The sequence below is a fragment of the Calliopsis andreniformis genome, chromosome 1 (assembly GCF_051401765.1).
Source record: "Calliopsis andreniformis isolate RMS-2024a chromosome 1, iyCalAndr_principal, whole genome shotgun sequence".
Classification (NCBI taxonomy): Eukaryota; Metazoa; Arthropoda; class Insecta; order Hymenoptera; family Andrenidae; genus Calliopsis; species Calliopsis andreniformis.
Window position 1 is genome coordinate 7,495,548 of NC_135062.1, and position 266,149 is coordinate 7,761,696.

Here is a 266,149-nt window from a genome sequence, read left to right on the forward strand (position 1 = left end):
GCAGAAGTAACTACTCTTCCACTAACAAGAAAGTGAGAAAGACAATCATATAGTTCAAAGATGTCACAGAGAATTGGCATAATTTAAAAAGAAAATCAAATCATTGTTCTCCAACTTTAATAATGTGATCACTTGAAAGGTTAATATATTATACGTTCAAACGTGCTTCGGGCCGAGAAAGACCTTGCTAGAGTTACTATTTCATTCGAAAAACTGTTTCGATAAGCGCACTCCAATAACCCAATTCCTGGTAATACAATCTTGTAAGAGGGAATTCGCTCAAGCCAGCATCCACCGTGCCGACGCTGAGTAATTAAAATTTAATCCTCATTGAAAAATATGCTGCGTTTCAGCAACCACGTACGCGTGAACGATCACACAACAAGCTATGGCGCAGATATAAACACGTATCGAAATTTGCAAGAAAAGAAGCAAAGAAGCTGTTACTACGTCTTGTTTTCCTGCTGTCACGACAAACTTGAAACACTTGTGTTTACGTCGATACCCCATTTATATAGGAGTATCAAATTCTTGCATACCTTACGATGTATTTTGTTACACCGGTCCTCTGAGGTTTGAAAATTTGATGTTTCCTTTCCTTTCACGTTGACTTCTTTAGCTTACCTCTGCAATATTCTTTATAGCGGAAGTCCTAAGACATCTAAAGTAATTTTCAAGTGATATTATAGGGCTATTCTTTTTCAGATTAGTTCATAGTATCGTCAAACACTCGCCTAGTGTGTATTAGTGTTGATATTAAAATGAAAAAATTGAGTATTAGTGAAATAATTATTTACAGATAAAATAACAAATTAACTCTTTAAAAAATCTTCACCTCCTACTTCCAAAAAATTCAATACTACAACAGTGATTACTACAGTATTTAACCTACTCGCCATAAGCTGGGGTTTCGATATCATTACCAGAAATTACCCTTTCACTCGGTAAGGAGCTAAAATTAAAACGGAAATAAATTTTTAAACGTTCATGAAACCTTCTTTATTTATCTTCACAAGCATCGTATAGGTACTTAATCGTGGAATTTAACAGCAACTCGTTAGCATATTCTGTACAACGCATACTTCACATACCACGTAACCTGTAACATACACTAAAGGGTCCAAACCCATTAATAATAATAATAATACCAATAGTAATTAACCGCGAGGGGAAGACAGGAAACTCGAGGCACGTAGGCCGTGATCGAGAACAGTCGAGGTAAAAAGGAGAGACGAGAAAAAGGTGTAGAGACGGTCGGCGACGGTCTCGAAGGAAGGGGATGCAGTCGGTAAGGAGGCACAGCCAGCACTGGTCAGACAAGGGGCGTGGCGGGGAGTCGGACGGAGCGAGCGCGTGACAGGACACGTGACCGGGAGCACACGGTGCTCGCGTGACTGGCCCCGTGACGTCACGCGCACGTGTCACATAGCGTGGTAACTGCTCGTTCCTCTTCTCCTCCCTAAGCTCCGCGTCCCAGCGAACGTTCCTCACCTTCCGTGCCCCTCCACGCGTCCGCCGCTCTCCGCGTCCTGACCAGTAGCGTCTCAAGCCCCCGCTTCACCCATTTCGTCAGGCACTTTCACCAGGAAAGTCGCTTTTTCTCCCCCGCCGTGCCCCTTGCCCTCTGTCAACGCGACGGACGGATTTGCATCATCGCGACGGGTCGTCGTTACGTGACAAACGGCTGATCCTCCTCTTTGCGCAGGAAGAAAGGTAAAAACTTTTGTTTGAAATGGGGAGGGTGAAAGTTGGCGATTCGGAGAACCAACGGAGCGGACGTGTATCGGTTATTACGCGGGTCAGAGTAGAACGGTTCTAGGGAGATTTGTGATAATTTGCTAGTGTATGGTACATGCTGGTTTGGAGTACTATTTTTGTCTCGTGAGAAAACTCCTGGAAAGCATTGCCCCCAACGCTTTCCAGGAGTTTTCTCATGGGACACTCATAGTACCTTGGACTGATAAGATGATACTTGGTGTGGGTGGTTTGAGTACGTCGAAAGAGATGAAATATAATATCTCTATCTATGCTACTTGGCTGCGTAGCAAAGTTCTCGCGTCTATACAGGGTGTTCGACAACAAAATCCTGAAGCGCAATTTCATCTATCTTCATTTCATAATTATTCATTGTATAATTGTAAGCATGAATCTTTTAAAATCTTTTTATGAACAGGTGTCAAAGTTGCGTACTCTACATTTGTACCTTATTTTCACTGTAACATTTTCTTATTTCTTTTTCAGTAATTTCAATTAGTACGTTTTTCAGAAACTCCTATGTCATTCTATAAACAAATTATTGTCTTAGTTATCTTTCAGACTACATAACAGTGTGTTTTGAAGCAGGCTCCACTTCTCACTCCACTTCTGTCGTGAAATCTCGACTCTTGACTTTCTTGATACACAGCGCTGAAAGATATATTGTGCGCCTGTTCAAACCGCGAACATCTCGAACCCATTTATTTACATTCAAAGATACCCCACGTTAATGTAGTATATACAATGTTGTCTGTTCGCCGTTTAATTATTATCTCCAGCGATTTACGATTCAAACTACGCGTTTTGCATAACACGATAAATTATCGATACGTTGTTTTTACGAAACACTATAACCCACAAATAAAAGCGATGATTTCGCTATAAACATTGAGTAACACATTACAGTCTCCCAGCGAGACAATCGATCGAGAAAAGACACGCAAACATACATTCATAATCGCCTTTCAACGCTTACCACCTATAACAGAACCCTAGTAACACTCAGTACAGGCTACTTGCGGAAATCGTTGATCATTCACAATTAACCATATCCCAAACGCCTCTTAGGCCTTCTCCGCACCCATCCAACCACGGCCAATACCAAAACAGTGTATTCCCCGTTTCGTTTTCTCCAACACAGACACGTTCTATCGCCCACGCTTCTCCAATATCGCCCCATCGATCGGCGCTTAACATTATCACCGAGTTATGCACCGCTCGAGCAAATCGCCTTATCTCGTTTCGTAAAGTCGATGACTGCTTACCGTTGCTCGAAGATACCGCGACAGATTAAAAAAAGAAAAAGAAAAACAAAACCAACCTACGCGACGCTCTATCCCCGCTATCTGCCACGATACGGGGCTTTCGGTAAGAAGGTCGCCAGAGCTCGCCAATGATAATCGGATGAGAGTGTGACTCGATTGTTCCAGGACAATCGTGTCGCGCGAGACGAAAAGCCGATACACCGAGGCTGGGCCTTGGCAACATGGCTCCAGGATCGACGGTTCCGCGCCTGAGACGGCTCTGGATCGCTCCCACCAGCGGCCCGCATGCCACACCGCGGCCCATCGCGGGAATCGAACAGGGCCGCGCATTATACGCGCAGTGTAACCTGCCAAGGAAACGACACACGCTTCCACACGCCGCGGTGCCAGCGTCCCAACGATCCCCCATATTTTTGCAAAACGGGAGCACCGATCGAACGACCTCCAGTCGATAGACGCCTCCTGCTAGACACCCAGAGAGGAAGGGCAGCAGATGCAGAGGCGGAAAGACGGAGAGGGTGCGTGTAATCGATTAAGAATTCGTCTGCGCGCATAACGCGATCGTTGGTCCAAGGGGACTCCCCGAGCGCCGCCAGCCGCTGCCGCGTGAATTTCGCACGGCTGCGTACGCATCCATACGGGCGAGCACGAGAGGATGCGCGAGTGAACGCGCGCGAGGCTTCAATTCTACGGCCCTGTTCAGTTGGTATCGCGGAATTTCGCGGTCGAACGAATAGCCGGTTATCGGTCCTCGAGTTTCGAGTTTTCTCCCTTTTCGCCTTACCGCGGCCGAACTTTCGCAGCTTTGGGGCGAAGGATTCAAACGCTCGTTCGCTGAAGCTTCTGTAAAGGAATTTTGCTGTCGCGGGGGATCGATCGGGGATCGAGTCGAGGAGGCGAAAAAAGATCGTGGTGCAGGAAGGGATCGGAGAAGAAAAGAAGAGGGCGCCAGTACAGATATATCGGTGAGTGTGACTGGACGGAAAGACGTGGGCGATTCCCCGAGTACCGGCCTCTTAGTCCGTCGTGTCGTTACGAGTGAATCAGTGAATGTGCGGAGGCGAACCTAACCTAGTCGGGTGTGCGCTATCGATCAAGGAGCCATCAGTTTCAAGAGGACTCGACTCTTTTTTTTTTTCTTTGCTCGGCACACACTTCACATATGCATGCATGATCTCGCGGTCAGTGGAAGTACGTCTGTCTTCTGTGCGTTCGTTCAGTTTTCTTCGCTCTGGAAAGCGGCAGGTTGAGTTTGCCCACACGTGCATGTTCCAATCGTGAATTTACGACGGAAGTTCGCCGGTTCACGGTGTGACAAGGACGGAAGGGGAGAGAAGAAGGAAAGGGATACGCGAAGGTGGCAACGACCGGAAATCGGAAGTGAATCGTGTCGCGCGACGGAAATTATTCTATGCAGCAAGATGATGGAGACACAGAATTATTGGGAGGACAATTCTGCTCATTCCATGCAGGTCAAATATGAAAAGTGAGTGTTCATTTAATTTGTTTTTAATTTTTTATGGTTGAAATAACGTATTATGTGTGGGTATTTATATTTGATCAAACATTAGACGATATGTTTTATTTTTGTTATTTATGTCCTTAGAATAGAAATTCGAATTTTTCTAAATATGAGGAAATGGAACTTAGATAGAGATTTGTGTGACTTTCTAAATATAATATTATAACACATATTTTGAATATTCTCTATACTTTGACTATAATTACTAATTATAAATACGTTTACAGTTTGATTATTGAAATATTGAACAGGAAAAATACACAATCTTTTGTGCACGTATAAAATAGCGTTCTGATCGTAATTGTCCATAATTCTTAGCCTGTTGTAAGGAGTAGAGCCTTATAAGTGGTCAGTCAATCAGTATCTTGCTTTCGGAGAACGTCTGTAAACGTTTAGTGAACTTTATTAATAATTTCAGACCAACGATGTTTGCACGTGACTTTTACTGAATTTAACGTGAAAAAGTTAAACTTAGAATTTTTATTTTTCAGAATTCCAACGTAAATTGTACGCATCGAGCTTGAACTTAACATTTTTCTTCTATATTTCCAAATCTTTTTCATTAATTTCTATTGAGTAGAGTAATTTTCTTAGGCAAAATAGTTATAGTCATAATTAAACAATATTTTGATTTTGAAAAATTAGTTTACAATATTCCTTTTTAATAAACATTAAAAATGTATTCGCTAATTTACAGTAATTTTAATTACTCCAAAATTTTAATAAAACAATAGATAAATAATTACATCATTAATAAACGAAGATAAGTATAGTTGTACGAGCATTACAAATTACAATAACTAATAGCATATGAAAACGTATTAGCAGTATATTAATTTTTACTTACAACATGCTATATAATTATCATATCTCTCAAACTTTAAAAGTAATGTAATTTTCAGTCTCCTTTCACACAGTACACTGCTCCATATTCAAAAATAAAATATCTACTTCATAAAAAGTTCAAAATGATGTCTCACATAATTATAAAAGAATAAATAATTAGATCTCATACAATCCTCTGATTTTACGTATTTAAAATACTGTGTCATAAATTCAATAATTTGCGATACTCTTTACTCATTCCTTCAATATTTATCGCTCAAATCACTGTACATACTACAGTTTCGTTTCACATTTCGTATGAACACGATATCCAAAAATAAACGCGCAGAAAGAACACCCTCGATATCGTGGACGCGTAAGCTTAGCGAAAATTTTTAATCAGACATGTGACTCGAGGATTATGTAAGGCCATATGTGTGACGCGAAAACACGTCCCGCTGTTACGTTTGCGGAGAGAATAAGCACGGGCGATCCTGCTTAATTAAGCGGTCATTCATGCACCATTATTCCGATTCCAATTAATATCAGGTCGCATGATTAGTCTCCTGAATTTCCCCGACGTATTTATAACAGCGAAATTGTCCCATTTCGTGCCGACTTGCCAGGAAAATAAATGCGAAACTTTACTTTCGCTCGGTGCACGAAAATCACACAGGGCTCGTTATCGTGAATACACAAGTGCACGATCTCGACGTTCTGCCCCCCCCCCCCCCCCCCCCCCCCCCCTTCAAGTCGACTTTGTTATCAGCGTAGGCCCAGACGTGTACAGGGTGATCGTGTTGTTTTAGGCCACAGTTATTTCTTTGAATGAATTGTGGCACAAAAATGGTACCTAGCCTAGTAATTTTGAGTAGAGGTGTACATATGGTAGCTCACGCGAGTCAGTTTAGTGGCTCTAATGCAAAGCGACATATCATATTTTCACAGAATTTAAAGAGTCCGTCAGAAGCAGAAAGAAAGAAATCTGTAGGATTAGCTAGAGAAAGAGTTTGGAAGGGAAAGTATATAAATAGATAAATTTTAGGATTGAATTTAATATATAAAAATAATAGAATAACTGTGAACTAGTTTGTTGTAGCCTTTTTGAAGATCTATCCTTGACTAAGTTTTTGGAAGAAACCACTCTAATATTATGAAAATGTTTACGAATTTCTTGTTGAGATGATGTAATGCTGCCTTGATAGTAAACATTGGAGAGGAATAGATTACTGGCTCGGTTTGTAGCTGGAATTTGTGAAACGTTGAAATACCTGAATGGAGATGAATGTAAATATTTGTATTGTATCTATGTATATTTTTGTAGTATTACAGCTTTGTAGTTATATCTATGTATATTTTATTATTATTCAAGGAAATATTTTAACTGTAACGTTCTACTAGTATTCAGAAAATTCTAAAGCTGCATATCTATAAATATTATAAAATTGTAGTACTTCTAATACGTAATTATACATTGCCATTGATGAGTTTAGCTAAGGTCTAGAACCTTACAGTTTTACTAGCCATTGTTTTACTATTTCATATGTTTTGTTATTTTTCAAGTTTTACTTTGTTATTTTATTCTTAAACGTGTAAGATGTTAATTTAATTGAATTTTCGGAATTGAAAAAATGAAAATAGTTAGAATGAAAAGACAAAAAATAAATGATAGGCATTAAACGAGTATAATAAATAGAAAAATAATAAATATATAGATCAAGTTTTTGAGACAAATTATTGTTTCATACAACATATTTTTAAGATACGCTAATATTGTGTCATACACTGAACTTTTTTTGTTATTATAAATTATTTTTAACTTTCACGTGTTACAATTAATCAATATCAAGGTCGAATGAGAATCTGAAATTCAATTTTTGAGAGGTTCAACTCATATAAACTCAAGAAACAAAAGGAGGATGTACATACAATTCCCCAGAAATAAGAATAAGTAATAAGTCCCTTAATGACGAGTATAAAAAGATACTTTCAGAAATCTCGGTAAATTTCCCATTTATCACTTCCACTGACCTCGACCACTATTACATAATATGCAATTAAAAGCAAAGAAGAACAATTAAGGTCCATTTAATGATTCGAGACTGACCAGAATTCCAAAATCTCGTTTTAAGCAAAAGACAATGAAGTTGTTTTTTCTTTATCATTCTCTTGATACAATTAGCCCGCAGGAAAAGTGTTGGGATGATAAGGTGAACACCCTGTACAGATAATAGGGCTTACTTCGTATTTCGTATCGCCTCGAAAGTCCGTACATCGCCGAAAAATTCATGGCCGTGTGTCGAGATAAGATAAACGAACGGAGGTCCCGTTCTTATCAGACAACTCTGGTGTCAATTAAACGCGCATACAAATATCACGGCTGTACACGCTTGACCGCGTGCAAGCAGCTTACAATAATTCGCGAGCTGATCGAAACAGTGATCTCACGGAATTAGCAGTCAGCCTAGTAATAGCCTAATTACGAAATAATTATCGTGTAGTACGGTTGAAATTCATTACCGCTAATACATTAAGCCACTGTGCGCGTCATCGCCATGCGAAGAGCAGATTTGCGTAAGAAATCTACTTTATACTGCTGACCAAATGTTTGGAACACTTTTGTTGATTAAGGGAAGTGACGGGTAAATTTCTTAGTAGCCGCGTATATTTTAATTACTATAAAAAATTATGCTCAGTTTTTAGTTACATTGGAAGAGAAACGTTTCGATCATCGCTGAAAGGATTTATCTGCCTTTCGAACCAAGCAAAACCTCAGCCTGCAGAATGATTTTAATCTTGATTGGCAAATGGTTCTAAATATTTGGTCAACAGATTGATTTCTGTATTTAATTATTAATGACTCGTTTAAGGCCCCAGTAATTCGTTACTCTGTTTCTGAAATTTAGTTTTCAAATTATTTTAGTGAAGTTTTTGGTAATCTCATAAGGCTACCTTTCGTGTGGCAGTAGGACCTTGATTATCTAGAGCAGCAAGAGATATAAGCTTAAAGGACTCTTATGCTAACTAGTTTTATTATCTTTCACAGACTACTATTCAATCATCGTGAAGTCTCGATGTTTTACTATGCTTCCATTATTATTAATTACATCTGATATGAACGATGATAAAAGTTAAGATTCTACTGTCTTTCTTTTTGTTCATAACATGTTTAATCTACTTTGTACTCTTTGAATTTACAATTTTTGTTTGCAGAATTAGTAAGTTGTTTAGATATCAATGGATACCTCTGGGGTCGAAGAAATTAACATTTAAAACCTACATTAATTTATCCCTGGGTATTTAAATTATCCTTAAAATCCCTAGAAATACTTGTAACCCTCGTTGCTTTAACGCTGTCGCTATTTCTCGTAGAAACGTTATACTACATCGACTGATTTACTCCATAAAATTTCTTCTACCAGTAACTGTCCCTTAAATGTTGAATCTGATTAGATTATGGGACAAGTGAAGGGCGTTTATTTAAAATTTTGAATAAATACGTGGTAAAGTATCGCGTTCGTATTCGTTGCTTCTATTCTCGAGGGGTGTGACATTTACACGCATTCGAGTTGTTCGTTCAAAGATCCTCGACGCTTTAGAGTGGCAGTCTGTCAGCGTGGGTCGGTTATAAACACTAGCAAAAGATCGAGAATAGACTGGTAGACAGTTTGCGAACGGGGTGATTCCAGGAACTGGGACGATCTATGACGTGAGCTGCGGATAGAAAAAGTTGATAAAAGAAAATAGACTGTGACGCGAAAGTGTCTGGTTTTGAGCAACTTGAAAAGGCGATATTACACGACTTTCTTTTTTATTTGGGGACTATTAGTGGTGGCCATTTCAAAATTTATATAATTAGAAATTATTTTTCTATCAAAGTATTTTAAAGCTGTTGAGAAACATATGTGTACAGTGACTCACGAATTTGTGCTGGATATATGATTAAGTTCATATTTTGGATTTCTAAAGATATGGTGCTTCTTATTATCCAAATTCAGTAAATTAGACGAAAATTAGAAGCATAAGCTGGAAATAAAGCAAAGGCAAAATGTGTACTGGGTGTTTGAAGACAGATGAATTTTTAATGGGCTATTTTGGACTCTTAAGAAAGGCGAAAATTAAGAATGATGAAAATGTGTTTGAGTCTTCGTTTCAGAATTATTAATTGATGAGGAAATGTCTAAAATACACTTGTCTGACTTGAGACATATTCTATTGACTTTACTATGTCTGAGTTGGAACTTATTCTACTGACTTCGCCATTTCTGATTTGAGCCTTATACTACTGACTTAGCTGTGTCTATTTAAGGACTTATTCTACTGACTTCGCTGTGTCTAATTAAGGACTTATTCTACTGACTTCGCTGTGTCTAATTAAGGACTTATTCTACTGACTTCGCTACGTTTGACTTGGAATTCTTTCTACTGATTTCGTAGTGTCTGATCTGAAACTTATTCTACTGACTCCGCGGTGTCTGACTTATTCTACTGCCGATTTGCACTAGTCAAATTAGACAGAACGAAGTCAGTAGAATAAGTCCCAAGTCAGACACACTTCCCGCGTATTTCTGGCGTTTTTTTAAATAATTAATAACTCTGAAAAGAATTTTTAAACGCGATTCTGTTATCCTTTATTTTCGTCCTATTTTGAGATTTAGAATCACTCCTTAAAATTTCTGACTCTTGTCGAACACACTGTACACTACATTATTTTCTATAATTAACCATATCAATAATTTATGTGGATATGTACAATTTTTGTTCTTGTTATTTTAGGTTTTGTCGATTTTAAAATAAAAATTTATGTTTAATATTAAATACTAAATACTGAATAATAAAAAACATTAGAATGATATTGCTTGCAAAATGCATTATTCAGTGTTTCAGAAAAAAATGATGTTGCTCGTAGTCATGATTATAGTAATATGATTGTAGTATCAACAGTATTGAGAGTTGAAGTCCAAAGGGTTCATATTCTTATTTATAAATTATTCATAATTACGTCTTGTTCTTATATACATGCATATAATTCGACGAGTCACGTAACATTTCCCTCTATCAATTTTTTACATTAATCATTCAGATACGACGCAATTTTTAGTCAAGACGATGTAACTGGTTATGCAAACTGATGTAGCGCCTAAACGAAGTACAGTTTTAACATGCCATTTCTGCAACTATGTTTAGAGTTCGGTTAATTCGAAGTTCAAATGGCTTGACAAATGCAGTGTTTGCAAGGGGACAACGTAAAGGAAGGAAAACAGTTAGAAGTACTGAGCGATACTTCTACGTTTCCAATTCTCCATTACTTCGTAATATAAAGTCCAAAGATGGCATTTAAATATTCCTGAATTCATTCGTAGCACTTAAATACACACAATATACTTAAATATTAAATTATTCGAATAGTAATATCGATCTTAATATTTATAATAATCATCAAGTATTCACATATTCGAAGTTTATTAACGAGATACAATAATTCTCTAAATATTGCAATAACTATAGAATATGGTTTCGCATCTTGACTGGTCTGTCGCATCGGTCATTGACACTTTGTATCGATCTTCTCGGATGTATTTGAACTTCGTCTATACGATTCTTGAACGTGCTCAGGCACGTTCGAATGCACATGCACGATCATTTAACTTGGAAATCGAACGACGGTAGTCTTTCTTTTTATACACTTCCGGAGATGTCGTATCGATTGCTTCGTTCGAGATCGAATATTGAAGATACAGCCACTGGTGCGAATAAATTCCAAGGGAAATTTGTAGAATGAAATGTCGAACGCTTGCTCTTTTTGTTGCTCTCCTGTTTCAGGTGATGATGGTATTGGATTGATGTTGGATTTCTGTTGAATTGGTGCAAGCGAATTTTCACTCTTTCCAGTGGAGATATTCCATCATGGAATCATTTGTTTTTAGATTTATATTGTACATCTATATATCAGTACAGCTGTTCCATCATGGAATCATTTGTTTTTAGATTTATATTATACATCTATATATCAGTACGGATATTCCATCGTGGAGTCATTTGTTTTTAGATTTATATTATATAGCTATTACCACTGAAAATTTGAGAAATTCGAATGATCAGCAATATGAAAGAAAGTGGACAAAATTGATAAAATTGTAAATTCTTTAAATATTTCTATCTAAATTCAAACTCGTCCGAAATTAAACAGTTTTCTTTCGAATAAAAAGAAAAAGTATTTCTCAAAAACTTTCATGCAGAAGTAGTAAAAATATAAAAGCTTGAGGTAATTAGTTTCACTTCTCAGGGATATAATTCTTTATGGCTATCTAAATCATCAGTCTAGAGTGTATACAGGTGGGAATAAGTACTTAGCTCGAAAATTAAAGGATAATTTGAGATAAGAGTGTATACAATGTACTTTACTAATACATGATTATAAAATTTTACGATGATAACTTTTAACAGATTATGATCTACTACATAGAGGATTCTGTTTCAAGAATTAGAATCCAGAGATCGAGACAAATAAAAATATTTAAGATATTTCAACATTGACAACACTCAAGACTCAAAAAAATATTAGACATTGAACTTTCTAGAATTCAAAAATTTTGAAACTTGAAGGTTAAAAAATGTTAAATTACTTCAAATTACAAATAAATGGCGGTATACATCTGTATCTCTATAATTAAACAAAGATAAACTAATTTATTCCTTGTTATCGGTTACCTACATATTTTCTATCAGCTTCAGCAGTAGTCTCACATCTCTTCTATAAAGTGTTCAATTATTATCAATTTATGCGACAACTTATGTTATTTATAGGGTGATCCAATGGTAAAAGTTAGTGTCTTTTAACAAACAAAAACGAGGATTATCGCGCTATCTACAATCGATAATTTACGTGCACCAATACGAAAATACTCGACTTGATTGCCCAACAACTCGAAACCGCAATGAGTCCTGCTTTTATCGAGCGCAGATAAGGCCGTGAATTCGATTGGTCGCCGTGATGTTCGATAGAGTAAACGTCGCGACAGCACCTTTGATTTTGTGTCACGAAAGATCAAGGCACTTATGCGATTGACACAAATGAACTTGTCATAGTACAGTCATGAATGAATAATGTTGGGAATATTGTGCGTGGGCGTGCGTCACGTTACTTCTTATGATGATACTATACAAAATACAGCAGGAACATTTATCAAGGTTTTCGTGAATAAAATTACGTAAGGAATAATAAATATTTTGATATAAGTGCGCTAGTAAATTATAAAAATACTTAAAATTGAATTTCTTTGAATTATTAAGAAGCAGATTAAGAAGCATTTAAATGGAAGCATGTATTGAGGAACATTTAATCGATGTAATTGTGTCGGTGTTTATTAATTTCCAATTTTGTGGCGTATTATTATAGCAGTCGGGTTATCTCTATGTATTTTATTTTTAATCTCGCGCGAGTTGACGCGCATGTAAATGTGTTACATATCTTTAAGTTTGTTCTGTCAGCTGTTGACTGATAATACTGAAGAAAGATCGTCCTCGTGATTCGAGACGTACAGGTTTTAATCGGTGATTCCAATTATCGTGTCTCTTGTTGAAGATAACGAAACTTTCTCCCATTTTATTTATCTCTTGTCGATAGTATTTGCAGGGAAATTCCGATAGTATTGTGCCTTAAAGTGGGAATTACCCACGAAACTTCGAGTAAACGAGAAATCGTAACATTATTGCGGAACATAAATGGAGAATAAATAGATACATGGGTCTAAAAATAGAATACGATTTATCTTACGATCTATATTCGTATCAGGTAACGAAATACGTTCGTGCGGTTTCGCGTTAATCGACACCAGAAGTCATCCAATTTTTAGAATGCAAAAATGTGAATCTTATCAATTTTGACGAATAAACGCAATGAATTTCTGCACGTGCAACAGTCTTAACGTAAAAAACTGCAGAAATTTATTTAGACCTCTGTTATTAGTGGAATGCAATGCTGTATGCAAAAGACTTTTACAGTACTGTAGAAGATTAACGAAGTAATCAACGTTATCAGCCCATAAATTGGCATATGAGAATACTGCTGGTAATATAATCACGACAGCCATATTTGGCATTATGAGTGATAGACTTGAAATCCTTGAATTTCATGAGCTATTCATATTGTCTCAGGCTACAATAAACTATTGAGTATTCAGGATGCACGACAACAGGTGATAGAAATTTTAAGAGGTAATTTATATGTCGAAATAAAACAAAAATCAAGAATTATATTTGGGGCTTCGTTTTGAAGTTATTAATTATTGCAAAAAATTTAAAATTTGCGTGAAATGTGTCTGACTTAGGACTTATTCTACTGTCAGTGTGTATTAATCAGATTAGACACTGGAAATTAGTAAACTAAGTTTCGAGTCAAACACATTTCTTGCGAATTTTATGTATTTTTTCAAGAATTCACTTGAAACTAAAACCTGAAACGTAGTTTTATTTATTTTCATTTTGGTCTTATTTTTGCATGTAAAATCACCTCTTAAAATCTCTGACACCTGTCATGAAACACTCTGTGTGTTTCATTCATTATGAATATTTCAATTAAATAATTTCTCAATTTTTTCAAGTAGTCTATGCAAGTACTTATTCTTCTTATACAAGTCTACCTAATTGTATAATTTACTGAAGTTTTCAAGTGCGACGTTTGCTTTTTAATGAGTTTCTGTCACTTTTGTAGAACATGTTAAACTAAATATGAAATTATCAACATTTTTAAGTGTGCAAATTTTTTATGAAGATAAGATACACGAAACGACTTTAATCATAATTATCTCATAAAATATTGATTATATACTCCAAAAACGATGTCTATTTTTAGTGCATTCGGTTTGACGAATTCCACTAACTGATGAGGACTCATTAAAAAGTTTACGTTACACTTGAAGAGCTCCGCTCGTTAGTGTAGTTTTCGTTTACCACCCAACAATTTTAACTGCACCAGTCTGACATAATTTTAATTACACCAGTTTGGCATAATTTTAGTTGCAAATTTGCAGCCGCTCAACTGACTGCATTGCCCATTGTATCGATTTTAGTAGAAGAAATTTTGCTTCACAAAATTTGGTTTTCAAAAAGCGTCATCGATGCACAGCCATGTTCGCCACTCTGCCTTTGGTCACGTATGCAAGCGTTGCTCTCTCGCGCACGAGAATTCGCAAACACACATCGGTGTTATCGATTGGCTCGTTAAGCTGTCTGCAGGTGAGTTCTATATTTATCCGTAGTACGCACTCAACCGCACTCGTGCACACATTTTTACATAACTTTCGTAATAACATATTCTTTTTCGTCATTTGAAGAAGACTAGACGTGATTGCGTGAAATGGGCGTTAGAAATGAAAAGAAAAAATGGTATTCGATTCACTTGTATGCAGCTCTTAATCAAAGAAAGAGCTCTTAATCAAAATCTAACATCAAAGGATGTTAAGAGACAAATTTAATGGGTCTGTAAAGTCCTTAAGAAAAAGGTTTAAAGCTGGATGTTATGCATAAATATGGCCAGTTTTTAAAAACCTTTATTTATTTGTTAGGTGTTGCAATTAATAAGACAGAATTTTTTAAATTTTGAATGCATGTAGTAGTAATAGCTGTATTATAAATATTTTATAAATTAACTTATGTTTTCATAAGTTTTCATATTCTATTTTTAAAAAAGAATATGAAATTATTCTATTTTTTTATGATAGACCAATTAGGTATTATATGAATTTTCATTTCACTCTGCTCAGGAATTTTACGTTTCTGGCTTGTGATCAGTTTCAAATGAAATGTGTCAAATCATGTAATCAAATCACGTAATAATCACGTAATTTTGTACCTGAATGCCTATGGGTATTTGGTACCTTTCAGAGAAACTTAATTTATTTATGAAGCCTAAAAAATGATATCGTATAAATTAAGAAATTCGTTCAACGATCATAGAGATAAAAATTGAATCAAATTAATTGCTCCTGGAAAAAATAGACATATTAATAGTACATGTCAATAATTTGAAATATAAGCATTCAAGTTCCATTGAAGCAATCGATTATTCTTATAAGTATCAAAGTATTAAGATTAACATTGAAAGCAGTGAGATCGTCAAGGACTTCTACTTTTAATTTATTCCTGACATCTGCATTTTATCTTGAAGTAGCTGGAGAGGGTCTACCAACCAAAAACCGTATCTCTTATCAGTAGCGGTATCTTTTTTAGATATTAATTGCTTTCAACTCAGTATTTGGGAAGGCCTAACTAACAAATATCTCTTTTTCAATGAAAAGAATTTAGTTTAATTTCCATTTATAGCTAGCGAAAAAAGTCCTTAATTAATACCTCTTTTTCAAGCCTTTAGATAGACGTTAGTGCCTCAATGCAATTAGCAATATCAAACTCACATCAATCAGGCAGAATCAATTTTTCATAACACATTATAGAAATTCCAGTAGTCACATGGCTTAAACTGTTTCGTATATTCATTTTAAAAAATTCATATAATTTGCTAAAACGTGCACAGATAACGGAGAAAAGTTTCTCACTAGTTAATTAAATAATTTACATTAGCAGGTTGCTTTACCATTATTACTATTTATTAATAGTAATAGCTTAAATAAGCTATATGTATATAGAAGTTGATAATTCTAGATCTCTAGATTTGGTAGATATTATTCGAGGACCAACCTCGCACATAAGTACCTCCATCATAAATATATTTATTATTCAACTTTTTGTCTATTAAAATACAATGTTTGATACCTATATAATATCAAGCAAAAAAGGATTTGATCGTCAATTAATTGCGCCACAGATTACTGTTGATTGTCAGTTTTATGGAATGCAGCGATAAAAAGTTAAAGCACCTGCATTCTCGAGCGACAATGAGTTCATATAGAGGCCGATGCAGCTGGAGAAGGGAATTGCATCGATCAGCGATAAATTATTGTCACATGAGGTAGTGGCGTCAACCATACCGACAATGACCGCTGTTGCATGGAAAGCAATTAATTTCTCTCCCTCTATCCCTCTCTGTCTCTGTTCCTCCGCTGTTCAAAGAGCGATACACAAACGCAGACTCGTTCCCATGCTCCTCTGTTTCACCATCTTGACACAGATATTTTCCTTGTTTTGCGTTTCTGTTCGTCTTGAATCGAAGTGGAGGTCCTTCGACGCGTATATCGATCGTCTATCCATCGTTCACTATCTCCTCCTTTCGACATTGATTATCTCACGCTGAATCACCGAAGAATGCAATACAAACGAAGGATGGGTGACGTTAGCAAATTTAGATGTAGAAATTTGCAAGTGACAGTCAGATGAGTTGTATTTACTTTCTTCGATAATGTCTGTAATCTTACTGGTGTTTTTAGATTTTGTCTGACAAATGATTCAGTTTTTAAATATTTTGGTACGGTCGCGCACTTCGTGGTATATCGATTTCTTTTTCGTTAAATTTTCCTCTCGTTAATGTCTTTAAACGAGCGCTGAATAATGTAAACAAATGTTACGAATGTTGTAAACATTCTGTTCAAATGTAGGAAATTTTTGCAGCTATAAACACAAGATTAAGAATTGAATAATATTAAGACAATGAAGAGATGCAGTGTTATCTGCGCGTATTGGAACAATAATTAATAGTTATCGAATAAACAAACAGTAACCGTGTACATTTCCTTTCACCAAATCGCGGGTTAACGGTAGGTCGTTGCGTCATTAACGCGGACGTATTATTTTACGACGCGTGCACTTCAAAATTTTCCGTCCTCGGATTCTTCCTCTGGTCTTGGAAGATGTTTCTGCAGTCATTCGTCTATTCGTTCTGTGATGAATGTCAATAGATTCGTGATAAACAATTATAGTTTAGATTCGACTTCGTCGAGTCGAAGCTGTAAAGCAACGTCTGACCACATAGTCTTTTTCTACTGCGCGAATTTCAGAGTTCCATAACCAGTTCTATAGCCATGGCTCATACGTAAGAAATTGTAAAAAGTTTTATGGCGCTTCTTTTAGAATTTAGGAAAAAGGCAGAAATAAATTTGACTAATTTTGTGGCAAATTAGCGTTAAACTGCGATGGCTACTCACGTTACGTCCAATTCTTTGCAAACTGGAAAATATATCGTGCTATAGAAGTTTAAATGGCTCTGGAAGAGGTTATTCCACACAGACAGGTTTTAGGAACTCCGAGGCCAGTGTCTGACTGAAAGTTTCTGCTTCAAGTAGTATGTAACTAATCTTCAGAGTGATTAATAAAAAATTGAAAATGAATTTTTTGATAGAAGCTTAATAGGTGAGATTAAGTGTAAAATTTTGCTTCTTATTAAAACCACAGATTATTTTCTGGATGAACAGGTTTTTTAATTTCTTTGAGTTCCGATTCGATGTCTGACTATAATGTCCGTTTTTACTGTCTTGAATCGTCACTAGCAATTAGTGAACCAAACATGAATTATTTTTGTTTTTTATTTAGCTATAACAGAAATTAACAATTATTATTTTTTTAGTAAATTTTAGTACATGTAAGTTCGCTTTTATAGCACTTTACAATACTTCAGGTATTAGTTTTGGTAATTCATTGAATTTCTTCTTGTACATGTAATCACTGTATTCGTTGCTTCTTTTTTAATTACTCCGAATGTTTTTCAGTTGACAAATTTATACTTTCCGTACCTTCTTCACTATTGTTTTTATTTTACTATTTTTACATAGATACAACTACTTTTGCATAGATAAATCGAAATCGTAATTACAGTTGTCTGTTTGCTGCACGTAAGCTTAACTAAACCTACGCTGTGATGCATTAGAGCATTAGTGCTATAAAAAATTTACCTTTCCTTCGAAACTGACATAATAACAAATGCAAGTTCATTATTTAGTACTAACAATTCAGCTATTTGCTCATTTTCTCCTATTCGGTAACTATTACAAATAATCTAAAACATAGTACTTAGAAGTTGAAAAGGAATAAAGTCAGTATTATTAATGCAGTACATATAAAATATTTAATTTTCATACAATATTTATCAGTTCCTTAACCTTAATATCACAGAAGCAATTCTTTGACTAATTTGAAATTTTATTCAAACTTGATTTTATAGTATTCCCTTTCTCGATATCGTTTATAGTCCTAACTAGTACAGACACCAACTACTTTATTGCCACTCTTACTATATCTTTTCTTACCATATTTCTGTTCTATTTTTCCAAAAATATCTATAGCTCTAGGTGAAACAAAAAATAGGTAAAAACAAGTAAAAGGAAAAATAGAAACAAATATCTTTAACTACTCATAAACCCTATCAACAACGACAAAACAATTCATCATTATCTCTAATGCTAATGAAAGACTCATTAATAAAACAAACACATGTCTAAGCAAAAATCAAGCCCCACGTTGAACCATCAGGCCTCACTACTCCCTAGTCACCCACCGCCTCCAATGACATCCGTTTTCTTCAGAAGTGACGAAACTCGGTCGATTATTGACTCACGAGCCACCGATATCGATCGCGCAGCGAATTCCCTCCTGGATTAGCCAGCGACAGTTCGGTTCCCTCGACTCTTTATTGCCGTCTCGCTTTTGTGTACACCTTTCGACATGATCTTCCGCTCGAAACGGAGATAATGTTACTTTCGGTGAAACGGGCGGAAAATTTCGACGATAAAGCTGGTACGTGCCGCGATAACGCTCGGCTCTGGTAAAATTCCTCTGGTCACACCACGGAAATTCCTTTCCTCCGCGAACCGACGTAGCTCGTCCTTTATCCACGATCCACAGCTGATAATCCTGCCCCGCTTAATTCCGAGGCGACGCGATTCACGGACATACCGCGTCGTTCGAGAAAAAGTGAGAGTTACCTTGGGCTGTTCTATGCCACTCGAGTGTACACGGCTCTGTGTAGAGGGGCTTCTATGACCGACGAATGCGTGTGCACGTGTGAGTGGGCGTAGAAAATAGTACAGCGATTTTATTAGCGGCGAGGTGATTCATCGTGGAAAACTTCAAATTGTTGGAAGGTAGGAGAGCGTGGAAGGATGGACACTTTGTGTCGTCGCCTTTGTTCGCTCGATGCGCGCCGATGATGGTATTAATGAGCATTGCACAAGGTAGGAAGAGGAATCGAGTTGTCATTCGAGTTTGGTAGGACTTGCTGAGTTACCGATCGGCAATGACGACTTGTCGAGGCTTTTATTTGCACGGCGATTGATAGCTGTGCGCTGTGGCGGGTAGCGTAATTCAGGTAAATGTGTTGATAGCGAGCACATCGTGGCTGTTGTTTATAATTTATGGGAAAGTGGTGAGACATTAGAGATAAAATCAGTATTTTTCAAATCGCTTTTTCAGTATGTTATGACACGTAATTGGTTTTTCATTAGGTTATGAGTTGTTATCACGTGAGTAGTATTATTGATTATTCTTGCACGCAGTGGGAGAGTAAAATGTGCCTTTGATGAGAAGCGCGCATGATGTTGAGGTCACTATATTTTTATCGAATTTTGCTCGTAGTTAGTGCATACTGTTTTTACGAGAACAGTATTGGTTATACTTTAGTTTCTTATAGGGTTCTTTTACGTATCCTATATTTCCAAATACAAATTTCAGACCAACTTATTATTTTTCGTTAAAGATGTAGTAGTATTTTTTATTTAAATAAATTAATTTATCTTAATGTATACCTGAGCAAAGAATAAAATACCATGTCTGGTGGGTAAAATTCATTAACTTTTATTTTTGACTGTAAATTTGGCAAAGGTAAACTTTGATTACGAAATTATTTAGTAACTCAAATAATTTTTTTGTAATTAATATATGGAAAATTTCGACTGTTCACAAATGTAAGCTCCTTTCACGACACTTATTATTATCTCGATTAAAATTTCAGGTGATACATTATTTATTTTTCGAGTGACGTGTTTTAGCTCACTCAAAGTGTTCTTATCAACATAAATTATCAATAGCTTATCAACTTGGTAATTAATGCCCAAGTGCAGCGTGCAGACGAAGTTTAACACTTGTAATGTTCAAATCACGCCGAGATTGTCTCTAAGAGAAAATAATCGAACAGTTGCTTTCGTGGTAAATTTTTACAATTGTGCGTTGGTGATGCGTGTACTTTTCTAATATATACTTTTAGAATTATATTTTAAAAACAAGAAGAAGGTAGAAGTTATTAGAAATAACACACAACTTTTCCATACGAGAAAGTGACTTTTGGCCCACTTTTATTAAGAAACACTGCTTGTGGATTTACTGTAGTTTTTACTTTTTAAATGGTAAATCTAGAAGTGGTAGAGTTACAGACTATTTCATATCTATAAATTAATAATTATGGAGCTCCTAAAAAAAGATCCTTCTCAATTTTTACACTCATTAAAACGTCATTAAAAGCAAAATACATTCTAGTATTTCTAACTCTTGTTCCATAGATTACACTTTTTTCAACAGGATATTCATTATACGTACAAAGTGTTGGACAAAAAGTGTCTGTAATTTTAGATAGTAATTCTACATGAAAAATGAGAAAAAAAATGAGAAAAAGCTAAGAATGATGAAATTGTGTTTAAAACTTTGTTTGCGAATTGTGAACTTTAAAGACATGTCTAGTTGTCTGACGTATGGGCTTATTCTACTGCCGATGCGTGTGGCCAGGTCAGACGCAACGATATCAGTAGAATAAGTCCGAAGCCAGACATATTTCACGTGCATTCTAAGTGTATTTATAACAATCATTAGCTTGAAAACTAAGCTTCAAACACAACTTCGTAACTCTTCAGCGTCTCATTTTAACACAGAATATAGAAGATCATCTGTTAAAATTTTTGAAACCTTTGGTCAAACATCTTATCCAGCACTGTAGTATTAAATTTTTAATATCAGGTTCCACCGTGTTGCGAGTCTCACTTCTGACCATTAAAATGTGTTCCCACAAAAAGAATCGTAAAATTTGACGAGGGTTGTCAATCTTTTCTTTGAATTCTACTGATGGTTCATCCGACAGCTCCTAGAGTCGTGAAATGCCTTTGATCAAGTGTTTCCGAAGTCTCCAGTCCCAATTCTTCGTCGAACGATTCAGCGTAGTCGGTTTTCAGCGACGGTTGGAGTGAGTCAAGGTTTCGGCTCGCGGCAACGCGAAATCGGGGTCGCCGCGGACGGATTTAACCGAGCCAGTGAAACTATTTGTAGGATTATGAAATGCACACTATGTTGCTCGCGGGATAACGAGCCGGTGCTCCACGTCCGTGACGGCCGCGGATGAAGAAGTCGTTTCCTCGCGGTCTACCTGTTATTCATTAATTTCCGATCCGCTGGGTGGAATCTGCCGCGATCGTTCCTAATGTTCTCGTGGCCGAATAATTTAGAGCGACTGGAGCGTGCCAAAGCATCGTCCCACGATGTTTGTTTCCTGGTTCAAGAACTGGTTCGCGAAAAATATGAAAGGTGTGCAAATGGAACGTGACACGTGATCGGATTCCGTAGGCGAGACGATGTGGAAACGTCCTTGAGAAATTTTCGTCGCTTAACCTTTCAACGCGCTCGCCGCCATGATGGTGATCGGTGAGGGACATTGTGGACTGGGGTTTTTGGGAAGTTTACAATTAATGGACCTCAATGTTTGCTGAGCTTTGGATAAGACAGGTGTTATTAGGAGCAGGAGGAAAGAATAAGTGGGTCATTGTGTCGTGAAATATTCTTGTTTTTAGTGATAGAAATTGTTATCTGTATATAGAAGGGGGTAAAGAAAATGGAAACATTGTGTGCTGTACACGTTGAATGGTAGAGATAAGATAAACCGTCATGTGAAAATTTCTGTGCATTCAGCAAAGCAAATTCATTCACCATGAAAATAGTAATACTCGTAGAGTAGTAGTAACGTTCACATAGTGTGATGAAATATTACATCTTTTGTGAATGAAATCGTTTAAGTTACCATTAGTAGTTTACAACGTATGTACAATAATTATATTCTGTAGGAAATTCACTAGAAAAATCATCGATTAAGAAACGTAATGATTAAAAGATTAAAGTTTACTTTTATCTATTATATTCTTTGTACTACATTTGCTACGTGTAGTATGAAAAGTAAATAAGTTGTCTTTTGGAAATCAGATTTTATCATTTTTTTCTTTCGTTTCAGTTTGTATATACGCCTATTGTTTACTACTGTAAATAAATAATTGCTTCTAGACAAAAGGTTGTCTACTCCGTTTGTACTATTAAATAATAATCTTAATGATAATTCAGGTTTTTGGGTTTTACTATTTAGAAGTTTAATTTATGAAAGATGTATCATTAGAACTGGGCTGTGACAATGTTTAATATACAATTTAAAATTCGATATTTATGCAAAGTAATGTTAGTTTCTCTCCTGTAAAGACGAGTTAAAAATAAGTGTACTATAAGTAATAGATGGAGAATTGCTTCATTTTAAAACGTTTTTGCACGATTCTAACATGTGATGTTTCATTTTATCTATTGAAGATAAAAGTTCAGAACTTACACAATAGATAATATTCGAACCAATTAAAAAATTCGTGATAATTATAGATCAAGAAATTATTCCTGTTAGATTTAATAGTAGCCTACACTTAATAATTTTAAGCTTATATTAATGTTTTTTTTTTTTAGATTTTATGTACGTATGCTTTCCATTCCATAACAAGTAGAACATTCCTGCGCTGCAGAGACCAGCAATTTAGTCATACGTTAATGGGTCCATTCGTTCACATGCTACATGCAAAAGATATAGATAAAAAATATTGTAGTTTTGAAAGAATAGCTTTCTCGACTTATTTTATGTATATTCACTAAACATTTTCATTCATTTTATTACCCTTTGAATCCTTGCTAAATACTCTATAAGTCTAAAGAATTTTCCTGTTACGATGCAACAAGAGCCTTTCAACTTGATGACTGTATAAAAACATAACAACATTTACTTTTTTGGCTGCAATTATTTTCTCATCAAGTAAGTTTCCTTCCTTCTTATTTCAAGAATGTTTTCAACAAGTGATTTATCGTTCCATAAGATCTTGTGACTTAAGAGTTACACGCTCATATATTATATCTTCCTATAATTTCATTTGAAAGATCCTTCCATAAATCACTGAAGATTCTCATACTGTTAAGAACATTAACGATTAAAATTAAAAAATTAAAAATTACGTTCAGTAATTCATGTACGAACGATTCATTTCTACGATTATTCAACACTTTTAATTCTTACAAATTTTACATCTCAACAACACCACTGTTCATCTCTTAAATAAATCACTAATTATGTCACTTTGTTCGTCCACATCTAGCTGAATGTTAAAATACATTATTTATGATTATTAGTTTTCCATACTTCTTGTTTTACGAAAACCTGTTTGACATCTGGGAGGCTCATATTCCACATGTATTTAAAAAATGACATAACTCGAAACAGTATGTTTTTCAGGAAAAGTCGGAAAGTATTTCAGCTTAGAACAAATTATTTACTAAACGAATAATATGGAAAAAAAGAAGAAGAATTATCTAAAAGAATTGATCTCACTTATATTAATCCTTTAAAGAATAGTTAAGTAATTTTATCGATATTAGTCAAATAACTTATAGTGTATATTTGAAGAATTCTTTGAATAGACACTAATTTTAAAGTTCAGTTAAGGTAAGTGTCCCAATACTTAGACGCTTAAGATATACAGGGTGTCCCACATAAGGTGGCGAAACTGTATATCCCAGTAACAGTATCTTTCCTTGTCTTCCTAGTTGAAAATAACAAAGACACAACTACAATCATTTATCAAATTCGACGTCAACGCTCATTTGACCAAGCTTTAAGTAAAAATATTGACCTAAAAATCCGTGTCCAACGCTTGCATTGTATTCTAGTAGCTGAATATTCTAATTTATGATATATTTCTTGTTCTCTAGGTATTATTTTTTATCGAGTACATACAAATTTCAGCTCAAATTAAATCAAATTAGCGTTAATGTCCAGGTACTGAAACATGGTCGGCTACTGGAACATTTACCTTAACAAAAGTTTCACGACTGACAGAGAGCTCTGTTAATCAAATTGCTTCATAACACTTCAAACATCGCGTTTTTCAAATTGTGTCACTTTTGAAATATTCATACTATATTGCCAATCCTCTTTTCCACGTAAATCGTGTATTTCACAAGAACAGTGAACATAGTGGGACCATCGCCATCAACCATGGTGTGGCGGTGAAAGGGTTCAGAATCTCACCAAACTGCGCCTATCACTCAATCGTTTCATATTCCTTTCCCTCCCTCGATTGCACAGGAAAGGTTAATTACCAATTTCTATCGAACGATCGGCGTTCACCGTTTACCTGTCGCATAATCTCGTTTTCGCAAGCGAAGAAAAGATCGGGGTTACGCGGGGTTAACCAGTGTCCTTCCGTTAACAGGTTGGCCGCATTGCATCGTTAGCAGAATAATAAAAGTGACGGGGGACTAGGACGTGGCACGGTCGGTCACATGCACCGTATTGTTTAGCTCCGCGCACCTCGAGTTCCACCGTATTTGTACATACCGGGTCGTCGCGTAAAAATACTAACCTACATCGAGCCCAAGCTCGAAGCGCGTGTCGAGCAACGTGACTTCTGACTTGCCGATTCGTGCCAGCAGTTCTGCTGATTGCCCCTCCACCTCTTCGATCGCTCGCCTTACCTGTCCCTCGCTTCCTCGAGGCGTCTGTCGATGGCTGTCCGTTTCCCCTGGGCTCGAGGAAAAAACTCGAAAGCCCACGAAAATGCCTCACCTGTGACGTAATTTTCTACTTGATGGTTTCGCGATCGATGACACGGCGTTTCGTCGCTTCGGCTGGCGAATGTCGAGAATTTGTGGACGTGGTGCTGCATATGGGCAAATGGGGCCATATGCGAGGTTTTTGCTTGGGAGTAAAAGTTTGGTACCAGTTTGAAAATAGAACAAAATAAGGATCGATTTCTTGTGTATGCAAGGTGAAGTTTTTTTAAGTTTTTTAATTGAAATTGAGAATATTGAAATGGATTTACTGGGTATAATCTTACGACTGGAGATACTAGTAATAAATTTAAGAGACACTTTTTGAGTACATATATTTGTTGGTAATTTGTTCTTCAATGAGAAATAGAATGCGAGGATAATTTCAAGGAATAAGGAAAATTGTAATAAATCTATTAGGAGTAAAGATTCTATGAAAATTTGCAAGTAATATTAATGTTTTGACCGATTGTGGTGGCATTTAAACGATTAGTGATTATACATTGAGTATCTGCAGACATTCGGTAAAGACTTAAAATAGTGTATAAATTATGATACTTTTAAGGCACTGCTCAGACTATCAAAGAACTGTATTTTCTTATTCGCATGATATCATTACAATTGGATCATGAATTTAATCAATTCTGCAGAGTTTAAAATTTCTAGGACCATTTTTAGATCTCATCATCCAATTTTCTTACCTAAACTAGAGATTCCCTTTTAATAGCAACATAAGATATTCTTTCCTCAACCATATCACACTTTTTTCTTCCCAAGAATTTCGTGACTTCAAGCTTGCATCACTTCTTTCCTCGCAAAATACGGGCTTGAAATCTCCCAAAATGTTATCTACGTCACGGACAATGCGCCAAGTTTAGATCGCTTAACCCAGAGAATCCATAAATCCAACGAGCAATCATTACGCAACAACTGATTCATCAATGTGAAGCAATTGAACTTGAAGCTCTCGTTAAATGGTAGATAGCTTACGCTTGAATGGCGCGTTGAAGTTCTATTTTCATGCGAAGGTTCCCTTTCAGTTGCCCGAGCATTGTGATTGAAAACGAGGTGTATTATTCCACTCTGCATCCCTGACCTTTTATCACCCCAGCTGGCCGATATCTCGATAACTGTGCAATTTCGTAGGGACTTTCGGGCGCCGATTTTACGCAATCGAATGAAATCGAATGCCCTGCACGTGCGTGATTAATCGGAGGATCGTGATAGTGGGGCACTTAGCCTGTGGCGTTTCTTGGAACGCACGATGGTGTGATACTGTTTTGAAGAAAAGGGGAATTCGTTTCGCAATGTTTACAAGAGATTCTGATAACTATCGTCTCGTGTATAGTCTTCGTTCATGAGGTCGAAGCGTTTTAATGAGAACACGTGTAAGGTGATAGTTTCGTATTGGTTTTGCAATCAAATTGGAGAAGGGTTGAATTGTTTTCGAAACAGAACACTTGTATTTTTATCAGTAATTAAAACTTGGTTATGAAGAAGATAGTAAGTGTTAAAAATTGAATTTTCTTGCTTGTTTCATGGTAGCGTTAGAATTTGTTATCAGTATTGAATTTATAATTTCTTTAAGCATATTTTTATTTAATTCTGTTTTGTTTTTGTTTCGTTTATTCTGACGACTTTAATGTTTAACCCTTCTTATTTCAAGTATAGTTATAGAATTTTTCTATTCTAAAGAATAAATAAATAAATAAAAATGACATTCAGCGATAAATCTTATGTTAAAATAGTATTCTTCTTACTCTATAAAATCTAATTTTTGGTGTTTGGAGAATTTAATTTTTTTTAAATTTAATTTAATAAAATAAATCTAATAATTAAGAAAAATCTAATAATAAATTTAATAAAATTAAATCTATTGAATTCTCGTTTCAAAACGATTTCATTAGATATAGTCATTTAGAAATAGACATACTTTAATTAATTTGCTAATTGGTAATTCTAAAACTAGAGGTATCTAAAGTGGATTGTCGAGTCGTAAAAAATGGATAGACTGTGAAATCCCGTATACTGGCTAATCTCTTTCCTCGTATCGATTTATTTACTGCTCGAAGTCAGTCACGTGTTCCGCAACATGGTTAAACAGATGATCCTTTGCAAGAATCGCGATCGGACTTTCCTTATGGCGTATCTGCTGGCGTCGGCAGTCACGAAGCAAAAATCTCCTATTATTAGCAGCGTGAACGAAGACAATCCCGATGTAATCACCTAGTTACATGTCGAGTCTAATTGAATTCTTTCCTTTGAAATTTCCTAGTTAATTACACTGAATCAATTGTAACGATGACTCCTCATATTTTTCTACCGAGTCTGGAGCCTTATCGTATTTAGAGCAATAAAATGATGTCATTGACAGTGAGATTCGTCAGTTAACTTTCTATGAAATATTGCTTGAAAATGCAGAATGAAATATTTGAAAATGCATTTCTAATTTTTGAGAAAGAGTTTTGCTGGATTTGAGAGGAATCATTAAAGTTGTTTACTTTTAGTTATAAAAATTGTTATGAATTTGGAGTGGGTTTATGTGTAGAAACTACCTCTTTGTTAACATTGGTATAATATTATTGAGAGTTAACAAATTAAACATAATTGAAAATAATAGAATATGTCCCTGAGTATTTTCTTACAAACGCTCGAACTCGCTTATCCTAATTTTTGAGTGGCTAGCTCTGTAAAAGGTAGAATATGTATAGGGTGATTCATCTGTTGAATTACATATTTCTATCACTTCCATATCGATAACGTATTTTTGAACATAATTTATTAACGATTACTCATTTCGAGCATTAGTTAAAATAGGAATTGACTTTATAAATATAATGAATATTCAATTCCCTTGTTATGAAACATTGGGAATTTTTTTTCTTTTTTAAGTAGAATAACGTATCGTAAATAAACTTCGATGTTCAATTATTTATCACCGTACTGTATCTTACTGTTTATATTATGGTTCATTAGAATCGGTACCATCTCTTACTTTATAACCATTTTCTTACAAAACGGACATCATGTATAAAATAGAAGTTAAGTTTGTTAAGTGAAATGAGTCAGCCATTTGTCAGACATTCTCTAATCTTATTAAAATACTTATTATCCATTTTTCTAAAAATAAATCTCGAGTTATTCTCTTGTTTAAGTATTTATTTACAATACTTTCCCAATAACAAACTTGATCAAACGGATTTGTGACCAAAAGTATAACAGAACTCCAAAAAAAGCACTAAAAAATTCGATTCTAAATTTGCAACAAAATCTCGCAAATTAAAATTGACCATAATCCACTGCCAACTTTATTCACGGCAAATTCAACAGCGCACCGATAAAATTTCCACTGATGTCATTTTACATCCGTAAAAAAAGGAAGAAAAAACAAAGCGGCGTTCGAAATAATGAAATATTCATGAAAAGGGAAAGAGAAAAGGACGCATGTTACCTAGACGTCACGCGACACGCAAATCCCTGTAGAAACCGCGGTGAATCGTCGATGTTGCGTCAGTGGTCGGATCGTCACGTAGATTTTTCTTTTTCGGTCACCCGTTACGTACACGTGCGCGTGCATGCGACGCGACTCCGCCGCGCATTTATGCATCGTGACTTTCTATTTGCACGACTGAGCGCGTCTAGGTACCGAATCGCACGTAACACGCTGCAGACGATCGATCGTATTATGTGGACCACACGTGGCTGATAAGGAGGCACAAGAGGACCCCTGTCGTCACCTTCGAACTCGCGCAGCCTTCCTAATTGAGCTCGCGACATCGCGCTCAGTGCCGCGAGATTATCGATACGCACGATTGCATATCGTCACGATGCACGTACACGAAATGTTCGTTGCTATTCACGTGTCGTTCTGTTGACAGTGGCAGTCAGTCTAGCTCGTTATCGGCACACGTGTCGGCCAAGGCGACGATAGGAAGTTTCTTATTATCGAAACGCTGCGAGTAGACATTCTTTTTTAATATTTTCTTCGAGTAAAATTAAACTGCTGAAAATGTGCAATTTTTCCTTTCTTTTTTTTTCTTTTGTTCGATGGAAGAATATCTTTTGGATGAACATATTTGAGAATGTGGATTACAATGTACACGCAAACTACATGGATATAACTGCGTAGATATACATGGTGTAAAAATGAACAAAAGATAATGATACTTGAAATTATGAATTCTTAGTAGATAGTGATCTCATAGCACTAGTCTTAAATGTAAGGAAGTTTTTTTTAGTGGTAAACTTATTGCCTAGGTTGCAAATTCTGATAAATGGATTGGTAAAAGTGAAATTGGAAGAGTAGAATGTAGGCTTGAAAACAGTAAAATTATAGTTTTTAAAATTGTCTAGTTAATAGTTTATGCTGTGGTTTGAAGGAGTGTCTTGTGATAAAATATGAAAATTAATATTGGATTTAAAAATAAAAAATCAGAAAATATACAAATATTTTGATAAATATTCACATTGAAATTTAGAAAATTGATTAAAATTAATTAAATTGAAAATTGATTAAAACACGGTTTATCTCATCAAAGAAACTATTTCGGTAAAGACTTATCCTAGAGCTTCAAAAAATTTTCTATATTTGAACAGCCTTTTTATATACATTATTCATTGTATGTAAAAGTACTTCGTTTAGCGTCGTAATTTGCAGAAAAATTTACCAAGCTGATGCTCACTTGTACAAAAATAGCGAGATTCTTAAATTATGCGTAATGCCACCGAACCATGACGTCAAATTATATTTCGAAGTCATAGAGACAGAGCTCAAAAATAACATCAGTTTTTGTACTATAAAATTTTATGAACTACTATTGGAAATAAATTAACCACTTTTATTTCACAAAAACGGCTCGGTAAAGGTTTCACGACCAAGCTGTATCTATAGAATGCAAATATAGCGAGTGGATTTAGACTCTTTTTTAGAACAGCCAGTAGTAAAAATATACTGTGGTTGTAAACTCAATCGAACAGTAGAATAAACACGTGTCAGACATCGTAATAGTCAAGTTACAGAAATATTTGAGAATAAAAATTGTGATTTCTCTCAGATCAGAGAAAATGAAAGGCGATCGTGTTTACATTAATTGATACCATTCCTTGGTACGTTCATTTTGAACACAGTATAGTACTCTCTCGTTATACACTCGTTGTTATACAGGGTGTTCAACAACAGTTGTCAGAAATTTTAGGTCGTTTTAATTTAAAATTTAAGAACTTCTACGTGTTAAAATTCAAACGAAACAGGTCTGATTTAGAACACTTATTCTACTGCCCGCGTGGATTAGGTCAAGCGCAACGAAATCACTAGAATAAGTCTCGAGTCAGACACGTTTCACGCCTATTTTATGCGTCTTTTAAAGCAGTTAGCAAGAACGAAGCCTGGAATGCAATTTCATCTATTTCCATTTTCGTCTTATTTCAACACGTAGAATCACCCCTCAAAATCTGTAACATCTGTTATAGAATTCCTTGTATATTCTTTGGTAACATTCGTTCAATAGCGTGCACTATCTCTCACATCTTCAATAAAATCAAAATGGGCCATCACGTATAACAATAGACTTTAAAAACCTGTCCCTCGCTATAAAATCGTGAATGAGTCGCGAGCCTGTATCGAAGAAGCACTGCACGTGTGCATATTTCTGCTACCACTTATCATTCCGAATACATGCGATCATAGGATTCAGAAAGGCGTGAAACCTTCTCATCGTAACACCTTCGACATTTCCGCTCGATTATTCTGTTTCGATGAATCACAGCTTACAAGGGAAAACGGCTAATCAGGTAACCGTCGAGTAACGTCATTGAACGACGTCGACGCGACGGTTTGACTCGATTCGAAATCACGCCAGCGCCGCGTGCCAATGTTCGACGGTTCTCAAAGGGATATTGACTTATATCGAATTTGTCGGTCGTCGTCGTATCGATCCACGTGTCTGGCTATTCCTGGTTAACGATACATGCAATGTAATACTTTTACGAGGAAGCTCGACGGTTTCTGGCACGCAGCAAGGATTATCGAAACGTTTTTTCAAGTAGATTTTTATTAGTATCGTGGAACGATAACGTTCAGCTTAGAGCCTAATTATGGGTTGTAAATCGTAGCTATGTTCTTAAGTTCTGTCCTCACGTGCGCAACACGTGACATAGAAGACGTAGTATGAGCTAAAGTCTTGCGAATTTGTGTTTCGTAATTAGATAAACCACGACTGCCTTCCTGAATTTCTGGTCTCGTGACTTTTGCTAAAGACGGATTGATTTGGTTAGGTTTCCATTCTCCTAATGATAGTAGATTGTGCTATTGTCCTCACTACTCTGAATTTCGAACAGATTCTCATCTTTTTCTACGTCACTATTAAATACATACTGATAACATGCATTGTGCCACGGTAATGTTTACTAGAATTTCTCAAAATAATTTCGATTAATTAAAAAGATTGACCTAAAAAATGTAAATAATAGACATTAAAAATAAGAAATTAACCTTCTCAGAGATGAATTTGCTGAGATAAGAAGAAAAGGATTTAACTTAATTTTCTAATTTCATTTACTTATCTTTACTTTCCTTTTAATTTTCATTTTATTTCAAAAATCATCTCATCATATTATAGGATTTCTCAGTTTTCTTATAGAGAAAATTTGTGTTAAAATACAGTATACAGTATAATAGTTTTCACAGTTGATCAAATTTTAGACTAGGCAATGAAGCAATCTGTGAGTCACTGTATACACGTTTCATGTTCATAGAATTAATTTCACCTCATGGTTTATCATAATATTTTGAATTATTGCTCCAGCTAATATATTCTTTAAGATTTTCTTTTACGTGTTAGATATTCTGTTTCAAATTTTGATTCACGTGTAACACATGTGGAAACGCGGCTTTATGCTGAAGACTCGTAATCTAGTACACGCGAAGGATGCAAAAGATCACACTGTCTATTCAGAAATAGTCAGTCTTCCAACTTTGGATAACACAGTTGCTAAGAATTTGGGCGGGGCTTGACAATATCCGCTAACTTTCTCCAGGAAACATTTCTATTAGGCTCAGTGGCAGTTGATGAACTGATCTAGTTTCGAGTTAAATATACGGGCGCCTAGTTTCTCAGGATTGAGGAATCAGAAGAGTGTCTAACAGAATGTATTTACTCGTCAAGTATATGTATTGTAAGTAAATAGTACTTTTAATTTTAGTAGTAGTTATCACATGGTTCTTTTTATGCTTTCAACTGTTTCAAAGCCATTATGTCTCCTATTTATGAGCTATGATTTTCTATTCAGTCAGAGTTATCATGTTTTTTGGTGTCTTATTTTACACGTACAGATGCACATGGAATACTGTGTAAGCATCCAGAGTTTTTTCTTTACAATAACGTTAAATCAATCCAGTGTATCTGTAAATAACTATAACATGAAGCAATATTATGTATAACAAAGAGAATTAATTAAGGACTCGGTGGATGAAACGTGGTAAATAAGTCATCTGATTTCAGAATAAAATATTAAAATTGTAGGTACTCAGCATTCAAAGAATTTACTTCTTACTAGTGTGGAGTCTCATAGTTTTTTTGCTCTATCTTCTAAATTTATTCTAAAATTATCTGAAGTATTCCCTGGATGATTGAATATGACCTAAATTTTTTAAAATAATGCAGCTGCAACAGAAACAACATAAAATATGCATACGAAAATACTAATAACTCAGGGTTAATTCAATAACTCCATTTCTCTGCCTCTTCGTAGTACTCCAAAAGTTAAGATATAAATGTCAGCCATTTCAAAGATTATACTACGCAGCACTCAGTCCTGGTCAAACAATTCAGCCCACTCTATTGTGAAACAAGTGGATCTTAATTTTCTCGTTCACAGATACAATCGGTCGATTCTGTTTTCTCTTAGGAATACAAACGGTGAATTCCATCAATGTTAAGCTCTCGAGGCTTCGTGCCATCGATATGCTCTATTTACGACGCAGTTCTCGATGGTCGCGCGATCCTTTTGCGGTCGCTGCTAATGAAAGCGATAAACTACCTGAAGAAATGCCTATTGTGGCGGCGATCGCTGAGATAATCAATATCCTAGATTTATTTGTTGCCCCTACGTGGGCACGAGCATTGCGTGACCACTCGACGCACGTGCGTGACTTTGAGCATGTTATGAAAACGTGAAAGTGAACGGTACTGATGGCTTTACTTAAGTCAGCAAAAGCTCGTAAAAAAATGTCGCGGACGTTGAGTAATTACGAATGATAGCTTACTCAAGTTTGAACCGAATTCAGCGTAGGCTGAGTTATATAATCGTGTGAAATATTTGGCAAACGTTTGGTGTCTTCCAAATTCTTGGACGCAGGCTGTGCGTCTCTTCATCCTCTTTTTCTCGTCATTTATTTTGAATCAGTCTCGCTTGAAGTGGGCTCGATTCCTTTCTAGAAAAACAGAGTCTGATACAAATATGGCATTTCGAGCGAATTGTATTTTATCGTTGAAGAGGATTCCTGATAAGCTTCAGGTTATTAATCTTTTAACATTTTAGCTTGTCAGAGATAGGGGCATGCCGATAACAAATTCTATTGTCATGTGGACAATTTTCTTTGTTCGAGTTCGCTCGTGTTTGTTTAATGACTTAATCTGTTAGTTATAAATAAAAGGAGGTGTTTAAATTTAACGTCTTTTGCCGTATTGTTATTCAATTTTAGGATGTATGTTTTTGTTTCTGTGTTTGTATAACTTGTATGTTTTCTTCTGTCTTGGGGTTCTGCAGATCTCTAATAAAAAATTGTGTATATGCATCCTACATTATTAAAACAATATTAATAAGTAAATAAAAATATTAAATTGAAATACTAAAACAATAGCAGTGAGTATTTATCTACAATATCCACTAAAACATAGTATTCCCAGAGTGTTGCTTTTGTACACTTTTAGAATCTACTTTTACACACATCTCAAACCTTTCGACTTTTCATCTACATTACTCTTCCAGCAAACTGAAACCGAAATTGCTAGATACCACGCAGAATCCTCACTCAAAACACAAAAAGCTATTCTACTTCTTATCATACCTCAATATGACTATCCAAAAAGCAAAGGAACACCCTTCTCTTTCCTAAAACCCTTTTCCCTGTACATTTCTTATCAATTTTAGACCCCCACTAAAAGACCTCCATAAACTCCCTATCAAAACTCCAAATGAGACCTCCAGAATTTTCGCGAAAATTCTGAACCTCGAGGACATGGCACGAGGATCCGACAGGCGGTGGGTGAAGTCAGTAAACAGGTCGTCCTCTATCTGGTTGTTGGCCGCGACACGTGCGCTCGTCGAGGCTGTAGGCGCGCAACCATACGTGAAAGTGAACAGCCGAGCAAGGTGGTGGGCAGTAAGGTCGATGAAGGACGCCGTGAATTGCACGCAGCCACAGTTGGCGCGCGATCTTTCGTGCCCGGATGCCGAGCCAATTAAAATCCAGGTTCTAATTAAGGTCGGCCCGTGATTTCGTGCGTTGTTCGCGACCGCGTGTGTGTCCGATATTAACGAAGCCGAACGCCCTGGGAGCACGTGATTATGCAGAGAAGACGTGTCGAAACAGAGCGGAAGCTGACTTGGCCATTTTGCCGGATACGTTTAACAAATAACGACCGATTTAATAAATAAGCTGGTGTCTATTTTCGACCGAGCATCCTTGATCCAAATCGACGCCGATGCGTTTCTCTAATGAAGTGTTCCGACGCGTCGGTCGACACTTTCCGCAGCTGTTTAAGTAGTAAACAGTGATAATGATATCACTGGCTGGGAAACGACACGCGGAATTCTATGGTTGGCGATATCGATCGGTTTTAATGAGCTCGTTCTTGAGTGCAGTTTCAGATTCAGTCTCAGGATTTGCATATGTTATTTTATGTAGGCTGAGATACCATGTGGGGCTACAGGGAAAGAAGTGTTGCAGGACAAAGGAATACTTCGCTGGCTCCATGTGACTTGGTTTATGTAGTTTTATTTGTAAATTAGTGATGAATTTTTTGTGGCCCTGTTATTTGGAAGTCAATTGTTGAAACAAAAGAAGGGGATTTAAAAATGAAGTAGCTATAGGTAGGGTATCCATTCATGATGGATGGATGGAGTATGATGACGCTACTTCCTGTTAGCCTTGCACAGTGTACGAGGATAAGTGGATGAAGAATGTTGAAAGAGGAGATGAATTTGAGAGGACTTGTTTCAGAAAGTCTTTTTTTTATTTGAGAAGATATTCTGGGGTTTGGATTCGTTTGTTCAATATGCTATAATGTATTTATATTTTTTTGCACACTGGTGATGTAACGATCGTCATTTCTTTTGAATATATTCTGTAAGAAATAAAACAGAACAAAAGACTTTACGCAATTTTGGAGGCCATAAGAAACGAGGCACAAAAAGTGACAGAACTTTTTGACAGTCTTAATGTAAATGTATAATTGCAGGTAGAAAAAAGACAATATTAGTCGTAGATACGGTTTTACAATAGTAGCAAACCGCTTCTGTATGGTTACGATAAAAATGTTTGATTGTAAGTAGACTGTTGACTAATGGTCTTGTTAATTTTGAAACTTGAATCTACGATATAAAAAAGATGATTTAAGGATACAGTTGAGACATAAAATTACTATTTAAACATTCAGCTAATATTTATTAAATAATCTATGTGTGTTTTAATACTGCAATTAGCAAACTTAATTCGCGTTTATTCGAATATAAATTTTAGACCGTATGTTAAACACGTAACATTTATTAAATAAAAGTAAGACTATTAAATTTCAGATTGAGAAATAGATTGAGCACTTTCGTTTCGAAACGTGAAAGTATTATATTAAATATAGTTTCCTAAGCTAATTATACGAAGTTACTATAAACACGTTCACTTATCGTTAAGTTCTTTATTTATGTTTCACGTAGTTATAAAATAGTTAAACTAATAATGGTACAAGAAGTAATTTCAAATATTGTGTAGTTTCTATTTTTTATAACAGCATTACGAAAGTTTTCGATATCATCATACAACTGAGAGTTCAAAATAATGTAGCTTCAGAATTCACCTGACAAACATTCTATTTAACTCTGACGTCATTGTCAAGCTTGACAATTGCTATTCCGAAAACATATAACAATAACTCTTGTCACATAAGTTTTCTCTTTACTGAAAGCTAGTCTTGAAATTTGAGCATCGAATCCTTTAACACAAAATTAGTTTAAAGGTCACCTTTGATACAAAATATAGGTTGAATATAAACAAACATCAGTATCAATTTACTCGTACAATGATGCTACTAATTGACCTATAAATACACATAACTTTCGCTCTGCTTTCTATTACCTAATAAGCATCCTTCACTTTCAACTTGACTGTTTAGTAATCAACAGAATAATTTCACAATGATACAAGATTGAGCTTAAAAATACAAATGTACATCACGATGCTTCAATAATAATTGCAGGTAGACAAAAAGTAAATTAAGATCCTTTGAGAAACACACGAAAATAACTTTAAGGAAAGGGAAACGGAAGTTACCCATGCTTCAGACTAACACAACAAACTAATATAAGTCACGTCACTACCATAGGCATCTCTTCGATAACATCCCCCAGCAATGTCGTCGTGTCTGCAAAATATTTTGTCCCAGCCGTTCCTCGAGGCAAATCGAGAAGCAAGACACTTGTCTCGACCTTCGGTAAGCTTCTATCTTCCCGACCTCCATTTTCGGGCTTGCTTTTTTTGCCAGTTTGGCTCGATAATCGAGCCTGTGCATGTCTCGACCCAAAACGCTTCGCGTGCATCAACGAATTACGTCATAACCTCACTCGAGCAGAGTTCGTGGATATTCTCGTGTCGATGGGCGGACCCGTGTAATTGCAGTCGCTATTAATGGAGTAACTCGATGTCTCGTTACGACATCACGATTGGTCTTACTGTGGCTCGTAAGGGACGAATGTCAGTACGATTTGGTGGTTCTGTTAAAAGAAATTAATTATATTTTACTAATTGAACAGGAAAATGTGTGTTGGCTGAGAGTTAGGAGTAACACTTGCTCAACGAAGTCAAAAGTAATTCTGAGTCTTTCATAGAGTAATTTAGGAAGAGCATAAAACTTCGACAAAGTGTTTAGGAACTAGTTTAAACGTAAATCTTATTTTTAGGACTGTTACACTTAGAAGTTAGTTTTACGTTCACGTTGTAGTTGTAATACACTAGGAAACCAGATACTCAATTATTAAAAATGTATTTTCAAATGATTGTCCAAAATAATTCAGTCTGCATTCAAATAACAGTGCAACTAAAAACTGAATATAATTTCCACGAGGAACCTTCAACCTTCGAAAAGACGCAACACTACGTCATCAGCTACCAATATCAAATTCCATCTACTATGTTATATATCATAGGTTCTCAACTTTCGATTTCAAAAAACGAACGCCATACCAACATCTATCAATATGTACGTCACAGGTTCTCAACTTTAAATTTCAAAAAGAAAACATCATACTACGTCATCAATTACCAACTGTAACTTTCTAAATGACGTAATGCTACCTCATCGGGCGTTCCAGCATTGAAATCTCGAGATCCAAGAAATTTAAACAGATAACAGGTCTCAGAAAATCGAGAATGACGAAATTGTGCTTGGAACTATTAAGAAAACACTAAAAATACAAAACTCTTGAAGCGTGTCTGACTTGAACGTACCTAATCTACTGACGACGCTTTGTCTGGCCTGCCTGGTACACGTCAGCAGTATAACAAGTCCCAAGTCAGACATACATATTTCAGACATATTTAACCATTTCCTTAACAATTAATAACCCTGACACAAAGCCTCAAACGCATTTTCGTCATTCTTAATATTTATCTTATTTTAGCGTGTAGAATCGCCCTTAATAATAGTAACTACTTTATACATACGTATATATAAATTTGAATACTTTGAAAGTAATCTGTGCTCGACACCCCAGCTATATTTATGCGGTGCCTTGTCCACCTCCGTTTATTTACGAGCAGTCGCGTTACAGAGTGCGTTAGTGCCGCTGCAACATGCACAGGTGTGCATCATCGTTGCTCGTGTAAGTGGCGCATAAAATAAAGGAGAAGGAGAAGAAGAAGGTGGAGGGAGCGCCAGAGTCACATGCCGGAAAATGTCAACCACGTGCAGGTACACGAGGTTCTCGCTTATAACCTGTTCAACGTGATTACGCTCGTGAGCGAAACGATGCAGAAAATTGCTTCAGATAATTCGCTTGTCTGTTACATCATTCACGGCGAAATGCACGGAGAAAAATGTCGCGTAACGAATCGCGTTCCTTGGTACGGGAGAATCAAGGGCGCTGATTCGTGTGTACAATTGTTCGGTGTCGCTTTGTGAACTAATCGGAGCGATTTGAAACGATGAAAGTTAAACAATTGAAACATCTTGAAACGATGAAAGTTAAACAATTGTGAATAATTTTCTTGCAATGGTAGAACTGAAATGCAGGGAATGTCATTGTTTTGAGTTAATTTTGAAGTCGAAGACATTTTTTTAACGAACCTTTGAATGAATAGGTGCACTTAAATTTTTGGACAGCAGCAGTGCAAGTTTTTTTGGAAAAATTGGGGATAAATTTTTGAGGGAGGTGAAATGCGCCATAATTACAGGAAATTTAGTAATTTTATTTTTAGATGATATTAAATAGTATTAGGGTGTGCTACTTATTATTCGTTTTGATGTTTTGGTTGATACAAGGGGAAAATAAGAATTAAATTAACGTGGGAGTTTTTAGGGTTGTAAATAGTATTGAAAGTAAATAGGAGTTTGAAGTTGTAGTAAGGTAATTAGTTAGTTGTACGTTAAGTAATTTTATGATTTATTGTAGTTTTATGCTTCTGGAATTCACTGCAAACTAGAGGAATGTCAACAGTGAAACTAAGATTGTCTTTAATATGAGTAATATTGCAGATAAATAATTAACTTTTATGGTATATTCTAGTAACTCACTTAAGGGAATTGTATATTAAATGTGTATCAATAACTTCAGAGTAATTTTATTTCTTTCTATCATCGATTTTTATGGTAAGAAAAATTATATGCTATATAAAACAGAATTTTTTGTGCTGTTTATTAGGTACAGCTATAATGTTGGAATTTTTATGGAATTATTAAGAAATTACATTTGTTTTTAGTAGTTCATATAAATAATAAATAATAAATTTCTTAAAATAACACACGAATGAGCATTGCATCTTAACAAAATTCTATTTGTGGATGGTTGAAAAGCGTGTCTGATGACATCACTTTCCCTTACTTTCTTAAATTCTGTTTTCTACCACAATTTGTGCAGAAATATTGTAGGTGATTATATATGTATATACATAAGTATTTTAATATGGAAATATGATTTTATTTAAATATTTTTTCTACTGCGATAGTATTGAAAGAAATACATAAATTTAGTAGATAAAATTTTGAAGAGGGTATAGGACAATATTTTCCGTGATAAAGTGATATAAGATGCTATGTATAAAACAAAATTTTAAACAAAGTTAATATACCATAATTTCACTTAAAAGCAAAGTCATTGAAATTTGAAGAAAATTTGTCTATTTTTATATACGAGTCCAAAAAGAGCAATTTTGAAGTAGAATTAACAGAAATATTAATATATTTAAAAATTTCGCAACTTTTAGCGTACTGACAACAGCATTAGGCGATAAAGACGTTGAAGTACGTAATTTCCAAATTGCTTCGAGCGAAACCTTAAAATGTTTAGAATACGTATCGCTACAGACATCTGTACTCGAACGTCGAACTCCAACGATCAAAATCTATTTTGTCATGTGACAGGACATTATCAGCATTGTCACGGAATTTCGGCTTCAGACAAGTAAATAATAGATTAACAATAAATACCAACGTGTCCATAGAAATAATATCGCTAACCCAACGAATAATTCCTTCATCATGTTCATTAAGACTAAATATAAACTCCCTAGACTGGAATGGAACGAATGAAGTATTGCAATTAATGGAATAATTAGCTACCGTGACGTTTCAAAATAAAGGGAGAAGAGAAGATAACAGTAATTAATTTTTTATTATTACAACGATTGCATTTTTACTCCGAACATGGCTACTCATCGATAAAACCTTCTGTCAAGGAATGATCGATCGTAATAATCAAATTGTGATTTACTATGTTAATGATCATTTGTTGTTTCTCAAGATTCAGTTTTTGTTTTTATATGATGAGTATGCTTTTATTCTGGCATAATTAGAAGCAGATGAATTTGATCCTAAATAATAATATGAGACACAACATTGCTTAATTATAATTTTTTAATACTTCTAATATATTTTTATCGTTAATTGCTCGTGTGCACGATATTAGATAACACATCGATTAACGATTCGCATTCAAACATTCAAAAGTCAAACAGAAACTCAATTGCTTTGACCTACAGGTTTGTTTTCTTGAAATATTTTTTAGTTTCTTTTTTAAATGACCTATCAAATACTTTTAATATTCTACATTTTATCCCTTTTAATATTCTACATTTTATACATTTTATCAATCTAATTTAATTAAGAAATAAATAAAAATGTTTCCTTATTCCACAATAATGAGTCACACTCATAATATTAATTATGTTTGGAATATTGGAACAAACATTGCTACATCAGCAAACTCGGCACAGAAAGTGAAATTATGCAATCTTTGAATAGCTAACAGTTTGTTCGTTTATCTTGTAATAACGATTTACATACTGATTAGTCAATCTATGTATAGATCTTTACATACTTTGTATAGATGAACTTTAGAAATACGTGATAGCATAATAGGGGATTCCCCAAGCACATGTTTCTTCTATATTTATTCTAAAAAATTATGGTAAGAAGAGCTTTTAAATATCGAACTTAAAACTGTAATTATACACAGATAAATAGTTTGTGAAGACTTGTTTATATGATAGAAGTAGCTTTAATTTAATATTTTTTAAGTTGGGGGCTAGAAAAACCACACTCTTCAATGTCTCTAGAGTTAACTCTGATGCATAAGACCTAAAAAAAATAGCTAGTTTAATAACATAAAATAAAATAAAATATATTTTTAATAACGTAAAATAGCAATCCGTGTAAAAATAAACATAACACAGAATTCACTGGTGAATCCCTATTCGTGTGATTTAAGTGACTCTAAACCAAGCATTCGTACAATGTCTGCACATGTCGCATTACACAAGTGTGTACTCTCCCTATTATAGAACATATCACTCTGACGCGTGTCGTCCTTCGCGTTACTTTTACTTAATCATGTAACAGCGGAATGCCGGACGCTAGGAAGAAAAGGCCCGATCGATCATCGCGGCGCAATCGAATTGCGTAATGCGATCGAGTGTAATTATATAATGTAAAAGGAAATTATGTCATGTAGTGGGGCACGGTAACGTATAAATAGCGATTTCACGACGATCTCGTGCAGGAGAGAAAGAAACGCATTTCCATGTGATATCGATTAAGGATTTCAGTGAAGGATCTAGCCAGCGTTGTTCGTCGTTCGCAGAAAATCGTCTCTCGTGGAAAAACCTGATCCTGGATGACACGAAAGAAAACGGAGTCTTGGTTTCCTCGAGTTTCGTCAGATTCTTTTTTCTGTTATTTACGGGGAAGTCGCAGTGTTATTTTTTATATGGCTGCAACTGAAAAACTGGAACTGCGAGTTTCCATGCATTAGGAAAACAGATTGCTGTGATGCATAGAACGGTCTGAATAAGTGTTCATGTGAATTTTTGTTTTCATTACTTTTGGTTTTGAATATACACGTTTTTGAAATTGTAGGAGATTAAATGATGAATGGTTTTGTTTTCAATTGGTAGCAGTGGGCTGCATGTTGAACTTCATTTGAAAAACAGAACGTGAAGAAGGGTGGATTATTGTGGTGTACGTGTCGATAATTTTGTGTTTATACCAATTATTTGTAGTGAAAGTGCAAAAAGGTGTCGTAATCATTTAAAATCTATTTATTGTTTATAAAATATATCTATTGTTTGTGTTCGATTATACAATTATTATACAATTCATTTACAGGATAACGATTGATTACAATGATTATACAATTCTCTTCATTAAATACCACGAAATCGTGTTTTCATAGAGGATGAGTCTAGAAAGGGGTTACAAAATTTATTTATAGATTTATAAATCATAATACCATGTGTATAATGATTTTAGATATATTTCATTTATTCTAGGTAGTTTAAAAAATGGGTGTGTTTTTATAGATTAATAATTTTTATTTCCTCATTTCTGGTTAATAAAGAATAAATAGAGGAATACGGAACTTCAGCAATATTTATTGATCTGTTGACCTACTTGCTGACAATCATTTACCTAATAATGAATTTTTTCCGTTTTCTTTAAATTAACTGTGACATATAGCTCAAAAACAAATCACAATGTAAGGGTTTAAAAAGCACCCCAAATTCTTGAAATATTTTTCTTCGCATTATTCCTCTCTATTTTTCCAAATATTTCTGACACTCGAAACATCGTTAAAAATTGTATTTACATTAATCTGACAGATGTTTTCACGAATCTCGAATTACACGTTACTTTTATTTGCACCAAAACAGGCTTCGCCAGACATTAACCTGGAATCCACCATTAACATTATTTCGTCCCGTTCGAGAGAAACACGTCTGGAAAGGAAGCACCACGGATTCCTCTTTTTTTTCTCTTTTCCACGATTGCATGAGAATCCCACGTCCTTAGCTCGTCATACGCGCGTTACGTGATCAGTGTTTAGCTGGAATCGAGAAGAACTCGGCACGTGTCGAGGCGGGGAAATTGGATGTGCAACCTCGACGCATCGGTAGCCACAGTCTTTGTCTGTGTTGCCACGTTCCAAGCAACGGCTGTAATTAACGGCAGCTAATTGATTGCTGTCATAGGCATGTGAACAAGTATCGAAATTGCTTAACTTTCACCGACACATTTGATTATGCCTCAGACTGTCTATCACTGTGTTAAGAATATGTTTTTTCTTATGAATTCTCTGCTACCAACTTCGTTCTTTTAGCTTATTATCTCGATTTCTCTTACTGTCATCTTTGGCAAGATGAAAATGAGTTAAGATATGAGTTGACTTCAAACATGTGCCTCTTGGTATGGGGTACAAGATTTTCTTTGTATCGAGTTGTAAGTTTATAGCGAGTAGGTACTATATTCATCAGACATTTTATTAGGATACATGCAACAATTTTTAATTTTAAATGCATGTGTTACTTTGTTCAATTTTTATGGAGCTTCTATTTCTTTACTATTTTACTAAATTATTATTATTCATATCGTGTAAGAGCGCCACTCGTTTATGAATGAGGTACTAATGAATGTGTTAAATACGTATTAAAGAATTTACATGGTTACATTTTCACGATAAATGTTTACATTCTATCTATTTAATACATTATTGCTTATGACATGCATTAATTACAGTATTGATTAAAAGGAAGTTTAAAAGCCAAATGATAATAAAAGTATCATGACATTAGTAAGTAGAACTACATTTCTCATGCACTGGCATGTGTAGTTAGGAAATAACCCAAAATAAATCAGTAACGTCAAATTGACAAACATAATCTAGAATACAATTAAAATTATTTTGATACTGAATTGCTTATTTAAAAAAGTTCTTCCTTTTTCTTCAGTTTAAACGTATTTTATCATTAAAAGAATCGACATCTTTACTAAGTGATCGACTACTGCGTCAACTACCTTGAGAAAACTTCGCCACCTACACCCGAAATTATTATTTTTTAAAACTTTGTAGATTTTCAGGCGATCTTAAGAAAAATATTGGGGAATTTTCTTTCCTTTGTTTTTTAAAGTGAAATTTTGAATTGTTATTCTAACAATTTTTTGATCCAGTTTTCAATATGGGAACACATATCTTTAAGGTTTGTCTTCAGCCCAAAATTGTCCAACACTTATCTAGAGGTCCCCTACAAATCTAAAAATGAGAAAAGTCAGAATTTTTGGAGTTTTTTTCGTAACTTTGCATTTTTCTTAACTTCTCCAAAAAAACCATAAAAATCTTTGGTTCTGCTTGTTGATCGTCACGGTCTCCAAACTGCATCATATTCCTAAATAACAGAAGAAATATGCCACATCTGTCTAACATACGTTATTTTGAGGCGCGTGGCTTCCTGCAGCCATGGCGATATTTTGCTCGTTCGCAGAAGCAGCTTACCTAAACTCGTTTCTACGTAGCGATCTGTTCAGTTGTTCGCGGTGAAGAACTTTAATTACGCGCGTGTATGGTAATTAGCTCGTGAAGACGGCGTGTCCACTGTTTGCGCGAGCGTCACGCGTTTTGTTCGCTCGAAAAACAACGTAACACGGCGAACAGTCGGTTTATTCCATTATGTGGCGATCGTTTGGTATCGCACGAGCCAAAGTTTCCATACAGTTAATTATTCGCACGGATCAACGTCACATGTAAACAAGACGCCAGCGATACAAGATCGGGGCAAGGAGAACGAACAGGAATGCGCAAAAGATGCGCTTTTATTCGATTTCGTCGTGTCACGGTTACATACTTCCTTGGTCAGCAAGTGAAACAGGCGATCCTCCTTTTATCTCACCGAGTGTTTACGTTAATTGCCACGAATTATTAATGAAAGTAGTATACCGATACCTAAAGGCACTTGTTATTTTCATACTTGTATTTATTTTTATTTACATTATTTATATCCTTTGGCTTACTCATTGAAAAATATTCTTAAAGCTGGCGTGACAATAACGTTATCTATATAACGCTATTTGTATTCATATATTGTTTAGTTTGTGATACTCTTTTCTTCAAAGAACGTGACTTACATTATTGTAATGGTTTTTTCCTTTATTAAAATATTTCCTTCATTTTCTGTTATAATTGTTGCTAAAAATACAGTTGGAACAGCTTGTTTATATTTTTATGAAAATGTAGGAAATAACAGTGGATGTTTAGAATGTTTTATTGATATAATTTTAGAAATCTATTCATGTTTAGAGTATCTAGTTGATTTTTATTCACAGAATTGTGAGTAATACAGGTCCAGTTAATGACAATTGTTGTCTTGACTTAGATGACGTAGATTTGCATAGACATGACAGTTATACTGAAAATAATTACAGAATGGAATATCATGATATGATTATAATCAATCAATTTTTTTTAATAAATGAAGAATGTAGAATAAAGTTGTTTAACAAGGAAATGCTATTTTGAAAAAATGCAATTTGAAAATTTGTCATTTATTGCGCTTCATTTTCTTTGATATTTATTGTGGCATCCTTTTTGAAGAAATAGAATATGATATTAATCAATCAATATATAAATCAATGTTATCTGTATAGTATGTGCGGGCATTGGGATTATTAACATGATTAAAAATAATCCTAACTGACCTAATTATAAATGTTATCTAACGAAACCTTTTAGTGGATATTGATACCAAAAGAGGAGCATCAGAAATATAACAATAAGAACAGGTTTATTTCAGTAACTTCTTTGTGCATACCCTTAAGGCTTTCTAGCAAAAATATAAGACTATAAATAGAAATCCTTCAAGTTTCTTATAGGTCTGTTATAAATACCCTTCACGATATTTTCGCTAGGGTCCTCTATATTAAGATCCCATTAGTCGACCAAATTTGCACGTCTACATAACGAATTCATAAACGAATCTCAGAGCTCCACATTTCTAACTTATTGATAAAAAAACTATCCCTAGAAAACAACTTTTTACAAAATTGCAATCTCTAAAAATAAATTATATTTTTTGTATGAATTATTTCCTCATAATTACCACTCTTATATGAACTCGCAAACAGTAAAGCATGATCTAACAACGCTGTTTATCACGCGGTTAAAACTGGTCAAGCCATTCACACGACGCCTTTTGACCGACCTTTGATCCAGCGAAAAGGTTAAAACAACAAATTCCTGACGCATGTGGAGTCGCGAGCTATTTCTCGGTATTTATGGAGCTGAAAAAATCGTAGAATCATAGGGCTATCGTAACGAGAGCGAATAGAAAGCCCAGTGTCAGCTGAAACTTTCACGAGAAACGACATTGCTGGAGTCATCAATAATGCACGACGACTGGTGCCTTTTCCGTCGACTCTATTTACGGAGGAAAATCTATAACAGGGCAGAGGACGTGGTACCAGGTTATTGACTGAACGCTCAGAGTGGAACATTACGTAAAGTCTGGAACGGCCGTGGGTGAGCCGTAGATGCTACCAATCGACGTTTCCGCTTCGAGGAATTGCAAGCTGATCGACGGAACACCTGTACTTACTCACCTGTGACGCTGGCAACAGTTCTATTTCGTTCGAGTACGGTGTTCCTTTGATCGAAGATCGCTGTTAGCCATCAAAAGCATGTCTAAACTAAATCAATTACACCTGAGTATTTCTAATTGAGGAATATCTCCTAAATTTCTGATAGGGTATTTGATAATAGACGAGGGCAGAAATGGTATGAAACTTGCTGCCCAGTGACGTCATGACGTGGAAAGGGAACTTTTCGAGTGGGGTAGGGATTGCCTCATCAACCAGTGATTGTTAAGGATCCCTACTTCCTTTGAAAAGCTCCCTCTGTAACACGTGACGTTGCCAGACAGCAGGTATCATACTGTTTGTGGATGAGGAGTTTAAGGGGTGACTCCACATAAATCTAAAATAGGAAAATTGCGGTGCAGTTTTTGTTAATTATACATATCGCACATGTACTTCGAAAGTGACAACTCTAAACACGTGATTTTTTAATTATAAAATTAAATCAGTTTGCTAAATGCACTTCTGTTCGTTATTAAATGTTTACTAGTTTAAGATCAAAATTATAGAATTTATTTAAACAGCTCTTCAGATGTAAATTACAAATTATTTAAATAATAACGAGAAAATCATTTAATACAAGTAACACATGATTATTGTTTAGTAACATAACTAATTATTTAAGTAAGATAACTTTCATTAAGTAAAACTATTCTTTATGTAAATATTATGTATTTAATAAATAATTTTCTCCTAAACTCATAAACAGTTTCTTGCTTCCCTACAAACGCATACTTTTTTCAGTTGTTTCAATTTCATATTACATGTGCGATATGTAAGTCTTTGAAAATTGGCGAAATTAGCCTGAAACTTAGCATATTGAATGGCACCAGTTAACGTGAGACTTCTAGTAGGGGTTTAGGTCACGAGAGAGCAGTGATTATCTTAGACATAGTCAGGATCAATAAATATAGAATTGAAACTCAGGTGTTCGAAGCAAGTGCTCCCCAATCTCAGTAGCTGTTCTCTGTCCTCACAATAGACAAATAAAAGCTGAAACACAATTTCATATTACTTTGGCGTCTAGAGTTGCTTCTTCAATTTTTCTCCACTCGTTGCCGAATACCATGTCTAATATTCATTGTAGTTATTTTAACTTATTGTTAATTTTTAATTTTTTAATATCCTTGAAAATGGTATCTACAAATTGTGTTGTATATGGTATAGAGAAATTCAATATACCTACTTAGTTTATTCATAAAATTAAATTAATTGAATAACTTGAATATTCATACATTTGCATCTTAATTATTAGCTCAATTGATAATTTTGCTTAATTTTTGCGATATCTAAGTAAAAAAATTCACTTATCCATTATTAAATTTTAACACATTTTTTGCTAGAAAAATTTCACAAGTGCATAATCCATATACAGAGTTTTAAAGTGACTTGTGGTGACATTAATGAAACCGTTGTTTTCTAAGAACACCGAAGTGAATTTTTAAACATCAAAGCTTCACGTTTCGTTGAAACTCGCGCGAATGTGAAAGCGGCGAACGTTATTCGGATACGACATCCTTTCTGCTGTCTGTCACGGCTATTGTTCATGGTACTGTCACGGGAAATTTCTTTTCGTCGGAATTTCTTTGCGTCACGATGCAATCGCGACAGGAATCCACGATCCTCTTACGTGACTGTCGCCGCAAACTTCCGAGGACTATTTTGAAATCGTTCAGTTTTGTTTAACTCGTCGATCTTGTCCGTCGGCGATAGTGGATTTCCTGGTAAGTCTGACGTTCGCAACGAGACATGATAAAGATACGGAAATCGTGAAATATTGAGTTTTGCAAGATGTCTCGTTGCAAGTTTCAACACAAGCCTGATTTTTGTTAGATTTTTGAGAGGGACGTTTCTGACATTACAGCGATATTTTGTTATATTTTAATATATAGGTTATTTATGAATCCTTCTTGTAAAAGTTTGTTGTTTCATATTGATTAGTTTGACGTTACGAGTGAATCGATCGACTTTATGTTTGTGGTTGTAAGGCAGAATGACCTAAGTTACGTTTAAAGTTTTCAGTTGCAGTACCGTCTTATGCACTTGTGTCTTCTTGAACCCTTACTTTTAGGTGAAAAATTCTTTTAATGTTGTTTAGTCTTCTAAAAATATAAATTCGATATTCTAGATGTCAATCGAGGCCTTAACTCGAAACTTTTTTGAAAATGTGACACAGGTCGTTTTGTCTTACAACCACAGATATATTATCTTATGAAATGAGTAATTACAAAAATGAATAGGTATAAATACTAATTATGATTTTTGAGCTTCTCTTGAAAAATTCTTTTAAAATTCCTGTAAAATGCTTTTCTCCTAGAAAAAAGGCTAGAACATAGGTAGCTAACTATTAACATAGATAAGTCCACTATCTACCTAGAAGAAGGAGATTGTAGGACTATTTTAGTTTTTTAATAGCATACCAAGTACTATACATAGAAGTAGAGTGATATTATCGTTGAAAAATATAGCAAAAAATATTGACATGCCCTAATATAATTTATTTAAAAAATTAAATATTACCTTTGCAATATTGAAATTTAATTAATATCAAGTGTCTCCAATTTTCGTCTAATTTTCACCCAATTCCTTGTTACAGTCTGGATGGTAGATCCTGCAAAGATGAGATCTACAGAATGGGAATAGGTGCTGGTTACTGTGAAGGAAATCTGAACTTTGCCACTGCCTCAGAGGATGACGAGGTTTACACCAAAAAGAAGGTATCCAGGGTGAGTTTACAACCTATCTCTACATTCTACCACTTTCAAGTTTCTACTTCAATTGTTCTGTCTCTCTACACCCTCCTCTAATTGTAAGCTATTCCAAGAATCATCTCATTGTTTGCTCAGCAGACACTCGTCTATAATTATTTCCTGGACGTCAGAAGCTTGTTGTGTCGTGATCGTCCATTGAGCCACATAGTTTTTCTCGTAACAGTCGCTATAGGTTGCTCCACGAATAAGGAACAGTCTAATGAAGTTTCTTAACACGTTGGCTGTCGCTGACGTAGTTCAACGTCATTTTAAACTCTGTGGGTGGTCGTTGTTGGCGTAGTTCTACATCATTTCCACGTGACGTAGGCTTCTCGAAATTGTAGGTGGCATTCAACTGAGGCTCTCGCGTCATAACCACTAACTGCAAAAGAATTAAATCGTGTTTACGCTTCAACCACGAGCAGGAAAATTCAGGTGAACGTGATTGACTCCTTATTAGGAGCCTAGAAGAAAATATTTGAGTGTTTTCGTTAGATCGAAATGTCACCTTCGATTTACATATGTGGATATCAGAGCCAAAGTGTCACACAGAAGGATAGTGGATTTACCACATTCTGGCTCTGAGGTCCAGACATGCTTTTTTATTTAATCCCTTGTGTTTATATTTCTTCAGAAAAATAATGCAAAAGTACAAAATGGCTATTTAGGTACCAGAAACGTACAATAAATTTTAGATGCAGTTTTGCAACGATATAAATTTTATTTTATTTTTAAAGTATTTTTTGTGGTATAGCTTACCTAAATACTCATGATTGATTGATTCAGCATTTTTTGCAGCTCACGAGACAGACTCGTGATTCATGCATAGGGGATCCAAATTGAAAAGTTGATATAGTGAAAATGTATAATGGTAGATGAAAATAGCAGAAACACCATTAAAAAGGGGAAACTATAATTCAGCTAATAAGCAACAACTAAAAATTGTTAAAAACAGTGTTGAAAGTAAACAAGGGTCTTAATAAAAATGTGGAAGTCTCGATACAAGCTTGAAGGTACTTTTACATATTCTTGGAACTATTCCTTCACTTTCTTAATCCTCACTTTTGAGAAACCAAAATCAAGTTGGTACTCCGTAAACGTATCTAATTGTCAGAAACAAATTCCTTACATCCCACAAGTTACTACTTTTATCCAACTTGTAAACTTCGTAGTATTATAGTGAACCAATACCAAACAAGTATACTTTTCAAAAACAAGATAAGTACAGAAAACGGTAGGTAACTAGACATGTAACATTTTTCATCTAGTGTAGAAAAATTTGCAAAATGGTACAGGTGTTGTCGCTTGAAATTACTTTCACCCAGTTTCCTAAATTCCAAATTTTATCACTTGTACCACTTTTCTTTTCAATCCTTAAACTAACAATATTCTCTTCAAATTCAAGCCTTGTACCTATACTTCTCAATGACATGAGAATATTAGATCGCTGATAAAAATTCGTTTGTCTCACATTCGATCTCGTTCGACAAGCGTGTACCCAGCTTAACTCCTTGACCTACGATTTTCTTTCGTAATTTTATCACCTTCACTGCCGATCTAAAACGGGTATCTATCCTAAACTGCCAACCGCAGAGCACCCATTAAGCCAACATAGACTCCTCACGCGATAATGCGTGATCGGTTACATGCAAAAAATCCTCATCACGCGTTATCGCGTAATCGGCAGCGAAGATACAGTACAAAGTGCACGAGTCTGACTCGTTATAGGTCAAGGGGTTAAGAAATCGTAAGGGGCTGGAAAATCGCTCCGAAATTTTCTCGCGACGAATTCCAGCGCGGGGATTCGGTATTTAGGCCAGCGCAGAGAAAGGTTTTCCGTGTTGTGTAGAATCGATGGTGGAGCAACTGGTCACGGCGACGGCGGTCACGTTTCTCGAAAACGACGATTGTGACACCCGTGACGGTGCGAAATCGGATCCACGACGAGAATACGTTCGCTTGCCCCCGCGTTCCTATAAATTCGCGTCTATTTCGGGATCGTTCCGCCAACTTTTAACGAGTTCATTTAACGCTCGCTCCTCGGCCATCAAGCCCTGACATTTCATTCAGGCGGTTCGAGTTACCCGACGCGTTTGTGTTTACGAGGCGACCGTGCCAGAGGCGTGTCAGCTCGAACGCGATCCACCCGCTTTGACGAATATGCACCTGTTGTGCCTGCTGCTTAGAAATAATTCAAAATGATACAAACGAGATAGGGCCTGACGGGCAACACAATTTTGGCTGTTGTCGCGGATTAGCGTTTAAGGTATCCTTGACTCGAATTACAGATGCTTAAATAATATGAGCGATGAGTTCCGAGCTGTCAACGTGTAACTGATATTCGTTATTTCTGTAAAGATCAGTTTGATTCAAGTGTGAATTTATTGTGACGGTTAATTAGGAAATTTTGGGGGTTTTTTTTTTATGAATGTCAATTCGTTATTATTTATTAGATTTAATTGGTTTCTTAGTCTTGCGTATATTTTGTTCGATAGTTTTATGACTGGTTTATGTAACTTTCAGGAATCTATTATTCTTTATTTCAGCAATAAAGAATAATATTTCAGCAATAAAGAATAATTTATAGTTTCTGGAAGGCAGTTAGGACTAAACAGATTTTATTTGTTTATTAAAATGTGACAAATGAAAGTAATATATTACAGTAGTCTTCAATATTAATTAATAATTTGCACACATGCAAATGAATCTTTATGTCATGTATGTATGTATATATTTCAGTGACTTTTTTTATGTCTGGCCATATGATTTCGCGGACTATATAGTTTGAAAATAGAAAATGTAATTATAATCCTATGAATACGTTACTGGTAATTAAGACACCAGGGCACAGAATTTATGAACTAATTTTATATTCATATAAAACATATGCAAATAATTTTAATAAATCAATTATCTCTCGTTCATGCATAAACATTGTCAGTCATTCACCACATAAAAATGATAAATATAGAACATAGATACTACATAATCTACGAACTCGTGTGTTCAAAGTTCCATTATTTAGTAGGGTGGAGCGAAAAAAAAATGAAACTTAAGCGACTGTTTTCTTAGAGTGAAAAACACTTGCTGTTTCTCTTCTGGATGAAGTCTGTGAAAGGTAGTTTCTATTAAAATAATTTTTGTGATAGAGAAAGGACATTTTTGCGTTAAAAACTACTATTTCAATATTTTACTTGCTTCTTTTGTTGTATATACTGTGAAAATTTCGAAGCTATTACTTTTCATTTGAATCATGTTTCATTTTAAAATACAGTTCTTATAAAAAAAAACAATCACAATTTGTTTAATATCTACATCTTTTTAAATTTTTCATATTTTCTGTATTCTGTATCCTGTATTAGAAAAGAATCTGATAGAATTTCATAGTTCCTCAAAACAAATAATGAAATTTTGAAAAATAGTTTTTGAGGGGCCCCTGATATCTCGCAGTATTTCTTAATTAAATTTAAACTTTGCAAGTTTATCTACTATTACAAAAAGCAACTGTTCTCTATCACTAAATATCACTAAATCTAACAAGAAGTAGTCATAAGTAAGAAAAATTAATTTTGCTTCCATATTTCATTCCACCCTATCATTTAATCTTACTACAACACTACTAATTCCTTTAAGAACATAAATATCATTCAACTTCCCATAACAAGCACAAACAGTGTAAACAGACTAAACACACGTAACATCAGAAGATAACGAGCCAAATGAAAAACAATTTCCCGAAGCCGCTCGCTATCGAGGCGTTACCGCGTCGCTATAAAAATTACGATCGCAGATACTTCCGTTTGCGTATCAAAACAAAAGCAGTATAAACGAGTTAATTGATCCTCGAGTTGGCAATTCTCCCGGAGATATTGCTGGATAAGTCTCATTAGAGTCGCGCGATCGTGTGCGCGAGTCAGTTTATCTCCCACAGAAAAATGCACTGATAAAACGTGATCAGAAGATCGCGGATCCACGAGCAGGATCGCTCTGAATTAACACTTACACGAGACGAGCATGCAGCGGGGTCGTGGAGCGATGTAACTCGCTCGCGCGCGCGCTTGCGCACATTACGCGGCGCTCGCCGATCCCTAATTGCATTGAATCACGTGCAACACGCGCGCACGCTCGAGAGGAACGAGAGTGCGTCGAACGCCACTTTTGGCAGGCTGAGGGGAATCTGTCCCAGAGACTTTTATGCATGTGGCTGTAAGGCGAAACGACTTACACTACCGTGCTTAAGTATTTAAACACTTTTACATTATTGGAAATGTACGAAATACCTACACTTTTCTATTTATATTAACTAATATTAAGCGTTAGTCTCATCGGTGTTTGTGAACCTTATATAATCGTCTGAGATGAGATTCCTAGCCAAAATTGTGTTATAGAATTTTACTGAGCGTATCTTACATATTTTAATAACGTGAAAGGATCCACATTTCAAATACTTATGCACGTTAGTGTGTGTCATATTATCAATAATTTTGAATTGAGGCTTTAGTTGAAATCTAGAATATAGAATTCATAATTTATATAGAATTTTTTCACTTAAAAATAAGGGTTCGAGGTGACACGACTCCAAGTTAAAAGAGGATTGAAGTTGAAAACTTTAAATACGAATATCTCGAAAACAGAAACATGTGATTTAGATCATTTCGTTTTACAACTACAGATATAATATGTTTAACTACAAACTCTGTGTTAAAAGTGCTGTGGGATTCATCCATTCTCACTTCGTGGCCAGATCCTCAAGAAATAATATTCTTATTCTTTATAATATATTCTTATTTTTCTATTTCTAAACACTCAGTTCCTCTAAACAGTACTATAATAATTCATAGCTGAGGGACTCAACGTAGTTATCAGTCATCCCTATGTATAACTGAAAGGAAAATGTGGCCAAGAATTATGTAATAAATTAGTGCATGCACGACGAAAGGGATTAAGTGAAAGTAGCACATATGTACAGTATTCGTTGACAAGTGTCACAACTCTTAAGAGGTGATTCTACATGCTTAAATAAGACGAAATGAAGATAGAGCGTGATGAAATTCGCGTAAAGTGTCTCCATCTGAAGCTTATTCTACTGACTTCATCATGTCTCAGTTGGCGCTTATTTTACTGGTTTCGCTGTGTCTACCTTGAGACTTATTCTACTGGCTACGCTGTACTTTACCTGGCTAGTCTACGCCGGCAGTAGAATTAGTCCGACACTAGTCAGACACATTTCACGCGAATTGATTGATCAGGTTCTTTAATGCTTAATATTTGTACAATTTTGTGTACAAAAAAGTGCAATTTTGCTATCCTGAATTTTTGTCCCATTTGAACATATCGAATCGCTCTTTAAAATTTCTGTTACATGTATAATCGGACGCCTTGTATAGGTATAAATAATTTGGCACATACTTTCTATTTTCATCCAATATTTTACCAGACACTAGAAAAATAATTTCTAGTATAGTTTCATATTTAAATAGACTTTGAAACTGTGTTGTTTCCTCTGATATTTTTAACGACGCATGTGCATTAATCTACACAGAGTTTTTCTGAGCAGCACGGCATAACCTTGAGGAGTGATTCTAAACACCAAAATAAGACAAAAATTAAGAACAACGATTTCACGGTTGAGGCTTCGTTTATTAGTTACAAGCGTCTAAAAATCTGGTGGAAATCACTAGAAATGATTCTGCGCGGCAGCTTTGAGTAGTGGTGGTCCTCACGGCAGTGTAGCCTTGACACAAGGGAGGGGAGAGATCACTCACTCACTCACCATCGAACAGCTGATCTGACCTGACCAACCCTCCGCGCAGTCTCATTTCTGGTGATTTCCACCAGATTTTTATACACTTATAACTAACGAACGAAGCCTCAAACGCGAAATCGTTATTCTTAATTTTCGTCTTATTTTGGTGTCTAGAATCAGCCCTCAAAGTTATACCGTACTATTCAAAAACACCCTGTACAGACTACTGCACATGCGCCGTTAAAAATGTCAGGGGAAACAACATAGCTTCAAAGTCCATTCAAATATGGAACTACACTAGAAACACTCTATCTACAAAATTCGTAGTACGTAAAGATTAGAACACCTTATAGACAGATGTTCACAGTCTAATACATATATTCATAAAATTTTGTAATCTGCCCGTGGATCGTTTCGAAAACGTGGCACAGACGTCGCTGCTTGGTCGTCTGGTCGAAGGCGCGATTATTCAAGGCGGTTTGCACAATCGCTCGCGAGCCAGTTCTGTGAATTTGCATCGGTTGGAGCCCGACGCACGCACGCACGCACGAGTGCCTTTGACGCACGTGTCGCTGCGCCGAGCTGCAGCCAGACCCTACCGACGCTCTTTTTCCTTGGCGCGCTGAACGTCCTCGATACTGATCAAAGCAGCGTGCGCCGAGTGCTGCCGAAGCACAAATGTGTAACAGGTGTTGGGAAAGGTTTGGGTTCAGTTCTCTTAAAGGGAGGGGATCTTACAGAGGTCGGTTAGGGGTACGTATTTAGGTCCTGATGTGAAAGTTTTTGGAAAGAGGTAGGGTGAGACCGCCAAGTGCAGTGGAACCTCGATTAACCCTTTCAAACATTCAACATTTTTGTAGCAATAAGAATGCAATCGATTAGGACTTGTACAGTAAAATAATGGTAATTTATTGGAGAAAATATAGCTGTCAAAAAGATGCTTCAGACTAGAATTTCGTGATATATTGGATAATCGAGGATCCTCTTACGTTTCAGGTTTAATAAGATAGTATTATTGAATTCAAAATATTTGAGTGTATTAACCTTTTCATGGTTAGTAGCCATGTAATATTATTCTATATCTTAATTATTTTTTTCTGGTATCGCACCTCGAATGACGTTAGAAGCTTAGTTAATAAAAAAATAAATTAAAAGATGCTCTAAGAAAATCATCTGGCCAGAAACGAATTAAAAAGACAAGTATTTTCAGTTTAATAGTACAACATCGCTCAGTACATAGTAATTAACATTCTTACCCTAGACGATTTTATTCGATAAATTAAAATACAAGAATTAAAGGAGATAGACTTTGAAAATTGAATTATTAGACAATTTTAATATTTATGTTTGAGATTTCGAATATTAGAATATCTAAATTGTAATATTGGAGTATTGAAATCCGTGAAATTGTGAATATTGGAATATTTAAGGATTTATTTTATCTGCATTTTCCAAGAATCCATTCAATTCCTCCGAATCTTTTAATCTAACATGTAATGTCCTCTGTTATCTTAAATACTTGTCATTCACACTCAAAGCACGTTGTATTCATTCAGAGTATCTCCGTACATATTTCACTAGTGCCCTTACAGGGCAAGTGACCTTCTAGAAATGTTTGATTCTCGGAAATTCTAGATAATTCTGGAAGTGTTTGTGAGAAACACACGCGACAGAAAAAGGTTGGAAAGTCTACGTGAGCTCTGTCACGTACATTCTGACTGTGGGTAGTGAACACGCGTGTCCCAGACCTCGAAACAGGTCGTAATTTCAACATACAAAATACACATCTTTAATTGCGTTAGATTTTGATGCATTAACACTTTCCAACTAATGAACTAGTAAGAATAGGATGATAAAATAGAGTAATAAGTTGGATTCACTAATTTTTTTTAGCTATAATATTCACTTAGTGTATGAAAGTAAAAACGAGAGTACGAGAATATTCTCGAAGCTCTTTACTTTCACTTATTATCCTGTTTCAGAGTACATACGTATACTATACATAAATCTTTTTTCTCCTCCTATCACTGATGATGTAGGATTCACAATTTTCGAGAATATTTTGGCAAGGGCACACTGTGATTGGCTCGTGACCCTTTTGAACTTTCAAGGTATTTCTTTCAGCCAGAACTAAATACTTATAACTCTATAAACAGGCAGACATTTAGAAGCATCTCTAAATTACACAGTGTGAAAACGAGTGCTGTTAGCTAGTGCAAGATTTTAAAAATAGGTTCCATGATAGATTTTGTGATAAGTTTTCTATGAATACATTGAAAGCAATGTAAGTAACTTGTTCTTTAGATCATTTAGTTAAAAAATTTTTTTTTCTTCACCTCAAGAAGTTTAAGAGAATTATAAAATGTCCACAAAATTTTAAAGTATCTACTTTATAAGCTTTTGTATGCCCTTTATCTTTATATAATTTATATAGGAATTTGTTTTTGTACCCAAAAGAACTTGTGTTTAATAATTACAAACAAATGAGTTAAATATCATACTTATACTGTTCTTACAATGAAAGTTGGTGATAAATCTTCCAACAGCATGAGTGTCCTAAGGTCACTCGAAACTATAGCCTCAGGTTCTAAAAGTATAAATCGACTGGGCGATTACTGAAACAAAATTTAGTCCTCGTGTGTTTACATGAATAGAGCTCTATCGTAATCCAGTAGCTCTTGTTTTAATAGGCACTATGAAGTATCTGATATACATGAGCAACCACGTAAGTCATTGCGTTTCCTTCCTCCGAGCTCACCGAATCGTACGAATGTATAATCAATCCGATCCGCTGTCTTTCATTGAAACGACTTAGAAGTGGGTTACAGCGAGCAGCCTGTGAAATTGGAATGACAGAGGAAGAAAAGAATCGTATTTCTCGTGGCGGACTTTTAGCATGCCACGCAAATATTCAACGTTCCGATCACATTCGGTGGAACGTGCCATCCCCCAATGGTCGTGCCACTTTTATATAAGTCCACTGTTGACGATACGCAACCATTTCGATCAGACATGCACAAATATCAACGACGATACATCGTGAAGTCGTTGACGAACATGTGTGGGCGAAGTAACACAATCCCATTGACGATTAGTCCTGGGCAAACTGGGTGTAGATTTCTCAGATTTCTGGTAAAATGTTCGTTCCACGATTATTCAGGTACACTTATTATTGGTTTCGTTTGGTTGTTAAGAAAGATTCCAAGTATAGAATAGTAGGGATTAGGAGAAGAAGATATTTAACTCATATTAATTTCCCTGTGAGCGATTATACTGTTTAAGGAAAGACTGCATATGAATCATTATTCCTAGTTTCTAAGAGTGACTGATTACTCTTACACTAGTATTGAAAGTATCACACATACCCCTCTTAACTCTTTCAGTACTATTATATACAAGTTTAGACGTCATTAAGTATCTGTTAAATACCACTAGGAATACTGTAGTTGATTCATCTGGGACAGTAATAGAAATTGGTTATTAATTTAGACATTGAATCATAAGTAATATTCGTTTGTAAATTAATGTATTTACACTTTAAGATGTTACGTAAGTAAATATATGAGTCACATTTTATGTGTTTAGTGCAGTATTCTACCGCAAAAAATATTGCAGTTCTTCACAAGGAGAAGTAATAGACCAAAACTATTTAATCTAATATAAATAAAGTGTATAGAATATAAAATCAGTGTATAAAGAGATACATATTTCATTTTGTACATTTGCATTCTCTTTGAATAAGTTAACCCTAAATAATATCTGTCTTCCATCAACTATTGATATAATTTTCGTTCTAATTACTTCAAAAAAAGTTTTCTCAATAGACTTTATATATTTTAAAGTACTCCATTCGCGATGGTACCATTGATTGCAAGCAACACTCGGGTATTTCAGCAGACAACCGAAACAAGCCCTTTCGCCAAAAGGAGCCAGGTCGCGTTGCGAAAGTGTTAATTTGATTAGCAGCGTAAGCTCACGCTTATTTTCGTGAAGCGAACTACATTACCAGTGATTTAAAAATAATTTATTCCGCATCCCGCTCGAAACACCGACGCTCTCGAGTATCCTTGACTCGATTCTATGGATCGTCGTTGAATAGCTTCTATATCTTCAAAATCGTCTCGATTGCCAATTGAGGTTGTCGCCACAAACAGAGAGGTGAAAATCAGCGGATCTTTGTCTCTAATTGCACAATCAATCGTCCCTATTAACTGTGATGTAATCGTGATTAATCATCTGATAATCGATCATTTATGGATGAACTCCAAAGACGCTGAAAATTGATCGTTCTTCATGCAAAAATATCAAAATAACTCGGGTGTATTGTTATATAGAATCTATAAAATGTAACAAATTGTGTTGGCAATAGCAACAAAAGTTTTGCAGTTTTTAGTCTAGTTATTGAATATTGAGTATTTAGTAATCTAAAACCAGTGGTTAGTAAGAAATAAAATAAAGGACAGGAAATGTTGTCTTGGATTCTGCTAATGGATTTATCGTTACATTTAATTTCTGATGCAAGATTCCACATAATCGAAAATCCATTTACGACTGAACCACTTTAGATGTAAGTGTCTGAAGTAATTGAATTTTCTCTTTTATCACAATGGGGTAGATATAAAAAATTTAACAATATCATTATCGTCTTTATGAACGAATTTATGAGATAATATTAGGTTAAATTAAATTTTTTTATAACCATACTCGTTCATTATGGTAGTTTTCAATCATGTGATGCTATCCTTCATTTTCTTCGGTTTCGATGTTCAAATTTACAAAAAAGCGAAAATCGTGCATGTACATGTAGTTCGTCATAAAGCATCCGGCAATAAAGTACAGGAAAAGGAAGCTCGTGCATTAACTTTTTTTACCATAATGTGTACAAGCTGTTCGACAACAGGTAATTCTACACGCTAAAATAAGACGAAAATCAAGAATTGTAAAAAAGTGTTTGAAGCCGCGTTTCAGAGTTATTAATTGTTGAGAAAACGCCTAAAATTTAGACGAAATGTGTCTGACTCAGAACTTATTTTACTGACTTCGTTAGGTCTGACCTTGCTAGCCCAAATCAACAGTAGAATAAGTTTCAAGTCAGACACATATCATGCGAGTTTTATGTGTTTTCTCAACGATTCAAACGAAGTTTAAAACGAAACCTTAAACACAATCTTTTTATTCTTGATTCTGTCATAATCACCCACTAAAATTTCTGTCACCTGTAGTCGAATACCCTTTATATTTAAAAATATTTAACATTTCATTGTCTTATTAAAGTATTTACTAAAAGTTTGTCAAAAATAGAAGTCACATAATTCTTCCCTTTACTGTACCTATATTTGTACATAACATTTATTTAATAACTACCATGATCAGATACTTTGATGACTCCATTCAACTGTATCCAACGACATCTTTAAAAAACTCTAAAATAAAACAAACAATTATTTACTCAACACAAACTACAGTCAATGAATCCTACAGTCGCAGACAAACGATTGAAAACTGTCTAATTAACGCTCCACTTACTAGAAGCTCATTAATAAACCTACTAATCGTTTCCCTCGGCAAATACAGTATCAAAATGTCAACCATTAGACATTTACACAACTAGAATTGATTCACTTAAAAAAACAGATTCCAAGGACATCATAATACAGCATAAAAACTGTATAAAACAGTCTACATTGGAACAAGAACAGATTGTAGGAATAGTTACATATCTGTGTAGCTACAAGCGAGAGACATTTTGCAACAAGCAGGAATACGTGATTCACAAGGTGGTAATTTTCACACCGCCTGGTCGGGCGTGAGACGCTGTCCATTGAACTCTTCGAGTGTATCCTCGACGCGCGATCCTTTTTCTTCTATTTCGCTTGGCACGCGTTGTTACAAGGGTACGTGCTCGTCGTCGCGTACGTGATTTGCGCATCGACCCAGCGATTCATGCCGGGGAATACCTGACTAACCTGACTTCGATTTTCGGTCATGGCTCCGGCAGTGAGTCAGGGTTTCGATACAGCCCCTACGTCATCGGATGTTTACCACGGGCCAATGACGGCTCGCAACGTGAGGTGAATTTACGACGAAACCGACCGAGATTAGTACGAAGGATCGACCTTCAGGTTGACGTCATAGACACTCGCCAAACAAGAATATTCTTAATTAGCGGGATGAAACTATACATAGGTGGATCAGGGGAAAAATACCTCTGAAATTTCTTTCCTGTTCAGAGCTATTTTTATTTAAGTCGAACAAAATTGTAGAATCTTTTCCTCGATATAGGTAAGGCTTGGAAGATTGATGAAAAATGGTGGAATTCATATTCAACTCTTGGATTCTGTTTAAATAATTATTGAATTAACTAACTAAAATTTCAGAAGATTTTATTTAAATTTCTGTATGTATCACTATGATATTAACTTAAAAATTGTGTGAAATAATGAATGAATATTTTATGAAGTTATGACGATTCTCAATATTTGCAATTTTAATAACACGTCTGTATTTCAAGATTGCCAATTTACGTCACTTAGTTACATGTACTTACTGTATTATTAGAATCATCTATTACTTTTATTTTCTCTTAAATATCTGCCTTACTTTTTTGTTCTAAAAACCTTCTTAGTACAAAGCTGCACTATTAAAAAATAGCGTTAAAAATAAGATTATTAGAGTTACCTATTGCTTGTATTTTCTCCTCATAATATCCTTATTATATTCTTATCAATTACCGACAGTATTCAAATCTAAAAATATCTGAAGGTGCGCACGTGTGTTCTGTATCCACGGAGGTTAATTGAAGATGACGAAGTCATTCATCACGTGGCTGTTCGCTTCCCGGAAGGAACTGTGCAAAAATATAGGAAAAGAAATAGTGTGGTCGACTCTATAATTGTTCATTAGATACACGTGACCGCGTTGCATGAGAGAAGTCGTAAAGGCTGCTCCACTGGAGAGTTCTTAACGACCCACATTAATTCTATCAAAGTGCAGTAAGTTGTTCTTCCGGTATATAGGGCGTCTGGAAAATAAGTGATTGAATCTTTGGATAGATTATAAAACTATAATAGAAATTTTCGTACATCAAGTAGAAAGTTTTCGTGAACTTTTAACCCTCAATATATCTTTTTCCTTCTCTGAATTATTTTTCTGCATTAATACTTTAATTGTTTTGCAAAAACTTATTTTAACAGTCATCTTTTAGTAGATTATAACAAGTTTCGTCGATGAAATGTACCTATAAATACTTTTCAACGTTTTCTTTACAATAAAATAGAAATTGACAATGTTTCTATAATTATCATTCTGCACATATTGTATGCAAATATCATTCATGCATTTTTACAACTTGTTCAGTTAGTAAACAGAGTTCATTCTGAAATTCAAAAAAAGCTGATTTCATAACGAATTACAAATTTTAAGAAACCTATTCAATCCTTGCTTTATAAAATAAAATTAACTAATTAATTAATTAAATTAAAATAAAAATAAAATTAACATCATCAATTTTCCTTCTCAAGATTGAAAGCGTAATAAATTCTGCTTTGCATAATAAATTCTCAAGATTTCCTATAGCAGATGTACCTCAAGTTTAACCCTTAGTTCAGAGCACCCTATATTTCCCTTCTTGATAGTTCATCTCTCGTAGCCAATAGAAAAAGACAAATTCCGTCATTATCTGGCTATATCCCTTTAACCTATCTTTTCCTATCTCGTTCCCGAGTAATTCTTGGCTTCCCTGTTTCTCGATGTACATGTGAGCCCATCGAGATAATTCGAGTCACGAGCCTCTTAAAGTTTCCTGGAACTTCAGAGCGCGTGTCGCTCCGCAATGAGTTTCGAAGGTACCTCGAGAACCTTCGCGTCTCCTCTCGCGTTTTGTTCTCATAGGTCGAGGGTCGACCTGATATTTATGAAACGAGACGAACGTGATCGAAAAATTGCTCATTTGTGAGAAAGATGAGAAGATGAAGATGGTTGTTGAGGATATTTAAACACTGAATGCATCTATAGAGCTCAATAATTGGATGTTTGTCCTTATTTTTATTCATTTACCTCTGCTTTCTCTTGCGTGAATTGAATTGCATATGCGACATCAAATCACGAGTAGATTTATTATGCTCCATTATACTTCCTCATTTTTATATTTTTTTTCAGTTATATATATGAAGAGGTTTTAAATCTTTTTGTGAAATTTGAAATTTGAATATAGTGCAAGCATTTTTCGTAGAAAATTCAGTCAGTTTTACTGCATGTATGTAATGTCTCATTCTAATTTATAATTATCAATTATTTCTAATAATCATTATACGTTTTACGAGGAACACAATGGTGTTAATAGAATTTTCATGAATGTTAATAAGCTCTGTAAATCGATTGATATTTTTTCATCGTTCAGTAATTTTAAGCATCAGATTCTAAATTTTATTTTTTATTTATTTGTACAAATGCCCTGCAACTAATTATCATGCATTTACATTAAAGGGCTTATTTCGTTTATTAATAATGAATACAAATATAAATAAGTATAAATAATTGTAAATTATTTGTAAATTATTAATTACACAAATAAATGGTCAAAGTAGGGTTGAATAGTTCTGAAGGGCACATATTCTGCTGTAATTAATTTTTTTATAGGTGAATGCATAGAAGGCAAAGCTCACAAACATATTCCTGAAATTAAGAAATTGTATAATTTTTAATGCACTCGATATTTTTTCCAAAATCTTTGAATTTACTAACCACTTTGCAGTAAAAATATATTCTGAATATCTTTTTGACACAAGTAAGCTAATACTTACGTTATTACTTAATTATGAATTTACGAGTAATTCTCAATAATAGATAAAAGTAGGACACCCTATATGCAACATATTCCTTGAACGCCTGTAAACGTTTGCATTGATCGGACTTCTATTAATATCCACAGCCCTAAAAGCGTTCAAAACACTAGTTTATTTCTATCGTCGTATTGGTCTTCCTCTTACATTAATCTTATTTATACCGATAACTTGAATTCATCGATTTCACTTTCTGCTTTATGTCTACGAATACAATATCATCTACGTATGCAGAAATCTAGAATTAAGGCTAGCGACAACATCGAATGACATTCGTTTCCTAAAATAGTCTGGTCTGACTAAATAAAATCTTTATGTAAAGGATATTAGCCATCGTAGACCGCTTATAGACCGACCATAAGAACGTTTACTATAGGTATAGGCGAAGACACCTATCATTATTTCATAGTTTTGCTCTAAATATAGGCGTCTCTGATAGAATGCCGCAAAATTTTGTCGCAGAGTGCGATACTTTGCTACCGTGTTACACACGAGCGTGTGTGATTCAGCTTTTGCTAGAGATACGTTTTATCTTCTCTCGTTCGTCATTTGCACGTGTCGCGTTGCGTGTTGCTCATCCATTCTACACGTGATGCCATCTAGTCATTAATGGGCTAAATTCTATATTAAAAACAAACAAAGTCACTAATTCTGAGAATCTGAGGTGTCTGATTCGGAAGAACATGAATTACTAAATAAATATGGGTATAACGTAATTTCATTCTGGGAATACCTTCACCACTTTAGAAGGTTTAGAAAAATTGATACGAGAGAATATTACGTAAGTTAGTGCATGAATAATAACATCTTTTGTGTCACGTTTTGGTTCGAAATGATAGGAATTTTATTTTGGATGAAGAACGTGAAAATTAATTTAAGATATGAGATGTGATTATAGGTAGGAGTACAATAAGGCTTTAGAGGTACTAATATGAATTGGAAATGGGTTCCTTTGGGTTGGAAGGGTTTATTATAAGCCAAGCATATTGCGATGGAACTAGTTTTTGGAGAATATGTCCTTTTCTTATTTTAATTTCTATTTTAGTTTCTTATTTCTTATTTTCTTATTTCTAGGACATGAAAATATTTTTGTCCTTTTCAAAGAGGGTTTTTATTTATGACATACTATATCTAACTAAATTAAAAAAAAAAAAAATTAAAATATACGTACTGTTTTTTAAAAAAATTTTTTAACATTTTTACACTCAAATCATTTCGATAGCTTTAACAGCTTTTCAGTAACAATTTCTATAATCCTAGTGCATTCAAAATAAAATGGAAAGAAACACTGTTCACGAAACACAGTGCATTTATATTATATTTGTACATCTAAGACGCTATACTCTCAGGTAATAAATATCTATTAAATATTACTAACTGCTTTCTCTGTTTTATCCGTAGCCAAGAAAATTTCTGTACAGATTAAGAGCACAATTGGATGAAAAGGAACTCAAGCTCCGTGATACCAACGCTAGATTCATTATTATGACCTGTGAAACGTTTCCTAATAATCCAATATAGTTCGAATGTCAATGGTACTCGCGCACCTTCGCGTGACACTATTTTGTCACAGCAATGCTCGAAACCATTCGGTGGCGTTGTTCAGTCACGGATCACGCAACGTTTCGTATCTTTTTCATCCGGCGCTGGTTCCCTCTCCTTCCTTATCGCGATACAAAAGGGGAGTTCGTTTTCTCTTGTCACGTGCTTCGTTGAAGTTTTATTACAGCCTGGAGCGTCACGAGGGCTTGACGTAGACGTAACGATTATTATGAATTTTCTACGAATGGGACACAAGTGCGTCGTTACCGGATATCGTTGTGGACTTCGCGCGAGTGCCATTAAACGAAGTCGATACGAAGCTTTCTCGATAGTCGATCGGAGGTTAATCACGTTATGGACCGCCGCGATAATAGACTGTCTCGAGATCCTGAAAAATAATATTAGTTTGGACTTTAATACAACGTTATCGAGCCACTGGCCGCGGCATTAATGAGCCGCGAATCTGTTTTTCTTCGAGCATCACGCCTCGTGACTCTCGTCAGGTTTACATTGTTGCACATACTAGGGACGATGTGGAATGTTATTCGTGGGGAGTTAACTTTTGCACTGTGGTTTTTTAATTACGTTTCGAAAAGATGTAATCTCGCGTTATATGATGGATGCTTGCCATGTGAGGCTTGGAGTTCATATGAAATGCGGAAACACATGCATATGTATGTGCCGATGATTCCTTTGACCCCTTGGAGTTAATTAACGTATTTTCTTTTGAAAGAGCCTGTAATTATTTTCATTTTTAGACTATGTAAATTAGTGTCGTTCAGAAATGCAAATGAAGTTCAAGTTTTAATTAAACTGTACTCGAAGAATTAGTGGGAGAATCAATAATGTTGGAGAAAACCTGAATACACATTCTTTGTGAAGCATGTGTATTATTGGGAAATAAACTGGAGAGCTCATCTTAGAATTATTAAATATTATGTTGAGTAGGAAAGTACAACTAAAAGCAAGAAGCGAGTCATTTCCATATTTCCAAATTCAAAAAATTGGCTGCTAAAGACATTAAAGCTCAAGAAGCTGAATTCTATAAACTCTTTCGATAAATCGTATGAATGATTAGTATTACTATTACATTTTTTGTAATTTAACTTTAATAACTTAATAGACTTAATAGGCTTTAAATTTAGTTATACGTAATAGGTTTTATATTTATTGAGTTAGATTATTTCTAGTGAGAACACAGTACAATAATGAATGAAAAGTTGACAGGCTGCTATGAGGAAACAGAACACAATAGAAAATGAAATTTCTCAAAATTTCGAAGCAACGCACAGATCCTACTACAATTTATAATTCAGCAACAAAAAATTTCTAATTAAATTTGTAACATTCTTCTATATATCTATATCTTTTCCCAAAAGTTTCTTAATTTTGAGAAACACTTAGTAAAATTACCTATTGGTAACATCTACATTTTAGATCTCTTCATATTACCTACATCAAAATCTCAGTAATTGCATTCATAACATAGTGCTATTGCTAATAACAAACGTTGATTTGAATAAGGTTTCCAAGAGAGGGTCGAAATAGAGTTAAAATTACTTTCCTCTAAAATAGAACTTTATCTAAAACTCAATCGATTATTACCAATTCACTAATCAACCCAGTGATGAATATATTAGGAGTATGAGTAGAGATTTGACTAGCAGTTTATTAAACAGTCTGTGTCAAATGAACGCAACGAACTGTGCCATAGACACAAAAAACAGATGGTCCTTTGTCACGTTCTAAAATATTAAACAGTGAAAGAGATTAATTCCTGAATAACAAAGATTAAATTAAACATATATCTATATTTAATGGAGCACATAAATTCTACTCGAATTTATAAATGCAGATTCGGTCCATAACGTGTATCTGTCATCAATCTGTCTCTACAGAATTAGAAACATGATTTATCGAAAGAACATTGTAGCAGAAATACACCCGATTTTCTTAGCTCGCTAATTTGATGGTGAGAGCGATTAATATAGCCTCTAAATTGCTCTATTCACGACGGTAGTTATAGGGCGTTCGTGCGTGACAGAAATAATGCGCGTCAGATTGCGTCAGGGTTGCTGAAAACGGCACGTGTTTATTCACAGTACACCATGCACAATCAGCCACGGTCACATGTTTCTTCTTATAAGCGTACTTTCCACAGTCAACGTGATCATCCGACGATAGGGACATCAGATAGACCAGGGAATCTAAAGTTAGACTAGTTTCGCGAAAAGGGACACTCGCTAACGTCGACAGACGTCTTTTCTTCCAGAGATGACTTTTTTTAGCCTCGATGCTGTAATGCTTGTTATTTTTGCCATTAATTCGACATGAATTCTGATAAAAATAGTCCTCGAATCACTTGGCTAGTTTAGATCCTCTGTGCGCTGGTTGCCTCCACCCGCCGCTGCGTTCGATTGAATTTTCATTTAGACGAGCTTATCACTGCGCGACGCTGTTACATGTTTTCCATCAAGGTCGCTCGTGTTTTCTACGCTACCAGTCGCTCGTGGGAAGCGCTTCCGGATCGAGAAGTGGAAAACACGTTTCGCAACGAGACTTCTTAAAATTAACGACACGTGTATTCTGGTTATCTTACTTTCAGTTTATTTAGCGGAATTCTGCTGAATAATCCATGAGACCACACTGGGAAGGTTTTATCTATGGTTCGTGTAACCGACCCTAGATTTCATTCGTTTTATCGGTGTTCCAAGCTGAGAATTAAGAATTATCTTACGATGAGTCATCGAGTCAATTTTTCTAGCTGGAGTAGAATTGAAATAATTTTGGGCGTTAGTTGTGTAAATATGAAATATTTGTTTCTGGGATATTTTGAGCACATATCAAAATATTTCAAAGATTATTTATTAACTATTTTACTGCAATATCTTCTTCTATACCTTTTTGGTTACTTAATTGTTTTAGTTTTTATTAGATTGTCCCATAAGTAACTTCACTGTAAGTTATTTTGTTATGATCAAAATATTTCGTAAAATTTTTCTATCGAATATGGAAATTATTTTTGTTAATTAAGATCGTAAGAATTGACCTAATAATTGCTGAGAAATGAGTTAGATCTTGGAAGAATTGTAAGTATACAATTAATATATATTTCTGACGAAAAATCTGCATACGAAAAAAGAGTAAAAAGTACATAATACAATGCATAATAATTTCATTATGGTTGAGATTATTAGTTATTGAATTACATGATAAGATCTCTAAATTCGCCTAAGTTGAAGAGTTGCCAACATTTCATATTGATTAAAAATTTTCAAGGTTTCAAGGAAAGGCATTCTTAATTACAAAATTATAAACACGATATTAAAATATATAATTTCACATTAAAATTTAGCCAGAACTAAAATCCCCACTTAATAAAAATGAGAACTCCACAGTCTTGGAGACTTCAATGCCGCTTTTGATAGTCAACTTTCATGCCCGATACCGCAATCTCTTAAACAGACTGCTTCAAAAAAACATTTAATATTGCACATTAATTATCAACCTGCATAAAAATCAGAAACGCGCTTGAAATTTTAAATACACATCCAGCGAACAAAAAATAACCCAAGATCCAAAGATTTAAAATTAGAACTACTGTCCATGTCGTCACACGCTCCCTAGCTGTTTCGGCTACCAAAAGCCTGGTCTGCTCATTCACATCGTAGAACACTCATAGTCAGGCAGTTCGCGGCAGCTCTTCAGCTGATAAGAACCGCCTCTGATTTTTCCACGTCTCCCGATTGAAAATAGAAACGCGTCAAAGCGTGTAGCGTCGGTTTGTTGTTGCCGTGGCGAAGCCGTTAAATCCGGTGATGCACAGCTCTGAAAAACACTGTAAGGGGCCACCTCGGTCAAGCGTTTGCCGATAAACCCTGGTCATAACGCAAGCTACGATGCCAGCGAGCATCTCCTCGGTCTGGTTCTATCCGGAACGCTGATAACTCGACCCCGTTAAAGCGGTTCCCCAGCGAGTTTTTTTTCACTGTTCCACTCCTTTCCTGGATCGCGAGCTCGCGTCTCGTCGAATACGTAGAAACATGGATGTCGGGGGTCAACGAGGAGTTCTGATTAGAGGGGTTCGCTGTTCTGAGTCGCGAACGTTCGCCAAACGTCTGGCGTGCGAAAGCATTTTCCACTTGAAGGTTATGAACGTTTCGGTAACAACCATTATGGCCTTTTTGCTGCGGGGATTCTCGAAGGAAGCTTCAAATTTGATGGCTTTGTGAATGCCTATAATGAGTTTGATAGCGGAGTTATCGCGTTAGTAACACTAATCTGCGCGGGAGAGTCCCATTGCTGTACGTCATGTAGATAGGAATAAAATCCTGGCTCGTCGAGCTGTGCCGTTATCGTACCCGCTCGTTTTGTGAAGTTTGTTGTAAACACCACTGTGGGTTGAAATATCGTAGATGTACATTCGTAATGCGTGTAATAATAAGATAGCTTTCGTGATGCCCAGTGAGTATTGACGTCACAAGGTTAAAGAAGAGGTTATTAAACGTGAAGTGGAGTATCTGGCTTAAAATTTGTTTTTTAATGAAGTTAAAGTAGATATTGTGATATTTGATCGCAAGTGGTTGTAAATAAATTTCGAAGAAAAGATTTGTTGTCAGAAAAATGTAATAAAAATATTTATTGTTCAGAATGTGATAAGTGGGATAAAAATTCAAATCGTTAGTGTTGGTTTGAATAGTCTCTATACTCTATACAATTTGTTTCGATAAATCTATAGCCAATTATAAAATTCTAAATACACTTATTGTATAAATTTCTATTGATTGATATACATCGTAACAAATATAATTGAATAGAAATGAATCAATTAAAAATAATAAGAAGTTTGTTGTAATTACAAATTCAGTATAAATTGTACTCTAAGGCTCGCATTCATAAATTGCTGATTAAATTCCTGGCGGCCACGGTCATCGTCGCTCTCTCGTCTGACTCTGACGGGACTCGTTTACTCACAGCACTTTCTCGTAGAATCCAGTAGATTCTCCGCAATATGAACAACTCTAAATAGAAAATTCTATAATGACCAACTCAGTACGATAATTATTTTTTATTTAAACAGTTGGCGATTCATAATAAAAGAAAAAACAATTAATTGGAACATAGATTTAGTAATGTAAAACAAACTGCAAGTAACTTAAGTGCCTCTCACGTCCAGATTTATCTAGTTTAGTCTTCTTCTTTCCATGCATATCAATTCATTTTACTACAAAGAGAACTAAATGGAAAAGGAATATAATTCCTATTATTATAGGGATGATGACATACGCATTGAAAAATACTGGTTTATTAATGAAATATATCACTTAAATTATGAACCACTTAAATTAAAAACCTAGCATAAATCTACTAGATACATAAAATTCTATTTCTTTGTAATATTTTACACCAATAATTAATACTAATTGGTAATAACAGTAGTACATATTAGTAATACATATTGTTATCAATGTAAAACATTACAGAGAAGGATTTTTATATAACTACCGGAATATTAAGCATATTTTATGATAAAATTTCAACAAATAGCAGAATATGCTACCAGGATATGATAGCATGATATATTACTATTAATTAATAACAATAATTTTCTAAAAAAATGTTTATACTCAATAGAAATATTATTCAAACACTTCCTAATAACCTACTCCAAAAACTGCAATATAACAATAACCACAAGATCCTTCAAACCATAAAGGGTCGACCACAATGAACTGCATTCACTCCTCCAAATCTAAGCTCCACTGTACCCCACCTCTCTCTGCCAAACGTCCATCCTCACAATACCATTAACACGCGCCGCAACCAAACGCGGCAGAACAGCATTTCACGAGTCCCAGGCCGAGGTATTTGGCCATATTCCATCCTCGACTGCTGCCCATCGACCGAGAAGCGATTTTTCGCACGAACGCCAACGCGTCGCGTCACGTGCGTACCAGTCGCTCTCTCGAATACGAGTATCTGGTTCAAGGCAGTGCGCGCGTGCTCTCCACCGCGGATAAAAACGTGCTCTCTCCCGACTGTGCGAGCATCGTTTTTTCCGCAAAGAGGTCCAACGGGTGGCGAACCCAGCGGCTCCTGTTAAGGGTGGGAGTACGGCGCGAGGGAAGATAATATTCCCGAATAGACTCATTCGATGGAACGTGTTTCCTCACGTGTTGGGCGTAACGCCTCGCGTTTACAACACGTGATAGCGGCGGCGTCATCGACGAGCGACATCTCCCTCCTCGTTAAAGGAACGTAAGCGCCGCCAGCCGTGGATCGCAGTCTTGGCCGTGCCATATCGAAGCACGCATCGTATCGCCAGCCTCGTCGTAGCGCGGCATCGAGCATCGCAACGCGAACGATCTTCGCTTTCGCGGAGTTCTTGTGCTCGCTCAACAGTTCTATACAAGAGCTACGTTCGGTGAACTTCAGTTGAATCCAGGCTTCGAGGACTTTGGATCTTTGTCGTTTAGCCAGTGTGTTTTTGGACGTTAAGGAGATTGAGACAGTGTGGGACAGACATTTAAGGGAGATTTGAATAGAGAAGTTTGAAGAAATTATTGTGAAAGAGGATACAAGTGCAGACTTTGAATTTGTTGCGTGTCAGGCGCCGAAAGGAGAATCTTTCGTTTCTCTTTGTGTCTTGAACACGCGGAACACGATGGTGACGCATAGCATGGATAATATTTTGAATATGCAATATTACCCGACGAACAGCCACGTCGATGCGGCTGTGCACTCGCCGCCGCTGAGGAAGAGGCGCTGTTTGAATAAAGAGGTGATACTTTCTTTCGTACTTGGTGTCTGTGGTTCTTTTTTTTATGGGCTGTTATGAAATTCTTGAGACGTGATGTCTTACTTGACGGAGATGGTTTTCTTTTGTTGGGTTTGATTGTCGACTGTGAGCCTCGTGAATAGGATGTGGGTAGAATGTGCTAGAATATAAATAGAGTATAGAGCGACGACTTTTTAATGTGGATCACTTGTCTAATTATGTGAACGCCGTTTGGCAGTCTGTCAAAATCGTTGCTATGTTGGATTAATGTCATGTCGGGAATTGTGGGAAATTCCTCGAGGAACTGCATAAGGTGCTCTCGCAAAGCGGCACAGTGTTGATAATTGTTACTTGATAAATGATTATTGTTAATAATTTCGTGAGGTAAATACGATGTTATTAATAATTTGTTAAGATGTTTGTAAGACAGTTTTTGGAAAATAAAATCGTGGATAGGTAGGGTTGCCACCCTTTGTAACTACTTTGAAATTTCCTATGTTTTAATATGTGTTTCCAATTTTGTTTTGGAAGTGTCTAATTTTAGAACATTAAATATAGAAAGAAGTGGTTGAAAGGTGGTAGCCCTTAAAGTGTCTGCATTCAAACAATTTATTCGTTTAATAATTGTTTATTCTTTATAAAAAAATGTTTAATCTTGAAATTAAAATTATTTCAATTCTAAAAATAGTTTTAAAAATAAACATGCTCGCTATGGTGAACTCGCGAAACAATACTCTTCTATTTTACCCTTCATTTCCTTTAAATTATTAGATCCTGAAACATTTGTCAATTAAAAAATCAAGTATTGTATTTTATTTGGCTCAAAATTATAAAATACTTCCAAGTATTTATTATTTAACATAGTTTTTTATTTTTTGTTACAGCAAGACCCAATGTCTCACCGGATCATCGAAAAACGCAGAAGAGATCGCATGAACAATTGCTTGGCTGATCTCAGCAGGTTGATACCAGCTGAGTACTTGAAGAAGGGTAGAGGAAGGGTTGAAAAGACGGAGATCATCGAAATGGCAATCCGTCACATGAAGCATCTTCAAGGTCTTCGGCAAGGTATTACTTAGAACAATATAACGAATCTAAGTGGTTATCACTACCTCATCTCAATCTCTTTTCTTAATGAGTAACCTTACAAAATTCGTTTCATTAACTTTTCACAGAAACCAAACACCCTGCCGTGCCACCCGCGCATACACACCCCGAAGACAGTGTAGATAGTGTGTCGCATTCAACTGTGGCATCTACTGCAGCAGAACACTATAGGCTCGGTTTCCAGGAGTGCCTTAGCGAGACCATGCACTTCCTGGTGGAAGTTGAAGGTTTCTTTGCCAGGGACTCTCTCTGTGTGCAACTGATCAACCATCTACAGCAGCATTGTGAGAAGATCTTGGCTACCAGTAAGTAGAGAACTCTAGAAAGAAGAGAATTCTATCCAGTGCATAGATGGGTAAAATTAGATACTTGTATGCTAAAATATATCTTAAGTGTTAATTCATGAAACATTGCAAAGGTTCCTTCTGAAAAAAATAAAGCATCCTATGAAGTATTAAATTTGTAATACTTCTATACTGGTTGCAATAATTGTGTACTAGACAGTGCAATATGTCCCTCTACCAAGTATCTTCACTGAGCTGTAAGAAATAGCTAGAGCTAGACTATTCCAAATATAGAATCACAATGTATAAAGAATAAAGATTCATTAGACAGTCAATCAATACCATATTCAGAGGCCAAGCTATACTCGTTAATGAAGTTCAAATACAGTGACTGTCCACTCTGATCTATACAGTGAATCACGGGAAAAAATCTTGGCAATAGGAGCCAAATACTCAACATCAGTACCTCTGACAATCAATCGCCAAGAGACTACAAACTATTAAGACCACTCTTGCCCATCTCAGCTACCACGACCGTCCTTCAGGTATCTCAAAACCACATCTCTAATTGCAGGTGACAGACTAGGCTTCCCCCATCCAGAAATGCCCACGTCGAATGGCACCGCGAACGGCAACACCTTCGCTCACGCCAGCATTCCCACGCTGTGTCAGCCGAACGGCCACTCTGACCACGGCTCCAGCTCTGGTGTGAGTTCGTTCGGTGACCCGGAACGCCCTCTGCGCTCGAATATCATCCCACCGCCGGCGATCGTGAGCGACGACAGTAATCACAGCACTCATTCGCACAGCACGCCGCCGACCACCAACTGCAAGCCTTCCAATTACAAGTTCAAGAGCTCCATCAAGCAAAGGTTCTCCGCGGAGAGGATAAAGTCCAGCCCTCCGCCAGCGCCCAACGCCGAGAAGCCATCTTCCTCTCACGGAGTGCCAATCTTCGCCCTGCACGACGGTGGCGCCTTCTACGTACCGCTGACTGTCGAAGCGTCCCTGCTGAGGCCTTATCTGAACTTCATCCCGGACACTGGACCAGACACGGTTCTCCATCCGGTGACGATCTCGGTGAACTTCAACCATTCGACGCAGCCAGCGTGGTCGTACCAGCATAGTCCCTCCCATCAGCAACAAACATAAGCGTCGGAAACGTGGGACTCCTTGGATGTGGTTCGATGTTCTATGTCGCTCGCGCCAATCGACGATACGTGTACATAGGTGTGTTCATGCGTTCGACAGCTGGGACGTGCGATTATAAATACTGTGGGTGTAGTTGCACGCGAGCGACGACGAAGCACGATCGTCTTACGGCGATCGTCGAACCCAGGATATAATTGGAAGTATTTCTCTGGCGGTTAGACCGACTTCGATGGAGGAACATTAACCCCGTCGCGGGGTCCGTGATTTCGTTTTCTTTCTTGTTCTCTAGTTTTAAGGATCCGACGGACACTGTACCGCGTCATGTTTCATGAAGAATGGAGGTGTCGAGGATAGTTTTTGTATATTTACCGAGGCTGTGGGTTGTCTTAGCATTTACGGAAGAGCGATGCAGAGGTCGTAGGTAGAGATAGAGAGTATTAGGGCGCGGTGGCCCGGGTTACTTTTAGCTTCGGTGTGCCTTTCCTGTCGTCGATATCGTCGCAGTCGAATCCCGTTCCTCTTTTTTTTCTTTCTCTTCCACTTATGCTTCATTGCAACCTTCTTCACCTGTTCCATCTGTGTCCCTTACTTGCTACCATTCATCTTTTCTTTGGCTCGACAACCGTGTTGTCAGGAGTCTGGGTTTCGTCATCCACGTTTGCCAATTAGTATTAAGCTGTTCTGAACCTTTCCATCCTCACGAGCGACATTGCTACTTGGAGCTTCTTCAGCGTGAACTGTAACCGCGCTCAACCACGTTCAATGGGCTAACTGGAAGTTCTATTTTTCGAAGCGTTAGCTAGCCGAACAGAAGTGCCTACAGATTTTCATTTACGAATTCCATTTATGTGATCATACCCGTATGTACGAAGAAAGTGTTTTTAGTTTCTGCGAATACAACAACCGTTGTGTCGCATTTCGATCGCAAGAAAAAGGGGTCGAAATCTGTTCGACGCCCCGGCAGAACGGGCCTCGGCAATTAAAGACTGACCAAGACCTGCATTACACTAAATTCTTGTAAGATCATTGCATTAATTATAAATATATTTGTACATACTACGTTTAGTTATAACGTTAACGAAGAATTTTATGCGAAATAAATTATATTTACCATAATCGCCGCGTTTGCTTTGCCTTTTTGGATTCCATGGATTCCTGTCTTCGCTGTGTCTTATTATTTCGTGGTCTTGATCGACATGTAATTCGATTTACGTAAGAACCATTGACTACTAGGTCTGCCAACAGTTCTGCCATGCAGAAAACACCGGTTTTTGTCAAATCATTGAAGTTAAGTTGTAATTGGACACGGTTTTACTTGGGTGAATGTCCATCTGGGGTGTACTGTGTTATGTTGGCATAATCACTGATTTGTTTTACTTGAAACTGCCGGTATTAGAAGTTTTGTGACGTTTTTATGTTGCATATACGAATTTTTGTTCTATGATATTGCACTTGTAACGATTTTTAAACTTACATTTAAATGCGCGAGTGATATATGAAATTCGTCTTTTAAATTTAACTTCTGGAAGAGTTGCTACCAGTGTTAGTGACTTACTATCCAATTTTTAGTTTTGTTTCATACATTTATATCTGATTTTGTATTGCAAAATTTGGTTTTTTAGAGAGTAGAGGAGACTTTAATTGCTGGAAGGGGGAATATAGTAGCATTTCGTTGAATGCAAATTGCCGAGCTTAATCTATGTACATATGTAATAAACCTAACGTATTATTAGATTCTGGATCGAGAAATTATTCAAATTATGATTGAATAGAAATAGTATCAGTGCAGAGTTTAGACTTATCTGTATCAGGCAAATCTCAGCAATTAAGTAGCAGTATAGGCAAGGTACAATAATAGTCGTGTCTTATAGATTTTTATGGTCCAAGTTGAATTTTAAGTTAATTTTAGTAATTTTATATAAATTTATTACCTAAAAATATTTAAAAAATGTATTTAGTGTTTAATTATGTTCCATTAATGAAATTTAATGAATGAATTTTGTTTTTATTAGTTTTAGTAATTTCTGCAGAAGTGCCATTTTACAAGTGTGGAATATTGGAAATTTAAAAATTCGAAGATTTGAAATCGCTCGCGCAAAGGAAACAAAAATCGGTAGTAAAAATGTTAAGTACGACTTTCAGTTACAATCTCAATTTAAAAATGGATCTATTATCGATTATCTCTAATGTGAAAATTAACACGTAAAAAAAATATCAAATGTTACACTTCACTGATCAGTACGCATATAATATTCCAAATATACAATTTCAAAATTATTTCACATTGAAACTACTTAGATTAGGAAAAGTTTATGAAAGTATGCAAGTTTGACGTCACATCCATTTAAGATATTTCAGTGATACTAGAAACATTAAACATAAGTTTAATGTTCTCTTATACCTTTATTTAATATTCATTTTATTTTCCCATTAAAAGAACATCTGACTGACAGAAAGTACTTAATCGCTATAAAATCATTCACCTTACGCGATTATCGTTCGAATAAAAACAGTTCCATAAAAAAAAAACAGTTCGTCATTCTTGAACGAGTCAATCATACAGGACTCAAGGAAAAATAATACACACTGCAATTAAAACTTTTTTTTTATTACATCAACATAATACTGGCTAAGGGTCAAAACAACTGTAGAACGCGTCTATAATATTAGGGGTACCGAGATTAACGCAGGCGACTTTGGAAGAAGCTCTTGCTAGTCAAAGGACCACCTATCCAATCTTCTCTTTCAAGAACTTCATCCAGAGTCGCGTCAAGGGATAGGGACACCGTCTAATGATCTCTAACTAGAGATAAATACCTTTTTATATAAGTAAGAAAATGATTCGCAGCGAGGCAACAGAAGTCTCTGGAATAAATCAGCCTTAACGAATACTTGTAAACGAATCGATTAAAAAGTCGGGGATGCGAGGCAGCGAGTGCGAGCGTTCGTTAGATCGCGTCGTACGAAGAGAATCGATCGTTTCGGTATCACTGTCTCGTCTTAGATCGACCAAGATCTTGATCCTGCGTTATCGTGGATCGCGTGAATTCGAGGGGGCTGCTGCCTCGTTTCGGCGTCTCGCTAATTGTTGCACGACATCCCGTCTCGTCTTCGGTGTACTCGTGTGTGTCCGTGTGTCTCTGTGATCCTGTGTACGTGTGTGTATGTGTAGCCGTGTATCAGTGTATCTGTCCTCCGTGTACATACGTACGTATATTTAATTGAAAAACCTAACTACACAGAGTTCAAGGGAACTGAGTATTATTACCTGTAATTGGACACATATTCGTCAATGTAAGAATTATGTAAAAACGTAAGAAAGGAACGTTCACCTAGCATATGTGGGGCGTGCGCGGGGCGTGGGTGAACTGAATGTGCAGATTCGGATAGATGCGCGGATTCAATACTATCGGATAATGTAACAGGGGCAAGCACAACATCTTTTCACTTTTGGTTTCGTTATTATTAGACGAGTATGAATTGAATGGAGCAGCCGCGGCGTACTGCGCCCGAACGGATGATATCTTCGTTGAGGCGGGCTGCCAGCTTCCGAGGAAGCTTGATGGTTACTTTCTCTTCTGGACTTTCTCGGCGGCCTTTGTGACCTTGCCCTGGGTATCTTTAAAGGTGACGCTCTGCAAACAAGTTAAACACTTTATCAGTAGTTAATACTATTAAGGAGAGGCATTTAGTGTGAGAGGGAGGCACGAAGGTTCCACTTCCTTCTGAGGCAAGGTCTATTAAAGTGACTCCGAAATGACTGTGTAACCCAAGCAGCTCTAATAGCCAAGGGTTTAAGTAAAGATGAATTAGCCCTCATTTTTTACCAGAATTATTGGGATGAGGGCTATTGGGATGGGATGGAAGACTTTAGCTGACTATCATAGCTGGAAAGAATTTTGGGTTGGGTTAGATTAACATGGGATGAACGACACCAAATCCTCTCCAGCGGGGTCCAGCCCTAACTAAGGAGGACTAGAAGAGTTTTGCTGATTACGGATCACCTGGAACAGTAGAGCCATGGAGGCCCTACAGGTGGCAGACTCTCAAAAATTCAGCCAAGCAGGACCATCGTAATAAAGTTTTTCACCACCATCGAAACTTGTAAAAACTTTAAGATACCTTCTCCAGGACATAAACCAATCGCAAGACCGAAACTAAGAAAGAGTCCTAGAAGAATATCGCGAGTGGATAATAAACATACCTTAGAGAACTCAGTGTCGATTAAACCTTCAAACTAAGTCGATCTCTTGGTGCAGTCTTCTTAACATTGATGAACACGTTAAAAATTCGGACAGTAACGTCGTATAAAAACATTCACTCACCACAGTCTATCTGCTGTTTAAACCTAACAGCCACCCAAATATGTATAATTAGGCTGGTAACATTCGCGATCTTCGTGGATATGCCAACAATCATTCAAGGAGCAACCAACGTATATCAACTCGATCAACTTTTGGCCCCTGTGTCATTGCGCAAAACTGTTTCTCTCAACTTTGTATGGTACCTGAGATCTCGTTTCGAGTTACACGGCGAGGCGAATCTCACTCTGTGAGGCTGGACTGATCAACTGGCAACCTGTGAGCTAAGCATGATTCCTTCACTTATTTACCTATCCTGAAAAGCTCTAGGAAATGGACCACAATCGTCCTACTGCAACCCATCGTGTGTGTCGTGTGTGATGAACTGGCAGCTCATATGCAGTATTTAATATCTCGTGCTAGTATACACTGACTCAACTGATGGTAAAAAACCGTATAGCTGATGGTTAAACCGAGTGTAGCAGAGAAGTCGAAGGACCCCATATCCTTCCAAGGCAAAGCCTATTAGAATAACTGCGAAATATATCCACCCCTGAACAGTCACCACAGTCAAGTGTCCAAGCCAAGGCGAATCAGCCTTTATTCTGTACCAAGCTCACTGGAATAAGTACAGAAGACTTCACTCAACCATCATAGCAGTAAAAGATTTTGCTTTGTGTTGGATTATTATGGGATAAATAACACCAAATCCATCTCAGTGGAATCGAGCCCCAAACTATTGGTAGCAGGACGAAATAACCAATGGCGGGGACTGCGTGGTCCGCAACAAAAGAATTAAGCAGCTCTACTGTAGAAAATACAGTCTACTGTCCACCTCTGCATAATGCAAGAATTTCACCCGCAAAATCCCTCCTCTTACTTTGTTAACGCGCCTCCTTGATGACTCCTTACCTTGATAACGCCCACGGCGACTGTCTGACGCATATCGCGGACAGCGAAACGACCCAGGGGTGGGAACTCCTGGAACGACTCAACGCACATCGGTTTGGTAGGCTGTAGCATTACGATGGCCGCGTCTCCGCTCTTGATGCTCTTTGGATTCTCCTCAGTGGTCTTGCCAGTACGACGGTCGCACTTTTCCTTAATCTCCGCGAACTTGCAGGCGATGTGCGCAGTGTGGCAGTCGAGCACAGGCGTGTAGCCGTTGCTGATCTGCCCAGGATGGTTTAAGACTATCACCTGAGCGGTGAAGTCGGAGGCTCCTCGAGGAGGCTGATTCTTTGAATCACCTGCCACGTAACCGCGTCTTAACTCTTTCACGGAGATGTTCTTGACATTGAAACCGACGTTGTCGCCGGGCAACGCTTCTGTAAGCGCCTCGTGGTGCATTTCGACTGATTTCACTTCGGTGGTGAGCGCTGCTGGGGCGAAAGTCACCAGCATTCCTGCGGAAAGAAGTTAGTAGTAGTTTCATTGCAGTGTCAGTATAGTGGACTGTTGAATATGGAATGAGAGATAACTCTTGCAAATTATCTGTGATAGTTTTTAGAGAGCTTTCGGAAAGAAGAAATTATGTTTAACATTTTGATGGTTGAAACATATTTGTGAGTAGAGTTTCTCGCTTTTCTGTATTGTGTAATTCACTGGTTTGCTATAGTCTACTGAACTGAATTTCCTCGTCAAGGTGATGATATCTTAGTATCTTCAGGTATTTATTTTATCTTTATTTTAATATTCAAATATTAGTCAACTTAAGAAAACTATCTGAATTAATTAGCTTTTTCTACTAACACTATACTTTTAAAAACAGATTATAGTTTAGTGGTAGAACATTGTATAACAAGAAGAATCCGATTTCAGTTCTCAAAAATTTACAATTGTACATTTTATATAACTGCAAGGAAAAATCGTTTCATTTTCTTATTTCATAGAACAAACAAAACTGTGATTACTGTCTTCATAAATACATAAAATTTTAAAGATACATGCTTTAAAACTTAAAAATTAAGGAACCAAAAACGCAACCATCAAAGTCTTACCATATAACCCTTCACACGCGAGCTTTGTCTTAGCTAAATTTTACAGCTACTCAAACTTTATCTTTACTGTGTACTTGAGTGCTTGCAAAGTGCACTCCAGTACAACGTCAAATATTGTCTGTATCTAAAAAGAATACCTCAAATGGAAAGGGTAAACGCTACTCTATTATAAGCCAAAAACAAAACCAACAAAAGGCTCTTCTCCTTAAAATGCTCCAACCCCTAACCCTTCAAGCTGCGTTTACATCAAGCAGCTTTTGGTCGGCCTCATCAAGTTGTTTAATAAGAAATAGACGAGCTATTTCCAGTTGAACGATCAGAAATTGTCGCAACTTGGTTAAAATTCTATTTACATAAGCAACTTTCTTCCACTTCAGTTTGATCAACTCGGTTGACTGACCATTTACCTGACGCAAACACAGCCTTAGACTTCTCAGCGCCCCATACCTGGTTTCAAAATACCAGTCTCCACTCGACCAACTGGCACGGTGCCAATACCGCCAATCTTGTACACATCCTGAAGTGGCAGACGAAGGGCCTTGTCAGTGGGCCTGGACGGCGGTAGTATAGCATCGAGCGCCTCGATAAGCGTCTTCCCATCAGCGTTACCATCCTTACGCTCCACTTTCCATCCCTTGTACCACGGCGTCTTGGGCGAGGGCTCGAGCATATTATCCCCATGCCAGCCAGAGATGGGCACAAACGCGACAGAAGCAGTGTTGTAACCAATCTTCTTAATGTAGGATGACACCTCTTTCTTGATCTCCTCGAAGCGACTCTCTAAGTAGGGCGGTTCAGTCATGTCCATCTTGTTAACGCCAACGATCAGTTGTTTAACGCCGAGCGTGAAGGCTAGCAAAGCGTGCTCGCGGGTCTGCCCGTTCTTCGAGATGCCAGCCTCGAACTCGCCGATGCCCGCTGCGACGATCAGCACCGCGCAGTCCGCCTGACTCGTCCCAGTGATCATGTTCTTAATGAAGTCTCGGTGGCCAGGAGCGTCGATGATTGTCACGTAGTACTTAGCTGTCTCGAACTTCCACAGAGCGATGTCGATGGTGATGCCGCGCTCGCGTTCAGCTTTTAGCTTGTCCAGCACCCAGGCGTACTTGAACGAACCTTTGCCCATCTCCTGCGCCTCCTTCTCGAACTTCTCGATGGTACGCTTGTCGATGCCGCCGCATTTGTAGATCAGGTGGCCCGTGGTGGTCGACTTGCCCGAGTCTACGTGGCCGATCACCACGATGTTTATGTGAATCTTCTCCTTGCCCATGTCGACGCTCTAGTTGCCTGGAAGGAAAAGCGGGAAAGTGAAAGCTCGAGTGCGGTTATCGATCCCCCGTCGCGCTGGGAAGCCGAAGGGGGACAATTATTTTCAGCTTTTACAATGTTCCGGTGGAAATACGCTTTCTGTGTCACTGAGCGCGGAGATGGTATTCCAACCGAGTGCGATTTTGCTTATCGATTTTGGCTCCACTCGGCTCTTTCTCTGGTGGAATTCCAGTGGTGAGTGTAATGGTTTCTGTTATACCTTTGATCGTGCTTCTCTGTTTGTGATTATTGTATGATATAATGTATAGGCTCTAGTATAATCGTCTTAATGCAAAGATTCAATTTGATGAGGACTTTTAGCTGAATAATTGCGATTAAGTAAATTTCAGTGTTAAAAGTCCCGAAATGTTTTTGTTTGGTTACTTTTTCTTATATAGAATATTAATTTTTATAACACTCCATTCTTCGAGAGTTCTGTAATTTTTAGTATAGTATGTAGATATTTAGTTTCTTCAATTTATTTCCTGTCTTCCTATTTTCCCTTCGATGGTAGCTACATATTAATATATCTAAGTACAATAAAAAAAGCATACCTAGATACCTAGTTATGGTAAAAATTGGTAAACTAGTAATTTTTACTACTATTTTTTAATACTTTCGCATATTCGAATTTCAAATACAGCATAATACAAATTGAGCTAATAAAGCAGAAATCACTTGATTCATTGAATTAATTCACCGCGTATGTGTATAGCCTGCCCCCTTTCCTTGTATGTGTAATTGGTCCTGCAATCCATTACTGATTGAGTGGAATTCCATATGAATAGAACACTGTTCGTTATCGAGTTCATTAAACAGGAATATATCGAAAGATTAATTTGCCATGAGATGTGCAGATGGAATGCCACGGCTGACCACGTATCGGCTTATACTACTGGCAAGCCGTAAGCGCTATGAGCAAAGCTTTCTGCTATCGATTTATCATGATTACATTTTTGAATAGCTAACTACATTCAATTTTCTCATTAATGATTTGATGTAAATAGCAAATAATTATGGAATCATTTTTATGCAATGTTTAAAATAGTGTACCTAAATAACATCATTAAAAGACGAAAGAAATACTTTGCATTTATGGAGTTCTTTGATGATAATTTTAAAATAAAGTAGTAAAGCATATTAAAGTATGAATATTAATGTGTTCTTTGAAAGTTCTACAAAATTTGCATCCTTTAGATATTTTCCACCAAAAATAAAATTCCATCATTTTAATACGAAAACTCTAATTTTGGTCTTTATTTAATTTTCTTTGCAAAACTTATAAGCAAAATTCAATAACTTAAGTAATCTTTCTTTAACAGTAGAATAATGTATCAATTATTAAATTTATCGATTTGGTTTTATTAGTATGTAAAGTGATATAATGGCTCTATTTCAATTTTAAATGTTTATTCTAATGTGTACACAATTTTCAGGTTGACTATATTTAATTTTTTTCTTAAAATATTAGATTTTTTAAATAAATTGAATAATATTAGATTAACATTAGGTTTTAACGTTCACTCAGAAAATAGTTACATCATTTCAACAATATTGATAATCTTCTACCTGTTCCTTTGTGTCAGGGATTGTGAGACAATAGTTCCCTTTAACTAATCCCTCCCTAATCCCTTTAACAACACATGTTATGAAAACGACAAATATTAAATTATATTAATTATAAAAATGCAACTTGTAAACTAAACCGAGATGAAAAAAATTAAAGAAATGAAGAACTCATACCACAATTATTATTTCCTCGACATTTTTCACTTTCATCTTTTAATATCTATCCCGCTGCATCTAATAAAAGTTTCTTGAAAAAAACTGCAATCTTTAATTATAGAGAAAAATAATTGCAAACTTCATTATCTTCCCTTTTAGCTTCTTCGAACTTCAAATAGTATACTATAGTTACCCATTCGACGCAAGTTCCACTTCCCTCAGATGCCAGTTTAGGAAACAAGCTACATATCAACTAGTTCTTGGAATTAGTCACCAAGTTCCCTATTATACTCCCTTGGAATTAGTTCTGAAATTCTGCCAGAGTACTAACCTGATTAAAGCAATCAAAATCTGTCACAGAGCTACTACAATACATATCCATACATGTAGGTATGGAAAAACCTCAACAACACCCTAGCTTCACACTAATACCCTGTTGAAGGCAAACTCTTTCATTTTCCTCAAACGAGATCGAAATTGAAATTATGCGCAATCGTTAATCCCTAAACCATGTCACGAATTCCCCATTATCGATCCTTTACCATAGACTGACCGAAAAGTAACTGTTCAATTAGCCTATACGTGCGCTATTATTACTTGAAATTGGATTACAAGCTGATTCCTCGCGGATTACGCCGATCGAACTTACATCACCAGCTTCACTCATCAGGGAGACACGAACGGTGGACACGGGTTCGTTGCACGTTATCGATGCCTCTGTGCGCGCGTACACATCACCAGAAGACGATTAATATTTACGTGTCAACGAAGACTGGCTCGCGGCCCTCGAAGGGTATTGATTCGTCGAACGGGCGACACGCGAACCACGTCGAAAATACAAGTACTCGGGAGTGTGCGCGTTTATTCGGTCGAAACCTCGAAAAAAGAAGAGAGCAGAGGCTCCAAGAGCGAATGGAATGGCCGAGCCTCGATTTCACTTCCATAGAACAACGTCCCTGCGATCTAGAAGCGATGTTCTTCTCGATTTACATTTCTTGATCCTTATCCCTAATTTTTCGGATAAATTGCTGAAAAGGGATCTACTGACTCAATGATGAGTCTTGAATTCAACCCCAATGAAACGTTCTTGAGATTCAGTAATGGTTTGATAGATATTTTTCTGGGTTTTCATTTTCTGAAATTTTTCCTCAAGTTTGTGAGGGAACCCTTGAAAATTGGCATACTGCTTTTAGGTAGAGCTTTGATTCCATTTTCCTGGGATCCTACTGGGGTTAAAGATTACTTAAGATTAAAATTGATATTTTGGTTCAGTTGCCACTTCTCGAACTTCTTCCAAAGTATTTCCCATGGATCTCGAGAATTAGCCTATAGATTCAGAATTGAACTTCGATTTTACTCCCATGGTGTCCTCACGACCCACTACCAAGTCAATCGATATTCTTCCAGATTCCTGTCCCCGAACAATACATCAAATTTCCTCAGCGGAAGCCTTCCAACGAATAGAAATCTTCTACGCAACGACTTAGCGTACATCGAATCACTACAAAAAACATTTATCAATACTTCTAAGAATAGAGCAATCAAGGGCAGCAGCCATTTCGTGGATCAGCGATTCCAGCTCGCAATTTCGACTTTCAATACACACTTAACTGCCCATTAAATCTGAAGGGTTTCATCAAACCGCGATAACGCCTAAGTGCTCTCAGGGGAGTCTTTGCACGCAATTCGCGGCTCTCGCGATGCAACCGAAGCGAGGTTAAGTCGAGAAGAGGAACCGGCGGCACCCCGCGCAGGTTTTCGTCACTCACCTCTCGACTAGTCGATCAAATCCTCAGAACCCTTATTCAGAGAACTCCTCATAGCCAAGAATCTCCAGCGTGAAATATACTCGAGAAAATAAGCCGCGAATCTCCAACTGCGTCACAACGATCGGACACCCTCGCGAAATGGCCGCGCCAATGAACCAGCGGCACGCCTCTCAGTTCCTGGCGATTTCAGCTCGCACCCCCGAGACGATCGACGATCGCCACCGATATGCCCTCGACTGTCGACTCCTTCGCGCGCATCGATCGGCCAAGAATTCTTCAGCACTCGAATCCTACTCGAATCACCATGTCCAGAGGCACACGGGGCGAAATTGCGCCGGGTCGAATCAATATGTCGTCGGCCAGCCGGCTCTGGCGACTTCCGCGTCCGCGGATGGCGATTTGCCCGCTCTGCTCCGCGACGGTTCTTTCTTTTCCCATTTTCTCGTGAGAGAGATCTCGGTCGGCGGAATACGGAACGATTACTCACCAGGATCGATGGGATGGAGAGGCTGGAAAATCCGCGTGTAATTGCACGTATTCCCCTGGTCGCTTCTAGCCGCCAGGACGGGACACGGTGAGACGGCGGAGAGGAGAGGGAGAGAGAGGAGAACGAGCAGGGGTGAAATCGCAGTGTCATCTGCTGGCGTCGCCGCGGCCAGAGGGTTGAGGGCGCATGTGCTGTTAGGATGGACGACGCTTGCACCGCGACGCCGATTGGGCTGCTCGGTGCAGCGGCGCTCTGTGCTTCGCCCAGGCGCCGCGACGCGACGTGCAGCTGCGGGTTGGGATGATCGCTATCGGCTGAGGCTGGGATACTCTTCGAACGCTGTGGCGCGAGCTTTTGTATCGAGGTGATGTGGGAGGATTGGATGGCTGGCTTTTATTGGGGGTGTAAGGAGATGGTCGTTGAAGCTGCATCACGTGCGAAGATTGTAGTTCTTTGGGTGGAATATTATGTTGTTAATGGATCTTGGATTTTTTTTAATATAGACTACGAATTTTTGTGTATTTATAGATATTTCAGGAATGTAGAAAATTAGAGGATGCATATAATATTCAAAAATATAGAAAATATGAAAAATAAAGGGTAAATGATAGTATTTGAAATACAAAACGATTTTTATTTAAGGTGCAATTTTTAAGTGTACTTATTAAAATATGATAATTTCTGAAAAATGTCCTATTTTTGTGAACGTATCAGAGAAGTAAAACCTAATTAAAGATTCATTTAACTTTCTAAATATTATAAAGGGTCTTTGAACTTTGTTATTTTGAACACCTTTGCGTATTATTTAAATTATTTTTATTATACATAAGTACTTAATTATTTATATTATTGTTCTGAATGGGTAGCAAGAAATTTTGGATTTTTAGTTTTTGAACTTCTTATTAAATTTAAAATAATTATGCTGTATACTCATTTCCTAGTTGCAGTCAGGACACAGCAGTATGATTTATTAAACAGTAACAATTCATTATTGCAAATAATTATTGCTTGTAATGAAAACTGAAAACCAGCACAATATTTACAAACCAACAAAGCAATGCAATATCGATGTGGTAAATAATTGTTAAATTTTCTTACCAAAAATCCATTACTTTACAAATATTTACCAATTCCTCATTAAATATACCTATATCTTAATATTTATTATTAATAAGTTACAGTTACTGAATTCTAGATATATTTGAGTGATAATACTCTAGTAAAGACAATTTGAATTTTCCGAGCAAGATGTCGGCTAAACCACGTGCTTCCTCTGCCGAAAATAACATCGTGCAGTCGTGACAAAGTCATTGTGAACCAACGTCGGTCTCCATTGTAGAAGTTACTAAGAAAATATCGTTTCTTCGTTATTCTTCGATATCTACGATTGACTGGTCCTCTTTTTTGGATTAAGATGGATTGCTGTTACGACTCTGAGGAGGTCAGTGGATATCTTAAGTTGAGTTTCCTCTTGTGTCGTCGTCGAAGAGAATATGATCTGTCTACGTACGGTCGGCAACCTTTCAATGACAAAGTCTTCGCGCTTCCATTGTTCGTTTCGTTGTCTAACATTCTTCAGTCACTGTATTTGTACCATGCGTGGATTATGTTTGATTCTATAACGATGTTATTCATCATCATTAACTGGCTTGGTAAAATAAAGATCTATAAAAAGAAGAATATTAAAAATCCTAAATGTATATATTTAGAAATTATTGCAGTATTGGAACCTTCAGAATTAGTGATGAAATAAATCGATGACGTAGATACGACTTCAAAAATTGTGAATAATACTAAAATGGATACGTATGTGGTATAATATCATATTATGGTGTAAAAGTTCGACACTTTATTCAAAAATTGTGAAAACTAAATAGGACACGATAGAATAGAATAGAAATTATCTATATTAGTGTTTATGTAATCGATTGTGTACTAAAAAGTTGTCAAATAGTAATTAAATAGTATAAAGAAGACTATAATTCTTAAATAATGCAAATATTTTATGTGTATGTTCCTAAAATACTCACGTTACTTGTTAAGTTTTAAATTCATTTTTATACAGTTATTCTGTATACTCTACACGTAGTATCATTCGATTGCTTTCAGAGAATGCTTCATTAGTTATCCCGTAGATTTATTGTTGCTTGAATGAATTATTGTTCAATGACTGTATAGACTCGCGTTGTGTATGGCACGTAGGATGATGAAGCATTGTGAAAATGAACAATAATATTTGGTCATCAATACTCATGAATATTATCAAGAATTATATCCCATGGCTAAAAAATTTTAATTAATTAAAATATCTTGCGCACACGACTTCAAAACTGAAAACAATTTCGCACAAATTAAATAATTTCGTAACTTCGTTATTGTATTAATAACACAACTGTAATTATAATAACACGAAATCCTAAATAATTGTTGCACTTACGGTCTGAAAAAATAAACAAAAAGCGCATGTGTATAATTAAATTTTTCACTGTACTTTTGGAGCAAAATTTTAGTTTCATATGTACACTTGCAATAATAATCGAAAATTTCAATTTCAATGTAATCTTGTTTAATAGGTGATTCTTAAATTGTTGAATAATATTTTCAGATTAATGTGAAGTAAGTACTTCAAAAGTTCTTTTCGTTATCTTGCGTCTTCAGGATATATCTTTGAATCATGAATTATTGTCTTCAGACAATTTTTGGAAGCTTGAGAAAGTTTGTCAGAGAATTCTAAATCAGAGACTCAAATCAAAGTTGACTTGTGCATAATTTCATGTCTCTGGGTGTGTCTTTATCGAACCTTTTGGGTCCAAAGATCGTGCTTATATTCCACAAGTCCATTATTATTTTATTTAAAGCATAATGCTTTCTATTAACCCCTAGATTTAGGACATCTGCATACCCACATCACCTTAGGACTCTTAGATTCAATACTTTTACGAATATCAATGGCACCACTATCGAGATCCACGACCTACACACATTAATCGTGCTTAAAGTCACAACCTCACGCAAAGAAAAATTTATACACATAAAAAGTCTCAAAAGAAAGAAATATCTTACCCCAGTTCTGAAAAGTAAAATTTATATAAAAAAGGCTCAAAATAAAGAAATATCTTACCTCCACTGGTATACCAAAGTCCCATCTAGCACCTTGGGTCTCATCTTTCATTCAATTCCATGTATCAATTCTAGGACAGAATTCTATCTCTGCAGAAATGACGCAGTCTTCAATCGATGTCTCATTCCCTCGCAATCTCTCAACCAAAGCTACTCACATAAACGTATAAAGATCATTCGTAGTTGTAGCTTATCTGACTGTGAAATTTCCATGAAACAAGAGATATTACAGCTTCGTAGGAACTTCGTGGATCCTGAATCGGTACCATGACCTACATTCCGTGCAAACATTCCGCTCGAGCTTCCGTTTTACCAGGAACATCGTGTTTGTTTACTTCCCAGGACGGATATCCGTAGAGCAAGCCGCAGGCTCGTAGAGAGTGAGGTCTGCCACGCGAATTTCGCTGATTTGTTCGTTGGAAGCGTGAGCCGTGACGCGAATCAGGCGAAAATAGCGAACGTGGCACCGAAATAACCAATCGTCGAGCGATTTCCGCGTCTGCTCTACGTCCGCTTGTCTTCTTTGCCTTCTAGCCACGATTCATCTGTTATTTCGATAGGTTCGAGCGTTTGACGTGTCGTCGATATTTTCGTCGTGCAGATCGTCGCTCAAAATGAAAACATGTGGAGCATTCCATGAGCCATTCGTTTGAGGTTTTTTATTTTTGGTTCTCTTTGCTGGCTTCGAAGGGTAATGGGAATGAGGGAATTTGAGGCTTTGTGGAGATGTGAGTTAGCTTTTTAATGGGTGGGAGTAAAGGGACCTGAAAATGTTAATACTTTAATGAAAATGATCAATTGAGGACCTTATGATGAAGACATCTTTGTCAAAGCTTAAGATTTGTTTTTGTAAAGGTGCGTTTAAGTGGTGTCAAGTCAGAGTCATAGTATAGTGGAATCTATGTCAGATGTATGCAGTATGATAAGTATTTAGTTAAAAAGCTTTAATGCATTAAAGAAGAATTTTAAAAAGTAGAGTGTTTTTTGTTCTCTTGGAAAAAGGTAAAAATTGACGATGATCGTTTTTTGTTATAAGTTCCTTAATAAGAAATACAGGCTAATAAATGATACAGTAACTTATGAGAGAAGCTCCCTGAATCCAACAATTATATTTTAGCTACTTACCTTGTAACAATGAATTATATTCATGACACAACTTATGTTGTAAATAATAAAGTAGATATTATTACATCATTGAATTTGAGAAAGAAGAAAAATCATATAACTATATACCGATTATTTGCTTACCAACTAGTTAATTGATTATTTATGTTTTTGTCTTATTTGAGATAATAGATCATTGGATGTTAACAATAAACGATAATACTTTAAACATTAAAGTAGTTTTGTCCAATGATAATGACTTAAAAATATTAAAAATTTAAGATTTGCAGCATTTTAACTAAAAGCTATTCGAAACATTTGAAAATGCAAATATTCAAATAATGCAGCATTTAAACGTGAAAGTATCTAAGTATTCAAGTATCCATATACTCAAATTTTCTAATGATCTAGTTAGCAAATTATCGATTTACGGAATTATTAAACCCTCACGAAGCTTAAAATTTTCGAATATAAATCAAGTTTCAAATCTTCAAATTATGGAAGATACAAACTTTCCAAACTCTCAAATCTCTCATGAATTTAAAGTAAAATATTCTTCCTGAATTTAAGGTAAAATATTTTATTAAAATAAAATATTACAGCACTTCACTGTGCTTAATAGTGTTCACTGTGTGTAATATTTTATTAAAATAAAATAAAATAAAATTTAATAAAATTTTATTATAATAAAATAAAATACAATTTAATAAAATTTTATTATAATAAAATAAAATACAATTTAATAAAATTTTATTAAAATAAAATAAAATAAAATTTTATTAAATTTTATTTTAATAAAATATTACACACAGTGAACACTATTAAGCACAGTGAAGTGCTTAAGTAATATTTATTTTCAAATATCTCAACATACGTAGGCATAATTTTATTAAAATAAAATATTACAACATTGGTCCTCAATGGATTAGTATAAACGTGAAATACACCTAAGCTTGATCAGAAAATCTTCTAACCTAGGAATTCCTCCTCGTGACTACTTTCACGAATGCTTCGATTTCAAGTCACACGCGTCTCACCTAACATTCGTGTTTTGTCGTACAGTTATGTGCAGCCCGCCAAGGCCGCGGTTCGCGTTTTGCTGCACGTGAAGCGCTCGTGAATGTGCAATCTAGCATTCGCAACGCGGAGCGTAGTAGCGTCGCGTCTATTATTCCGTTTCGTGAAGGAAGAAATTTGCGATGAACGCTGCACGGCCAAGCAGTGTCAACGACACGAAGCCGACACTTGTCCATCGGAGCTCGAAGATTATCGTCCTGACAGACGCGCGAGCCATTTGGCAGTCGCTGTTGCATTAGTCACTGAACGGAATTTGCGAGAAACGGGTCCACGTGCAACGTTTCTTTCACCTGGACGCGAGCCACCTGCTTCGAAATAGGAGACGATTTCAGGCGTAATTATCTCTCTGTCGTGTCGATTAGTCTTTCTATTAGGACTGGAACAGGCTGTTTCATGTTTTCGTCTTGCATAAAGCTTACACAGTTGGAATACTTAGGCTTTGAAATATTATATTTGTTATGTCTATCGAACACTATATTTTGTAATATTGTGTTTGAGTATGTATGAATGTGTACACAGGTATTTGAGTATAGGAAGATTTAAGCTTTTGAATGTTATAATATAGTACCTGCATGTTTGAATGTTTTGGTATTAGAATATGCAAGTAGGTATATGTATCTGCGTGCTTGAATAGATATGCCTCTGAAATGTGCAAGTTTAGTATTCTTGACTGTCTAAATATTTGTTTATTTCATTCTGTAGAATACTTGTAATCAGTGAAGTGTTTAAGAAATTTTTATTTTCAAATATCTCAATATACGTAGGCATAATTACCCTAATTTGTGAGTACCTATGTTTAAATTTTCAAAAATCAAAAATATTATCAATATTAACAGTTTTCATGATTATTCTTCCAATATACAAAGTTAAGTATTTAAATATTTGAATTTATTAATATTTGAAGCTTAACGTTCAAATAATCGGATAATTAAATAATAGAATGACGGAATATTTTAAAATTTGCGTAATTGAATATTCAAGTTTTGAGTATGTGAATGTAAAATTTTTTCAATTTTAGTAGTTGAATTTTTTAATACTTAAATATTAAAATATTCAAATTTGTAAATATTCAGCTGTACAAGTTGGCTTTTCTAATGACATTTATTTCGTCCGTCTTTCTCATCTTTGGCTAGTCTAGCTGATCAGCGGTTTGATGAATGATACTGCTCCCATTTGTATCATTTATGCGCACACAATGCATACATAGATTCTTTAGCACCAGATGTTCATATGAAGGTCAACCCTATAGAAGATATTTCAAGAACATCTTCAGAAAAAGGTCATCGCACAGCCAAAAGGTCGCAGTTTCTTTAGCCATGACCTTGGTCAGGCGCCAATGCTCACCCTTGTCCAGACGGAGCACATAATTTCCTCTTTTCATTGGATGACAACGGTCCAGTTCCTGTCACGATAACATGACAAGTCGTTTCACAAAAAGCAATAAGAAAATGTATAATTTACGCCTTTCGGTTTTAAATAGCGACGATTCTCTATGGAAAGTTACTCCTTGTGTCTTTCCAATATAAATAACTTGTTTCTTCTTAGTATAATCAAAGCGATTAAGGAATTTAATTATGTGACGATGGAGAGACTTAGCATTCTTAATAAAATAAGAAACATATAATGTGGACTCTCTTGATTGATTGAATATTATAAATCTCGTACTCTAAGTAGAAACAGCAAGTAATGGACAGACATTGCATGACAGTCTCATGTGTACACGATGAATTTTTAAAATCTGGAGACTTCATTATTCTTAAATCCAGATGAAGCTTGAAACAAAAAACATTGCAGACTTTCGTGAATTCACCCATGCTATGATGAATATTATAAATCTCGTACTCTAAGTAGAAACAACAAGTAATGGACAGACATCACATAACAGTCTCATGAGTAGACTGCAGACTTTCATGCATTTATAGCAATTTGAAGAGTGTAACAAATAACAGAGTGTATATAATATTCAAAACCATAGAAATGATGAAAAATAGAGTCTAAATTATGGTATTTGAAAAACGAAGCCAATTTCTAATTACCTTCCATTTCCTCAACTCAATTTATAAAAACATCAAAATTGCATAAAATTCCATAGTCTACTCGACAAACTTTTAAAAACTGGGAACTTTATGATTCCTAAATCCAGATGAAGCTTGAAACAAAAAGCATGTGTTCTCCCTTTCTACTTAAGTTTCATACAAAGAATTACATAACCCAAAGCTTGCTACAAATCACAGACATAGAGAGAAGTATATCAAACCAGCTAGAAACTCGAGCAACATACCAGACATTGTTCTCTTCTCGCTTCTATTCTTTTCAGCTCGGACGTTCGAAATATATCACCTCTTTTTTTTTCGCGCAAAGCGTTTCTATCCAAGATTTATTTATAATACATCTTGTTCTTGGTCCTGAGAAGAAATTCCGCCGCAGAGGTTTTCGCTTATTTCGCCATTCTCGGTTCTCGTGGGGGTACAGCCAGCAGGAAGACGATCTGAGTCGCAGCCCAGTGTCATCTAGCAAGTTTTATGACTCAAATTCGCCGGGATTATGTAATTCCTTTGACGCGGTTTCGCCTAATTACTTCGAAACCGCGCGGCGTGTGCCAGCAAGTGTCGAACCGCGACGCAGTTCCCGATTATCCGAGAAATTGCTCGACGACGAGCAAATATTCGTCTTGGATTTTAATTGGAGACAGACAGAGACGACCGATCTCTTGTCTCGTTCGCTTATGATTACAAGTTAATGTCGTTCGTAATGTGGCTCAAATGGATTAATTTTAGATCGGGCGAGCTGGTTAAGCTATAGCTCGAGGAATTTTCGTCGTTTTGGCGAGGACTTCGAGAACGTCTGAAATTTTCGCAAAGTTATAAATTTTGATTAATTTAGGAGGAAAATTTGAAACTTTGACGTTTAATTAGTGTAAGAGATTGAGGTAGGAATAAATGGCCTAAGAATTTTTGGGCTTGAATTGTTTCTTAGGTCGAGGAAAGGAAGACTTGTTTAATGTAGGTTTGTTAATTAGTCGTTTGAAAATGAAAAATAGTATTTTGATTCAGTGGTATGATTTGTAATTCAAATGTGTTTGTCATTAGAAATGATTCTTTGTGTGTAGTGTGTAATTAACATTCTAATGTCATTAATATCAAATTTTGTATTCTTGTGACAATTTTTTATGTATGTAACCAAACTAGTGAATTATTCATTAATGATTGGCATAAAGGTATTAAAAACTTTGAGCGATTAATGTTTGCTTTGAAAGGATAGAGTTATAAGGAGAAACAGGACCGTCAGTAGCCAGACATTTAAGATATCAATACAGTTTTCTATAATTTTCTACATGTACGTTTAAAAATCAATTGAGCTAAGTATCTTACATCTAAAATTTTATTTAAGGTACAAATTAGTCAATTTCATCTGTTTTTAATACTTATAGTCTCTTCCTGAGGTATCATTGACAGATAAATTAATTTAAACAGATATCGGATAGAGAAATACCTAATTATTTTTTAATTTCACTTAATATTGCTTATGCAAAAGAGTTTCTCACCTCGGTATTTATTATAAACAATTTCATAATGAATATTTATTTAACACAATTATACTCTAGCAAACAGTATTTGAATTTGAATACTTTTTTGTACATAAATATAGATTGTCTAAAAATAGTATTAATACTTGAAAACTGATAACACAATACATATATCATATCGAAAACTGTTGAATTTTGAACATTCTTAAAAATTTAAATATATAAACGTAGATATAAATTCTCTACATAAATTTTAATTTGCTTTTAAACAAGCCACTGTATATATATAGCACAAAAAATCTATTTTGCTGAAAAACTCTGAAAAATACATTATTAAAATTTACACTACAATTAAATTTTCCTAAGATTTATTAATGAAGTACGCAGATTGCACGATACAGTAACATGTGACAGTAATTCTTTGAGTGATAAAAAAAAGTCGCGAAATCTATATGCGTCACCTTCGTTAATGTCTGCTAATTGCCATCGTGAAATTTATTTCTGTCACTCGTATGCAGCACAAGGACGCGTATCATCTTCATTCAAACGAAACCAAGAATCGCACGAGCTCGAGCTCGTGGCTTTTGGAATTATTTATATCTTGCACATGCTCGGCCCCTGATCCCGTGCGTTACGTTAACTTCACTACGACATTCCAAACCGTTTTGTTGTATACATTCGTATTTCTTTTTAGATCTTTCTATTCTTTTTTCGTCGGTAGGGGAACGAGAAGAATCTCCAGGAGCATTGCCACCGCGAAGGTCGCCGATGAGAATTTCAAATAAAGCGGTATCTCGAGTTCGAATTCCTTAATATTAATTTTAGAAACTTTGTAATAATGCTAGAAGGACAGGGATGGTGTCTGTTGGTTCGTGTTGTCGTTCAATTCTCATTTCTCAATTTAATCCTTCGTGGCGTTCAATCTGTAGCTTCTGCGAACATACAAACTGAACTTCCTTGAAGACTCAAATAGAAAGTTGTTGGTTTACGAATTTAAAAAAAGATGTATTTTATTTATAGAGTGTCAACTTGTCGTTTGAAGATAAATGTTGTGTAAAAAATTAGAGACCTCCTACATAATATTAAAAAATGTACAGAATATGAAAACTAAATTGCAAATTATAATAGTAGGAAGATAAAGGGATTTTTATTTTGGTTCTACTTTTTTAACTGTGTTTATAAAAATTTTAAATTGCATAAAAGTTCACAGTCTAGTTATCAATCATTTTGAAACGTCGCGATTTAATTCAATTTGAAATTTCTTCAATGCGCATTTAAACTAAAGGCAAGTTTCCCTATTTGATGTCCAGGGATTCTACATCTTAATGATCTGGCCAAGGAAAACACTTCTGTACAGAGAAAAGCGAAATGTACGTTAAAAACAATTGAAACATGTTATGTTCAAAAAATTAATTCAGCATCCATAGATTTATTACTATAACAGTTTAAACGTTTCTTTCATTCACATGAATTAAAATAAAAACTGAGGAAACATTCAACTTATTTTCCTGAATATTGTTATAGTATAGTTTAAGTAATTATTTGTTTTATTCAGCCGTGAGTGAAAGTACCTAGTATTTCATCAGATAATATTTATATCTGCATATTCACAATGAAGCACTTTACCTTACTCTGTTCTTCTTTTCGTATTTTATTTACGTTTATAAAACACGTGTCAAATATGTGTAACGAAATAACGATAAACTAATGTTCACATGCACAGCAACAAGAACAAGAGCTATAGTTACTAGTTAGTTTCACGCGTGAGTGGAACTTGGACTGAGCTCGCGCGCCTGTAAGTAGAAGTATCCATCATTTGTCGGGCAGCCAGAGTGCATTTCACATCTGAATAGCACTTGCAACTTTGTTATTACGTTACATCTACTGTTATATTGCTTATATAACATACTATACAAGTTCATTCTAGAAATAACATGGGAAGAAAAGAAAAATTTGTTAGTACAAAAATTCATTACGATAGGTATATTAAATTAATCAAGAAATTTTAGATTTTTAGAAATTTTAGATTTTTCAATGAAACGTTAAGTTATTATTCATGGGATTAGTTTAGTTTCTAATTCCTTACGTGTCATCCACATTTTTCATAACTTTCTTAAGTTATAAAAGATAGTAATTAATACCTCTTTAAAAATTGCTACACCATTTTCCAGTCAACGCGATGAAACATATGTACACTAAAATTTAGTAAAACAATTAATCATAGAAATTAATGGTAAACCATTAATCCACGTTTCCGTTCGAGTGTCGCGAGGCCTATACTAGTATCTGCCTAATTTCCCGCGATTTAGCCGTGACGAATGAATCCAAGGTGCACATTCCCTCGCGATATTCGGTCCAAAGATTCTCTGACGTAGCGATAGATATTTTTACTACGTCGACGCAGCTCGTATTTTGATAACAAATTCCTCAAGTGGCTTGAAATAAATTCTACTGTAAGAGACACGTAACACTATGCCTCTTCAATTGTGCTGGGTAAATATTTTCCCTACATCTCTATGAAATGGGTTTAAAGATTAGGGATTGGCTTTGTTGCGATTAAACATCGATATCCTGTCTCGCAAATTTTCTGCTTGTGAATAAGGAGCCTTGACACGTTCAAACACTTGTTGGCTGTCTTGGAACTAGACTTGTAGAATATATAAGGAGAATTATAGTAAATTTCACATGTACTAATTTCTGATCTGTGGTGCTAGAATGTTATTCTTTATTCGGAATTATTCATAGAATAAAATGGTATTTATTACCACTTTGAAATAGGATTAGAGAAGTCCTACGTGTATGTAATATAAGGGATAAGTATCTTACATGTCAGTACAAGAAACTGTTACTAAAAAATAATATACTTTTTCTAATGTCTTGAACAGGTTTAATTAATTATGTAATTATGTTTGTTTTTACATGTCGATTTCACCTGTTTAAACATTCTTTAAAAAATGTAACGAAAAACATCTACTTTTGATTATTTTTTGGGCTATAGATGAAAACACAAAATACATTTAGAAATGTATTAGAATTTAGAATTTTTGCATTGTGAAAGAAATAATTGTGTTCTGAAACGAATTATTTCGAGAAAATTATATTTCTTTGATATTTTAATTATTCGGTTTTATTCTATGTTATTCATTGTTCATAAAATAGAAAATAGAAATTGATTAGCAAATAACTGATTAGTAAACTAAAGTATACCTAATTTAAAAATTAGGGTCTTAATTTTAAATTGAACTCATAGAAACTATTGATGATTGAGTCAATGCCAGCTACTGAGCACTTTACCCTATCTGTGTTAAAATTTTCTACCGAAAATGTACAGGCTGTTCTACGACAGGTGTCAGAAATTTTACGAGCTGAGACGCGTGAAATGTGTCTGCCTTAAGACTTATTCTACTGACTTCGCTGCGCCTGGCCAGAGTGACCAGACCAATGCCCGCTGACAGTAGAATAACTTCAGAGTCAGACACATTTCACGCGTATTTCAGATAGATCATAATAATTTTCCAACAATTAATAACTCTGAAACAAAAACTCAAACAAAATTTCGTTATTCTCAATTTTCGTTTTATCCTAATATGTAGAATCACCTTTCAAAATTTCTGACATTTGTTGTCGAACACCCTGTATATGATTCAATCTTTAGTTTTAGTTTTGTAAAGTAAATATTCTAAATAAATTAACTCTTATTCTAAATAAATAAGTGAACTGTCTTCGTTATCTGTAATTGGGAAAACAAAGAAAAACATGATTGCAACAACAGAGTACATTATCCCTAAGTGTTACATTGAACCAACTACGTATTCGAAACACTATTCATTTCATCCATAAAAATTATCCAAAAGAAATATTTAATTCTCATTATCATGCATCTATGTATTTAAAAACACTACTCATTTCATCCATAAAAATTATCCAAAAGAAATATTTTATTCACATTGCCATGTACCATTTAACAAAACAGAAGTATTTATCACAGTCTTCTATTTCAAACAGCCATTTTCCCCAGCTCTGGATCCACCAAATCGAGCACCCCAGGTTCCCCGAATCCAACGAAAGCTCAGTGGTTGCTCCGTCATGTCAGCGTAAACAGACTTTCTTACCAACAATCGTGTCAGCTCGTGCATACGCGACGTTCCAAGTAACTCCTGCTCATTCTTCTTTTAGCGTGAAGCTCTTCGAGCGCGGTCCAAGTATCTCTCGGTCGCCTCTGCTCGTGAAACCGTAAAAGGAGCATTCTCGAGCGGGTGGGTGAGCGTCGCGCGACGGAAGCGCGGATTTAGATCCGTTTCTGCGTCGTCCGCCGCGGCCATCAATGAACGACTACGTCAATGGCCCCGTTGTTGCTCCTCGACTATAATAGTATACATGCACACGCAAAATTCCTCGATGATATAGTCACCGAGTGGGGAGCGGGTGGACGTCTCGCGGGGTAAATTTATTCGAGACACGTCAGAATCCATCAGGCTTTTTCAAAGGGGCACGCGATTCGAGTAATTTCGACCAGTGATTCATTCTACTTGGATGCGGGACGTTTTGGCTTTACAGGTTGTTGGGTGAAGAGTTAGGGAACTTTGAATTGCATGTTTTGGGTGACCCGTGGTTAATTCTATTATTTTTAATGAAGTGTGGTGTTTAATTGTTGCAATAAGTTTTTTAATTTTGAGAACACTTGACGCTGGCTTTTTTGTGTACGCAATTTTTCTATTTTTTCTGAAGGTTAACTAGAGCTTGGATTACACTCATAGAATCTGTGTAGATGACATGGAAATAGAGATTTTATTTGATAGGTGTTGTTTGATTATCTTGTATTTTGTTATCATAGCGTATTCTTCTTCTGGGTCAAATTTTGAGGCGTTTTACTATATTTTGTTGTAGTGTAAGTTCGTATTCTTAATTTCTAAGATTTCTTGTTTCATGCTCAAAATTGCATCTATGGTTTTTCTTAGTGTCTCTTAGTTCTGTATTCATTATAGGAGTTTTGATGATTCTTGGGGCTATTGTTTCTTGTTTGTGTTTTATAGCTGCGGTTTCTTTAAAAGATAAGGATAAATAATTGTTGAGGCTGATGCTGGGTGGAGATGGCAGGTTGGGTTTCTTGTCATAGAAATTTTCGTGTCTTTCGTTAAAAATGTATTTGAAGGCAGGGTTGTTAGGAATGGTTAACAGGATTTTTTATTTTTTGTATTATGTTATATTACATTTACTTTCTCTTATTACGCTATGTTGCACAATTATTGTAGTGAAGAGTCTATCCCGCTGGAATTAATGAATTATTTATTATTGTTAGCTCTTTTCATAGTGACGTACTGGTAACAAACATTGTTTCGTGTAAGAGTGTCTAAAGAATGTCATTAATAAGTTTAAAGATATTATGTTTTTAACGAATTTATGAATTCTTTTAATGATTGATACAAACAAAGGTATTATTGTATGAGTTCAAAATAAAATTGGATCAAATGTAAAAGCGTTATAATAATGCTTTACATGTTTCAGTAGAATATTCAATAATAGGTTCGAAAATAAGTTTGTTGGAATGTATTATCAAATGATGCAATTAATTATTAATGAAGAAAATTATATCTATGATTCTGATTCTAAAGAAAGACAATTTTTATCACTAGCAGACTCTAATCTACAAAAAAAATATATATACAAAAGGGATTCCAAATAAGCTTAGTTACTATTTGAGTAATATCGATAGCTATAATTCGTTGTACGTACATAAACGTGGTTTGTTTAATTTTACAGGGTGTTGAACGAAGTACTTATTACGGAATTTCGAATTGTATCTGTTACTAAAATTGGTTCAGCGCGTTTGTTAGTTGATATAAGCTCGTGAACTATTAGCTTGGTGGATGTGAAGTGTGTTCCCTCTAGATATGCGATTGCCATAAAGCTCTATTCGTGTTTCCAATCTATTAAAAATAAAAAATAGAAATTCTGTAAACGGTAGTATTTTCGAACACTATCTCTTTTCTAAAGTGTAAGCTAACAAACAATATACATTTTTGACACATTCCTTTAACTTGATATTTAAATTAAAGAATAGGACAGAAAATAAATGGCAAAAAATGTTCAAATAATTATTTAAAAACATTAAGTATCTCTACTTGTCCATGTTTACTAAAATATTCATTTTGTACTATATAGATATAAATCTGTAATAATTCAATGAAAAGTGTAACATGTAACATACGTGTTATATAAATGTATTAAGCTCTCTAAAAAATAACTATATTCGAATTTACTTAAAAAATTGAACAATTAATACATAAAAAATAAATTAAAAAATATAATAGCAACATTTGCCTACAATATAATATACACATGTACATACGTATACACATATTCTGTTTAAAGTTTCACCTCAATATACATATGTATAAAACAAGATTAAAATCTTCAAAAACATGGCTACTGTTATCACAACACAGCGCCTAACGTTTGTCAAGTACAAACGAACTCCAAACTTTTTCCAACTTCGAAATACGTAGCAACATTCCGCGGTGCTCGAGACTAAATCGATAAATACCGTCGTCGTATCGAAGATCATCGTGAAATATCTGGTCCCTTGATTTATGCGCACCTTAACGCGCTTCCCTGTCGGGTCCAGCTCGTATATCGTCACTTTGTCAGTGACAAACCGCTCTCTGTCGAAAGCTAATTTGGGAGATCAGGCTACGACTATGCGATACCCTCGTTAAACGAGTGCCACTCGTTCTGGTGTCTTTTTGGCAGCGTGGCCGCGTGAAGAATTTCCTAAATTGTCATGCGATCGTCACGTGGACCGCGCCAATTTAGCAGACGCCACCGTTGCGGTATAATTGGAGCACCATGTGTAATATCGACAGCTTTTCAGTCTTATAGAAAATAGGCTGCGGTATTTTACTATTTAATTCACTAAAGGATATTTTACTATTTTTCTAGGTATCCATCTTTGAATTTAGGTGACCAGTTTTCGAGGTGATCCTTAATGCAATTATTGTAAAATAATTGGTATATTACATAGGCAAAGAGCGTAATTTTGATGTGCATCTGAGTATCGTTTGCAAGACTCACTTTACAAGTTGCAAATCAGTTTTTATACGACTTTCTTCATATGTTACTGTTACACTGTGTAGGACACCCATGTGTACTTACACATTTCTTGGCACTTTTATTAATTATGAATCAAATTAATGAAGGTGATCTTCGATATTCTAAGAGGCCATCGTTTTTACTAAACTTTGAAGTTTCTACTAGTTAATGCAGTACAAGGAAATTTATCCTCTTCTACTTATGTAACTATAAAAGTACGTTCAGTGTACTAGATAACCTACTTTTACACCTACTTGATTAAATATAACTGTTAATTAGTAAAACAATAGTCGACAAAATGACTTTACCCAGCAATTTAACATTTCATGTCCTAAAGATACTTTAAAGTATCATTTACATTAAAATGATATTATTCGATATACTTTCAAAAACTTTGTAATTTTTGAAAAAGGTCGAAATTTCGATCCCTATCTAACAGGAATCAAAGCGAATTTTCTCGAAAAGGAAGTCTTATCCAAGAATCATTCTATTCATTCATTCATTCTGTTCTATTCATTTTATCTATTTTTGGAAAAGTAGTCATGCTCTATCTGTTTCTATTACAAATTATTTCACACTCTATACCTATAGCATTAATAGCGAATGAGATGTCATACAGGAATTTGAGACTGCAATGTCGTGGGAGCTCGATTTAAAATTTTATCTACGTTCACAGAACTCTGAGCTTCGAGAAATCACGTGATACCCATTTAAAAGCGAAAACACTCGAACCCGCGATTGAAGCTTCATTTGATCAAATCCTTGCTTGCATTCCTGGCTAATTTTAAATATCAGCGTGGATGAAATTCCACTTAGCCGCAGATGCCCATATCGTGAACAGATTCAAACACTCAATGTATTTGGCTTGTTTGAACTAACTTACGAGTTAAATAAACGAACATTTATTACAATTCCTGTTCAAGCTATAGAGGGACACGTTCTCGAGAAATGTGTCAGATGAGAAATATTGATTAATTTCCGAAATATGATGTTTAATCCTTATAAGCTCATCGGTATTTCTGGAAGCTTTAATTTCATTCTTGGAAATATTGTCGTTCTCTTTTAGTTTCGTATTTTCATATGAAACCTTAAATTAATTTGTTCAGTAGCTTTTGCAGAATTGTGTCGGTTAACTACGAAATAAGTTTAATTTTCAGAAAGATAGCACTTTTTATAAAGGCTTTTAGAAAATAATTTTCGAGATACCAAATTATAGCAGAATACAGAATATAAGAAACAAATTATTTAACCACCATTAATCCATTAAAAAGACCGACACAATTATTTCTTAAGAATCTAATTTTGGTAAGTTCTAAATTTTGTTTCAAATTAACCCTGAATAGAAGAAAATAAAAAATAAAAGAACATTATCTCACTGAATTACATACTTCTCAGAATCTACTTCATTCATGAAGTATTAATTACTGGTAAACAATTCTACTATTCAATCCATCCACTTGGTCCAACCAAAACCACAAACAACAAAGCTCATCATCATACTCTGAATATTTATACAAATACATATTTTCATAAAAACACCTAAAGAAATCTATCCTAAACAAAGCTTCGCCTTCTAAACATTACAAGATGCACACCAAATATTTCCCATATTTCTGCACCCCTCTGCATTAAAATGTCCCATACATTCACAAACCTGTGCAATCCACTCACAACCCACCACTCATGTCTACTTAATCAACATTTCATTCCAAGCTTGAACAAATTGGGAAGCGCTTCCCGAAGCAAGGAAGATTCATTCATGAATCCGTCACTCGGTCAGAGGTGCATCAGAGGACATGGTCAGAGATTCATCATTTCCGGTGCACAGGCTCGGTCGTTGGCAACCAATCAAAACCGGCGGATTCGCGGAGGAATTGGCTCGCAAACGCGAATATTTCGGCCGGCGAGTCGGCCCTCCGGAAATTCTTGGTGGGAGATTTTTGACGTCGCCACCATCTTATATAAAAAGCCGCGCGGCGTCGCGACGCCGTACTCCCTGAGCGAGAGTCGACAAGACATTACCAGGACACTTTCGACACCGCGATAACACCGCGAGCAAAGTTTCCAGATTTCCCTCGCTTTTTTCTTTAACGTGACCGAACAGTATTACTAGTCTACTTCTACGTTCCGTTTTTTATCTGTTTCCTGTGTGACAATGTCTTCAGTTATGTTCGTGAGTATCTATACATGTTGTACAGTGTATCGATAGTGTTTGGATAGTAGATGGTTGAAGCTTGGGGATAGTTAGTAAATTGTGTGGCAGTTTCGTTGACCGAGGTTTGACAATGAACTTGACTGGCTGATTAACGCATTCTTATTCTACTGAGGCGGCGAACTTGGCACGCGTTTCTACTAGCGTTAACGTGTTCATGGTTTCAGGGGTCAGTTGTGCCCCTCGTTTGAATTACTTCGGCAGATCGTGAGAATGATTTGGGATTTGTAGATATATTCTTGAAATTTTGGTGTTGGTGGCTTGTAGAATTTCTAATTTTAATTACTCTTTTTTGTTTGAGTTAGGTATATTATTTGAGGTTGTTACAGATATACAGTTTAATGTAATTTTAAGCTAATGAACATAGAGTAGATTGTCTGTACAATCTTATTTTTTATTGAAATGAGGTCTAATCTGTGACTGAAATGTGTTTTAATAATTTGGATTCAGAATACAGAATTCTTATAATACACTTGAAGAGCTCAGAAAAAATGACTCTTGTCAATTTCTGAGTCCCTTTCTAAGATTGCAACAAAGACGCTATAACAACTTTCATCCTTGCTCAACTGATTAATGCTCTTTTAATAAAATATTCATCGTAGTACATATACTGCGATTTTGATGGAATAGATTCCACCTTGTGAATCCCTTTTTTGACTACCAAAATATGTTCTTATTAAGAAAATCGTAAAATTTGACGAAACCTATTTTTGTTTTACGAGCTCTTGAATTTGTGTTCATAGTTAACTTCATATCGATACGTCTTCTGTTATATGTTACATCAATCGATGTCTTGTTTTCGCATAAGTGGTGGAGGTACTAAATATTTTGCACTCTGTGGATCTAAACTGATTTGTGAAAGGAATTTTCGTGAAAGGATCACGCGTCTAGTGTATGAATGCTGAGACATTAATGGCGGTGAAAATTTGTCAGGATGCCATCGAGCTGTCTTTTATCATCAGGGTCGGTTAAATGGTCCAGCCTGGCTGTCTTCCAATATATGTACCTCACTGATTAGGCGCACCCTGACACTGAAGTCGAGGAAACGCTGTCTACTTTTTAACTACATTAACGTAAAATATATATCAAAAATTGGATTTACAAATTACTTTCTATACAATTGAAAATTTCTATCATAATATACCATACTAGATCTTCAAATAGTTCAATTAAACTGTTTTAATCAGACATTATGTCTTGAAATTGGCAGATAAAAATGATTAAACACTGCTACACATAGAATTCAAAGGATATTGCCCCAACAAGATATATTTTAATTAAAAATTCAAGATAGTTGAAGTTAATCACTTAATTTTTTAGTTCATAAGTTGTGGAACATGCTTTATTCAATTTCTTACAGTTCTGGTAAAGATTACAACTTTTGTAATAATAGGATATTTGACAATTATTAGACTTTCTACAAAATCAGTTATGAGAGTATTTAAATTTAACGTTTACTCGTTTAACTTAATATTATTTAAAATATAGAAGTTGCTGATAGAACGTAATACTTTTAAGAGTGTGGGTGTTTGTATTCCCAAGTATGGTATTTATTTGGTGGCAGCGACATAATGGATTAGAAGCCCCACTGTCGCTTCTAACAATGCAGAAGCAGTGTTTCCTCGACCACACGACGCTTCTATTGCAAGCAAATATTCTATCTTCGTGTTTAATAATATAAAAAAGTTGTTTCAATCGTCTCAGTTCGTAAACATTGTCGTAATATTTTATTATCTTATTCAGGATCTATTATCTATCATTGAATATCATTTTTTACATCATCAATACTGAAATGCATAAATAAAAACGCGTGAACTGTGCTTCAATTGAAATGTTTAAATTAATTAAATTAAATAGATTGATTCATCAGTTAAAAATAGTTACATCAACTTTGCTTAACACGAAAGAATAATTCCAATAAATATTTTCATATTCTGTGTTCTAGGAATCCCTCAGCGACAAAGTGGCGATGTTCGACCAGTATGCGAATAAGCACAAGGATATGCAAAGCAAAAATCCATTCACGTCTGGTGTAAACATCGAGAAGCGTAAATTCTCGAAGGACGAATATGGCAGGTATGTCGCAGAAAAAGTGACATTATAATTTAAAACGTTGGAACAGAAATTGAACGATCGCTATGAATATTTTATTAACCCTTCCGTGACCTCTAGATGTGTTACAGATTTCCGGTTTTTTGTATGAAATAATTAATTCACCATTTATGTATATAAGTCAATTGTGGGAACTAGTTTATCCTTATGTGTCATTTCCAGTTTTAACACTTTACTAATTTTTTACTGTAGTTTTCCTAACTATGACAGAAAAGTAAAAGTCCATTTGCAATTTGAAAAATAATTGTAACAATCCTTCACGAATAAATTTACCGAATCATTACACAATCGTTTCAAGTGAGTCATATAAAACAAGATTATTTAAGCACAAAGTTGCCCAGATTATTTCATACTTATTTTTATTATAAGTGTCAAGTACCAATAGCAACAACACTGACTCAAGTTGTTCATCACAAAGGCATTAATATTTATACTAAACTTCAGTAGAATGAGGCAGACATTACTCTACTTCAAAGACTGAGTAGTGAATAAATTTAAATATGTTTCTATTAATAATGGAATTAACAAAACGCTTGTTCATTTCAGACCAGTAGCAGGATCCCTGACTGACATTCGCGGTCGTAAAGCCACGGCACATATTCTCAAAGAGATACTCGAACTCTGCGAGATCATTCACCAAGAGGGCACGCCATGTCGGGACCAACCTGAGATCACCGCGATCACATTCGGTGATCTCTTTAACATTTACACTCACATCAGCGACAAATGCGTTGGCCTGCTTCTCAGGGCAAGAAAGCAGAAGCTGGTTGACTTCGAAGGGGAATGTCTCTTCCAGGTAAATATCGAATTTTTGCGTCATAAGCTGCTGATATTCGGATATCATGATAAAAAGGAGAGAATTTGTAAACAGTTCAGATAATTACTATAAATGAATGATGATTCAAGAAATGAATATTTCTGACAATGAGTTAGATAAGTGGTTTAGTATAGGATATACAATATGTTTAATATCCTGTCATATATTATTTTGCAAATGGGTTGTTGAAACTGAATTAGGGTAGCTCTAAATAAAAATAAAATAATTTGAATTAATAAATTGTTGAATCATGAATTCTTATAAATTTGTTGCAGAGACGGGACGACGACGTACCAATATACTTGGTGAAACCGATCAAAGAGATTCGTGAAACATTCAACCAACGACTTAAGGAAATGGCACAGGAGACTCCAATAAGTTAACGATTACTCCCTACAATGCACCTTTCCATTTTTTAAGTAATTGTCAGTGCGTTGCAGCAGCTCTGAGTTACACATTCGACTCATCTTAATATCCTGTATTTATTTACAATATTACTGTAGAGACAACGCGAATGACCACAGTATAGTTTGTAAATTTTGGTTGAGTACGAGCACGTATGTATGTGTAATGAGAATGTATGATTGATAGTGAATACATTGACATAGGTTGAAGTAAGAAGAATTACATATACGTAAAATGTGATATTGCATAGGACATTAAAAATAAAAGAGTTTTTATAAAATTCGTTATAACTGTTTCATATCTGAAACCTACAATCCAAAAACTAAACACTTACACTTTAATTCACAGCTAGAAAATCACTCTAGAACTCTTATTTGATATTTCAATAGACATATTAAAAACTTACATTTTGTATTTCTATTAAAAATGTAACAGACGATGAAATATTGTGGAAAGTATGAAATCTTTCTGAGCAAAGAAATGATTCAAAAGTTACAAAATTGCAAGTTTCTGTATATGTCGTTATTTAATAATTCATTCTAAAATAAATGTTAATAATTTGCACAAGTTATAATGCAGCAAAAGTTCTTGTTAATTATACGATGATTACTTTATGGGAAATATCAATTTTTTGCTAATTATTTTTCGTCTGATTAATTTCGTAATTTCAATTAGTGGTTTCCCTACTTCTCATTGAGAACATATAAATATCCCTAGAGCAGTGATGCTCTGGAAGAGCGCTCGTGGGCACCTGGCAATGCCTGAAATCGCGAGCGAGCGGTTGTCCCACTCCTTGAGGAGAAGCCTTAAAGTAGTTTCGATGGCTCCTCTCTCTGCTGCTGAAGTTGGCCTTGAAATCGCCTGCGTTCGCCTCGTAGGCACTTAAGCATCGCTGTCTTAGAGGATAACGATTAATTTCTCATTTGCTTTGGAGCTACCGAAGGGTGCAGATTGTCATAGCCAGAGGAACTAGATTCTAGACTCTAGATTCTCTAGAGGGACTCAGTGGATCTTGGATTGCTTGAGTGTCCTAGTGGACACCCTTGACCACTGGTCATCTCAGATCACTGGTAAGTTCTGTTCATATTTTAAATGTACCCCTACTTTTATCAACATTTTGTACGTATTCTCCCCCATATCATCTCCAATTGTTAATATTTTTCTCTTTATTAGTGTTCAGGTACACGTGAATTCAAAACGTCGTATCCACGAATGGGTTTTATTAACGAGTTCTCCAATTCTTCATTTTAATTAGTTTTTCTTTCCTTCTGGGTTTAGGTAAAGCATCAAATGGAGACATCTAAAGAAGATTAAAATCAGTCGATGAGACGAGATGAACCCATAAAATCTAGACTATGGCTAGACCTAGAATTATGTATTTCAAATTTAGAACGTTTTCCATACTTATTGTTCATCCTTAACATCTAAATTTTATGGAGGCATCGCTGGTAATGTTCTCCATTTACAGACGCAAAGGTTGAATAGATCGTGACATTATAAGACTGAGTTTACCATGAAACAGAACACTGAAAGATTTTGAAAGACACTTTTTGACTGAAAATCTATCGATTAGTCATTCAGCATAGTACAGTAAATTTTTGTTATATGTTTATCACTAGAAATCGGTCACTAACACATATCGTGTATCTACAAAGCAGGCAACTCTCACCTCCCTTCAACTAGATTCGATTCTCTGTGTCGAATAAAATCTCGTTCTAAGGAAAACCATCTCTTCCAAAGTGGTGGAGACAGCAATGAGCATATAACGAATCTAACCTAGCGAACATATAATTACAATTTACTGTATCTCTACGTGCTGGATAATGGAATTGAAATAAAATAATCTAGCTTCATTACTTCCAAACCTTTATTCGTACAGAGCTGTTGACGTACAACATTAAAAATAACGCAAGGTTTGTCGCCGTTTCAGAAGAAAATAATGAAATTCGTTCCTCAATATGTACTCCTTAATATGGACGATTCGAGCGAGAACGATTGGAGAACGTCCGCGCAGCCGTTACTTCGTTACAAGAACCGTATATAATTACACTCCACGATATACGATACAACATACACTGCAAATATTTGAAAGTATAACAAACTTGTGTTAAAGGGCGGCAGGTGCCATACAAAACGGCATCAGCTTCACCGTGACACGAGAACACACGACGAGCGGAACGTCCCGTGCTTATACGTTTCCTCTCCTCGTTGGAAATTAAACCGCGACTTCCTAGGCGAGTGAAGTCGTTAAGGAGATCCCTTGGAGCTCGTAACTCCTTGGCGATGCCGGGCTCGTGGACTCTACGTAACGTAAGGTAACTCTAGTTCCTAGTTAGAAAAACGGGATGATCTTACTTTAGCGAAATGACGATAGGTGACGACGATAAAAGACACAGAGAAAAAGAGAAGAAGAGCATAGAGAGAATAGAAAATCGGAAGTAGTTACCGGTGCGCACGCTTTAACAGTTTCGCTGCTGACTCGTTAGGTGTGGAACGCTGGCTACTTCTCACCAATTTTATTCCTTTTACGATAGATACTTCATATATCCATTTAACACTGCTAATACAGCTTCGACAGAAGCTCGTTATCTAGCTTGAGAAAGACTGGCGGCCAGGTGTCAGCGAAAACGTTAACGCGTAGTAATATAGTTATCTGCGATGGAGATAGGCTCTTCGACGTAAGAGGAATAAGAAAAAAAAAGGAGGAGAAAAGTCGTTTCAGTTTAATGATCTCGAATCAGCCGAAGGTGAGACACTTTGGTGTCCAGGCGATCTTTAATGGAATCTGGCAAGCGTCTTCCATCAGTCTTGACGAAGAACCACGAAAAAAAACAGAGTGGGAGTGAGCGAGTTTCTTTTCTTAATTAACAATCAGAACGCCTCGAGGCGGCTAAGTCTGCCTCTGAGTTGCCTACGAGAGATTAATCGGCGATTAAAGTAAAAAGGGAAACCACAAGAATGATGTGTTCCAGGCGGTCCGAATCCTTCTCGCTCGAGGCCCGAAAGATGGCGGTCGCGCGCGCTGACTTGGTTCGCCGCGGTCACGCGTCTACCTGTGCGCTTTCTTCACGAAAAAAATATATGTATATATATATTTAATGTCTCTTAACGTATATATAATAATAATAGTAATTTTCTCTTTAAACATCGCGCTTTGTAACGTATTTTATGTACAATCTCTCTAGTGGCGTAAGTTTCGCGCGTGGCTCGCCGGGAGGCTTCCGCGGTCGATCGACGCCATCTTGGTCACCGAAACGCGCAGAACGGGGATCCCTGGCCGCGCCTGGACGCTCTCTCGCGCAGAAGCCTCCAGGTTGAAAGTTACGTCACGATACGATCAGAACACAGTTTCTTTTATTCCTCCTAAAGTGTACCACTCGATCCAATGGCAAAGGGAGTACACGCTTCTTCGTTCACTGCTGCCCGCTTTACTCGCCAGTTCTATTCTCCTGCATCATCGTCGTCCTCGTCGTCGTCTCGCATCACTGTCTATCTTACAGGTAGAGCATGCTTCGTACAGCACGTTACCCGTTTGTTTAGCAGTCTGCGATGTACAGCTGTCTTCTAGGTGAAGGAGCCCTGACAGATCGGAGGTTCAACTCTCCCAGACACGATCTCCGACGGGGAATTACAACGTGACAGCATTCTGGGGAAACAGTCTGTAAGATCTTTCCAATGGAAGGAAGCAGAGTAAACGACCTGAGTCTGCGTCAGGTTCTCTGGGTGACTAAGGTACCTCGGGGGTACTACTCCTGGTAGAGGACTTGTCCGCTGACACGAGTTTATCAATATTATGATAGAACGACTCATCCCGTTGAAAGGGAGAAGACATTGTTAGAGACGAAGAAAGTAAGCTGGGACAGGGGAGTTAAGAAAACGAAGACATGTGGAATAGGGACACGTCCAAAGTGACGGTAACACGCCTGTTGTCAGCGAAGTCCATCGACTTGACGAACAGAGGTATCCTGTTGTGGAGGACTCTTTTTATCCGAGAGAGGGGACGAAACAAGCTTCATCGTTGCGTTAGAAGAACTGTGGCCTCAACCATGTTAGAGGGGCCTCGAGTTGGCTTGGTGTCTCTGCCAACAAGTTCTGTTAGGTGTTTCGGGTCATGATGGAGAACCGCGCTAGAAGTACTATTAATATGGCTCTACAACGCTAAGAATCGAGAGTTCTGGGCTGGGTCCTTTTCTTTTTAATCCCGACTTTAATCGTTCTTTCTCTCTCATATACCGACAACACGATAGACGAGATATCTACAGAGTAAATAGAGGTTCTGTTGCGCGACAGATTTGTAATTAAACGGAAAGCAGCAGTGTGGGCGGCGCAGTTTGTAGCCAGCGGGAAAGAGGGGGCCTATGTGTATCTTCCCTTGCATCGACGTCGACTAATAGAGGTTTTTTCCTTTCATTCGTTTCTATCGAGTGTGCTGGTCGTTGCTCAAGCTTGCTGTTCAATGAGAGCGCAGCCGGGGCTGCGCGATCGAGATCCCGCTTGTTCGTGACTGTCTTTTTGGGGCTGAGCTTGTGTGTTTAATGTTTGTGCTTGGCAGAAGAACTTTGTTGCCGGCGGCACAGTGACACAAGCCTACCACTTGTCGACGACCGTTTCGCTTACTGTAACATAACACAGATACAACCATTAGTCTAGGGGAATTGTCGGGCAAACAGCGAGCGAATGCACAGAGTCCGATTAGACGTTTCCCATCGATCACCGCCAGATATTCCCTAACTCTCGAATCGTGGCCCCTCTTCTGTTCACGATCTAGAAACACACTTCTAAAGATTCATCCCGATTCACGATCCCATCATTCCTTTTTCCTACGAACGAAAGCCTGCGACGAATGTGACGGTTGCTGTCCCTTTTCCCCCTTTCCCCCTCCACTCATTGCGAAAACCTCTTGAACCACCGTCCCAAAGGCGCGCCACGAGAAAAAGACGCGTCCTCTTTTTGTTGTTTAGGTTTGTTCGTCTCTGGTGTTTTAGATCAGTGTACGTGTGAATGTGTGTTCGTGAGTTTTCTGTCGTTCGATCATCCATTGATCAGCTTGCGGGTTGTTGCGGGTGGGTGTTAAGTGCCTTTGACGATTTCTCGTGTCCGGACTGGTGTCGATTCGTCCTACGCGTCTCGAGCTTTAGTTCGGCGGCTTCACTGGCGGTGCCACTGCAAGCATATCATGTAGGTTCTGTTAATGAACGGAAGCCAGCCAGGTGAGGCCTGTTGCCAGGACTCCAGGCGGAACATTGGAACGTGTCGAAACGGTTTCTGGGGCGAGTTCTACCAGCGGATGCGCTGGTGTAGAGTATCCGTGAGATTGTCGAGTGTTTGTTGTCCACTGTCGGATAAACTGTTCCGTGGAAATTTAATTGACGGCTACTGAACGGCAGTACGATAGCTGGACCGTCTAATCGGAGTACTTGAAGAGCTGATGGAATTTAATTTTAACGCATTACGTACAGTATCCTGTTTGAGTAAATTAATCGAGAAATTTTTTATTATTTTTCTTTGAAATTTGTAAGGCAATTAAATAGGGGATGATTCTTCATTCGCAAGAAGGTTTAGCAAAGTGGTTGAAAATGTTGTAAATATTGCTAATATAGTGATTCCGATAACTGAAAGAATTCTTCAATTAATTAAATATATGTATACAATTTTTCGTGAATAGGTGGGAGAAAATTTTAAAAATAATCAAACAAGATAAAATTGCGGTTGCGCCTGAGACTTGGCAATTCGTCTATCATGGACGAATGTTCAAGAAATTATTGCCATCTTTCAGGCGTTTTGTATACGATTCTTTTAAACGAGAATAACCGAAAGACAAATCTATGATCGAAGTCTTTTTAATCTTGATTATTCTTATTTAATTACCTAGACCTAATCCTGAAATTCTCTTCCATATATTATAAAACAATATGTATAAATTTTACACTTTTGAATACATGTGATTTTCTGACTAATTTCAATAATTCAATATTTGGAGGTGGATAATTAATACTATGCAATTATGTCTTGAAATCTGCAGATTAAAAAAAAACAGCAATTTAACGTATTATGTTTGTGTTGAATGTAAATTAATTTATATTTACATTCGATACTGTTCACAAGCATACTTGCATGATGAAGAATCATCCTTCTAATTGCATCATTAACTGTGTAGTATTCTCTGTTCCATATTATATTATATAATATTATATAGTATATATAGTAATCTGTTGTAATCTAGCATTACATATCATTACACATAATTGGTCTTAATTTCAAGATATCCACTATTTGATATAACAATCATACGCAAAACCAAAAGGAAATCTATAGAATTAAATATGAAAAATGTATATATCTTAAAATACATAGTACTACCAGATAAAATTATATGTCATTCGAGAACAAAAAGTTTCAAAATTTGTACGCAATGCGTTACCCAAAATTTGAATAAAAATATGATTATTTGAAAAAGCTCAACGCAAATCAATTGAAACAGCAAAAAGGGGACTCACAATCTAAAAGATAATTAATGGATCATACATTTGCTTTCTTTCAGATAGCAAAAAACGCTGTCAGGCGTTTAGCATTTCTAGGGACAGTCTCAGTATCATCGTCTCGTACATCGATGGTACAAAGGGGACAAAACGTTTCCTATACATTGTCGTAATTAACAGATTGCAAGTGAAAACGTTACCTGAATCATCCGCGCGATCGCGGATCATCCCATCAGTTCCCTGACTATCAGCGCAGGGTCTCTGCTCCGTGACTGAACGGTATCACACACCAGCAGGCAGGAGTTAGCAAAAAAAGTGTGTCGGGTTGCGGTGTGTCGGGGGCAACTTCCTCGGTTAGGAGTTTTGGTCATTCCAGGCCGACACGACAGTCAATCGAATCGGTTTTGATTTGTCTGTCCATTGAGGATGCATGCAAAAATTCAAACAACAACTTCGGGGAGGCACATTGAATGGTCTCAATGATGATGATCGTTAGTATCTCGGACGAGATACTACTGTGTTGGCAATGTTACCGTGTTGGCTCGCTCCTGATTCCAGACGGTCCAATTATGATCCTTCCATTGGACAACCAATTTCGCTCAAACGGGCTTTTCGTAGTGTTTTTCCCACTTGATGGCTGATGAGATGACAACAGATACATACTCGGTGGTAGTCATTGAACAGGGGATAAAGTACAATGACAGATAAAAAGTGGAAGGTGTGAGAGAAAAATAAAGACAGTTACGTAGGTGAATGGAGACAAACTGGACCAAACACTTATTACGTTGACATTGTATTAAGTGTTCGATGGTTGGTACACGCGGCAGATGCCACTCTTTTAAGCGAGAAACTCGCGCGCGACTTTGCTAATTAGTAGGCCGATCATTCGCTTCAAACACGCATTAGTAACATTAAGGATTCCTTTTTTCTTCTTCTTTTTATTATAACAAGTAATGCACTAGAGGGTCGGGACCGTTGCTAGTCGATAATCGTCGCGATATCTTCACCTGTTTTAATTATACCTGTACATGATGCTTCAGAGGTGCAAATACAAACTTAATTGGTGGATGGAAGTCGCGAAAAGAAACAAGAAACTGATAGTTACAGATTTAACAATAAACTAAATATAAGATATTGAGTTTTCGAGTTTTTAATCAATGCTTCAGCATAGAAGTAAATAGTAATTAATAAGTATTAATCATCTGCTCTACTTATTAAACTTGTGTAAAAAAGTTTTTGTGTTTCTTTCTACGAATCCCAGGCTTCCATTAAGCTTGTACTGGCAGTTTTGAGACACCTTGCATATATCGGTTCCGGTTTGGATTCGAATGCATGTTAAAGAGATAAATAATAAAACACGATACATAAACAAACGTTTGCTAAGTGACGGATCAATTGTCCGTCGTCGTAGGACGTACATTTCGCGTCTCCGCGAATATACATAGGTTGCTTCATAAACAAGTGACTAAATTTTTTATGCTTAATCCCATTGACCTATTTAGAATAATACAAAATTATACGATCATGTACGTGAAAACACTTTCTTTCGAAATTACAAATTATCTGTTGCTCTAGAACTTTCTTTTTAACGTTTTAATAGAGACTAAAAAAAGTGAATATTGCGATTGAATGAATTTAGTTTTAATACTTTGTAATGTCATAGCGAATATGTAAGCGTACATACTAAATTTGTTAGAAATAAAAAATGTAACAAAAAGAAAGGGTGTTCGTGCAGTTTTGATCAAAAGAGAATTTAAAAGTTAAGTGATAGTAGAAATAATATAATTTTTGAAAAACGAAACTATATTCCCCATTTACTTGGGGAAATTTGTAAATTTAAATTAATAATACTAAAAGAATAAGCAAAATTTAGTATGGATATTAGAGGTGTGAAATTTGATATTATCCATCACTGCACATGACTGTGCAAACCTTTCCAAGGTGAACAGAATAAGTTTCTCAAATTTGGTCACTTATCTTTAGAACATCCTATACAATTACAATCATCGTGATCCTGCAACGGCAGTTGCTTTTCATTTTCTTTCTCTACAATCGAATTGCCCGATCAATCGTGTATAACCGTAATAATCATGTCGGGTCCAATTGATTAGGATCACACCGTGATTCGCCACAAGTGCGTCTGGCGAATATGCATCTCAAAATCATTCAATGTCATCGCACTCTATTATAAGTTATTAATATTAATTAATTAATTATTAATAATATTAATATTATCATTATTATTATTATTATTATTTTTATTATTATTATTATCTTATTATCATTAGAAATAGGTACTTCCTGCACGAACGATGCGACCGTGGTTTTATCATCGTAGGTTTACCGTACTAGATTAGGTACAGAGCGTTAGGCAAAGGCTGATACCCATGCGTGAGATCTCTATCAACCACAATACCAACATTTGATAACGTGAATTGCTTAATCCATTCGGCACCTAGATTTCCAAGCTAAGTACAGAAAATTCTCATTATATGTTCATCGCTCGGGATCTATCAAAAACATATATTGTATACAGAGCAGACAATTGTTGTCTTCCTTAAACCGAAGCTGATTATTTGTATTGAGTGGAGTCACGCGTCAAGAGAAACCTCCTCCCACAAAGTAATGAGGATAGCGATGAAATAACGAACAAAATCTGGCGAACATATAACGAAATCTACTATACACCTCGTACGAGGAAATCGTTGGCCATACATCGTGAAGCATATTGGTATCGATTAAAGATACTGTGTTCATAAACGTTAATAGCACCGAAAGGATTAATAAAACTCGTTTGTATAATGCGAGATATATCTTCTTTAAAATATACTTTTCGAACTCTAAAATAATTTCTCTTTCGAACAGTTCGAGGAGATATATTCGCGCACGCGCGTGCGCATAAACGTTTCTCACGCAGTGGATCTCTTATCGAGGGGTTCCCCGATCGAGGTCTTTTACCTAACGCTATGCAGTAGTGGTTGTCTCTGTTTCTCCGTCGATGGCACTACTCCTCCGTTTCCGACTAACCAGACAAGAAAATACAATCCACACAATCAATCAAGTACTTACAAATCGTTACACCTTACTCGAATGAACGCAAAGAAAGGTGAATGAATTTCGTCAACGTTTATTGAGCGTTGTCGTGAAGTGATATCAGACCGTTTTTTTTTTTCACTGCGTGGTAGTACCAACATTATTGTCTCCGCGATCTTGTCCACAGTGATCAGATAATAAATTCGGAACAGAGTGACTAAAATTCCCACCGAAGGGACAAAGAAGACTCTACCTTTATATATATATACACACATATATATTAGATACAAGTTACTTCTGTCCGATCGCTGATACTGGCACGAATGATCGCCGAAGAAAATATGTCGGTACGTGGTTGACTGCTACATAAAGTAAAATTAAATTACTTCGAAGAAAAGGGCACACAAAGTTAGTGATTTTCAGTATATGTTTCAAGCGTCGTTTGCAGCATACGCGTGATGGCACGCGAGTGACCCAATCGTGCACACGCACGCGTACACCTTTACACACAATTTGCCTTCGTCTTTCTAATTAAGTTTAAGTTATGCCCATACCAAAGTATCACGCCCTAGCCGATGATAATAATATATATTATTATATATATTACACTATGTAATCGTAGTGCGGATGAGCGAACGAGACTCGGCTCGCGTCGTCGTCTAAACGCAATTAAATTATTATTATGCGATTCGCGTCGAACGATGGTTAAACGTGGCGGACAATCCACTCCTCGAACCACATCCGTCAGTCTTGTTGCGTTTGCACGGGTTGAGAAGTGGTTCGCTTTCGCGTTCGTTACAGCGGCTCGACTGCCATTATACACGATTTTTCCTTCCTTTCGTTTTTTCTTTTATCGTTTTATTATAAAATACTCCCGAATGAATCGTGACTAAAGGAGACAGTCGGGGTATGCGCGTTAAAAAGGCCCACGTACTCGTGACGACACCGGATGTTCCGTTTACGCATGTGGCGCGTGTAGCTTCCGGCAGTATCTGAACTCGAGATACGCTCGACTAGTCTATCATTCACGTCTTTCTTCTAGTTAACGCATTGCTCGAGTTGGCTAGGTATTGTAAAATAACGAATACATTTTCTATGATCTGGAATAGTTTCTCAAAAAAATGGTCTGTGATCTTGATCAGACATTTCTTCAAGTAGCATTTTAAATTATAAAAGGAATAGTATGTATAACGTACAATTAAAACAATAAAGAATGTTCTTGACGAATTCATTTTGTAATCTAAATTTATCAGTATTCGTTGAAGATTTATTTTATTTATAAACTTAATTAAAGTTTCTTCGAATAAATTTTTCTATCTTAACTAAAACTTATTCGAATAATTCAACTTTCTGTAGGAAGAACAAATAAAAAAAGTACCTATAGAAAATCTAACTGGCGAGGACACTTCATGTGGCCACTGCGTTTGTACACACTGTACAGACGAATAAATTGTTTTATCTATCGTATCTCGTTAGCCTAGCAGCACTAACGGAGGCAGAGATCTAATACAATCCCCCTAATGATTCGAAATTGAAGGATTAGCTATTGAAGCTAATAGGAACGAACATATATATATGTATATATTTCTCTACATCGAGCGCTCTCGTGTTCAGACCACCATCCTCGGGTGGGAGGTGATTGATACAAGATACGGACTGCTGGAGATGGTCGACTTGCAATGTCATTTTTTTCTTATCTTACACACACGAGCCTTTGCAGTCCGTACCCATAAATTAGTGGTATACAAATATATTATGTGGCATCAATCGTTCAACATGTAAATCACACACATAAGGTACATGTAAAGATTAAATGGATGCAATGAGAGTGCAAGAGTTAGTACGATCCTGCAGTGCCTCCTCCAGTTGGCTACCTGAACTAAAAAGTTCTGTCTACCTAGGCTTGATTTGAAGTTAAATAATACTTGAATCGTGCCACATAAGAATCGAACTGTATTTGTATCGAACTATATGAAGCACGGCAGGATACGTTAATAATTAATAGTGATTGTTCTACGAGGTGAATTTAGAGGATGTATTATTCATACAGTTGTGCATGCATTATTTCTACTGGAAGGAAGACACAATATACGGGTTTTCAAAATGAGATCCATTAAATCAAACTTCATGCACAATTTCTGTCTTGAACTTTCAGCAACGGATCAGGCAGTTCCTGTTTTGATGTCTTGATCGAAGCGGATACTCTTGATGCTAAAGATTAATTAACGTTTTTAATAAGCAAAACAATGAAAGCTGTTAGAGAAAATTGGAGTAAACTAGAAGAGGGTGAAACCATTACCGCAAGTAAAATTAAAAAAAGATACGGTGAGCTGATGTGCGTGTGCGTTAAAGTCAAACGCCCAAAATTAGAATCGTGGCGGAGAATAATATAGTATACATACTATAGAATCTCTATCTGACGATGTTTTAACTAATTTGTAGAGTTTCTATTCTATCAATAGATACTAAATATACAGGAAATGAAAGACACCTCTTTTAAGAATGAATATCTTAATTAAAGTGTTTCTAATATGGATATTGCTAAGACATCGTCGGATTAAGCATGCATCTATAAGTAACCGTAATTACTTAAAAAGTTAAAGAATTTGCTAAATATTTATCTAAGAAAGAATAATATTTAGAAGTACATAGTGCTCGAAAGACATGCAAGTGTTGAATGAAGACCACTATAGAATGAATCAGGTTAGAAAAAACATTAATGGGTGTCTTTTTGCAGAGGAAAGTTAATGTTTAAAAGGCACTCGTAGAAAATAATTCAACAATCACAATTTCTTTCTTTTGATTACGATGGGTCTCTTTATCACTCGAAGCCACTGAAACCCGTATGTATGATTGTAGATGCGACGTCAAGGTACGGTGTGATGCGGGCATGGTGGGCCTTGGCGGCAAATTTTTTTAATGGTTGTACTAACACCATGCACAACAGTCAAACTGGTTAAAATCTCACTTAAACGCACTTCGTTAATAACTTATCTCGAGACTTCCCGGGCAACGGGGAAGAACTTCAGTTAAATGCAAATTGCAAGTCCGAGAACTTAGTTGTAAAATGTTTTCCATAGGAAAAACATCGTCTTGTTAGACTAATATTGTTTCACGGGATGTTCTATATGATGCAAATAAGTAATAGTCCAAAGAATACAGCCCACATTAGAACAATCCAATGCACTGTGTAAATTGGATTCTCACCATCTGTGAACTTTCTGGCAATGAACTTCAGGGTTTCGTCGAGAAGTACCACTGGAATGGAGAACTTCATAACGGTAACCCACTCCTCACCCGTTAGGGGGGTAACTTGGAATACAGACTAAAACAGACGAATAAAGAACATGAGTATGTTATATTGGTTAAGTACAGGGTGATGCTCTCCCTTGGAGACACAAAGACAGTACTACGACCAGAAAGTCGCAGCAGAAGCACCGTGTTTGTATATACGATCTATTGATTTCTGGGCAATAAACACACAAGAACACTGTGGGTATCTTAAGTTACAATAGAATCCCAGTACGACATTTTTCGCGGTGGCACTGTCTTTAAGTCTTCTAGCGAGAGAATTATCCTGTACGTTCACAGCAGGGTAGGTAACATTCGTTCAGTATACCGAAAGGACGTCGACGTAAAGGATGACAAAGTGGAGTGTGAAAGAAAGAGCCATAGAGGCAATGAGCCACATGTTAGACCAGGGCGGCATAGTGATGAGAGATTGATTCTCAGATAAACTGAAATAAAGCACAAAATAAGGTATAAATTACTATGCTAGTTCTGATATTCGTAAAAAGATCCGCTTTTACACCGTGTTACCTGTTCATAGCGTTCAACATTTCAATGGTTACAAGTACAGACAAAGCCATCGTCATGGGATGAGGGTCTGTAAAGATTTTGCAGTTGATGCCCTTAAATTCTTCACCGCCGCTCAAACATGCCAAGTGGTGAGTCTATGAATTATTTAAATACATTTTGTTCAGATTATTAAACAAGATATGTCTTACCAAATGTTGGTTATGAAGTGAATCTTAAAGTACAAGTATTTATGTAGCATAAGTCGCAATAAACTTTCCAGTTTTGAGTCATATTTACCAATTGGTAGTAGTTCATCTGTGGACCATTTGGACTGTACAAGAACCACCATGCAGCTGATCCAACAGTCGCAGCACCTACATATCCACCAATAGCCAAGTAGCGGAAGAACAGCCAGCCAGAAATAAGAGATTCATCAGCTTTACGGGGAGGCTGTAACGTTACACATACAATAATATATTATAGATAATTTCATGATAAAATACGACTTAAGTATTGGAAACATTACCTTGCTCATAATGTCCAAGTCAGGAGGGTTGAATCCAAGGGCAGTGGCTGGAAGACCGTCAGTGACCAAGTTGACCCACAGAAGTTGAACAGGGATCAGAGCTTCGGGAAGACCAAGTGCAGCAGTCAAGAATATACTGTAATACACAAAACAATTTATTTGTTAATTAATAATTTCATTAATTAGATTGAAACAAAGAAAGCAAATTTTTAAATACAAACCTTACGACTTCACCAATGTTGGAAGAGATAAGGTAGCGAATGAATTGTTTCATGTTGTTGTAGATGGCACGACCTTCCTCAACGGCAGCGACAATGGAAGAGAAGTTATCGTCAGCCAGCACCATTTCAGAGGCAGACTTTGCGACAGCAGTTCCGGATCCCATAGCAATACCAATTTCAGCCTTCTTCAAGGCTGGGGCGTCATTTACACCATCACCAGTCTATAACAATGAAAGAAATAAAAGTTGCATAATATATTTACTAGTAGGTTTTCTGTTCAATTTTAAATAACGTGTCAAAAAAGTTTAATTATTAATAAACCAGCTTACCATAGCTGAGATCTCGTTCATGCTTTGTAAGTACTCAACGATCTTCGATTTGTGAGCCGGTTCTACACGAGAGAAGAGACGAGCCCTAGCACAAGCTGCCTTCTGTTCAGATGGAGGAAGATCGTCAAATTCACGTCCAGAGTACGACTTTCCAGTTGTATCCTCATCTTCACCGAAGACACCAATCCTTCGGCAGATAGCTTCAGCAGTGGCTTTGTTGTCTCCAGTAATGACAATGACACGGATACCAGCGGCGCGACACCTTGCAATAGAGTCGAACACTTCCTTGCGGGGCGGGTCAAGCATACCAACAACACCAATGAATGTAAGGTCCTTTTCGTATGTGTAGAATTTCGTCGAATCGCCAAGGTCCATATCATCGGGCTTCATTGGGTGGTCAGCAGTGGCAAGGGCAAGGCAACGCAAGGTGTCTCGGCCAGTACCGTATTGACGAGTCAAGTCCAAGATACGGTTCTTCAAGGTAGAAGTGAGAGGAACCTTGTTGGAGCCCACACGAGCGTGTGTGCACCTGTCCAAGACACCCTCGGGGGCACCTTTAACGAACAATTTCGGTCCAGTACCCAATTTGGAAGGTTTAAGAGGTGTACAGTAGGATGACATGGATTTACGATCACGGGAGAACTCCAAGGTAAATTCTTTCTTCCATTTGGTTTCCATATCTTGCCTGACAACGATAGCAGAATTACGCCTGTCCAATCCTGCTTTCGACACGCCGTAGGGATTGATCTTCTCTGCAAGGACGATGAGTGCAGTTTCCGTTGCCTCGCCTACCTTTTCGAATGCTTGTTTGAACTCGTTAAAGTCGATGGCAGAGTCATTGCACATGATACAAATTGTACCGATCTCGTGGAGGGTCTCATAGTCTTGTCCTCTGACTTTCTGCCCTCTCAGGAAGATGTCACCAATGGGTTCGTAGGTCGATCCAGTGATTTCGAACTCGTGGAAGCTGCTGTCATTGCCTTCTACTTTGTCGAAGATGAACATTCGGCTAACAGACATCTGATTGGTGGTCAAAGTACCAGTTTTGTCTGAGCAAATAACGGATGTGCAACCCAGGGTTTCGACGGATGGCAACGATCGCACAATGGCGTTCTTCTTGGCCATACGACGGGTTCCCAGGGCGAGACAAGTCGTGATAACAGCTGGCAAACCTTCGGGAATGGCAGCGACGGCAAGAGCAACGGCAATCTTGAAGTAGTAGATGGCTCCCTTGATCCAAGATCCACCGTGGGCAGGGTCGTTAAAGTGTCCAATGTTAATGGCCCAGACAGCAACGCAAATGACAGAGATAACTTTCGACAATTGCTCGCCGAACTCGTCCAGCTTCTGCTGCAGGGGCGTCTTGATCTCTTCGGTCTCAGACATCTCGGTACGAATCTTACCAATAGCAGTGTTCAAACCAGTTCCAATGACAACACCACGGGCTTTGCCAGCGGCGACGTTGGTACCAGAGAACAGGATGTTTTTCTTGTCCTGAAGGAAATAATCAATTGATGATAAGTTTACGACATTGACACATTGGGCATATAGTGTTACAAATGCAGACAATGAACTTCAGGTAAGTGATACAGTATTGATGGTAGTAACTAACAATGTAAAGGAATATTTTTCAGTCAAGCTTAGACGTGACCCTAGCCACCCATTTTATGGAATATCAAGCCTATACAGAGTAAATAAATACTCCAAAGTAAATCACTGTTGCCAACATGACACCAAGTTTCTAATCTAGAAGTTATTAGTACTAATATCTACAAAATGTCAACTTTAAACTTTCTTTCGTCTGCGCCTGATTTTTTATTAACACTGTCTATGCCACGATGAAAAGTACGAATTAATATGAAATTGTACGAACCTGGTTAACAGCACGTGGGTCAGGAACAGGGTCGGTATGCTTGATGACCGAGACCGATTCACCAGTCAGGATAGATTGATCGATCCTGAGGGTGGTGGAGTAGATCTTGGTAAGACGGATGTCAGCGGGGATCTTGTCACCGACAGACACCTCAACGATGTCACCGGGCACGATCTCCTTGGCTCGAATTCGCTGGACACCAGCCTTGTCCATTCGTAAAACCTTACCCATCTCGGGCTCGTACTCCTTCAACGCTTCGATCGCAGACTCAGCATTACGTTCTTGCCAGACACCGACCACGGCGTTGGCAATGAGAATGAGCAAAATGACGAAGGGCTCGACGAAGGCCGTGAATGCATCCTCGTGCTCTTCAAATAAAGCTAATACCTGAATAGAAGGAGAAAATATGAAAGTTATGTTATTTTTTCTGGGTACTTAAGACTTTTTTTTAAATAAGTATTGATATAATGAAGTTCTCCTTTTTCATTCATGAGTAACTTACGATATCTATTTATCATATTTTATCATGTTGTAAGACTAAGTTAAATTCTGTAGGATTTATATTTTTCGACTGAATTTGTTTTGAACTGGATTTTTGAAGAATTTATTTCTTTTAGTTCGTGTATGTACTAGGTAGCTTCATAAGTTCTTTTTGTTTTCTTACTAATTAGACTAATTACAATAACTAGTATTATGTAATTAATTTTGTGTATTTATATAATAACAGGAAAAGCGTGTCTAAAATCTGACTTTAGTAAATACAAATTTGGTAAAAAGCTATGAATATTTTAGGTCTTCAAGGAGACATAATCTCCTAAGCTAAATATAAGACAAATGCAGCTAGCTAGTTTACGACAGTGTGGTTCATAGAGCAAACTTTACAAGACACTGCCAAGATAACATTATTTATAATTTTATGATGAACTATTACCAGATAACTCAGCTATTTTGCTTAAGTTTCGATTTAGGACTTCTATTTATTAAACACAAAATTGAGGTAGAAATTGGTATAATTTTTCTGATCCCATTTTCGTGTAGATTTATGTCAACATTCTCTACTCTACCTGTATACAAATGTATGCTATTTTTGGTAAAATAAATAAATAATTGACGGGGAAAACAGTCAAAGGAAAAAAATGAAAATGGAGCAAGCAACACGTATAAAGATTAAGCAAGGCTTAATGGTACCGAAAGTGGTTAGACTTTACTCATGATGAAATGAAATCGTGTCTTTATATATAATACTTATAATCCGAAATATTTTTACATCCCTACTACGTGTGATCTATAGGTAGTTGCAGAAGCCTACGCCAATATATTGTATGTAATTAAAAAAAGGTTTTTATAATGCTGTGGGTGCAATTTTCTTGTGCAATATAACACGTACAATCTCTATCGGTATTGTTTTAATATACACAGATGCAATTAATATATTAAAGATTCATGATGCAATACAACATGTACAGGGTCAAATTCTCAAATTTTAATACTTAATTTATTTTATTTTATTTTAATACTTAATTTATTTTAATACTTAATATATTTTATATGTTTTAATTTATAAAAATTTATTATTAATTATACTTTCTCGAATATGAATATTTATTTTTTCAAACAATTTCTAACTTTCACTGGCAATATCTGCACGATCTGAAATATTATTTTTGGAGAAGGTTTACGTAGATTTCAGTAACGACACTATATCCCTTCAATATTCTTGTAAACCTACAAAAATTTTCGACAAAAATGGATCATGTCTGTTCTCCGCGAATCGTCATAAATTTTCTACACGTGCGTAGTTAATGAGATTTTTCACTACGAACAACGAGGAATCGATACGCTATTTTTCCACCTTTGAAACTGGATGTATTTATAATGAGTAAGCCTTGAACCCTCGTAAACATAGTATGACTTTGACCAACTAATAATTACTTAGCGGCTCTCTCGGTTTAATAATGTGGTGCTTCGATTTTATTAATTAGCGTCCTTAACGTCACGCTTAAAAATAGCGATGGTCATCGCCGTGATGTCGTTCGAACGTTTATGTTTCGTGAGAAAATGGTAAACGGTTCAACGTTTTCCTGATGTCGACCTTAATCGTTATAAGTTCGCGATTCATTTCATGCAACAAGTTTAATGAGAACAAAGGGTATCTTTCTGCAATCGATGCATTTACTCATAATTCTATATTTATTTCCTCGAAGTCAAACACGATACAAGATGGGAAAATAACGTCACAAAATTAGGGGAACCACAAGTTCATAACAAGAAGATGACAAGTGTCATTTTTTATACGATACAATGGAAACAAACTTTACTGACGATGAAATTTTATCGAACAAAATTCGTCATCGTTGACGTATACCACAGATAAATAAAGCTTCAACATATCAAATCTGTTCTTTCGTTTACGTTTAGTTCCGTCAAAATTAATCTTCGAGTGCTATCCTGTGACTCGATGATCATTGACGCAAATCTTCACTGATAATATTATAAATTACAATGCCACGCGCCTGTAATCTGTTTCTTAGATCGAAGTTATTCAAGATTTCCACGTGGTGTTGTATGTCTCTCAAGTGTTACATAATTAGAAAAATATTTGTATTTTATGTGTATTAGGTCAGCCAAGAAGTTTCCAGCGGCTTATTATATTTGATTCAAGATAAGATATTTTTTACTATAGTTTATATAAGGTTTAGTAACATGCATTATCAATCGATTTCGGTATCAGTGTACTAACACAAATTCTACAAATAGAATTATTTCCAGAATCAATCACAAAACGTCACGAACTTCTCGACTGACAAAATTACAGAATATTTAATGAGATACGTACAAAAGAAATAATAGCGGCTAATAGAAGAATCTTAACTAGAAGGTCATCGAATTGCTCCAAGACGAGTTGCCATATGGATTTCCCTGGAATCAGAAGAAGACGAACGATATTAAATCTGTGTTGTTCCAAGTTCTCCAACTGCGTAAAAATAACAATACAGGTATTGAAACTCCTCTCGAAGACGATTGGCTCGATGAACCGGTTTGAAAAGTTTTTAATTTAAGCTTCGCGATAGAATATACATGCAAAAGTTACGTCAACAATATTGGCTCGTTTCGAGGACGTAAACGTTTTAACAATATTTGCGTGTTACAAAATATTCCGCAAAAAGTGATTTATATCGCTCGATAAACAACTTGGCATTCTTTTCTTTCCATTCTTTTTTCTTTCACTTTTTTTTTGTGAAACTTCAGTTAAGCGAAGGCTGAATACTATAACGGAGGGAATTCCTTCGAGCAAAATGATTGATTGATCAATGCTAGTCTAGTGCTATCTGGTGTTCATCGCATCACTCCAAGTTCATAGCAAGACACTCGAGCGTCGTACCATCTATTGATATCCTCGTCAAGATGACGCTTTCTTTTTTAATTTTCTGTCGAGAACAATGGATCTTCGTATAGCATACTTCAATGAAAAGATATAAAGTGAGTGACGTAAATGGTTGTGGAAAGCGAAGTTTCTAGTGCAACGTTATTATTGTTTGGAGATATTTTAAAAGTGAACTATTCTTTTATTATGAGTTGGTATGAATTCGTGAGACACTGAAAAGTATTAGACATAAATTAAAACTTCTCGAATATTTTTTGGGAACTTTTTATTAACTCTTTAAGGATTTCATGAATTTCTAGGAAAGTTGAATAAGAAAGTAGAAAGATCACTTTGAAATTTCCCTATATAGGTACAATCTTGTTAGTAAAGTTAAGGTTTTTTTTGTAAGTTAGCATAGACTTCTGATACTGTAAAAAGCAGGGTGCACTTGCGCACCTGTGCATATCGTTTTTTAGTTAATAAGAGTTATATTTTCAAACCTTCTTTATGTTTATAGTGAATAGTGTACTTGTAGTATTGTTTGTGGAGTGTGGAGTTTCCTCACAATTGTGTGTAATCATTTTTATTACAGGAGCTAAACAGATAATTCTAAAATTAGATATCTACGTATTGAGTTTAGTAAAAAATACTATTTTTCTCTGCAATTTGAAATTGATAAAAAAGAGTAATTACGGAGGTCTTTAGAATAGACTTAAGTGATTAATATAAAAACTCTGTCAAATGGGAAAATGTATATTAAATTTTAATCAAACGTCGCAATCAGTTTTAATTCATGCAATCCATTTATTTCATCAAATTCCGCCAGTGATCCAGTGAACCAATTTATAACATGCTTTTAACGTAAAAAACAGTAAATATACTGTTTTAAAAATTTATGTAAATGTAAAAATCTCAAAAAGAAAAAGAAAAGTATTTACAGTCACATATTCATCCATCATACTGTTAAGTCTTATTTCTTATTATGCTTTTCACATTGGTTTTTGCTTCAATTTCTATCTTCGAGACACTCAAATATATCAATCTTACGAAAGTTAAATGAATCAACCTCCCACTTTGTATTTTTCTCGATTTAAAAAATACTTTACCAATTTTTTCCACTTTTTATATCATGCTACTTACTAATTTAACTTTTTTGAAGTAGGATTAAGAAGATAGAGGAAGTTCCCAAACTTATCCTCTTTCGATTTTCTCATATTTTTGTAAAATAGTGCACAAAGTTAGTTCTTTTTTTTGTTTGAATAGATACTAGATACATTATAGGTACTCAATATGTTTAGACATATAAGTAATAGGAACTGTAATGGAAATGCAGACATTTCCCAATAAAGCGATGTTACCTTATGACGCTAGTAATTGAATAATAATTCTCATATATCATGAGGACTTAGTGATCAGATCAGAATAATACCCATAAATAATGTCTCTGAAAAGCATTTTACTGTCAAGGAAACTAATACTTACAATTATACCCGATCACTGATATACAGTCTATTATTACCTACAGCTATTTTTCATTTTTCAGATAATTTTTTAAGCCCGTTTTTAAAAAAATTACTGGTCATTTGAAATACCTATATAAATTATAAAATATAAAATGATGTTATTGATGCAATGCATGCTTCGCATGCATTTGCATTAATTATTTTCTATACCTCCAAAATTATTGGGCGCCTATACATCAATTACAAGTGTAAAAAATTCAAGAACTAAAATAAGACGAAAAAGAAGGTAAACAAAATTGCGTTTCAGCGTTCAGTTCTTGTGGAAACTCCTAAGATACATCCGAAATGTGTCTGACTCTGGATTAATCTACTGACTTTGCTGTATCTGGCCAATGACGTAGCTAATACACGTCACTAGTAGAGTAAATCCTCTACCAGACATATTGCACACAAATTTTACTTATTGTTAAACGTTTTCTCAACAACTAATAACTCTGAAACGAAGCTCCAAAAGCCCCAAATATTGTCATTCTTGATGTTCGTTCTACTCTGACACATAGAATCATCCCTTAAAATATCTAACACTTATTGTTAGCTTTAGTATCTCTTAGAAATATGCAAAAATCGAGGAGGAAGAATTTCTGGCAACCTCCCTCAGCAATAGAACGTCCTTTGCCTCACTCACTGGTGAAGAAATTGCAACCTGTTGACTTTCCAACCAGTGGCTTCATTGACGCCTACGAGAATTCGTGTCGTACACGTGTCGAAAGGAAGAAAGAGAAGAAATGGCGGAACCGCGAGTAATCGGGGGCAGCCGATGGCGTCCTTGATGGCAAGTGCCTTTTGCCAGTGCGCGATTGACGTCACGTTGTACCAACGTGCTCTTTACGCTCGACGATTTCATTAATTGTAATCCACGATGGCGACTAGAGACGAGTGAAAATCCGATTGCCAGCCAATTATAGCAACGCGTTTCGTTCTGCTCGTCACCGTTTGCCTACGACTTCAGAATGTTTACCTGACGAAATTTCATGAGAGAGTTTCTGTTACCACGATTCTCTTGGTCTCTTGGGCCTCCTCAGATTAGTCAAATTCCTTGGACTGAATGGGTTTGAATTCAAGGAACTTGAGACTACTTTATAGGTATGTCTTTTTAATTTACCTTTTTTTTTAAGTATTCTCTTAAGTTTCTATGGTTATTGTTATTAGCCAAGTTGCTTGTATTTAGGAAGCTTGGAACCACTTTACTAATGTGAACCTCTTGTTATACTTAACTTGAAATATTCTTTCAGGTTCAAAATGAAGTTGAGGTTCTTTCAACCTTACTTAAGACAATACAATTTAGGTCTGAATTTGTGTAGATTGACTGTGTATGAATTTCGAACAAATTGATAAAAATATGGTTCTGTGAAAAGTAATTTATCTTTTTGTTCGATGTCATTTTGAGCATTCACTACACTTCAAGCTAAATTAATTCAATTCGAGATACAAGTAACACTTGACTAATCTGAATGAGGCAATACGATAGTAGTCATAAACCGTTGTGATCCATGATTCAAGATTTTAATGAGGAAAGAGTTGTAAACATTTAACGTGGTTAAAGGAAAATCTCTGAAATTACATCCATAATGTGAACATTCCTTATGATACCTATATTCTCCAACAGTATGACTCAGTAACTCAAATAAGCGAATTATGTTTAAAATTAAAAACGAATATTAACAACCACCTGTGGCTAAAGAAAGATTGTACAATAAAAATTCCACCATATTAAAGCGTATAAATACTCTCTATTAAACGATTCAAATACTTAACAATTTACTTGCATAATGAAACTAAAACAATTTAACAAACATCTTTCAATCTTTCTTGCCTTACTACCTATGAAGTCATAATGAAAATCATTCAATTGTACCAAAGGTTTACTAGAGGACAATCAACTTTGGCTCACTATGAAACACAAACTGAATTCAATTTAACAGCATAATTAATTATCGACGCTATTAACCTTTCACATTAGCTAATTATATCTCCACCTTAAAACACAACAATTTTATATGAAACAAACAGAGATTGAAAACTACGATTTTCAAGATGTGACGCAAGAACATCTTGCGTGGCCAACGAGCGCTATTTGAAATTCAAATCCAGAAACGAAATTGTCCACTGTCACGTAATGAAGCAAGTTCCGAGGATCCATTTGGTCCTTAATTGCCGTCGAATCGATAGATCGCTATCCCAACGTTCATGCACGCCACCAAAATAATGCGTCGATAAGCGATTCATTCGTATCGACACATTGCTCGTCCCTTTTCAGAGTTGTCGCGCGAGCGTTTAGTTCCATCGTTGCATCTGTCCACACAATACGGATATTGTTAATGGATCGATGACGTTCGAACGCGTAATGAGCAACTCTCTGACGACTATAGTTACCGTAACAGGTTTCGCGAGCGTCGGAGTCATTAAATTATAGAAGAAATCTAATTAATGCGGCCTTGATTGCGTGCCCCCGTGGAAGGCACGGTCGCGACGCGAAATTAGCGATAAAAAAATCTACAGGTAGCGCGAGGCGAAAAGAAAAATGACTTTGGTTTCATGAATAATAATGATTGTAGTACAAACGCGAAGACTGCACGGAAAGCAGCTGAATTTAATTACGTAAAGAGCGGTTAACGAAGTTCGGTTCTGCTAGACTTTCGTTTCCGCTGAAAGGGTTGGAAATCTTGACTGCCATTTCCGTGTTCTAGATTCACCTTTAAAGTTGAAGTAGAATTCAGGCATTGGTGGAGACGACGTAGAGTTCAAGGACGGTGTTGCTCGAACGTTAAATCGAAACAGAAAAGTTGGTATTTTGGTTGTTGAATAGGGTCACTATTTTTAATTATTCTATGTTTTCAATTAGTTCTGATTAACAATTGTTTGGTTGATTTGGAATGTGGGAGAGATCTGAGTTTAGTGTGAATAATGCAGATTGGAAGGATTTTAATAAAATACAGTTTAATACAATTATTAGATTCAGTGTTATCGATGATTTTAATAAATATAATTTAAATAAAATGTAAAATTGAATAAAAGAGGGGATTTAACGATTACAAGAATCTTTAACTTCTATGGTTTCTTGGAAAAGAATTGTAATTCCTGCTTCAACATTCAGAGAAAAATCCATTTCGTGACTAACTATGCAACTGTGGACAGGAGTAAATACAAGTTCGTGTGTAGATTGCGTGTCAGCCTCCTTAATTACACTTGGTTGCTTTTAAAATCCCAATTCATGCTATTCTGAGTATCAACAGGCATTTAATTCTTTTAAATGAAAATCTTTTCTATTTCCTTTGCAAAATTACTACTGTTTGGTATTATATTTGCAGTATTCATTTAGAAACTTAACACTGGTCAGATTGCAACGTCTGTAACGCAACCTTGCCGCAGCGCTTCTATAGATTTTAATGATAATTAAAAGAAAATGTGGTAATATACAACCCTGTTGTTAAAGTATGTGAAACTTCCACAGAAAAAGTAATAATTTAAGAGCAATCTGTTGCTTAGCAATCTAAATATATGCAATTTAAGCGTGTTAACTTGTACAACACAATTCATAATGAATAAATCTATGCACTAATACTACTAAAATTGAATATTTATCTGCATTTGTATGTGGACCTCTTTACTAGTAAACTCCTTTTACTTTATAGTAATTTTACAGTAAATAATATTTATAATTTTACTAACACGTAACCTCATACTTTTCGCCACTGCTGTACACAAGCTAAACAGTTACTCCCAAAATGCTTATTCACAACCTATTCTCTCGCTTCCGTTCACGATAAATAGCCTACAAGTGACAGATTTTCAAAGAGCAGATCTACGAGTGCAATGCGCCAACACGACAAAGTCTAAATCCCAGAAGTCCTCAGCAATGCACGTGCCTCCAATAACCACAGAGCAAAAGGAATAAGATCAATCTTGCCCTAGCAATCCGTCTTGCGGGGTGACAGCGCTCCATGGCTGGAGCTCATCGAGAGTAATGTCAACGCAATTACTCGCAAATCGAATGGCACACAACGCGACGATCGTGCAACAGACCTGGCACGTTCACAGCTCTTCTCTCGCTCCAGCTCTTTCCGAGCCTCGTTCTAACTCAGGCGTACACGTGAAACGGTAATGCAAGGCTGACTCGCTTTGATAGCGGCGCCTTCCATCATCGACGGCATCTGTAAGTGGCTTCTCCTCCCTCGCTACGCCAGTCGACGACTTAACCGTTCCACTGGCCTAAGTGCTCCGATATTAACGCGTCTCGCGTCCAACCTGCAATCCCATTTTCGAAGACGCCCTGGACACGACGGGTCTCTTCGACCTTGGTCAAAGGTGGTCCTTTGACGTCACGAGATACGCTGACCGATGAGAAGCGCTAGTTTCGCGCGGCTTCGCGACTAGGCGAGTGTGGAACTACTTGGGGCATGGTGTGCCAGTGGGATAAGATGGGCTATTAATTTTAAGAAGATTCTAGGAATCGTTTGATACGATTATAGAGAATTTCTTTGGTGCTGGGAATTTGGAATACGATACTGATGAGGATTGAGGGAAGCGGAGACATGTTCGCGAGGTCAATTTTTACAGTGATAGTTTGGTAATACTAATTTTGTTTTATTTTGTTAAAGGCAAGGGTAAGTGAATGATTCTAACTAGTTAGTGAAATGATTAGGCTATGATTTGAAACTTGTTAGAGGAGAAGTTTATTTGCGTGCTCTGTCATTTATAATTTTATATAAATTTATGTTGACTTCGAAGAAGTGTCTTCTACTATTAACGTGTCGATTAAATCAGCTGACATTCAGTGTGTTTAAATAAAGTACTTCTAAAGAAAATGTCTCAGTAATTATTATGTTTGAGGCAATTAAAAAAATGGAGCTGGAATACAAATTTATGTATTTTAATCTTGGAAATTTTGTGTAATATATCTATGTATTCTGTAGCTCGTGTGTATTTAAAATCGATTTTCTTGAAAACAAACTACTGTGTAAATTGTTAAATACTGAATAAACTGTTTATTTTATATTTTGTATTCATTTACTTCAAGTAAAATGTGAATATTCAGAGTGTTCAACATTTTCAAAATATTTTCTTTGTGTTCTTAAAACTGTTTTGTACGCACATACAAAGGTTGTCGACGAAAAATATTACCTCTATTATTCTGTTTTATTATCATAATACATTCTCATTCAATTTTTTACTGGAATATTTTAACAGAAGCCATAAGAAAAATACGTTAGCTACAGAGTATATCCATGAAAAATATCTATTATGTGCTCACTTGAGTGTTAATTTCACCAATGAAAATTAAATTTATTAATTTCATTGAACGTTATGTTAACCTTACAGAATTACGAATAATATTAAATATTACAATTTTGAATGGTATTAACAATTTCTAAAGCAAAAAAAAGTATTAAACTAAAGGAGGATTTACAAATTTAGAATTAGAATCACTGTGCATGGTCCGATAAATGTCACTGCTAGAACCCGAACTCTTTAATTTCACGCAAAAGAAATTATATATAAAAAAATCAATGAAGTTATATATATAGAATAAATTATTTTCAGAAAATTGTGAAAAAAGGTGAAAAATGCAACTCATTACTCTGTCTTCCGAATGACTCAAATATAACATATCCATGCAACTGTCAACGCGTCAAAGATATTAAGAAAAATTATTATGTATACGCAAGTAGAATCTTTGACCCCCAAGATAAGCATCTCAAGATCACTTCTGAATACCAATTTTATAGTTTACGACCTGACGCAAAGTGGCAATAAATCTTCGCGGTATTTCCCTCCAACTGGAAGGAGAATCAACCTATCTGACACATTTAATACCCCAGCTGAGTTGAACAAATTAATTCCCGCGTTTGTGTACCATGTAAATATTTCCACGGCAGAATTAATGCCCCTCTGTCGATTCTACAATTCCGCGAAGACTAACTCGACCGCAGATCGTGAACAACTGGTCGCCGAAAGATGATCCCGTCGTCGAAAGGAATACCACGATTACGACGGTGTTTCCTCTAAAAATAATTACACACCGCGAGCTGAGGAGTCGATCGGGAGTCTTAGATAGCCCCGGGGCCACCGACTACGTACAAGTGCGTCTATTTTTAAGGGAACGAAGGGTACGACGGATTACCAACTAAGTACGTAAACAACGCGGTTGAAGAAGCCTCGATCCTCCGTGATCCGAAACCTCTGGGAGAACCTATGACTGTCAGCGATTAGACGTTTACCGATGCCTGCTGCATATACACGCCCGCGACCAAAAACTAATTGTAAGTGGACGAAGACGAACTTGGACTGTTATTTGATAAAGCGATTAAGTGACGCGCGACTAGCTTTAACCCTTTTGCTGCTTGTGACCTAGATGCGGAGCATGGTCGGTTTTAATTGCTTTGCTCGAATGGCTACAGACGTGACTGAAATGTGTGTTTCAGATAGTAAATGGAAAATGGATTCGTGCCTTTTACACTGTAATTGTAATTTGTTTTGTTTGGAATAGGTGTATGTAAAAATGGAGGAGTGTTTTGTGTGTTGCGAAGATTCGAAGGATGATTGAAAATATTTTGTTTGGGTTAATCGTTGTAGGAAGTGAGATGTAGGTTTTGAAGAGTATTGGATGTTGGTGAATGAAAATTTGTGCAAGATTAATTTCAAGCTTTTTGGCACTGCTACTCCTTTTTTATTACAGATAATAGTATTGGAGTAATGTTGTATTTGATCATTGAATGATTTGAGTACTCACGTAAAATGTGAAAAGAATGTCCTAAAATTATAGCTTAGGTAGACCTAACAATTTCTGAAGCTCAAATTGTGGTTGAACCTAAATATGTTCATCAATTTGTATTTGTATTAATATAAACAAATAGTTTTTACAATTTATTACGTAGCAAGTTTGCTTGGAATTTGCAAACGATAGTGTTCACATAAATTACTTGTCTTAGACTTTAAGTTCTTAAACTCCACCATATCAAAGGTCAAATAAAAAAAAGCTGACTGATTAACAAACTGCTTTTCGTTTTTAAATTTGTGTTCAATTAACAAATTTGAGTTCTGCTTGTTTTAATTTCTCATTGAAAAGCAATTATAAGTGGACCCTATAAGTGTAGTCTTGATACAAACTCTATGGTAAAATTGGGTTCTCTTGGAACTATTCTTCTATTTTCTATGGTCCTAGCTAGTGAGAGGACAAATTTAAGTCACTAACGCGGAAACAGATTTTACTGACGAATTTCACAGATTCTATAAGCCATTAACAGATTTCAAGTTGCAGGCTTGTATCGAGCCAACAGTTATAAAAAATATGAAACTTGCTGAAAATATCTCAACAATGAAAGAGTTACCCAACAAATTATTTCCAGAAAGAAATTCCCCAGATTATTAATCATAATACGATAATCAACTGAAGTTTTACGAGTACAGGACTAGATAGTAAACGTCGAGTACGTATAAATATAACAATTTAAATGCCAAGTTGTTTAAGCTTACCCTGTCGATGGTCAGAAAAAATGGAATTCTTCGAAAAGACTTACCCTCTTCAGCTGGCAGTTCTAAAACAAAAAAATAGGAATGATTAAACAATAGTTCCTTTGATTAGAATCCTGCAAAGATTATTAGTCATGGAAAATATAGTTCGTACGTGCAATCCAGGCAACTTTAACTTTTCATGATGTCGCCTTTAAGCTGGCCTACTTCGAATTGCTGAAGCACCGTGGTGTACTGACATCGAAAACAACGTTTTCCTCGTCGATAATAAACGCTCTTACACGCTGACGGCTCATGACAGAGGGGAGAAAAAATGGAATATTGGAAAAAGGGGAAAAAATTCGAAGGCTTGTTTCCAGAGGCCTCAAATCGGATAAATACCAAATCAAGAGAATTGTGATTTCTTCTTTCACTTATTTATGGAGGAAAATGGGCTACTTACTTTTGCTACTGTAAAATAGTATTTTGCAATCTGCTGAGAGAAGTTTCGAAAGGTTATTATTACTTCATTATGGAAATTAATTTAATAATCGCTATTATGTAAAAGATAATAGTAGTAAGAGTAAATAGAACTAGCCAAATCGCCCTTAATAATTTTTAAAACAGTATAAATGTATTCTAAAAATGTAAATTTTACGTTTTTAATATACTCGGTAAGAAATTTATTTCCTTTCCACTTTACTATCTTTAAATATCGTTTGTTTAGTTAAAATTGTCATTAATTAGTTTCGTAAATATTCATTTTTAGGATTCTTCCACTTTTCAATATATTTTATAAATATTTAATGTTTCCTTGGTGTCATAGAAAAGTCTTTTGACTGTAATCAAAAATACAGTTGTGTATAAAAGAATAAAGAATGCACATATGTGTACGAATGGTTAGGAATAATGTTGACAGTTTTGTAATATTCTATGACCCATATTTTGAAACAATGGAGTTAAGAAAATGTGAAAATAAGCTCTTCAATCACGAATCGTGATGCACGGAGCATAAAATCCGACATTTCAGCGGGTTTCGTGGCAAAGAAACAGCACTTTATGTCCAATCCCAGAGACTGATGCTTCTGATCAGGCACGTGTTGCGTTTGACATACTTTAAGCACCGTAAAAAGCACTCTGGTGTCCATTTGGCTTGAGAAATGTAGAAAAAATTATTATCCTTCATGTTTTTATGGAATTAATGACAACCAATATTTTATGTGACCAAAACATTTAAAATAATAATAAAAGAGGAGAACAAACCATGAAATTCTAAATTTTACGAATTTAGAAATTTGTACTCAATAAATTCTATGCAAATGAAAAGCTTCTAATCTCTTTTACATTTCTGTTAATATATTGTTAATATACAATAATTTCGGCATGCATTGTACCTAGTCGTACTTAATTAACTTTTGTCCATGTCGAATTTATTTCTAAATTTGTAAATAACAATTAAACAAATATTTCAATTTTAAGATGTTATTTTCAAGTGAATACTTTCGAAAATATTTTTTCAATAAAATAAACAATTATTTACGGTTTTACAATAAAATAAAGTTCTAAATTTGAGAGCTTATAAAATAACTTTTGCCTGTAAAAATGGTGGGTTTCATTTTCGATAAAAACAACACAGAAAAACGATTTGCCGAAGTGTTTTTTCATGTTTTGAACGTAGGTAAAATTCATATCTAAAACAATATTTGCGTGAAAAAATAAGAATATGGAGAGCGAAATAACAACGTGAAAAATATGCAGAATCAGGTTCTGAAATTGAAGCAGGAACTAAACCTGATTTTCCAGCACAATTTCTGGTAGATCTAGAAGAGGCACGAGGTTTTATCAACTTTTTCGTGTCGTCGATTTAGGTTCCTTGGGAAATGCGCTATGAAATTGGGGCTCGCAATTTCTGCCGAGAGCGATAATGGAAAATTTCTCTTTTAGGATGCTGCTCACGAGTGTACAGATATGTCCATTAAAACGTGATGCAACTGCGAAGCGGAAATTATATATGGACGCGTGAATAAAAAGTATTTGTGACAAAATTGACTTTGAAGGTGCACATTAATTGCATCTATTTAAATTTTACCTCGAGAACTGCCTCTATCCTCTTTTAATTAGTACAAATTACTTGTCCAGTCAATTTTTTAATATCATGAAACATTATCATACTACAAATTATCACACTTTATTTTGATTAATTTCTTGAAATGACGAAGTACATTCGACAAATTTTGTAAACAATACTGTTCGTTGTGTTTCTGTTTTAGTGAACAGAAAAACGTTAAATAAATTGAATTTAAAAGAAAAGTGCAATTCTCTATTTCTCCTATTAATATTCTTATTTACACATAGAAATTTCATAGAAAATTCTCTAATAATCTATCTTTACTTATACAACCTACCAAATAATAAATACAGAAAATTGGATCATAAATGACTAACACTTCAATAAATTTCTAAATGTGCAATCTGAAAACTTGGTCTCTTAGAGCGTTACAACCATCGCCAAGATCTGACTTTGAATTCCAATGCAGCAGTCAACTCCTCTCGCAACACTTGAAACAACTTTAAATAGTTCTGAAGTTTCGTCTGCGTCCATCCAATCTATCGGTATCTCGGAATTCAGCGATTGCAGACTAATAGAGCTAGTGTTTCGATAGAAGAAGCTTGCGCAAGTTTCCTGTGGAACGCTAGCCAAACGTTTATACAAACGCTAGTCTAAATCATCGTCGTGGTGCTTCTGATGGCTCTAAGCGAGCTTCAAAGTGGGAAGCTCTCCTACCTCGTAGGTTTTCAGAAGCTTTCTTCTGGGAAAAGGTGAAAGAACGCAGCTAACTTGAAAAGCGACTATGTTACCACGGTTACGTTAGTACAGCTTGGGGCTGATAAGTTTGAAATTGAAAAGTAGCCTGAGGTAAGAGACGAATGGTTTGCTTTTGGCTATGGAATATTGTAGGTTCCTATATAACATGCCAGAACGTAACATATGAGCTAATAGTAAATGCTATTGCCCCTCAAATTTCGTACTTTGATCAAAGAGGAATAAATTTAAACTTTGCTGTTCTGAATTCCATCATCTGTCTCTTAATGAAGTTATAATATGAAGGTAACTGTTTATAACACTCAATATTTATATTTACAAATTTTATAGTGATAACCAATTGTGCCTAAATTGTTGAAACCTCACATTTTAAATAGCTTCTATTCGATTTTAAAAACATCGTTCTCTAAAAATAATTTTTTTAAACGAACTAAACAATAAATAGATAACGCAAAGAAAAAGCGAAACTGTGTTACAATTCAAGTAAATATAGTTCACTAGGTACAAATTTGACTAATCTTACTTATAATTCTATTACTGTAGAATTTGGCAATTCTATATACACTAAAACCCAATAATTTTAATTTATATAATTGCTTTTAATTAAGTTAATACTAACGCACGCAAGAAAAAGTCAAAGGTTCCATATGCACTGATAGATTAAAATAGAATATATTAATTCTATTATCCTGTTACGACAGTGTCGAGGTTCGAATTTCGAACAATTCAATATTGGATTACTCGAACGCTTAGCGGCTTTCACGCCCGCGAATAATGCATCGTGGTTAATAACGCGGTTAGCTAAAGGTCTCAGGGTTCCACATACTAATTGCAGCGTAATGTCGTTTAAACAATTAGATAAGAACAAATTAATTACCCTGGATTGAATTCGTTCCTATCTAGAGAGCTTGCAGAGAGAACGAACGTTCAAGAGTGATAGCCTTGATGAAGAGCAAATTGTACCTTGACCCGAATAAAATATAATTTTATCCAAGTTTATTATATATCGGTGTTTATGTAGCAGCTACTCGATGAGAATCTATTAAGTTAATTGAAAAAGCAAATCAGGTTTTCCTGTCGACAATTATCATTTAGATATTACTGAAATAGAAAAACTTGTAATTTATTCCTGATTCTAGAGTTAATTGTAGAAATTTATGGAAAATGTATACATAGAAAATTGAGAAATATATTATTTTTAATAACAAACTGACGTCGATAAAATAGTGTAACAAAAGTTTCTAATTAGTTTAATCATTTAGTTTAATCAGTTTATTTTTAATTCTTAACTTTTACACATTTTATAAGTACTATTAAGTAGATTCTTCTACAAGAGTATAATACGAATTTTCCCCAGTGTGTTTAAACCCACTGTATATAAAAAGTTAAACGATGATACCATATTTATCAAATACAGTACATTGAAATATTTCTACTTGGAGGTCCTATGCGTTAAAAATAAAATATTATTCAATTCACTCCGTGTTTTACTGCAATAAGTGTCTAAAATACGCCACTCATCAAGAGTTCCATGTTAACGTTGGAAGGGTTAACGCGTGTTAATGTGATTACTCGATGGCATGTATAGCCCTTTATTATCTCATTAGCTCTCTAATGGCGCAAATAACACTGATTTGCACTTGTCAGTGTGGCGCGATTAAAGATTACATGAAATAAGTAAGTTTAAATTTAATAATTTTTGGAATTATAATGATGCTTATGTATATACAGGGTGCTTTGAAATTTGTGGTATAATCAGCAAGAGGATGAAAGAAAATTAATTGGGATTATTAAATATTTCTTAATGAAGCCATCTCACCCAACTATGAAGCAAGATTATTTAAGAAACAAAAATTCGACGGGGAAGATTTCTAATTTAATTTCAAACAATTCAGAACACAATAATGAAAATCTTAAAGCTCTCATATAGTGCTTAAAGACGAGAGCGAAATAGTGAGCTTAAAGTGAAATTGGATTTTAAAAATCGTATAACTTGCGAGATGAAATTGAAATCGTAGTGGATGGATACCCAGTAAAATGATATTTGAAACGTATTTTATTTCAGTTTATTGAAAACTTTTATGGAACAAAGAAGAATAACACAAATCATTAGTTGCATTTTAACAAATTCAATTATTTGTAATTCAGAATAATACTTATTAAAACTAATATCGAATCTCGTTAATTCATTCACGTAAGTAGATCACTATCTAGATAACGTTTATTATTAATATTGCTGGTATTCCATTGAAACTATCTTATAATAAAATAGTATTAATAAAAAGTTAATAACACGATAAAAATTAATTGCCATTCCAGCTACAATTTTATACATTTTCTTTTCACGATACTATCACAATAATAATACAAACTATTATTATTGCAACAATTTCCAGAAATGTTTTCTCTAACATACCACAGGTATATAATTGCGCAATAGCAATGCAAAAACTTGTTCGAATCGCATTGCAGTTTTCATTTTTAGTATATGGGGTGTCCATGAAATAAAACCCTGATATCTTCCAAATTTTCAGATGCAAAATCTCTGATTGCTGCCCACAAATGTCCAGAAGATATTTCCAGAATTTTTTCCTCACAGATTCTCCAATTTCCCCTTTTCAGCGGCCTACAGAATTTCTGTTCCTTTCCGATTCGACAGATCGAGGCGAATCGAGGCTTCACATGTTCGTGAATAATTTGAAACCGAATGGACCGTATGAAGGCAGCTCAAGCGGCGCGAATCTAAAAGGTGAACAAAGTCGATGTGGCGACTTTTCCCGGGCAACGGGAATTTTCATAACGAGCTCGTCGGTTGGATGCAAATCCGTGAAATATAGTAGAATCCTAGGCCGAGTATAAATAAAGCCCTCAACATTTCACGTGCTTCTAACCGATTCAAATCTGATTGTGTATTTTTGAAATGTAGGTTACGGAATGCCAACGAATGCAAGTATCTGATAAAAGGTTACGTAAGTTTTGGCAGGTGCGCTTGAGATCTATTTGCGACGTAAAAATATCTTATGCGTGTGCAACATGCGCCGTATAATAATAATTTACAGCATACTTTGGAATATACAGGCTGCTCCTGAAATAGGTCTGTCGTAGACAAAAGTAATTGCGATTGGGCTCGATCGTTTTGAGTATCGTAACCAGCAGGATAGCTCTTAAACTTGACACGAAGTTTTTTCATTATTTCAGGGTCACCCTGTATATCGCACGTGTCGCGGTTAAGTGGCCTAAAAATCGAAGTAAACGTTTCTTTGAAATGTAGTAATTCAAGTTGGTAATAAGCTGTATTAATATGCAGGACCTTGGCACTTACGAGAAGTGTACAGGATGACCAAAAAATGAGGGATCAGTTAAGGGGATCACTAATATTACAGCAAGTTTTGATTTTTTACAAATATTTCTATTCTTTGGTAATAATTTAAATGTGAAGAATTACACAAAGCCGTATATTTAAATTAGTAGGCACTTAACCCCTTGATGTACGATTAAATTTCATTTAATATTGTTCAAAAATGAATAGATTATTAATACACATAGTTTTAAGTTATTCTCATGACGATGTAGAGTCGCCATTTTACTTCAAGGACCACCTTTGAATATAAGAGTTAATCGTGCAAATATTAACATAACTTTTAAATTCAGAATAGAAACACATGTAATATCTTATTTTTAAAATGAGTCAAATAAGTCAAATAATGTCAAATTTTTATATCCTTAACACATGTCTTACCATAAAAGAGTTAATTAAAATCTTGATAGAGTTCTAGCACACCTATTTTCCCATCTTATTGCAGTTTTCAATTGCATAATATTACTTCTACCTATGTAATAGAAGTTTTACTGTCGATCAATATCCTGGATTATTAGTTGCCCAATAGAATCAAGACACGTCAATTAGAAAATTTCAAATGGTAGCACCGAAAATGAGTCAGCCTTAAAGTGACATATTTCCAGAGGAAATTATTGAAGCAGCATGCTACGGTTGGAGCGTTCAAAAAAGGTCATCGATTCGCGTGCTCGCGCGTTGCCTTCCCGCGGACGAAATGTTAATCGGATCTGCTTAACTTAATTACGTCTCCGAAGTGTGAAGTTAGGAAACGATTGCATTTGACGCAGATTCAGACGTTTCCTTGTGCCGACTCATTGCTGCGCGTTACGCATTCGCTACGTCAATCGTGACAACTAATTTGTCTACATAAGCGAACATTTCTTACTATCTTAACATTGAAGAAGCTATCCAGCAATTTATATGCATTTATTTGTAGTAAAATAGTGAAAATATTAAGCTTCTAACAAGATGTACAATATAAAAAAATGATAGTAAAAAGTATTTGCATCTTGTCTTCGCTTCGAAGTGAAGCTTAAGTTAAATTAAAAAACCCTATTTTTTATGTCTGTGGTGCAATACCTAGTTAAATTTACAGGAACATAAGAGAAAATATAAGTTAGCTTAATGTTATAATATTACAAGAAAAAATTATGTGTTCCATTCAATGTTACGTGAAACTGGAAAAATTCCCCAAAGTAAATTATCAACATCGGTATGATAAGTCAAATTTGGTATTAAACCTAAGAAATTTTAGGACTTCTAAAAATAGTTCACAAACATTCAAATAACTTACTTTTCTTTCATAAAACAACTTATATATTCTCCTAATAATTAATCTAGCTTCTTCTGGTCCGAGTTTAAAATTCTTAAATTCCTTTTTAATTAGTCCGAGCTTAAACCTTCAAACAGCTTGAGTTTCCAAGGGTTAAGATTACAGTGTTCATTCACTATAATCTCACGAGACAATACAAGCGATGAATATAATAGGAAGTAAAAAGCACCATTCTGAAACCAACTTAAGCCTCGATAATTAATTTTCGTGTCTTGAAAAGCGGAAGTGAAGAAAAGTAAAGAGTAGGTAAGTCCTGTAAGTAAAGGAGCTAACGAAGAGAATAAGCTCTTAAGTTGTTATCTCAGTTACCAATGTATTGTACATTACGTTAATTATTAAATAGATGAATAAAATTATTCTGTAGGTAAGTAATATTGTTTCTCAGTTCATATTTTGCTTTGAACAAGTAAAATTTTCAAGAGAATTACCTGCTTTTTCAACAAAATAGTTGTAGGAAGGAATAATCTACATATATAACAGTGATTAAATAGATATAATTGTAAATATTAATTTTTCTAGAAGCAAAATAGTCTACAGGGACAGTATCTATGAAATGATCTAATATTTATCTCATATAGTACAGAGATGTCTTAAAAACGTTTTAAAAATATGCAGTAAAGTCCTAAAAATGTCCAAAACACATTGTTTCTGTTGGTCCAAATGTCCAAAAACTGCCTTTGAAATGACCAAAATTACAAATCAGTATGTTTTAAGGACGTCTTAAAAGACATGCATAAGACGTTTTAAAGATGTCTAGATTGCGTCTATAAAACGTTTATATAGTGGGTCTTTAAAACGCCTTATGGATGTAAATTTCGAAAGTCTTGAATACCTACGCAGATGAATGTTTTAAAGACGCTCAAATTATGTTGTAAAACGTTCAAGCATAAAATGTACATAAAATAGATGCTTCGAAACATCGTGTGATACCTGAGATATGTTACACGTACAAATATTAATTACGTCAAATAGTTACAACAATTAACAGCATTCATAACTTTTAATCCTCTATCTGTTGTTTCTATTGCTCTAATAGAATCTTTATGATCATCATTACTGTTTAATTGCCGACATTTAATGTTTTAAATATTCGTGTCAAGCATCGTACAAAACAATTCATCACCATGAAAACGACCACGCGGGGAAATGACACTAGTTTGTATGCATCATAGAAAACGAGGCCATTCGCGTACATTTTTGCGCGCCAATTATGGCTTGCGAGCCACCGTTGAATAACGATAATGAAATATTCCCGAGCGCATCGCGCGTCGCTATGTTTAAACCCGCGGAATTCCTGGAGCAGGAATAGAGAAGCCACGAGTCACGTCGGCCAATCAATTACTGTCTCCTGCACGCGTTCGTGGACACGATTTCGCGGCGATGGACGATATTGCCAGTCTCGATTTACAATTCTGACCTATCGTTCGATCGTGTCGCTCTACGAACGACCTATTACACTCTGAACCACGGAAAAAATCCTGCGTCAGCGTTCCTGATGTAAATGAGAGAGTATTTCCGACAGCGAAGGTTGAACATGCTTTTGAGATTTATCTTTGTTTCCCAGTCGTGTTGGCTCTTCACGTTCTGATAATCGGGATGTCTTTTGTTTCAAGTCCTATGTGATACTTCAGATGCAGATGTCTTATTTACTTTTTTTTTTTAATTTTGGCTAAAAGAACACAGGAAGGCTATATGAAAAAGTCTTGGATAAAATAGTTCTGTCAGAAAGAGAGGATAAGATAAAAGAGAAAGATAGGATAAGATAAAAAAATAGAGGGTGTTCGATCAATAGGTATCAGAAATTTTAAAGGATGATTCTAAATATCAAAATAGGAGAAAAATCGAGAATGACGAAATTGGATGTCTAAAATTTGTATAACATGTGTCTGACTTGTGACTTATTCTACTGTTGACGTCCATTAGTCAGGTCAGACACAGCGAAGTCAGTAAAATAAGTCGTGCGTCAGACATATTCTACACGTATTTTAGGCCTTTTTCTTGACAATTAATAACTCGCAAACAAAGCCTAAAATGCAATTTCGTCTTGTTTCAGTATGCAGAATCATTCCTTAAACTTGCTGACACCTGTTGTCAAACATCCTTCAAATAAAAGCTTTATTTGAAGATTGTAATAAAATTACGAAATTTTAATGTAATACTATTTCCTTTCGAAATGATTATTATTGTTAAAATGACATTTATCTATAAAAAACAATTAATAGTTTGGGGGCTAAATTAAATCGAATTTTGGGGGCTAAAGCTAAAAAGGTTACATATGTGTAATTAAAACTGTAACCACTTTACTGAAGTATAATAATAGTATTAAACAGTAAATACTATTAAACAGTTTATAGTTTGATTATAATTTATTAATAAAGTGTTTATGAAAATATTCCTGTACAATATTAATGTCTCATTCCTATTCAAATATGATTCTATAGTGTGATAATTTATAGGAAATTGAGTTGAGGTATGAAATTTGCTGAACATAGAAGTTAAAATTCATTTTCCCCACTGAATAACTATATTCAAAAATCAGTCTGCAATTTAATTTTCTTACAACAATAAAAATATTTAATATAAATTATTATAAATGAATATATAGATTTAATACAGACCTAAATCTAAAAAACACAGGTTCTTTCCTTCCTTTTTCAATTTTATTCAAAATACCATTCTTTTAAAATAAAAATAAAAAAATACTGATAAATATAATTCCAAATTTAGAGAAATGCTGAACGAGTAATTAAGTAATGAATTATCAAGATGATTTAAAGGAAAAAAAAATTGGAAAATAATCCTATCTGCATAAAATCATAAAAGACACGAGCCGTCTGGTTGTTAACTATAAGGAGCGGCCTTAAAGCGAATTAACCTCATTTGTCGCTGGCAACTCCTAATGTAATTTCACCATAACACATGATTTACCAAGCGCCGAGCAATTTTTGTACTGGTGCATGCGTGAGCGTCTCCCAATGAAATTAAAATGCTAGACAAACTAATCACTGCGTTGAGTGAAAACTTCTTCTTCAGATTACAAATTTCGACAAACTACGTTGAAAATGTTTCTCAGGCTCGTAAGTCACGTTTGCACGTGCATGCTGCGCACTCACGTTTCATCAATCTTTGCGATTTTGATCGACTGTCGCGTGCAAAGGTCTAGAAATACAATACTGTTTTGTTAGGACGTTCTACGTAAACGGTAAGCATAATCTGTTTCCAATTTTTAATTTCTAGAAAGATATTGTAGTTCTGTTTACAAAATGGAAAAATATCAAATATTCAAATTGTAGAAAAACTCTAACATTGAAAAATAATTAAATTCATGTTCTGTTTGAATCTTTTATTAAGTTAAATGAAGTTAGGCCTACTTGAGACTGTATATTACACCCTACTCAATAATAAAAACTGTTATTGCTGATTTAAATATTATTACACTATTATAGTAAAGTACTTTTTACTTGAAGTCAGTAACTTCAATATTTACGATATTCATTACTTCAGTGAAATGAAGGTGTATATAATTATTTATTGTTACTTAAATAATGTGTTCAACAACGTCACCTTTAATTTATTTAACGTAGAATTTGATTCCAAACTTTGGATCAATAATGTATTTCAAATTCGAGCTCCATTGTACAAGTGAACTTGAAAACACATGCAGTGTGAAAAGATTTGAAACAGTAAAACTGAGGTCGTTTGTTCCAAGCGTTCAGACAGCGTTAACCAACAGAAAAAAAGGCTTCCCCTAACTACTTATTAATAATGAATCGGACAGCAAGCTGCTCTGACGTGGTTGCTTACGCTCGAGCCAGTCCACCACGTCAGGTAAGTCTCAGGTGACTACAAGAAGGCAGGCGCAAAACAAAGAGTCAATAGCAGGAATGTAATTAAGATTCCCGACGCGCGGACTCGTCAGAAGCGCGAAATTTCTTTCGAACACTTCAATTGCTTTCACTATTCCGTCATCTCTCTTCTGCTTTCACTATTTCGCTTTCGACAGATTCTAGAAACGATTGTGTAGCTTGGAATGTTCAGCAACGTAGAATGAGTTTCATTTCGATTAGTATCGTTTAGAATTTGAAATTTGACTGGACTGTGTTTAGACTAACGTTCGTCTGTCAATTACTGCGTTTCGAGATTCATTTATACACGAATTTTTATGAACTATTTATATGTTTAGTAATTCATAAAGTATAAGCATTTCAAATATTCAGGTAAATAGAAATGATTTTTATATTGCTCAACAATTTATGTTAGAACGACTCTATGGCAACTTGTAATAGGTATATTTGTCGTGCTATGTAAATAATATTTCGGATATGGAGACACATTTTTCATTATTAAATTTAATAAAGAAGGCAAAAGCTCAAGGAATTATGAATATAATAATGATCGACTACTCGACTTTTCTTCTTAATCTTGTTGGATGCTTGCGAGGAAATTTCCAAGTTTTACTTTCATTGAATCTTTCTTTTGCCAATTTCTTCGAAAAAAATAAAACCACTCAACGTAACAACATTAAATGAAATAAATGTGTGAGCAATTTAGGCTAAAACTACTAAAACAACAGTATTGCCAAAGAGGGAAGAACAGAATGAATGAAGTAAAGTGTAATGTGGCTCGTTCAGAATTCTAACAGAGATAAGGACATGCTGTATTTCACAGATACCCTGTTTATACTGCCATATGCACGATGAATTTTACATTTAGCATCGCAATAACGATGAACATTTATGATAACGATGCCACAGATAGTACCGTGCTTTACATCGTGTTTCTCACTCATTAGCTCATTTTCATCCGCTTCCTTTAATCAAACGTAAAATTATTTGTACTTCATCACCATAATTATACGTATTCCAATGATATTCTGTTATGGTAGTACTCATATTATTTTGCCATGTGAATAGTTAACAGAATAAAATTAAAATGAATATAAAATGCCAGTAAAGAGATACTTATAATAACATAATACAATGTTAGTTTTAGTAACAGGTATTTAATACCTGTGCTTATAGTTTCCTCAAAAATATATTAAATTTAAATGATTTCTCTTAATAGATTATCTTTTAATTTCATATTTATCAATTTGATACATTTTAGATAGGACAGTAGCTAATCATAATTAGCATCTTCTTAGTTCTTTTATTAATCTTTGTAGAGGCTTAGGCACTTTAGATATACGAAATTAAAAAAAGAAACAAAGGCATCCAAAAAATATAGATAATCAGCATCTTATCTCTATGAACTGTATCATAAAAATATTATTTATTGCTAATATTATTACGCGCTTCTCCATTATTTTCTACACTTCATTTAATGTATGCATCGAATTGTTGCATTTAAATTAGCACTATCGCATCTCAAATCAATGTAAGAATCAACTATCATAAAATTAATCGATATCTCTAATTTAGGCTTATCGCTAGACCAGAGGGTCGAAATTGAGATTTTATCCTGTTATGTAACTTCAAACATTATATCGCGAGTAAACATGTTACTTATAATTTGGGATCCGCCATAACAAAAAATAAGGCCCACTTGATGGAGGTTATGACAGATAATTTAAGATATGAACGATAGACTATGCGATTAATACACGGCTGAACCTGATTAGAATTCACAGATGTACCATGATAATCTACTGGTGAATTTCCAAGCTGCTTTAACAAATACCAACCCTTTAACACAGACTAACGTCCACAGTGTGTACTTATGGACAAGGCCCACGAATTAATTTGTGCTTGCACGTGGGCCATATTTTTATAAAATAAAATAAGAGATGATCACCACTGGTAAGAGAAAAACAACATGCATTAACACTTTAACTGTCAAGTCATTCATACAAGTGAAGACTGTATTTCCATAATTATGAATAATATTCATTTACACGATTGCAAAGAATATTGATAAGAATTTTTCACAGAAAGTATTAATAAAGGGGAAGTGTCATAACGATATTAGAATATAAAAAACAATTTAACAAATTTTAAGTAAAATTAAGATCACTATACTATCTGCATATTTATACAGATGAATGAATTTTTAAGTTTTAATACACTGAACGTACACTGCAATACTATATTTTTTAATTCTTGTTGTTTGTCTAAAAAATATATTTTCTTATTGGAAATTTCCTATTTTGTAGGCGGTAAAATATTACACTTCACGTACTGCGCGTAAACATTTACAATCGAAGAACTTCCATGAAAGAGCTGCTATATTTAGAAAAGTATGTACTTCGAGAAACAGCTTATTTAGACTTCCTTTTCTTTTTTTAATTCGACGTCAATGAGAAAGAAGCCTATTATATATTTTTAAATAGCAAATCCTAGCAGTGATTTAAGCTGCTTTAATAGCTTCAGTGTTAAGGGAGCATGAAAAGTATCCACGTCGATCTGTATAATCAAACAACCTGACTAAAAATGCCTAATTCGATGGGCTGTATATTACAAGGCATAATAAACTGCAGCTGAGGATGAAACTCTACGCCACACCGTGATAGTAACTATCAGTCTCTGACCGAGACAGTCCTGTAACTAATTGTCTTGGGGTTGATATTACAATTATCGCAGTAATTCACGATCATTAACTATGCTTGATAAGAAAACAAATTGTCGTATCGAATTTATCGCTATAGATAAAGATTCTAAAATCAATTTTTTTTTTAAATCTCTTGCACTTCTTGACTGAGATATCAATTGTCTCTGAATGAAACTTGAAGGTAAATTTTTAATACAGGGTGACTCTAAAAAGTGGTAAGTATAATAAGTGGTGTATTCTATAAGTTGAAGTTCAGAAATAATTTTTTAGTAACCACGAGAGTAAATTTTTATCGATTCAATGTTTAAAGCAATGATTTTTGAATAAATTTTCTGGGAGAGAAATCCTCAATTTTGAACACTTTTGCAAATCTTTGTTACAGGAAGTGGAGATGGGTCAGAAATTAATGATCGAAAAATATCTATATTTCATTTTATGCAATCTCAAACTTAGAAGTCTATACATACAAAACCGACTGATTAAAATACTAAAATATATATTTTCCACCAAAAAATCAGATTTTTCAAAAAATTCAAGTATGCATTATAAATAGAAAAATAGTATTATGAAATTCATCAACAAGCAGAAATTTGTAATTAACTCTGCTACTTTCTTCGAATCTTTTTTCACTTATTTCAGGTTTGCATTTCTGTTAACAACTTTATCAATTTCCATAAAAATATAAATCAGTTATTGTTACATTTCTGCTACATATTACCACATTTCTGATTCCTTGATAGTATTATATATATTTGATATACATCAGCTGCATACATAATGATGCGCAGGTTTCATATTATAAGGTTTGCAGGAGGGAATATAACAGAGTTAAACAAAAAAACATGCATTTTAATAAGTTCACTGCTGCGTATGCCCTGGGCATGTGGAATGAGACAGAAGTCTATTCGCAGAACGTATAATATGATGTATCAAGCATGTTAAGAGATGCGACTCTATGCACAGGGTGAGCATCCTCAGCACCTATGTAAATTCATTTTTCTGCCACAGTGAACATGCTTTCCACTTACAGGAAGCCATGTATCTAACAAGCAACGGGTCAGTGCAGCAACGAACACCCTTCATAGGAAGGATCGCTCCACAACTATATCCCAAAAGCACGAAGCACAATGGAGTTTGCAATAGTTGTGCGAAACAGGTTAAATTATAAATATGGCAGCAAGGTAAATCTCGTTAACCAGGTACGCGACGTTGGACACGTTAATAGCGGATCTTGATGCGCGGAAAACGTTCATAATTAATATTTACATAGTAAACGACGCGGCTGGGTCACAGATTTAAAGGTCGCTCTGTTCTATTTGAAGCATAACTTTATCATCCAACGAAACGTGCAAAACGTTATCATTCATGCGCGCGTAGGAACATGAGATAAAACGAACCGATGACATAACTGCGTTTACAGTTCTGTTTATTCAAAAACAAAGGTGAATTTTCATTTCGAAGGCCCTCGGTGATAGCTCGGTCATTGTAAATGTTAACAGAATTCCGCGTAAACGTGGCTATTGAAACGATCTATTGACGGCGAATAATGTTCACGTGGATACTAAAAGGCTATTTATACGTAATGCAGTAATACATTCCTCAGACGAATTTCTAATGAAGTTATGCTACACGCAGTATTGTATTTTATGGTGCTTCAATGATTTCAATTTCAAATCAATCGATCATGACGAATTTTATATAGTAGAGAATTTTACTGTGATTTTCGGGAAACTGAGTGACACAGTACTGTGTTTATTTGACGGATAAACATAAAATTAATTACTGACGGTTTTACAGTTTACTAACTATTGAGGAATTATAAATTACGAAAGGACATGTTTCGTAAGAAAATGCTATAAATTTCAAACATTAATATGAAATTAATCAATTTTAATTAAGTATACTGATATTAATGTATTTATTATATTAATTTATTATAGGATCAACACATGAAACGTTACTTACGCAACTGTATCATAATTTCACTTGATCGCAGGTGAAAACGTATCACATCACAGTGCATTCTTTTTTTTATATTAAGAGACAAATTATAAGGAATACACTAAAAATTACCAAATTATACTTAATAAACACACCATACAATTCAATGACACCATCGTTTTCGTGAACAAAAAATTGAAATCTAATATTAAGGTAAATGTTCTAGTAGTTGACCATATTCTGATATCTAAGCATTAACGTTAATTTTATTCAATTTTAGGCTTAAATTTTAATGTATTGGATATACCTAATGAAGAATAAAAAGTAGTGTCATAAAATAGTATTCTCTATTATTTCTGAGATTTCATAATTAAAGTATCAGGACATACAGTTTTAGGTAGTTTACTTACTGAGATATTTGACATCTTAAGCGTTTCAGTATTGGAACATTTACCTTACTATCATACGTTCTACTATGCGAATTCACATTCTAAACACAACATTTGAAAACACGTGAATATATCTGAAAACAATATTATATATACAGATATAGTAAAATTTGCATTATTTCACACATTTTCACATCTGTGGAGTAACGAATTACTATGTTACCCAATCACTTGAATCACATTTTTCTCGAACCTACACTTTCACTAACAATAATTTTGCAGCAATTGTTTCGAGTAAACGAATTATTTCTCACAATATATCACGAATGAGGAGCATATTAATGAAGACTCGAAAAACGTCACGACAAAAGTGCTGATGAAAACTTTCCTCAGAAAGGATACACCTCTTCTGATTCGACGAGGGTTTGTCATGAACCAGCCAGGGTAGTCAGTTGGCGTCGACCAATGAGATTAACTGGTCACAGGTAATCAGAGCCTACGATTGGAGAACTCTTATCTCGCTATCTTTTGGAGAGTTGAGCTTAGGTATCGGAGAAAGGGTTCAATCTATAGAATTTAAATGCTCGTAAAAAATGGTAATAAAACAATAAATGCCCAAATCCCTGTATTACAAAATATCGTCTCTTTATTGTTCATAACTCTCTTGGATATAAACTTGTTTTGAATCAAGCTTTGACACAAATTCGACTTAATATATAGATAAATAGTCTCTGATTCTAGCTTCCAATTCAAACAATGTACTTGACTATTATTTAATTATACTCCAGAATTTTTCAACACTTCAACAATTTCCAAAACATCTAACACCATTTTAGTCAAAAGTGTCAATTCTGATATTGATTCTTCTAGAAGACATTCAGAAACATTAGGTTATAATAATACCTACTTTATCATAAACGAAATTTTAAATTTGATCTATTGATTCTTCATATGATCAATTGATGTTTTATCTCTCAAATGAAAGTACTAGCATACACTCAACATTCTGCACATATGCTTTAAAAATGACATAACTCAAAAAACTTAACTTTCAAATTATGATCATAAAGCAGACTGTGACAAAGTATATTTTAGTAAATATGCTTTTTTAAGTTACGTCACCTTTGAAACAAGCGCGCGATATTAAAAATAGCAATTTTCCGACAAAAATGAAGAAATTCCACAGCATTTGTAATCAACATCACGTGCTCCAATCCAATACAACCAGTACAAGAATGATCTGAAGCTGAACAAATGAGCCCAAACAGTTAAACAGACAACCTGTCAAGTACCAAACGTACAAAGGAAATAAACTGGACCACCGGAGACGTCCTTGCGCCATGACAGCAAAGAAGAAAGACCTCGCGGATAGGAACGCGGAAAAATTCGCCTCGAATTGGAACCGCTCGAAGCAAGTTCTGTTCGAGGAGTACAGCCAGAACCTCGCGTACATTACTGCATAGAAAAACGACCGTCTACTAACGACTGGCTCGGCTACAAACGAAATAAACACTCCTAGGTGTCCTGTTTCGAGACACTATACGTATTTCCCGCCAAAACCTCGAGGTTTATCGTTCTCAGAGAAGAAACTCCTCGTTACGGCTTGTTTGCGTCGTATTACCGCGGATTTACTGGCGCGGTGTTGGCGAGCTTTCAACGCAGCCACGGGAAAAGGACCATTTGTAACTCGACGGAACAGAGAGGCACCGTTTACGAACGTTCACGTGTCGATGTCCGCCGAATATTTCTGGAACGGAGTAAACGAACCGCGGGGTACTGAGGGCCAGACAACCATCAGGAACGATTCTAATGCCTCGTTCAGATTGGTTAAATTACTTGAATTCAAACGACTTGGATTTACTGGCTTGAGACCATTTTAGCGATATGAATTTGTCATTTACTTTAATTGAAATATCCTTGCAATTTTCTAAGATGGTTCTTATTAGTCAAACTGCTTTACTTCAAGTTGTTTGTATTCAACTTGTAATTTGAAAGTATTTTGATAATATGAACCTGTTATTTACTTTCTTTGAAATATATTTTCAAGTTGCTAAAATGATTCTTATTAATCAAATTGTGTGGCTTCAAGTTGCTTATCTATATTCAAGTAACTTGGAACTATTTTGCTAATATGAACTGGTTATTTATTTTTCTTGAAGTATCCTCTCAAGTTTCAGATGAAGTTTAGGTTCTTTCAAGTTTTCTTGGCTTGAAATAATACACGTCGAAAGATATCAATTTGTATATGGTATAAACTTTGAGAAAGCTAGAAAGCACCTCCTTCGATATCATTTTAGGTTTACACAGGTGAATGTAAGTAACACTTTGACCTTTGACTAATTAGAACGAGGTTTTCAAATGACTCGAACTCAAATAACTTGTCTAATTTGAATAGGGTACATATTGCCAGTGAGGCATGATGCAACAGTTTAAATCGTAACTAATTCGAAACTTTCGCCACTCACGATTTAAGTTTCGTCGATTTATCGGGCATACGAAGTCGAAAGGGGATGATGTAATAACTGAAAAGCAAACTCCTAGCAGGTAATATTTGAAAGAGACGATGAACAGTGAGGGACGAAACCAATTTAAAATTAGTATTTGTGTATATGTGTGCAATAGGTTAGAACGAGAAATAAAGCTTGAGTAGTAGAAGAAAAAAAACTGAATATAAAATTGTAGAAAATTAAAATAGCTTTGTATAATTCTACACTATATGCTCTTTGTTAATAGTAAATCATTCTTGAATACACTGAATATTTTCAATATTTTGATAACCATCAAGGTCAATTATTATCATAATTTAAACTGCTCGTTCAGCTGTACAAGATGATATGAAATATATATTTATGCCTTTCTAACATGTGTGCGCTTGCATATAATTAAATATTTAGTGTCAGAATATCTGGATCATTGAACTCGATATCAGAACGACGTTTTAAGATCTATTTGCATATTTCTTCAGAAAATGTTTCCTCGGATTTTTCTGAAATATGAAATACGTGAAATAGAAAAATTTGTGGAAGGAATTGTTTACAAATCTTCCTGTTTCACTGTCCCACCCTGTATAATTAACAAAACGTGTAATATGTTTAAGAGTGCAAATATCAGCTCCTTAGCTAAACTAATTATATAAACTAATTAAACAAGAATGAAACTATTACTATTTAATACAAATTTTAAGAAGTAAAGACTACTAACAGGTTACTTAGGCCTCTTTCCTTTAAATTCAATTACGAAACAAAATTTGCTGCACCATGGACCTAGACCAGCATTATTTAATGGGAGTCCTATGGCTTCCTAGGGATCCTGATACCGAATCTTTGAGACCACGCAAGGAACAGAAATATGGGAATAAGAAAACAATTAAGACTAGGAAGAAAATGGGGATCAGAAAAAAGAAAGGGAGAGAGGGGCTGCAGAAATAGCCGATAATGGAAAGAGAGCCTCAAGCCAAAAAAGGTTAAGGAACTTTGACTTAGTCCCTCATAAAATAAAAGAAATTTTATCAATCAGACACTCGGCCACAAAACTACACAACAACAAATAACTGTACTTAGAAGTTAACAAAGATCCTTAAACCCTCCAACATCTACTACCCTAAAGAAATATATCTAAGCTATCCAAACCCCCAAAATGACTCTCTCAACATCTAAAGCGTCTCAAGTTCCGCCTCCACTAAAAATCCTCAATCCAAGACTCCGATTACCCATCGCCAATAGTAATTTCACGATCGTACGTCCGATCAAACGTAACACAAAGGTGTTTCATAAATCGTTATAAATAGACGCCAGAAGTAGGGAAATGAGATCAGCGTCGAAAGAGTTTGAGTACATCAGCCAGGTCTATCGAACCATGCGTTTCACGGTAGCACGCAAAATAACAGCGTTTCACATCGCGATGCTTCGATTCCAACGACTCGTGCGTCCATTGCAACCGTAGTTCTGAGCTCTCGATCCCGCCACGGTGAATGTCGCCTCTGTTTTCGAGCATCGATTAATGCTGCGGATCGTGACGGTTCAGGGAGGATCGTTCAGCCGTCGAGCAAGTCCGCGGCGGAAATAGTGCGTTCGCGTAGCTAAGAAAGAGCGGACATGCAGGCGGACTTGTTGCTCGAGGTATTTTATTTTCGTGAACGAAAGACGATACTTCTCGCGGAGCATTCGCCTATTTTGTAGAGCCTCGTAATCGCGGCCTTTACGTTTACATGTCGAACGCCAACGTGTGCGTGTGGGCTTTCCTTGCGTGCTGAATGCTAATTGAAGGCGTTTGGGAATTTGATCCAAAGTAAATCGATGAGCGATTCGTCGATAGGCGCGCAGGGAAAATTGAGTCTGTTGGTGACGGGTGAGAGAGGGTGAAGTGCAGACGATGGGGTACCGACTGATTGGCTAATTGTCAATGGGGATGCTTCCGATTTGGGGAAGTTGAATTTAGGGAAGACTGTGTTTGTAGTAGGAAGGTAGGTTGAGTGGACACTGTGAATTGTAGTGATTTGAAATTGCCAGCATGCACAATACTTCCTCGTTATGAACTGGTTATTTCACGGTTTCCTCGAAATTAGTGTCCCTTTTTCCTCCATTCTCGCCTTGATAAGATAAAAATGAGTAATCGACGTATAAACTGATATCGGACAGATTTTTCCTGTTCCTTATAAACTTGTTACTTGTATGTAGTTATGAGTTATAGGGAATAGATTTTATATTAGTATTACAGCTGTTCAAAGAGGAACCACTCAGAATGATCAGAAAAGTTCTTTACGATAATTTATGAGTTGCTGTAGTCATTCAAGTTTATAAAGTTTCGTGACACGGATGTAATCCCTTCCGATTCATTGCTCATAAAACTGAGCATAAACTTTACGTATTTGTAATAACGTGTTTAAGAATTTTCAAACTCTGAAGGTCCAATTTATTGCTACCTGGACATCTGTGTTCTTTATACAGCTGTTGAATAGGAATGACAAAACATTTAATTTGAATATTAACTCTATTCCTATGGTTGCAGTTATGACATTAATTCAGCTCTACGTACTTTGTCACAAATTCACGCTAGCAATTATGCTAAAATCCACAAAATAATGAGAATATATGTAAATGTACAAAAGCTGAAATTGATGACTATTACCTATTCCTATGTCGACTATTACTATTAAGTTATTCAGAAAATTTATTCAAACCTGGAAGAGTTGAAATAAACTAAAATGGAGGACCAAAATTTATCATTTAATTTTGAATGAGAATTGCTTTAAGAATCAAACTAAGTGTGTCATAATTTTAGAAAAATGAAATTAAAAATAACTCCCAAAAAATTCGAGACTCACTGATATGCCTTTCCATTAATTCTTCATTCATATCGTTCCTATTCCATTATTAGACTAACAGTCCATTCTTAACTGAAACTCTCGATTATACACAACCACATATTCACGTAACAAGAGATATTCAAGAGAGATACAATTCGGCATCCTCGTTAAGCAATAACAATTTGTCGATAAGTTTACCAAGCCCAGTCATCGTGTAGAATTCTGATCAGATAAACATTAATAAACTATTATTACGTTATTAGTGCTATACAACGCAATGCAACGACAATGCGACACCCTCAAGGACGAGGCTGCGTAACTCGCAGAAGGCGAAATCGAAAAATATGTATGCCATACAATAATCCACAGTACTCGTGAACGACTGATAACGCAACTGAGATTTTCCGTCTGCCAGTGGCCGACAAACACGTTGCCTAAGCTTACGTTCATCGACACGACAAAGGCAAACTGGCAAACATGTCGCTGGAAAATCTTGTTCGTCGACACGATGTCAGCAATTGTAGGACTTGTGTACAGATCGGTTCACATGCCTACAGGGTGTGCCAAAATACGTGATAGAAGTAATGAACAGGTAGAGTGGGCCAAGGTCAAATGTTAGATGGATACAAAAATACTCTCGATTATTCTTTTATTCTTGTTTAAATTATTTTTTATTACCGAAATGGAAGAAATAGACTGTCTGATTTTTATAGAAAACAATTGTATAAAATGTAAGATAATTTACAAACAAAACCGAGAAAATAAATTAATTTTAATAACGATTAATTGATGTTTTAGTATAGAAGCCGATAATAAATTGAAGTTATTTTAAATATGGAATAAGTGTTTTTATAGAAAGCTTGATTTTCGAATAAGGACATTGTACTTTGAAGATTAATCAACTGTGTACACATATGGGAAAGATAAACATGGTTCGATAGGTTCACGGTTTCTTTATTATTCAGACTCAATTATGTAGTTAGTCGATTTTCAAGGTGAATGAACGAACAAATTCATTCCCAGTTGAGTTCAGATATTATTGAAAATGTTGCTTGTATTAACGCATACAAAAATTACGCTATGTCAATCGAATTATGATAAATATCTGTTAATCCTATAAGAACTAAATGGATTAGAAGATTCAACTGAAAAATACAGAAATAGTCCAGCTGTTTTGCAAGAACGTGACTCTACACGAAAAAATCAATTTTGAGACATAGAAATAGTTTCAATGTTTCAGCAAAAAACATTGACACTTTTTTAAGCACTCTACGTAATGACTTTTTGAACTTTTTGAGTACACTTTACTATGGAGTACGTTCCATACTCTACTCAGATAAAAGGACACTCGTTTCAGTGACTGAAAGCTGTGAACCCACCCTCTGAAAGGTTATGGATCTGCTTCCACTAACTCTCAAAACTAGGTACGTACGAAAAATTATTAAATCATTCAAGGTATTATTAAATATCGAGTTTTCAAAGATTATGTCAATTATTTACGTAGTGGCAATTCTTGAATGAAGATACCAACAAATATCTAGTTTTCGGTGTTTAGCTGACTAGTTACACCACTAGTTTTGGGTATTTTTTTATAGGATTAAATTTTGAAGTATTGCCCTCGTGTATTTAGGAATGTTGCTCGATAATAGGAATCATCTTACATTCGTTTCTTTCCTTGGGGACTTTAATTGTGATAATAATTTTGATGACTGATACCCTAATTAATAGAATAACTTCCTACGTAATTGATAGAGTTGAGTCGACGTAATTTTTATTGGAAGATGTAATATTGTATACTATGTTATCTAAATTAGGGCTGTAGTGTCGCAACTATGTTTTCTATTCTAATAAGATAAATTACTTTCTTCTGTTTAGAAATTTAGTTTTCATTAATACTAAAAGTATCAAAACAGACAAATTGACTGATTTAAAATAAGTAGATTTTTCAACACCTTTTCTTACAATTTTTTTTCTCAAAGATATTCATATAGCATATTTAGATATAATGAAGAATGAAAATATATCAATTAGTCGTTAAGAATTTAATGTTAAGACATGCACATAACTGGAAGAGCGAAACACATTACAATCAAAGCCTACTACCCTTAACTTTCGAGCTTGAGGCTAAAAGAATTTCTAATTAATATAAATATAATAACAACATTAGCTTTAATTTAATTATTTATGATTACTAAATGGACACTCAGAACTCAGGAAACATGGAAACGTGGCTTTATATCATACCTAAAGTTCAACAGCAAACTCAAGATAAGGTACTTAAAGTTTCAGAAGGTGACCATATTGAAAGAGCAGCATATTCATTTTAAGATTACCTACACATCTGAAATATGAATTTCTATACAGTTTTAATCAACTGTCTAAAATTTCCAAATTTAATCTTAAAAATGAAACTCCAGAACCAACGTTCTTAACACGTTACTAAATCCTTCCTTCTTTAGCAGCTTCAACAATCGTGAACTTTTGCATTTGCACGTTATACATATGCACCGAATGTACTTTATTCTCATCGATTTCACGTCAATGCACCGTGGTTTTCTGAGCTGCCTCAGGTGAGATGCAATGTGTACCTTCTGACTGGTTGTCCATGAATACATGCAGCGATAGTATGATTCAAGGCCATTATTGACAATCTACGACCTACTATTATTTTCAAATGGGACGGAGACACTAACGAGAAAACGAGCATAGCCTCGCGCGTTCGTTTTACGTTCGAGCGATTTTCAGAATTTCTTTCGCTGCCCTGGCATTGAGTTGTTCCCCAAGAAACTCGATCGAAGAACGCGTACGATTGTATCTTATCGCGGTTTTATCGAAAAGAAGCTTAACACGTTGATGCTATCGTTCAATGCCTTTGTCGGTCGATAATCTTGTTTTCATTCCTTCACTCGGTTTATCGATGATCGAAATTTTGCAAATGAACATAATTTAATAATGATTACAAATGTTTATCCGTTTTATCGTTTACTTTATATAGGTGAATTCAGGTCCTTCATTTTGGAGTATATTCGATTACTATTTATTTATTTTGCTCCGAATGATAAAATAGTGGAAAATGTTTGAAAACTGATTTGTAACTTTTTTTTTCTAATCATACTCTATTTTTAACGTTATACAAATTTTTAGAATTATTGACTTAGTGGCGAGTAAATTTGAATTTGGGATATTCAAAAATCACCGACTCTGTCTAATTTTAATTCTGAATTTTAAACATTTCTGAAGTAATTCCAAGGTACTACTTTATTCAAAAAATAACCACTTCCTTTCCAATATTTTAGTAACAGTTATTCAGAAAATTTCCAAAAATTTGTATAAATCGTTATAATGTTAAACTCGAAGGTATTTTAATTGCTTATATAAATTAGAATTTTTAACTCCTTTGTACAGTTAAATTATTAACTTTTTAATATGTACTAGATCAATAATTTATATAAACAATTAATGAAAACCACTCTTTATCGTTACAGAAATTATTAGGAGTATAAATATATTGAAATATAGAAACTTCATCGATTATGTGACTCATATAACAAGAAATTGTAAGAATAGTAAGAAGATGATTCAAAACATCTCATCGATACGGGCCATTGAAGAAACTATCGAACACGTGTACCAGTCGACTGGCAGTGGATTTTAGAAGTGGGGATAAGCATCGTGCGTCGTGTACAGACCAATGTTAGCGAGTAGTTCGATAAAGTTACTTTTACCGCGCTACTCGACGTCGTCAAGCGAATAGATTCGCGTATAGAAACCCGGCAACACAACTATAAATGGATATTTTGAAGCTCTTATGGCTTCCCTACGCATCAAGAAATACAAAAGCATAATTCGTGCGTTACAGGAACCTTGTAGTTTTGTATTTATCTATAATGAAATACCTACACGATAGAAATACGTCATTTATAGTATATATTATGAAGGCAAATGATATACTACAGATCCTTAAAGTCTAACTATGATTTTAAATGTAATTTCTACTAAGTATGTACTTAATATAGAATTGAAACATTTCTTCTATTTATTTCTATTGTATAATTAAGTCAATGTGTTGGATCGATTGCATGTACGAACCAAGAGTATTGAAAGACAAGGACAATACAATGACAGATATTATGGTTACTTACCGTTGAGACCATATTTCTCCTGGTGCCTCTTCACCTGATCGAGGGATAATCCTTTGTCTGGATCAACGTTGAAAAAATTTAACACTTCGTCCACTGTTTTGCAATGGCCGTCCTCCATGGTTACTTCTGTTTTAATATGTCACTAATCTTATCTGTTCAATGGTTGTCTACGTTCATTCACACTGCAATTTCTGTAATTCAAACATATACCTTGAATTAGAATTTGATAAATTAACATTGATAATAACTTTTTGCCAACTATTGTTCATATTATGCTAAACTGGTATCAATGTATTTAGGTCTTGATATCCTTCTTATCAGTCATTTTCTCTTTTGCTAAGAATTCAAGTAGACAGTAACTAAGAATATGTTAACATATGGACACACAAGGCATTGCAATTTATCTTCAACCAAAGAAGTTACGAAACAAAGTACTTTGAGATCAACAAAAACAAAGGACAGATAAACATTTTGATTCCAATCTAATCTATTACTATCATACAAAATGTTTACAAATATGAGGAAGTTACTATTGAAAAGAATAATTGTTATAAATAATGCAATTAACAAATTTCCTTTAAAATTTCCTTTAACTGTCATGCAAGTTAAAATACACTTAAATGTTTGCATAACAAATATGGTTCATATTCAGGGCCATTGGCAATATCCAGAATTTTACCACAACTTCAAATAATTATTAGAATAAGAAAAATAACTAACTTTATGATATTAAACTGAACACTATATTGATATTAGAAACCCACATTGTTAATTGCAATAAATATACAAATAGTAACATTTCAAGAACTCCAAACACCACAGTGAACAAAAATAGTACAATAAGGCTATAAAAAAAAATAATAAAGGAAGAGAACAGCTGACTAAAGTATTCAAAGCCAAACAAGCTTGAATACACTAAAGTGAACAAACATTTCAGACTTAACACCTCTATACTAACTAACATTTCTACCCCAAAACGCGTCACTGTACGTATCACTCGACTGCCTGAAAATCTCCGCTTCTTCCATTCACTGCACAATAATATGCAAATGATCGCACAAGCTCCCAGAAAAGCTGGCTCATCAACGTCAACAAATCCCTCCCCAAACAAGCGAAAAATAACCTCCAAATCGAAAAGAACTCGAATAAACGGAAGGTGCACGCGGTGCACGCACTCCTCCAGCAATCGCGTCAGGTTAAAGCATCGTCGAGCTGCTCGGGTTCACGACCCGTGCACTCCTCGCTTTTCCCAATTTTCGTCCGAGCGACGAAGGGTCGCGCGTGACTCGAGGGCGCAGCGAAACTCACCAAGAAACGAGCACGGGGCGTTCGTCGGGGCGACGTGTCACAGAGAAATTACGTTACGGCTGCCGAATATTTAGGTTAGCTACGGGTCCCTATATACAAGGATGCACTCTCGAGCACACCAAAGAAACAACTCCGTGGGGGCAACGGAGCAGAAGCAGTCGGGCACGATCGAAACTCGCGGGGGATCAACAGTCCTGCGGGCGGAGCACAACGTATCACGACACGAGGGCACAGAAATTGGAGACGCACGTCATTTTCTCGAACGGAACTATTTCCCTTAAATGCTAAGCAAACCTCTTCTTCTGCGAGACTGACACGGCGAACGTCGAATCATCGCGCACCTGCGCCACCTCGCGGAATGCGCCGCTAACAAGTTGCAGCGCAGCCGCCACCGCGCCGTCTGCGATTCGCGTCGACCGATGCGAAAACGTTGAAATTTAGTTGTATGGAAATTAATCGATGAAGAATTATCGCTGCATCTTGTTTAGCGGGTCCTCTTACTTATCTCCAGCTATGGAGGTGTTCGTGAAGCATGGTGTTCCTGCTGCTCTCGTCAATCGAATTTAGCGAAACTCGCGTCACCATACGGCGCGCCACGCCGCAGGAAAAACGCGCGCGAGTGCCGCGTAGCGAGAGCATGTGGAGCGACGCCATTGGCTAGACAGGGCTCGTGAAGTATGACGCGCTCGGCTATTTTCAGTTCTTCTGCTAGTCTATTTCCTTGGCGCGTATTTTAAGACGCGTTCAAAGGACATCGCTAGATTTCGGCGTTATGTAACTGGTTGCTCGTTAAAATGTCCCGTTTTGGGGGGATTTGTAAGTGATGCCGAATTGTGGATCGAATGGTTTGATTTGGGATAGCTTGGTGCCAAGCGAGGACGAAGAAGTATATGTTTGTTTGGGTGGTGGTTATGTAATGACGTCAGGAGCTGCGCGAAGTTTTTCGAACCGATTATGTAACTTCTGTGAAGTTTGACTTCTTGAGCGAAGAGAGGTTCATTTGTTGAATGAAAATAGAAATTTTTGTGAGAAGTGTGTAGAGGGAATGTTTTTGTATAAGAAATATTCTAGTTAAGTTGGCACTATTTTCTTCTTAGGTATAATTTAATTTTCTTCTATTCTAAGGCATCGTTGTTAAGCGTGTGTTTGAAAGAAATATTCGTTTTCTACCATTGTTAACTCTTTTCACTTTCATTGAATATGAAACTGGGTTATTTAGTATACTAATGAAGCATACGATAAGTATATGAAATCAGGTTTATAGGTTAGTTTAAACTCAACGCAAAAACATTGTAAGAACATGAATGACTAAGAAGGAGACTTCTTTAATTATATAACACGAAAAATTATAAAAGGAATATAATGCGTTTAGTACAAAAATGGACGGATGTTTAAAAAACTCTATTTATTAATTAAATTTGTTTATTAGTTCTCAAAACTGAGAACGACAAAGTCTGTTTCTTGTTCGCTACGTGTCAGCACTCGATGATACATGTAGACTCATAGATTCGACTTGACATTAACAAGCACACTCGAAACCCGTCGTGGCACATTCGAACAACCCGAGACATAGATCGATCATCACGCGTTCAAGGTCGTCTCGTGTCGAACCTTCGAAATCAACTCAAGTTCGAGGGTCGCGTCTAGCAATCACCGAAGTCAAGGTTACCGCTAAACTTAAACGTGAATGGAAGAGCAGCGATTGAGGTTACGGTCACCGAAATTGAACACAAGCGACCTCGAATCACGAGGACTCATGATCAGAAACATTTGCCAATCTTGCAAGAAGTCCCATTCCGATTCAATCGAATAAAATCAATTCAAATCTCGATGATATTCGGTGAAATGACACTTGAGCAAAGTCAAACACGCGTTTCGTCAACCCTAGGTCCCGTCAGTTCGAGGCGCCCCCGATGGAATATTTGAAATTCCCGCCAACTAACCGTTTTAACACCCTAGTGTCAGCGGCTGTCTCGTTGCACCAACGACGGAGCTGTACAAACGATCATATCAGGGAGAGAAGCACGCGCTAAAAAGAACAGACGACCGCGGTTGGTCGTACGGGACTGGCGGAACACTTGGGGAACCGGTCCGAAACTTGTTCGGACGACCAGCTCGCTCGAACGCCCGGGACGCGACTAGCCGGCCAAATCGCGCGTGCCCCAGCGGACGATTTTAGCACGTCTCTGACGACGACTTCCTAATTATTTTGGCAGAGGTGGCTACCAGCCACTCTCATTTCTCTCCCTCCCTCCCTGTCTGTCCTATCTCGCTCTTCGCCTGATCCTCCTGCACCCTGGCCTCTCCTTATCCTCGTCCTGACTCTTCGCCGCGTTTTTCCCTGATCGCGCGCTCTTTTCCGCAATTTTTAACACGATTCTTCTGTGTCTCCACTTTTGGACCTTGCGCGTCGCGCTTGAAGGCCGCCATTTGTAATCTTGACAAAAATGGGACAAAATCGCGGTGTTTTCTAGTTTGACGGTTGGAACTAGATCTAGTTGGACTTTTTGATGATCAAATGACATATAGGATTTTCAGTTTGTCGGTTCTGGTTAGTAAAAATAGACGGGGTAAAGAGTGAAGAAGTGTATGTGTGCATATGCTAATGAGAGTTGAGTCATTTAAATGGAAAGCTAACGAAATTGGTAGTGCCAAAATATTGTTAGGTAACAAACTGGGGGTGATATAATATTCGAATCGTTACGGCGCGCCGGAACCGTTTCTATTTGAAGACGGAGATGCAACATGGTGGACGGGGCTATAAAGATAGTAGATGTAGTACGTTTGTTGGCAAACAAGTAGAGGTCGTGTTTGTATGTAACGTGAGCCTCACATCGACACGTCCGATGAAGCAATACGCTATGTTAGTCTAGTCAGATACTTGGCCGTGTTACACTAACTTTAGGCAAACTAATGATACCTGACGTCGAAATATTATTACACATCACTAAGTACCGTCTTCTGACAGCGTAACCTCGACAGAGCGAAACGTACAAACGCTCGTCATTGATCGATCACGAGAAGCTACCAAACTCTTTGCCTTTGAGAGTACTAGAAGGTTCTGTCGGTGATGAACGAAATCCAATTTTCGAGAGCTTAACCGAACCTAATCCACGAGCAATCGCGAAGCTTGCTCTCTCCAGCAAACTTTACGAAAGGGATCTTCCTCTATCGATAACTTGAATGTGCAATCCCATTTCGCAATAGGTCTCCAGTAGAGTCACTAGGCACCGGATCTCGAGACCAACCGACACACATGCAACCAACGGAGGACAGAATGATATTAGTCGCAGAGTGTAGGATCTCTGATAATCCACAAGACAGTCCACGATGTAGGCTAGTCCCATTTAGCTTTATCGTTCACACAACACTTGTTCGGTGTCCTTGTTTCCTTTTTCATTGTTCCAAGGTGCCTTGTTCTCCCATTAGTTCACACTGTCGCGCGGATGATCACAAAACACTGACTCTCGGCGTTCGTCACCGGCGCTCGCTGCAAGCAGACTTACCAACGATTATTTCACCAGGCCTTTTTATCCCGGGTCGCTTTGTTCCTTGCTCCGTTTGTACCGAACCGGCACCCTCGGTCCCGGGGGTCGCACTCGCTTCGAAGAACGTCACGGATTTGTACGGCAGGACTGTATGAAACCGCGTGAACGCGTGTGTCACACACTGTGGTAACTGTGGCTCCTTGAACCCCGTTTACTCCTCCCTGGACATCGCTCGTAACGCGTCGCTCAAACTCTTAGTTACTCTTTACATGAAGGGCGAGAGGGCGAAGAAAACAACAAACAAACAAACATCCAAAGGGCAACGCCTGCGCTGCTGAACGAAACGAAGCGACGAACGCCGCCGAAATTCCTTTAAATAGTCCGTAGGCGTCGCTACCTGGCGGCGAGACACCGAACGAGGGAAAACTCTGGCCGGAAGCCAGTGGTCCCGGCACAGCCTCCCGGTGACTGTGGTCGCAGTTTTTTCGATTTAACCTTCGAATCCGCCGAGGCGACCACGTTCGCCACCGGGACGCTGCGCGTCGCACATCGACGACGAGCCTCGCGGCGGTTCGGGACTGCTCCAGGACCTCCAGCCGACTTCCGGTACCAGCTGGCTCCTGCAGTGGCGCCATCCCTCGTGACGTGTCTCCTGAGCATGGGCTTTTAAACGAATGTCAAATGGATTCTTTTGGATATCAAAATTGATATACCAATGGAGAACATTCTTCTAGTGGAGGATGGTTTGTTTAAAACTTCGTAGAAGAATAATAATGTACATGGTAGAAGTTGAAGACTTAAACTCTTTCGCTGTTTTCGTGTAGTAATGAAGTGAAGTAGAAGGTGCTTATGTTCGTCGCTTGAAATATTATTATTTGACATAACAAATCATAGAAAACGGATTCTGTATATTTTTATGTGCAGTAAAGGGGTCGGGTCTATATGGTGAGCAAATTAGGAATTATGAGGTGGATGATTGAAAGAGTCTATTTTTCTGAGACAATGGTCTTATTAAAGGTGTTCAAGGTACAAATTTTTATTAAGATCGAAAATAGGTGGTTGGCGTATGTCCAAATGCGATATCAGCTACAACCTCGAAGACAATCTATCGACTGCGATCCCGAACGGGCGAATTTGTCCTGAGAAATTTGTTATTCGCCCCGGTTCGGGACACATCATTTATTTTATCACGCCGAACATGGCTAAGTTACGAATTAAGCTCGATCTCTTTATTCTGTTATTGTCTATGCTAACATGCACACACGATGGCGAACCTTGATCGTCTCGTGGAAACTACAAACTCGTTATGTAATTATCGTTCCTTTCGTGTCCAACTTAAAATAACATCGTGTCGCCTCTATTTTTGCTAAAACTGTACATTTTCTAGCACCATATCAAGAATTCTCTGAGAAGTCTTGCGTTCAATTTCTGGGTTAATTAGAGACTTGACTATGCTAATATTAAATGTTAAATATTTAACGAGTTTCTACTAGAACACACTAAATGTGTTTGTAGAACATGTGTAAGACTGTCTCAAGTGAGTACCAAGAAAGCTTAGAATGTATTGAATCCTTGCAGTATCTGAATTCTTAAAATTACTTTTTGTTAGAAATTAGAAATTTTTTAATTTCAATTGGTATCAAATATAATTATTTATGAGCACTTGAGATTCTCTACTAATATTTGTATGGTAGATGGAAGTTTTTCATAACGTTATGAATGCACCGATCCAGAAGAGACTAAAGTCGACTTCAATGCAAATAGTACAAACAGAATATTAATTAGACATTGCTAGTTTTAATTCCTTTAATTAAATAAAATGAAACTGAAAGTGTTTCAATAAGAATAATTAATTACTGTATAACCTATCTATATAACTTTTATACCTTATATTAGATTTATTCTGAAACAGAAAAAATAAAGAGTAGCTTAAAGTCCTAACTTTCGACTAATATATTTATTTTAAATGTACAACCTGCATTTATAATTAAAATTTTTTAACTAAATACCAACTTCCTACAACAAACTCAAATATTAGTTGTAATAATGAGTAATAGTATTGTGTTTTTATGAAGCTTGTACATTAAATTGCTTATATTCTAAAATAAACTATTATCTATACATGTATTAGAAACATTGAACGTGAAATGACTTTAGATAGCAATATTTCAATATTTAAAACTACTAAGTTTATTAACCAGTTCGCTTAATTAACTACAATATAAGTACTAACTTTTCACAACAATTCCCTCAAAAACTTCATCCAACAGCCAACTAGTGTTCAACTATGTATTACTTAAAACAAACTAAAATATTTTTTCAACTGTAAACTGTATTTTCATATAAGAATGTAGATTTCAATACATCCTACTATTATTAAATCAACGAATTTAACGAAAATCAAATACTTATTAAGAAAGCATTAAAAATGAAGATCAAGCTTCACATTAAATTAACCCAAACAGTGCACAAAGATTAAAATATAATTAATAAATCAATTAATCAAATAGCTACCCAATTTAATCAAAATGATCTCACATACAATCTCAAAGCTCGCAAAGCCCAACACCTCCCCTGACCAGAATCATTCCACCAAGTCCCTCGCACTACACCATCCCATCCACTGACTCACCCCTCAAGCAAAGCCTGGCTGAGCTATCCAAACTCTCCTCGTACACTATCGGCGATCCTCGCAGAGGTAACCCGGAACATTATTCATAAATAGGAACAGAAAGGAACCATTAACCGCCCACGCGACGGCGCTTAAACGCTTCTCGAGCACAAGAGAGGCAGGATGGGTCCGCGAGGAAGCGAGCGAGGAGCAGACCGTGGCCGCAGCGTAGAAGAAGGAAGACGGTGTCGGTCAATGTTCTGCTTCTTGCTGCGGATTCTAAATACATTTAATATACAGCTGCTGCTCACCCTCGCGTGTCGTCCGTGGGACGCGTTAAATCCGTTTCACCCGGGCCAGTTGCTTCGCCTATGGACCGCGCACTTTCGCGCGGAGTTTATTACGCGGTTGGAATAAATCGGAAATAAATATATTAGCGAGAGATTGAAAATAAACGGGAGAACGGTGGCCACGCAACGCGAAATATTGCGTGCGAACCGCCTATGTATTCTCGGATCCTTTGGTACAGTGTCTCTCAAAGTGAGCATCTTCGCTCCCTTGGGGACGTCGTTTCTGTTGTGAGAGGTGGTGGGTAGTGGAGGGGCAGACATGGGGATATCCCAATGTATAGGGTGTCCATAATGTCTGTGTCTAGTTTGTTTGTAGAAATTCTGTAGCTGAGAGTCAACATGACCCAAGTCCTTTTTTGTTATTTTTCAGGAGAGCTGAAAAACAAATGCAATTACCCATTCTTAACATAGTATTTAAGGTAGTTTATACTATTAAATTTCTTTCACTTATAACGTAACTTAATTAAATGCCTATTATTCTAATAAAATGAAGGGAAAGCAGTACGATTTTGTAAAAACACTTAATTTAAAAGAAATGGACTTGGGTTAGTCTGGCTCTGAGATACAGAATTTTTGAAAAAGAAGTGAAACTTCAAGGGAATTTTAACATAAAGAAAAGTATGAAGTAACTTGTTAATTCTCATTCGAGTTATCTAGCAAAATACACCAAACTTGAAGTTATTATTTGCAGTAATAATTACAACGTTCTTTGTATCAGAAGATATAATTCACTACTGTTGTAAACATTGTGTTTTTATGAAGGTAATCTTTACTTTCCTTAATTTAGAGAATAATTCTAAACATTTGAACAATTATGCAGTCATAACTCAAAATGTTACCTTCATTGAATGCCTTAAATAAACAGTAAAGCTCAACTAAGTTCAGAGAAGCACTCTACCGTTATCTTTGCAGATATCAAATCTGATATCTTCTCTTATCCTAATCTATATACTGGTTACATGGGATGCAATATCGCGACACTTACAATCGTTCTTCAGATAATATAGTTCGATATATAGTTAAGTAATAAGTAATATAGTTTAAGAACTGAGAATTTTCAAGTTTTAAGATATCGTGTTGTGTAGAAGCAGTGGCACAGATTATTCAATCGATGGGGGAAAATGTTTCCCATCAATCTGATTGATTTGAGATATGCAGAGATTGAGTTCTTGACCTTATTTGTGGCAAATATTAAGGAACATTATTTTTAATTATGTATTATTATATTCTTCTAATAATATCCACTTAGAATTCTGTTCCCTTTTAATAACTTTATCTTTATTTAATATCTTTACAAGAATTTTGTGAACAATCTGTCCATCGAGTTACTATTTCTTTTAGGAATCTTATAATTAGAAAATTTCAAAAAGTATTTCCACGTTTAATTTTGTACATTGCATACTACAATAAATTAGAAATAGTGACAGTAGGGTGTGGGAAGTTGAAATAGATTAATAGTCAACTGTTATCTTGTGTACGTACGTGGGGTGCTTAAGTGAAAAGTATGCAAAATTGCTTTCATAGTCTAGAAGTAGACTAGATATGAATCAAAACTATGAATTATAGAAAAACATGAAAATAAAAATCAACTTCACTGATAAGAATATCAATGTAATGTACTTAATAAGAAGGTAGGATTAGAAGAAATCGATTTTGATTTAAAAAGTATTTTTTCCATAAAAATAGAAACGAGATGTGTGCAAAATATAGATAAAATGTCAACTTCAATTAGTATAACTATCTGTTTACACTTGTATTGTATTATACACATATATTGGGTATCCCATTTTAATCTATGCAAATTACTGCAAATTACCTACAACGCGTCCACCTACGAAAAAACTAATCACATTAGAGTATGTCTCCCTCGAGACTATTCGGCCCTGCCTTAACTATTTTTTCGTACAAGAAGTTTACGACTAATTTGTAACAACAGCTTAAAATGAGTCACTCTGTATTACGTTATAAAAAGTCTGTCGTATATACAAGATACAGTTTTCACTGGCGATAAGCTAAGGACTCTTAATGGTAGAAGTATGGAATTCCCAACAAACAGCAGTCTAAGTATGATAGAATAATTTAAAGAAATGAAGGTCAATTTGTAACGAAAAGACATTCTATATTTTTAATTATTACTCCTCGGAACTCGATTATCCAATAGATCTTCCAACCCATTTCATTTCCGTCAAACCAATTAATCAGGACCCTGCTGTGAGTATCAAAAGTGTCAAAGGGAATTCCATCCGTGACGTACTCGTCGTTCCATAATAAACAAGGAGATCCAGCCCGAGGATAGCGCTCGTGGAAATTGGTCAATAAGTAAGTAGCTCGCGAGGAGTTCGAGGGACCATCGGTATTCTCTCATTACGAGGAACGAAAATAGACGTCGTTATTTCGTCGCTTACCCGAAGTCGCGGTTCAAAGCGTGCCCGTTATTTTTAGGTAAAACATAAAGCGTTACGTAAAAGTAGTCAGACAGTGTACCGACGTTCCGGGACCTCATTAGAGCTGGACCAGTCTTTTTTCCTCTCGTCTTCTCAGGATTCTTCACTGTCGTAAACCCACTGAGCGAGAATGCTTTCTGGAGGTTGCAAGATTTTACGAGGGAAGAGATGTCTTTACCTCGAATCGTTTTAAAGAAAAATGATTTAGAGTCCTAACACTGGAGCCTATACAGAGGTGCTTTGCAATCTTATTATTAGGTATAGAGTTGCTCAGAAAGTGTGGAAAAATTATTTCCAATGTCGAGGAAAGCTTGCAATACATACAGTTGTTTAAATACAAATGTTTAAAATATTATTTTTTTCATTATTTTGTTTTTTTAAATAAGTTATAAGATTGCACAGAATATCTAGATAAGATTTAATAATAAATAATTATGCTTACTCTCTCCTGTCTACTTTTTAGGCATATAATAATGCAAGTTTTTACATTTTAGTACTGTTGTAATTTTTATTATTATCATGGTTAGTATGTGCTCGATCTATGCATTGGTTCTAGGCTATATTTTATTTTTATAGTAAGTACTCGACCTGTTCTATACATATATACGTAGTATAATTTCCGTCTCTTCAAATTACAAATCGATGTACGGGTTTAAATATTTATAGCTTGTGCACTGACATATTGTATGACACTAGATTATTTATTGTAGTTCAGCTGAACATTAAACTCTCAATGTTCCCACAAGAATAGATGTAAATGTCTACCAAATTTCAAACAACTTTTCCTCTGTTAACATGTTATAAGTAGAAAATTGCTTATTTTATGCAAACTGAAAATTATGTAGTAAGAAATAAATTTTGTTTCAAGATCTACTTTAATCAAATAGTAATCTTTGCTAAGAGTATAACAGATACTTAAAGTTTTGTGTCCTTTTCCCAATACTAACAATTTAATATAGGCCTAACTATATTCTAAACTCTTGTGAGAACTTAGTCGTCATTGAACGTTGCAGATAAAGCTCATAAATATGAGAGTGTAATAATATTGAAAGCAGGCTTTGCTGATAACCAACATAGATGGACAGTATAATAGACTTCAAATTCAAATTTGAAGGCTTGAAGCAAAATGTCTGGTCTGAAGTTTCATACCAAACAATTTTAATATGTTTAAGATTGCTTCGAGACAAGCTGTACTTTTCTAAAGCTGTAATTTTCTAAATAATTAACCTTGAAATACATTTCATAATTCGTATTCCTTTCGTGTAATTTTATGATAAATTCTAAAATATCAATAAAAACAGGAGCTTATATACACTTGTAATTGGACCTCCTGAATGACCTTGAATGTCTTCGAGGGTTTAACATATCATAGGCCAATGAATTTGTCTTGGAACAGACTACACGCTTAACTAAACAAAAATATATAGTTCCATTAAAAAAATAGTGTTCACCTTGAAATCTTGAAGGCACCTCGATCTTTAAAGAATGTGAGTCTTTTGTAGCATGTCCTCCTGGAGACAAAATGAAATCCATTGCAAACATTTTTCCACGCAGTAAATAGAACAGTAGTGCCGTAACTGTAATACAGTAATCTGTATGCTGATTGTTTTATCTTCGCACATAACAAAATGCAGCGCTATTGAACTAAATATATTTATGTTTTTTTAATAAAATAAAATATTGTCAGTTTAATAATATTACATCTTATTACATGTGAAAATAAAAAGGCAGTGGGGTGAAGCTGTTAGTTAGCATACAGGAATTGGTATCTTTGCCCTACTTCCATTGAATTGCGTGGAAAAATTCTAATAGCTCACCCTGCCATTTTTATTTACAACATTCTCTGCTTCGTAGATTTCCAAAACACTGGAAAGTTGCACGTGACGTTACGAAACAGCCTTGTGCACGTGTTACCATACGTCACATGGTAAATAAAACCCGAACCATCGCGTTTTCTCTGCTAAATTAATCCCCGTTCAGCATCTTCGGCACATTTTTACGGGCTCCCTTTAATAGCGCGAACGAGTTCTCCACCCAACGATACTTTATTAAGTAGAACACGTGTTCCGACAAGCTTTGATTTCAAGCTAGCGCAAATTTCATCGCGCGGACCCTGAAAATAGAGCGTGTTACCGTCGAGCCGCGCACAGAATCCCACCCAAATCTTAAGCTTATTTACGGGGGATTTTATAAATGATGTGTTAAACACCGCCGCTGAGACAGCGTGTCGGGTGGAATGATCGATAGAAGATAACACGCTGCAAACTGTGTCCTCTCGCTCCAGGAAAGAAGAATGGTCAAGGGGGTCCATTTCAATCAGCCTGTGCGTCACGATCCACTCCGTTTCTCCGTCTGGCATGGGAGAATCCATGAATCGAGGGAGACCATCGATACTCATAAACCATGGGAATCGTCGCGTCGTTGGGAGACGATGGAAGGGGCTCGGGCAGGTCTCGGGCCAACAAATCACGGCGGGACGCGTGAAAGACGCGGACGCAAGATTTAGAGGCGAGCATCAGGAGGATCAAAGTTGAGATTTCGGATGACAGATAGGGGTTACGTGGGGCAGAACGCGCGATACGTTTATTCTGGATCCTGGCAACAATAATGCCTCCCAGGGACAGCGAGTGGATCGGGCGTAACACGCGCCGCATAGTAACGCGAACAACTAATGACGCGCCTCGTACAAAGGCCGCACGGTTCTAATTTCGTATTATCTCGCCGGTTGCCTAAAAATATATGCGCGCGGGACGCGGGTACGTTCACATTTTGACAAGGAAGCGGGAACAACTCCTCGTCGTGTCGCGCTGTCCGTCAGCGGGCGATTCCTCGGGGGATACGCGCGATCGCCGCGATGACGTTGACGATCCACGGCTGGGGGACTTGAACTTTCAGTACGGCGAGAATTTTTAGACCTGTCGAAGAGATTAATCTTACTGTATAATTTTGACGGATTTTGTGGCCAGTCGAGAGCCAATTTGCATCACTTTGGCGGGGTTGAAGATAGATCTGTGCCGTGGAAAGTTTTCTTTCTTTGAGTCATTTGGCGGCGAATGATGCTTGCTATGGTGCCAATTCATTTGGAAACGTTGTTTCGAGATATTTGGTTATCTTTGAGGAGAAAATTGTTACCTTCGAGATTAGGTATTTTGGCGATAAGGGGTCGAGATTGTAGAAAATGAGGGGCATTTTTGTAAACTGAATTTATGAGATAATATTTTATTTTTGTCTTAGCAAATGTAAGAGTGCAAAAAGTGGGAGAGTAATTCTGAGAAGAAAAGAGGAAAACGGTGAATTTAAGTTGAGAAAATACTGTGACAGCATCTTGAGAGATGAGCCATAAAACATATTTTTAAAATAGTTATTGTTTCATGTCTTTAATGTTTTCTCTTGTATAGGTAGATGTGTCAAAAGTCGTGTCAATTAGGCAAAAACAATTGTTTTACTGAAGCCTTTATAATAATCTTAATTTTCAAAACTATTTTATACTTATGCCTTTTTTTAATTCTTTAGTGATGAGTGGAACACAAATACTGCATTTGATTTTTTGTCCTCATGCTAAGAGGGACGTTGAAAGCCCACTTAACAGAGAACAAAAAATGCAAAATAAAAAATCCTTGAAAGATATATTCAATCATGAAAAGATCAAAGTTTCATACTACAATATAGTACTTGTAATTACATTGAATGGAAGTAATTAATTTTTAACTAAAAATTATAATGCTGACTTTCAATATTGTTTTTCAACATATTATTGACAAAAGAGAATAGTAGCCCTAGAAAGTATGATTACTATAAATAATAAACAGAGTATAAACAGGTTTTATATTATGTACTAATGTTTTTTATTTTTCAGTATTTAGGATGTATTCTCTTTATAAGGAATATTTCGAAGAAAGACACATGTTTAATAAATGCTTCAAAAAAGAATAACATCTTTGACTAATATTACTACTAAATCATTGCATAGTGAATTAGAGAATTCGGAGCATATGTATGCATTCACTTCTTTGATTGTTTTTATGTTTAGAATCTACCTTCTAAAAATGTCCCTCATGTTTGGAAATACCTTGTATACAAGGTTGTAAAAACATCCCAAATTCGTGTGAAATGTCTGACTTGTGGCTTCTTCTAGTGCTGGCGTGCATCAGTCACGTCAGACATAGTGCAGCCAGTAGAACAAGCTTCGAGTCAGACACATTTCACGCGTATTTAAGGCGTTTTTCAACAATTACTGACTCGAAGACAAAGTGTAAAACACAATTTTCTCCATCTTCATATTCACCTTATTTTACCACCTAGAGTCACCCTTTAAAATTCCTGACACCTGTCATCGAACGCCCTGTACATCATCCCAGCAATTTCCAAATCCATAAAATAATAGAAGCAGGTACCACAAGCAGTACCAACTTATAAACGCAAGAGCTACTGTACTCAAATTTTCTTACAAAAATTATATTTAAATTGACCTACATTCCACAGCAAAATGTATTATCGCTTCACTCTTCGCCAAGCAAAGGAAACTTCAGAAACTATCCATACAACGTTGCGAATCATTATCATCGTCGGTGACAAACGTGCACACACGTATAGACGTCGAGCAGCAACAACAACGGGTCTTTGGCTCAGCAGCTTGCGTCACGGCGATGCATTCTTTCCGGTAGGAAGTCTGGGACACGTAGTCAACGCGTCTGTCAAGCGAGTTGACAGCCACGATTCAGGAACGATCGGCCCGCGGCGGCCATCCCTCCTGATTTTCAGGGTTAACGCGAGAATCATCGATGCCCACTTATGTAAAATCCCTCTATGCACGAGTACCATCGGCGGCTGTCTAATTATAAAACGCGCCAGTCAGCTTTCGGTCCCGTACACGTTCATTACCTGCTCTGTACCTACCTACGTACGCTCGCCGCTGTAATTTGCGATGCAGCTTGCTCTTAGGTGCTCACGACCTAAACTAAAAATACTAGTGGGGGTCCGATCAACGGCCAACTGGGCCAGTGAAGTAACCGTAGCTCAACGTCCCAAATATAGTCCGACATCTCTACATAGCGGCTGCCGATAGTTGGCATCCGCGGCAAAACGTACAAGACTGCCGAAGAGTATAATAGCAGCTGTCACCACAATTCCCTAATGACATGCCTATCGTTGGATCACACGCGTCGATCCTCGATCCCGACGTCTAATTTTGGACACCGTTTTCGTGCTAACGAAATTCGCCACGGAATTCGCCGTTTTCTATCAAGGACACCTGGCTTTGTCGGGGACGCTCGCTCGGTGCATTTATGAGCTACTTTTGGAAGATGAGTTTTAACGTGAAGGATACCATGAGAAGGAGGAAAGGTTTCGCTATTTTGCTAAGGATAATGTTTTTATACGACACGCCGTTATTAAAGTCGTTCATGTGTATAGATACTATTTACTGGATGATAGGGTGGAACGAAATGTAAGGGCAGTATACTTTTTTATTTTTCATGATTTCTTGTAGTGAACAGATGTTGCCTTTGATAATGGTAGGTAAGTTGTTGAAAAACTAATTAAGCCTGAATAAGACATTTTTTGGGGGTATTCTAAGGTACTAAAAAATTATTATTTTTATCGATTTTATGAATTTTCTTTTAAGGTCACTACAAATTATACAACATTTTATAACTTGATGCTAATTTTTGACAGAGTATTTTAAAAGAGTAACAGAGTAACTTAATGATCGAATTTTAACTGCACTTTTTTATACGAATATTATCTACAAAGGAAACATGAAGTATTATTTTTTAACTGTAGAGTTTGGATACCCAACAAAAAATAGTTAAAATACGTTTTAAAGGCCATAAAACAAATATTTCAAGGCTTTTGTGGCATTTCAAAAATTGATTTGCAAGTTTGTTTTTCGTTATACGATCTTGATTTTTTGGTTCTATTAGATAATGTTTTACCTAATAAATCATATTATTCCTTAAAATAGAATTGGATTAAGAGCCATCTACTCCCAACAATAGATCGTCTAACCTTTATACAGAAATAAACTTTAAACATAAATGAAAATCTTTAAAGTTTTCGAGATTCTATCACGATTTCTCAAACTCGTCTAAACTCTACTACTCAACAATTCTATGCCTGAAGAATTCTGTTAGACAGTAAGAACTTCTAGTCTAAGTTCTGTTAAAAATGGTAGCATCATCCAAAAGCAATCTAAAACGTCTTAAAATAGTCTAAATCGGCTGTTTCTAATGTACCGAAACAAGTTATCGAGTGGAAAAATCAATTTCGCTGAGGAGATCTTTTCGAAGACGCTGTTTGTGCCAGAAACTAAATTTTGCGATACCACGATTTTCGTTAGTGGATACCAGCAGGAACTTCGTGGATGGCCAGTGCCAAGAGTCGTACACTAGTGTACGGTTTGTTTTAATTCGATGCCCGACGACACGTGGAAGGGTTATAAATAAAAGGCATGCGATTGTTTGTGTGTCGATATTGACCGACAGTGGCGGCGACGATGATGATGATGACACCGAGAAAGTGGTCGTGGACGTTTGTACTTGATGCACCTGACATGGACGGAGAGTGCCAGTAGGTGTGACGGAACCATTTTACCCTAAGGCCTAAGGTATCGATAAATCGTGCAAGGGTTGGAACGAGGGAGGAAGTAGGGTCGACTCTCAAGGAAAATCCAATATAAGTAACATATAATTTATATAGACTATATTCGTTTTTCTGGGTTGAGAGTTTTTTAATCCGGGATACTTTCAAGGACTCTGGGATATAAATTTATAGTGTGTGATTGCTTGAGAGATTAAACGTGAATTCAGTATTCTGTATGTAGATTAGACTTTTTAGAAAATTGAAATAAGAAATAGCTATATGGAAATGAGGACAGGGATGGAATTAAGAGGACACTTATCACTTTATAGATTTTTGTAGACTGAATCGGTTGAAGTTTTGACTTTGAAAGTGCAGCTGATTGCAAAAAATGGCTCTGCTCTTTTTCGAAATTATCTGCACATTTAAAATTAATTTGTATTTACAATTAAATTAACTTATATTTTAAATAGCTAATATTCTTACATTTTCGTTTTAAGAGATAATAATATCTAACAGAGTATTTCACATTGCTTTCCAATGGTTCTAATAAGTTAAATGTATCTATGAAAACTAATAGTAAGAACTTAAGCAGTGCTATTTTACACGATTCTCCTCGTTAAATTTTTTAACGTTAAAACACTATTTCTTCATTTCTACGCTATCTTCTTCTACCTTCAACAATCCTACGTCCACAGAAATTTTCTGCTTCCGAGTCAGAAAATAGAAGCAAAGAATAAGCAGAAGCAACGTCTCAATCTGACACAGTCCATGTGACATCTATTAAACGAAGCACGGAGTCAGGTAAGCGGAAGACGAAGCGAAGAAACTACAGACATGTCAACGTAACCGCAGTTGGCGAGAAGTCAGCAATTACGCTTGTAGAAAAGTATACCAGCTTTGATCAAGCAGTGATAAATCCGTAATAAAGCAGTAAAAGCGAAGTCGTTAAAATAAACGTCCTAGAGGAAATTGTTCAGTGCCCACGTGACTTCATTTCCCCGACCTCTAACATTCCCATTGTCTTTCGTTAGGGAAGATGAAATCACAGTACGAAACAGAAGAATCCTCCTATAAAAGGGAAGGAAAAGGGTCACGGCATGGCAAGGTCTGATGTATCCTTTTGTTACACGTGTTCACGGCTCGATGAAAAAGCGGAGGAAGTCTATTTTTACGGACTCTGTCTGTAATCAAGCACGTGGCAACTGGAGAAGGTCCATCCGTCGTTATCGGACCTATCCTGTACCATTTTACGCTATCTATTACCGTACGCACTTCGCCATATCTCAGAGACCCGAGTGTCTGCGTCTAACAAGGAAACTTCGGTAAGACGAAAATTCTGATCTTCTTTAAACTTCGTAGAACTTGAAAGGGATCTCGATAAAAATATCGAATGATTTTTTGTTTCTTGGAGTGACTTTTTATTCTTCAAGCTGATTGTGAGTATACTGTCTAAAGTCTGAGGTATACACATCTGAAAACTCGTTAAGAGAAAATCTTTTGGGAATTCTTTTTTAAATGTCATAACATTTCTTTGAAGTCAAATTTTATGATTATATAAATTTCTTATATGTGTGAAATGTTAAAATGGAATAAAACATCTGAAATTGTAAAATTTCCGGCTTTTATATTTAATATGTACTATAAAATACTGTTAAACCCAGTAAATTTTCCTCGACTTTTGAAACCCACCTACTACTTATATATTTTTTTTTTAATTTTGGAAAGAAATTTAAAAAATTGTTAATTCTCCTAAACTCAAAATTCTACAAGAATTCTTCTTTCTACAAGAATTCATAAACTTCAACTCCTCACCTTATAATAACAAATCATACGTGCAATTCAAATAATTATATTCCAAATATTGGAGTAAAGCAAAATTATAGAATCATTGAGCAAATAATTAATTCAATTAATTAAATCAGTTATAAAGTATACATCCTAAGAAACATCGTACTTCAAGGGGTTAGAAAAGAAGTCAAAACTCTCAAGTTAACGAGGTTCCTTCGTGCGGTTGTGGAAGGGGCTAAGTCGAACGATCGCGTCCCGAGATGTGGAGCAAAATTCGTTGGCAAGCGTTCACGATAGGCCGAAAGCCCGCGAGCTCGATGTGCGAGCAAACGACAGGTATTGTCCGCGGTCTTAAATTATTCAACGTTCCCTGCCACCGGCGAGAATCTTTGGCAGGTTCCGAGCAACGCGACGTCGAGGAAACGCAGAAAACTCTCATCTATCATGTCGAAACGCGTTACGCGAAAATAGTCGCAAGGATACGCCGAGGCCGGACTTGGCGAGCTTGGACGTGGACGTCAGGGGTGTGCGGGATTATCGGGACGCGTACCGAGCTATGAAAGCCCAGCACCATAATCGTCCATGCGCATCATCTACTGTGGACCATGGACTCGAGGGAGAGCCAATGCAAATACAAATACTTGCTGCAGGATATTGTATAATATAGCAGCACCACGATTAACCGAGTCTTAACTGGGGTTATCGATTCTTATTGAAAGAGTCAAGTTTTCAAATTGGTAGGAATTAGGAATTAGAAAATCGATTCGTTAAAAAAATCGTCTGTCAAAAAATAGATTTGTGAAAAATTGATTTTTGATTTAGATAAAGAAATGAATAGGTAAATAAAATCCGCGAAGAAAGTGACACGACTTAAGAAAGTATCTAAGTTTTTTGGGAGAAACGAAAAACTATTTATGAACATTAGACAAAATTAATTACTAGATATAGTAATATTGCTTAAAAAATTTAATTTTAGGAAGTATATCGAGGGCAACTAAATTGGTATAGCTAACTTCATTTATACGTGAAATGAGATTTTCTTACATATAGGACGATGCAAAGACAAAAACTGTTGATAAAGTTTTTTGATGTAAGAAGAGAAAATTGTGTTTTTCAAAAAAATTAAATTCGATTCTGTGGTAAAAAAATTGATTCACGATGAAATCAGCTAACGAAAAATCAATACATAAAATAGATTGACTGCTGTAAAAAAAAACGTTCTTTTAAAAAATCGATTTAATGATCAATTTGGATCGTTTGCGATCCAGCTCATTTCTGTTTCTAAATTTTCTCCTTGCTTGATTAAAAAAAATTAAGGTAACATATAGCAATAATAACTATTGGATGGTATTCTAGAAATTTGATAAAATATCTAAAAATATTTTTTGATTTTTTAAAATACAAAAATATAGAACAAATTTCGTGAATCTAGTTTGCAGACGACGTCAGTACAAATAAGGTTCCAGACGGCGGATTAATTATTTTCCTTGGCAGCCTTTTTTATTCACAGTTACATTGTATAATAATAATGAGAGTGCAGCAGAACATCCTGAGAATTGCATTATGTTTTAATAATAGTCTACCGAAATTACTAAAATTGAGTTTCAGGAAGGTATTTTGGGTATGAGTCTCGTGTTAAGTCGGTTAATCGAAATCCTATTGTATAGACTTTGATTATAATCTCTTCGTCCATTAGACGAAGAGGAGAGGTGGTACCATGAACAAATGGGAGGAAAATTTGTTCACAATGGTACACATTTCCGATAATATGAACTCTGCTACTGTTAAAGTTACTTAGTGAACATTTAAAGAGTTATCTTTGATATTATATCGCTTCTATTAGTTTTAGATAAATTGAAAGATAAGATGAATATTATACCATGAGAATGGAAACTTTCGTCTACTGAGAACTTTGAAGACTTGAAACGTTTAAGGGACTTATGTGAAGTACGTAGTTCTTATCATTTTAGACAAAAATGTGTGAAATCAAATATTTATTTGTACGAATGTAAAATAATTTGTTTGATAGAGTATAATATAAATCGAACAGTTTACTTACAACTTCAAAAAAATTTGTTCTTATATTTTATTTTATCATACATTGCATACTTTATTAGAAATGCAAGTATTTTATAAGCTGGTAAAATTTCGCACTAATTAACAGTTGGAAATGCTATGAAAAATCAATGGGTTTTGTTGTAATTATAAAACTACCTCTCTTGCTTCTAAATAAAATCTAACTATTAATTTTCTTTTATCTAATCGAATAGTCACAGTGTTAAATATTTTAATTATGTTTGTTGTCTTGTCACGAACTGGAAAATAAAAAACATTATCTATGATCCTAGATTCATACTTTTTTCCTGATGGAAAAGAGAATAATTCTAGAAGTTTAGAAACTTGCACAAGTTGCAAGAAAGTTGCGCAAAAAGGTATTCTATCGTTCAATAGCTGCATTTTAATTATAGTTTTCTTATAGAATATGTGATTCCTATTATAAGTTCCATTACTAGTTACAACCTTTTTTTTTTGCAAAATTAATCGGATATCATTTTTTTACAAAATTTTTTCGCATACGCAAGGTAGGTATTACAAAAATGATCTTATTTGAGCAAGACGAATACATTCAGACATGATTATTTATAATTCCACGTACCTGTAAAACTTCTGATTATTTTTGTACTTTCTTTCGATCAGAACAAACGTACATTCACAGTAGCACGTTGAATTCAAATATGTACGGTACTGTGCGTAATGTAACTTATTTTTACACCCGTGCAAAGTACGTATAATCAAGTTAACATTCGTACATTTACTCGTGTACCGGTCTGGCAAAAGAATCTTGAAGTAATAAAGTGTGGATGAACTTAAAATTAGTTCGATTGGGAAGGGAAATCGCATTCCTTCAAGTCAACCTAATATTATTCTTCAATGCGAGTTTCGAAAGTAGACTTCGTTCAGCAGTAATTTTCATTCGATTCTATTGCTCAAAATGCAAAATATAGAAAACAGTATTAATTACTGGTTAATTGGCACATTATCTACTAACATTAACACGCAGCGAGTGATTAACATCAGCATTATAATATAATTAGGGTATTACATGTATGACTCAGTTCCCTTGAGTCACGTCGAAGAATTCATTCTCTACCAATTCGTTGCATTTTCTACTTTCCTTTTGTTGGATTCCCAGGAATAATTAACTTGTATGTTAACTACAATATGCTTTATTGCAACAGTGCGTACAGTTCGACAGTCAACCAAAATCTGCCTTTCTCACCGAAGGCAAGCATCGGACCCTCTTGAGAGGGTAGGTGGTGGTGGAAACTCTGTAGGACTCTTGAAATGAGTTTATGGGTTTTTCCATGGTTGTGCTTGTAAGGAAAAGCAAGGTTGCCACACGAATTATCAAGCTGAGAAATGCTAGGTTTCCAACACTTTTGAACTACTCGAAGCAAACCGTGTTTAGTTTTATAACATTAATATTACTGGACTGGAGTCTCTTTTCAACAAAGCAGATACTTGTGAGCTGCTGACACGTGGGTCGATCTGAGAAAAAGGAAATCACACACTATAAGCCCTAAGCTGATCTCCAGATGATGGTGAGAAAATACTACATTCTTCAGTAGTAAATTCACACTGTTTTTTTTTCAGACAGCAGCAAACTATGTTCCTGTTGTTATCTATTAAAAGGGTCTTCAATGGGTCCTCGACTGACAAAAAAAGTCGTCGAACCAACAGACGACAAGCAGTGAATATAGTAGGAGAATGAATGTCACCTTCTTAATCCCACTGAAGAAAGCTTCGACGGAGGGTAGCCTGTCGCCAGACAGTGTGAATCTAGATACATAGTAACGTCACATCGCAGTCACTGACGTCGCATATTTCATTCTCGAGGAAGCTGTGACGTCACGATACATCCTTGAAAGAGACGCTATTATGGCCGGTCAAGCCTACGCTCTAGGCCAGGGGCTAGGCTAGGCTATTTCCGCTATTCAGCTTATGGACAAGAATAGTTCTAGAGAGCTTTCGAATATGAAGTAGCTGGGACCTTCTTGTTGCCCGCTTCGCCGCGAAGAAAAATGATTCCCATCCTTCCGCTCCAATGCACTTGGGTGATCTTTAACCCCTGACTGGCAATCTTTAAAGGACCCCATGGGATTTTTGAATGAATGGTTACTTAGACTGGGCGCACAACCTTTTGGAGAACTGACAATAAGTAACAGTTTCGTGAGAGAGCCTTTTCGTGATTGTGTTGGGTGAATTTATCTTGATTTAAAAAATAAATAGTTTGAATGTGTTATAGCCCACCTTTTAGCTAAAATGAAGTTCGTTGTAGGTAACCCTAGAAGTACATTTTTGTAGGAATCCACAGTGATAGCAAAGACTTAAAGCTATTTGCTAGGACAAATCTGTGATTGTAAATTTTCAAAATATTTGACATATGTAAAAAATAGCCTTCATATTTTTGATAGAGACAGATGGTGCTTCAAGGAACACGTCTATGACATAAAATTAATGCTTAGAACTTTAAATACATACTTCATATTTCAGCGTTATGAAAGCGGAATTAATCACGCGAGTATCAAGATTAAGTGAAACAAATTGCAATCTCCAATCCTTATAAAAAACTGAAATACAAATTTGGGAGTATTATTTTTTCCTAAATAATATATGTAGTAGTATAATTATGAATATGTAAAGCCAAGTAGTTTCAGGAAAAAATAGATTCTTAGGTTTTGTCACACCCGTTTTGTAACACGGAGTTAAATGGAACCCTATTATCGAAACTTTTAAATATTACCAATCTACTAACAATCTACTTGTAATTGTAGAAATAATTCTTAAAAGAAAAAAAGTCAAGATAAAAATGCCAAAGGGTTACACCTGGCCTTTCTATCACAGTACTTATATTTACTTTCTCCTTATTCCTATACATGTTTCTTATTCTATTGTGCTTTAATTACACAACAACGTTTGTGTCTCTATTTTAACCGAATACAGAAATATTATTTCCATTATTAAAAATGTAATTATGCAAATTGTACAAAAACACGACCCTTCTAGTATGACGAATTGCAGACAAGAGATAACACGTGTCGAATCTCAATACAAGGAAGCCAGCGGTCGAAAGAATGATGGAAGAGAGAAATGTCGCAACCCCGTGGCTTAATTATGCCCATGTCGCAGCGGGGATGCGAGTCGTTTTCCATTATTTCAGTAATTGGTACAAGCAATTAATCTCGCTGCACCCACGTACACGCGTTACTCTCTGTCAGTTGGTAGCAAGCGCGCGTTTCTTCTCGTTGAAAACAGCTATTTCCACTGTCGGCGACGCGCGACAGGTGCTAGCCCATGCCAGCGAGCTAGAGGAGCCCGCCGCGGGATAACTACAATTCTCGGGCACAGATTTCGAAACCGAAACGAAAACCCCGAGGTATTTTCAATCGTCTTCTTTGCTTGGCAGTGCCTTTGGTTGTCCCGAGGACCGATGTCCTCCTCCTGGTCCGAACCGATAGGCACAACCGACCAAGTACAGTATCTATTGGATACAGTCTCGTGCACAACCGACCAGGTACAGTATTTATTGGATACAGTCTCGTGCACAACCGACCAAGTACAGTATTTATTGGATATAGTCTCGTGTCTTGGTGAAGGGAATGAGGTTACAGAGAATGAGAAGCATCTTGAGGTCGATTAAGGTGGTAGTAATTCATCTCTGTCTCTGTGCAGATTGAAATGAAATACTGGGAAAGTAGATCATGGAATTTATATCGAGGAAATAATGTAGGCGTTTAATATATCCAGTCAGCTATAAGTAATATTTTTCCCCGTTTATGAAGAAATAAATAAATAAATATTTAGTGTGCTCCTTTGGAAGGAGTAGGATATTTTTGAACAAGGAAATACAAAATTGTTTGAGAAATGAATGATCGTTATCAGTAACCAGTAAAAAGCTTACAGCGTGTAAGGGATAGGTATGTCCCTCATTTGTATGATCAGTTTGTATGAGTCTCATAAAAGGTGAGTTTAAAACAAATGAAAGAATAATTCTAAGAAATGTCATGTTGTTTGGAATAATAAATTTATCGCGAGAAGATACTGTAATTATAAACAATTTTCTTATAAATAAAATAACATTTAAAAATATTTATGAGATGAATTAATATCTTTAACAGATACATCAATTTCTTCCTGCAAAATACCTTTTAAATATTTGAAAGTTTGTTAAATGTTAGAAAATTAAAATTTTTCAACATTTATCAAATTTCAGGATATTCCTTCTTTTAGTGTGAACACTCGACAAATAATAATGCCACTGCATACTTGAATGAAATATAGTTTACAAATTCTCGAGGAAACAGATAATACATTATGCTCTAAATGAATCCACTTACTTGTTAAATTTAGTTGTTGTTGATGGCCAGTTGTCCTAAAGAGCGACAACTTAAAACGTATAGATTTACGCATAATTCCATTATGTCTTATCCAATTATTCCTTCATGCGCGTTATCTTTGCCTCTGACATATTCGAAGGCACTCGATGAACCAGTGGACGTGTTGTAACCATCAACCACTAATACGAAGCTGAGCTTAGGAAACCTTATTAATACATAAGATGATTTAGGTCGTGATGATTGAATTTTGGGAAAATATGTTAACATTAACGGTGAAAAACTATTTTACTAATAAAATTATGAAAATATATTCTGTTTTTGGAATTTGATCTTTTTCTATTTATATAACTTGATATAAAACTTACAGGAAAATTAAATGTGAATTTGCATACATTCACTCATAATAATGACAAAAAAGTGAAAACTTGATATCTTCCGCAAATTTTTCTTTAGAAAAGTCCTCTTCACTAGATTTGTATTCCCTTGTCTAAGAAAAGAATTCTCTTATTTCTTTTGTGAAGAGATCGTTAATTGCATTCTGCATTGTACCACACTGTTGCCAATAGACTGTCTACATACTGTGTCAACTTAGCATACGTGGTGCCTCACACAAATGTCAACTACATAGTATTACAAAAGCAGAGTATTTTCATAACCATACAATGTGTGTAAAGAAGAATATCTCTAACGAAAATTGTTCACATTTCTAGTTTATAATAATTCAAGTCTCAATTTCCAAAAATCTGAACATAAGGAAGTTCTAGTCCTGAAAAATACATCTATGTGTTCTAAACTTCAATCAAAAATAAAAGTAAAAAGACATCTCTGACTCAATACGAAAAGAGCTCTCACTGCCTTTTAGCACAGAACACCCAGTACATATTGAAACTTGCAGTGATGTCAGAAAAGGATGCCAACGATTCGATAAACAATCGTTTTCAGCCTGTCGTGCCCTCGGTCTTACTTCGTCCTTAAGGTGTGCGAATTATGCTCGCAAAGTTCGCCCACCCTGTAGAGACGTCAAGCGATAAATCAGAAAATAGTCAATTTGGTTAACCCAGTTCCATAGACCTCATTCCCAGAGCGCACGACCTTTACATCTGTTGGTGGGAGCTCGAGCCGAGGTGGAAGAGGGATCCACCTCAAAAGCTGCTCCACCTGCTACCGGACACCAGTGTGACCAGGCTGACCGTCCGGCAGCACGCCCACACGAATTGCTACTGCGTTATTTCGAGTACTTTAGCCTTGGGTGGCGGCCAGAGAAAACTTTTGAAATATCGGGGAACGCTTGGGCCTCTCTTTCTCGGACGCATCGGGATGATTTTCGAGATAAGTACAGAGTAGCACCAAGTGCTCCAGCTTCGCCACGTAGCTGCAACAAGTTCATAACTCGTGACGGGAAGACGTTTCGCGATTGATGTACAGGGTGTTCTAAAGGCTAGTGGACAATAAAAGTAATTTGAAGTCGGAAATCGGATGACTTGATAAATGGAAGGGGCTCTTGACGAATTGCCCCAGGAGGGATTTAGACTCCCTGGATTGCGTGCTGAATCTAATCTCTGAGATTTAAAAAATGAGAGCGTACATTTGCTTGAAAAGTGATAGAACTCGAGAAACATGGTTTTTCAATTACGACCATGGGTATGAAGTATATTTTAGACAATTGGGTGTAAAATATATTTTGGGAAAGGTACTTTTTTAAGCTGTCACTTTTGTAGCAACTGTGATCACTGTGGTTTAGGTACTCGATAACTTATTTAATACTGTAGATATATTCAATTTTATTCGAGACTGTATTTCCCTAGTACAAATTCGATGTTATGGTCATCAAGCTTTGGAATTATTTAAAGCAAATAAATAAGCTATTACCATGGATTGACCTTAAAAATCTTAAAAACTCTTTCATTGTGAATTCGAGCTTATAACGTGGCAACTCTGTTTTCGGGATTTTCTCTTTTTTCTTATATTCTATAACAACTAACAAATTAAGAAATCTAGAAAGACTAATCAACAAGAACTAATTCAAATGAAACTGCTTCGCTTCTTTGAGCAAGGTTTCTATATTTGTTTTCTAACTATTTTTTCACTGATTATACAACTTAAAAGCATGTGGAAAATTACTTCAAAGATCTGCTGAAGACACGTGCGCTTGACCAAGACATTGTTCAAGAAATCTTTATGCAAACCTCTACTTATTTTCATACGCGGCGTCGCAACTATGCTGTGTAGCTATTAATACATTAAGTGCTGTCATTATTAAACATTAACGTTTATTTGTGGCACGTGGTAATGACGAATTCAGAAATACGCATTTTAAATAGGTATTTATGACAATAATATGATAATAATACTATTGAATTTCTAAATTATTCAGTAATTTAAATAGCATTTTATATCAAAAAGACGAATGGATAGTGTCAAGTACACGTGCTCTCGGCAAATTTTCAAGCTCATTTTTCTTGGAAATGGAGGCTCCTTTGATAAATGTAAGTACATTAATTTTTTTCGTAATTACCCTCTATTGAGATATAGCATGTATTTTGAAAGAACTTGTATGGTGTAAGTATTTTAATTAGTGAAATGGCCACCTGTTTCACTTTACTCATTCATGATTACCACTGGACGAGGTCTCCTTCCTGTTTCTGTATTTCGTAATTGAGTCCCGTGCATCTTCCCTCGTGCCACATGAAGAATATCCTCTTCCTTGCCATAATTAAACTCAGAAAAAGGGAGAAATTTAGTGCGTTGGTTCCTGGATGGAAAACACTGTTTGACTTTCTCACGACATTTCATTTATTTAAACACATATCACTGCCTTATATAATTTTAATTCTTTTTGGCGTCACTACATTTGTTCTAATATAATTTATGACAAGGATAAATAAAAAATGTTACTTTACACTTGATATAGAATTGCATTTGTAGAAGAATATTTATTATAAATTCTCTTATCTTCTTTGTCACTTCGATGAGTAATGAATGTTTGAATTTTTAAAAAAGCTGTACAATTCTTAATCAAAATTAAGCATGATACACAACCTTCTATATGTCATGCATGTTTATGAACTCAATAGCTACTCCTTTGCCCAACACGTGACAAAATGGTTTCTAACAATACCTCTTGTGTTATTGAAATATCAACTCCAACCATAATTTCGTCTTAGGTAATGTAATTTATGATTATTCTATAACAGTGCTTTTAGCCCATGCTACAGCTAGCGTATTGTCACAAATGCCGTTAAACATGCAAATGTCGCGTGTGTCTTCGTATTTTAATGCTCTGAGTTTGCTCCTATAGTTAGCTGTTACTTCACCGTTTAATCTCTTGCAGTTTAATCTATTTAGGATCGTATGGCAAACAATCGCGGCTTATATTCGTGTTATTTGAATAACGGATGGATCGATCGGTCCCTATTTTTAGGAAGAAGTTAAAATTTCCTCCAAATCACGATAATTCCATGTCACGGTTGATCTCATCTCTGACACAGATTTTGCAACATCGAGGCTATACCTACTGCTTATTTCGGTTTCACGCCCGTAGACATTGTTACGGGCGTGTCTCCTCTTATCGTAAATCAGTAGCCATTGAATTAACACTGTTGTTCTTGCGAAGCGATCACAGATGATCGAAACTGCTGCCAAGATTACAACAACGTTATGATGTGTTCTGTCACGTGTTACTCGCACGTTCTCGCCTAAAAAGCTAATAGACCTTTTGTCTTCCTCGAAGCTTACATGAAAGGGCATTTTATCGTTTGTTATAGATGACACTTGTGGATTTAGTGATTAGTATAGCATCTGAAAGGGGACTAGTTCTTTGACCCATTTACCTTCTTGTATGATTCATTTCGAATCACTTTGCATAAGTATTATCTTCAAATATATTTTGCAATTTAGTAAAGAAAGAGGTGATAATATAGACAACTTCTTTGTTTTAAGAAAACCAATGAATATTAAATGCGTCTATCAATCATCAGAGCTGTTAGCCTACTTATCTCTTATCATGTTTTATTAGGCTTCGAAGTTTTAGAAGTAGGACGATATATTGATCCAATCATAGAAATTTTATTTTTTATTACGTTCGACTTTTTTATAAGTTAAATAGCCTTTATTCCTTAAAAGAAAAGAATTATCTTAGAAATAAAAATCTTTAGATTACACTATATGTATGTATTTACAAAGGGAAGAATTTTGAAAAACTAATTCTGCCATTTTGCATATTACTCTTATTCTTATCCAATATAGCATAAATAATATTCGAATTTACTTCTTAATAAAAAATATTGTAACATGTTTTAAACTTACCTTATGAAAAGTTTTCATTTCTGTAAAACGCAACACATTTTTTATTGATTCCAAATAGCTGAAACGTTGTTATGGTAAATAAAAAACAGTGAAATGTATGTAATTATTTCTTATTTTAGGTAACTGTTATAAATACATGTTAACCTGTGTAGATACCACTGGTATTTTGAATTACCACCTTTCCTCCTGTTTAATATAGGAAGCTGAACCCGAATTCAGAGTACAGTTTCAATAAAATTAGGAACATATTTTCACTTAGAACATTTTTTATGCTGATCTTTAAAACTCAGTAAAAACAAAAAATTCAAAGACCCAAAATAGAAAAACGTCAGTCTATTACATGTAACTCATCAGTCAACTCTCAGCACCGTAAATAAAAATACTCGCTTAAGTAAACACACATCAGTGCCATAATTAAAAATTCACGATTCTTTTACTAACAACTAAAAGAGATCAAAACTTGCGGTTGTGTCATTATCCCAACAAAACGATTAACATATCTCCATTTTACCCAGATGACTACTGAAGCACTAATATTCCATTATTCCCAAACTCATTTCCATTCATCTCTACAACCTGAGCCCAATCGTGCTCAAAAACTATTCATCCAGATCAGAGGTCTTCTCTAACCGCAAAGCTCCAACGTGTCCTTTAAAATAGAATAAAGGAAGAGGTAGCGGGCTGTCAATCAAACGCAGAAATGCTAACATTGTGCCTTAATATTACAGCCCGAACGTTTGCTGCACAGACAGGGAGCGAGTCAAAGAGCGGTCTGTGCCTTTGAACAACGCGCGGCCAAGTCGCGTCCCAAGGTACAACGAGAAAACTCGGTAAGAATACTTGCAAGTGAATTTTCGCCGATCCTGACGTTACGGATGTCTCGGCGGCTATTTGGCACGGATATTCCGTGACGCTGTCGACGGAAGGCAGAATCGTCGGCGAAAAAACATGACCGATGGACGGACGCGCGGGCAATCGATGCGTCGCGGCGGCAGAGATAATTGAATTTTTCAGAGAGCTCCACTTTGGCAGCGGAGATCATTTTCCCGACGAGAACGAGCTGTTGCCCGTTTTTGAACAGCAGAGCTCGCCCCTAGAAATAAGACTAACGACTCTCGCAAAGATTCCACGCTGTGATTACGATCTGAAATTGAAATAGACGCCGCGGAGTGTGTGCAGAGGAGCGTGGTTGCAATGAAGCTGAGGGCGGATGAGTTTGAGTCTGAAAAGTTTTTTCTTGACACAAGTTCGCGATTGGTGAATGATGACGAGCTTCTAGTGTGTAAGGTACCACGTTTTTGATTAGTTTTCTTTTGTAAAGGCACTGTGACATTGCATGAAAGTAAAATATGTTACTTTTAAAATTATTGTTGTTTCTTTTGTCAGCCTAGTTTCTAATAAAATATAGAATATTCTGCTTAAGTTAGAGAGCTCAAGAACTGTACACGTTCTAAAGTAGAGACTTTCAAATAATCTTAAAGCTATGTCTGGATCCTATAACCAAAGTGTGCTTGAATTCAAGTTATTTCTAAATTCAAGTGACTTGACATATCTGAACATAAACTTGACATCAAGCTACCTGAATACAAGTGGCTTGAATTCAAGTAACTTGACTGATATGAACGAAGTTTATATAAGGCCCAGTATCTGTAGAGTTATAAGATTATAGCGAGTAAAGACTGTAATTTCAGGAGAAAATAGAGGAGCAGCGAGTTTAAAACCAGAGAAACTGTACCATGAAATAATAGATACTTTCCAACGTTGCCAGTGGGCAAACACTACTATGATACTAAAGAATGTAACTTATTAGTCAACAAACACTGTTGTTTCTTAAATTCTACAATGTGAATAGAACGAAGTCAAATCTCAATCGCCTCCAATTGTAGCTCGCAGAAACTGGCATTTAACCGACACAGTGTTTGCTTTTCTTTACCGCCTTCTTTTTTTTTTTTTTTTACAATACGATTTGTTTCTTTTACGTAAGTACGATGATTCTGGGATTATGATTGAGAAAAAGAGAAATCGAGCAAGCTGCGTTTCATTTTAACGTCATTGGTCCACGTCTTTTTTGCTCTTTTCTTGTTCAGTGAATGATCGATATTATTTTTTGGTTTTGATGGTGATAATGAAAGTATGAGACATTATGGATTGGTAACATTACTATTCTAATATTAACTAGTTTACACGGATTTCTTAAACGCACGGTGTATCATCCAGGCGAACATCCCACCAGAAAAGATGAGCCCGCTCCTGTAATCAGAAATAGCGAGTTTGGAGCTCATGAAATATTTTAACTATGAAATTCAAGATGTTTCATTTTCTTTTTCATGCTGAGCCTTTTGTAATACATACTCGACTTGTCCACTACTCTTGAACTATTGCTTCAACAGAGATAAGTTTCTCAGAGCAAGGATCACTACATCCTACGTAAGCTAAGAATAATAGCATGGATAGCCTACCGACGTCAGTTGAGGCATAAAAACAAATTTCAATTGATGCAGTACTGTTCTGTATTGCGCTTAATAATTTGCATGCTTCTGCACAGTGTCCAAGGGTGAATCGCGCAGTATACAGTCGCTTAAGAAAACAAGTGAACCATTGAAGGCACTCGAATAAATTAGTATTTTACATGATGAATAATAATATCAAGTAATACTCTATAATAATAATATTTATATTATCTATATATCTGTAAAAGTTACTTCAGTGAGAACATAATTTAATTAATAGTAAACAAACTGGAAAGGATTAAACAATTTTATTTGTTTACTGTACTATATTGGAATAATAAATATTTTAATCATTATTGAACATCTATAAGATTTAAATCAAGAATACATTATTTATATCAATATAATTTTCATGAGAATTAATAAGTGGTTCCAAATCTTTAGCTAATAGTATATGGTTACAATATAAATAAGAAAAGTATATAAATTGTGTTTAGTGTTACTAAATAGTATAAAAATATCATAGGCATAAGTTAACAATACAAATGTTCTTCTCAAATATATATATATGCAATAAAATAAGAATATCAGAAAGAATTCTGGAATACTAGGCAGTATTAGTTTGTTCTATCCCTGCTGCACTGAAATATCTCCACCACATATTGCGTGGCCCCTCCATATTTATATTGCAGTGTATAAAAATATATCTATGTCAACAGAATATTAATTACCATTAACTACCATGTATAATATTCTCGCTATACATATAAGGTCATTGCTATGTTCACTATAACTTGAAATTATTTAAAACAAACATCTTCTGCTCGTCGTATTTTACCAGAATATTTTCAAGACAAATCCTGCACAACAAAGAATACGAGTTATTATCACTGTTTTCCTGGTTTCAACATCTTCTCCATCCTTGACCACCCCTTCTCCTCAATGATAAAAAAGACGCTTCCCAAGCATATTGCGCGAGTCACCCTTCACACAGCCGATTGCACAATAAGGGTTTCGCAAGGGCCTCGACGAAAATGTCGAAGGGGAGCGATCAAAATCGGAGCATCTTCAGCGTTTTGCTCGAGTTATTGGGTAACGGGCAATGGGTGGCCACGTAAGTTCGCTGCCTTCGCAACAATTGGCACAGTGATCGCCACTTATGCATCTACGGCAATCTCCGTGCTAATTAGAGATTCTGCGGGCGCAGACTCGGCCCGCTAAGAGGAACATTAATTTGTTTGACGTAATGCCTCGTATCTCGGCCCGTTCACTAACATCTGCGGGACTGGGGATCGGACCTTGCGCTAGAGTCACGATTACGTCACGGGTATGCAGTTACCGAATTAGTGCATAGACGCGCAGACAGCTCTGAAAACGGCCATCGATGGACTTAAACGTCCCTCACCTCTGATCGTTCGAACGCTCCCCCCTCGAAATCGGGGGCCTCTACAGTAATTATCGACGAAATGGCTCGCGTATGTAATTTTGGGATCGCGCAGTAATGCAGTAAATTAGGCGGCGATAAATGTCGTGGAACATTAAATCACTTGTGACGACGGCCATGTACTTGCGCGCGGGACGAGATTTAAGACGGTAGCCTCGTATGCTCCGATTGCTGGGATGGTTGGATTAGACGTAGAGTTTTATGAAGATTATTGTTAAACATTTTCCCGAGGGCATAACAAATTTGTAAATATAGAAATGCTTGATTGTAAGTATAATCTTTACACCAAATTGTAATAACAGGCGATGTCTTCATTACTTCTTTGAGTAATTCCTCAGTGTGAGGACTGTTTTTTAAATTATCAACTATTTTAATACTTAAATGCAAATTTCACTGTGAATTAAATTAAAATGTAAAGTAACCCTTTAAGAGCTTAATAACGTTGCAAACTTTGGTAAAAGTATGTTTTTTCATTCTTTAAAATATTTCTATACATCGTGACAAATGTAAAAAACATGCTTTACTTTCTATTTTATTTTTATTAACGTTTTGCTATATCCGAGTCTCACTTAGAATCAATTGTCAAAGGATTAAAATTTCCTAACATTTAAAATAAAAATGTTTAAACTTCCAAGTACTTAAATGCTCAAATATTCCAATATATAACTTCTTAAATTGTATTTCAAATATTCTAAATATTAAAATTAATAATTCGTTTAATGTTCAAATTATTAACACCTTGTCTATATGAATAGTTTCGCGTTCGGATTCTTCGGATCCAAAGAATGTAATCATGGCCAGGCAAATCTGTATGATGTTCTGTCTAATTTGCTCATGCATTTGCGTCAGAATGGATCAGTGCAATTAAAATTAAAATAATGCAATTAAAATTTCATAAAAAAAAAAAAAATAATTTTGTATACGAACCACAGAATGACCTTGCTCGGTGCCGCGTGCCTGATGGGGTTGTATCGTACCACTTGCATTTCTGTATTGTTCTTAAAATATGTCAATATGTCCAGCGCACTGCAACAGAATTTTCAAAAGCACCACGTTTATAACTATCGAGGTAAAAATAATTTTGTATCGATTATGCTGTGCAACGCAGTGTTAAGATGCGACGCGTAGCGACATATTAACCAGTATACCTTTGGCAGAAGAACTAATGAAAATGAAATGCCACTTGATTAGTATTATAAAAGCTAACAGGAAAGGTATTCCAACATTTATGAAATAAACCAAGTTTTCAGATAAGAAAACTTTTTTATAAAAAAGGAAAAATCATGTTCTTAGCCTGGAACGACAAGAGAATTGTGTCACCTTTGAGTACTTGGAATGATGCTGGAATGATAGATTTAAAAAGAATCCTACGAGGAGGTAGAGAAATAAACATTAGAAAGCTTAATGCAGTTGCCAGCTACACACGCTCCATGAGCGGCGTTGATCGAGTTGATCAATACGCAGATACTTATTGTTGTTTGAGAAAGTCTCTTAAGTGGTGGAGAAAAATGTTTTTTGGGGCATGGAAGTGTCTGTAATTAATTCATACATCATACATAAAACTGTGAAAAAAAAAATCAAAATGAGAAACCATTAACACATTTGAAATATGTTAAACTACTAGTCGACCAACTGACTAATAATTTTCGACAAGAAAGATCTAGAGCTTCTACGTCATCTTCTGAGATCAGGTTAAATGGGAAACTTCATAAAATGCGCAAAGATAAAAAAAGAGAAGAAAGGTGAAAGACATGAAAATAATGAACACTGCGATACTTGTCCTGATAATCCAAGAATGCACCTTGGAGATTGTTTTTCAAGATATCATAAAATGAAGAAATTCAAAAAATCATTTTTATTTTTCGTATTGTTATATTTTTTATATTATAATTGTATTAATAAAACATAACTTTAAAACGTGTACGCGTTTTTTTTTTTAATGACAAAACAAGATCTTCAATCTTTCACAGAGGCGCGCTCGCACTATTGTAAATACTGAAAGATCATATTAAAAATTGCTCGGAGTGCAAAGGGTTAATTTGAAACGCTGTGTTACGTTGTGATACATTATCGGAAATGCGACGTCTCATAAATCTGAAATATATCGCGTTCCAAATTTATTATTCGAAAAACGTCGCGAACGATTCATTTAATTTGTATAATTTGATGCGCGCGAAACTAATACAAAAGTTCGTTGGTAGAAACGATACAGAAAGTTTGGAACAATGCCAGTGACGAGGAAAATCTGACGCTTATAACGTATCGTCGGTAGGCCAGCCGAGTAAATTGTGCAGCGGGGGATGGTGAACGTAAAAGAGAATGCATCACGCTCGTGAAAACGCATACTTGATAGCGGGGCACTGGATAATTCATTTTGATCTAATTCGGGAATGATGAAGTCAGCTGATTTGCGTACCCCCAATACGCGCGACCAGCTTCAAAGCTTTAACATTCCCCCTCTGTGTTACTAACAAAGGCTATTGTTACAGATACTGTTTTCGAGTGTTTCAAGCAACATCCCAACGTCCCACTCTACTACTTTTACAAGAAAGAAAGGAAAAAGAAAAAAAAGATAAAAGAAGAATATTTTAAACTATTTTTTTTTTTTTAAAGTTTTCTGAGAAGCTTCAATTATTTATTTTATGATTAGTGATATAGCAATTAAAATAGTATTATGTTATTAATGTTGTTATTCATTGATATCTACAAATTGTTTACGAGGACCTTAACTATTTCATTATACATACTATAGAGGATTAATTAATGTAGATTTTAGAACCAACAATATTATCAATATTATCATTAATCTTTACAGTTCCTGTTCCATTGGTTTTAGGATACAATTTCAAATACTTCAATTTCGATATTACAATATCAACTATCTAAATTTCATTAATATATTCTTTTGTGAGGTCGAAATATTATTTGTCATCATAGTTAGAGTGATTAATTAAATTTAAAACACAAATAATATTTTTTGCTGCTCTGGGTAGAATATTAGTATTAAGCAGTAAATAAAATAATAATTTAAAATATATCACTCTAAACTGTTGCAAAGTATTCCATGAAAAGAACTAATTTATTATTTTAAACAGAACAGCTATGTATTTAATTATTGCTGACAATAATATTATAAAATATTTAATTCTGTAACTTCTAGAATAATTTGTAGGGTTTGTACCTAATGATTCAAAACACATGAAGAATTTGAGTTTTGTAATGATCCAGGGAAATGACTAGTTTTAAAGTTTTCAGTAGTTAATAGAATAATAAGCAATGGAACATGATGAAATTTACACAGTGAAATGCAACGATTTGCTAGATTCCAATAGTTCTTATGTAAGTGCTCATTGTTTCGACAGCTCGTCGAATGGAAAGTAAACGGATTTTAATGGATTTGCCTGAATCCTGATATTAAACTGACGACCATTCGTAATTACAAAGTGTCTGAATTAAGAAAATGCGATTGATTGTTCAATTCAAGCTTCCACAAGGAAATAAACCGTGTATAAAGCTTGCTGTGAATGGTCATAATTATTCGACCCACGTATAAAATAGATTTATCAGTCCCAGTGTAACATTAATTTTCTTTTTAACGTACCAATTTTCTACAAAAATTCATGTATAAATAATGATGTAAATTCTACAAATCCTATTTTCAATAAGTTCCATCTATTTTAAAAATTCCTAAAATAAAACGAGTTCAATGAAACTTATTAAAATAAAAAAGTTATTTCTTATATCTTATCTATTTATTTTATGTCCACTAGGAAACTGTTTCGCATCAGAAAGAAAATCTTTCAAGAAATGAATTCGTCCTCTATTTTTTTTACGATAATACATTCTAAATATATTCGCATCCCTACCCCTAAAAAGATTAACTCCTAGTTTATAAATGATCGACGTAGGGCAATAAGAATTTATGATAACTACCTTCATTCATGAATAAAAAGATACAGGTGGCTACACTAAATTTCAAACTCGACCGATTAATTATGTCAACGTTCGTTGTGTTCTCTAATCTAGGACACTATGATTGTGGAAGATTAATTATGTAGTGAAATAGAGAACCAGTGAATCTATTCATTTTATGTGATTGTTATTCACAAAGATAACTATAAATCTTGAATCATTTAATACTGATTAGAAGAGGATAAATTAAGAGCTCATAAATTACTTTTTCCCCATGGGACAATAAACATATTTTAAACTTAAATACGTCATAAAGTTCTTATTTTAATGGACAGATACTCATGACAAGATATATTATGGAAAAATGCTATATTTAGTTATCTATGCATAAAATTTCAATTTTTTATTTATAAATAGTAATAAATATCTATTTTGTCAATTTTATAACTAAATCATTATCGATCTAGTTTTTCTAATTAAATTCTGTTTTATATAAATACATTTTTCAAATGTATGACATATACCATACACAATACTATGTATTATAGTATATGTTATACATAAAAATATTCAACTTATGCTAAACGTTTATATAAGAACTTCAATGGTCTAAATAATCTTCAAGGGATCTTAGGTCGTTCACCTTACCCGTCGATATATTTATAGCTTTCCTGGTGATGCTCCACTGACAGCATGTACGATTATAATTAATCTCTTTCTCGGTAATACTATATGGAGCTCGTCACATGCAGAAAAACTATGCATATTTCCCATTATTTTCCTCATATGCAGTGCAAGTGTGAAATGTTCAACATTCTCCACTCGTACTTAAGCAAATAGAATGACGTATCTTGTAGCTAATTTCTGTGAACAATATCCTTCGAAAATACGAGAGGAGAGACTAACCGGATCGAATTTTGGCAAAACGAAAATGCAGATTACGTCGCATAAAATCACGTGCACCGATATTACACTTTGTAAGTGCAGTGATGAGTATACGCGGTTGCCCTTGGATAGCATCCAAAATAGTTCCGCCACCTTACTTCGAGGCAGCTTCATACTAAAATACCAACTGCGTACTTAATACCTAATTATATTTGCTTGATGCGTGAAGTTAAGTATAACAGGGTAAATAAAACGATTTCTGGTCTATCCCCCTGTGGCAGGCACATTCGACGGCCCCCGAGAGTTTCAATATGTTACAAATCACGTAAGAGATTCACGGTATCCTTCCATTTCCCTTTAATCTCCCCATTGTTTTGTTAACCCCGATACTGTGATGTGCAAAACGTAAAATACGGGTTTTTGTGAACGTGTTTCATGTCAGTTTGACAAGTTGCAGCAACGATATTCGTACCCGACGACAACCAAGTTTAAATTTAAATGTACACGTGGTAATTCGCGGGTAATGAAATGTTTTTTAAGTTTAAGCGATATTTGTATGGTAGCTTCATATGTTTGATTAATTTTTTATAGGGTTAAATTGAAACACAACTTCATTTAAAATATACGTATGAATTCCATGCGACAGTAAAAACAACATAATAGAACTTAAAATTTCACTGACCTTTTGTGATTAGCTACAGCGACTAGAACACGTTTTCGGGTAAAAGGCATTATGTCCACGTGTCCAAAGGAGGAGAATCTGTCAACTATCTAACAGAAAGATTTCTGGTTAGCAATAGTAGTAATCTCTTCAAAGTTTAATTTTATGTACCTCAACGTACCTAACGTACCTCATTCATATTTATGGATGGCGATTTTAATTTTACATGCAGCCACTCTGGTCGTGTTGATGGTGGATCATTTCCATCAAGTTTCTGAAATATTTAAAATTTATTTTAAATTTAATTATTACTTCATGCATTGTATTGCCTAGAATACATGTGTTTTTCTTACCAAAGATAGTTCATTGCTCCTAACTACATTTATGGAGTTTGCGTAACTTTTTACACTACTCATTAATTCAGTATGTGTTACTGACCTTTGTTCTAAACCTCTAAAGATTATAAATAAGATTATTTTAAAGAGTAAATACACTAATGGTATTACTCGTGTAACACGAATTTAAACATACTCGCCATATTTATTTATACAAAATAGGTGTGCCATCTTTATAAAAATATAACCAGCAAAATATGCATCCCATCCCGCATTATGGTAATTTTTTTTCTCTGAAACTGAATTTAATACATTTTTATATACAGGGTATTGCGATATGGAATATCTAATACCATAATTTATTTAGGATGTACATAATTATTACTTTTATATTTATCTTCATTTTCCATCCTAATCACTGGTGAATTCAATGCTAAATGTTCTCCTGTTGTGTCTTTGAAGTATTCATATATATTCTTCAATGAATTTATTTTTATTTTCATTACTTAAAAAAATAAAAACTTATTAAAGCATTCATCTTAAGTCTTGTACAACTTATTCATTAGTTTAAGTTTTTCAATATTTGCTTTACCTCCTTTGTTAAGCACTTTCTTGAGTTCAAAGCTCAAAAATTTTGTATCATATATTTCTGGAAACAATGTATGTACATTGTTTTTGAATTCATTGTATTTACCTAAAATACAAGTATATGTCTATTATCCCATTTTGTAAAATATGTATCTGGTACTTGTGTATACATCTTTTCTATAATGTTTTTGTGTTTACTTGGCAGTGGTTTATAAAACTGTTGATGCATAAACATTATATCCAAAAGTACATTGTGACCTATTAATGGTTTTTTCGATGAAACCAAAAGTTTAAATATTTGAGAAAATCCTAAGTATGTATTTAACAGTTCTGTTTCTAGTGCGTCTTTTTCTTCAGTTTCCAAAATTGTACGCACATCTGGGGATACTCTTATAACAAGCACCTATAAAAAATAAATATTCTTGATTACTGTTTAAGTAACACAAAGATCAAATGTAATGATATTTGACACATACACTTTTATATCCCGATATTGTCCAAACATTATTAAAATTCTGCCTTACTCTTTTGTGCACCATATATTGTAAAGTAGGAGAAATTGTTTCTATTTCAAGTGAATTACAATCCGAATAAGGATTTTTTAACCATTCATAAACTTTACTTTTACAGTCTTTGAATTCATCTTCCTCATCAAATGTCAAATGCTCTAAATTATTTAGTATATTATCTTCTTCCAAATGTTTTCTTAATAACTCTTCATCTAATTCGTCAAGGTAGGATATGCCTGATACAAACTGAAATATTTATTGCATTATATATTTCCTAATAAATACAACTACATTGGTATTGCATCAAAATGATATCAATGTTTCTAATACATACTTTCTTAAAGTCAAAGTGATGAGCAGAGAGGAACTCCAGGGCTGCTACTTGCCATGAGAATTGTCTATTCTTGAATGGTACAGATCTTGGCAACAAGTAGAAATTAAAACACTTTGCAATATATACATTTTCATCGTGGACGTGATGAAATATTGCAAGGCCACATTGAATGATTAGAAATGGTTGAATATTTTCCCTCAGCTTTTCATATCGAACGGAAAGAGAATCAAAGAGGCTAAAGTAATATAGTAAAAGCTATAACAAACACAATTAAACTTGACAATCCTTATAATTCAATAAATCCTAACCTGTATTTCAAAACTTCACTCGACTGTATTCCTGTAAATTCAGCGTCAATAGCAATGAAGGATGCATTTTTAACAGCTTCTTCTAATCTCGGGTACACTCGGTTGAAATTTTTGTCCAAAACTTCTTTCATAATTATCTCTGCACATACACTGTGTTCTTAAGCTAACCTATACAATATATATATAATCAAGAATACCGGAATGCGATCGTAGCACCATCACACAGTATTATTAAAAACAACAAATATTTAAATTAGCATAAATTATTCTAAGTTTTCTAGTATAATGCACAGGAAGTAAAATTGAGTTTCATTCAGAAAGATGTAGAATGGTTACACAATACTTATCTTTTAATAATAAATAAACTAATCTTCGAATAATAATCTTTTAAAGTGTTGTCATTTAAAAAAGCTAACGAAGTTACATTTTTAATACAATTAGCGCAGTACTCTAATATTTTATTTGTTAATAAATTCAAGAAACAATAAAAAAATCTTTTACATTATTTTTATTTTTTGGTTTATGTGGTTAAGAAAATTAATTTCAAATTCAAGATAATTCAATTCAAATTCAACTAATTTTATTACATAAAACTCCTTTTATTTCATATAAATTAATATCTTGATTGATCCCATATAACAAAACAAATATAAGAGATTGATTTATATGAGACAATGATTAAAAGAAGAAAAAGAAAATTAAAATCAAGAGTAATGTAAAAAAAATATAATTTGATATTACTGTGTTAACGTAACATTCCAACTAAAATTTGAGTCGATCAAGTGATTTATAGATCCAAAATATCTGCAGATTTAAATCTGGATCAGATCAACGACAGGTTTTAGTAGGACTAGCAATACTTAAGTAAGAACTGTAACTGAAATAAAACAAAATAATTTGCAGCGAATTGACTATTATCAAACGATCTCGAGCAAGTTTCGCGTGGAAAAGAAACATGGCGGGAAAGGCCGCGGGTAGAAGGCGCGCGAACATTTCCGCCGTCGAAAGATCTTTCTTTCGTTTTGATCGGGAAGCAACTCTCTCCCTGGCAATGAACTTGCTTGTATCTTGCTAGTGTATCCCCGGCCACGAAACCGGCCGGTTCGGACTCTCCTTTCGTTCTCTCTGTACACACTGAGTACTGTCACCAGAGCTGGAGCCCGATCTCCCCTCGATCTTTAACGATGTTCTTCAGATTCGCGATTTTCGTCGGTCTCAGTTCCGTTGTCGCGACCATCATATACCTGACACCTATACCAGGTCAGTTTTATTTTTTAACATCAGTTGGTCGCATTGTGTTCTGTTGAAAGTATGCAAATTATGTGTCAGCTGAGTGCTCTGATCGAAATATGTAACTGGATCGCAGATTTGAGGGAATGAATAAATAATGTGAATGGGTTTTTGTAGTATGAAGATTGGGCGGGGTAATCAAATAGTGTATAAAAGATGGTGTTACGAGAAATAAATAATTGTGGTACTAAAATCGATAGATATTTATATTGTCATTTGGTTTTAAGTTTTAATATTAGGTGGGTCTAGGTAGATTATAGTTGGGTTCTTGAATATTAGTTCTTTTTGGATAATTTTTAATACTTTTAGATGGATGACGTAATCAACAGGACTTAGTTTATTACTATGATTTGAAATGATTTAGTTGTAGTTCTTGTAGGTTTTTCATAATAGTTGATAGGTCATATTTTATAATAGTTCAAACGAATTTGAGTAATTATAAAAAGTTTAAGTAAACTTATTGGTGAATATGTTCCTTCTTCCACCTGAATTTTTAATTTAATGGAAAATACGTGAGAATTGTACTTGTCTTATCGTAATTTCAGTTTTCAAAAATCTAATTATATTCTACTATAATTATAGTAATCCAGAACGTTTTTAGAAACGTACAAAGTTTAACAAAACACACAATTAAAAACATTGTCTTCATGTAAAATCAATTAACAATTATGCTACAATTATATTTAAAAATATTAATTGAAATAGACATATCAGTGTACTGCATATTTTCAAGAATCTAAAAAAAGAAGAATAGATTATGCAAATGTTATATAAGCTTTCCTACAGAAACAAGTAAAAATTTGCTGTATTTAAAATCGCTAAAACTTTATATAATAATTAATAATTAAGTTTTAGTTTTAATTCCTTAACCAAATATATGGAACAGATCAACTACTATTAAAATACTTCATCAATGTAATATAAAATATTGATCAAAGTCAATGGATTCCATTGTTACACTAAAAGTAACACAAGTAAAAAAATGAATAATCCATAGTTAATTCCCGTCAGTATAAGCACTTTATGCAGAGAAATTCTAGACAGCAATATCGCTAGGATTCTGCGTTGAAGCTGAAGCGGTGAACGGCCTCGTCTCAATCTGTCTGCACACCTTTTGCCGATCTCTGCAGATCTTCATCCGTGTGCAGCAATACATACTGCCATGAGAGAAATGCAGGAACCGTTATAAGCACGAGATTCGTTTTGAACTGTATCTTTCTGTCTTATGATCAAACATCATTTAGCATTACAATTATATCTTTCCCTCGTTGGTCTCGTTACGGTCTGCTAAATGCTTATTTCTCTTTTTGGATCAACATACATAGGTGTCGATATTTAGAAGTCTTGCGCGAAGAAAATTTGCTCTACACATCTCACGAAGGTCTTTAACATCATCGTGAAGTTCAGAACGAATGCTGTGCCTACGTTCTGTTTCATTATCATATTTGCAGAGATTTCTGTAACTACTAACTTTTTTAAGATACATTTCCCGCGATATTGAAAGTATATTAATCTACAGATTATCAGAAAATTCGTCGGTAAATAACAAGGCGTTAAGTAAAGCGATATTCAGTCATTCGCGTGTTTGTAGAAATAATGAAGTTAGAAAGTAACAGAATTAAGAGAAAATGAATCCAGCGAAAGCATATTTTAGGGGCAAGCTGTACTCTCGCATCGAAACCTGCTGTAGGAGAATTTAATTTCTCTTTAAGTTGCCGATATTATCTGTCATTAAGAAATGCCTTGGCAGTTATGATCTTTACTTGTCTCCACTTTGCTCTTCTTGCAATGTCGTCTGCTACTGAAGTCAATACGTAGCAGTCTTTTAAGCCATAAAGATAAAAGTGTAATGGAATGATCTACGGTTATTTATGGCTAATTGATGATAGCGTTTCAAATATATAAACCCATTTAGATTTATTTTTCTTTTACGACTATGTGGTCACGCAGTTAGATCCATGACTTTCTACCACGTGAAAACGTAGCTTTACAGTGAAAATACGTTTTTATCATGTTTCGTGTATTCATGTAATATCATGAAACATCGAAACTAGTGAAATGAGTTATAAGGTACAGACTGAGGTTGCGTCATATCACTTAATGAGAATTCAGGTCACACTTTCTTGATGAATTTACTATTATATCACTTATTTCCCTCAAGCGAGCAGGAATACTATATCAAGCAATTAATCATTCTAAAATGTCTGCTATATGAACCTAAGTAGTACATGCCAGAGACTCTAGGTAACATTATGTTGTGGTTCTCTTGAAACTTCCTTGCCTATGAGATTTAATTTTTCAACACAGAAATATTTGTCAATCAGTATTATAAAAATTATTTTTAACATAAAATTTATTGAGAAGAAAATCAATAATTTGTTGGGTTCTGTAAAGCCATATGAAAAAATTGTATTTTTGTTAATTACACAATTATTTTATTAAGAAATTTAAAGAATAAAAAAGGAATTCCTTATTAATCAAATTTAGAAATACTTATAGTACATCAGTACCATATCATCCAGTACCTTATAGCTTATACGCATAGCGTATTTATGGAACATTCTTTATCTATCTTTCTCAGTATGCAGATTTACCCTATGACATTTTAGCTTGAGCGTCAGTCTGTTTTATTATACCATTGCAGTACTTCAAATTATTTTTTCTGTGCAATTTTTCTATCAATCAATATTTTAAATGGAAAATAAGGAATACATGAACTGGTCTCCATGTAACATCGAGTCATTAAACGTCCTATGCAATATTCTCTCGCTATGTTTTACTATTTTCATGGAAACTTGGAATTATTCCAATATTTTATGTTAAATTCTGCTTTCATGAATTCTCACTTATATTTCATTTAGGGGAAAATTCAGATATGAGTAGCAAATACTTGAATTAGTTTTAAAAATCAATCTTTACTCATTAGCTTGTCACATACTTCTGAGTTTATAGCGATTAAACATAATGAAGTGGTAATAATACTCTTATCAAGTGATTTGAAAGTAGACTAACACTATTTCATGTGAAAACGCAATAACATGTTTCCGTCTTTAATGAAATATTTACTTCGTAAATGTCAAGAAAATTTCAGAAGTTTTACACATTATAGAAATTTGACAATTCAATGGAAATATTACTAAATTCCAGACAAGGAACACACCCAACTATGTTGTATATACAAGTTGTCCATGGATGGAAATACGACATTCCAACTTACTTCCGGTTCTACCTCCGACTCCGTTTGTGTTACGAGTTTTAGTTCCGAGTTTCTGACTCATTAAACGATATTTACGAGTTTCAGTGTCTTTTTCGTCGCTGTCTCATTTATGCCCACGTGAAATCGTGATTCTGTAATTATTTCGCTTTCACCTTTGGACGATGCTGTGCATCTCTCAAGATCAAGGAAAGTTAAAGACTCGTTCAACTGCATCTTAAAGTTCAACTGCTCTGTCAGGCATCTACTTAGAAATTCAAACGATCGAACTGTTGCGTAACTAGCTAAGAAAGTTTTAGTGTTCAGTGACAAATAGTTCTTATCGTTCAGGAAATATTTTTATGGAGTATGCTTTTTCGGAGAAAACAATTAGAAGAATGGTCGAGTTCGCAGAAACCAGTTTCAAATACATCAAGGAAAGTGATTCGTTAGAAATTGTGTAATTCGATGAAGAAGAAAGTGCCTTTTTTATTGCAAACAGTTTTTCTTGGACGAAAGACATTTGTGGGCAATCAAACTGTATAATGTTTGCTTAAAATATTGTCTTTGACTTAACGAGCTGAGGCTCTTTCACTGCTTTCATTCCTTCAGATGAAAAAGATAAGTTGAATTTCTTCTTAGATTCAAAAAATTTTCAGTCTTAATAATATTTGTCCACAATTTTTAGTTGTTATTTTAAACAGTGAAACTACATGTTTCATTTCACTTTCTTTGAAATTTAATTTTTTTATAATCATAAAAGAAGAAAAGTTTCTTCGAAGAAATTTTTATGTTTATTCTTCAAAGAGGTTTTTAATGAAAATACAAAACCACAAATACTATAAATAAATATAGTATTACATATAGTATTACGTTATATATATTCTTATATTTTAGAGGATTACTAAGGTCTTCTACTAATAATATTATTGAAGATTTCATTTTTTAATTTATTTTCAGAGTTTCTTGAATCTTCTGTCATTGGATAAATCATTTGAGTTCGAGATAATTTATCGTTTAAAAAATATATTCTTCGAATATTAATATTCTTTAATCAAAATGTAGGATAATCTATTTTATAAACATATTTATCTTTTAATAAAAATAAAAACTTAGCTTTTAGTTTTCATTTAAATTTTTTATGAAAGATACTCTTAATCTTGAAATTTTTGTAAGGACATATAGATATAAAATGAAGTCCCTTAAAAAATGTTTTAAGGGTCCTTAGAAACTGTTCGTTGATACATATATTCAATTAGATGTCATTATCAGTGTCATTCAAAACAAAGCTTACATTTGATTGCTCTTACGTGTTCCCATCAGATGTGCAATTAGCCATTTTAATCACTAATACTTTTCATCACTACGAAACATCATTATACACTTTTTAAACGCTCAGACTCAATTCATTAATACTACTCACACACGATGAGTGTTACTATATGACTATAACTATTACGTAAAAATACTACCATCGCTCAGTCACTATTAACAAATATTATTAACTGCGTAAACCACGCTTGGAAATCGCATAGATAAGAAGTTTGAGGAACGATAAGCTACGAACTACAAGCCACCCCTCCAGATAAAAGTGAAAGCGGCTAGACGTTCTACCTACAGTATTCATGTCGAATATGCTGACGTACATACACACGCGTGAATATCTGGGTGTACTTTTGATAATTTAGTCGCAAACAAAACCGCTTTCGTTCGGTAGGAATTAATTAAAAGAGACGTTCAGCGTCACGGTGGAATTTAATATGCGCAAACAACGTATCGTTAATCTAGACACCTTCCGTTTTGCGCTTCATCGATATGGCTTTCTACGTTCAGAAATCAGACACTGCGAAGTAAGAAGGAAATCGCTGATCCCATGTTCACTCAATTCTTGTGTCCATGCGCGTGAAGTTTTGTCATATTTCTCTTCCTGACTCGTGTTTACGAGGGAAAGTTCTTAGGGGGTTAGATTTCTAAGATAAAATTTAATTAATCTGAGAGATGTCTTTAGACTTAGTAAGGAAATTTTATGAGAAATATTGATTATTAATAATTAGTTTAAACTACTGAAAAATTTGTTTAAAAATTCTAAAAATGTTAGTGGCAGGTAGAATTCATTTTCGCAATATAATTTGCTTTAATTGATTTGTATTACATAGCATGAAAATGCATTTACGAGGATTAATTTATTGTGGTAATGTGAGATTGTGCAAATAATCGTTTTTGATGGTAACATCAGCTTGAGGTCTATGTTATTATTATGTTCTAACTTGCTATGTGGTTTATAAGCAGACAAGTAGTGTCTACTATATAAGTGATTTCGTTAGTAACGATGTAAGACTTCTAATGGTATCAGCAGGTTCTTGTTACAACCCTGGGAAAGAAATATTCCCGCAATTTTTCAGGTTTTAAAAAAGAATTGAACCATACTTTAATTATCTAAACCTTGAATTTACTTATAGTATCTACTTTTAAAGTTGCAGTCCTAAAAACACTTAAATTATTGGATTATTTATTTGTAATTTGTTTTACTTCATGAAAATGTTATGATCAATAAATTTCAGATTATGTTTCATTACCTGTTTAATTTTATTCATTATATTGAGATAAAAAGATCCACGATTTATTGTGAAAGCTAATCCTTATAACTTGGAAGCTTTATTTAACTTTTTAATTCACATAAGCATCTATAAGTGTCAATTTTTGAATTTTTTTTTACTAGATAATGAAAGATTTGATTACTCTGGTTTGCAGGCCAGGCACATACATACTAAATACATAGTACTATATGTAGAAAATATATCTGACAATTATGTGTATAGGTATAACTGCAAACATAATTTAAAATTTTTAAAACGTGGAAACTTATAGAGTCTAATACCTTTCAATGCAAAATTTCGACATTTAAGCATACCTCAATAAATGCACACATTTTCAACCCCATTTTATTATAGCAATCGAGGTTATCCTATACTTCAAAATGTAAGCAATAGAATACTAGCTAGCACTTTCAGTCTAATCTATCTTCTACTAAATACTAATTTTATTCAAAACCACATATTCACCTATATTATCAAAAATAGGAGTCAAAAATACTCAGCAGTGCACCTCAGAGTCATGAGAATGAAAAGTTTGATCAAACCAGACATCATTCAGATATGACTAAGCTTCACCAGACTCATTTGTCCATTTACCTCATAACGTACATTAGAATAGCTACCAGACTCTCACTTGTCTGGACGAGTCTGTAATCCTCAATTACAGGATTATACCCTAGTTGAATGGACCTCTGTAACAGATAGAAAGCGTCACCGTTTAATCAGCAAGAAAGGCGCCGAACACATAGAACGGCACTGGTTTCCCAGTCAGAGTCTCTGGGTGCCTCAGCGAAAGTGAAATCCTCTTGACCGCGGCTCATCGGCGAAGGCTGAAGATAAAGTCCAGACGGAGAAAGGCGAGCAAAGAGAAAGAGAGGAACGCAGTAGAAAGATGAAAGTATGCGTGCAGCCTCCTGCCAAACGGAACGGAGTCCAGAGTCGAGGCATACACGGGCGTGTAAGAACCCTCCAGGCAACTTTCACTCGCCGTTTCGCCGTCTCTGACACATATTCCAGGCCACTGTTTTACCAGCGAGTCTGTTCAAATAGGGAGGGTGTCGCGACGATTCTCAGCGGAACCGGTCGCTGTCTCAAGCGGGTCCTTGCTGGTAAACGGAAGCTGGACGCGAGATGCAACGGAGCGGAAGAGAGGGAGGATTCGTCATTGAAAGAGAGGGAAAGGTTACCGCTGGATTTGGCAACGAAATTTCGGTCAAAACTACTCGTCAGTCGTTAGCGAGAACCGCGACAGTGTCCTGGCCAGGATCGTCTTGGGTGTTTGCGTGGAGCAGTTATCGGTGCAGTGAAATTATCATTTCTTCTCGTCTAAGATAGCCTGTTCCTTCCTTTTGTTTGCTTTCGAGTTTCACCCGTGGTGATTAATTCCATTGGATGGAAAGGGTCAATAGCGACAGGGCATTGATCAAGTTTATGAAATGCGGAAGTCAATCTCTGTGTCTAGTCTATCGACTTGTCGCCTTACATTCACTTTGTGGGGGGTTTCGATGTATTGTTTGTGGACTGAGGAAATGTTGCTGGTGTAGAGACACTTGGTTATTCAGGGTTCTATTTCCTTTCCCTTTCAAGCTGCGGTTTATTTTTAACTCTCGCAGCGCGGGCACTGGGCAAGCTTCAACCCCGTCGTGTCCTCCTTTTTAGTAGTTCTTAGCGTACCAAGTTTAGATTAAATTTGGAGTATTATCATATCAATTGTCTGCTTTCGTGAAGGTAGTTTTTATAATAGGAGAATCATTTGTGTTTTTAGTGAGTTAATCAAAATTTTTCAGCGTAGAAGAAAAAATGGTGACATGGAAATTACAGTAAATTACAAATTTTTTAAGTATTTTGTTAGAAACAAAAAACGTTTGTACCTTAAAAACGAAGACTTTCCGCACCTATGTTTATATGATCTTTTTTCATCCTTAGGAGGTGTAGAATGTGTTATCAAAGTTTGGCTACCTATTTTTGTAACATCCTGTATTATACATATCCGTGTCATACCTATATTATTAATATACTACATACAAAAGAGAAATCCACAAGAGCTAAATTAAGGTAACATTTAATTGAATTATTTTACTGCTCAGTGTTGAAAAAGTTGCACATTATCAACTTTCTTCTCCAGTACCAACAATAATAAATTCCAATTATAGAAATTTATATTCTTACCTTTTTTCATTAAATCCATAAAAATAAAGACTAACTGAAATGCAAAATGGTGGATTAAAAAGAAAGATAATATTCAGTGCATTTAAGTGCAGGCACGAATGGGTTAACCGAAGTGGTTCATGTGCCCGAGTTTTTCGAGAGGTAATTGAGCAAAGCCAGGTAATTAATGTGTCAACGTTCACTACTGATCTTGACGTATAATTGGATTGTGAGTACTTTTTGTTTGGAGCACATATAGAAGCTGGTTGGAAGGAAAAGTTAGAGAATTTAGGACGCTACAACATTTTCGAAATGGTTGGTTGAGTTGGTTCTTTATGTTTATAAATCAACTTTACAAGAGAAATTTTCAATATCCTGTCACAATGAAACTTGTTTAACTTTTTGTTCATTGATTGAATTGATATCAAAAGAGTTGGGTACAACTCTTGATTTTCTACGTTGCTTCTCTGTAATAAAGTTGAGCATTATTAAAATTATATTTAATAGGTATGTATCTACTTTAATACAGATTATCATTTAATTGAAATTTTGTTTGTCGAGTATTTTATCCCAATAATAATTATTCCCAATTTCTGGTAAACTAGTCTATCTATTTACTGAGTTAGTTGATCATCATTTACTCGAATTGTTGACTCAATTGACTATTGTAATATTACTGAAACATAGTTATTGCTTTATTATTCCAGTCATTTAGTATAAGTGTTTATTCAAAATAGTGAGCTGAAAATAGTCCTTTTTCACTGAATACTTCATCTGGATGACAGTTACTTGCCTTCCAAAATCATTCAAATAAATATATAATTTCATTGATTTTTCTAACTTGTTTAAATAAAAGCTTGCTCATCTTTGCTGGATGATACTTAACATAACTTATGAAGATGCTTCAAATTTTACTCCACTCAATTCTTTTTTACTCGTTTAATCGTTTATTCGTGATTTTTCTGGATCTCTTCTCACGTGAGTCAAGATTATTTATTTTGCTATTATATTTAATTATATTAATAGAGAAAAAAAATAAAAAACTTTAATACAAAAAGTTCCATTCTATCAAGGACAGTAAGAGCTTGCACAGCCAACGAAATAAAAAAAATTGATATCTAAGTCTCCATCACTGTCCATCGACACTTTAACATTTGTACTCACAAACGGAAACTCTTCATTAAAAATTCAAATTCACTCGAAGGTAATAGCGTGTGCCATTGTCTGACCTACTAATTTCTTCTTCACTACGGTGTCGATATTAACCAAGACCGCTCAGCGATCGACAAACAACAGAATAAAAAGTAACGTAAGAAGCGCCACTCCTTTCAGTTCACGCCTACCTTACGTTCATCAAAACGTTTCGACTTTCGATGACCGAACCGAAACCATTACGAGGACCTGCGAGAAAAGAATGAGCAGGAGAAAGGGAAAGGGAGAGAGGACACCTTCGTCCAGTTCCAGCAACGAATTTCGGCCGCATGTTTAGTTGTTCAGTAGAGAGTGCCACGGTGCTTGGGAGTTTCGTGTGCTGGCCTCAGGTTCGCATAATCGCGATGCGATAAAACTTGCAATTTCCTCATTGGTTCGATCGCTTCCACTCGATCTCTCAAATCAAGTTTCACTCCTCTCGAAGCCTCTTCTCAATCTCTCCTCAGTGAATCCACAATATTACCGAATATAACGGTTCCTTTAAGTGTTTTTATAATAACCGAGATCATCTCGACCAATAATCAGGCAACTTTCACTCGAAACGTCCCTCGAAGATACGCGAAGCTTTCGCCGTCGCTCTGATCTCGTTTCTCAACTCATCGTGAAACTCTCGAGTTTTATCGTCCCGAGTCGTGGTCCCCCGCGACCATTCGCTTCTTCAAGGCCTTAAAGTGTCACAGTCTTCAATTCGACGACACCGCGAACGTGTGAATGGTGCAGTAATCTCGTGGTTAATTAGGATTGACGCTGAATGCCGTGACACCAACAAACTGTAATTCCGCGCCGGGACACGTGACCAAATCACGCTACGAGGGTGTATCATGCGATGATTATACAAGATTTTACGTAATGATAATGACCTCGTCTAATCGGGAGCAGGAACGCGTTGGAATGGCCTTCACGTGTCTCCCAGAGACACTTTATTTCACGGTGTCTCGCTCGTTTTCTTTCTGACCATTGTGGAAACAAAGAATTCGGGAAATGATGCCATTAAAGTTGCTTCAAGGAAATCAGTTTGTCCCAAGTGGCTTTTTCTCGTTATAGATGTGTAAACATTGATGGTTTGAGTATTTGACGATATTTCGAGTTGATATTTGACGAGGGATAGAAATTGCGTTGATATTACGCGAAGATCGCTCAGGATACTTAGTTCTGCTCTCGTTTAAGTGGTAGCCTCATCCTGTGGCACTTAATAGATCCAACTCTCCAGCATTCTTTCTTCGCATCGAACCTGAATAATCAGTGCGCAATCGGTCAATCGTTACGCCAGCAGGGTATTACATTAGCAAACCTGTAACATCATTACGTCCGTGCTACTGTTACGTCACAACTGTTGCCGCTTTTCTTAACAGTGAAGGGTACCAGACCTGTTCCAGCGTTCTAGACAACTTTTTCCAAGCGATAGAAGCCAAATAACATTTTCCAGAATCTCTTTCTCAAGAAATGAGTGAGTCAAAGTCGAACAGCTGCGACTTTCGTCTTCGCTCAAGCGACTCCTTTCGCATTTTTTCGGGCTAACTTTCACCCCGTCTCGTCGTTGCACTGTCTTTACTCGGTTCTGTATCGATTTATTCGTCATCTGTCGCTTCGAGATCACCCACGCGACCCAGAATGAAATCATCATCGACACCTTAATCCCGATTTCTGTCGTCTCGACTCCGCTTCTGTCACTTAATCACTGTACACTCGTTTGCGAAATAGGAGGCACTAGGCGACAGTTCTCGGAAATCTGAGCAACTTGAACGTTGCTTTGGAGATTTTCTGAGCACCGCGGCCCGAGGGATCGCCGAGAATGCAGTCACCTGCTGTTATCGTTGCATAACATACCGGGTTGACGATGCAGTCCTCTAAGGGTGCGCACTCCGCGATGACGCCAACCACCTACGGTCTACGGTTTCTCGTGGTCGTCTTTATGGCTGCGGCTGCGGCGACCTTCTTGCATGTTAATAATTACAGGCCTAGTAAGTTCATCGCACGATGCTGAGAGGGTCTTATGGTTTTAACCTTCGAGAACGTTTATCTTCGTTTTTCTGTATCTGTTATTAGAGATTCATACTCTTTGCAAGCATTAAATTGAAACGTGATAATTTGAAGGATATATAAACGTGAATATGTAGCGAGGGGAGGTAGAAATTGAAGAGCGCGTCCTGCTTCTAAGCTGTTTTTCTTGCAACTGGTTTTCTTGAACTGGTATGCTTAACGACTCTGAACCTACTTAATGATACCAGTCGTTACTAAATTTGGTACACGTATACAGCGAAGGTGTAGCCATCATTGAGAATGTAAGAAACATATCGGTCAGTACTTTCCTTTCGTTTAAGAGAAATATGTCGCTTGGTGCTCGAAAATTTTAAATACTGATTTAACGGAATATTAAGAATCGGTTATACTAGCTTTTCGATTGTAGCTGTTTGGTTGAAATATTTCTTATTAATATGAAACTTTCTTTATTTTAAAACTTTCATTTAGAAATGATTTGTTTTGCTGAAATGTGCAAAGCCATAAGACTCTCTGAGGGCTTCTTGAAAAGAGAAGATATTGTGATCAATTTTTATTTCAGGTGTGGCGAAAGCTTTTGGAGATAACAATCTTTTGTTACAGATAACATCTGCTTAAAAGATATTGGAATTATCGGTTACAATTTTACAAGAATGTCGCGTGTGTTTTTATCTTTAATGATGAATAGCTTTGATTTGCAGGAAACGTCACGCTACGTTATCCTATGAACTTTAGATTATAGGTATAATACATACTTTGAATAAAATGGATTATGAGCTACAGATAATCATCGGAGATGTTAACACGGATGATCGTGAAAGTCAATAATAAACTGTAACTAATTAAAAGACACATCATTGAGATAAAAGTATCTGCAAATTACTCTGTTTCTTTCCTGACCATAAATTAATTTGTTCTTTAAATACTGAAATGAATTTAATCTTAGAATGTCTGTAAAACTTAATTAAGATGTTGGTAATATTTTCATATGATACGTAAATATTTCACGTTATTATTTTCTTATAGAAACCTAATTTTTTCTGGTTAAGTACTTGATTTTATTAATTTTGAAGAAAGTTGTTGTTTGATAAAGGATGCCAGAATTATTTTTAATAATTTTGGAACATTTAATGAAAAAAATTTTGCAAAGCTATTATTTGTTTCTAATATTTATTGTATTTTCTTTGTTTTTTGTTTACAGAGCAAATATTCCTCTCATGTGATAGACCATGTCATCACCTGGACTGGCCGATGATTTGCCGAATCAAACTCACGCTTGAGGTCTTTCAGTCGCTGAGCAAGTAAGAGCATCAATTATTTTTCTTTCGTATCAATTTATATTTTATATACATGTAATAGAAACAATCACTGGATGTATGGGGCAGGAAACGATTCAATTTTTGTTAAAGATCAAAGCTGAAGGTTTAAATAAATACCAGACATTTTCCTTGTTCATTGCTGATATTCGTATCTTTCAGCTTTTTTGTAATTTGCAGTATCTTCGAAGAATTCTATTAAAGAATATCAGAATTTAAAAAAAATATATATCTTTAAAGTTTCGTATCATACGTGTAAATTCTGAAAAGTCAGCGTTTTCATTTTCTTTTAAATTGTTTTACAAGATAAATTTTTGAAAAAATAACTTCTCTTGTCAAGTTCGTTAACACGAAGTTTATTGCACTTTTTCTAGAATATTTCAGGTTCCTAGAAAAGTTCCTAGAAAGTCCTCTTACACACTGCATTTGCTTTGAATTATATTACGCTTAATACACTGCTTTCATTTCATTTCGCAATAATCCTTCATTACGAAGACTGTAAGTAAATTATTAAAAGAAACACTATCACTCTTTTATCAATAGGGAGTTTAATTTCATTTATACTTTTTAACTCGTACAATTTCTGTAGCGAATAAAATGTTGTAAATACGACGAAGAAGTAATCCGAGAGTCGCTAATTGAAGAAATTTTATCATCGAAGAGGAGAAAAGGCCAACATATATTCGCAATAATTGCAAGAGAAATTCAGCGTGTGATGTCTGCGATATTCATTGAACTGAAAGCGAGCAAAAACAGTTCAACCAACGTAGCGTAAAAAAATAGTGTTAGAATTAGAATTTTAATACCTACTTTGAATTCAACACTTTAAATAAAATAGTATTTCTAGTTAAACAAATAAGATAAAATTAAAGAATTAAAATACTTTTACGATAAAAAGAATATTTATAAAGCAGCAAATAACAATTCTTCTATTACCCAGTTCCATATTTTCTTCCATTAAAGAAACATGAGTGAGTTTATATCATCCTAAGGGTAAAAAATCGTAAGAAACTATTAATTACAAACGCAATTACACAACAACAAAATATTTTTCTACCAACTTACTGACCACCCTAAACAGTTACATCAACCATACCGCGCCATAGCATGTTTTATTATTTAAATAGGCATCATCAGTCGTAAGTTCTCCGTTGCAACAACCGTTATGCAATTTCTAAGCAGACAGAAACGCGGAAGAGATCATGTGTATCTCTCGTGTAGCTTTACCCAATTACCTGTTCACGCTTTTGATCGCACTCCCGTTAATTCATCGCGCGCTTTTCTTTGTCGTAGATCATGTGGCGACTGTCCGCGGAACGAGACAGCGTGTCTGTCTAATCACTGTGTGTCAGCGGATGGACAAAGGCGGGGAATCTTGACGGCTAATCGACAATTACCTGGCCCCACCATTCAGGTAACACTGACATTTCACAGTGGAAAGAGTTGGGAGTTAGATTAGAAAATGATCACTCATTTAAGGAGTGATCGAGACAGAGCTGAGTATTAATTAAATAAAATTGTTTGAATATGAGTACGTGAAACTTTCACAAAGTAACCTGAGTAAAACTTGGATATGGTTGAAATATTAGTATTATATTGTGTAATATTAAGCTTCTATGCTTGTTCCTTCTTGTTTGCTGTAACTTGATACATTATAGATAAAAGCAGTTTCGATGACAGAGAATTTGCAGTATTTTTTAAGGCTTTCTGTCTAATTCTATTAATCTTATTACTTATCTTAATTTTATCTGATATACTACATTATTCTATTATCGTTTATTTAATTATCCCAACTAAAAAGAAAAAAAATTCTTCATAATTAAATAAATTAACTATTAAGCAATAACTTGAAAGTGATCTTGGAACAAGCACACGGTAGTTTAAACAGGCAATTACTTTCTTAATTAATTTTAAACTTATTCTCTGATATTTCGTATTTAAGTAAACGTTTCCTGCATAATTATATAATTAATTCCAAATTCTTCTAAGTCCATGTATATGTGAGACAAAATTTTCGAAGTAAGAAATTTAATTAAATTCCTGAATTCCTCTTTTATTTTGAAGTATTTTTGTCCGTGTGTGGATTAGGCGCCCTGTTACGTAAACTACTTCAGGTAGATGATAATATTCATTAATCTTCGTATAGCTTGTAAGGACATACATATGACATGTAAAGAAAGTTGTTCACAAATTTGCTGGCTGCTTGTAATGTCCATTAAACTGAATTAAATATTCCTAGCGGACGTAAACTTTCTCCGACATAAAATATTGGAAGTATAGAGAATCTTCTGTATATTATCCTGCTATATCTGATTATCTCGGGGGACACATTCAAAGCTAAGGCGGAAACTTGTTTTCATAATAGCTATACTGGGTTTAAAACTGCTTAATACATTCAGCCTTTCAGAACGAAATAGAGATATATACTAGCAAAATGCAAATGCTAATGTGCTATTTAAAAACATTCGAGCTTATTCATTAATGAATAATTCAAATGCAAAATTTTTAAAACTGAATTTATTGTAAAAATTATAATTATTGATATAAACAGATACTTTAGATCTTTATCATTTTTTTATATAACGTTGAACAACTTTAGTTATGTAAATGAAAGAAGATACTATTCTTATTAATTAAATATTTCATTTCTTTAATATGTGTAGATAGATACTTTAGTAATATTACTGTATCAATTATTATTTGTGCTATTATTTAAACTAGACTATCAATTTTATAAATACTTCAATGTATTCTAGAGATATTGTGTAAATTGCATTTATTTCAAAAATAGAATCATTCAAGTTGAATTATCAGTATAGGAGGATGCCTCAGCAAATAAGTGCGATCCACTTCCGCTTGGTCTTGATATAATTAATTTTTGCTTCCCCCAAGAAATGGAAGACATGTGATTACGTGAAAGCAGAAGTAGAACAGGGCCTCAAATTCCACTTTGAACATGCTCGAGCTCTAGATCGACGTTGACATTACGTTTTTGCCATTACGTGGAATCTTAATGATGACCAGTGCATTCAATTTTCAAAACCTTTTCCTCGAAACTGTAAAAAATGAAATCTATTTCAAGAGTAAACCTTAAGCTTGTTTTACAAGAATAGCAAACATCGTTAACCAGATCCATATTAAGAAGATAGCACACGTTATTGCTAATAAACCTCGTTTTTTAAAAACAGGATAGTTTAATATTACAGGAATATTTTAAAATTGAAATTGATTGGTTATACTCTTAAAGTCGCTTCTGTATTTCACTTTTGTTCAAAACGCAATTTAAGTAGCTTCAGCGCTGGTCTTTGAGCTAGAAAGATAATACTTTATCGCAGCAAACGAATGGAACATCAAACACATGATACGTTGAAATGCAAGTATACCAGCCCAACGAAAGGATTGCGTGTGTTGCTAAATGCAAATTCGTCTAGCTACTAGATACAATTTTCCAGATGGAAAAGTTGATAAGGGTTCGTGTATAGCACAGATCTTTCCACTCAGTAAACTTGATCTATACAACGTGACTTTATTCGTCGTGTTAAAAAAATTATGCAACGTGCACATTGCAGTTTTTTTAATATCGTAATTCGGATTTACGTCACCAAATTACAGTGAATTTGCTACTAATATTAGTAACGAAGAATGTTACGTCATCTCAGTAATGCACTTTTAGGAGATTAGGCTTCTGCATAGAAATTACAGCATTTCAAATTATTTTTTTGCATTAGATTATTCTTGTTTGAATAATGACTAAGAGATAATAGATCGTTAGAAGATTGCTCAATAATTGGTAAAGACAAAATGTTATTTGCGTCACGGAAGATAATGTTCCTTTGATTGTAGGCATCAGAGTTAACTTAAATAAAAGCAGAATATTATTACGACATAAATGAACAAGTCATTAGTTACTTCAAGCTTCTACAGTTTCTCCTTTATTGCTACGTTTGATAATATAACAGTGTGTGTTTCAATATTTTGAACGTAATTTATATCTCAAATGTGACTGGTTATTATAAGGCAAAGAATTGATAATATTTCGCTAAAAATAATATTAATAGGTAATTACTCTCTGAAATGACTTAATACATAGTACATAGTAGATCACAAGATTAAAAGTTGTTCACTATTGTACCTTTATCAAGTATATTGAAATTCCATTGTCAAACTTTACAAGTAACTAATAATTTATAAACAATAATAGAAAATAATATTTGTGAAATTCTACTATTAGATTTTCGATAGATGCACTTTAAATTTTGAATAAGTTGTCACTGAGCATAAAAGATTTCGAACACTCTGAAAGTTCACAAATTTCTGTCTTTTTTTCTCCTTTTTCCATGAAACTTTTCTTTTCTTTTCTTCCGCCGAGATAGTTTTGAAAAGTTTAGGGAGTATAAAGCTGCCAATGAGAATATTTCATGTAGTTTCCTAAATGTTAAGGGATACGCAGATATGCATTGCAAGGATAAAATAAGTACCTAAGCTGCAGAAGGCAACCTTTAATTCTTGTTTATATCTCGAGTCAGATGTCCACTAACATATAACATACCAATTGTAAAACTAACAATAAGACTTGATAGTGACAGAACACTCTTATTGTAATTATAGCAATTTCGTCAGCTGTGTCATTTTCTTGTAAATTAATTTTTGTTTTTTAAAATTGACATTAAATTAAGCTAATTCATAATATTTTAATCATTCAAGATTTCAAAATTTGTACGTACCGTCGTTTGAATTTCATACAAATCTAGTTAATCCAATATACTAATATTTAAATTCTTCAAACTGTTTATGTAGTTGTGAGATGCAGTGCATAGCAGAACCATAATTGTCTATACAATACATGTTGTTCTTCTACGATGCATGCACCCATGCATTTACAACACGTAAAAACCTTTTAGCTGTTACTTGTCAGCAATGTTCAGATAACGCAATCCCAAAGAACGCATTTAAACTGGTTGTGACTTCCTATAATGAACAAGATGTGTCCCAATAGTTTCAACGTTCCCAGACAGGCTTTCTTGCTTTATAGGTTTGCGAGAACGACATCTTGGTAGTGGACGTGATTAATCGACTTCCGGGTAAAGCTGCCGCGATGCACTGGCGTGGTCAATCTCAAATAGAATCACCTCATATGGATGGTGTGCCGCTGATCACTCAGTGCCCTATACCGAGCTACACCACTTTCCAGTACAAATTCCGTGCTACAGCGGCTGGAACTCATCTTTGGCATGCTCACGCAGGTAAGAATCACTGTTTCATTACAGTATATTGAATAGTGGGTTTGTTTGCGTTATTTTGGGCTCTAGAGTGCTAACAGTCTTAATTTCTGCGTGCATTCTAATATTTATCAATCCACTGACACGTAGCATACTGTGTCTACTGATCGATAAAGTGGTTGCACAGAGTAGCTTTGAACTATTTTGTATGTCATATTTATTACTCCTTCAGTGTGTAGTTTTTGTAATTTTTCCTTAATCCTTCGCTGAATTCATACCTCTTTTCTTGATCATTCCTAATCTTTAGTTTTTCTCTATTCTTTCCTCTGATAATACTCATTTCTTTGCCCTAACTCCCATTCCCCTTCTACAGCTGAAATCTCTTGTCTTAGTCCAATTCTTTTCTACAAATCCCTAGAATCATTTCTTGCAAGGGATAAGCCCTTTTCAGACTCTGTATTACTGTTTTCTTATTAGTCACTTGTAGCCTCTATCTCCTTTTTACACTTGTGTAATTTGCAGATACACATTGCAGATAACAAGATGTTTCAAAATCTCAAATATCGCAGATAAAGACGTGCACGAAACAGTGAAGCAATAGGGAAAACAGTAATTTTGTATGAAAAATATGTTGAATATGTAGACGAAAATTTGTTGATGTTATATCGTTTTAGAGAAAATTAAAACTTTGAACTTATTGCAGCTGAGTGACAATGTATTCAAATATTATAATTTTAAATGCTCGAGAGATATGGAAAGTGAAAGGAAAGATTGTATTTCACAGTAGATACAGTCACTGGACAGACTGTAAGTTCCCTCCTTACTCTGTGTACCTTCAAGTAAGTACATGGAATTGTCCATTGGTACATTTATACTTTGCTAAAATCCAAGGCCAATTTTTTGGAAAATAAACCGCGATATCGACAAATTTTATTCAATATTTTCAACTTATTCTTCATATACAATCACAATCTGGGTTGTACCACCTGTTCCGAATCACTCTGTAAATTTCAGTAATAACTCCTTAGTTATTACCCAATCGAATTAAAATCCTACATTATTAATATCCTGTACATGAAAAACTGTAAAAAAATGACGAAACGAGACTCACCTACCACATTACACCTACTAAAAATCATCTACAATGTTTTCAAATAAGATGTTAAGATGCACACTTTTGTCTCTCATGGTACATATTAGGAAAGTTTTCCAATCCCAGGAGTCACTGTTGCTTTCAAAGCAGAAGCAAATCCAATTACCTTTCCATCCCCGTGAATTCTGGATTTGATATATGTCTAGGGGCTGACGTCGCTAATGGGATTTTCGGTGCGTTGATCGTCAAACAAGCAGACATAAGAGACCCACATCGTGCTCTGTACGATATCGACGACGGGGACCACGTGGTTCTGGTGACCCAGTGGCAACACACAGAAGAGATCACGTTCACTCAAGGACACTCGAAACCAGCGATTCTACTGATCAACGGGAGAGGACGTCAGCCAAACGGACCCAACGTCCCACTTACAACGTTCACCGTTGTTCCAGGACGACGTCACAGATTTCGTATCGCGAACGCTGGTGGTGCTGGAGTCTGTCCAATAACCATTTCCATCGACGCTCATCCCCTTTTGTTGATTGCCCTGGATGGGCAGCCGGTTGAGCCACGACAAGTTACGTCGATTACTTTGGCTAAAGGTATGTCTAAAATTGATAACGAGAACAAATGTATTCTAGTGGGTCAAACAGTTACTGATCCATGCATAACGACTGCATTGAGACTGCAGTTTTTTGAATTGCACACTCATGTTTGCAATTTTATTTGCGGAACAGAATACTGTTTTATAGGTGGATGGAAAATGCATACATATGCGTTGTTAGAATATTGATACGAAGCAAATTCTAGTAATACGTTCGCTGTGCTATGACATGCAGAATCGTTGAATTGTGTATTAGATATTCAAGAAATCTCCATATTTTAGGACATGCAGACGTAACATGTATGTCATATTGATAACTTTGCATTTTACGATAGAAGATCAAACGAGATGTACTTCTTTAGCATACTGAAATTAAGAAGACTAGAATTCAGTTACAATGATAATTGGACTACTATATTTTGTTCATTGTATGCCTATTTCAAAATATTAATCTTAAATGAAACTACATTACACACGTAGATCCTGTGACAATTTAACAGTTTGTAGAATAATGCACATGGAATATGTATACTTCTAGTTACTCAGCTTGGTAAAACGCGTCTGCCTACAGACGTTCCTGCTTCTCTTGGTCTCAAATGAATCATTTTTTATTTATTTCGCTAATATAAGGTTATTACTTATATTTGCTTATATTTCGGATAACAAGTGCAAACATTCTAGTACAATATCCTCGGCTTAACAAGAACAAATTAGTTTAACTGGAGTGTAAAATAGCCTATGTTATGAAATTTAGAAACAAAAAGTTAGGTATCCTGTATTCAAACTAGTCCATATCGAATAGAATAAAACAGGTTTGTTAAAATTCGTTTACTATTTTCAGTTTCATTATTTAGGTAATATGTCTACTGATCTGATACAATAATGAGTAACTATAGTGCATTCTGTATAGTTATTTCATACTGAATAAACACTAGTGTTAGTCTTGCATTTAACATAGGTCGACAAGGTTAAGGAAACATTCAAATGAAATTTTCTTACACAATTTTCATTAATTTTATAATATGTATCGATTTCTATAAAAGTGGTCACAGTAAAAGAATTGAATTTAAAAAAGAAATATAACAAAATAAAGTAAACGAAAAATTCATTTTCTTTCCATGTTTCGATTTTTGAGTTAAACCACTTCCATGATTACCTACTGACATACATATTCTCACGATCTATCTATTAATCGTTGAATATGATACGGTATTTCTGTATAACGTGAGGCTCCGATCCTTTGTCACAGGCGAGAGAGCAGATATCGTTCTGAAGGCGAACAAACGCATTGCTTCCTACTGGATGAACGTGCACACGTCCAAGGAATGCGGCGCGAATTCCATAAACGGCGCTGCAATCTTGAGATACAACGGAAGTTCGACGGAAGATCCTGTGCTCGTACCGGAAGGTATCGATCAAGCAGAAGGCGAGGAGACGATGATGAATCGTCTCGCTATGACGACCAATCCCGCAGAAAAATGCAGCAATCCCGAGAATCTGTGCGTGACGGAAGTGCATTCGTTGCGGAGGATGCCGAGCTACCTTGCTGAACCGAGGATGGACGTCACGATACGCTTGCCTATTAATTACAAGCTTCAGCTGAACGAATTCGTAGGTAGGTGAATGCTCGGTCGAACGTTTGTCAACTTTCAATACAGGAAGTGTAGCCTTTCGTACAGGCTCATAACTCACTGGTGACCATGTTGCTGCAGAACTGTTAGTAGACTACTTTGATTGTCGGATATGTGAGAGACAAAGTGGTAAAGTGAAAATTATTTGCTTCGAATTTCTAATGTGACGAATTTCGATGAGTGACGAATTTCTAATTGACGATTGTGAAAATAACAAGTATTAGAAAGAGTAGTAACAATAGATTTTTGCTTCGAACTTTAAATGCATTAAGCAAGAGGTATTTATTATTAGAAAACTAACTTAAAAATAAATTAAATAATTTATTAAAAATAATATACTTCTGCGTTAAGATCATTATGCAAGATTTGGATAAATGTGGTATGACAGTCAATGTTTTAATGAAGCATTTATTTTTTTTATTATAAATACAAAATATAAAGTTCTGCTTTTTTTATATTTTTGAAGCTATTAAGCAAAAGTTCTTTTCTGAAAAATTAAAGAGCAGAAGTTACTTTAATCGCCAACTAAGGAGTTAATTTTCAAGATTTCTGTGCTTTGAGTCTGTCTACCCGTGTCTACATCTACTTAATAGGAGTAATTTTAACGTCCGATCTTGAGGTTTACTTTCTTTAACGTGTATGCTTTCATGAGATCGCTGATAGGACAATTATGAACGATGAATGACTGACAGAGTAAATGTAGCAGAGCTGCAGGAAGTTGACTAAGAAATCTTTCCAACTTGTAATTTGCAAGTAATCTAACTACCTGTCTTGAAACACTTGCTATGATTAAGAGATATAGAAAACCATATTCTTAAATACAGAATTATTATTTTTTTCATGATAAAAACTTATTAAGAAATATATTAAAATTGAAGACTGATTATAATTTGTTTTGAAAGTATAATAAGTGATTGCGTTTTTTTAATATGGCTGAGAACTTTGGAACATCTACTCATGTATCTATAAAATTATCTCGCTTTATTTGAGTATTTCAATATCGAAGGAATTACATATATTTAAATTTTAGTTGATTCTGTTTTCCAGAGTAAAGCCCCTGCTTTAGATAAATTAAAAACATTTGATTAATATAATATTGATTGTTTCTTGAGAACTTTTCACGATGTGTAGAATACTTCTCCTTCCTTTATTAAATAACTTATATTATCTGTTTCAATAATTGTTGAAGTTTAAGTTAATATTAATCCTCGGAACAAAACATTTCTATTATTAACATAGAATATTTGAATAGCATAATATGTATGTTTGCTTTAAGTATTTTGCCTATTTTACATTGCAAATTTTGGGTTTTGATAGTAAATAACATTTCTAATTGGTTTGGTAGTTCCAAGTCGTTCTAACGAAATATTTTCATTTACCACTACAGGTAACGGCGGGCTAGAAACGAGAGTGTTGAACGTGAACAATGCCACCTTCACGTTCCCATCGTCCCCCTTGTTGACTCAAGGTGCTGACATCCCTGAAGAAACTCTGTGTTCTTTCTCATCTGACGACGATGATGCTCATAATGAGAACGAAACGGCGTCGCCGTCCTCGCGACGCTGCCACCGAGGCGACGGCGCTGCGACCAGCACGTGCGAGTGTACTCATGTAAGACATGTACCGCTTGGAGCAACTGTGGAGATTATTCTTTTTGATCAAGGTAATTCATTTTAATTAGTCTCATTAGCATGTTTCATCTAACACTCGATGTAAGATAATTTGATCTTTAAATCAAACTTCATATGAGCGCATTACTTTCATAGTTCTTGCATTTGAGATAAATAGTCTACACTTTTTTGTTTTAATTATTATAGCGTGTAGAAAAATGAGAGGTAATTAAATGAAATAATCTGATATTTAGTATTCATGGAAAATTACGGATATTAATAGCCATAGTTTGCAAGTTTTAATTATTAAGGAATTCTTATAGGTTGTTTGTACTGGTTTGACCATTTTTAATAGTAAAATTTTCTAATCTGCTAAAGAGAAGCACGTAAAAGTTTCTGGTACCACATCGATACCATATTTACGCATCCAGTAGTCAACATATCCAGAGTTTAAAGGTGAAGTAACCGTAAAAATAAAACGGATTCAAGAGAACCCCCAAAAGCAAGCAGGCTTAAAACGACTAAGTCAGAAATTGGCTGAATGAAATGCAATGCAAACTACGTTTCTCCGCGTTAGAATTAGACTTGCAGAATCGCGTTGGTAGATCGACATCCCGTCACGTCATCTTCCAGATACCTCATATGTGTAACATTCTAGGGCTTCGTTCGTGATGAAACGAAATGGGAAAATTAGATTTCCAATTACCATCGCAGTAAACACGCTCGCGCAATTTACAGCGACCGTTCTCGGAGTGGCAGTGGTTATCAAAGGGAACGTTCACAAATGGTGATCGATGGCTTCATCGACTTTGACTGACTCATTGTTCCCCTCGAATCAACATATATTTCGGCTCTTATTATCGAGACGTTCGTTAAGAAATGTTCCCGACAGTTTTGGAAGCTGTAGCTAAAACAAAGGTCTCTCAGGAAAATGCCTTGGAAAAACCTGACGAAACAGGGGGGAAATATTCATTGAAGAGTAGCCTTGAGTCAAGAACCTTGATCTATATTTCTGTTACTTACAGAGGCTGGAAATATTGATCGCCTCTTTATTGCATTTCTAAGAATTATTTCTCTGTGAATATGGAATGTAAGCTATGTGCAAAATGGATTTCCAATTCCTGATACACCATTTCTAAGAATTTACCAGCTTCATTTTATTGGGTTTTCAAATCTTTTACGTTTTTGCAGAAAAATATATATTTGAGGACAGACCAAAAAAGATTTGTTTAAAAAAAAGATTAACTGTTAACACATACCCTAGCAAGACACAGACAAGTCTGTGTTTTAATTAGGATAGAACACACAAGACCAACACGTCACCATTTTTTCAATGAAGACACATATAGTGTACATGGTGTCAAATTACACTACTTGTGAGACAAACTGTTCTTCATAGCGAAAAGCATATGTACTTATTGATAATAACTCAGCGTAGAACACATTTTAAAGAGCTATTTAGAGGACAGGGAATCAATACAAGAATACCAAATTACATAGTGCTACGTTCCTAGAAGGTGACTGTTAGGAACCTCATATATTAAGAGGAATGTTGGTTAGAGTCATTTGTTTGGATCCAACAATCCAACTACAAGGAAGGTGCAAAAAAGAAGCATACACAAGTCTCGCTTTCTTTGAACTTGTGAAGGTGTCCTTAACCTCCCACGCAGTCCATTTTCATACAATCCTCACTCTCTCTTTGGAGCTTAAGGAGAACTAATTTGGCAAGACAAAAAGTGCCCTTGAAAATTAGAGAAGGCAATGTAAAAACTATACGTAGATATGTATGATTACATATACATACAAAATATGTAAGAATTAGAGAAAATACCATATCATATACCCTTTAATCGAAACATTTTCTAACAAAAGATTCTATCGCTACTTTTAAAAATAGCAAATTCAGAAATAATCAAAATGGGTTTTCTTGTCCTAAGGTGGTCTCGATGATTTGGTCTATCATCTACATGGGTACACTTTCTACGTAGTAGGCGCACGAAAATTCGGACGTAGCGTCTCTCTGCAGGAATTGAAAGCTCTAGACGAGAAGGGACAACTGTTCACGAGAAATCTGGATTGTACGGTAGTCAAAGACACTGTAGTTGTACCTAAATACGGTGCTGTGGCTATTAGGTTCAAGGCTGACAACCCAGGTAAGATCATCTTAAATGAGAGAAAAAATTTTCTTCTTGAAGTCTGTTAACTGGAACCTCGAATTAAGGCGATATTTATATTAGGAACGATTCTAAAACGACTACTTTGATTCTAACGATTCAAATGTAAATATATGCCCCAATTCAGATTTACATAGAAAACAGAATTTTTAGCTTAGAAGAAGAATTAATTAAACATACTTTTTTATTTTAACAGATGAATATTATAATACAAAAATTGATAATAAAAAAATTGAAGATCCAACAATTCTAAAATACAATATCTTGAAACATAAAATATTTAATTTATGTTGCGTTAGTTTACAACCATCCCCATTGAAATTATATTCTATAATAATATTGATTATATTCCTAACATTATACAATAATTGATTCTTCTTTAAAAATAGGAAAACTGAAAAATTACCGCTCTCGATAAATGTGGTTATAGTTTATCAAATCAGAAGTGATTAAAAATCGTCTAGCTTTTAAAATCGTTTAATTATAATATACGTACTTAAATATGAATAAATCTACATGGACAATTTCAAAAATCTTACTATTTAAGCTTTCTAATGAGAACAGCACCTTTAATTTCTAGTCGATACGACTTCTCATTATTTCTCGAGTCTAATTGTAAGTTCGCGTAACAAGCATTTCGTTGGATTATGCAGGTTATTGGATGCTGAGGGACGAGCATGCTGCTGATTGGACTCGCGGTTTGGATGTTATTCTACAAGTTGGAGAGGCCGATGACTTAGTACCCGCTCCAGAGGATTTCCCCAAATGTGGATCATTCGTTGGCCCAGCATATTTTCTTATATAGACTGCTAATTAATACATCATATTCACGTGTATATAGTTGTAAATAAGTACGTAGAGACTGATAGTGTACACGCATTGGCAAAGCTTCAATTTCATTTTGATACTTTGTTTTTTTGCAAATTATTTGCTTGGCATATCTTTTCGGTGCATATTTGACAAAGTTTCTTCGTTTCACTTTCATCAGAGCATTCCTTCGTTCCGATTAGTTTTTGAACAGAAGAATAAGTGTACAAATTTTAGTCTGGTATTGTATTTTATTCTTAATAATAAACAATTATTTTCATACGCATTTGTTGTTCGTTATTCATTTGTATGAGGACCAATTAGATACTTCTTATTCTTGTCAATGAATACTATAAAACTCTAAAACCTCAGATTATTTGTTAAATATCATGTGTATGTATAGTATATTAGGCTATCCCATGTCTTTTTCGTGATTTGAACATTCAGCTTATGGGATAATGTAATAGTATTTAAGAAAAAAATAGAATGTTGATTATCCATGCAAACAGGTGCATGGGTCGATATTTAATGTCCTAGAACATGTCTATGTTCTATGCACATATTTTAGCCTTTGTAATCGTAATTTGCCTCCCACGCACTCATGTACATAACGATGTACAGTATCTAACGCGTGGTCAATTCAAGTAACTTCTACATGCTACCATTCATTTTAAGTTGCAGTAGTATTTACAATAGAATTGACTCCATCAGTTGATAATAGAAAAAACTTAGTCTACATGAATATTCAATTATGGTTTCAAATTTCCAAAAAGTCTGTCTTGAAATTGCTTCTCAAAAACAAACAAAGCAACGTCGCAGCCGCGGTTCATTTCAGCTGCAACGTCACGCTCTAGACCGCTGCCAATTATAACCATCACATCGCGGCAAATTCGATGCTGGCGTGAATAAATAGCCAAGGATCAGGCTGGTTGTCCAGCCGTCACAGTGATGTCCTGCCTGTCCGCCCTCTACTCGCAAGTAGTCACCCTGCTCTCCGTCCCCCATGAAATCATCCTACTCCAGCACAGAGTTTTCCGAGAGTATGCGAAAATTGCTGTCGGGCCAGACTTCATACACACCCTGCCGTCTTTCTTGATCCTGACAGCGATGGTGATAGTCCTCTGGAGGAATCCACCGTCTCTGGACACCCTGGCCCACGTGTTATCGTCGACGACACTTTATAAGGCTCTGCAGGTATCCAGATCGAAAGTCCTTGGAAAGACTATCAAAACAACCATTCTGGCATGCTTGCGTTCGAAGGTCACGGTCAGCTGGGTGGTCGCGATCACGGTCCTGTGGTTCTGGCTGATCCTTCAGAGGCTGCTTTACTGCTGTGTCTGGATGTACTGGAGTTACGTGAGTAGAACTTCAGAGTGTATCGTAACCTGTACGTATCATTTCACACGATTTCGAAGCGGCATTACGTGATTGGAAAATGCTAGAACCGCGGAGACGCGCCTACAGCGGGGTTATCTCGCTTTGAATGCTACATACGTAATGAGATAAGACGTCAGAGGTTCCGGAAGTTCCGTGAAGTAGGTTATATAAGGCGTCCAAGGTTTTTTAAGGGAAATTTTCGAGCAGATTTTCGTCTTTGGCTTGTGTCTGACGTGTAATTTAATAAATAATTAGTATAGTTTTAAGATTATGTCAGATGTTATATGATAATATGTTGTATTCTGAGAGGGAAGTTAAAAATGGTAAATATAGAAAATTTTAGGAAACTTGATTTGTTTTATTCTTGAAGAAAGTGTATGAAAATTGGAATTATTTTTTAACTAAAAATTTTTGTATTGTTAGGATTTTCTATTCCTAAGTAAACTTTTCGACCTTCGTTTATGGAATATATTTTTTAATTCTTTCATCTTGAATTTCTGAAGTTTTTAAGAATATTCTTATAATCGTTTTTAAAACGTTAAGAAAAGCTCATTTCATATAGGAATCCGAACAACGATACATCTCCTACCAATGGTGGCAACGAGTATGGTCCTCCTATTATCCTCCGCCGTTGCAACCGCCATTGATGTCAGCCAGTTTTATCAGTTGGATCATCTCTATGTCACTCGCAGGAATTACTCTAAGTTGCGCACTTTCCACTAATCGAGTATGGACTCGTATCGTGGACTCTTTAGGTGGACTGAGGAATACCTCTGTAATAGTGAAATGTTATGCAAACTCGTATTTGAAGAGGTTATTAGAAATGATTACGAAAATAATACACTATTTTTTTATTTAAAAATTTTTTAATATTTTGTTTCTCAAATATTTAAAATTCCATATTTAGTTATTCATATATTACATTTTTTAATATTTAAATTTTTATACTTTAAAAATTTTAAATATTCATATGATCACATTTTCATATTTTCAAACTTTCAAGTGTATACATATGCAAAGTCTTGAATTTTCAAACATTCCCGCGCTCAAATTTTTGTATATTTGAATCCTCAAACGTTTAAATATTCAAATTTTCACCTTTTCAAATCTTGAAATTCTCAAATATTCAAATCTTCATGTTCTTAAATAATCGAATTGAAAATCTTTAATAGTTTCAAATACACAGCATTGTTACATTTTCGAATAATGAAATACACAGAATAACTTTAATTACTAACATCTTGGAAACTATTGCCACTATTGACACGTTCTACAAGCCAACAAAGACTCATTAAAAAATAAACGCTCCATTCCAGGAACTCTCCTCAAACACCCCATAAACACTCCAAATCCATAAATTTTCCAATCATCCGCCATCAAAACTCCCCATCACTAATTAACAACACTTCAATCTCTGCTTCCCAAACCAGACTATTAACGTCCCCTTCACAACAACAATGGCCTCTAGAGGAGTCACCGAAGGCGAAGGCGGTCGTGCCAGTGGACGAAAGTGAGGCGAGCTCAATGTGCGACGACTGTCGCTCGGAGATCTCCAGTGAGATGCACAACCCAGCACGAAGGGAGGTGCTCCCAATCTCCTATGGCACGAATTGGACCCCGAAGCCGAGTTTCTCCGGGTACAAAGAGCCACAAAGGAAAGTGTCGGTGAAGTCGTTGCACACGGTGGCTGTCGTGAACGACCTCGAAGACTCGGACCAACTGTCACCCAAGCATCTGCGACATAGACGCAACTGCCACACGGTGATACCCAGCAACTCCAGCGACAAATCGAGCGGATGTTGAGCTGACAGCGTTGATAGGTGCCGTTCGACGATTGGACACACTCAAATGCGAATGGAAATTATGGCTCGGCGATTTTCTGGGTCATCGTTACTTCTCCTGGGTCGGGGATCGTATTTTTCAGAGTTTCGTCCAAGCGGTGGTTACTGCTCGCGACAAATAAGCGTGCCCGCGGCCATGCAACATATATAGGGTAGCGTTTATGGTTGTATCGCGTGTAGAACGCGCACCGATGAATTATTGGACTCGAATCGTCTCGATAGAGGAAATATCCCGTGAGCGGTGTCAGGGCATGTTGAAATTTAAATTTGTACGTTTAGACACCGACAAATAAGGTGACCTGTTTTAATTTATGAATAAGGGAGCCTTGTAAAGTATTTCGTGGAGAAAAGGGCAAATGGCTCGAAGGAGTTCGATGAGGTTAGAATTTCATGGAGATGTGGCAAGCGTGACGAGAATGCTTGAGTTTCCTAACAATGGATCCTGTGTTTCTTTTCCTTTAATGCGAATTAGTAGACTACTTCTTGGAATAAAGGTACGGATAAAAGTATCCGGTTTTCCCAGTTTAGTGTATTTGAAGAATAGGCCAGCAAATGTGTCCTATTTTGAAAGTGGTAGTATGTACTATGATGTAGCGAATTTTATTGTATATTTCTGGCTGTGGTAAAACGGAATACAGGGTTCATTTATGGAAATTGTTGGCTTTCGAGTATTCTTGGTTGCTCTACTTGCTGCTCTATTTCCAATTGTGGATCGGTGACAAATCGACGTGGCAGACGTGCAATCGAATGTCTAATCTTAGGTTTCAAGTCGTCAAATAAACTACTAGGTAATTTTCCCAACTGGAATTTTTATAAACATCGTAAAAAATTGATAGTTTTATAAAATATATTTGTACGTGTAGAAAATTATATAGATTATTGTATTGTCTGATGTAGGAGTTCGAATAAATCGATAGAATTTGTATTATTATAATTTTTATACAAGATAAATATAGATAATTTTAGCAATTTTGTCTGAATTGTTTCTTTTACTTATAATTAGTTTAATAACCTTATAGTACTCTTGATATTTTATTTAAAAGTTTTAGGAGATTATTAAAATTTGAAACTTTTAGTTCCTGCTTTTTAACTTTAGAAATGAGCACAATTAGTCAAAAATTTGTTAATCTCGAGATTGAAAAATATTGAGTATCTAACTCTGTAATGGGTCTCAAATACTATACAGGGTGCTACAAACCTGATGATATAAGCGGATAGCCAATGATTCCATATGAAAAAATAAGTAAAAAATATAAAATAAGTTTTTTAATGTTGTGCTTCGTTTTCGAGAAAGTTCAGTTTGAATAATAATCGGTTACAAGTGTACAGAAGTACAGTATTAAGTGCTTCAAGGGTATATGCGGTAAGGGGAATATCCTCGGTCTGACCAGTGACTGTCTTGACAATAAGCTAGAAGCATTCGACTTTCCCTGTTCTCCTCTCAAATGCCCAAAACTGAACTTCGGTACACTTGCGCTCTTATTCTTTTTGCTGTCTTGTAGCCTTATTTTTTATGTAGAATCACCCCCTTCTCGTTTTTTTTCTAAGTAAGTTCAAGTTCCCATTCCTCAGAAGGTTAATTCCTCAAACTACTCAATATTCCTTTATCGGTACAGTAAGTTCTCGTTATAAGTCATCGCTTGAGATCGGTCAGGAACATGTATCGAATACAGGCTAAGTGATTCTCTCTTCTATTGAACTTGAGTCGATTGCTAGTGTCGGGTAGAATCAAGTCTCAAAGGCTATCCTTAAAAGATTCCCTTAAATGTTGGAGATAGTGTTGTAATTAATAATCACTCTAACATATAACGAGAATTTCCTGAGCTCTTTCATAACGATTTATCTTTCCTATCTGTTCTTTTTCAATTAATAATAAGTTAATATCAGCGTACTTTCACAACGATTTATCTTTCCTCCTACCCGTTCACACCTACTATAGTCAAATAATAGACCTCATCGCTATAGAATGATCCTCATCCCTTACTTCCATTAAAAAACAATCTTAGCCGCTTCACAGCGCGAACCCTTCAATTTCCTTCATCCCGAATCCCATCTCTAGGAAAATTCATTCACCTAAACAAAGCATCCCTCGCAGTTCTCCTTAATCCTGTACTTCTCACGTTGGATCAAAAGCGATCAATGAAGAATCAACACGGTGGCCTAGCATTTCATACACGCGCCTAATCCAAGGGCTGCTAAACGTCACCGCGCAGGGATTGTATCATTTGAGCAACGACGTTCTAGTCACCCCTTTTGATTATTCACCAAGGCGAAAGCCGCGTCCCGAGGCTCCTCCAACCCCCAAGACCAGTTCGGCCGAACCCCCTGGAAGGGGTTGCTTCCACAGCGCATGCGCCCCGAAGGGGTAACACTCCCCATCTTGCAGTGGAGCATTATTCTGTAACGACATCCCTTGTGGGGTAGGTCGACACGAGACACACACTCACAACGATCTTCGACAGGCAATAAACTCTCGCTAGAGCAGGAAGTGAGTTCGACTGTTCGTTTGGCTGGTGCTTTTATAACCTGTTCCCTGAACGACGCCCCTCGGAGTCTCAGTTTTGTGGAAGCAGAGAAGCCTGGTGATCTCCGGAGGCACGAAAAACGGGCGTGATTGTTTTCTGCCGTGACTATCATCCCCCCCGTCGTGCTGTCTCCCTCGGAGGATGTAAATGTCCAGCGGGGAAGCTGGGAAACCGAGGAAGAGAGTAACTATCGAATCTGAGCTAGCGACCGATTTGGAGAGGATTCTACCGCACAGAGATCGACGCAGATCTCGTGGTTCTTGAGGAATTTCTGCAACTGCGTTCTTCTACTAGGTAAGCCGAGCATCGTGTCGAGTATTCTTAGTCTACTTTAGAAACACAGCACGAATTTTGAGTAACATTCGGGTGCTTAAGCACCATATACCAAAATTTAAACGTATTCCTCATCAATATACAGAAATTTAATGTTTATAGTAAAGTGCCTCAAGGGCCTAGTCCATCAACCTATTCTCCTCATTTTCTCTTTCACTGTAGTAGAACAGATATAACGAATCCTCAGTGGAGCTTTTATCGGGGTCAAAAGCCAGGAGAATCTTCTCTCTGCCCGAGATGCTGGGGAACTATCTTATCAAAGTCTCGTATCAGATCGGTAGCTAGGGCAATCTACTCCCTTTCGTCATTCACAGAGAAAAGAGGAAGCTCACTGCGGAGTTTTCGCGATCAAACGCCCGTCCACGTGTACGTCGTAACGTGACAGAAACCTTGTTATTGATTTTGCGTTCAGCATCCGTAGCGCGCGCACGAGTGTTTGTATACAAGTAGGAGCAACGGCGCGCGCGCACAGTCGCGCGTGTGTGCACGTACACACACGCGTGCGTGGATCTCTGCGTCTGATGCCTCACGCACAAGAGGTCCACGCACACAATCGTCCGCCTGGATGGGCACACACGTGTACAGACGAATCGCCGACACGTGCATCCTCTTGCTTAGTCTCGCTTTCTCCACCCCTGAGTTGACCCGACAATAATAAGGGCTGAACGCGTTACGCGGGAAGGAGCGCTGCGCTGAAAGGGGACTTTTCATTCAACAGAAACCGGTTCCTCGGCTGTGTTAGATCTGGCGAAAAAACTGTATGGAAATTTATCGTCGAAGCGGTTTTAAGGACCTTCGACTTCGCCTGATGTAAGATGTCGTTGTGGTGGATTGTAGGGCAGAGTTTGGGGTCACGATTTTTGCTGGTGTTTAGGGTTCTCCCTGTTCGATTGACCTCGGCCCTTCTGTGGGGTATTGTGGCGAGTGGTAGGGAGTAGAGGAAGCAAGACTGCGTATAAGTTTGGAGAATGAGGGTATGATGTAACGAATGTGTGCTTTTGGTAGGTCATGAAGTTGAAAGTACTGTGTGTGTAGTTAAACCTTGATTGGTTGATTTAAGGCCAAATTCGAAACTCGAGTGTCGTGTTAATACCTACTCTTGAGAAATTTGATTAGCCTATTAACTCTTTAAAAACAGAAAATTGTCATCTTCAACAACATTGTATAAACGGAACTAAAGATTATATCATTAGAAAATTTGTGGTTTCTACGTTAGATAGTAAACGTATAGGTATTTTACAATTATTGGAAAATTATTTAGAAAAATTCTTCTAAACAGAAGCGTGGTAGGGTGCACGAAGGAATGCTATTAAGTTAAATCATTGTTTGTCTCTCTTTCCTAGAATACTCTTATCGAGAACACACTGAAAAATTAATTAATAACTACTTTGAATAAATGTAATACAATGGGATCTTTCCGAAATGTTAGTCTCATTGTATTTGATTATAAACTATGTCACACATTTTTATTTTCAATAAGCGACGCGCGAGACCTGGGAATTCGATTAATATCTTTGTTAAGCTTTACTTTAACTAAGCTGACTTTAAAGTTAGACAGTATCAATATGATCTAGGACTGAAACATAATTTTCAGTAGTAGAAAATCTATTCTATGAATATGACTTTATAAATGCCTTCATTAATATAAACTAACTAATAGAAAGATGTGATGATATCCTTGTCCTTCTTTATAGAGTCATCAATGTGTATCAGTATACATTTAAAAGATTACAGTCAATATAGTTTATTATTTACATAATTCTCAAGTTCGTTTACTAAATTTTAATTTTTCCCGAACTTTTGTTTTAATTCTTCAAACATTGCAAAGTTTACGAAATTCTTACTTTTTTAAACGTTGTAACCAACGACCAGGCGCAACAATGTCAACCAAGAACTTCATGTTGATTAGACAGTATTTTTATCGTAGGTGCACGGCATATGGAAATAATGAACTTTAACCTCTCTCGCGAACACGAATTTCCCCACAGTATTATTATCCTTGCCTCACTATCAGCTTATTGGGCGAATCTCGATACTTGAACGTCCGCTTCATTTCGAATGATTCATATTCCTAGCGTTTCTGCGAATGCGACGTAGAATTTCGCCCTGGACAGAGGTCACAGGGAAACGTGACACTAACGCGGAAGCGGATTGAAAGTTTATTGGAAAAGTAATTTGTAAACGTTGTACGCGGTTGTTGAGCACACGATCGCGTGACGCCTGATCGGCTTATCGGTAATCAACTTGGTTGCTTGCGTACGAGCTTTCGTTCAGTATGGCGAAGGTCAATGGAATATTTAAAATCAACATTATTACATTAAATGTCAAAGCTAATTTTGAAGAGTGAATTTTAAATGAGAGGTTTCTCTAAGTTGGAAATTAAAAATCGATAATCAATGAAAACATGCACTCAACAGATAACGCGCTCATCATGATAGGCAACAAAATTTAACGTGTATCGCAGAAATAAAATTCAGGAATGCTAGAGAGATTCGAGGGGCAACTTGACATAACGATACGTTATGCTGAATTACTACTCTTTTCAAAATTATGAAAATAAGTAATATTCCTAAAAATTTTAATTTCATACATTTTTTTGAGAATATAATTTTCATTATAGATACATAGATTTAAAAGAACTATTAATTGTTTAAATAAAACCTTGGGAACTCATGAATTTAAAAAATAAAAATCTCTCAATGAATTCTAATAAGACTGTTTTGCGTTAAATGTTTTTTTTTCTAATTTCTCTCTAGCTCTTCAAGCCATTCAATTTTTTAAAAAGTTTGTCTTTTTGTAACACTGATCTGATAGATCTCTGTTTCTAGTGGATCACTTACTATTGACATTATATTAAATTAAGCCTGTTTTATATTAGAAAGAAGCCTAAAAAATAAAGTTCTTAAAATCTTGAAATATTTTAAATAATCACAACACAACAGAAATATGAATCATTTATAAGCAAATATGTAAGTTTCAAATACCTTAGCTATACTTCACGTTTGAATACTAATAAATAGGTAGATGATACAATAGTACTCACTATTTCATACTTTGGGACGCTGACAAGGCGCACAGTTCTAATGAGATCTCGAGGCACTCCATGTCACCTCTGGAACACAAAACAAGAAAAAAGTTAATAAAACATCACCAGCACGATTTTTTATTCATTTTCCCGTATAATTTACGATTCTTAAGAAGCTACGTGATATAAAATGCATGACATCTAGTCATTTAAACGTACAGCTATAAAAATATCGATTTTAGTTCCTCTACTCGAAGTGCTTTACAACCCTTATCTGGAATTTCTAGAAAACGACGCAGTTAACTTAACGTTCTACTTTGTTCATTTGCTAAAGTGTTAAAATCGATTTCCACAGATTACGCAACGAAGCTGGTAAACTGTTATTGGAAGTACGATAATTAACATGCGACTCACGTTGCTTGTATGTTAACGAGGGAAGGAATGATTAATGCCTGAGACCGAGGGGTTGAGAGGTCAAGCGATGCAAGTTCAGGGACATTTTTCTTTTGAAGAGAGCCAACAAGTATCTTACACAAACTAATGAAATTTTCAGTTAGAATGATGAGTAAAGAATCTTATCGTATTCTTCAATAAACAATTAATTTGAAAAGTATAATTTTTGTTGAAAAGTATATTTGTTACCTAATTAAACAATGCACACACTGGAAAAATCCGACAATGCTTTTTAATCAATCTAACAATAGTGAAATAGTAGTAGCTTTTTTATTATATTTTCTGCTTTAAATTAAGAGTAATAAAATGAAGTCTATTCACTGGAATTTTCATTAGATAAATTCCAAATAAATGATACAAGTAGATACACACAATATACCATTTTGCTGCCGCGGTTAAAAAACGCAGTCAACTTCATTTTTTCGCTTCTCCATGGAGGAAATACAAATAAATGAATTTGCATGGACGAGTGGACGAACAGTCATTGAGCTCCTCTACTGGGATCACACTTGGCGTGTTCTCATGCCTTTACTTTCATGAATATCAATATTAGGCATTGTTGGGAAACGAAATTATACAATTATATTAAATAAAAAATAATTTTATTCGAAGTTCGAATTACTGTAGTAGAATTTTTAATGAGCACAGCATGAAAGTGGAAGGTATTAAAAAATACAGTAGAACTTCGATTAACCAGTTTAACATGAGACTCACACCTGAAACACCCACCCAATGGTTAATTTTATTACTTTGTGGTAGACTATTAATAGTAATTAATAGTAATTAATGTCAGATCACTACTTTATAAAAAATAGCAAAATTTTATTTTATAGGGGACTACAAAATTATAGTTCAAGCCTGAATTGTTCTGCATATTGAGACTTGGTTGCACGAGTTTCTGCTGTAACTACTATTATATTTTGAAATGACACAACCTACTACTTTAAATTCTAATCTCTCTAATATAATTGTGATATATGTAGAAATTCAACACGAATATTTCAGAACCCACATTACACGTTCATAAAACGAATAAAACATTTTACTCCAATAATAATTCAAACAAAGGTGCATTTCAGTAACCTCGATTCCCCTCTAGCAGACACTATACGCCACAATTTTTAACCACCAACCTTATTATTATCTTCTATACATGTACACATTTCTGCTTATTCGCGTGTCTGACCTAAACAAGTATCCTCCTACTCGTGCAGGACACTTTTACATAACTGCCATTGCGCAGCGATTATAAATCGATTACCTCGAATTAGGGCAGTTCGTTAAATGCCTAAGGTCACGGAAATTCCTGTTCGGCAAATTGGAGCCATTATCGATGATGCATAACTGTTTCGTGATTTTAGGCGACATGCCTGAGAAAATGTACTACTGGGGAGAGGAGAAGGATCAAGTCGATCCAGAGCAAACCTTCATCGAGTTCAAGGCCAAGTCAGTCACGGGGGACAAGAGAAGGGAGTCCTCCCGTGCTGTCCCCAAGATGAGGGTGTCCTCGCCACAGGGCAGAGTGACGGAAGTTGGGAACAGAGAGGAAGATGCTGAGCGAGGCGGATGGGACAACAAACTGGACTTCCTGTTTTCTTGCATCAGCGTGTCGGTGGGGCTGGGCAACGTCTGGCGTTTCCCTTATTTGTGTTACAAAAACGGCGGTGGTAAGTTCGCTGGTTATCGCAAATTTTTAATAGATTGAAGCACATCTATTTGTTGGAAGCTCGCGAGTTGGTTCAAGCGAGTAGATAAAAGATACGAGGGTTTTATTAAAGAATGTTTGGGTCTAGTTAAACGATAATTTAAAGAACTGAAGGGCTAGTAACGAGTTTACAATGAGAAAGTGTTTTATTTCACATGGTGAAGATTTGTGCTGACGCGTGTATATATTTGCAATTTGATTTTTGTTGTTTTAAGAGTTCTGATTTTTATCTTTATTTTAAAATATGACTGCATTAATTTATTCTGAACATTAGTGTCGCTGATGTAGTCAAGATTCATTATGCATAACTAAAGAATGTTATGTTTAATTGCAGCTTAAATTGTGTATTCTTCTAATATATGTCAGTTAGTTCATATAGCTCTGGATTATATTTTACTTCTTTATTGATCTAAAGTTCGCCTTTATTAACAATTTTTTAATAATTTTTACACTTCATTCTTTAAATATAACTCACTGCTCTGTGGATACATCAATCAATTTTAATAATTACTGATATAATTCGAAAACACAGACCAATATTTTGCTTATTTTCTCCTCCTATGTTGCACAATACTTCATAAATAATGACATTTCAAAAGATTGAATAGCTACTTCCTTGAACTTCTGACCCCGTTTCATTTTGCATTAAAACTTATTTTAAACATTTCACAAATTCCTAAAGAAATCTTATTTATCGAGTTTAATTAAAGAGCACCATTCGAGACTTCGACAGAATTTAAATGCAGTCAGTTTCGTCCTTCCCGAATTAGCCAGACAGCAAAATGGAGCAATCTACTATTGAACGTATCACATACTGTCCATGACAACTTGTTTCATAAGCAAGGACAAATCATTTTTGCCGATAACATCAAATATTCAGGCTGCAGCACATCCTGCGTCGATTGATTAAAACCATTCACGCGATGCGTATTTGATTATCATACATCAGTTTCTGTATTCAATGAATCTTTCACGGTCAAACGTTGTGATTGCAAATATTGGCAACCGCAGGTGCATTCCTGATTACTTATGGCATCGCTATGGTGTTCTGTGGAATCCCGATCTTCTTTCAAGAAGTGGCTATTGGACAATACCTTGGTGCAGGAGGGATGACACTCGTGGGACAATTGTGTCCTCTGTTGCAAGGTATTTTTATGTTTATTTAACAAATAACATGTGTAATCTCACTACCATTTGCATAAAAATGTTATGCATGGTATTAAAATAAATTGAATCATATTATATGTGACCCATGAATAACTTTTCAACAAATTTAAGTTATATTAATAAAATATGATAAACTGACGCTAATAACAGACAGAAGATTTATTGCATCGTTACACTTGGTAATTGGACTTCAACATGTTCATTGATTTGAAAAATTATTTGAAGATCATAATACTTTTTATAATTTTGATAATAACTTGTTTCAATAGTATTTCTAACTGTCCATTTAAACAATTAAAGATGGTCTTTAGCATTAAAAAAATTTGGTAGCGCATCATGTGACTTATTCAACCACTTAACATTCATCTAAACTAGGCTTCGCTGAAATCATTAACTTTGGAGTTAACAAGACGACTTTAATTATTCAAGAGCTCCATTGGAATACATATTATATAAATATAATTATTAAATTTTAATTCTTAAAATAATATTTATTACATCGTGACACTCATTGTATCTTTGCGATATCTTTTAGGTGTTGGATATGCTACTATGACAATAGTGTTCTTCCTGGACGTGTACTATTGTATCATTATAGCTTGGACACTGTTCTACCTCATAAGCACCTTTGTTCATATACCAGAAGTACCTTGGAGGGGTTGTGGTCAGTAAAATAATTAAAAGTCTCTGCAGTTTGTAAACTCTATCATCTAGAATTCCCTACTGAATAATGTTTTTATGGTTTTACAGGCAATTGGTGGAACACCGATGACTGCTACGATGGGTCTGACGAAATTGATCACTTGATTTACAATAGTAGTTTAAAGCATATAAATTCCACCACTAATGCTACCAATAATGCTACCTTCCATAATGCTACCTTCCATCATACTACGCCTGTTGAAGAATATTGGGAGTAAGTAGTTCAAAAGTTACATATTTAGAAATTTGACAGGAACGGAAGGAGAAATGCGTATTAAAATTTGAAAATTCACTATTTTTTCCAAGTTCAATTTCTGTAGACTCGAAATAACGATAGCGATATTAAAAATGATATTAAAAATTTGAAAATATTATTGACTGAAACTTAGTAACTACCAAGATATTTTGCCTGGTTTCTGTACAATTTTCTTAAAGATATAGGTTTACTCAGATGTCAATACTTTTCTCGAGTTACACCACAAGAACTATGATAAAACATTTAAAAGAAGTTGATTATCAGTTCTCTAAAACGCTTCTATTTACAAAAATCTGGTTTCCTTTAAAACATTTATACAGTGTTACTTCAAAATTGGTGATTCAAACAAAGGGATAGCAATTCTATATGAAATATTGAATCAAAAATATGCAATACAACTTTTATCTTTCGTGCTCTGTTTTCGATAAAATTAAATGTGAATTTGAAGCGAATAAATATGCACCAAAACTTATATACGTATATATATACAAAATGTTAGGCACCCTAGAACTAAAAAAGGAAATATTCCTAGCCAGGAACTCTGTATTTTGATACACACATACTTGCTCAAAATTCCACTTCAACTAACCAAAAAAAGAACACGAAATCAAAAAGATTTATTCTACATTTTCCATTCACCCTTCACGTAGGACCCTGAACCACCTTATGACATACAACAAAATAAGATTTCCATACGATACATAATGCAGAAGATATTGAACACAAGTACTAATCGGGTCCCCTGAGAAATCCCCTGGAAAGCATTAGGAGCAATGCTTTCCATGGAGCTTCTCACGAGATATGTAAAGTACATCAGGTACCTCACCCTTTAAAAGAAGAAAGATCAACTTACAATGCTCTCCAGAGCGTTCACACCTCCGCAGATTATTTGCACAATGAAACGTACACGAAACATTCAATAAGCGATCCTTTAAACCCGATCGATTCCCTACTCATAGCGAGAAGCGTCGAGTGCTCCCTTAAAAAGGAACCCCGCGACAAAAAGCTTCGCGCGCGACCGAGATCGTTGTCGAGGGAGAAGTATCCACCTCGTCAGGAGCATGCAATTCCCGATAATCCCGTGATACCTTCGAAATTTTAGACGACGAGTTCTCGGGATCACCTCCGGTATCGAAAGCATCGGTGGGATGCAATGGGAGCTGTTGGGTTGTCTGATTGTCGGCTGGCTGCTCGTTTACTTTATCATCCGGCGTGGTCTGCATCAGAGCGGTAAGATCATCTGGTTTTCAGCCTTGTTCCCCTACGTGGTGCTTTTCATTCTTTTGGGAAGAGCGGTGACGTTGGACGGCGCCAGCAACGGTTTGCTTTACTACGTCACGCCGAGATGGGAGGAGTTGCTCGCGCCTGGACCATGGATCGACGGCGCCACGCAAATTTTCTTCGCTTACAGTATCGGCACCGGGGCTCTGCCTGCTTTGGGGTCGTACAATAAGTTCCACCATAATTGCTACAAGTAAGCATGACTGTTTCTCTGGGTCTTTGTGTCATTCAGCGCTGTCCAGTTGTGGAGTCCTCAATTGGTGCAGAGGGAGGACAATTGCGCTAGGTCCTTTTGATGCATTAAAATATAGGTTATCAATAGTTTTTATGGAAGTAGAAAGGATAACATATCGTGATCGTCTTTAGAGTGCTGCGTAGGTTCTCAGATAATGGCGAGGGGAATGGGAGAGTCATAAAAGGATCACAACTGTTCGGTTAGACAGCGCTGATGTAGGATATTTTTGGACTCCTCGCTTTGATTGCTGGTGTCAATAACAGGAACTGTGTTTGTGGTACGACAACGAGTTCTTGGATACAGTATTTTTACTCTTTATAGACTTGTTATTCAGTACAAGCAGTAGGGCCTTGATTAACCAGGTCTGTTACTCAGAATTTTAGTTTTTCAATGTACGAACGATGGGAATACAGTAGGACCTCAATGTTGACTAGAATCATGATAATGCCATGGTAAAGATAATTAATTTTAAGGTATGCTGCTAAGTTATCGAATTAATTAATCGAGGTCCTATTCTATATAAAGAATAAGCAACATCCGTCTGCATTGATAATGTTGCATGGGAGAATAATTGTCTTAATAATTCAATACTTACATTACGAAAATGGATAATCGAATGTTAAGCTACTGTAGAATATCCGATTTCTCCGTTAACATTTGAACGTTAGTAAAATATTTTAAATTATATTTATGATAGCTTTTGGGTACATTCAAACGAATAAAATGTCATTAGAGTTTATGATTTGGGAAAACTGGTGGAGATAATGTCGTTATGAATGCAAAAGGTTGAAGTTGATGCAATTGCAACGTTTATATACAATCTACTGCGAATGCATGTTTCTGTAATGAAATGGCTGTCACATATAATTACAAAATGAAACTATACATTTATTCTATATAAAAATTTTAGATAATTGGAATATATATCACAAATTACTGAAAAATCCAACCAACTGTACGTTCCTAGACTTATTATTAGTATTTTTAATTTCATTTCTTTATGAGCAAGAAAGCTTTATATTTTTACAGTTAGAGTTTCAGGATTTAGACACACTTTCAGTTTTGAAATTGAAATCTATCTCGTTAGTTACGTTCTGTACCGTTTTTTTGAAATCGTTATTCAAATATGACGTGCAACACGCAGTGTAAAAAATAATCGTCTAATTGTGAGTGCAATTACGTATAGAACTCGACACGTGGATTCATTAGCTGTGCATGAAGATATTCTGAAATACATAGTAGTCATTATTCAAAAGCATGGAACTCTTAATAACCATTATTTTATCTTAATGAGAAAGTTGACATTTCAATCGATTACAACACGAACTAACGAGGCCTTTAATAATGTTTATCAATTTTTCATTAATAACTAATTTCTTTATCAAAGTTTCTACTTCCTGAATTCTACAACGAATAATAAATTACGATTTCATTTAAAGCATTATTTTTCTATGCATTCATAATTAAGGTTCAGTTTTACATGTTTTAAATTTTGCCTTGCAGAGACGCGCTAATCACTTGCATTGTGAATACGCTAACGTGTCTCCTGGCTGGCTGCGTGACCTTTTCTATCTTGGGTCACATTGCCGTGGAACAAGGCACCGAAGTGTCTGAAGTGGTCAAGAGTGGACCAGGCCTCGTGTTTCTGACGTATCCTGAGGTGGTGCTGAAGCTTCCAGGTGCTCCAGTGTGGGCCATCATCTTCTTCGTTATGCTGCTCGTAAGATATAATTAACTCAGACACACGAGTGTACTTGTCGCTTCATTTGAGATTAATATCTATTTGTAATTATCGATTGAATTTTATTTATAATATATAGTTAGTAGAGTCTCAACAAAGAGTATTAAAAGTAATATTTTACTCTGCATTATTTTCCCTCTGCTTTATCAAAATTTTGTTGTTGTCTGTGACAGATACTTGGAATCGACAGTGAATTCTGCATAGTGGAATCCTTCATCACAGGCGTCGTTGACAATTGGCCTGACCTTCTTCGCCCGCACAGGAAAAAGTTCACGATCATTATTTGCCTTATCATGTTCATGCTTGGATTGCCCATGGTGACGAACGTTAGTATGAAAACGTTAATAAAATAACGATACTATTTAAATTTATTTTTCAATATAATACCAAATTAAAAGAATTAATTTTAGGGAAACTTTTCATACATATCCTAATAAAATTGTCATTTCTATAGTTTCTAACACACAATACCTAGTCTGATATACAGTTACTTGTACAACTATATCAGTAGTTTGTAAAGTGGAATAGAATTTTTACACTTCTATTTTATATGACTAATTTTGAAAAATGTTCAGTTCACCAAAAAATATACCTAATTACAAGATACTTCCAAGCAATAAAAACCTTGAAGATCAAAATTTATTGTTTCTATTTCAGGGTGGAGTTTACATATTCCAGTTAATGGATTTCTATTCCGCAAGCGGCATGTCCATTCTCTGGGTCTGTTTCTTCCAAACGATCGCGATATCATGGATCTTCGGGGCAAAGAAGTTCTGCGACTGCATCCACCAAATGATGGGCATACGATTGAACAAGTTTTGGTACATCTGCTGGGTGGTGTTCGCGCCAGTGATCATGGCCGTGAGTATCGAGCTTGCGTTAATAATTAAACGTGAAAGCCGCCTGGTACAGTGAGCGACGTGATCGATCAAGCATGATAGCATCGTTATTTCATGTTGAGTGCTCAACATCACGCAGCAATTCCACCGATCGTTCTACGTCTTGGTGCGAACTTCCACGTCCGCTTCGATCATGATCGATGTGCTTCATTGTGGATAATGGCTTTTTTTAGAAAGTGTAAATAGGGTTCGATTAAATCTGTTCCCCGCTGAAAATGGGGTTAATACTGAGCTTTCCAATAGGTATTCTGAATTGACATTTTTTAGAAATTTTGTGTATTTGGTTGATAATATATTTTTATAGTAGACTATAAAGATATATGTTAATATTTATGCATATTATAGATTATAGAGGACGAATTTCGCGATTAGGACGAAATATTCCTTTTTTAAATATTAATTAGATATAACGAAAGAATAAAAAGTTGAATGATTTATAGGTAGATATTAATCTTTTTATACATATATTTACATAGTTATTTTAATATCCGCTTTTCTGTTCTTTTTTAAATTCAACTGAGAAAGATATCTCGTATACTTTAATATTTAAAATATATATATGCATTGTGCTCTAAAATGAACTTAATTTTATGATTGTTTTTAATAATACTTATTACTTGAACATTAAAATAGTAATTCAAGTAAAAATTACAGATATACAATAATCTGTCTAATTCCTCTGTAAAATAAAACTGTCCTCTAGATTATCTAGGATTTATTAATAAGTTAAAGTCATTATGCATAATAATAATTATTATTGTAAGACAATTGCCTACAATAGCCTAATACAGCAAAATTTCACATAATTAATAAATTTTTGATCACCACAAAATTAAGATAACAATCTGTTTTATACTTTTGTAGGATTAATAAAAAACTATTTCTTTCATTTACAGTTTATCTTCGTATTCCAATGCGTTCAGTATAAGCCTCTAAAATATGGAAGCAGCTACGAGTATCCAACATGGGCAGAAATTGTGGGCGTCTGTCTCAGTTTGTCATCTATGGTCTGGATACCAGCCTATGCACTCTATTACGTTATCGTGACTCCAGGATCAATCAAAGAGGTAATACGCTTATCCACTATGATGAAACGCATCGCCCTTTAAGCTGTTAACCTTATAACAATCATACTTAAATACATACATAATTTAGTTATTTACTACTCTAACGCTGAGAATAGTTAGATTCCCTGAGAATAGAATAGATTCTGTTAGATTTAATGAAGGCTCTCACTATAGCTGTAAAATAAGCTGCATCTAAAGTTATAGTGTAACATTTTTTAAACTCCAAAATAGATATATTTATTTTATTATTTTAATCTTAAGAAATATGTGTAGAGACAAACACATTAAAGTTTATTTAAAATCTTCTTTTGCATAAACATTGATATAGCTTTTAAATGCTTAACTTACGATATTAGACTATATTTTTAGTGATTATAATTTCAGTATATTACGTAATAAACATTTCAGTAGATTCAAAGCTCAGACAATAATTTAGAAAATATTAGTCAACATTTTTGAGCCTTTTCTCCTGGAATTTTTCAAATTCCCGAGAAGGCTAATAAATATGAAATATTTCAATTTTCAAAGACTACAAAAACTGAAAATTTTTCAGTCACACAATTTAGTTATTTTAAAAATTATGAATCTTGTGTGTTAATAAAAATCCCAAGCTTTCTAGTGAATTACCTGATTATTAATTTCATCAGTTTTACTCTAGATTTAAAAAAGTAGAATCGATTTGATTTCAAAATTTCTCGATTCCAATTTAGTATCGTTCCTATGGTTATCGAATGATTTTAAATGCTATAATTTATCAATTTTCAGAATTTCCTGAAAGGACTGAAGCCGAACATAAAATCCCACCCAAAATTACCAAAGGGCGAGAAATCAGCGGTGATACCGATGTCAGAGAGCAGCGCTGGTCTGATCACCAAGAACAACAGTTTCCTCAGTCAAACATGATCGCCGAAAGCGGCTTTTTTATCCTGTAATTAGGTTGTAACTACCGTAAGTAGTATTTTTAACGGAACTTGAGACGCAACAGGTTCGTAGAGAAGCGTGATCGTTTTATCGACCAGAGAAACTGCTGGAAGTTATCGTCAGTGTTTTTTGCTTCTTTTGGTTGGTAGAGAGAAACGAAAAGAAAAGAAAGAATAAACTGCGAAAAGAGTTTAAGCAAACTATGCTCATTAAGGTTCTAGTCCCTTCTCGATTATTTTTATTACAAAAAGTATGTTCGACATGTTTAAAATTCATCAAAGTAAACTTGTGAAAAATTTAAATTTGTATAAGCCTGCTTTATCAAGGAAGCAAAACAAGTCTTTGGTTACTTCAGAATTTTTAAGGAAATTATTTTCGACAATAATACGCGATTTCTTTAAGATTCATATTTTTAGTATTTTATGCCGATGTTCACTAATATTTTACTTATATTTTGATGCACTTCATACGAATTTTGAACGTCTGGATACCTGAGGGTTCGATAAAAGATAGAGTTTCTTTTATGGAAGGTCAAAATTCACATATTTCGTTTTTCCATGGTTCCTGAAGACATACCATCGTCGTGAAGAAAAAAATTGTGTACATACATAAAGGCTAGAGAAATAGTCTAATATTTTCCTGACGTGCATATTCCTCGATTTTGAATAATACTTGCTGACACGAAATAGTAAATGCCCCAAAGAGATATTCAGGTATCCACTGTTAAAAAATTGCAATTAAATACTTCAATCTCAAGTTTCCTCTGTTAAAAACTACTCGTGTCGCGCATGAAATGTTTGTCGTTAGTTTAAAGAGGCAAGAGCATGGGCAGAGAGGGATTAGACGATAAACGCGAAATCTAGGTACTATGATAGTGAACCACTGCGCTAGTTTTCAGATGACTATTTATGGAGACGAGTCGAAGAGGTCTATTTTTATATCGCGATGTACGTCGCGATGCTCGTACAAGTGATTATTACTGTGAAACATAGTTTAGTTGATAGTTCAGCTGGGTTTAAACGATGAAAGGGCAGATCTCCCAATGGAAGGGCGAGAAACGATCAAGAAGATCGATCGTTGGAGGGGTAACGTGACTAGGATGCTCTTGTGAAACCGATAAATTTGAAAATGCAGATACATTGGAATAAATGTTTCGTCCTGAAATTAACACATTGTTTGGTATCGTGAATTTTGCTCAATTTCGAGAAATTCGAAAAGTGTGAAAACGATGGCTATAATTTGGGTAATTTTTTGTATATGTATGTACAGTGGTTTCTGGTTATAGGCTCACGACCCATTACCAATAAGCTTGTAACGAGAGACACTTTTTCGAGTTGAAGTCGTATTCCAGTAATCCATTTTTGTCTTGTGAAATACACACGAGACAGCGTGTGAAAGAGAACCTTATTTCTTTTAAATAATTCCAGAATAGGTATAGTGAAGTATGGTGACATTAGGAATAAAAGAGATTAGATATATTATTCATGATTTTTTAAAATTAGCTACCATCTAAAATAATTAACATCTCGACGCAAAAATTCCGCGAAACATTTTGACCAAGCTATTAATAATAAATTTATAACGAGGAAGTACTGTACATACACACGTTTCGATGTAATGACATCTGCTTTTTACGAAAAATGTCCCACTTGGATTGTAATAACTAATTGTTGATTCATTTGTGTAATCAGTTTTGTCGTGAACAATGTGTTAAATCATGGGTGAAAATATGTGCCTCAAATGCAAACGTCATTATGACCAGTTCAAACGTTTCAATCAAAACCAAGCACGAACGAAAATGACGCCGTAATATTTGTCTACCGAGTTTTTATACGTGATTTCTTTAATCGAGGATTTTTAAGAATGTGTTTGGCCGCACAAATTTCAGTCAACGCGAACATCGAACCAAGCTTAAATTTAAGGTGCCTGGCTAAAGGGATGACAAAGATGAGAACCTGTACTCATATCGTACTAAGAGAAGAATATTGTGTTGATTACGTAAGTGTGTCACACGATTTTGGGTCGCTTGCGTGGGAGCATCTTCGGAAACAGCTAAATTTGCACGCTTTGAAACAAAATGTTGAGGAAAGAGGAAACTTGTTGGATGCAACTGGTTACTATAAGAATGTTCCAAAACTGAAAATGAAGCCTAATCTACGATGGTTACTCTTGACTGTCTTAATTAGATGGTTATAAGACAAATTTTAATATACATAAATTTAGATATATGTATATGTACAACAAAAAATATTTGGATGAAGAATGTAGATTTTTGAAAATTCGAGATATAATCCCTTGTTAATTAATAGATAATTCATCACCCTTGTTAACTGTTTATGAACGGACCCATTTAGTGATCAAATAACGAGGGTAGTGCGTATTTTCTTGCCTTACATCATATTAGAATATTTTTTTTCACTGTATTCAAAGGGTTACACTCAAAGTATTTTTTAAAATATATTTACTTACACTTGTTCCGATGAATAAATATGTATGAAAAAGATTACAGAGTATTAAACGTTGTCCGCGCTGTTTAAATCCATTTATAAACTAAATGTTCCCTGACATACATTCCCTTTGATGTTGGAACACCGATTGAGCGAACTGTCACCTTCCCAAGGGATTTATGTATGTTTATTAACTACCCTGCACTTATGACCGTGAAGAGTTATCAAACAGTTTGTAGCGAGGATATTACGATAACATGTTATTGAACCTTTAAGAGATTCTTAAATTATTCAGTTGCATATTAAAACTATTCATTATGGCTTATAGTAATATTAGTTACTCAACTATATTACTATAAGGAGTTAATACTAATATTATTTAGTACAATGCTTCACATTTATTTCTTTAACAAGAGTATTCTTGTTTTGTATTAATTTACAAAGCAATTTAAATATTTCGACTGATTATCTATTAAGAACAATTTTCTCTCTCTGATTGCATTGTTGTATTCATGAGTAATAATACTCAAAATAAATTTGTGTAAGTACATACAGTGAAAAATTGTTGAAAAAGTGATTCAAAAAAGGTAGAAAATTTTAAAAATATAATTTTTTAAAATAAACAAAGCAAAAGTAGTAGTCATTTCATGAGGGCACAAATACTGTATCTATAATGAAATAAAATGAATAAATTATAAAATTTTACTTGGGTTTTGAACAAACTTTCTGTAATTAGTTTTGACATATTCCGTTTTAACACACATAAGTATGGCAGAACAATGTGCAAATTTAGTTTTCTAATACGTTTACATGCAAGTGCACCCGCCAAGGCGAAAAACTAATTTACAAAATGAAGGTACTAATTTGCTGGGTGTCGATTTTGGAATATTTTGTTAGGCAAATATCAATCCCCCACCTCTCAAGGGTTTCTAAGGTTTTGCACGAGCGCAGAGATCCGACGACGATTTGTAGATCTCGTTTTCATGTAAATTTAAGAAGATTAAGACGAAATTATAGCCAGTTTCATTGAGATATTGTAATGTAATTCTATCGATACGATATGTTATTAAAAATTACTCGATATTTAATATTCGACGCATCTATGTTAGTGTTTCGTACACATGAATGTTTAAATGACCAATCAATGCTGTTCGATAATTAAACAAATTTGGAATTGTTCGGTATGAATGCATTTAAAGAAGAGAAACAATTAGTGCGGCATGCGAGACCGTTTACAGGAAAATAATAAGCGAATTGTCGACAATTGGACGTACCGATCGGTCGAATCTCGATTGATTTCGTTCGCGAACGAGAGCAATAAAATTGCAAGTGTAAAACAGGCCTAATACATTCGAGTGTTTCACTGGGGCTGGAACTATTTCTCGAATTTCTTTTGTGTTCGAACATTTGAGTACATGAATTCTTCAAAATGAATACTCGTTAAATATTATTTAAATATTGAACTCATATACTTAGGTATGTACTGCAGATATTAAAAAGTAAATAACTATTTTCTCTCACAATCTATATTTCTCATTACTTTTCATGTCTCAAGTTACATATTTACCCAATACTTTGATTTTGTTATTAACAATAAACCAATGTATTAATATGTGTCAAACAAAGTCTGTAAATATTATTCACAGTTCCAGTTTTAAAGTAAATGGAGTGATTCTTAGATATTGTCTTAAAACTTTCATTGTTGGAAATATTTATCATATAGTACTAACATACTTCAGTTTATTAATAACAATATCAAGTAGCATATTCGAGGAGAATTCACAGTACCACATATTCATAAAATGTTCGAATATGAAATAATTCGAATAGTTCCGCCCTGTATTCATACCATAATTTAATTATGTATATTATTTACACTTGACTGCTGTATTTACCAAGCTTTAACAGTTGTTGGTGTTGTATAATATTAAGAAGCGTCTGAAAGCTTTATATGATGTTTGTTTATATTTTATCATCGCATTGTTGCGGCGCTAGTACTTCCAATAGTATGCTAAGCAACCGAGGGTACTGTTAGCTCACGTGTCGAATATTGCCTTTCATTGAAATTGTTATATTTAACATTGCAAACAGTGTTTGCAATGAAGAAAACAATTGCTTCATTTTACGATGTTCGATGTGTCCTACAAAAGTGTGCATTTTAAAATTTAAAAGGGTTAGATGCGAAGAACAATAATTTCAGTCAGACATAATTTGTTATCATATACTGGCAATAGGAGTAATAGCAGCGAATTGTAACATTAATGTTAAGAAGTGATTATGTGTACTAAATTCACGATATAATTGCAGGGAAAATGTTTTCTCGTGAAGATATAAATAGCAAGTTTGAAATAAAATGTTTCCAATTTGAATTGAACTGGATTTTTCCAAAATTATTTCGAAGTAAAGTGAAAATTATTTCGAATTAAAATATTTTATATGTTTAATTATTTACGTTGGATATGTTAATAAACCTGTACCTGGCGGAGATAATTATTTTCGTTTATATTCGTAGAAAATGACAATAACTGACAAAATACTTTCAATATTAATTTTAATATATTTGAGTCAGAAATTTGTCAAAATTCTTTCTCATATTACAAGACTTTTATCTAATTTCTGCATTCATTTTTTCATCTACTTTCCCGAATAGTAAAATTCAAAAAAGGTATTTTTTATAATACTTAATTTTATTAGACTTTAATATATTTAATATTTCAAGTAGTCCTTCACTAATTTCTTTACATTCACTTGAAATATATCCTCAAACTTAAACCAGAAGTCACCGTACAGTCAGAGCAATACGAGAAACAAAAATTACCATATCGTATTTCAGTTTCTTGACAGAATTTTAAAAAGCGACAAAACTCAATCACAGAAAAATAAGGTTACCTAGATTTGAAAAACGTACATTCGAAAAACATCCTGCAAAATTTCATTTCAATCCAAGCGCGTCTAACTTCCTTTATGAAGCCAAACAACGCGAAACACGAATACAATGCAGAGACAAAGGCTTAATTACCTGGTATTAATTAATGCGTTCGAACCATACGATTCATTTAGACGAGCTGTATACGACGCGTGACAAGTATTCTCGTGTATTTATCGACAGGTGACAAGTATTGTTTGCCACCTGTCGTCAGTCGATCGCATATAAATGTATGAAATATCCAAATTGTGTACACGTGTTGGTCGTTCCACGTTCCCACTGTGTGTCACTATGTTTTCACGTAACCGTGTAATCAGTGTCATATACGATAAGCTTGTGCGAAAAACGATAGCTGGGGTGTAGAATCGAGCCGCCGTTGCTATTCACGTGTGAACAGAGTTAATTACTCCCGCGGATTAGTCGACTAATCGGCCATAGGATCGGTATGCAAGGGTTGGCAACCGAGGAAATAAAATGTGAAAGGTAGCAACGTTCGTGACGAGAATCTAAACATTTGTGTCACAGAATTTTGAATAATTCTCTGACGAACGAAATGATTACTGAAGAAAGTAAGACCTTATTGGTGTTTCCATATGCAGACTTTTATTTATAATTTTAATTACTTTTCGCTTGGTTATTAAATTTGGTTAGCTACTAAATTTAAAACAGATTTCATTTTTATGAACGGTGTCAGAATATTATTATTTATGTGGATTATATTACTAAAATATAAATTAATAGAATGACGTGTTCAGTTGGCAGATGACACAATTGAGAAATAAGAATGAAGACAGAGGGAAACTGAACATTTTTATTTAGAGTTTTTTATATTATTCTATATTCTATATTCTATAACAGTAATAAAATATTGGAAACTAAATGGTCTTTTACTAGTAATTGTATTACTGGTTAGGGTTCGTTGCACCTTTCATGCGTTATTTCTTCCTCCACAGTGATTCCTATTCTAGGGATTGACTTGTACCAAGATTCTCTATTTATTTAAACAGAACGCAGTATTTCAATATTTGCATGTACGAAAGAATGGAATCTATCTCGAATCAGTATTGTTTTGTAAGCGAATTAAATGCAATTATATCGACCGATGATTGTGCTTTTATTTATTAATAACCATGATCTATTCCTTCTTTTAATTTTATGATTTGTCACCTGTGATTCTTTATCTATTTTCAAATAAAGTACTGCTTAAATTTGTTCACTTTTAAAGATGGAGTTCTGAAAGCCGATTTTTAAGTTCTAATTTAGATTTTCTTTTAATAAATGTTAAACAAGGGTTGAAAGATTCTTGAAAAACATTAGCATCGTTGATTACTCAATCACCTGAAATGATAAATAGCAAGACCTTCTCCACAATTATCCAATAAAAACAAATTAAAATTAAAAGAAATTATATAAAGCTTCCCCTCTGCTCATTTTACGGCCGTTACAATCTATAATTACAATTTGAAATTAACATTGGAAATTAAAAACTTTTCTTTGACATTCATTAAAATGACAAAAGCTTCAGCGTTCCATAATTATACAATTAGCTGGTTTAAATTTTCCTCAAATAATTTGTGATTATTTCCATATCTAATCGTAATTGGTAATCAGTGTTATTTAATTCTCAAATTAATTCAATCCTAATGTAACTGTAATTTAATTTATACCCATATATACCTATTCGTTGCTGAGACCTATCGCAAGTTGTCATCTACTTAGTTCGTGTAAGAGGTTACCATTTTTCAAAGTTGCAAGTCTCGAATAATAATAAAAAAAAGAAGAAGAAAATTAAAAACTTCTCCGAAGTCAGCATCAATTTCTGCAAATTCACCATAGTCACGTCAGTCGACAAAGGTGTACAATTCCCCGTCAATTTGCTTGGTCCGTAAGTTTCGTGCAACTGGTAATCAAGTTTTATGCAGTTTTCATCCGAACGGCGTGGAAATAACAGGGTTATTTACTGCATTGGGGGCAATTTTGTCCTCGAGTTCTTAGGCAACCTTTCTAGTCGAGCAATTTCGAAATGAAAGTTCAACGAATGATTAATTTTCTGTCTACCTGTACGCCCACAACATACTTCAGAAAAGAGTAGAATACCAGGTTGATTAGAAAATTTTCTTGAGATTCTTTGATTCATTTCAGGACTTTACTGAAGGTGAACTAAAGAAATTTGTTTCTTGATTTTCTGCTATTCTTAGATTACTACATTTGTCTTAATTTTCTTTATTTTAATAAAAATCTGATTTCTCTTTTACATTTTTTGCAAGTCTGAAGCCTTAAGAACAGGCTCGTGGAACATTATGTTGAGATTGAAAGATACAGAATTAGTCAATTTCTAAGAGTACTGTTATATAAAATCTCTGTACAACTTCTAATATTCTACATAACAACATCTAATATTCTGTTAAAATTAGATATTCTACCTAAACTTTAATTTCGAATGAATCAATTGACAGAACCCAAGCCCACCAACAACAGTGTTTCTATTTTCATTGCCTTATTTAACACTCTACACTTTTATCACGAATGAATATTTTAGCTTCAAAAAATTTGAGTCATTTTCTCAAATATGTCTAAATAAACATGTAAAGTTTGAGAAACCTAAATGCAACAATCTTCCTCCAAAAAAATTCCTAAATAACACAGGTCTCTGATGGTCCTCGCTAGATCCTCTTGACTTAACGAAAGTAGCCAGAGCAGAACTGTCACGAAAGGGAGAGTGGCTGTTTTCGAAATTATCCTCCAGTCTCGAGGAGAATGATTCACCGGACGTTGTTCGAATTAAAGCAGCTACGATTCGGTGGGGTACTTAAAGGAAGGTAAGCAGAGTCACGCGAACGGCCACTTAATCGATGATTTCTCTTTGCACGAAATAGAGACGAATCACCTGTGGATACGTCGTACATCAAAATCGGTTCGAACGGATGTACGCGAGTCTTCTGTGTCTCGAGGTTCGATCACGCTACGGAGATACACCATCGAAGGCTTTCCAGGCTTCCGTTCGATGAACCGTGCGCATAAATCATGCATACGATCTTGCCAACGACTGCCGCGTTTCTGGAGACTCCACTTCCATTTTCATGAATTGACTGTATTGCGCGGAGACGTGAAAAGTGAGAATTGGCAGCGTTCGAACATGTTACGTTCCTAATATTTTTCATTTAAATAATCTGTCATATTGTGACAGAAATCTTGACACTTATTCCTATGGAAATTGTTTCTGGTATAGATAGTCAAAGTTTCTTGAGAACAAAATTTTGTTGGATGACCAGCCTTCTGTTAGCCCTGTATCATCGATAAGCACTGCTAGTCACTCTTGTTTTTATCTTCTATGTCAATGGACAAATTCGTCAGATTTAGTCATAGGTGTCTAAGGACTTTGGTCTTCCTCTCTCCACCATTCTCAATGGTCTATACAGGATGCAACTTGTATACGTTTCAATATTTTAAGGAGTAATAGGCGACTTAAAGTGGGTTACAAAATGTCCCATAACATAGTGTGCAATCTATTTCTGCTTTGCAGTTATAATGCTTCAGAGTTAACATGTTAATTTTTATAAAGCTTTAAAGATCGAAAATGCTTACAAAAAAGAACAGAGGTAACACAGATAAAAAAAGACTGCTGGAAATTAGCTGTTCAAGATTGATCCTGTAGAAAATTGGAACGACTCCTGGAAAAATTCAACGAATATACATAGCATCAGGAAAGACACTTATGAAGCAAATCCAGTATTATCTTTCGATAGGAAACTTCAACTTGTGATTACAAGACTGAAAATTAGAAGGAAGCTCAACCATTGTACACTATTTGCAACACCAAAATCTCGATGAAACACGTCATTATCTCCTGTCAAAAATACCATCGCGAAAGGAACTTGATCAGAGATATCAGATATCAGAGAAGCGATTAAAAATAAGAAATGATGCTCAAATGTAAATTTCTTGAAACATGTTAATTGAACCAAATGTGGTTGCTAATGATCTACAAGGATTGATGCAACCTTAAAAATTCAATTTAAAATAAGAAAATTGACCCAGTGATCGACTGTGCAGAGACTGTTTACAATAGGAGTCCTATTGAAGGATCTATGAGGGTCTTACACGTGTTCAGGGTCTTCCGAAACAAACACAACCTTCTCAAGCCACCGAATCCTCTACGACAACGGACTCTTTCTATGTGTTGTCTCACTCATATACAGAAGTTCCTCTTTGCATCAGAACACGATACTAGCTTTAAGGTATTATTCCTATTACTGCTACAGGAAAACAGATCGGACACTACGTTATAAGATTATGATTGAAGCAAAGAGAATATTTTAAATTTAGACTTATGATATACTTCTAGCGCTTCAAATATGTTGAAACTAGAATACAATGAAAATATGACTATACACCAGAATCTGCAACAGCATGTGATATAATAGCCTTACAAAGTAGAAACTTGTGGTAATTTTGAAGTTCATCGAATTGGAATAGTTCGATGGAAAATGTATCGAGACTAGCGGAGTCAAAAGGTTTGAAGTCGGCAAGAATGTCAAGAAACAATGTAACACTTTGTTACTAAAAGCGAAATCTGGTTGAAATTCACGGTGAAATATCCATATATTTTTCGTGAGGTTACAACTGAGCAGGTGGCTAAAAGTCAGAGCAGCGCTTTTGTTTCTTACGTGAGAAACGTGACCCGATTTTCGACAGCATTCTTTACGGTGACCCTTAAAACTACAGACCTCGTATGGACAAAGTGTTCATACTTTTCAAAGTGTATATAATCATACGAATACTTAGGTCGAATAGCGAATACAATTAGCGAGCAAAAATAATTTGGAACAAAATGTCACCAGAGGTTCAACTTTAGAACTCTTTACCGCCACGCGATGGTAGGTACTACATGAAAGCAAAAAGTTTTAAAGGCAGTTATAGAGTTAGAAATTGGAGATTAGTCAGAGAAAAAAGTTAGTTTCGGGAAGTTATCCCTGGTTGGATCGATCTAAGATACTATATAACTATAGATAACCATGCCAATCAAATCCTCGTATTATTGTATGAAATTAGTTATTATACTTGTACAGTAATCTGTATTAATATTTGAATACCATGATATTCGAGAAATCATTGCTCTCTGTCTTTTTATAATAGTCTTATTGAATTAAGTGTTTCTTTTTTAAATATATTAAAGCACTTGAAAACTGGCGCCATTGTTGTGGCTTTTACTTGGGGGATTACAGTGGCGGACAAAAGAATATTTAAACTGCTATTGTATACAGTAATCATCTTTAATATTCAGGTGGCTGCATAATTTTAATTACTAAGCTCTAAATTTCGAATAACTATGAAAGAATATAGTACATCACATTACAGTAAAAGACAGAAATGTCTAAAAGAAATAAATAGTGTTGATGTATTATATACCTAATGGTTAATTATTAGAGGAAAAGTTATTGGAATCAAGATTCTGTGATCACCCTTATGAAAGTATAGAATTCACAAAAAAGACAATAAAAACACAAAAAAGAAATTAATAAATCGTCTAAAGAATAACACGCAAAACTGACTATTTACATTACAGAAAACAGTTTTGTAACACGCCAAATCAATTGAAATGCATTACTCAACAAAAGTGGCACGCAATCAAGTGCTAAATCTGCATAAAAATATCACGATAAATCAATACCTTTTTTTTTAAATTCTGATACCCATATATTGTGTTAATATGTGACATACTGCGTTCTTGATTTCTGTTTTGTTTTTAGTCAGTCTGTGCTCAGTAGTCTGAATATTAATGGGTGTCACTGTCCTATGAGATTACAACAAAAAGTACTCCCTTCCTGGCAACAACAGCTTCGCGCGGCTCAAATATCCAGGACATTGCCACGTATCCAGAAGCATCAGTTTCCCTGATGGAGGCGTTTTTCCAGTAAAAGTGCAACGCACGAACGAAACAGAGAGTTTGGATAAATCACTGTCTGTCGAGCTGGAGATCTCTCCACTTTACAACGCCTCAAGTTTCCCAAGCATGCCTAGCCACTGGTATGAATCTCAAACATTATGACATGCGGAAGTTCCACAGTGAAAGGGGGTTTAGTTATACAGTTCTTAGATTCGTCCAATATTTTACGTTCTCTGTGCACCAGGGCAGCATTTGTCCTGAAATACGGGAACACAGAGGTCGCCCCGCGGGTCCTCTCAAATATTCAACAGCCTTTCTGCCTGAGGCGGAAAACGATATGTCTTGAAGAACCTTTATGCAATAATTATTGTTTAGAACGTACGTTTGAGAGGCACTCTCGTTTGTTTTTGAAGCTTTGGTTTAAGTGGTTAAAGGGCACAAACAGAGAAAGAAGAATGTCAATTCAGGGATTTCTGCTTTTGTCAACTGTTTGCTTTTATTCAGTCAACGATTTGCTTTGGAATAACGTACAACGTATTTTTCGACTATTGTGTATCATGGCTATTGAAAATCTATTCGTATTGCTCTTATTTTAGTACAATATTGTCAGACAATTTTTAGTAAAAAACTACTGTGTACTTAACAGTGGGTGAATTGACGCGAATCAATTTATAGGTCGGCTGGGTAATTTATTTTCAGTTAGGAGTATCAAGACTGTTTATGTAACAGTGGAAGTAGTTTTTTGACCATGTTCAGAAAAATGATGCTCCATTGATTACTGGAAACACCTATGACTATTAATACAATTTTTAGCAATAATATTTATTACAATTTTAATGTATAATGTCGGAAATTCTAAGAGGTGATTCTAGATACTAAAATAAGACGAAAATAAAAAATGACAAAATTGCGGTTGAGGTTTTATTTCCGATTTACTGATGGTTAAATGTATACCCAAAATACACATGGAGTGTGTCTGATTATGAGTTGACTTATTCCACTCGCATCGCTCTGCTTGGCCTGATTAATGTATGCTGGTAGTAGAATAGGTCGCAAGTAGGATACACTTCATCCACAATTTTAAATGGATACAAAACTAGGAACTAGGTTACAAAACTGGGAATTAAATACTAAAATAAATATTCACATCCCTTGCACTACACGGTTCCCAAAAATTAGAATTTCAGAAAAACCAAAGCTTTCTTTATGAATTCGTTGAAAAGAGTCTAATCCTCGAGATTTACGAGTCGAAGTGTGAATAACATGTAATCTGATAGGTATTTAATGAGTTAACGACCATAAATGGATCTCCAGATTTAGGCAGGCCATTTGGTCCCCATAATACACCCAATTCTTACGTTCCCACCTTAAGCTCCAGCCGTGCTCAACACAGCTTAACTTCGATGATCAGATCTTGTTAGGTAAGCTTTACAAGCTCACGATGCGTCGATTGCCCTGGGGAGTCGAAAACTAAGACCTTGGGCGTGAACGATACTTCTAAAGAGGTACACCATCTCCAAGAAGCTTTAAATATCGAATGCTTCTTTTTATATTTTAAGCTTGTGGTCTTAAAGATATCGCAATGAAACTTCACATAAACATTGACTTAAAGCGTACTTGAATAGTGTTACGACAATTGATTGAAAAGAAAATTTCTCCATGTAGACATATATGTATATGCTAATTATGAACAACATAATCATTGAAATTATATTATTCTTCCTCAAAGTTATATTACTTGAAAGCCTCAAGATGACATGACGTCTTTAAAGCTGGTAAAATTGGTAAAAATATCTCTGTTTATTGTATTGATTGGAACTGTTAGAATTTTCGTTATAATTTGTTTAGTATTGATCGGAAAAGATTATACATGATTCTTGTTTGTTAATAAAACACGGTAATACGGTTTAATTAGAATTTCTTGCAGATTTATGTACCTATACACATTAATCCTTATGCTGTATAATGAAGATAGCAAACTTTAAATTACCTCAATCTTGAATATTTAGTAACAAAATTTACAAGCACACCTTACAGAAATTAGAAAACTCAAAATTCGTAACTTTTATGTACCTATGTTACTATTTGGTCACTTTTTATAGTATCTAATAATATTGGAGTGATTTTAACATAATATAATAAGGTACTGACACTAATTGAGGATTAACATAGTAAAAATCAACAAATCTGGATTCATTAAAATTTCATGGATTTGAATTATTTTGAAACACGATGAAATTACAGTAATACAAATTAGAAGACTCATCATAATACACAGGGTGTAACATGTATATGTTTCAATATTTTAAGGGGTGATGAGGGACCTCAAATGGGTCACAAAGTGTCTTGTACCATAGTGTCCGATCTGCTTCCATTTTGCAGTAATAATGCTTCAGAGTTAACATGTCTATATGATAAACGAGGAGTCGGAGGATTTTGCAATTTTTCAGATATATTAAGGAGGAGCAATAGAACACAAAAGTCTTAATACATTTTATTATATCTCTTACGCTTTAATTTTTATAAAGCTTTAAAGGTAAAAAATGCTTGCGGAAAAGGATGTAGGTAACACACACAAATGTAGTGTAACTCAAAAGACTAGCAGCAGTCAGTTGTTCAAGATTGATCCAGTGATCGACAGAGCAGTACCTGCTTACAATAGAAATCCCATTGAAGGACTTGTGTCTATGAGGGTCTTAACCCTTGTCCAGGGCCTTTCGAAACAGACACAACTTTCTCAAGCAACCAAATTCTCTAGGTCAACGTACTCTTTCAATGCGTTTGTCTCACCAATATGCAGGAGCTACTCTTCGTTTCAGAATATAATGCTAACTTTAATGTATTATTACTGCAAAACGAAACCAGATCGGACACTGTATTATAGGATACTTTTTTGATTCAATTGGAGTATCCCACTCCTTAAAATATTGAAACGTATGCATGTTATACCCTGTAGAATAACAAGTTATCACAAATAAAAATATAAGTTCTGCGAACTTCAACTTAAGAAGCAGATTGGGTGGCTCAGCGATAAGAAAGAGTCTCGGAAACAACAGGTATCCGGCTACATTTCGCCAGCTCAATTCTATTCAAAATCCCAACAATCACAGAACAAGGATTCCGTCATAGTCTCGAAATAAAAACTCTGTCGCAGTTACAAAAGGGAAGTCCACGTCGAAATGAAGCGCAACTGCTGGGAACACGGCTCTCGTACAAATCTTTTCTAATCTTTTCTCGTCGTCGTTTCCTATTCCTACGATTCCTCGAGTTTCATTAAGGACGCTTGTGCGGGCATAATTACTCCGTCGACGCGATAAACACGTTCGTCGTCGTTTTGTTCTTTTCTTACAATTGCGTCGTCTGGCGACGTTGTCTCGAGAGTGCTCGAGAACTGTTCAAATACCCACTTGCACCAGAAACGACGCGATATTCTTCAGGATCGCTAAAGTGTCGCTCTTACGACAAAGAAACGTTTTAATATTCTTCCCAACCAGTTCCACATTTCAATCTTTTTTGTATTTTCTTTCCGTTTTCTAGACTCCTTTACTTTAACTTAATTCTTTGAATGATCCTTGGATTGGATTTTTATACTTCCTTAAGGGGTTACATCTACCTCAAAAGACCGAAAAAGCTAGATAAGTTCGGGATTTTTTTTAACTATGACTGGAAGTGACGCAAATGTTTTTTTCTAAAAGATACATTTTTCAACTGTATTATTCTAAATTTTCATGAAAAACATTATTAAAGGAAGATTACTAAAGAAGATATTGCCATTGATAGAAGACGTGCTTTTCTTTTTCAAGCTTTTGCTGGTGGACATTGTCGAGCCCAAATAATGCATTGGAAAGTAAAAAGCTGAATGAATATTAAAAATAGATGAAAATTAATTTTGTATTTTGTAGTGTAGCGCCATTTTAGTGAGTGTAAGTCTCTAGAAATTTTATGACTTCAGCTCTTAAAGCTTCTGTGACCAAAACAATATCTACATTTATACAATAGGCTGAGGTGCAATTCTCCTTAGACATAACGCCAAGTTCTAATTTTACAATTATATTCAGGTAACATTGTATTCATTTCAAACTGTATTTTCTTGCCGAACTTTCGTTTTAAAGTCAAAAATTCAGTTCACAAAACTATTAGACACTAAAGCCAGTATATCTGGCTTTCAAAGACAGATACGATGATTTGAGTATCATTTTAAAGGCCCGTTTAGCAAACATGCATATAGAGGATCATACGTTGAACATGTAGGTATTCATAAATAGCTCTCCATTCGATTGTTGGTATAGAAGCGATTCATTGACAGCAGGCCACTAAAATAGCGAACGGTGTGAATGCAATGAAAGTGATGGCCTTTCAGTGTGCGCAGCACGGACACTTTCACTAGCCGCTCACAAAATATTTAATTGCGTTTCTGTTTCCTATGTTGCTCGCTAGCCTGTTGCTGGCGAGACAGCGCACAGGACGCATAAGAAACCTGTCCGAAGTGTCCTGCAGAGAGGGATAAAATATTACAGCGATGTAAAACACGTTTGAAGATAAGTGGACAATATTGTCGTGTTTAAGTTCGCAATTTTGTTGAGTGTATCTCATTTGCTTAAAGAAACAGATCGTAGATGCATTTTCAAAGTGGCTAATTTGAAAGCATCTGGTTTTTGCGACAACTGAAGAGATCATTTCTAACTTAAAAGAAGAATTTTATTTTTAGAGTAGAATTAAAATGACAAAAGTTATTTTATTAGAATAATTTATCTGAGGAATATTTATTTATTATTTGTAATAAATGAGTTTGTGTAGGCAATTGTAGTGTTAGAGTTTATCTGTCCATGATCGAGTGCATTTTAAAAATACCATGTATATCTACATTATTTTTATTATGTTGAATTCAAATATGAAAATATTTTGTATTATCGAAGAAGATATGTTGCACGTAGTTACATCTGATAACGATAGCTAATGCAATCAATTTAATAAACAGACCTGCATGAAACTTGTTCAATTCGATAGCTACAAGTTAATTGCATTTTTTTTCGATACAAGTACACGAAACCTTGTTAATTTTGTATTCATATGGTTCAGTGTTTATTCGAACAAAAAGAAATTCATTTTATCTGTGTTTGAAGAATTTCAAAAATAAAGTCACCTCCCTCATCCATTTTGTTTAATTTTTACACTCAACAATTTAATAAAGGTCATAGTTACTTAAAATATGAGCTATCTATTTATCTAACAATGTAATAGTCATTTGAAAGTATCATTTATCTATGATTTCCTGTATGAATTAAAGAACTAAGAATACAATTAGATACACAATCACGTACATTAAATATTCTTTTCTGCCAGCATTGCTAATTGCTCCAAATGGACACATTTCTGCACCACTTTATACGCCATAAATAATATATACCTGCTATTTTATTTCAATTCATTACGAAATCTCAATGCATTTTTAATATTAACCCAATAAGCTGTTCCTATTTCAATTAACTAATATCTCAAATCCCTGGAATTTACGTTAAACTCATGCATGAAAATTAGCGCTGTCTTGGCAATGTCTTATCTGAAATATTTAGTTGCTCATTATCATACTATTTC

At 35.4% G+C, this 266,149-nt stretch overlaps 7 protein-coding genes and 4 long non-coding RNA genes across 29 annotated transcripts; 6 read left to right on the top strand and 5 right to left on the bottom strand.

The window, feature by feature from the left end:
* Positions 1–2,780: 2,780 nt before the first annotated feature.
* Cwo (transcription factor cwo) lies at positions 2,781–76,323 on the top strand. Of its 4 annotated transcripts, none has more exons than XM_076375751.1 (5): positions 2,781–4,506; positions 49,114–49,243; positions 73,058–73,241; positions 73,349–73,585; positions 74,139–76,323. In XM_076375751.1, the coding sequence occupies exons 1-5, from the start codon at positions 4,442–4,444 to the stop codon at positions 74,714–74,716; spliced, it is 1,194 nt and encodes a 397-aa protein (XP_076231866.1). In that variant the 5' UTR covers positions 2,781–4,441; the 3' UTR covers positions 74,717–76,323. The 4 variants fall into 4 exon arrangements, with proteins under 4 accessions (XP_076231866.1, XP_076231874.1, XP_076231894.1 ...); XM_076375779.1 differs by lacking the exons at positions 2,781–4,506; positions 49,114–49,243 and adding exons at positions 71,466–72,176; positions 72,412–72,557 and having other exon boundaries at positions 74,139–76,320; XM_076375759.1 differs by lacking the exons at positions 2,781–4,506; positions 49,114–49,243 and adding an exon at positions 71,462–72,176 and having other exon boundaries at positions 74,139–76,322.
* Positions 41,646–42,426, top strand: LOC143179425 (uncharacterized). Its single transcript, XR_013001965.1, has 3 exons — positions 41,646–41,900; positions 41,976–42,133; positions 42,225–42,426. It is a non-coding gene; the product is annotated as an uncharacterized LOC143179425 (long non-coding RNA).
* Positions 76,324–77,303: 980 nt separating the features above from the next.
* On the bottom strand, positions 77,304–86,463 carry Ef-1a-f1 (translation elongation factor eEF-1 alpha chain). Of its 3 annotated transcripts, none has more exons than XM_076377303.1 (4): positions 86,307–86,463; positions 81,465–82,304; positions 79,930–80,423; positions 77,304–78,351 (listed from the first exon to the last, which is right to left on the bottom strand). In XM_076377303.1, exons 2-4 carry the CDS (start codon positions 82,285–82,287, stop codon positions 78,283–78,285), a joined length of 1,386 nt encoding a protein of 461 aa, XP_076233418.1. In that variant the 5' UTR covers positions 82,288–82,304; positions 86,307–86,463; the 3' UTR covers positions 77,304–78,282. The 3 variants fall into 3 exon arrangements, with proteins under 3 accessions (XP_076233418.1, XP_076233424.1, XP_076233432.1); XM_076377309.1 differs by lacking the exon at positions 86,307–86,463 and adding an exon at positions 85,820–86,205; XM_076377317.1 differs by lacking the exon at positions 86,307–86,463 and adding an exon at positions 84,700–84,833.
* A 912-nt stretch (positions 86,464–87,375) lies between these two features.
* On the bottom strand, positions 87,376–99,715 carry LOC143188048 (uncharacterized). 4 transcript variants are annotated; one of them, XR_013003457.1, is made up of 5 exons: positions 99,092–99,715; positions 89,428–90,190; positions 88,744–89,280; positions 88,337–88,588; positions 87,376–87,971 (listed from the first exon to the last, which is right to left on the bottom strand). It is a non-coding gene; the product is annotated as an uncharacterized LOC143188048 (long non-coding RNA). The 4 variants fall into 4 exon arrangements; XR_013003452.1 differs by lacking the exon at positions 99,092–99,715 and having other exon boundaries at positions 89,428–89,516; positions 89,585–90,593; XR_013003451.1 differs by lacking the exon at positions 99,092–99,715 and having other exon boundaries at positions 89,428–90,593.
* On the top strand, positions 87,611–108,051 carry LOC143188035 (actin-binding Rho-activating protein). 2 transcript variants are annotated; one of them, XM_076392065.1, is made up of 4 exons: positions 87,611–87,747; positions 106,380–106,510; positions 107,093–107,342; positions 107,639–108,051. In XM_076392065.1, exons 1-4 carry the CDS (start codon positions 87,721–87,723, stop codon positions 107,744–107,746), a joined length of 516 nt encoding a protein of 171 aa, XP_076248180.1. In that variant the 5' UTR covers positions 87,611–87,720; the 3' UTR covers positions 107,747–108,051. The 2 variants fall into 2 exon arrangements, with proteins under 2 accessions (XP_076248180.1, XP_076248188.1); XM_076392073.1 differs by lacking the exon at positions 87,611–87,747 and adding an exon at positions 104,214–104,395.
* Positions 92,775–94,446, bottom strand: LOC143188056 (uncharacterized). 2 transcript variants are annotated; one of them, XR_013003461.1, is made up of 2 exons: positions 93,889–94,446; positions 92,775–93,009 (listed from the first exon to the last, which is right to left on the bottom strand). It is a non-coding gene; the product is annotated as an uncharacterized LOC143188056 (long non-coding RNA). The 2 variants fall into 2 exon arrangements; XR_013003460.1 differs by having other exon boundaries at positions 92,775–93,379.
* A 1,566-nt stretch (positions 108,052–109,617) lies between the features above and the next one.
* Positions 109,618–167,328, bottom strand: Serca (ATPase sarcoplasmic/endoplasmic reticulum Ca2+ transporting SERCA). 4 transcript variants are annotated; one of them, XM_076376621.1, is made up of 13 exons: positions 166,995–167,328; positions 162,181–162,371; positions 136,432–136,449; positions 126,864–126,946; positions 124,028–124,414; positions 122,155–123,648; positions 121,826–122,046; positions 121,605–121,740; positions 121,376–121,528; positions 121,100–121,233; positions 120,900–121,017; positions 120,488–120,605; positions 109,618–112,384 (listed from the first exon to the last, which is right to left on the bottom strand). In XM_076376621.1, exons 2-13 carry the CDS (start codon positions 162,296–162,298, stop codon positions 112,356–112,358), a joined length of 3,009 nt encoding a protein of 1,002 aa, XP_076232736.1. In that variant the 5' UTR covers positions 162,299–162,371; positions 166,995–167,328; the 3' UTR covers positions 109,618–112,355. The 4 variants fall into 4 exon arrangements, with proteins under 4 accessions (XP_076232736.1, XP_076232727.1, XP_076232710.1 ...); XM_076376612.1 differs by having other exon boundaries at positions 109,618–112,931; XM_076376595.1 differs by lacking the exon at positions 109,618–112,384 and having other exon boundaries at positions 114,994–120,605.
* Positions 167,329–178,838: 11,510 nt separating this feature from the next.
* On the top strand, positions 178,839–180,528 carry LOC143179469 (uncharacterized). 2 transcript variants are annotated; one of them, XR_013001971.1, is made up of 4 exons: positions 178,839–178,985; positions 179,656–179,761; positions 179,992–180,282; positions 180,372–180,528. It is a non-coding gene; the product is annotated as an uncharacterized LOC143179469 (long non-coding RNA). The 2 variants fall into 2 exon arrangements; XR_013001970.1 differs by lacking the exon at positions 178,839–178,985 and having other exon boundaries at positions 179,613–179,761.
* Positions 180,529–191,545: 11,017 nt separating this feature from the next.
* Positions 191,546–203,026, bottom strand: LOC143178012 (pre-piRNA 3'-exonuclease trimmer). 3 transcript variants are annotated; one of them, XM_076376408.1, is made up of 12 exons: positions 202,878–203,026; positions 202,570–202,804; positions 202,203–202,481; positions 201,925–202,129; positions 201,731–201,832; positions 201,524–201,643; positions 201,335–201,437; positions 201,157–201,256; positions 200,994–201,077; positions 200,825–200,913; positions 196,273–196,371; positions 191,546–193,701 (listed from the first exon to the last, which is right to left on the bottom strand). In XM_076376408.1, exons 1-12 carry the CDS (start codon positions 203,006–203,008, stop codon positions 193,632–193,634), a joined length of 1,617 nt encoding a protein of 538 aa, XP_076232523.1. In that variant the 5' UTR covers positions 203,009–203,026; the 3' UTR covers positions 191,546–193,631. The 3 variants fall into 3 exon arrangements, 2 of the variants coding, with proteins under 2 accessions (XP_076232523.1, XP_076232531.1); XM_076376416.1 differs by lacking the exon at positions 191,546–193,701 and having other exon boundaries at positions 196,274–196,371; positions 200,825–200,909; XR_013001701.1 differs by lacking the exon at positions 191,546–193,701 and having other exon boundaries at positions 196,331–196,371; positions 200,985–201,077.
* Positions 200,374–230,052, top strand: LOC143177996 (uncharacterized). 3 transcript variants are annotated; one of them, XM_076376387.1, is made up of 10 exons: positions 200,374–200,467; positions 215,016–215,275; positions 216,514–216,613; positions 217,922–218,042; positions 221,661–221,871; positions 223,147–223,542; positions 224,794–225,159; positions 226,563–226,838; positions 228,723–228,938; positions 229,613–230,052. In XM_076376387.1, exons 2-10 carry the CDS (start codon positions 215,152–215,154, stop codon positions 229,762–229,764), a joined length of 1,962 nt encoding a protein of 653 aa, XP_076232502.1. In that variant the 5' UTR covers positions 200,374–200,467; positions 215,016–215,151; the 3' UTR covers positions 229,765–230,052. The 3 variants fall into 3 exon arrangements, with proteins under 3 accessions (XP_076232502.1, XP_076232494.1, XP_076232509.1); XM_076376379.1 differs by lacking the exon at positions 200,374–200,467 and adding an exon at positions 211,201–211,252; XM_076376394.1 differs by lacking the exon at positions 200,374–200,467 and adding an exon at positions 214,669–214,761.
* Positions 230,053–235,418: 5,366 nt separating this feature from the next.
* LOC143178062 (sodium- and chloride-dependent GABA transporter 1) lies at positions 235,419–255,770 on the top strand. Its single transcript, XM_076376497.1, has 11 exons — positions 235,419–235,803; positions 240,682–240,987; positions 242,037–242,171; positions 242,728–242,856; positions 242,943–243,108; positions 244,253–244,624; positions 246,170–246,386; positions 246,581–246,733; positions 247,065–247,268; positions 248,203–248,373; positions 249,139–255,770. The coding sequence occupies exons 2-11, from the start codon at positions 240,687–240,689 to the stop codon at positions 249,274–249,276; spliced, it is 1,986 nt and encodes a 661-aa protein (XP_076232612.1). The 5' UTR covers positions 235,419–235,803; positions 240,682–240,686; the 3' UTR covers positions 249,277–255,770.
* The last annotated feature ends 10,379 nt before the right edge of the window (positions 255,771–266,149 follow it).

Bases quoted from the DNA above. Each gene is read 5' to 3' on its own strand.
- Cwo (XM_076375751.1), top strand. From the start codon at position 4,442: ATGATGGAGACACAGAATTATTGGGAGGACAATTCTGCTCATTCCATG. The intron at 4,507-49,113 runs GTGAGTGTTCAT...TCCTTGTTACAG, and splicing joins ATGCAGGTCAAATATGAAAA to TCTGGATGGTAGATCCTGCA. The intron at 73,586-74,138 runs GTAAGTAGAGAA...CTCTAATTGCAG, and splicing joins TGAGAAGATCTTGGCTACCA to GTGACAGACTAGGCTTCCCC.
- Ef-1a-f1 (XM_076377303.1), bottom strand. From the start codon at position 82,287: ATGGGCAAGGAGAAGATTCACATAAACATCGTGGTGATCGGCCACGTA. The intron at 80,424-81,464 runs GTATGGGGCGCT...TTCTTTCCGCAG, and splicing joins GACTGGTATTTTGAAACCAG to GAATGCTGGTGACTTTCGCC. The intron at 78,352-79,929 runs GTAAGGAGTCAT...ACTTGTTTGCAG, and splicing joins TCGCCGTGGGCGTTATCAAG to AGCGTCACCTTTAAAGATAC.
- LOC143188035 (XM_076392065.1), top strand. From the start codon at position 87,721: ATGGATTGCTGTTACGACTCTGAGGAG. The intron at 87,748-106,379 runs GTCAGTGGATAT...TCTGTGTTCTAG, and splicing joins GCTGTTACGACTCTGAGGAG to GAATCCCTCAGCGACAAAGT. The intron at 106,511-107,092 runs GTATGTCGCAGA...TGTTCATTTCAG, and splicing joins TCGAAGGACGAATATGGCAG to ACCAGTAGCAGGATCCCTGA.
- Serca (XM_076376595.1), bottom strand. From the start codon at position 162,298: ATGGAGGACGGCCATTGCAAAACAGTGGACGAAGTGTTAAATTTTTTC. The intron at 121,741-121,825 runs GTTTGTATTTAA...TGTGTATTACAG, and splicing joins AACATTGGTGAAGTCGTAAG to TATATTCTTGACTGCTGCAC. The intron at 120,606-120,899 runs GTATACTGAACG...CGTCTGTTTTAG, and splicing joins TTTACGTCGACGTCCTTTCG to TCTGTATTCCAAGTTACCCC.
- LOC143178012 (XM_076376408.1), bottom strand. From the start codon at position 203,008: ATGAAAGAAGTTTTGGACAAAAATTTCAACCGAGTGTACCCGAGATTA. The intron at 201,257-201,334 runs GTATGTTTAAAT...TATAATCTTTAG, and splicing joins TGTATAAATAAATATGGCGA to AGGTTTAGAACAAAGGTCAG. The intron at 200,914-200,993 runs GTACGTTAGGTA...TCTTTCTGTTAG, and splicing joins CATCCATAAATATGAATGAG to ATAGTTGACAGATTCTCCTC.
- LOC143177996 (XM_076376387.1), top strand. From the start codon at position 215,152: ATGCAGTCCTCTAAGGGTGCGCACTCCGCGATGACGCCAACCACCTAC. The intron at 221,872-223,146 runs GTAAGAATCACT...ATATATGTCTAG, and splicing joins TCTTTGGCATGCTCACGCAG to GGGCTGACGTCGCTAATGGG. The intron at 228,939-229,612 runs GTAAGATCATCT...TGGATTATGCAG, and splicing joins GTTCAAGGCTGACAACCCAG to GTTATTGGATGCTGAGGGAC.
- LOC143178062 (XM_076376497.1), top strand. From the start codon at position 240,687: ATGCCTGAGAAAATGTACTACTGGGGAGAGGAGAAGGATCAAGTCGAT. The intron at 242,172-242,727 runs GTATTTTTATGT...GATATCTTTTAG, and splicing joins ATTGTGTCCTCTGTTGCAAG to GTGTTGGATATGCTACTATG. The intron at 246,387-246,580 runs GTAAGATATAAT...TGTCTGTGACAG, and splicing joins TCTTCTTCGTTATGCTGCTC to ATACTTGGAATCGACAGTGA.